Here is a 286,809-nt window from a genome sequence, read left to right as displayed (position 1 = left end):
ATCTGTCATTAGCAGTGGGAGGAATTTAAATGCATAGTTTGTTGAGTCAAATATTACCCAATAGGGCTGGTACTGGGAGAAGAGGCCTACAGAGTTTTAGGCTTCCTTAGGGTGGAGTGGGATGGTGGAATAATCATAATATTATTATTCGGTATTTCGGGCCAAGCACTGAACTAAGTACTGGGGTAGGTACAAGATAATCTGGTTGGGCACAAGTCCCTGCCCAACATGGAGCATTCCATCTACACAGGAGGGAAAACAAACATTTTGAGAAGAATTTCCTCTGTCCCTCTCCTCATCACCTCAGGAGCCCTGGCCCACAGCCTTTCCTGACCACGAGGACAAAGGCTTTTTACCCACTGGTACAAGGGGAACAGCTTCTGGCCTTCACCCTTAGGGAAGCAGCCTCCTCTCTTTCCTTCAGCTGGCATCACACATTTGGCAGCCCTGAGTAGCTCTCAGCAGGGTCCAAAGAAGAGAGGGGTGTGTTCATCCCATGGAGTGGGGGAGACCAAGGGAGGCTTGATCTTTGACCTATTGGCCTTGCTCTGCTCCAATCACTTGTCCAAGGTCACACAGCAAGCAGGTCCCTCTTACTCCCAGGCTCATGCTCTTTCTACTAGACCGTCCTGCTTCTCCCTAATCGCATCTCCCCAGTTAGTCACTTGGGCAAACTGGTTTACTCATTCATTTATTTACGCAGCCTCTTGCTTCCCCACACCAATTCACCAGGCCTGGCACAGAGGCTGGAGACAAGTGAAGAGGCGGTTATAGCCTGTGGCCCAATGACTGCCATTCAGAGGCAGACAAGGCATGCTTAGAATTCCCCTGGCCAAAAAAGAATCTTCTGTCATCCTCTTGCCTTTCTTATCCCCTTCTCTTTGTTACCCCTCCTCCCTCTCCACCCCCCAGCCCATCTCCCCGTCACCCTCAACCCCTGTCAAACCTGAGGGAAGGATGGGAGGGAGTGGAGGGACACCGTGAGGGATGTCAGGGTGGTTCTGTTCCCTGAAAAACACGCACATCAAAAAAGCTCTAGGTGCATCTTGGCAAGGAGGGTCATTGAGGTACATGCCTGCATAGGGGTTCTTGACCTGGAGAACTTTCCATTAGGCTGATACACAGAAAATAAAATAAGTCAAAGATCGAAATCCGTCTGGAGAAAGGCTAGGAGATATCAAGGGAGAGTCTGGCAACTGGCAAATCAATAACAAGGCTTAGGAATGGAATAGGAACTGACTGATCCTATTCTTGGGAAGAGTTAATAAACAAATGAAAGGCAACTGCTCTAAGCCACAGCTATAATGGAATCTTTAGAAGTGGAAAAATACAGACACAGACACACAGAGAACACGAATGAATGGGAATGAAAAAGGAGGAGTGGGTAGGGAAGACTAGAGTCCTGAACAGAGAGATGAGTTTTTTCCCCTTTGACCAGGGCAATGTAAGGGTTTTATTTTCACCCCAAGGCTGCTGGTAGAGCTGACCTTTCCAGAGACACTATGAGGTACTGTTAATTTCCAAGCATTCAGAATTTCCCAGGAAAAAAGTTTCAGAAAAGTATGAAATTTTGCCAGGTAAAAATCTGGGTATTTTTTTTTTACTCAAAGTTTGGTCCAGAAGGTAATTATGTCAGTCCAAACCCGAGGACTAACGGAAAAGCAGCCTAGCCCAGGGGATAGAGCACAGGCCTGGGACTTGAGTTCTAATCCCAGCTCTGCCATTTCTCTATGTGACTTTGGGCAAGTCACTTCACTTCTCTGGGTCTCAGTTCCCTCGTCTGTAAAATGGGGATTGTCTGTGAACCCCATTTGCGACATGGACTGTGACCAACCTAATACGCTTGTATGGACCCCAGCACTTAGGACAGTGCCTGGTACATAGTAAGCGCTTCACAAATATCATAAAAAAGAGGCCTAATCCCTGATACTAAATTAAAGCAGCAGCTACAGGCTTTAACACAGCAGAGTTATAGAGTGTCAATCTACCCTGACTAAAGTTACTTCTGCTGTTCAAGATTCCAATGTCTGAGAGCCATGATAAACAACCAGGCCATGTCTTTTTTGAAATTCACACTGCACTATAACAACCACAACAACTGAAAGGAAAAAAAAGTCAAGGAAGGAAAGCATCTTCCTGAATTACTACACACTTAGTACAGTGTTCTGCACATAGTAAGTGCTCATTAAATACCATTGAATGATTGAGTATAAAGTTTTAAGGCACATATCCACAGTACAAAAAAAAGAAGAAATTTTATCATAAAAGCTGATAAAGGACAGTGTCAAAATTAGAGATGGAATTACAACACAAGAGATTTTTTCCATTTATAATACTGTAGGTAGGACATTCTGGGGAATGACTTCTGGCAATGTTGAATTTTTAATTCCTCTTAATTGTGAATTTGAGAAGCACAAGAGAGAGCTGAATGTTTAGGGAAAAGATCTGAGAAGAAGAATTATAGGTCATTTTTGTAGGTATCTTTTTTGCCTAAGGGTAGATGTCTTAAACACTTTAAAGTTGTAATTATCCAGGTGGTAAATAACCTTTCCTGAATTCAGAATCCCACTGGTCCCCAAAATACCTGTTTGCAGAGATAGTAGTGGAAAGGAGGAAAATGCTTTGAGCCTGAAGACCTCAAGATCAAGCCAGGACTATACACTAATCTCAAAGAACAGCCTCACCCTGACAATAAAGGCCAGGATGACAATGTAAGAATTTTACATCACAGTCGTTTCTCTATTTCATTGCAGGCAGCAACAGTATAACATAACGCCCACCCCCACCGCCCATTCTAAGCTTTTTAAAAATACTTTCCATACTGGAGATAATAACTACTGTGGTATTTATTAAGCATTTATGTGCCAAGCATTGTACTAAGCACTGGGATAGAAACAAGATGATCAGGTCCCACGTGGGGCTCACTGTCTAAGTAGAAGGGAAAACAAGTATTTGCAGATCAGGTAACAGACACAGAGAAGTGTATCATATAGCAGATAAGTGGAGAAACCCAGATTCCAGATTAGAACCCAGCTCCTCTAACTCCCAGGCCCATGGTTTTCCCCTAGGCCACGCTGCTTCCCAGGATGAGGCGGAAACTGTGCATCCAATGACTGAATCCTCTCTTGGTTTTTCAGCCCGAGTAGAGCAAAAAGGCTGAGGTAATCCTATAACTCACTAGCCAGGATCTGGGAAACTTCCAACCCTACCAGCCCACAACTGCACCTGACTCAGTGTGTGCGTAGAACCAAGATATGAGACAATTCAGTCTGCGCCCCTAACTGGTTCCATGAAAATAGTGATAAAAGAACAGGCGAAATCACGTAAAGTGCATTAAAGTGTTCAAAAAATGTAGGCAAAATGAGAAGAAGAGTGTTGAAAAACAAGTTACATGAGCAAGTGTCAATGTAAAAATGAGCCAATAAGAAGAATATGAACTTGATCACACAAGTCACAGTGATGAACCCAGCTTCTGGAAAGAAACATTGATGATTGTCTACTAAATGTGATGCTCTGCCCTAAGAGCTTGAGAAAGTACAAGCTCTTTCAAAGTACAAGCAGAAAGTACAAGCAGAACTGCAATCAATCGTAATTATTGATGATTTATTGTGTGGAGAGCTCTGTACTAAGGACTTGGGAGAGTACAATACAACAGATTTGGTAGACATGTTTTCTGCCTATCAGGAGCTTACAGTCTTGTTCCTGCCCACAAAGAGCTTACCTTATACTTGCCCAAGAAAGGCAAAAAAATAAGATGTGGAAGCTAGTTGGACAAAGAATTGAGGTTGGAATGCAGCACACAATCATTGCACTTTACTTAACTTCCACCAAAGATTTAGGAAAATGGGATTTTTGCATCTTAATTTGGTCTGCTGCAGCAAAAGCAACCAAAAACAACCATTTTTTCTGTATCATTTAACATGAACTACCTTGTTCTCTCTCAACTCAAGACAACATCTTCCTCCCCACTGCCTCAATTTGACAACTACCTGCATAACCAGATGCTCCTAAAAATACTTCAGGACCAACAAAAATCCCAAATCATAGCTGCCTCTGGCAGTTGCATTTTCAGCTTGGGTGCCTCTTAGTTTTTCTCCCTGTGTAAAACGATTCAGAGCTCATATTTGATATTTGAAACCCAGGTCACCCCAGGAGCCAAAACCTTCCATCTGTGACACATGCTGCTTTCTCTGAGGCATTCACTGAGGTTCAGGCTCCCATAGTTGAGGCCAGAATTTTATCCTCTGGTCTAAATGTGAATTATAAGTCTTTTTTTACTTGGCACCTTAGGCCCTGAGGCAAAGGAATGCTTCCCATTTCTATTTTAGCCCATTAAACTGTGTTCACCCAAGCAATATGACCAAATAGAGACACTGGGGTAGAAATAAAGAACAGCAAAATTCACACACACACACACACACAGAGTTAAGCCATTGGTATGTTCTAGTCATAAATTGTTTATTTTGTGCCTGCTCTGTGCTGAGCACTGTACTAAAAGTTTGAGAGATTTTTTTCATTCACTTAAGTCATTTCTTGTTATTGCGCTACCAAGTGGGTCTATTTTACTTTTCAATCCCACTGTAGGTATTCTACTTATGTACATCCATCTCTCCACTGACTTATAAGCACCTTAGGGGAAAAGACTGTATCTCTGACATTAGTGGGATGGCCCCAAGCACCTAATACAATATTCTGGACCCGAATGGTCTAACTTTGGACCAGGCACTGTTCTAGGGGCTCTACACTTCACAGAATTTGGTTGCGGTCTGGTGTCCAACTTCTCTATTTCACTTTCCTTATCTGACCTCCTCCAAGGGATGGAGACAGGGTTGGCTCATAAACAGGTACTGAGCCAATTACATATAAAATTGCTTTAGCAGTGTTTTAGCAAATACCAGTAAACGATGGGCAATAATGACCTCAAAAAAAAAATTGCTAACAAAATATCTATCCTAGTGATGCAAGAATAAAGCTCTCTCAAATGCAGACTGGAGGAAACAGGGAAGGAAAGCTAATAGGTACCATAAGACAAAATGTGTAACAAATCCTCCCTAGATCAATCGGCTAACAACAGTATTACTGAGAACAGAGCACTGGGTTTAGACACTGGAGTCTATGAAAGGAAAATAATTCATTCAGGTTTATACAAGCCTTCCCTAAGCTCTCATTTCCCCTCCACATCCTTCCTTCTGCATCACATATACACTTGGATCTGTACCCTCTAAACCCTTGATCTTCAACCCACCCTCTAAGCACTTGATATTCACACCACCTTCACCCCCAAAGCACTTGTGTATTATCTTTATCTGTAATTTAATATGTCTCCCCCTCTAGACTGTAAGATCCTGTAGGCAGGGATCACATTATATTGATGCTATTGATGCCTGTTTACTTGTTTTGATATCTGTTTCCCCCCTTCTACACTGAGCGCCCGTTGTGGGCAGGGATTGTCTCTATTTGATGTTGAATTGTACTTTCCAAGCATTTAGTACAGTGCTCTGCACACATTAAATGCTCAATAAATACAACAATGAATGAATCTACCAACTCTGCTGCACTGTACTCTCCCAAGCTCTTGGCACAGTGTTTTGCACAATACCACTGATTGATTCAAGAAGAAATTTTTCCCATTTTCCTCAAAAGCATGTGCACTGACTTTATACCCTATATTGGAATTATTCATAAGTTTTCATCCCACACTAATGAAAACTTAGGCAAGATTCAGGACCACCAAGAACATTCTGGGAATCACTGGTCTAAAACAGACCTGACCCTTAAATTTACAACCAGTTACTGTAATAGGCTAGAAGCCAGAGCCTTCTGGCCTCTCATTCTCCCTCTGCCAACCAACTGCTGTATAACCTCTATCAGATCAGTTAATCTTTTGGTGCCTATTCTTCACCTGTAAACTAGGGGTGACTTCATATACCTGTCTCACGGGAATGATGGAAGGGGTAAAGAAATCAAAGTCCTTAGAGAGAAAGGGCACCATAAAAAACACAAGGTATTATCACTTTTGGGCAGGACTAGGCGGATTTTCTTGAAGGTCCAATTTGGGCATAAACTAATTAGACTGGACTTTTCTGTGGATCATGTTGAAAGCCAAACAGCAATGGCATGTTTATCCAGATGCCAAATGGTGACAAGGTGAAACAGAGCTCGTGGCTTTTCTCATCTTCAAATGATATGTCTACATCACTCTGAACTTGGACCTGAACAAGCAGATAAGCAGACACATTACAACCCTGTCCCTCAAACCACTTCAGTTTTGACAACACAAGGAGATTCTGTCAAAGATTCTACAACAAAGCCATGATATAACAGCAAGTGGGGCTAGTGACTGTATGAATATTCCTGCCCCCACAAATGGACATATGAGACATTAGGACAAAGTGGGGGGTAGAAAATCCCTTAACTCGCCTAGGAAAAGATTTTACAAGATGTTTTGAAGGAGGGACAGTCCCATCAAATGAACCCTAGAGGAGAATGGGGAATGGGAGAAAGTTCAGAAAGGCAGATGGGACACAGTCAGAAGCTGGAAACCCCAAATGGAAGAAACTGTTCTTCGGGAATTAAAAAAAAAGTTACCAGTTGCAGAAACAAGTGGCTTACTGCTCTGAGTGAGATATGTAAGGCTGGTTACTTGACTCTGTCACTCCTGAGCATCCAAGCAGTTTGGACCAGGTGTTACGAAAAAACTCAGCGGAAGTCCTAGGGGAGCCGGTTCCTATCATCCCTGGCTCAGATGGACAAAGTGGAGTAACAGGGGAAAGACACGATCCACTTCACGCAAGGTAGTACTGCATCAAACAGATGAACTCCAATTGTTAGCTGAGACAACTACATCCACTGTTTCTCTGTCATTTAATAATGATAGAGGAAGAATAAATTACTGTTTGTTGCCTCATTACAGAAATGTTGACAACACGTTTGGGAGAGGAGAGAGAGAGAAGAGAAAAAACAATATTCACAACAAACCCGACAGCTGAAGTACCATTTACAGCCCTCAGAAGAAGAGGGCACAGAGAGTCTTCTCAATCTTTGCCCAGGTTTTAAAAAAACAGCCACAGTAGCAAAAAAGACAGGAAGTAACATTACTAGTCCAAGGGACCTTATTGGAACTAATGTCTTGACAGTTTTGCTTTGGCAATTTTTTTTTTAATGGCACACACTATGTGGCAGGTACTGTACTAAGTGCTGGAATTGATAGAAGCTGATCAGGTTTGACAAAGTCCATGTCCCACATGTGGTTCACATCCTTAATCCCCATTTCATAGAAGACATAAATGAAGCACAGAGGAAGTGAAGTGACTTGCCCAAGGTCACACAGCAGAGAAGTGGCAGGGTCAGCATTAGAACCCAGGTTCTCTGACTTCTTCTAGGGTAATACCCAAGAGCCCACTTTAGAGAGTCAACATCACAGGTTCAGGTTCCCCCAGTCCACTTGCTTCAGAATTCATTTTACATTTTCCTGGCCTCACATAATGGATATATTAATATTTGGCACAAATATAAAGTGTTTTAAGCCCTTCAGCTGAAGTTATGCATGATCTTACAACGGGAAAGTCTAACAGCTAATCTGCAGAGGGAAAGCTCCTCTGAGCCATCCCGACACCTTTGCAACTCCATATTCCTGATTAGCTGGTTGGGGTTCATTTTCAGTCAAAAGAAGATCGATTTCCAAAAGAAAGAACACTTCAAATGACCTCTTCCCTGCCCTTCTTTATCCCTCCCTCCCTCCCACCTGCCTTTCTTCCCAGAAAGCCTTTACAACTCTGTCTTGCAGTTCTGACAAGCTGCTTGGCAGCCTGCCCTCATACCATAATGATTTAATTGTGCCACATAACCCTGCTTCTGATCACTTGTTTACTTTGTCACCTCTGAGGCAGTTAAGAGGTCAAGCTTTCTTTTGATTAGTGCCAAGTTTCTGGAGTCCATCTCCTTCCTACAAGTTGCCCCGGTTGACAGTTATCCAAATGGAGAGAACTTAGATTTCTGCACAATCTCTCGCCACTGCTTACATGGCTTCTATTTCCTCTTTTTGGGTCTCCAAAATTTACTAGCCATCATGAACAGTGCTTAAAAAAAAAAATTCCCAGAGGCCATTCTAAGGTAAACTTAGTGAAAGCCCAACTCCCTCTCCATGTTCCATGTCCAGCAAGAAGCAATGAAAAATGCAACCTTCTAAATAGCTATCAAGAGTAATTAAACTCTTAAAAAAACGGTCAATTTGTGAAATGCATGGATCATCCCATTACTCCCCCACCTCTTCCCATACTAGAAGAATCTTAGCACCTGCCTGGGCAAGAAATGTATCTGTTATTACCATGTGTCTGTTATTGTTACCCAAGCGCTTAGTACAGTGCTTTGCAAACACTAAGCACTCAATGAATATAACTGAATAGGACATGCACTCTCAGTTCATCACCAACAAAAAGAAATGGAAAGAGAGGTACAGAAAATAAATTTATTTCTGCCCCCTACCTGACTTCCTTATGATCTATTCTGATCTCTTCCCAGCCCTCCACGTGATTACTTTCACTCTGGAATAATAAAAGAATATAAAAACTATTCACTTTTCCATTTTTCTACCAAAGTCTTTTGAACTAATGCGATACATTCTAGAAAATTTAGGCCATAATGAGATCAAGAAGAATTGACAAGAGATTGCACGGTAAATTGGCATCCACGCTAATCGATAATCTATTTTCAAATGAAAAGAAAGTCAAGTCCAATCCATTCTCTAGACCCAGGCTGCCAAGTAACAGAACAAGCAACCTTCTTAGGGTTAGAGTTAATTGCCACATTCACAGAGCCAGAGGCAGTCTTATCCAGCCATCCATTACACAGAAACGATTATAAAACAAGTGAGAATTGGGGATGAGGAGAGTTGTTTAAATAGCACAAAAAAAGAACAAAAAAAGGTTTAAAAAGGGGTGTGTAATGAATGGGGAAAAATTTCATCAGGCCAGAAAAGGAGAGAGCTTTAAAAAAATGCAATCCATTGAGTGCTTTTTTTTCCCCTGCTCCTGAAAAGCAAAGATGCTGGAACTGTTAAATTCTGGATCTGGAAGGTCGGACTGGGAAGCACTGAATAGTTTTTCTTCAGGGTCAGGAACTCAGCAGTTCTTTAAAAACCTTAGATTTCCCCATGCACACAAGATTTGGGTTTTAGGTGTCACACAATCATTGTATTTACTGAAGGCTTACTGTGGTCAGAGCACAATTCTAAGTGCTCGAAAGAGTTAGTAGACATTACCCCTGCCCTCAAAGAGCTTATAGTTCTACCCTTCAGCCTGGCCCCACATGAGAGGGGCAGAACTTGAGACTTTTTAGCTAATGTGGGGCATTAGGACAGGTTTTTTATTCTCAGTGAACTGACTATTGTACAGCTTTTCAAGAAAAGTGGAAAATATACACATCCTCTATCACCCTCCAAAAAGAGGGGCAAGCACTCCTGTCCTTGTGAGATTTGCAGAAAAAGCTATACTTAATTTTTTAAAAGTCCAACCACAGGCTGAACATAAACAGCTTAAAAACAGAACTTTTATGCCCTAAAAGAACTCATACTCAGAAAGAAACTCCATAGCATCCTGTCAAAGGCTTACAAAAAACCCCAGCACTTTCCAGCTCTGCTACTTTTACCTGCAATCAACTCACTCCACTCACTGGACAAAATATGCTGGGGTTTTGGTTTTTTTTTTTTTTTGGAAAGGGAGAGTGGAGAATGGAAACACTTGTTGAGAAGTCCTATCACCTCCTGATTGGTACAACATTTCTACCAACTCTATTCTACTCTCTCTCACGTGCTTCTTCCTTACACTGAGAGCCTTCATGGGACATGGACTGTGCCCAGTTTGCACACATTGCATCTGCCTCAGCACTTAGTACAGTGCTTGGCATATCAAACATGCTTAAAAACCACAGTTATTATTAACCCCTTAGCACAGTGCTCTGCACAAAGTGCTCAATAAATTGATTAATCACGGCAAAGTGACCCTCTGCTCTTCTGCAGAATGCTACCTTATTCTGCATTCTCTCCAAGTTCCCTTTTCCTAAGCAGATACTAATCTTAACTCCAATGTGAGAAGAGAAATGCAGGTGCTTTCATTCCATCATCTCTCTAGTCCTCAAAATGTATACGCTGGGGATATATCTACCATTATCCTCACAATTGTACTCTCCCCACTACCAAGGGATAAACCAAGGCCATTAAAATATATTTCATCCACAAAAAAGCAGGATTCCAAAAGTGAAAAGCCAGTATTTTAACCCAGCAAGACATTGACTCTTACTTAAAAAGGCTATTTTACTAATCAGAAACAGCCAGGACGGTCATTGCCAACACCAAATGACAACACAGAAAAAGAGGGGAGAAAATTTTTTATGTTCTTCATATATATGGAGAACATAAAAAACCTAAAATCAAGACTTGCATGAAAGCAATGAATCCTAGTCCCCTGTTTCCTATGTAGTTAGGTAAATAATGGCTCAACAGAGACTCTGTTCACACAGAGGAATAGAGGATGCTGGGAAATCTCCTCTGTCTGACAATTCACAGCAAATACTTACCAACAGAGGTCATTTATCAGTGTCATCCATTTGCATTACTACTCTCTGACACCACAAACGGCCAGGGTGTCTCAGAAGCAAAACACACCACAGCCCTGAGCAAAGCTTTGGACAAAGCCTTAATCTGGGTTTCCCCCACATCCGTTGTGGTTGCTGAAATTATTTCTTATTCTTTTGTGAGGGGAAGGGTGGGGGAGCAAGTTCATTTTCTTTGAAGTTAAGGGAAAAAAAACCCACATTTTTCTCATGTGGGTAAAGTTCACCTCTGAAAACAGCACTAACCGAAATATTCAACCAACCTATCTCCCAGAGAACCCTACTATTTTAGAAAACTCCTATTTAACCAAATAAGGCTTGAGAGACTCAGGAAGGCACAAGCTTGGCCAATTCCTAAAAGCCAGAAAGCAGAGGGCTCTTCATCCATTAATAAACCAAGCTGAAGTAGAAGGCACAATACAGGGGGTAAGCCTTGTAAAATTCTCCTCAAGACCTCAGAATTTGGCAAGAACATGAGTTCAACTTGAAGGCAGACTAGGTCCCCAAGGAACAGTTGTTAATGTGCTGCTTGTGTTATATAAAACCTGTTGGTAACCTTAGCATCTTGCCATATCTTCAGGCACCATACCTATTAGAATGGCTGAAAGAAAAGGGGTGGAGAGAGGGAGTTGTAGCTGGGCATTTGGGAAGGAGAAACAATGGGAACTAAACTTCCAAACAATGAGAAAAGTAATCTACTTGTGAACTCTATCCTTACCCTTAAATACAGAATACCACCTCATCCCTACCCCTTTCAAAAGTACTTTCAGGACTGAACTGAGATTCACTGAAAAAATCTTATTTCCTAAAATGCATTTTTTGTGCAGAAGGGAACAAACATCAAGCAGTGTAAATACGCCTTTCTTCAGTTATCTGAAAACCAGAGACAAGGAGAGAAAAAATGTCTATCTCCCCACCTCTAGACTATGAGCCCATTGTGGGCAGCGTCTGTCTCTCTTTATTGCTGTATTGTACTTTCCAAGTGCTTAGTACAGTGCTCTGTACACAGTAAGTGCTAAATAAATGTGACTGAATGAATGAACAAAGAGCAATGAGGAGAAAAAATGGGGGGGGGGCTTTAAAGTTATGGATCTGGTGTGATTATCTTGTATGCCTGACAGTAATTATTAAGTGAATACCATCACCATTATTGCTATTATCATTTTTAGGTTATCTCAGTCTCTGCCTGCTTGCAATATTTTCCCTCCAGTTCTATCTTCCCTTCAACCCACCCAGCAGATCCTCTCCGCATCAACTTTCCATCACCCCTAGGTTGAATGGGGCAGAATGCCATAAGAATGCCAATTTGGTGAGTATAGTGAATAATGAAAATAATGAAAAATACATCCTCCACTGGCACTAGCAAGGGGAGCAGTTTTAGGGCAGAAGGTGAAAAGCCAGACCAGTGTTTTTGAACTTGGTTACCTTATCTTCCTCACAACCTCAATTATGACTTCTCTGAGTCTGTCAAGAAGAGTAGTGTGGCCTTGTGGAAAGAGTACAGACCTGGGAGTCAAAGGACCTGGGTTCTAATGTCAGTTCCATCAGTTGCCTATGTGTGATCTTAGGCAAGTCACTTAATAATGGCATTTGTTAGGCACTTACCATGTGCCAAGCACTGTTCTAAACACTGGGGTAAATACAAGGTAATCAGGTTGGACATGGTCCCTGCCCCATACGGGGCTTATAGTCTTAATCCCCATTTTATAGTTGAGGTAACTGAGGTGCAGAGAAATTAAATGACTTGCCCAAGGTCACACAGCAAACAGGTGGCAGAGCCAGAAACAGAACTCAGGTCCTCTGACTCCCACGCCGTGCTCTTGCCATCCACCCTCAGCATTAATGTATACACATATTCAATTATTCATTTAGTCACTTCACCCCAATATACTGACATTACTAACCACTGCATCCTTGTTCTTGCTCCTGCTATACCTACATGATTGACATCTGCCTGTCTCAATTAGGCTATAGGCCCCACTATGCCCACAGCGGGGGTCATGACTTTGGCACATAGCTGTGCTTAACAGAAGAGTAAGCACTAAAATACCACTGACTGATTTGACTAACAAACTCAATACAGACCAGAGCAGCCAGAAGGTCCTGCCTGGTCACAACTTTACTTATGAACCTAATCCTTAAGAAGTGTGATTTAGATAACACTGTAGCATTAATTACAGCCATGGCCAATTTTCTCTTAACCAAAGAGGTCATTTCTTGGCATGGAATCCCCACTTTTCATCTAATAGGGTCATTCCATAAAAGTTTTGAATGCGCCCAAGTTCAATAGTCCTTATAGTCAAAACAATATCCAAGTCACTCACCTAATGAAAATTGGAACCTCACAAGGGGACCTAGTCCTTCCATTTATGAAGCCCACTATGTTCAGCTCTTGGGTTTTACACAGGTGGTACTATGAAGCCTCAAACCTGGCCTAACTTCCAGGTGTCTGCTGCAGTAAGCATCGTCTCACTTTTAAGGACCAAGATGCAGCCTCTGATAATGGAAGTTTTCTTTGATTGCCAGAAACAGCCTTCCAACATGGATACACAAATTCCGCCACTTTTCAAAAGGAGCATTGTGACCTGCTAAAATATCAGACAACTGTTTTGAGGGGCTAGATCCCTGGCAGATGAGAGCAAATCTGCCCCTGGACAACCTTTCTACTTGTTTTGGACCCATCTTCCTTAATTTTGAAGTCAACTGGGGAGAGCTGAGTTGGCTGCAGAAACCTCTTCTTCCTGAATTCCAATGAAATGAGGGACACCTTTGTCTGGAGCTGGTTCCCAGTCACTCAATGAGTGACCCAAGCTGGTGGCCTGAAGCAGCCATTTGATGGCCCTAGAGAGTTATCAAGGTTCTATACCTCTCAACACATGGGCTGAAAGGAGTCTAAACCTGATCCAAAGAACTTCCCCCCAAGTGCAATGTAATCTGGAAGCTAGACGGTATTGATATTGACAAATAACAGTCATTATGACTAGTGTATGCAACTTTCCACTCCCAAACAAAAGTAGAAAAACCCACAGATGTTTTCTATGCCTGCATTGCAGATCGAGCCTAAAACCTAATGCCCAGAAGTGGTCAGGTTAATTGGAGTTATCTATCACAATACACCAGAGGTCAGAGTGGAACTTGAGAAGCAAAATGACTTAGCACTTAACTTCTCTGAGCCTCAGTTTCTTCATCTGTCAAATGGGGATTCAATACCTGGTCTCCCTCTGACAATATGTTAGCCCTATGTGGGACACGACCTGTGTCCAATCTGACATAGCTGTATCTACCCCAGCTCTTAGAACAATGCATGGCTCATAATAAATGCTTAACAAATATTGTAGTAATAACGCTCAACAGTCCAGAAGCTACCCAAGTGAAGAAGGCAGGCCAAAGAAAGTCGGCAGTAAAATGATCGAGCCAGAAATCACGGTTTATCTTGATCTCCATTCTTACTCATCACATTTTTAGGGGCTAAATGCATAAAAGAACTTTTCATTAATTCATCTATTCAGTCATATTTATTGAACACTTACTGTGTGCAGCGCACTGCACTAAACACTTGGTACTGAATGACTACATAAAAGACACATTCCCTGCCAGTATGATCCCATTTTCTTTCCCATATTAAACCCTTAATAAATGCTATTCCTACTACTCAAAACTGAAACCTGGAGGGGGCAAAATAATAATGAAGGGAAATCCAATTCCATGTGTCATGTAGCATACCTGAAGGCAAAATCTTGGGTCACAGACTTTCCCAACCTAGAAAAACTTTCAAATAAATGATGGCATTACTGCTGATGGCGTTATTTCATTCTTATCAATTTATGGTTCTTACTGTTAGCCAATCGATGCTCTCTCGGAATCCCAGTCACATTCTTGGACTTTTCTGGCTAAAAGCATGCCTAACCCTAACTTAGCTGGTAAGCATGTTTCATTACACCATTCCCCATTGAAATGCACTGGGGGGGGGGGGGGGGGGAGGCTAATTGGCTGGGGAGGGGTAATGGAATATGTAGCCTTTCACCTCTGGGTCTCCTTACTGAATGTAGGTCACATCAATAGCATCTGAAAGCAGTTACTGTACCATCTAATGGCCTTACTGAGTACAAAAGACATTGTTCTAGCTTTTCACCCTCTGTGGCAAAGGACAGGAATGAATGAGTAGCGGAGTCTGACACACTCTAACAGTTAACAGCGATCTCATCAGAAAGTGGGGTGGGGGTTGGGGGAGAGAGGGAGGGAGGGGATGGAGAAATGTGCAGATATGCTGACTGAGTTTAATCTGTCTGGTTGATGAACAAAAGCTAGGTGGAGTGCACTGATCCCCTTCATAAGAAGTATTTTTTAAATAAAACTATAAGCAATGGAACTCATAAAATAGGGACACCAATGCACTCAGTTGGACGGTCAATCATATTTTATTGAGGACTTACTGTGTGCAGGGGACTGTAATAATAATAATAATAATGTTGGTATTTGTTAAGCGCTTACTATTTGCCGAGCACTGTTCTAAGCGCTGGGGTAGACATAGGGGAATCAGGTTGTCCCACGTGGGGCTTACAGTCTTAATCCCCATTTTACAGATGAGGGAACTGAGGCACGGAGAAGTTAAGTGACTTGCCCACAGTCACACAGCCGACAAGTGGCAGAGCTGGGATTCGAACTCATGAGCCCTGACTCCAAAGCCCGTGCTCTTTCCACTGAGCCACGCTGCTTCTCAAGCAGCGTACTGTACAGCGGACTGTACTAAGCACTAGGGAGAATAACAGTATGTGTGGCAATTAGGACATGAGCTGCTCCCCTGAACAGTGGATTCAAGGGATTGGGATATCAGGAGGCAGACTTGAAAATAATGAATGAGGACACAAACAGCAAATATGTCAGTGTAGCAAGGAATGGAGGGTCAGCTGTGAATATGCCTTTTCAGCCAGATCTGCACGCATGGACAGGATCCCACTATCAGTAACATCACCTTGAAATTCAAGGGGCAATTCTCATTATATAATCAAGTATGGCTCTACAATCCACCTATACACACTCTGACTGGCTCCTGGAACAGACCCTTGGCTGAAAGGCTGAGAGGCTAATTGGCCAAGAACTGTTAACATCCTTTTTACCAGCTGTGGTTTGTGTTCCAGAAGAGCGAGGCTGTGGTGAAAAATTAAATCCCCCCCAATTCCCAGTCCTTCATTCCTAGCCGCAGAGGTCCCTGCCCCACACCACTGACACCACAGAACCAAAAGCTCCCACCAATCAATGGTATTTAATGAATGCTTTCTGGATGCAAAGCACTGTACTGAGCACTTGGGAGAATACAATACCACCTAGTTGTACATATCCCCCACCCACAACAAGTTTAGGGTAGGTAAAAGGCCTTACGCTCCATGGAACAAAGGTATTAACTCAGAATTCTTTGAAATGGTTTGCTTGATTAACTATAAAACAATGATCAAAAATGTACTGAAAATTTTTGGAAGGATCTATTACCACTCAGACTATTGTCCTTAACCACCTCAGACCTAATAAGTCATCTTTTGGAGTTCTCTACTGAGAGGATGCCCTATGTAATTATAGTCATATTAGTTAGCTGTTATGCATAAGGCTATAGAATCTGTAGATTTATTTGCCAGTTTAATATGTTTAACTCATTGAGAGTCACTACCCAAATGCTTGTTCAAACTTTGCAACTGCTTAAAGAAACAAAGAGCCATTTTTGCTTTGGAACTCAGAGGACGGCCTAAGTCTGGGCATCAAAGCTCTGCTACCTGCCTGCCGCATTACCTTCAGCAAGTCACTTTACTTCTCTGTGGCTCAGTTTCCTAATCTGTTAAATGGGAATCAATACCTGTTCTCCCTCCTACTTAAACTGTGAGCCCCACATGGGATCTGATTATCTTGAATCTACCCCAGCACTTTGGCAACAGAGTAAGTGTTTAAATACCAACTTATTATTAGGCTGAAAGCTCCTTGTGGGTAGGGAATGGGTCTACCAATTCTACTGCATTGGACTCTTCCAAGTGCTTAGTACAGTGTTCTGCACCCAGTGGGTGCTCAGTAGATACCTCTGATTGATATTAGGCTAGAGAAGGTAACTTTGGGAATTATGCCTATTATGTGCCAGGCACTGTACCAAGTTCTGGGGTAGATATAAGCTAATAGCAGTCCCTGTCCCACATTGGGTGAGGTAAGCATGCAATAAATACTTTTGATTAATAATAATGTCATTTAAGCGCTTACAATGTGCAAGGCACTGTACTACGAACTGAGATGGATACAACAAATCGGGTTGGACACAATCCCTGTCCCAAGTGGGGCTCACAGTCTGTCCCCATCTTGCAGATGAGGTAACTGAGGCACAGAGAAATGAAGTGACTTGCCAAGATCACACAGCAATTAGCAGAGTTGGGATTAGAACCCATGACCTTCTGACTCCCAGGCCAATGCTCTATCCACTGCGAGTTGATAAACACGATCTCTGCCCTCAAGGAATTTAAAATCTAGTGGGATTTACAGTTATTTTGGGAACAGGCCCCAAATATGTAGTAGCAGTATGCGGTAATGCCACTGGGCCAAAGGGAAAGGTAATCGGATGTGACTATTTTAGTCCAAGATGAGACTAGGCTCCAGTTGGTACATCAGATGGTGTTTACCTGTTAATTGAGCTCACTCTGTCTACCTAATGACTGACTGTAATCCATGTTCAGGTATTTGGGAGGAGGAAACATATGATTACATCAGAATGCTAGATGGATCAGGTCCCAGGAATATAAGACTTTTGGCTTCGGTGCTCATCCAGAGGAGCCAGGGTCTCTTTAAGAGCTTTGTGCTGACAGCGGGTTCTCCCATAGGGCAATTAATCTGGGCTCTATTGGGGCAAATTTTGCAGGTTGGCACACCTCGCCACTGCCGCTTTCTGGCCTTGATTTCAGTGTTTGGGAGGTAGCCTGGGTATCTTAGCGGCCCTGGCCTGCACTTGTGGATTTCATGCTTTGCCCCACACAAGAAGAGGCTGGGAGTAGGAGGACCAAGTGGGGTTTTGGAAGATTGCATTTGCATCTCTAGGTGTGGCAGAATGTAAGTCTATGATCGTATTGGTGGGTTTGCAGATAGTGGGCTCCTGAACTCTCAGGGCAGAGTGGCAGCCATCCTGTAATCAGGCAGTCAATCAGTAGGGCATATTTGAGTCCCTGCTGGGTGCAGAGCACTGGACTAAGTGGTTTGGAGAGTACAATATAGCAGAGTTGGTAGACACAATCCCTGCCTGCAATGAGTTTATAATATAGGAGAGACAGACGTTAATATAAATTATAGATATGCACTTAAATGCTTTGCTGTTACCTTTCCAGTGGTTAAACACTCTGAGATTAGTGGCAAATAAGAACAAGCTGTCAATTCATGGGTCTTTGGATTTACCTATTGCTCCTGAAGTGGTGGGTCTCTGAGCACTTAAACTCTTAGTGGAGTAGCAACTGTCATCCTTGTTTTATAAAAGATAGAGTTAAAGCTGGATTGCCTAGAAAAGCATAGGTCTGGGAGCCAGAAAGCCCTGGGTTCTAACCCTAACTCTGCCAGTTATCTGCTATGAGACCTTGGTCAAGTCACTTTACCTTCCTGGGCCTCAATTATCTCATCTGCAAAATGGGGAATTAAAAGTGTTTACAGTCTAGTGGGGGAGTTTACAAACCACAGCATGAGATTATGCTCCATCCAACAAGTAGTTCTTCCTACTTCCTAATCCTAAATTCCTTCTGATGCAATTTAAATCTATTCCTCCTCTAGGTATAGTTGAAGTAGTTGAATTTTTACTTTTGCAAGAAAGAAAGCAGCATGGTCTACTGCACAGACACGAGGCTGGGAGTTGGGAAGACCTGGGTTCTAATCCAGATCCACACTGTCCGCTGTGTGACCTTAGGCAAGCCACTTAACTTCTCTATAGCTCAGTTACCTCATCTGTGAAATGGGGATTAAGACAGTGAGCCCCATGTGGGACATGGACTGTGTCCAATCTGATTACCTTGCATCTACCCCAGTGCTTAGAATAGTGCCTGGCTCATGCTAAGCACTTAAATACCCCCCCCAAAAAAGAGGAACAGTTTTTAGACTATTTGTGGCAAACAGTATTGTTTCATCTTGGAGTTAAAGCTAAAGTTAAGCAGTACACAATGGAGTCAATCCATGTGAGCTGTAAAAGGTTTTATGGCATAATGGGTAAGCAGGAAATTGGATCTCAAATCAATCACCCTATTTATTGAGCACTTACTGTGTGAAAGGCACTCTACTAAGCACTTGGGAGAGTTAGTACACATGTTCCCTGCCCACAAGGATCTTACAGCTTCATGAAAGCTGGGTCCAACTTAAGTTCAGGCTAGCCATTTGCTCCTCAAATCACCCTGTCTCTGTTTCCCCACTTAAAATACAGTCCTACTGAAACTTTACATAATCCCAACTTCTTACCCACAGATTTGCTAAAATGAACAGGATAAGATCTAGAAAATACCTTTAACTCTTCTGAAGAAAAGCAGTGGAGCAATACAAAGCTTTGTCATGATCAGAAACAAACAATCCACCACAAATCCACCACAAACCTTGAGATACCAGTTCTTTGGAACCCAAAAATGGGCTATTGTCTATTCATAAAATTTAAGGAAAACACCTACTATGGGAAGGAAACCCTTAGTGATCGCATGAGATCACCGTGAAGCCAGAGAAAAGAAAAAGCCAGCCTTGTTGTCTGGGGAAAGCTGGCAGAGAAAAATGAGGTTGGCTTTCTGGGCCAACCGCAGCTTCTGTAAAATGGTAGACTCCATAGGAAACCTGACTGGCCACTTTGGGACTCTCCTTTTCTAAAATGGTAAGCTAAAGCTTCCAGGCAATAGCTGAAACAGCTGGTCATGGAACCTCAACATGAACTGAAATTCAAGGAAGTTCTTTTTAGTTCAATCCATCAACAGTATTTATTGAGTGAGAGTTTACTGTGTGCAGAATACTATAATAAGCATTTGGGAGGGTACACCACAAAAAAGGTCTTCAGGATCTTACAAAAGGTCAATCTGTGTACCACTGTCTTCCACCAAAGATAACACAACTCAAGAAACTGGCAACTTCTCAAATGCATTCCCCCCCCTTTCCCACAAAAGCAAAGTCAACATAGGCGAATCCAGATTCAATAATCATAACATTATCTTGCAGACACAATAGTCTTTCATTAAGGTGGTTACATCTTCATACGCTCTTAGAGGAAAGTTTCTCTAAATTATTCTGCATGGTCTTCCTATTTTCTCTAGCCCATGTATCTCACCTGAACCATTCAAAAGCAGCTGTGGCTTCTGAGCAAAACAGAAAAAGTTGGGAGCATCCTCATTTACTGAAAGAAACAACTAAGCATATGCTGTGTGAATGAAAGAGAAAGCAAGAGAGAACACGAAAGAGACAGAGAGACAAAGACAGGAAGGGGAAGGAAAGAGGAACGCAGACTGCAGAGTACCACAGATGAATTATGGTAAATGTTTGGTACTGTGATGTGTGATGCAATACTCAAGAATGGGGTTGTTGCCTAAACTTTAATGAAGTTAATCCTTCCAAATGCTGACAAATTACTGCTCCTGGACGTTTTTTAAAAATTACATTCCTAATGCAATCATCCCATCTGCATTACAATGAGGAAGGGTGAAATGATTAGGTGCCTGAGATTTTTGCTCAGTGAATTAAGTCACCATACAAACTGGCTATATGCTTGTTCACAAATAAAAGTCTGGACGGAAATGAAATACCATTATTCTGCCACTTGCTTAGCTTTGAGGAAGGGTTCATTACTGTCCTGTCTCTACTGGGAACGTTTTCCCCAGCCCTTCTTTGCTAACAGGAACTTGCTGCAGGGCTTTATTCCATTATAAATATTTCTAGTCGGTCCTTTGACTACTGAAATGGGAAACACTAAGTCAGAAGCACATCAGAAAAAAAGATCTAGCACTGTCTTCAGGATACTTTTCTTTGAATGTTCCTTTGGATTAGAGAAGGAAAGGTCTCCAATAAAAGCCATTCCTTTATTGGTCTCTAACTCATTTTCGATTGACAGAGTTTTACCATGGCCAACAAGCAAGCCTTGGTTAGGAAGAGAAGCAGCATGGCCTAATGGAAAAAGCACAGGGCTGAGGGTCAGAGGACCTGGATTCTAATCCCAGCTCCATCATTTGACTGCTGTGTGAACTTGGGCAAATCACTGAATTTCTCCGTGCCAGTTACCTCATTGGTAACTTTAACTTTATGATATTTGTTAAGTGCTTACTATGTGCAGGTACTATACTAAGCCCTGGGGTAGATTCAAGGTTGGACACAGTCCATGTCACACATATTGCTCACAGTCTTAATTCCCATTTTACAGTTGAGGTAACTGAGGCACAGACGAGCAAAGTGACTTGCCCAAGGTCGTACAGCTGACAAGCGGTGGAGCTGGAAATAGAATCCAGATCCTTCTGACTTCCAGGCCTGGGCTCTACCCACTAGACCACATTGCTTTTCTGTCCCTCAGACTGTGAGCCCTTTGTGAGACAGGGACTGCATATGATCTGCTTATACTGAACCAACCCTAGTGTTTAGTATAGAGTAAGTACTTAAACACTATTAGTAGTAGTAGCAGCATTATTAGTAAGAGTCAGAATGGCCATGCCCCCATTTTACGAGGAGGAAATAGGCACAACCAGTCCAAGGTCCAGGATCAGACCTGAATTTGGTCCTCTGATCTTCAGAGTCCAAACCAAGCATGAAAGTCACTGAGCCACGTTCTGCTTTGGATTTTTGAGGCGGCACAGGAGACCAGCGTTTGGCTTCTGATTCTGTCCCCAGTTTGCTTGAAGACCTAAAATTAACTCCTTAAGCACCCCATGACAAATTTTCATAAAGGTAGCATTCGGGATGACAGTTTTGAACCAGCTTCACGACTACAAGTAAAGAGTATCTTCAAGGCTGTCTGGATTTATAAATTGAAATGCACCAAGTTTTTTTTTTTGTTTTGAAACCCAGCCACTCTCCCACCCTTAAGAGAAATGCAGGTAATGGAACATTTAGTACAGTACTGTTCACCCTGTGGGCTTTCAATAAATACTTTGACTGGGCTGTGGTAATAAAAATAAATGAGACCAGTATTCCTCACTACTTGCCTAGTATAAATTGTTACTCCCCCTGGGCAAGTAGCTATTTGCAAGGCAGAATCCAGAATATTATTAGAAATAGTTATTGTGTATTTTATTGAATTGTTTATACATTCCAAAAACTTAAAATAACAGTGAAATGGGGTGTGTGTGTGTGTGCGTCTCTGCTGTATATTTATATAAAAAACATGGATGCTACTCCAGCCAGATAGACAGCAGTGTGGTCTACTGCAGAACACAGCTGACTAGGAGTCTGAAAATGCCAATCCACTTTCTGTGGCAACATCTCACAATAAATCTGATTCTTCCCACTTTCCCAAGTCACTGTCAGCCCATTAAGGAATCATTTGAGGCTCTGCAGTAGTTGCAGTAATAATAATAATAGCTGTGGCATTTGTTAAGTGCTTACTATGTGCCAAGCACTGGAGTTTATAATCTGGCATTAACAATCTGAGAGAGGCCTGGAGGGGAAAGGGTTGATGACAGAAATTAGAGGAAATCAAAAACAGAAATGATGATAAATACAATAGGTCATTGAGAACAGGACTTCAGACGACTTGCAGCTCTGCTCACCTCCCTCTCCGGCTACAGCCTTCTCAACATTCTGAAAGTTGAGACCACAAGCTGCCAAGTTTAAGTTCTTCCCAGGCTGAAGCAGGGACCAGGGGGAGTTCCACTGGAAGCTTCTATCTCATGTAGTGAAGCCCTGGTGTCCTGATGTCAGGGGAATGGTTCAGGACTCACCCAACTGCTGCTGTTGCAAAATACTGAAACACAGCACAGGCAGGTACCCAAATGGACCCCCAAAATCACTCAATTAACAGTATTTATTGAGCACTTATTGTGTGCAGAGCACTGGACTAAAAGCTTGGGAGAGTACAAAACAACAGAGATGGTAGAAGTGTTCCTTGCCCTAAAGGGTTGTAGCCCACTAGAGACTGCCCTCGCCCAAGAGGGATTCACCTCCTCTTGCTGAAAGGAATGTAACTCTTCCTTGAAAAGAGTTTCCACAAATAATTTTCAGTCCCCATGTGGCCCAGGGCCTCCCCACCTATTCAGGCTGCTGTAACTAGCTTGGAATACTTGTGGCTTCCCTCACAATGACGTTGGAGGAGTCATAAGATAATATTTACATTTGGGGCAACTTAGAATCAAACGAACTAGAAGAAACACAAAGAGAAGCATCCTTCCTTCATATGGAAGTAGCAAATCTGGCAAACAATGCAAAACAATAAACCAAAATCTTGGCTGCTGAATTGCTCACAGGGCATTCTTTTTCCCCAAGGAGCTGGAAATGTTTTCCTGATCGTTTTTGAAATTACTCTATTGGTTCAAGACTAAGACAAGATTTGGGGACTATTTTTAGTCCAAAAAAAAAAAAAATACAACAAAAGCTGAACTTAAAATAGTCACCAAAGCAACTGGGTTCAAAGTATTTGCCTTCCAGCACTCTGATAACAGAGGCCACTTTGCTTACTCTTTTTTCCCCCCTCTCCTCATAACCATCTTTCCTTCCTCTCACAAGAGTATTCTAGGAAAAAAAGGGCTGAACAACCTGTCTTTCTCCTATGCATCTGTATCTCTCCCAATCCTTCCACATCTGCCCATCTCTGGGTCCCTCTGATCCCCGTTTATGTCTACTTCCACAGACAGAAAGTGTTTCACTTCTTTCATAGTCTTCCCCCTGCTTTGATTCTATAAATAACTGGACTTAATAAAAAAATTTCAAGATAAAGAGTTATAATAATAATAATAATAATAATAATAATAATGATGGTATTTGTTAAGTGCTTACTATGTGCCAAGCACTGTTCTAAGCACTGGAATAGAGATACAAGGTAATCAGGTTGTCCCACATGGGGTTTACAAGTCTTAATCCCCATTTTACAGATGAGGTAACCGGGGCACAGAAAAGTTAAGTGGCTTGCCCAAAGCTACACAGCAGAAAAGGGGTGGAGCCAGGGTTAGAACCCACGTCCTCTGACTCCCAAGCCCATGCTCTTTCCACTAAGCCATGCTGCAATGGAGTTGCTTTACAGAAATCATGAGAGGAACATGAACAGACTAATTTTCCCAACTTAAACTTCAGATTTAATGCGGTTTTGAATCCAAGCTTGGCTCATTTGGGAGTCACACAGTATAAATGAGCCTTTCATAACACCATGCAAGTATTAAGACTATCTTCCCTCTTCTATGAATAGCAGAATAAGGGGAGGCTCAGAGAAGGAAAATGAATTGTCCAAGATCATTTGGCAAGTAAGAGATAAAGACAGGACTAAAACTGAAATCTGCATCTCATGCAGTCAGGGCTTCAGAATCTGCCAACCTGCCTCTCATTTTTGACTAATCTTTCTCTACCTTCCCTAAGAGTGGCTGAGACTCCCACCCTCTCTGAGTAGCGGTAGTGGAAAAACAGCATGGCTTAGTGGAGAGACTATGGGCCTGGGAGTCAGAAGAACCTGGGTTCTAATTCTGACTCCACCACATATCTGCTGTGTGACCCTGGGCAAGTCACTTGACTGGGCCTCAGTCACCTCAACTATAAAATGGGGATTAAGAGTGTGAGCCCCATATGGGACAGGGACTGTGTCCAGCCTGATTAACTTGTACCTACCCCAGCACTTGAAATAGCGCTTGGCACACAGTAAGCACTTAAGTACTATAATAATAATAACAGTGATGTTGATGATGAGATGATGGAGTGTTCCCTAAGTAAAGGATGAGCCTCAGGTCCAGGGCCAAAGATCTTCAGACTGATAAATTGATTATGGCACTGGTGATTCATGCAGCACCTGTAAGGATCATCATTCCCACTGCAGCAAGTGGGGAGGATTGTAGCACATTCTTGCATATCTCCAGCACCGAGTCAACCAGTCAATCATATTCACTGAGCAAGCACTGTACTGAGCACTTGGGAGAGTACAACAGTAAACAGGCACATTCTCTGTCACAATGAGCTTACAGTCTAGAGGACTAATTACCTAGCTGATTTATTTGGTAAGATTATTCAGGCAAAAACAAGTCAACTTTGGGACCTGAGTTCACTCTGTGGGGACATCCTAAACGGCCATCTGTGTTATCCATGGCTAGTGAGACCACCACCCTGGAACCCACACACCACTACGTGGCACTTCGGGTTCACCGACACTACCTCACAGTTTGGTCATAGATGGTTTTTGTTCGCAAAACTTTTGCCTGCACTTCGCAAAAGCAGCATGGACAATAGGAAAGAGCATGGACCTGGGTTCTGATCCAAGCTCCACCATTTGTCAGCTAGTCTTAGGTAAGTCCTAAGTTGTTTGTTGTTGTTTAACTTTTCTGTGCCTTGGTTTCCGCAACTGTAAAAAGGGAGTTCGATTCCTGTTGTCCCTCCCTCTTACCGTGAACCCCACATGGGTCAACCTATCTTGTCTCTACTCCAGAGCCGGGTACCTGGTAAATGCTCAAACACCATAATTATTACGTGATATACCCCTGTTCACTTGTTTCACCCAGGCAGGGGAGGGAGGGTGAGAGAGAGAGAGAGAGAGAGAGAGAGAAAAACATGCAAGCCACTAGTACCATCATCAACTCCTTTACTTTGGTTCTTGATGCCAAAATCTGGACTGGAAATCAATCATCATTTATGTCAGGAGACTGTTCCATCACCTCCACCGGGCAAGATCTGCCAGCAAATTGCTCAATCTTCCACTTTATGTGGGCTGTGCAACTCAGTTACCCAGGAGTTTTATTTCATAACACACACACTACCTTTAATCATCTGCTTCAGAACACAACACACTGAAAGCCACCACTTCTCCAAAGTCAGTTTCAACTCTCTCAACCAAGCCACTTCTACCTTAAATTCTCCAACTACGTAAATGCTGTTGTACACAGGGAATTTAACCTTTCCGAAAGTCCAAGAAACACATACGCATCAATAGAAAAGCAAAGATTTGATCTTAAAGTCACCTCTAGAAGCATATATTTTGCTCCCGTCCATCTCTAGAAAAGCAAAGATTTGACCTTAAAGTCATCTGGCTCTCTGTACACCAGAGAATGTAGCAATTAACTGGCTAAAGTGGGTGACCTTTGGCTGCAATTAAACACCTGCCATTAATCTGAGTGTGCAACAACCAAATTTTTAAATCCTGAATGGCTTTTCCCAATGACACTGAAAAGGAATCTATGTACTCAAGGTTAAGAATCCACACCTCATTGCTAACAAAGAGCTAATCACAAGTGCCCTTGTTCTTGGTTGTGTGGTGCATATTTCTCTGCCCCAGGTGTCATGCTTCACTGCAAAGCTTCGCTTATAAAACAGAGGCTACTTACTTAGCAAACAAGTGTGGTGTTATGTTATATTCATGTGGGGGTTTAGTGACAGGGTGACTTCCCCAAGACAGGATTGTACACCAAGCACTGAGAAATCACAGCCAAAGGATACATACTTTAACAAGTTGATGTACATCTGCTAATATAATGGGGCTCCTGGAACACTAATTTCACAATAAATGTTTTCATCATTACTTGCATTTTGATGCAAATAAAAATGGGCAAATTTAGCTGACAAGCAGTATTGCTAATGAAATTTCCAAGCTCCTTTAAGAATAACCAAAATCCTGTAAGTCAGCTGAAATCATAAAACATGATGGGTGCATTTTAAGTTTCACAATTGGTTCCTTCTGGAGTTTGGAGGATTTTATGTTTTATGAAAATATATTGATTTACTACCTATGGGAACTCAAAAAAGAGTCATACTGCCTGTATACAGGGCCCTCTCCATAAAAGGATCCTTTAGAATGTTCTAAAAGATATTGTTGCCAAAGTCAAACAACCGTCCATCAGATGACCTTATGGTAGAGAACTTAATATTAGGATGGAATCTACTTCTGCCTACCTTAAAAGAGGTAGTCTTAGCTTTAGACCAATTTTAATCAAAGGGATTCAGAAGAAATTCTCTCCCCTTTCATTAAAATATACCAATCCAAAAGTTCGAGAACTTTAAACAAAGGTCTGCTCACCCGAAAGATAAGTCCTACAATCAGTGAATTCCTCAACAGTATTTGAGACCTTACTGTGTGCAGAGCACTGTACTAAGTGCTTAGGAGAGTGCAATTCAACAGAGTGGGTAGACAAGTTCCTGCCCACAATGAACTTGCAATCTAGAGAAGTCTATTACAAGAAGCTAATTTTCAAGTAAGCCTAAGTAAGGATTTTGCCAACTTTGAGGGTGGTGGCTTCTGTTGATGGTGAGTTCAACAGGCACAATGTTGCCTGAAAGTTGATAGCGGACACGAGGCAACCAATTTTGGTCGCTCCTGATCTCTACCAGTCAGGAACACAACTGCTTCCATTCAAATGTCCCATTGATTCGAAATTATGATATCCAATTGAATAAACCAAACTGGAACACCTCCACCACAATCAGTCCTTTTCCGTGATAACCTTCTGCCCTAACCACTGATGAAAACTCTTTGAAGTGGAAGAGTAAATATTATCATTTGATAGAATTTAGGATCAACAATGCAAACACAGTTGCACTGTGCTACATTCTAGGAGCTCAGATCCCATTCACAACACAACACTATCATGGTTACTATGGAGGAGTCCAGTGCTACCAGTTCTGTGAGCACTCAATCAGGAGAAGAGCTAGTAGCCTTCTTTTATTGCTGAATCTTCGGGGGCAACATAATAAAGTTAAACAAACAACACTGGTCGGTTCAGCATCCAAGATTGTGTGCCAGCTTGCTAGCATTGTGCAAGTGAGGATTTCAATGGATTGGGTCCAACCTGATAAAGCCTCTCTCCCAGAGCTTACTACAGTGCCTGCCACATAGTGAGCACTTAAATACCATTTAAGAAAAAAAAGAGGAGAGGTGGGAGAGAGAAAGGAGAGGAAAGAGAAAGAGAAGTCTGTCTAAATAGTCAACAGTATTTGTTGAGCATGTATTATGTGCAGAGCACTGTATTAAGTGCTTGGGAAAACAACAATACAGCAGACACATTCCCTGTCCACAATGAGTTTACAGTCTAGAGGAACAGGGGACCATTAACTTAAGTAGGTGAAGAAGTTCTGAAGTGCTTCTGAAAGTGTATTCTCCTCTTCCCACATCCACATCAAACATCCGCAAACCAGCCCTGGCACTTGTCTGCTGTGCGACCTTGGGCAAGTCACTTCACTTCTCTGGGCCTCAGTTCCCTTATCTGTAAAATGGGAATTAAGACTGTGAACCCCATGTGGGACATGGACTGATTAGCTTGTATCGACCCCAGTGCCTAGTACAGTGCCTGGCACCCAGTAAGCACTTGACAAATACTCTAATTTTTTTTTTAAATGATGCCAACACCTGTATGTAAGAGCAACATTGGGGAGGCCTGGAGAGGTACCCCACAAGGACAGGGTTATGCAAACAAATGGAGCCCAGGCCTGGTAGTCAGAAGGATCTAGGTTCGAATCCAGAGCTGCCAGTTGTTTGCTGTGTGCTCTTGGGCAAGTCACTTCACTGTGCCTCAGTTCCCTCATTTGGAAAATGGGGATTAAGACTGTGAGCCCCATGTGGGACAGGGCCTGGTTCAACCTGATTAGCATGCATCTACCCCAGCACCCAGAACCATACCCAGCACACAGATGCCATCTCCCTCTCCCTTCCACATCACCCTGATTTGTTCCCTTTGCTCTTCCCCCCCTCCCTGCACTACAACACATAAGTATATATCTTTCGTTTATTTTGAGGACTATCTTGTATTGCTATCCATCTCCCCCATCTAGACTGTGAGCTTGCTGTGGGAAGGATCTGTCTCCCCTTACTGCTGTACTGTCCTTTCCCAAGAGCTTCATACAGTGCTCGAAACACAGTAAGCGCTCAATAAATTTGACTGAGTAAATAAATATCAACTGCCTTTGGAAGGGTGCTGTGCCATGGGGAGTGTCCGCCCCCTCTCCCTGCCTGAGGTTGGGGCCCATGGAGGGACCGCTGCCTCAGGTCATTGAGCTGCCAGGGCCCTGCGGGTGGCTGGATGGATGGGTGGGTGCATCGTTTGGACTGTGAGTGGGTCACTGGGCAGGGATTGTCTCTGTAGCCGAATTGTACATTCCAAGCGCTTAGTACAGTGCTCTGCACATAGTAAGCGCTCAATAAATACTATTTAATGGATGGGTGGGTGGGTGGATGGATGGATGGATGGATGGATGGATGGATGGACGGACGGACGGACGGGGGGACGGGGGGCATGGGGGGCATGGGGGCATGGGGGGCATGGGGGCACGGACAGGTGGGTGGATAGGGGCGTGGATGGGTGGGTGGGGGCCTTACCTTTCCGGAGAAGGTCCCTGGGAGGAGCAGTTTGAGCGCCTGCCTCTTGAGCTCCACGAGTCGCGCGTTGCAGTTGTCGCACCAGACGCCGCGGTCGGAGCCCGGGGAGGAGCCGCCGCCGCTGCCGCTGCCGCTGCCGGAGCCGGAGCCGGAGCCGCTGCCGGAGCCCGGGGAGCCGGTGCCGAAGCCGGGGGACCCGCCCAGCGAGCCCGGGGAGCTGGTGCCGATGCCCGGCGACGCGGGGCCCGGCGACCCGGGGAAGGAGGTCGGGGACGAGGTGCCGGAGCCGGGCGACGGGGTCCCGGACGAGCCGAGCGCCGAGCCGGCCCCGTCGGGGGTGGGCCGCCGCCCCCCGCCCCGGGAATCCTCGTAGGCCTGGCGGAACCAGCTCTCCGGGGAGAAGGGGGCCGGGGCCGCCGCCACCGCCGCCGCCACCGGGGAGGCCGCTTCCTTCACCTGCACGGGACGAGGGGACGGGGACGGCACATCAGAAGCCCGGCCTTTCATCTTCCCCTCCTCCTCCCGCCCCCTGGCAACTTCGAGCACCGCCGCTCACTCGCTGCCAAATGCTCACCCCACCCCTGTCAATCTCGGCAGCCCCCGCGGCGGCGGCGGCCCGGGATCGAAAGAGCCTCGGTGGCCAACTCACTCCCCCTTCCCGGGGGAAAAGAAAAAGACCACAGCGCCGGGCTGGCCCTCGCCCACCAACCCGGCCCGACCGCGGGCCTGGGGGTCCGGAGGACCTGGGTTCGGATCCCGCCTCGGCTGGGGGGGGGGGTCCTTGGGCAAGTCCCTTCGCTTTCCTAGGCCTCAGTTCCCTCATCCGTAAAACGGTGATGAAGACTGGGGGCCCCTCCTGGAACGGGGACTGTGTCCAAGCCCATTTTCTTGGCTCCATCTGGGCTGGGTTTGATCCTCTTTCCTGCTATATGGTCCTTTCCCGAGCGCTTAGTACAGTGCTCTGCACACAGCAAACGCTCGATAAATAACGACCGAATGAATGATCCACCCCCAGTGCTTAGAACATTGCCTGGCACATACAGAGCGCTTAAAAGATACCACAATTATTATTGGGGGACAAGGGGTGTATCCCATCTGTTGTACTTTCCCAAGTGCTTGGTACCGTGCACTGCACACAGCGCTCGACAAACACGACCGAATGAACGATCCACCCTAGCGCTTGGTACAGGGCCTGGCACATACTGAGCGCTTAACAGATACCACAATTATTATTGGGGGGCAGGGACTGCGTCTCATCTGTTGTACTTTCCCAAGCGCTTACTACAGTGCTCTGCACACAGTCAGCGCTCGACAAATACGACTGAATGAACGATCCACCCTAGCGCTTGGTACAGGGCCTGGCACATACTGAGCGCTTAACAGATACCACAATCATTATGGAAGAGAGACTGTGTCCCATCTGTTGTACTTTCCCAAGCGCTTTGTACAGTGCTCTGCACAGCTTGCGCTTAATAAATACGACTGAATAGTTAGCTGGTACCTACCCCGGCGCTCAGTACAGTACCTGACACATAGTAAGCGATTAACCAATATTTTGGGAAAGGAAAAGTGCTCCGTTTCGGGGAGAGCCTGCATTTCTCAGCCCCTTCCCTCCCCCCACACCCACCGGGGCGAAAGGCGTGAAGTCCTTGCCTTCGCTCATTCCACGTGAAATGCTCCCGGCCCATCCCACGTATTTGCCAAAAGGCTACACCGGACGGGCTTGCAAAATCATTATAGGAGACAGCTGGGACGGCGGGGGGGAGAATAAAATAATTACACAATGCAGCTGACCGGCAAGACTGCCGGCGGCCCTGCAAAAGTTGAGGGGGAAAGTCTGCAAAAATAGAGCCTGGGAATAACGCGAAGGAGAGAGGCAGCGAGAAGCATAGATTGCGAGGGGACCCGTTCCGGCGCGTCACGCATGTTTCCACGCACTGGAGGGAACAGATGAGACCCTACCCGTGCTGTATACTAAACAGGCAAAGGGAGGAAAGCTCTGAACGCTAACATACAGCTTAATAAGGTTAAACCCATGTATCATTTGTCCCATGTCGGTTTACAAGGGGAAAAGGGAGGGAAGGGAATGCCTTCAACCCTTTGGCCCACATGGATTTAAAGCACCTCAGCGCTGCGTTCGTGAGAACTCACCCCATATTTTCGGCTTCTGGTCGTGATCGCGATCCTCTCTTTATTTCCAGCCACGGAATTCATGGCAGCCTCGCCCTCTTCCTCCTCCCCCACCCCCTACCTCCAAAAAAAATAATAATTTCTAGTTTTCCACGTTACATCCAAAAGAAATCTTCCGGCCCAGAAGGGTCCTCCCGCCGGATGCCGATGTCACCTCTGCTCTAGATGCAAACGTTTCCTCAAAAGGAAAAAGATCCCTAACCCCACAACCAACGGCACCAATTTTCAGCAAAGGTGGGGAGGTTCTCCAAATCGTTTCTGACTCCCTTCCGCCTCATCCATCGACATTCCTGATTTTCTCAGCACCAGCGACATCCAAATGGGTATTTCTCCGGGCCAAGCGGTACAGTTTTCCGCCAGAAATGGAATAAAACTGCGGAAGGGAGGGGGAGAAAAATCCAACGCACATCCGAGGTAGCTGTCGAGCGTTAGCGCAGGGCTGTGCCTCGCCTTGTCGGCAGACTTCTTCCCCACCCACCCCACTACCCTGGCTTCGCGGTGGAGTGGCAACTTCTTCCCTTCGCCAAGGTTTGTAAGTCAGTTATGAAGAAATCCTCTCCCCCCCAAAAAATTAAATAAATATGTGGCTCGAGACTGGGGGAGGAGCCTCTGATTGCCCGGGAGCTAATGTTGGTGCCGCTGCCCGTTGGTGGCTGACAGTCGAAGGCGCCGGGCTGAGCTGGCTGTGCGGGGAGCCTTGGCCGAGCTGCAGGGGCCGACAGCCGGGAGGCGGGGAGGGCTGGGCCGGTCCTGCGCCCCGGAGGGCTTCACCGCAGTCCCGGCGACGGCGGCGGCCGGGGATCCATTTTATTTTTCGGGCTCCAGGCCTGGCACCGCAGTGGGGAAGCTCCGCTTATTCCCCCTCCTGCAAGGGAAGCACGAAAGTAAATCGCATTCCTTCCGAGGAAATCACCGGTGAATGAAGGGCCGACCCCCCCGGGGGGCTGATGAGCCCCCTTCCGCCTGCTTGCCGAGGGGCACGGGGAGGCGGAGCGAGCCTGGCACACGGCCCCCACCCCCCGGGGGCAACGGGGGCGCCGAGCCCGCCCCGAGGCATCCCCACCAGCCCTTTGTTCTCTCGACCCTTCCGAGCCCCCCTCCCCTACCTCCCGTCCCCTTGAACCCCCATTCTCCTCTCTCCCCCCTGCAGCGGCGACCCTCCCCCCGATCCGATGGTTTAAGGACCGGTCCCTCCCCGGGGCCCTAAGCCCACCCCCCCCAAGAATGAGGAGGGTCTCCAGCCCGTGCCCCCCGCTCCGGAGGCAGGTCTCTGCACCCCACCCACCTTGCTGCCCCTTGGAGAAGAGGCTGGCAGCCTGGCACCGCACGTGGCCGGGGGCTTCTTCCACCTCGACCTTTAATGACTGTGGAATGGCATTTCCGCGGGTCGCAAGTTTCCACGTGCCGGGGGGAGGGAGCCCGCCTATGGCGGGTAGGATAGGGGTGCGAAGGATGCACAGAATTAAGGGGACTCCCACCCTCAGGCGTGGCAATAGTCACTTTAGTGGCTGTGACTCACGAGGCTCTGTACGGACCGCTCCTCGTCCACTAGGTTTAGCGCTGTTAATTAGAGGAGGGAAATCAAGTCAGCCCCCAGGCTCAGGTTCGCGCCCCTCCCGCTGCACACACCTTGCCGAACGGCGTTGATCGGCAGCCCCGAGGAGCTGCAAGGAATCTCATTGCTATTAGGGACGCGTGGCTCCTTATCAACCCCAATGCAGCGCATCTGCGCTCCCGAGATGAAATAGACGAGCTGGGAAAGCGGAAAAGAAAAAAAAAAAGAAAGGGGGAAAAAAAAAAAGACACCTTGCAGATTTGTCATGCTGAACGGAGTATGATTTGCATCTTAAAGCCGCGGGCTCCAACGCAAAGGGGCCTTTGGTGGGCTCGGAGCGCTCTCTGCTGCTCTACACATTCACTGCAGCACTCCCTGAGGAACCGGGATTTTTTAAAAAATTTTAGGTCCAGGGCTGGAATTTTTGACTGGACACCTCTCTTCAATCAATCGATCGTATTTATTGACCGCGTACTCTGTGCAGAGTATTGTACTAAGCGCTTGGGAGAGGACAACATAACAATATAACAGCGTCGGTGGACACGTTCCCTGCCCACGATTATTATTATGGTATTTGTTGAGTGTTTATTATATGCCAGGCACTGTACTGACCGCTGGGGTGGATACACGCAAATCGGGTTGGACACAGTCCCCGTCCCTTGACCATAAACCAGCCTTCAAATTTTCGTTATTGGTGGCCTCGTTACTGTTTATTTTTCCTGTGTCTTTCCGGTGGAGTGGGAGGGTTGGAAATAATAATAATAATAATGTTGGTATTTGTTAAGCGCTTACTATGTGCCAAGCACTGTTCTAAGCGCTGGGGTAGACATAGGGGAATCAGGTTGTCCCACGTGGGGCTCACAGTCTTAATCCCCATTTTACAGATGAGGTAACTGAGGCACCGAGAAGTTAAGTGACTTGCCCAAAGTCACACAGCTGACAAATGGACGAGGCGGGATTTGAACCCATGACCTATGACTCCAAAGCCCGTGCTCTTTCCACTGAGCCACGATGCTTCACATGGGAAATAATAGCCCAGCACAGAAGTAGCATTGTTTGTTCCCGGTTTGCTTTTGATTATTGTCCACCTGAGAAAAAAACAGTAGCAGCCACACGACCAGGATATAATAATATTCTTGCTGATTGGGGGGCATGGGGGGGAGAGGATCCTACACTAGGGATGCAGTGGTGATTTGTGCGTGAAGTCACTGACCTTCCAAACTCCAGGTGAGCAATATTTTTACTGTGTATGGAGTGTATTTAGAAGTTTTGCATCGTGGTAAAATCACAAAAAAAAGTAATTTGAGAAATAAGGCTACCCACGGTTTCAGTGTCCAGACCTCATTATTTAAAGGGTGCTTAACCCAAAATAAATAAGATATCCAAAAACTGAGGATGAAAATACAATTCCCAACTGCAAAGCCAAATGCCAAATCTGGACACAAAGACTAATTCTCTTTATATTTTCCTTTTAAAATCATTTCCCTATCAATCTAGGCAACATAATATCAACAGAGCCATGTCAGAAGGAGCAGGGCTTCTCCTTGAAAGACAATTAAAGCCGCTTACCCTGTCCATGTGGTGTCTTGATGAATATGCAGGAAATCTTTGCATATGATCTACTGGTATTCCCAGGACCATAGGATTGCCTGGTGGCCTGCCAAGAAGTTATTAGCAAACTGATAACTGTTTAATATCATTGCTCTATTGCGGGAGGGGAATAGAGTTACCCTACCTCAGGCCTAATAATCACGGTTCTCACCACAGGTTCCTTTTGGGTTGAAATTTCCTAATTTTTGATTGCAGCTCAAAATTATAATAGGGAGGAAAGGTCCAGAGACAGGGGTGTGGACCAAGTCTGTGTAGCTGATTTGGGGTTTGATGAATTAGGAGGAGGGGGAGGAGAGGCATTTATTGAGCACCCAATGCATGCAAAGCACATACTAAATGCTTGGAAAGTACAATACAAGCAAGAGACAGTTTCACTACCCACAAGAATCACACCCTAAATGGAGGAGGTACATAGAAATATTTAGGGAGCAAGTCATAAATAATTGAATGGGCCGTTGAATAAATGTTTGTTCATAAAGTACATAAAGTACATAAGAGAAGGTGGGGGGTGTAGCAGGAGTTGGAAAAGGCAGGAAGAGACATGTTTCCATCTCCTCCCACCCCTTCCATATTGCTGCTGTCCAGCTGGGCAGAGGTGAGAAGAGTGGGGAAGGAGCAGTAGCCACAGCAGAAGATGGAACCCTGGTAGCAGCCTTCACCTATTTTCCACCCCTGTTCCCCCCATCCCAGGTTCCTGCCACCCACAGGAGTCTCAACACCACCTAGACACCTGGTCCAGGCCTGGATTCAGGCCTCAAGGTACCTCTACACAGCTGCGGCCAACAATGAGCAGTGTGGCCTGGTGGAAAGAGCACAGGCCTGGGAGTTACAGGACTTGGGTTCTAATGTGGACTCCACCACTTGCTTGCTGGGTGACCCTGAGCAAGACACTCAATTTCTCCGTGTCTCAGTTTCCTCATCTGTAAATTGGGGGTTACATTCCTGTCCTCCTTCCTGCTTAGATGGTGGGGCAGGGACTGGGTCTGACCTGATTACCTTGTTTTTACCCCAGCCCACTGTACAGTGCTTGACACACAATAAGTACACTTAAAAACCACAATTATTACCAATCCACTCTACTGGATGGGAGTGATGGGGGTGGGGGGCATTGAGAGAATCATCACGGGGGCTGTTGCGTTTGCTACTTGAAATGCCTGCCACCATTTTTGAATTTTGCCTTTGGCTAACATGTTCTTCCTGAAATTAGAGTTAAGGTTTCTATAGCAATATCAGCATGACTACCTTAGTTTCAAATGAATACAAAACATTAAAAGCATTTGTGCAGTCTTTGTAACTTTCCCCACAGTCTTTAGAGTCACTTCATCAGTTTAAATTCCTCGTCATTACCTGTGTCAGAGTCGATACAGTTCTCCTCAGTTCAAGGTTAGGGAAACCAAGTCACAAATAAATTATTATCAAGGAAAGATTTAATGCTGAAGGCCCTGAGATCCGTGGTCTTGAGGACAAACCTCAGGATTCTTCAATAGGGTCTCTACCAATCCTAAATATGACACATGCTGGGAAGGTGGAGGATGAAATTACTAACGGCTGCTAATTTATGTCAGATTCACAGATAGCTAGGGAGCAACTAAAATGACATCCATCTTCAAGATGGCATAGTTGAGGGGGGGTGGTAGGGGCGGTGGACTCAATGTTGGTTTCCACTCATAAATCTAAGGCCAACTGCAATACCCCAGTAAGCTGAATGGAACCGATACTGAGGGAGAAAATGCACCTAAAAGTTCAAATGGTAATGGAATCATGAGCAACAAACAGGCCGGTCTTAGAAAGAACACAATGTGCTGAGTAGCCTTAATTGCCTTTTTGTCAGTCACATGATTAATGGATGAAGGGAACCCATTAGATGAAGAGAATCTTGAATTTTAGAAAAGCATTTGCAATGAAATCTTATGAAATCTCACTCTCGAACTCAGTTTGAGTTAGAGTGGAGCACGGTCACGTGGCGTGAAAAAACTAGGAGACAATGATAAATGGAGAAAAATCTGGTGACAAAATTGTCTGGTTGAGAGACCCCAGGGATCGGGATTGGGCCTGGTTTTATTTAGCATCTTCATTAATGATCTTCAAAAGGGAGAGAGTAAACAGCATGTTAATGAAATTCACAGATGAATCTAAATTAGGAGGTGTTGCCAACATCAGTAAAGGCAGAGAAATAACACAAGGAAGCCCATGGAGCTAGAAAGAATGAGCAGAATAAAAAAATCAAAATGGGATGTGGGCCAAGGACACGCAAAATGCCTTCATCTGGGGAAATGCACCCTAGAACACAGTTTTCTGAGAGGAGGTTTTTGTATAGCAGAATTAATGCCAAGAGAGGCAGGGGAGTGTTAATGAGCTGAAAATTACACATAAATTCTCAACACATTTGGTCAAACTCACCTCTTTCGTGAAATCTTTTCTAGACTAGTGCACACCCAAACTCACTCACTCCAGAAAATCCCTCCCAAGGCTTCATGCTTTTAATCTTTCCAGTTGCTTAGTACTTAAGGGCATTTCTAGGAGGCTTTTATTGCCATTGTTCTTGCCTGTCCGTCTCCCCGATTAGACTGTAAGCCCGTCAAAAGGCAGGGACTGTCTCTATCTGTTGCCGACTTGTTCATTCCAAGCGCTTAGTACAGTGCTCTGCACATAGTAAGCGCTCAATAAATACTATTGAATGAATGAATGATCTTGTTTTTGTAGAATTGATATTTCTGTCCCCTTTAGATTTTAATCAATTAGATTATGAGCTTCCCCATCCTTGAGGCAGAGGGACCCTATCTAATTCCCACCCATATATCTTCCCCAGCATTTAGTATAGTGCTCTGCGCACAGAAAAAGCTTTATACTATTACAACTACTACTACTAGGAAAACCCTCCAAGAACTGTAATTGGTTTGCATTGTTATCTTGGACTGTTGACCTTATAATTTCTTGTTTTGTACATCACTGATATCTTTCAAGATATCTTTCTGTTTACCATCATCTGATTACCTTGTAATTACCCCAGTAAATTAGTAAATGATCAACTGGTCTTATTTCTTGAAGGCCTATTGTGTGCAGAGGACTGTATTAAGCTCTTGGAAGGCTGCAGTAGAATCAGTAGGCTTGATCTCTGCTCTCAAGGAGCTTCCAGTATAATAGGAGAGACAGACAGTGGAATGAATTACATGATGAGGGATGTGTACATAAGTGCTAAAATTAGAATTGAAGATAATAAAACAGGTAAATTCAAAATCAACTGTTGTGTGGGGAGTCCTCCTGGAAGAGACAAAATTTCAGAAGGGCAGGGACTGTGTCTGTTATATTTTTCTACTGTACTCTGACAAGGATTTAGTACAGTGTTTTGCACACAGTAAATGCTCAATAAATATGATTGACTGACTGACTGCTGTTCTCCCTCCTACTTGGACTGTGGGACCTGAATATCTTGGATTTACTTCAGTGCTTAGTACAGTGCTTGGCATATAATAAGCGCTTAATAAGTACCATAATAGGTATTATTATCAGCACTATCCTTCCCCCTTCAGGGGGGCAGTTAAACCTCCTGGCCAGGAACCTGACACCAGGACCGGAGGGTCACAGAAGCGGCATGGCCTAGTAGATAGAGCCCAGGCCTGGGAGTCCGAAGGACCTGGGTTCTAATCCTGGCTCCTCCACCTATCTGCTGTGTTACCTTGGGCAAGTCACTTCACTTCTCTGGGCCTCAGTTACCTCATTTGTAAAATGGGGATTAAGAATGTAAACCCCACATGGTGCAGGGACTGTATCTAACCTGACTAGCTTGTATCTACCCCATTGCTCAGAACAGTGCTTGATACATAGTAAAGTGCTTGAAAAATATCATCATCATCATCATCATCAGTTACAGGAGTCCCTGTATCCCCACAAACTGCCTGGAGCCAGGGAGGCTGATGGTATTGACTGAGATCTCCCTAACCTGCAAGGGACCTAGGGCATATGGCCTCTCTTCCCCAACTTCCCTTTTCCCTCTGCTTTGAGGGGCATGAGGTCATATGGAAGAGACATGATGTCACATGAGAGGGTTTCCATTTAAATGGGTCAAACATCTCAAAAGCCTACATTCCAACCTTTGACATGCATTCATTTGTAGACTGCTTCAAAATAAAGACAACTTTTTGTCAACTAGAAACAGCTAGTAGCTTCCAGAACATATTAATTCCTCTGAATTTGCTGAAAGGAAGGGGAGGCGTTGTTCTGGGGAAATTCCAAAGTAATATCATAGTGCAATAGTCATATTTTTATAAAGACCATTCTGTCATTATTTAGAATTTTAGAATAAACACAGGGGGTGGCAATTTGCTTTGGCCCTGCGTGTGGCAAAGTGATAAATCTGCACCGAAACAGAACCTTCCCTGACCCTAAAGCCGCTCCTATATGAACCCTTGGTCTCTAGACACTCTACCCTAGGGGAATGGCACTTGGAAAAACCCAACTTTGATTCCTCGGGAAAATGCATCTAATTTGAAACCAAGCTTGGCTCTCCAACTTGTGCCCCTTACCCGTAGCATGTCTGCCCTTCCTGCCTGCAATCTTTGTGCAGACTTCATCAGGAAATCCCCCATGTTTAAAGCAAGATCCTCACAGTAGAGGCAAACTCCTTCCTAACCCATACATGGTAGAAAATACACATTCACAGTCTGCCTTGCAGTTCAGAGACTAGCCTTTTGTCCTGGGAGAGCATCTGTTTCATTTATCGGCATCTGATCGGAAGAATTTTCGTCTGTTGGATTGGAGCTAGGTAATCTGTCAGTGAATGGATTCTGGAAAATGTCAGAGTCACATTTCTCTCCTTGATATACATCTGCTGCATAGTGATAATGTTATCCCATGCCAAATCCAGCAGGATAGTGACAAGATAGTGTAGCCTTTGCTTTTTAATATGTTTTTGGTCGTGCTTTCTGCCTCTTAACTCTTTATGTAAGCTTTCCTCAGCATGGCCTAATGGATAGAGCACAGGCCTGGGAGTCAGAAGGACCTGGGTTCCAATCCCAACTCTGCCTCTTGTCTGCTATGTGAGCTTGGGCAAGTCACTTCAGTTCTTTGTGCCCCAGTTCCCTCCTCTGTAAAATAAGGATTAAGACTGTGAGGAAGGGCAGACGTGCTATGGGTAAGGGGCACAAGTTGGAGAGCCAAGCTTGGTCTCAAATTAGATGCATTTTCCCGAGGAATCAAAGTTGGGTTTTTCCAAGAGCCATGTGGGACTTGGATTGGGTCCGACATGATGATCTTGTACCTACCCCACTACTTAGTACAGTGCTTGGCACATATTAAATACTTAAATATAATGATAATAAAAATAATAATAATAATCTTATAAAATAATAATAATAATCTTACTCCCCCTGTGTTTAATTGGGACAGGTGACCTTCAAACTTCAGTGACTGCCTTTTTCTCCTCAGGTGGTGGGAGTTGGGAAATAACAATTTCATGATCCCCCTTCATGATTTGATAAACTACACCCAGGCTTGAGTAGGTGCTGGTCTGCATTGCTTTTGCTGGGAGGACTGGTTTTGACTATCTCTTTTGATCGCTCTCCATCTGTTGGGGTCAGGTAGGCAAGTAAGTAGTCAGTCAATCGAATTTACTGAGCACTTACTGTGTGCAGAGCACTGGACTTGGGAGAGGACAATACAACAATATAACAGACACATTCCTTGTCCACAATGAGCTGACGGTCTAGAGGGAGAGACAGAATTTAATAATATAACAGTTGTTAGCCTCGTTCCCTTTCCACAAGGAGCTTACAGCCTAGAATATCTAATGCCTTTACCGAGAGACCAACACAAAGAACTGAAAAGTGTTAAAATTATCTTTACTAAAGTTTGCTGACCTAGGGTCTCTCAGACACCATGGGCTTAACCACCCTGTCACTTCCCTAATTTTAACTGTTGTGAAAAATAAATAAACCCTGGGTTTCTTGTTTATTGCTTTCTAATGGAATGAAACTTGGGTTAATTAGCCATTAGTGTTATGCTTGAATCTGTAGTTGGTGAGGAGTTATTAAAGTCATAAAGAGCGAGAAGTTAATTTAAGCAGAAATCATTACCGCGATTTAGACAGAAGTTCAAATTATTTTATATTTGTTAATTAGAAGTGTTCACAATAATGAGTCTGCAAACCCATCCAGAGTCATGGTTTATTCTTGTTCTTCAGCATCAGTGGGCTGCCTGCATTTTCTCGGGGTTCATGCCAAGTTGGAGTCTGTTCACTCCTACTTCAATGAGCTGAGGATTCAGGTTTGTGATCTTGACAGATCCAGAGAGAACAGGATGGCTCCCGATCGATCACTGCTAACGTCTGTCTCCTCGCCATGACCAAGAGCCACGGATCAAAAACAAAAATTCCTTTAAGCAGAACAGGAAGCAGACAATGCAGGATGGTTTTTTTGGGGTGCAGCAGGTGCAGTGAATAAAAGAAAGCAGGGGCCTGGACAGAGTGCTGCTTCCTTCCCCCATCCGGGCTGTGGCCTAAATAATAATAATGGTACTTGTTAAGCACTTATTACGTACCAAGTACTGTTCTAAGCACGGGGGAAGGTACGAGATAATCAGGTTGGACCCAGTCCCTGTCCCACATGGGGCACACAGTCTTGATTCCCATTTTACAGATGAGGTAACTAAGGCCCGGAGAAGTGAAGTGACTTGCCCAAGGTCACAAAGCAGACAAGTGACAGAACTAGGATTAGAACCCACGTCCTTCGGACTCCTAGGCCCGGGCTTTCTCCACTAGGTCACACTGCTTCTCCTGAGCCCTGTTTCTGGTCAATCGATCAATCAATCATATTCTGATGCAGAAATAGCCCCTAGGGAGGGGAAAGCCAGAGAGGATGTGGCTTGAGATCCCTGCAAACCCTCTCAGAGCCAAAAAATGCAACCAATAGGAGGTCACCAGGTGACGGGGGAGCAGTGAGAAATAATCAGAGGTTAAATGAGTCAACCCTGGTTGTCATTATTATCATTATTATTATTGTTGTCATTATTACTATTGTACAGGGAAAGAGCCAATCAAAAAGTGAAGAAGCCAAGGCACTGGGACCTTGGTGGGAAGAAAACAGATCAACAGATATCAAAGTTTAGTCAGGTGCAGCAAGGTGGAATGGATAAAGTACAGGCCCTGGAGTCAGAAGTCATGGGTTCTAATTCCAGCTCTACCGCTTGTCTGCTCTGTGCCTTTGGGCAAATCACTTCACTTCTCAGGGGCTCAGTTCCCTCATCTGCAAATTGGGGATTGAAACTGTGAGTCCCAGATGTGACAGAGACTGTGCCCAACCTGATTTACTTGTATCCACCCCAACGCTTAGTACAGTGCCTGGCATCGAGTAAACACTTAAATACCGCAATGATTATTATTATTATATCAATTCAACCGGGCGCCAAGTGGGGCCACTGGCAGAAAGAGTCTGGGAACTAGAGTCCCAGCCACCAGACGCCACTCCCTGCCCTCCTCGCCCTCTGTGACTCATGGTCTGGTAAGCCGGGCTAGCGATCCCTGGGCTGATGGAAGGGTAGAAGCTCAGCCATTCACCACCGCCTCCTCCTCCTTCACCCAGCCGGCTGGCTAGAGTCCGCCCAAGCCCCACGGTTCCACGACATCTGCACCCTACCACTCGTGCAGCTCTGCAGCAGTGGTGGCCTCTGCTCCCACCAATGAGCTATTTGGGGGGCTCCATGTGGGATGGGGATTGTGTCTGACCTGATTAACTTGTATCTACCCCAGCATCTAGAACCGTGCTTGACACACAGTAAGCACTTAAATACCATTTTTTTAAAGATTTCTTTTTAGGAGGGCTCTGCCTTGAGGAAAGAATTAGGAGGGTTACCTTTATACACACTATCTTATTTTCTGAGTTTATTCTTCCTTACTGTGTATCACTGTGAGTCATGCTTTCAAAATTGCATCAATAGCAAGGATTGACAATGTTAATTTTTTGACCAGTGCTGGTCGGTTTGCAACACGTCTCATTAGTATGCCATAGCGCTGTTAAATTGAATCCAACCCCTCCACTTCCACCCAAAAGCAAGAAAGGCAGATTAATTGGGACAGAAATAGGAAGGAAACTGCTAATGTAAACACTGAAAGTCAGTAGGTAAGAAAAAGGCTAAAAAAATTATACAAAGAAAATCCAAAAAAACCCCTTCTGGAGTGTGGATTTGATGGCAGACTAACTCGTTATGGGCAGGGAACATATCTGGTAATTCTGTTGCATTGTACTTTCCCAAATGCTTAGTACAGTACTCAAATACCATTGATTGATTAAGGAGGTGGGGCTAGGCTGAGCTCCAGAAGGGAAGGGAGGAATTCAGACAAGGCAAGGAGGGCTTCTGAAGGTGGTCAGCTACATAGACCTTAAGTAAATCCTCGAGCTCCCCTTTTTTTATTGTATTTGTTAAGCATTTACTATGTGCCAGGCACTGTACTAAAATGCTAGATACAAGGTCATTAGGTTGGACACAGTCCATGTCCCACATGGGGCTCATAGTCATCATCCCCATTTTACAGATGAGGCAACTGAGGCACAAAGAAGTGAAGTGACTTGCTCAAGATCACACAACAGACAAGGGGAGGGGCAGAATTAGAACCCAGGTCCTTCTGACTCACAGGCCTGTGTTCTTTCCATTAGGCCACACTGCTTCCCCCAGCAGGGCCAGTAAAACATATGACCTCCCACTGCACTCTCTGCCCACAACTGCTCCCTTCAGGACTCAGGGACCCAATGAGTAAATAACAGCCAATCTACAAAGTATGTGGAAAAGCCCTAGAGAGAGTGAGGAGAACCACGTTTCAGCTAAAATTTGAATTTGCTTAGAGATTATCAGTAGTACTAGGATTTAAGGGTTACAATGTGCAGACCACAGCACTAAGTACTGGGGAGAATACTCAGGTGGGTAATAGACATGGTCCCTGTAGCTTGGGCAGGGAAGGAGCGCTAAAAATTGAAGCAGTACATTGTCTACAAAAGATTAAAAAACTTCTGCCTTTGAAAAATCAGCCTCTTAAGGGTCTACTCTTCTAATATTGATTGAAAACAACTGTCTCCATGGTCCAGCTTCTCCCCTTTTCCCAGAATTTTAGGCAGCTGCCTCTCCTAAGCGGGAAGACTGCCAGCATCCTCACCTGCGATCGCCTCTCTCCCTCCCGGTACCTTCTCCACCGCCAGCTCCAGCCTTGCTGAGATGACTGATGCCATCCTCCTTCTGCTACGGATCCTCCTCCTAACTCTCTCCTGCCCCAGCGGGTTGGGGGTGTGGGGGTGACTCAGAGGAGTCCGATCCCTCCCCACTGGGTCAATGGGCGAGCTCTCCTGGTTGGGACTCCTCTGCTCTATGGAAGAATAGGGCCAGTAGGATAGGTGGGTGCTCTCGTCCTTTGGCTCAGGCAAGAGGGGGAAACGGGTTGAAGATAGACACAAACATACACACACACAAACCCACCATCTTCCCCACAACTCTGCTCCCTCCAAAGATGATGGAGAAGGTTGTGTATTAGAGCTGAATCTGTCTCTTTCTCTCTCTCTCTCTCTCTCTCTCTCACACACACACACACACACACACACACTCTCTCACACTCTAGAGGACAATAATAATAATAATTGTGGTATTTGTTAAGTGTTTCCTAGGTGCCAAGCACTGTACTAAATACTGGGGTGGATACAAGCAAATTGTTGTTAATTTAATTAATTTAATGATAGTATTTGTTAAGTGCTTACTATGTCCCAGGCACTGTATTAAGTGCTGGATGAATACAAGCAAATTGGGTTGGACACAGTCCCTGTCCCATATGGGGCGCACAGTCTCAATCCCCATTTTGCAGATGAGGTAAAACTGGGCCCCAGAGAAGTGAAGTGACTTGCCCAAAGTCACCCAACAGACAAGTGGTGGGCGGAGCCATTTGGAGCTCTGCCCGAGGGTATGTGCCTTACTGGAAGCCACAGGGTGAGTCAGGGGGCAAAGCTGGGGTGAGAATTCAATAGCTCAGTCTCCCAGGCCTGTTCATGGAACATTGAATCATACTGCCTCCCCAGGTCTGCAAGCTAAGAACTGAGTTGGCTCTTACCTAACTTTAGAGCTCATTTCATATTCCTGGTGGATAAGTCCACTCAGACATGACTGCAGTCACCGCCCAATATCCTCTCCACATACATCTCTAAACCCTCTTCCTTTTCTAATCCTCCTTCAAGACTCCCCTTTTAGGAGGAGTTTGGGGAGTGACTTTGCTCCTCCATTAAGATCACATGGCCTAATGGAAAGAGCATGGGCCTGGAAGTCAGAGGACCTGACTTCTAATCTCGAGTTTTCACTTGCCTGCTGTGTGACCTTGGGCAAACCACTTAACTTCTCTGTACTTCAGTTACCTCATCTGCCTAATGAGGATTAAATCCTCCTCCCTCTCACTTAGAATGTGAACCCTATGCAGGACACCTGGTTATCTTTTATCTACCCCAGAGCTTAGTACAGTGTCTAGAACATAGTAAATACCCAAGTACCATTTTTTAAAAATCCCTAAGCAATTTCACCAACAGCCATGTCACAGCCAACCTTATTATGTGAATATCCTCTCTTTCCCTCCAAGGCTTCTTCATCTTTCTTCATGGGTTCTGCGTGTCCACTGGCTTTAGATGAGAAGTCTAGTATCTAGTCTAGTCTAGTATCGAGCAAGCACTGTCTCATTCTAGACCTCATCATGCTGCTAGGTCATTAAACTCGAAGTCCTTTAAAGGTATCTCAGAATTGTCTTCCCAGCCACAAGATTGTACTTGCTATCCACATGCTTTCAGTGATGGCCTATTACAGTTAGTCAGGGAGGAACCAGAACAGAGTATATAATGCATTATTACCCCCTGACACTTCTCAAGCAATCAGGAATGTGCTGGGATAGAAAGAGGCACACTAAAACACACCAAATGTTCACAGGCTACTAGGTGCAGAGACTATGATAAATAAACATAGCCACCAAAACTCAGGTGAATTTCCTTAAATCCTCTAGACTGTAAGATCATTGTAAGCAAGGAATGTGTCTACCAACTCCACTTAATACAGTGCTTAATACACTTAACACAGTCACTTAATATAGTGCTTTGGACACAGTGAGAACTTGATAAATATGACTGATTGATACTAAGCTCTGAGTACGTATACATACTCACAGCTCAGGACACCCAACATGATTTCTAGAACATGGCCCTGCAGGAAGAGATGAAGGAAGGGCACCTTTCCTGAATTTTAAGGCTTAGCCCAGTTTGCTGATTTGGTCTCGTTCCAAGCGACTTCTGGGAATTGAAGTTTTCAGGCAGCAGGCACGAGAGGGGCCTTTTTTTTCTTTTTCCCCTTCAGTCCCTTCATTTCAGCTCTGCCTGTCAATATTTTCTCAGCTAGACTTCAACAGTCAATCAATCAATGGTATTTATTGAGTGCTTACGACATGTAGAGCACTGTATTAAGTACTTGGGAAAGTACAACAGAATTTTCAGACATGTTCCCTGTCCAGAATGAGCACACATCAATCACCATGGAATCATAGAGCTGGAAGAGATCTAAACAAACCACCAACCTACTCCATCTCTGTAGACTGTAAGCTCCTAGTGGACAGGGATTACATCTAACAACTTTGTTGTATTGTACTTTCCCAAGCCAAGAGAAGCAGCATGGGCCAGTGGCTAGAGCACAGGCCTGGAACTCAGAAGGACCTGGGATCTAATCCCATCTTTGCCACTGAGACCTTGCACAAATCACTTCCCTTCTCTGTGCCTCAGTTATTTCATCTGTAAAATAAGGATTAAGTCTGTGAGCCCCAAATGGGACATGTATTGTGTCCAGCTTGACTAGCTCCTATCTACTCCTAGTGCTTAGTACAGTGGCTGGCACATAGCAAGTGCTTATAAACCATATTTTTAAAAAACCTTAATACAGTACTCTGTATGTAGGAAGTGCTCAATAATGGAAAGAGCCCAGTCTTGGGAGTCAGAGGTCATGGGTTCAAATCCCAGGTCTGCCACTTGTCAGCTGTGTGACTGTGGGCAAGTCACTTCACTTCTCTGTGCCTCAGTTACCTCATCTGTAAAATGGGGATTAACCGTGAGCCTCACATGGGACAACCTGATTATCCTGTATCTACCCCAGCGCTTAGAACAGTGCTTGGCACATAGCACTTAACAAATACCAACATTACTATTAAATACCATCACCTGATTGATTGGTCCAAGCCAGCTTGCTCTTCTTGACTTCTCCAGAATTTCCAGCAATGGAAATTCTTCAAACCCCTCTTGGAAGTCTGTTCCAGCTAATTCACTCTTAATAGGCTCCTCATAACAAAGTTCTCTCAATCAATCATATTTATTGAGCACTTACTGTGTGCAGAGCACTTGAGTAAGCATGGGGAGGAGCCCTAGGGCTTGTGAAGCAAAGATTGTGCAATCCAAAGGGAGAGGGGGGAACAGGAAGGAGAAAGATTGCTGGGCTTGGAATGACTTGTGGATTGAGAGGTATATACTATCCCAGAGGTGAGACATCTTTGTTCCCAGATCAGTCAGTCAGTTAATCTGCCCTGGAATGGAGACATGCTAAAAGTTCTGGATTGGCAGCCCTCAGTCTCTGAGCTGTTCCTTTGCAACTGCCACAGTGCTCAGGGCAGAGTAAGCACCTAATAAATACCCTTGTCTCTTAATCAATCAATCCTCTGCAAAGATAATGTGGCCAGTCATTCTGGTGGTTCATAGCCCCCCCCCCCCCCCCCCCCCCCCGTGACCTTTCCCCTTCCTTCCCAATCCAACAGCTCAGAGCATCTGGGGAAGCTAAAACATCTGTACAATGTGCCTCACACACGCTAACAAGTACTATAAGGTGTGGGTGGCAGGTTGGGGAGGTGAGGGATGTGCAGAGGAGGTGGGGGTAAGAGGGGGATTTGGAGGGTGGAGGATTGTTAAATATGGAAGATCAAAGAGCAGCTCACAGGTACTGCCAGGGGAAAAGTACAAGCAAAGCTCTGATCTCAGTACCCTTCACCACCCTGCTAATGCTGCTTTTTCAACTCGGTGCCCCCATGATAATAATGATCGGCATCTGTTAAGCGCTTACTGTGCACTAAGTGCTGGGTAGAGACCATATAAGCAGATCAAACAGAGTCCTTGTCCAACATGGGGCTCACAGTGTAAGAGAGAGAGGGAACAGGTATCTTAACCCCATTTTTACAGATGAGGAAACTGAGGCACACAAAAGTTAAGTGAGTTGTCCAAGAGGACACACTAACCGTCAAAGCCAGGATTAGAAACAGCACCTTTGGACTCCGAGTGTGCACATCTGTAAGAGGGTCTCTTCAGGACCTGGACCTTCATCCTTTCTCATCCTCCTTGAGTAAGGGTAAGGAAATTCACAGGGTTTGTGGAGCAAAGATAGTCAAATCCAAAAAGAGAGGGGAGGACAGGACGTAGGGAGATTATCCATTGCTGTTTTACTGTCAGTTGAATGGTATGGTAGACAGGGAGCTGTACTGTCTCAGAGCTGAGATATCTCTGTTCCCAGATCAGTCGATCAATCAGTGGTATTTACTGTGCGCTTACTGAGTGCAGGGTACTATATTAGCACTTGGGAGAATATAATACATTACCACTGGTAGCCACAATCCCTGCCCTCAAGGAACTCACAATATAGAGCTCATTACTAGTCTCCTCCCTTCCCCCTTGGCTTTTGCCACAGTTACATCCCTTTTGCCTCGTCTCCCAGTTCCTGCATCTGATTTTCCACCAGCCCTTCCTATCATTCTTGTACTCATCCATCTCTGACTTGTCCCCATCTCCCACAAGTACCTTTTTGTCCAGACTGCAACATGGGCGTAGCGGAGGAAGGAGGGGCGAGCTGGAATGAAGTCTTGAGCTGATGGTGTAGTGGGCCCCTCTAGCCAGAAAAGACCCTTTCCAGCTGCCTGCAGGGTGAGTACAGACGCCTACCCGCTGGAGAACTTGTTGGGTACATTTTCAGCCCTTAATACGAGCCATGGTGGAGTTACAATCAGAGCAGTGACAACTAGAACACAGCTTGCCTCATGTCTTTATTTGCTAGAATCATCTTGATTATCCTAGTTGATAAGGCACTCTTCACATCTTCTAAGAGTTTTACGGAGAGTAGCTACCCACTAACCAGGAAAAGAAATTCAAGTAAATAAACTGCAAATTAAAATTTAAAAAAAGATTTCATTTTCATTAGAGGTGGCCCAATCTATTTTGTGACACTTTAATTGTCCTCTACCACCATCATCGATAGATAGTCTCTGTAATTAATGACGTTTGATTCTGGATCCACAGCAGCAGACAGCATCTCCTCCATTTCCTCTTGTGTGAAAGGCTCGCCTGGAAGGGGTGGACCAGACAAGAACTTGTCATTTGGGATATTCAACCCCATTCCCGGTCTGGATGTTTCACACTTTGCCCCGGCCCACCATCAACCACAGGCTGGGGCTACCCTGGGGCAGAGATAGCTGGCTGGGATGCTCTGCCAGCTGAAAGCCGGGTCAGCTTATCTTGGGGGGGCCCCTCCGGGTCCCTCTTGCATCTGTGGAGGCAACAATTTCCCTGTGCATCCCCTTTTTCTCCCCCTCCTTCTCTTCCGTGTCTGAGAATCCTTAGAGTGTTTAGCACTACCGTGTGCAGGGCACTGTCCTACATGCTGGGAGAGGACCCATAAGTACAAATTAGACACAGTTCTCTTCCCTCAAGGGCCTTGTGATCTAAAGAAGCAGCATGGCCTAGTGGATAGAGCATGGGCCTGGAAATCAACTAGGTTCTAATCTTGGGTCAGCCACTTGTCTGCTGTGGGAACCTAGGGCAAGTCACTTAACTTCTCTGTGCCTCAGTTACCTCATCTGTAAAATGGGGATCAAGAGAGTGAGCCCCATGTGGGACAGGGACTGTATCCACCCTGATTAACTTGTATCCACCCCCATGTTTAGAACAGTATTCATTCATTCATTCATTCAATAGTATTTATTGAGCGCTTACTATGTGCAGAGCACTGTACTAAGCGCTTGGGATGAACAAGTCGGCAACAGATAGAGACAGTCCCTGCCGTTTGACGGGCTTACAGTCTAATCGGGGGAGACGGACAGACAAGAACAATGGCACTAAACAGCGTCAAGGGGAAGAACATCTCGTAAAAACAATGGCAACTAAATAGAATCAAGGCGATGTACAATTCATTAACAAAATAAATAGGGTAACGAAAATATATACAGTTGAGCGGACGGGTACAATGCTGTGGGGATGGGAAGGGAGAGGTGGAGGAGCAGAGGGAAAAGGGGAAAATGAGGCTTTAGCTGCGGAGAGGTAAAGGGGGGATGGCAGAGGGAGTAGAGGGGGAAGAGGAGCTCAGTCTGGGAACGCCTCTTGGAGGAGGTGATTTTTAAGTAAGGTTTTGAAGAGGGAAAGAGAATCAGTTTGGCGGAGGTGAGGAGGGAGGGCGTTCCAGGACCGCGGGAGGACGTGACCCAGGGGTCGACGGCGGGATAGGCGAGACCGAGGGACGGCGAGGAGGTGGGCGGCAGAGGAGCGGAGCGTGCGGGGTGGGCGGTAGAAAGAGAGAAGGGAGGAGAGGTAGGAAGGGGCAAGGTGATGGAGAGCCTTGAAGCCTAGAGTGAGGAGTTTTTGTTTGGAGCGGAGGTCGATAGGCAACCACTGGAGTTGTTTAAGAAGGGGAGTGACATGCCCAGATCGTTTCTGCAGGAAGATGAGCCGGGCAGCGGAGTGAAGAATAGACCGGAGTGGGGCGAGAGAGGAGGAAGGGAGGTCAGAGAGAAGGCTGACACAGTAGTCTAGCCGGGATATAACGAGAGCCCGTAATAGTAAGGTAGCCGTTTGGGTGGAGAGGAAAGGGCGAATCTTGGCGATATTGTAGAGGTGAAACCGGCAGGTCTCGGTAACGGATAGGATGTGTGGGGTGAACGAGAGGGACGAGTCAAGGATGACACCGAGATTGCGGGCCTGCGGGACGGGAAGGATGGGCTTGGGTGATGGAGAAGTCTGGGAGCGGACCGGGCTTGGGAGGGAAGATGAGGAGCTCAGTCTCGCTCATGTTGAGTTTTAGGTGGCGGGCCGACATCCAGGTGGAGACGTCCCGGAGGCAGGAGGAGATGCGAGCCTGAAGGGAGGGGGAGAGGACAGGGGCGGAGATGTAGATCTGCGTGTCATCTGCGTAGAGATGGTAGACAAAGCCGTGAGAGCGGATGAGTTCACCGAGGGAGTGAGTGTAAATGGAGAACAGAAGAGGGCCAAGAACTGACCCTTGAGGAACTCCAACAGTTAAAGGATGGGAGGGGGAGGAGGCTCCAGCGTAGGAGACCGAGAATGATCGGCCAGAGAGGTAAGAGGAGAACCAGGAGAGGACAGAGTCCGTGAAGCCAAGGTGAGATAAGGTATGGAGGAGGAGGGGATGGTCGACAGTGTCAAAGGCAGCAGAGAGGTCAAGGAGGATTAGAATGGAGTAGGAGCCATTGGATTTGGCAAGAAGGAGGTCATGGGTGACCTTAGAGAGAGCAGTCTCGGTAGAGTGGAGGGGACGGAAGCCAGATCGGAGGGGATCTAGGAGAGAATGGGAGTTAAGGAATTCTAGGCATCGATTGTAGACGACTCGTTCTAAGATTTTGGAAAGGAAGGGTAGTAGGGAGATAGGACGATAACTGGAGGGGGAAGTGGGGTCAAGAGCGGGTTTTTTTAGGATGGGGGAGACGTGGGCATGTTTGAAGGCAGAGGGGAAGGAGCCCTTGGAGATCGAGTGGTTAAAAATAGAAGTTAAGGAAGGGAGGAGGGCAGGGGCGATGGTTTTAAGAAGGTGAGAGGGAATGGGGTCCGAGGCGCAGGTGGAGGGGGTGGCACTTGCGAGGAGGGAGGAGATCTCCTCTGAGGATACTGCAGGGAAGGATGGGAAAGTAGGGGAGGGGGTTGTTGGGGGGGAGGGGAGAGGCGGAGGGGTGACTTTGGGGAGCTCAGACCTGATCGTGTTGATTTTCGTGAGGAAATAGGTGGCCAGATCATTAGGGGTGAGAGATGGGGGAGGGGGAGGAACAGGGGGCCTAAGGAGAGAGTTAAAGGTCCGGAACAATCGGCGGGGGTGACGGGCATGGGTGTCGATGAGGGACAACAGTACCCGGCACATAGTAAGCACTTAACAAATACCATTAAAAAAAGCTTATTCTGCAAATCTGTTGTGACAAAATAAGGAACAAATGACTTCTACCTTCTTCGGTCATGAACTTGACAAGCTCTTCTTTAGTCAGATGTCCTCGTTGACTCGGGTCTAAGACCTAGCAGGAAGAAGAGTGAAAAATCTTTAATTTCACCAGTGAAGATTCCAGTGGCCAGCCATGTCAATTGGATACAGTCTGGGGGTTACAGACCTCAAATGCACGAAGAAGGACATCTTCTGGAATCGGCCTATATCTGCAAGAATTCAATTAAAGAAGTTATCAGTCAATCAATCCATAGTATTTACTAGGCACTTACTGTGTGCAGACCACTGTACTAAGCACTGGGGAAAGTACAATATAGAAAAGTTGGTAGAAACATTCTCTGCCCAGGTCGAGCTTACAGTCTAGAGGGACCTTACGTAGGAGTCAGAAGGACCTGGGTTCTAATCCCAGTTCCACCACATGTCTGCTGTGTGACCTTGGGCAAGTTACTTCACTTCTCTGTACTTCAGTTACCTCGGCTGTAAAATGAGGTTTAAGACTGTGAGCCCCAGATGGGACAGGGCCTGGGTCCAAACTGATGATCTTGAATCTACCCTAGAGCTTAGAACAGTGCTTGGCACATAAAAAGTGCTTAACAAGTACCATAATGACTCTTATTATTATGACACTAGAATTTGGAGGCAATGACCCTTATTTTAGTCCATGAAGGAGAAACCACAGAAATTTGAGAAAAGGAATGGTAAATCTCAATTTCTTTACAAAGGCCTGAATGGGATTTTGGAGGGCAAAAGAACGGCTCTGCGGAAAATAATTATCCAGTTTGAGACAACTGACACAGTGTGATGCTATTTATTTATGTTTTTGCTGGATGTTTAACAATGGGAGAATAATTCTTTCTGAACTGAAGTCTCTCCACAAACAAGCTATGGTGAGTTAAGGCTCCACTCCTGCTGGCCCAGATAAAATGCTCACGGGATTCGGTCACCTGCAATTAACTGGATCTGGGACCACACAGTTACCCACAGGCTCACAAAATCCTAAATGCTCATTACCTCTTTTCCATCAATACTTTGGTCATCATCGGAATAAATTTTTCCAAGTGGATATATCCAGTTGGCTCGTCTTCTTCTACCTAAAGATCAAAGAGATGAATGCCAATCAGAAATCTCCATTCACCCAGGCCTGTGCTCTATCCACTAGGCCACACCACTTCTTGCTATTACCTCGACACAAGCAACCGAGGTCAGTGTGAAGCCTGGCCTTTGGCAGCCAACAACATAGACCGCGTCTAAAGAATTGGATTCCTGTCCCTAGGCTTGGCAGCAACCCTGGGGTTGGAACACCGCTGGGTTGCTGATGCTTTCTATTTGCCAGCTATAAGGCTGGGCTGTTTATCCCCTCTCATGTGCAACTCCATCGATCTTCGCCTGCCTGTCACACGTTTTATGAGGTGCTGTAAATTCTCTATGCCTCTCAAAAATCCTATTAAAAGGCCCTTGGATCCTAATTCCATAGAAGAGCTGGGAAGATTTATTTTTTGAGGGAGGAACCTCCAGACGTGTAGCTTGGTCTCTGGTCATCCCAACCACAGCTGTCTTCAGTGCAATAGTGTTCAGGGGCCAAAACAGGTTCCCGAGCCCAGACCCTCCTGTCTCCCTGTCCAGCAGTCCTTTCGGTGACCAGAGGGATGAAGGGCTGTTTGAATTTCCCATCCTACTCTACTATTTCCCCTCTCTGCAATCTATTTTAATGACTGTCTCCCAGGAAGACTGTAAGCCCTTTGTGGCCAGAGAGGGTGTCTTCCAACAATGTTCTATTGTACTTTCCCCAGTGCTTAGTTCAGTGCTCTGCACATGAAAAGCACTTAGTAAACACCACTGATTGACTTATTAAAGGAACACAATCAGCAGCCTCTGGGTGTATGCTATTAGGCCACAGTTCAAGGCCGGGTTGGTTCTAATGAGGCTGGCGGTCGGGGGGACTCTCTAGACCGCTGCCTCTAAGGCTCGGTGGCAAAATTCAAATCCAGCAGAAACGATTAATGAGAAAAAGTGAGACCAACTGGGGATTCTGTAAGCTTGTCGTGGGAAGAGGATGTGTTGCCAACTCTGTTGAACAGTGCTCGGCACTTAGGAAGCTCTCGATGAATACCATTGAGAAGCAGCATGGCTCAGTGGAAAGAGCACGGGCTTAAGAGTCAGAGATCATGGGTTCGAATTCCGGCTCTGCCACTTGTCAGCTGTGTGACTGTGGGCAAGTCTCTTAACTTCTCTGTGCCTCAGTTACCTCATCTGGAAAATGGGGATGAAGACTGTGAGCCTCACGAGGGACAACCTGATGACCCTTTATCTACCCCAGCTCTTAGAACAGTGCTCTGCACATAGTAAGCGCTTAACAAATACCAACATTATGATGATGATGATGATGATGATGGTATTCTAAAACTGGCCAGCATCAGTAGGATTTTTCCGTGACTCCCTCTTGCCCTCTAGTGGTCATTCCGCGTTATAGTCTCTGACTAAATACATGGGGCCCTTCATTTTCAGTTTTTTTCTTTAATTTTTTTCCTCAAAAATCAAAATGGTTGAAAATAGTAAAAAAAAAAACAAAAACCCAAAAAAACCCTAAATGTTTCTGGGTAGATTCTGGAATTTATTTGGCACCAGAAACGAGTCTCGAGTGCTCTCTGTCATGCTGGCTGCTCCACAGGCACTTTCTAAAAACACTCCCTCCATTTTCACTGAAGGGTCTCCAAGCATTCACCCAAACCCTGGCCCTAACCTCTCACCCATGTCAGGCCTCTGGCCTGGCGCATCCTCCTTCTTCATACCCGACAATGACTCTCCCCACCTTCAAAGCCTTACTGAAGGCACATCTCCGAAAGGCCTTCCCCGACTAAGCCCCCATTCCCTCTTTTCCCATTCCTTTCTGTGACGCTCTGATTTTCTCTATTCATCACCCCACCCTCAGCCTTACAGCACTTGTGTCTACATCCGTAATTTATTTATTTATATTAATGTCTCTCTCCCCCTCTAGACTGTAAGCTTGCTGTAGGCAAAGAATGTGTCTGTTCTACTCTTGTACTGTACTCCCCCAAGCCCTTAGTAAGGTGTTATGCACATGGTAAACACTCGATAAATATGATTGAGCTGGATGACTGTTTTTCACAGACTATTTGGGAGATGACGGAATGGACTCAGAAGAGGATAGGTACCATCATCACCATGACAATAATATTTATTAAGCACTTACCATGTACCAGGTACTGTAATAAGCACTGGAATGGGTACAAGCAAATCAGGTTGGACACAATCCATGTCCCACATGGGGCTCACAGTCTTAATCCCCAATTTTCAGGTGAGGTAATTGAGGCCCAGAAAAGTTAAGTGACTTGCCCAGGGTCACACAGCAGACAAGCGGTGGAGCTGGAATTTAAACCCAGGTCCTTCTGATTACCAGGCCCGTGCTCTATCCACTAAGCCATGCTGTTTCTCTTTGCCTTGTCCTGGGTGGGGTGGAGGGCCTAGCTGCTGTTCCCGGGATCACTGGCTCCCTCTCCTACAGCTAAATCGCTAGGCCACAGCTTTTCTCATTCCCGGATTATTTATTTTAATGCTGAATCCACTGAGAAGCTGCAATAAAACATCCAGTGAAAATTCATTTCTCTCCAGTGACACAACAATCAGTCAATAAACTCAACTATTTCATGCTTCACAAAAATCAAGATGATGTCTGTAGTTAAGATGCTTTATGAAGCTCCTGCGTTTCAGCTAGTTCCAGGTCACTAGACAGGAGAGCCGTAGAATGAGAATATTTCTACCTGTTTATGCGGAAGAAAACTGTCCAGAGATAATTAGGGAATTTTTCCATTGTTACAGTAAAAATAATAAAGAGCTTAAGCTCCAGAGGCATATACATTTTTTTTAGGGAAAATCAATGGTGTTTAAGAGATATGGGTTAATTAGAAAACATTTCTTCAGCCTTGGACGGGACAACAACAAAAATCTAGTGGTATTTAGAGGTTAGAAGCTAAGGAGTCACAGGTGTCCCTTTTGATAAATCAAAATCCTCATTTTCCACCTGCAAATTTTTGAATTCTGATCAATAGACTGGTACAAAATTTAGGATTTTGGAATACTGCTGCATCTCAGTTGTAAGTTTGAAAAAAGAAACAGTGTCCTAGGCTTTTTTTAAATTTATATTTAAGGGCTTAAAAAGCTTTTGGCAAAGGAAAGAAGTGGATACTGAAGTCTCTAGAACTTCTGAAAATGGAATAATTTGGAGGCTCACTGCATCTGAGTGACTTCTTGCTGAGTCACTACTGCTGAGAAGTAGCAAAGGACTATTGGATAGAGCATGGGCCCGGGAGTCAGAAGGACCTGAGTTCTAAACCTGGCTCCATCATTTGTCTGCTAGGTGACCCTGGGCAAGTCACTTCACTTCTCTGGGCCTCAGTTACCTCATCTATACAATGGAGATTAGGACTGTGAGCTCCATGTGGAACATTTACTGTGTCCAACCCGATTAGCTTGCACCTACCCCACTGCTAAATACAGTGCCTGGTACATAGTAAGTGTTTAACAAATACCATTTCCATTGCATCACAGCAGAGAGAAACAGCAGGCAGGAGCACTAAAAAGTGCCATTTGAGGACAGCCACAGCCCTGGTGAGGCCACACAGGGCACCTGTAGGAGCCAGTCTGGAAAAAACCATTCCTCAGCTGGGGTCTAGTATTCAACTGTGAGTGACTCTCCTCAGAGCCCTTCAATGGCCTCTGCTGACCTTTAAGGCTGACAGTGGGATGTCCCTTGGTTGCTGGGGCAACAAGCCCCGAAGACCGCCTAAATTGTACAGTGTTTCTAGGGAACAGCTCCCCAGAGATCCGAGAACGGCCTAGTATCTTTCGGAGAGGAAACAGGCAGAAGCATTGGCAGAAAGTGATGCTGGAGAGTGAAAGAGACCTCCACCTCTTGCTCTCCCGAAATCGGAGAGGTGGGGCGGGGGGAGGTGTAGTTAAATCCTGAAGGATGAGTGAGGTGGGCTCAGAATTCGCGCTTTCCACAATTACAGGGAAAGTTCCCTATTCACAATCCTGGAGATTCTGTCAGGATCTTACTTTGCAGGCATGGAGCTACTGGGGTTTTGACTAAAGGAAAAAAATGATGCTGGGAAAACAGTAAAAAACTATTTCTAAAGTGCAATTTGAGGATTCTGTGGTTTGTTGGAGATCTGGAAATATATTAAGGTAAGGCAATTGAAATGAAAAAAGGGTAGGAAAGTGTTATAATAGGATCAGAGAACGATTCTAGTGAATACTGCAATTAGGTCCACTCCTCTTTTCCATCATTAATTATGATCGATGCAGAGTCTGTCGGATCCATGGAATGACAACTAGCTATTTTAATGTGGGAATCTGTATATAAGTGTGCCTGTGTGTGTGTGTGTGTGTGTGTGTGTGTGTAGAAGAGCTGATCAGCTGTGGCTCAGTTGGAAAAGTTTCAAATGCACAAATACTTAACATGGTAAATCCATTAAAGTTCAAAGGTTCAAATGACTTCTGGAGAATCCCGCATTCTCCCGTGCCCTGTGGGGTGGATCTTTCATCACTCGCATCTGCAGAGCGGGATTGCTGGTCAGTTCTCTGGAACCCCTTGCCATGAACCAGGGGCTTCTTGCCAATCAATGTCCACCCGGTTCCCCTCTAAGGAGCGACTGAAAAACCAGAGGGGGCCCAGAATGTGGGGTGGCAGGGTGGGAGTTGGCAAAGCAGCAAGGCGGGCAAAGAACTGGGGAGAGAGCCAGCTGGGAGAAGGCGGGGAGGGGTCGGGGGAGAGAACAGCAAACTCCCGCTCTCTGAAGCTGGGGCCTCGCCGATCCTCCTGCCTCCCCTGCTGTCTCCACCCCACTCCTGCCTCTGGTGCTGTCAATACCCTCCCCCCCCCACTATTGAACACGTCTCCGGGAGTTCTGGATTTCCATGCTTGTGCAGCTCAGGACAAGTTACTGCTAGGAGCTGGCATGTTACCAAGTCCATAGGTCCCCCAACTAGACTTTAAGTTCCTTCTAGACTGTAAGCTCACTGGGGGTAGGGAATGTGTATTCTGACTCTGCTTTACTGTACTCTCCCAAACGCTTAGTTCAGTGCTCTGCACAGAGGAAGCACTCAACAAGTACCAGTGGTGGACTGATTGACCAATTAATTGTAATGTTTCTCAATTCTGACCTTCATCACCGACTGAGAACCAGTCTAGTTCTAGGTCTAGATCAAGCACAGAATGACAATTGAGCCCAACTCTGTGAAGTACGGAAAGCTGGGGGAAAGGGGAACAATCACGATTAAGACCAGAGCCTCTTCTGGGGACAAAAGAGCAATGAACCCACACCAGGCCTAAAAACAGAGAAAGAAGAGGAGAAAGAGAAATGACCAGGTGGTGTGGAGGCAATTTTATTGCCCAGAGCCATGATGTCGGGATGCTTATAGATTTTATATTTTGCAGAGATGGAGGGAAGACTAGATTGGTGGTGATGAAGACTGGCAGCAGAGGAGGGGCTCGCACCGAGAGTTGCTGCAGGGATCCAAGCCTGAAGTGATGGATGACCCATTTTGTGATTGAGGAAGTGAAGAGCAAGAAGTGGGGCCGAAAAATATTACCAAGGAAGGGTGGGTGAGACTTAGTGATTCATTGAATGTAAACTGCATGTATATTCCTCTACACTGTAAGTGTTTTGTTTTTTTTAAAAAAAGGTATTTGTTTAGCGCTCACTGTGTAACAGGCATTGTAGTAAACACTGGGTAGATAAAAGCTAATCAGGTTGGTCACAGTCCCTGTCCTGCATGGGGCTCCCAGTCTTAATCTCCATTTTCCAGACGAAGGAACTGAGGCCCAGAGAAGTGAAGTGATTTTCCCAAAGTCGCACAGCAGACAAGTGGCAGAGCCTGGATTAGAACCCAGGCCCTTCTGACCTGTCCACTAGGCCATATGGCTTCTCGGTTTAACAGGCTTTTAGCAGTTTGCCTGGAAGACAGAAGAGTGGTTAAATACTGCTGATCACACAAGCCACTTACCTCTGCAATTAGGTCATGTAGCTCTCCTTCAGTTGGGCAACACCCCAGTGACCGGATAATTGTACCAATCTCCCTGAAAAAGGAGAGAACATCCCGGTCACATATTTATTTAGAATGGAAATTCTGGAAAAGGACAGACTGGGGTTGGAGGATCCTAAAAATGACAAATATGCAAAGTATCCTGTGTGAGGATGCTTAATAAATGTGGAGGGTTGTAATAATAGTGGTTATTATGTTTTATCATGTGCTTCTCTGTGTGCAAAGTACTATACTAAGCACTGGAGAAAAAATACCCAGGGGAGAATTCCACACGATTCCCGGTCCTCAAGGAGCTGGAAATTCATTTTCCAGGGAAAGGGAAAAGACAAGACAAACCTACATGACAAAACTTCATGACTTTATACTATTTTCCAAGGATGCCAAAATAATTTTAGCTTTTTGTTCTTCCTTGTTAAAACCTAACCAACATTATGAAGTCAGAATCAGAGGGTCTGGGTTCTAAGGTTCTGAGGCTACCAGTTTAAGGAAGGAGAACAGGTATTTAATCCCCATTTTACAGTTGAGGAAACTGAGGTCCAGAGAAGTTAAGTCACTTACCCAAGGCCACACAGCAAGCAATTGACACATCCGGGATTAGAACCCAGGCCCTTTGACTCCCAAGTCCATGCTCTTTCCACTAGGACACACTGCTTCTCCAATTGACTCGACCAGACACTTCAGGATACCTAATCGACCTGCCAGAGTTCAGGTCTTCCGCTATCTCCTACTTGCGGTGCCTGATGCTGGTTTCGATTCTGCTTGCTGGTCTCCTTCCATGCCCACAGACAGTCCCCAGAGTTATTATTATTATTATTATTACTATTAAAATGAGGATGGAAACTGAGCCCTATATGAGACATGGACTGTGCCCAACCTGATTATCTTGTAATCTATCCCAGTGCTTAGTACAGTGCCTGACATGTATTAAGAGCTTAACAAATACCACATTTGCTATTATTATTATTACTATTACTATTATTCTCCTTGTTAAGCAGGTCCTGCCTCCACTGTCCCATAACCTTGTGTTCAAGGGCGGCCGGAGAGAGTTGCTCTCCACCCCCTGCTGACATGCCCTTGCCAGGAGCCTGGGGAAGCAGCAGAAGGGTGGAGGAGCCTGAAGAACTCCAGATGGTAAGTGAAGGGAGCTGGGAGCTTCGCCAGGCCAGAGGAGAGCTCACTGCCAGCCCCAGCAGGCCGGGACCAGGGATGAGGAAGCAGGTCGGATGAGAAAGAGACAGAGAGGGGCGGGGTGGCGTGTGAGAGGGAGCATGGGTGTGGATCACAGGGGGAGAGAGTAGGGCATCTGGGGGGTGATGGGAAGAAAATCAATCTATCAATGGGGAGTTGGGATTGAGCACTTATTGTGTGCAGGACACTGTACTAAACCCCAGGGAGAGTGCAAGCATTTGGGAAGCAGCGCGACCTAATGGAAAGGCCTGGGAGTCAGAAGACCTGAGTTCTAATCCCCACTCTGCCACTTGTCTGCTGTGTCACCTTGGGCAAGTGATTTAACTTCTCTGTGCTTCAGTTACCTCATCTGTAAAATGGGGATTAAGACCATGAGCCCTATTTGGGATGGGGATTGTGTCCAACTTGATTAGCTTGTACAGTGTTTTAGTAAAACTAAAAAACTAATCACTTTTTTTAATGGTATTTGTTAAGCGCTTACTATGTGCACCTAGTACAGTGCTGGGGTAGTTACAAGGTATTCAAGTTGGACACAGTCCATGACCCACGGGGGCTCACAGTCTTAATCCCCATTTTACAGATGAAGGAACTGAGGCACAAAGAATTTAAGAGACTTGCCCAAGGTCACACAGCAGACAAGTGGCGGAGCTAAGATTAGAACTCAGATCCTTCTGACTCCCAGGCCCACGTTCTTTCCAGTAGGCCACTCTGCTTCTCAATCTTCCACTGATTGATTGATATATTAGTATAGTACTCTGCACTCAGCAAGTGCTGAATAAATATGACAGATTGGTTAATGCTGTGAATGAATGACAACTCCTTCGATGAGGAACAGCTAATATGACCCCCTCCTACACTGACTTCTGATTCTGAATGTACAGTCCCATCATTCTCTCTACAAGTCTTCGTTTTCAACTAAAGCATATCTGACTAATCCACTCCGTGTCCTATCTCTGGGACCTAACAGTGCTCAATGGCCTTATAAAACGTCAAGCAAAAACAAAAACACTTTTCTTTTTCAAGCTTGCTTGAAATCTTACCCAACAGCTTTTTGTGACTCTCAAACCCCTCGGCTTCAGTGCTTTCTGTTCCTTTTTTAAAGACATTAGGCAATACAAATCACATTTTTCGCAGCCCAGTTGGATACGTAATACCCAAAGCCTCTCCACGCTCAGGTGAACGGGTCAGACGTTGTTTGAGCACCGTATTTACCGGAGCCACTAAGAAACGGGCTAAATTCTTTTCGGAGCAAATGAGTCACGATTTGATTGATCGAACAATGGCATCATCATTTAATTTGGGTTTTGAAGCAGGATAAATTTTTTCCCAGATAATCAGTTCTTGGCGTTCTTCCATGCAGTTTCGCCTATCTGCCACAGGATGGCGCCAGTACAATGAGGATTACTTGTGCTCTTTGCTTTTTCCAAACGACTCCAACAATTTAGTGGCTCGGATACCCCTGCCAGTGGCATTTTCCATGCCAATCCCTCCCCGGGAACATTCTTTGGCTATCTTGAAGAAGGCTGTTCCAGTTGGCAAAGGCGTTAAGAGAAGCCAAAATGATCTGGGAAATCTCTGCAAGCCGATCCTGCCCAGGACAAAGCCATTATTTCTATTAAATAGCTCTCCAAGCACCAAAGATCAGTTTTTAAAAAATGTATTTATTTTCGTTGTGAGTCAGGTCCCGTTCTGAAACCTGCTTGAATCTCTATGTTCTGACTGGTTACAAGGTGATTGCTTTTTATAACCCATTTTGGAAGCAGGGATGAAAGGGTCAGGGCAGGAGAGTCAGATGACCTGGGTTCTTTTGGCAAGTTCATCTCCATCTGCATGGTGTTTCACCAACCACAAGGACTGAGGGTCACTCTGCCCCCTCTTTCAAGATCAATTATGCAACTGTTAAATAAATCAGTACCAGCCCTGACCCCAAGGAGACCAATTGTTTACACTTCACTACCATAGGAGTGGCCCTGTATATCCATTTATTTGAAAGCTTTTAATCAGCTTTCTACCAGTGACATAACATTCCCTCCAATCCCACCACTGTTCACCATTTTTTAAAAGTTTTGATGTGGAACCTTGTCAAAGCCTACTGAATAATCTAAATATATAAGGCCCACTGATTCCTGTTCATCCACATGCTGGTTGACACCTTCAAAGAACCCCACTGCGGCACAATTTCTCCTGTTGCAATCCTCAACTTGGTCAGGTACAAAAGGGAGACTCACCAGACTGTAATTCCCAGATTCTCATCTGGAACTCTTTTCATAGATGGGTGTTTCTCTGGCAATCTTTCAGAACTGAAATCTTCCAGGCTAAAATGCAACCTGGCCTAATGGTAGAGCTTGGGCCCAGCAGAAGGAAGGACCCGGGTTCTAATCCCAGTTCTGACACTTATCTTCTGTGTTACCTTGAGCAAGTCACTTAAATTCTCTGTGTTTGATTACCTCATCTGTAAAATGGGGATAATGACTGTTAGCCCCATGTGGGACATAGACTGTGTCCCATCTGATTAGCTTATATCTACCCCAGTGCTTCGTACAGTGCCTGGAGCATAGTATGTGCTTGACAAATACCATATTTGACAAATAGTTTAAAAAAACAACAACCACATCCCATTCATATCAAGAGAAGTTGTGGAAATGCTGGCGAGAGTGATTAACAGAGTTAGAAACAGCTATGCACTCCTGCCTGCAATTCTACCACGTCCCCCCAAAATCCCTTCTGAATTCTGGGTTGATCAATCGATCAATCAGTGACATTTATTGAACACTTACTATGTGTACTAAGGACTGTACTAAGTGGTTTCAAATAAAGGGTTGATACACATGGCCCCTCTTCTCGTGGTGAACTGCAAACAACTGGTTCCGCTGGGGTCAGGGCTGGTACTGGTTGATCAATCAATCATTCAATCAACGGCATTTATTAAGCACTTACTGTGTGCAAAGCACTATACTAAGAGCTTGCTAGACATGCTCCTTGCCCACATTAGCTTAAGACCTAGTCTTATATTTTGCCAGTCAGCCGTGCAGGGTTAGCAAAAACTGGGGCAGTCTCTTTTTTTTCCAGAGTCCCTCAGAGATGAGAAAAAGGAACACGGTGAGCATTTCAGGTATATTTTCCTAGAGGTGAAGGTGAGGTTGGAGGCCTAGCATGTTCTAGTGGGGACTGGGCCCCACAGAGACTGGACCTGGTCTTGGTCTCGGTCTCCTAAATATATAGGGGATTCTGGAGCCCTGGGGGAAAACTACAAACATTAATGAAGAGTAGGAGTTCAAAGGCATGCAAAGCAGCTTTTATACCACCTGAGAAGAAAAATAAACCAGAAATGTTATGGGCTACATGCCAAGTAGCCTGCTGCTCTCTTAACCCACTGTGATAAGTCATCCACGGTGTTAAGTCAACAAATTTACTCAGCCTGAAGCTTGAGGAAGAGACCCTCTGACAATGAAATCTTTGGGGGGTGTGGGGACTGACGATGAGGTGAGCACACTTGGGTCCAGATCATTTCCTAATGCTCCCTAGCCCAGCCCTAGAGTTGAAGATCTATACATCACCCCTCCCAGTCCCGCAACACTTATGTACATATCTGTAATTCATCTATCTACATTAATGTCTGTCTTCCCTTCTAGACTCTAAACTCTTTTTAGGCAGGAAATGTGTCAGTTATATTGCTATGTTGTACTCTCCCAAGCTGTTAGTACAGTGCTCTGCACACAGTAAGTGCTCAATAAATACAACTGAATGAATGAATGGCTATTTCAGATCCTGGGTTATTCCCAAACTAGGTGGCCAGATCAATTTGGCTGGTCGCTCTTCATGTCTGACAATTACTCTCCCCCTCCTTTGAAAACCTTATTGAAGACATCTCCAAGAGGCCTTCCCTGACTAAGCCCTCTTTTCCTTTTCTTCTACTCCTTTCTGTGATGCCCTGACTTGCTCATTTTATTCATCCCCCCTCAGCCCTACAGTACCTACATACATATCCATAATTTATTCATTTATATTAATGTCTCTCTCCCCTTCTGGACTGTAAGCTTGCTGTGGGCAAGGAAAACGTATTTGTTTTATTGTACTCTCCCAATCGCTTAATACAGTGCTCTGCACACAGTACGCACTCAAGAAATACAATTGATGGATTGAGTGAATATCTGATTGAGATACATAAGACTGAGGTACAGTGAGAAGATTGGCATTACAGAAGGGAAGCATGTGGGCTGGGTCACAGCAGGAGAGCAGCGAGGTGAGTTAGGAGGGGACAAGTTGATTGAGGGTTTTAAAGCCAATGGTCAGGCGTTTCTGTGTGATGCAGGGTGGTTAGGCAACCACTAGAGATTCTTGAGTGGGGAAACATCGACTGAACATTTTTGTAGAAAAATGATCCAGGCAGCAGACTGATAAGTCTGCTTGTCTGTTTGAAATCAGTCAATCAGTAGTATTCACTGAACACTGTATTAAGTGTTTAGTAGAGCACAATAAAATTAGCAGACATAATCCCTGCTCTCAAGGAGTTTATAATCTAGGGGGGAGGCAGATGCTAAAATAAACTGTAGATAGGAGTAAGAAGAAAAAAGGGATATGTACATAAGCCTGGGATTTATGCTTTATCTTTCTTCCACAGGTTCTCCAAAGACTTAGTTCAATGCTCTGCACAAAGTAGTCATCCAATCTATGCTAAAACACTAACATTTATCACCATCTAGTTTTGTCTACCAAAAAAATGTCCAAACCTGACATCCACAGTGTTATTAGTTTCATGGTCGAAAACTTCAAAAGCATCTTTGATCTTCTTCTGTATCTCTCCTACCACAGCTTCTGAAAAAAAAATAAATAATAAAAACCCCAAGCAAATACAGTTAATTATATTCCAGAACAATGAAGGACAGACAGTGCTGCTTCCTGATCTGCTCTTGGTGCTCTCACATCACTGACTGGGAAACTCTCAGAGGAAAAGGTGACCATTTGTCAGCATTGGGGTAGGGGCAATTTGGACCAGAGCCTGGGGATAGACTTGATGCCCCTTTCAGCTCCATGATCTTTTTTGGTATTTATTAAGTGCTTACTATGCATGAGGCACTGTTGTAAGCACTGGGGTAGATACAGGTGCATCAGATTCGACCTAGTCCATGTCTCACATGGGGTTTCCAATCTTAATCCCCATTTTGCAGCTGAGGAAATTGAGGCCCAGAGACGGCTAAGGTCACCCAGCAGGCATGTGGTGGAGGCAGGATTAGAACCCAGGTTCTCTGACTTCCGGGGCCGTGCCTTATTCACTATGCCTTTTTAGTAAAGACAACTACCTTACCCTGTAACTGTCCCAGTGCTTAGAACAGTGCTCTGCACATCATAAGTGCTTAACAAATACCAACATTATTATTATTACTTTAAAACCTTAGCAGAGCTGCCCATTTAAATAGAGTCAAGTTGGGCTGTTGGTTTTAACCCTATCTACTCAGACAGATTGCAAAGGAGACATGTTCATTTCAACGGCTTCCTCTTCTCTCCCAGAACTGAGTAAACTGCATGCCTGGGAGGAACTGGGCCAGCTGGACTGACGGGTTGCCCTGCACTAATCCAAGAACAGGAGAGGGCCCCAGCCCTGCCATAGGGGCGGTGCCCAAGGGGGTAAACACACCATAACAGCAAGTCGAATTCAAATTCCCAACTATAAAAATACATATATATAAACCAGGAAGTAATGATAACAGAGAACAGAGAAGCATCAAGGCCTAGTGAGAAGCAATGTGCCTTAAGTCCAGGCCTGGAAGTCAGAAGGACCTGGAATCTAACCCTGGCTCCACCACTTGTTTGCTGTGTGAACTTGGGGAAATCACTTTATTTCTCTAGGCCTCAGTTACCTCATCTGGAAAATGGGGATTAAGACTATGAGAAGACTATGAGCCCCATGTGGGACAAGTACTGTGTTCATCCCGATTTGCTTGTACCCACCCTAGAGCTTAGTACAGTTCCTGGCACATAGTAAGTGCTTAACAAATACCACTGTTATTATTATCACTACCACTAATAACAATAACAACAGAGATTAGACCTTGGGGCTAGGGAAGAGGTAAAATAGGTCTCAAGGATGCTCCTGATCCTCAAAGGTATCACATGGTTTGGCCAGCTAGTTAGTAATGAATTGGGGGACTCCTGTTTCCCTTTTTTTTCTCCTTTTTGGGGTAGCGGCTTTGGCTTTATATCCATCTGATTTATTAGCTACTAAAACACAGACTAAAGACTAACCCAGACTAAACACTGTGAGAAGCAGTGGAAAGACAATGGGCCTGGGAATCAGGAGATCTTTTATTATTTATTTGTTTATTTATTTTTGGTCTTTGTTAAGTGCTTTCTATGTGCCAAGCACTGTACTAGGCACTGGGATAGATACAAGCTAATTGGGTTGGACACAGCCCCTGTCCTACATGGGGCTCACAGTCTTAATCCCCATTTTATGGGAATTGAGGCATAGAGAAGTTAAACAACTTAGCCAAGGTTACACAACAGACCAGTGGCCAAGCTGGGATTAAAACCCTGGTCCTTCTAACTCCCAGGGCCCAGGCTCTATCCACTAGGCCAGTTTACTGCTGGAAGTTGCTGTGAAAGAAAGATGTTGTGAGAATGATGAGAGGAGGAGAAAAATAGGAAGAGCAGTATGCTTGAATGGAAAATAAGCATAAAATTAAGGGGAAGTAGACAACATGAAGACCCAGATATATTTCAATTCCAGAGGTGTGCAGCCCTCTCAAAACACCACTCTCTTGTCCAAGTCACTACTCAGGTCCTTGAGGTTTCTCTGAGTTTGTGTTACACGTTTCAGCCTACTGGTGGTCACACACTGTATTGAAGGACTCATTTACATCAATTCTGGGGAAAGAAACCTTTTTTTGAGTGTATGTAAGGAAAGGATACCATGGTGATGGATACCATAGAGACAAAAAAGACAGAAAAGCTGCACTTGAAAATAATTTTAGAAAAAGGAAGCTTTCATCCTAGGTTGCCTTTAATACTGCCTTGACTTCAGATATCTCCTACACCATCTCTTAAATGCCGGAGAAAATTTTTCAGTGTATATTATACTAAATTTTGGGATACGCTTTAACATACCTAGAATGTACCTCTTAAACTAACAGTTCATTCTTCCTCCTACGTCTTCTGAAGCTGTGAATTAGCCAAGATCTACACACACACATACACACACATACACACACACACACACACACATACACACACACACACACACACACACACACACACATACACACAAATTTGCCCCCACCTCACCTACCCGTTTAAACTTCAGAACTCATAGGGTTTCCCCCGATGAGACAAATTTAAAGAAAACACAGTCAGAAAGTGTTAAAAATCTATGTGTCTCATCAGCCTGGCTAAAGGAATAACTTTAGGCGGTTTTACTTATCCTCATTTCCGGTGATTTTAATAATTCTTTTTTTATTCTTTATGTTCGTTTTCTTTACAATAGTGAAAATGACACATGAACAGAAAAGCTCAACAATTACCGCAGTCCCCCTCTCCACCCCTAAATCTGGCCATGTGTACAGAACATTTGAATGTAATTAATGTGAATGAGTTAACTATTTATATTACACCAAAAATGAAGCCCCAGTAGGAGCCAGTGTAAACACCACACATTAAAAAAAAACCTTACAAAATGTTGAGTAGAAAACTGTACGGTTTTAGATCATGAAAAATATCTGAACTCTAGAATAGCTTAGCATTATTACCAATGATCCTAAAATTTTAGAAGACACCATTGCATACACCACCACATTTTATCAGCCTACAACTTCTGTGCTCTATGAAGTTCCATGACATTTCTTCAACATTCTGTTGTATTTCCCTACTTAGGGATCAGTATGTTTTTTCTCTCTAAAGTCCCAGGTTAAAAAATGAATAAATAAAAATGCTGAATTATCTACTGTTCGTCTAGTTTGCCATGCATTGCAGTTTTCCTGAAGATAACTCTGAATGTATTTTAAATCACTCAATTAATCAATAATATTTGATAAGCACCTACTGTATATAGAACATGGTTCTAAGCTTGGGAGAGCACAACTCCAAAGAGTCATTGGATATGACCCCTGCCCTCAAGGAGTTTACAATACCATCACATAAAAGCAAGGAATAGAGAATATAAAGTATGTACATAAGTGCTACATGGGGCTGTGAGTACTTAGGGGAAAGGTTTTCCTTAAGTGGAGTAATAATAATACTACTAATTCATAATTATGGTATTTGTTAAGGGCTTACGACATGCCAAGCACTGCTCTCAGCTTTGGGGTAGATACAAGACAATCAGGTTGGACACAGTCCCGGTCCCGCAGGAGGCTAACAGTCTTAATCCCCATTTTCCAGATGAGGTAACTGAGGCACAGTGAAGTGACTTGCCCAAGGTCACGCAGCAGACAAGGGGAGGAGCTGGGATTAGAAACCACAGTCTCTGACTCCCAGGGCCATGTTCTTGTCACTAGGCCATGCTGCTCTCAAGCCCAAAATAACTGGCGTGCAGCCACACACGTGACATACTCCCCCTCTAGCCTGTGAACTTGTTGCGGGCAGGGAACGCATCTGCCAACTCTGCCATATGGTACTTTCCCAAATGCTTAGTGAGTACCATGCTCTGCACAGAGTAGGCCCTCATTAAATACCACAGATTGATTGATTGATTTTGACAAGAAAAGATGCTCTTCAATCGCCTGGTAAAATGTAGGAGAATTTGTGTGCACCTCCTCCAGCAGACAGCTTTTTATCTCAGTTGTTGGGAAAGCACACTCATACGCCCGCACACACGCACATATTCAGATGCCACAAGAATGCACGCATGAAAGGCCTTCTGAAAATTCAGCTGATTTTATCAACTTAATCAGCCCGTCCCTTTTTTAAAGCTCCTGCAATCTTCTGCACCTCAGAAACAAGGAAATCTCTGTCGCTTTTAGAAATCAAACCCCATGAGACTGTCTTAAAACCAAGCTCGGTGACGGAGCTGAACGTGCATATTTATACTATTGCTCCGATGGCACCACCGCCCGCGCGTTGCCAAGTTTAACTTGGTCAGAGCTGGGGGCTGCTTCCATACACGGAAGCAATGTGTTCGGTTCCCTGCTTTCTAACTCAAATCCTCCGTCATGTAGAGACAGGGCCCTACCGAGAATTTGCTGGGCATGTCTCTAGCACAATTTTCAGGGGCATGAAGAAGACTTAAAATAAACCAGGAGATCGGTCAGCAAGAGGAGCCCATTTTTAAAAAATATGTTAAAGTCCAGAAGACTTAACAAGAACTATTGAAGCATCGTCCTTTGTTGCTGCTGAATGTTTTAGGGATGCAATGGACTAACTTTATATCTTTTAAATACAGACAAAAATGAAGGCACATCAGGTGTCCGGCTGCACTAAAACATAGACACATTCTGTCTTCCGAACGATCTGTTTACTCTGACCCGAGGAAGGTGGTCCAGCTTTGGCGACCCATATGAAATAGGAGCTAACTAATGGGAGGCCAGAGTGGGTGTGGCTTGTCCAAGTGTCGCCGAGAATTCCAGGAAAAATCTGAGTTCTTTAGCCCGCTGGGCAAAATCATGGCCTAGATTCAGCCTTTCAATCCAAGTGACTTAATGGAGGCTGGCTTCCCGCCAGCCACCTGGGCTCGGGCCGGCTCCTACCTGGTTCTGAGCCCACAGGGAATGTAGGGATGAGAATAGGAGGAAGACGCTGAACGCACCTGTGGCTGGCTTAAAGTCAGGCAGGAGTCGCCACGAGCAGGAGTGGCTACCTTGCCAAGTTGAAGAAGGGCTTTCCTTCACCCTACCTCACCCAGTTCTTGCCCTGATGGGAGAAGGGATGGACACGGGGCCACTCTGCCCTGAGAAGGAACTCCTCACCACCGGGTTTAAGGCACTCGATTGGTGTTCTCCCTCTTACCTAACTTCCCTGACCTCCTACTACAACTTAACGTGCACACTTGAGAGAAGCTGTGTGGTGGAGTGGATAGAGTGTGGGCCTGGGAGCCAGAAGGACCTGGTTGATAATCCCGGCTCCATGACTTGTCTGCTGTGTAAACTTGAGCACGTCACTTCACTTCTCTGGACTTCGGTTTCCTCATCTGTGAGCCCCATGTGGGACAAGGACTGTGTCTTACCTGATAATTCATTCATTCAATAGTATTTATTGAGCGCTTACTATGTGCAGAGCACTGTACTAAGCGCTTGGAATGAACAAGTCGGCAACAGATAGAGACAGTCCCTGCCGTTTGACGGGCTTACAGTCTAATCGGGGGAGACAGGCAGACAAGAACAATGGCAATAAATACAGTCAAGGGGGAAAACATCTCATAAAAACAATGGCAACTAAATCTTGTATCTACCCCAGTGCTTACAACAGTGCTTGGCACATAGTAAGTGCTTAATAAATACCATCATCATCATATTATTATTAATCATAAACCTTGTTCCTCTAGTGCCAACCAACTCTCTTTACCTCCATCTCATCTACTCCGCCACCGATTCTTTGCCCACATGTGCCCTTCCTCTTCATATTCAACAGTCTACCCCTCTCCCACTGCCAAAACCCTCCTAAAATCACATCTCCTCCAAGAGCCCTTACCAGACTAAGCCTTTTATTTCCCCTAACTGGCCTCCCTCTCTGGTTGCCTATGCACTTGACACTTTGATACTAACCTAACCCCATGGTACTTAGGAAAATATTCTTATACTCTACTATTTCCCCTCTCATTGAACTATAATAATGTTTGTCTCCCCCTGTAGACTGTAAGCTCCTCCATCTTTTTTTTCCATGGTATTTGTTATGACTTCCAAGGTGCAAGGCACTGTACTAAGCGCTGGGGTAGACACAAGGTTAAACACAGTTCATGTCCCACATGGGGCCCACAGCCTTATTCCTCATTGCATAGATGAGGTAACAAGACACAAAGAAGTGAAGTGACTTGCCTAAGGTAACAAAGCAGGCAATTGGCAGAAGGTGGGATTAGTACCCAGGTCTCAGGCCTGGGTTCTTTTGACTAGGCCACGCTGCTTCCCTTTGTCCTGAATGTCCTGTGGACACCTCAAACTAAACATGTCCAAAACAGAACCCATCTTCCCACCCAAGCTGTGTCTTCCCCGTGACTTTCCCATCCCTGTAGACCACATCATCTTCCCTGTCTCACAAGCCTGGAACTTCAGCATTATCCTCGACTCATCCCTCTCTGTCAACCCACATATTCAATCTGTCGCCAACTTCTGTGAGTTCTACCTTCACAACATTGCTGAAATCCTCCCTTTCTTCCTCATCCACACTGCTACTGTGCTGAGCCAGACACTTACCATATTCCACCTTGCCTATTGCATCAGGCTTCTTTCTCACTGACCTCCTTACCTCCTAACTCTCCCACACCAGGCCATACTTCATTATGCTGTCCGGATCACTTTCCTAAAAAAAGTTCAAATCACATCTCCCCTCTCCTCGAGAACCTCCAGTGGTTGACCATCCACCTCTGTATCGAACAGAAACTCCTTATCCCTGGCTTTAAAGGACTCAATCAGCACTCTTGCCCATTTACCTCACTGATTTATAATTATGTAAATAATTATGGTACTTGTTTAGCACTTCCTACGTGCCAAGCACTGTTCTAAGCACTGGGGTAGGTACAAGATAATCCCTACCCACACACTTCACTCCCCTAATGCCAACCAATATGGTGTACCTCAATCTCGTCTATCTTGCCGCCGCCTTGACCAGGGCCTGCCTCCCTCCCCCTTCAAATCCAAGAGACCCACCTTAAAACTCTATAATCACATTTCCTCCAAGAGGTCTTCCCCCACTAAATCCTCATTTGCCCTACTTGCTCATCCTTTAGTATCACCTATGTACCCTTTAAGCACTTGAAATCATCCCATTCTCAGCCCCACAGCACTTATATACATATCCTATATCCTGCCATTTCCTCTATCAGGAATTTATTTTGATATCTGTCTCCCCCCCAGACCTGTAAGCTATTTGTGGGAGGAGGATCGTGTCTACCAATTCTATTGTGCTGTATTCTTCCAAGACCTTACTACAATGATCTACACACAGTAAGCACCCAGTACATACCACTGATTAATAAAATACCTTTTTTAAATACTATTTTACAATATAATTAGCAATACTACTAAATTTTTAAAGAGATTAGACATTGTTGGAGCATGGTCAAAATCATTAGTACACATGTTTTCTTCATGATAAAAGTTACTTTAATTAATAATTATTATAGTTCTTGAGGTATGAAGAGCCCCATTTAAAAAAATTGTTTGAGACTTTTACTATAATGTATTCTAGGGGTCTAACTTGAAAAAAATCCAATATTGTCACATATGTTCAAACTAGGCAATTTTGTATGTTATTAATATTTTGTGGGAATTGATATTAATATTTTGTGGGAACATACAGTCCTTGCTTATTTTATATTTGCATGTAATTACTAAAATCCCTGTCAGGGACAACATTTCTCCATATTTTAATAGTGCTGAATCCTGCCTCATCATTTTCTAATTTTAGAGATTTTCTACAATGGCAGCTCCAAGATGTTAGATGCTACAACTGCTGATGGAATAGTTTTAATTTGATATAACCTGAGAACAAAGAAAGAAAAATGGAATTAATTGCTAAATGCAATCCCCAAAGAGGAAAAAAAAAATTACAGTCAGAGAAAGGCTGGGACATAAAAAACAGAACAAAAAAAATGAAGCACTGAAAGAAAAAGGTTAAAACCAAATCAGAAAAATTACAGGAGCTTGTTCAATTAGATACAGAGGCATCAGTGTATCTTTGTGTTCTCTCCCTCCAAGATGTCTGTGAAAATCTTTGAAGCACTTAACCAGACACTTTAGAAACCCAACCTGAAGAAGTTAAAATAAAATTAATAGGCCTCAAGGGAAACTCTTACCATGAGAACAGTTGAAAACATGAAACAAAGGACATATAGAAATGCCCTCAAGGTTAATTAACTGACAATACAAATAATGTTATTGTTCCATTTGATCCAAATAATGCCAATGCTTCAATATTGGAAAACAATCCAGAACCCAAGTCTGGTCATTACAAGAATTTCTAAATACTTTTCTATAAAGCCCCACTTGCTAAACCATGAAATGCTGAAATAATAAGACAAATAATAAATTAATCTCTTAGTAAAAATTGGGGCTATATGTCTCAAATACTGTTTGGTTAAAGTTCAATGGTGTAGGTGTTTATGAATTTCTGTTTTTGTGTTTTAGGTGACGTGTGTTTATATGTTCCACACTTGAGGTTTCTTTTCTTTTGCTCGGTGCACACATGAAGACTTGTTAATTCTTTCATTCATTCAATCATATTTACTCTATGTTTACTGTGTGCAAAGCACAGTACTGTTTGAGAGAGTACAACAATAAACAGATACATTCCCTGCTGACGAGCTTACAGTCTAAGCAATAAAATCACCACATTGCTAACTTCAAGGGGTCCCCACTATGTGTGGAGTACTAAAAACTTGGGAGAACATGGTAGAGGAAGGCAGAACCCCTGCCCACAAGAACATTACAATTTAGCTGGGAAGAGTGACATAAAATAATTTACAAACAGGAGAAAAAGGCTTCAAAAATATAGTATGTAAAAGTATATATACAAAAATGGAACGAGTAAGAGTAAATGCAAAAAGTACTCTGATGATATAGACTAAAGCTCATTTGAGCAGGGAATGTGCCTACCAACTCTGTTGTATTGTGCTGTCCTGAGCACTAAGTACCTGCTCTGTACAGAGTAACTGCTCAATAAACATCATTGCTGATGACGATAATGTGAACTAAGGTGCAGAAAAATACAATTACGGAAGGCTTCACAAATTTGGGTGTCATTTGGATGTAAAAATAAAAGGTAAGGATGACTGGTTAAGTTATTTTTCTAGTAAACATACTCATTGATTTAGTTGGGATAAATAGTCTATAAGAAACTGTTATGAATTAGAAAACTGCTATAGCTTTCAAAATTGAGTGACCACATGGCTACCAACCTCTTTTCAACACTATAGCAACACATAGATGTTTATGAACAGTGGAAACTGTTTAATATGACTTTAATAATAAATATTTAATTTTAGCTTATTTTTAAACCTGATCATCACTGTTGCTATTACATAACAATAATAATACTTATTACATACTATTAATCTGAAGTGTTGCTTATTTTCTCAGGTAGGCCAACATATGAGCATCTGGTTAAAGACTTCAAGCCTTTCAGAAGTGTTAAATATATTTTAATGGTATTTGTTAAGTTCTTATTATGTGCCAGGCACTGTAGTAAGCACTGGGGTAGATGCAGCGTGGCTCAGGAGAAAGAGCAAATGCTTGGGAGTCAGAGGTCATGAGTTCTGATCCCACTCTGCCACTTATCAGCTGTATGACCTTGGGCAAGTTACTTAACTTCTCTGTGCCTCAGATACCTCATCCGTAAAATGGGGATGAAGACTGTGAGCCCCACGTGGGACAACCTGATTACCTTTTACCTCCCCAGTGCTTAGAACAGTCCTTGGCACATAGTAAGCACTTAACAAATGCCATCTTCATTATTATTATTATTATTATTATTATACAAGTTAATCAGGTTGGACAGGGTCTATGTCCCATATAAGATCACAGTCCTAATCCCCATTTTACAGAGGAGGTAACTGAAGGACAGAGAAGTGAAGTGACTTGCCCAAGGTCACACACCAGAAAAGTGGTAGCATGATTAGAACCCTGGGCCTTCCGATTCCAAGACCAGCACTGTATCCACGAGGCCACACTGTTTCTCATCAAACCAAAACTAAAAATAGTATTATTATTTGTAGACAGGAGTCAGGAGATCTCTTGCTCCTGCTTCTCCCCTGATTCACTCTGCTCCCCTGGGCATTTCATTTAACCGCTCTGTCCCGCATTTCCCCGGTTGTGTAGGAAATGATCTTGCCAACCCCATTCTTCCCTTGCCTGTTGCAAAACTGTTTTTATGGGCCTTCGGTTCCTTAATGAAGAAAGACAGGTCCGAGGTATTATTTTTGTCTCTGAAGTCATTTTGGTCGTTCCTCCGCACAGCGTACTCCTTTCCAAACATGCCAGCCTAGTGTTCCGCAAAAGGGAAGGGCTCAGAGATTCAGTCTCGGAGGACGGTTTATTATTTTCCAAGTGCCTACTTTTAAACCCTACCTAAAGAGCTTCGACCCAGGGGGTGATTTATGCAGTTCTGACGGGTAAGAGATTTAAAAAGGGGGGGGGGGGGGAGGTCAAGTCCGGCCTCCAGGCCACGAGGCAGGCCACCTCCTCTGGGCTGCCGCGTCCGGCGGCGGCGGCGCCCCGTCCGTCCGCCAGGGGGCGCCGGGCCCCGCAGACTGGCCGCCCGGCCCGTCCGGGCCCGGCCGGGGAAGGAGCGGAGCTCCCTCGTGGGCAGCTGCCAGCCATGTTGGCGGCGGGCCGGGCGGAGGGCCGAAGCCCTGCCATCCGCTGCCCCGCGGATGGCGGGCTAACAGCCCACCGTCCCCATGACTGAGGGTGGGGACGGCGGGGAGGGGAGGATGACAACCATGGCCGCGGCTCCGCCCCCCGCTCGCCGGGAGCCAAAATGGGGGCGGGGGCGAGGCTTCCCCCGCCGCCTTGCCGCCCTTCTCCCCGGGGACGCAGGGTGGGGGAGGCCGACCGCCCTCGGCCTTTCGCCCCCGCGCCTCACAGATATTTATGGAGGTGGGGGCTGGGCGGGAGACGTGTCCCTGAGCGGCGGGGGCCATGACGGGGAGGGAGGGAAGGACCGGCGCCTCCCACTGCGGGCCGGGGAGGGGCTGATGGAGGCCCGGCCCTTCTCCCCTTCCTCTCCTCCGCTTCCCGCCCCTCGGCCGCCCGCCTCCGCCGGGCCCTACCTGCGTTGTCTTTCTCCTCCGCCATCTTGTTGCGAGGCTCGTCGCCCTGGAGATGGCCGTGGGCCGGCTCCCTCCCAGGCGCCCGCTCTCTTCCTCTCTCTCCCCTCAGGTCCTGGGTCTGAGCGGGCCCGGCTCCCCGAAGGAACCCAGTCGCCCCTGCCCTCCCGCAGTGCGGGCCTCGGCGGGAAAGGGGAGGAGGAAGAAGGAGCCGAACCCCTTTCCTAGCCCTTCCCTACTTTTCCCTTCCTGGAGAAGCAGCACGGCCTAGCGATGGAGCACGGGGCTCGGAGGCGGAAGGTCCTGAGTTCTAATGGCGACTCTGCCTTTTGTCTGCTGTGTGACCTTGAGCAAGTCACAAAATGGGCATTAAAACTGTGAGCCCCACGTGGGACAACCTGATCCCCAGCGCCTAGGACAGTGCTTTGCACATAGTAAGGGCTTAACAAATGCCATCATCACTTCGCCAGGCCTCAGTTCCCTCCCCTGTAGAATGGGGATTGAGACTGTGAGCCTAATTTGGGACAGGGACAGTGACCACCCCGATTTGCTTGTGTACACCCTGGCGCTTAGAACAGTGTCTGGCACATGGTACATAATAAATACCGTAATTGTTATTATTTCCCCTATCTACTCTTGCGTTGGGTTCCGTTGTCATCCCCTCCTTACAGGGCAGGGCCTGACCTGGACCAAATTGGGCCTGGTGCAGGAGGCCCTCAGACCTCCACTGTGCTACCCCCCCGCCCCTAGGGAGAGAGGAATGAGCCCTCTAAAAACGGTTAAAATAAAAACCCCAACAATAAACAAGTTAAAAAGTGACTGCAAACAAAAACTGTGGAGCCCGTTTAGGGCCGATCCAAAAACAAAAGACAAAACAAAAGGTTCTCATGGCAACAACAACTTCTCCACGTTGCACAGACAGGGCTCTACCCTGGGCCTTAATATGTCTTAATCTTACTTATAGGGCAAGATGCTCCGGCTAAGGTGGACGGGGGAGGCTTGCTCTGAAAAGCCTTTCCTGGTTATTTAAAATTGGCATTTGCAACTTTAACACGGGATTCGACTTGGTAACCGTCATCACCGCTCTACATGACGGATGCCGCATTTTCTTTTCTAGAGGGCCTTTAAACACGTGAGTGATAAAAGAAATGGTGTGTGGTTTTAAAAGAGGAAAAAGGAAAAAAAAAAAAAAGGACCTCCCGTTTAGTCCGTTATCCAAATACAGCACTTAATGCCACCCTGGTGAACCACAGTCATCCATCAAGACTTCTTACTGAAATGAGTAGCATATGCTTTTAGGATATATTTTTGTTCATGAATAGGTATTTGTTAATAAATTAACGTAGCATTCCCGTACTAAGGTAAATAACCACTTCCCTTCTGGGGCTACTTGAGGGTCGAGGCCTATCAACATCTCGATTAAATCTTAAATTTATCCCAGCACATAATACAGTGTTTTGCATATTGAAAGTGCTGCAAAAATGCTAATAATAATAATATTAAAGCATCTAAAATTTTGTACAGAGCACACTCTAAACCCAAATAATAATAATTATGGTACTTGTCTAATTCTTACTCTATGCCAGGCACTGCACTAAACACTGGGGAGATTGCGATCCTCCTAAGTAATCCTCCTACTTAAATCGTAAACCCCATGTGGGATCAGATAATCTTGATATCAACCCCAACGCTCAGTACAGTGCTCAATAAGTGCTTAACGAATATCACTATTTTGATTATCATTATTATTTTTAATAGATATAATCCGATCGGACACAATTTCTCTTCCTTTTAGGGCTCTAAAAGGGAGAATAGGTCCTGAATCCCTATTTTACAGATGAGCAAACAGGTACAGAGAAATGAAGTGACTTGTGCAATGTCACACAGAAGGCAAGTAGGGAAGCCGGGATTAGAACCCAGGTCCTCTGACTCCCAGGACCATGCTCCTTCCACCAGGCCAGGCTGCTTCTCCAGTATTGCTAATTGTAACTCAAATAAATTTTAAAAAACAATAACCGGTATATTGTCTTTCATTAAGGATTATGTACTTGGTAAATTAAAAATTTTAAACTTCCTTTTAACTACATCCAGTACGATTCGCAGTCTCTACTATAGTAGCTACTACTCTGTAGGTTAAGGTGCTTTGGAACAGCATTGACCCCATGCTGAAATCACTTTGGCCAGAAATGGGTCCTGCCCATAAAACATCTTGTGTGTGCCCTTCACAATGTGCTGCACCCCTGCCCATCTACTACTTCCCCATTTCACTCTTGCCCCAGCGAGAAAACCACTGGTAGGGACGACACTGGGTGAGTGAGGCTGCACAAACCACTATCTCATTCATCAGTCAATCAATCAATGCTATTTATTGACTGCTTACAATGTGCAGAAAGTACAATACATCAGAGTTGGATCAACCATTTATAATTCATTTCTTCACACAGGTTCTCAGGATCGAGGCTTGCCCGTCACACTGGACGGGACACTCTGTCCATATCAGTATGAGTTCCATAGGTGCTAGAGAAGCAGCATGGCACAGTGGATAGAGCACCGGCCTGAGAGGCAGAAGGCTATGGGTTCTGATCCTGGCTCCACCACTTGTCCATTGGGTGACCTTGGGCAAGTCACTTCACTTCTCTGTGCCTGTTCATCTGCAAAATGGGGATTGAAACTGTGAGCTCCACATGGGACGGGAACAGTGTCTAACTCGATTTTCCTGAATCCACCCCAGCCCTTAATACAGTGCCTGTCACATAGTAAGTGCTTAACAAATACCATCATTACTATCATTATTAGAGCCCATCATCACAGGTTCAGTCCCCATTTTACAGATGAGGTAACTGAAGTCCAGGAAGTAAAGTGACTTGCCCAAGGTCACACAGCAGACAAGTGGTGGAACTCGGATTAGAACCCATGATCTTCTGACTGCAAGGTCTGTGCTTTATGTGCTCTATCCACTACACTAGCGCATCCCAGGCATGACCCTGGATGACCTTGAGCAACTTTTCCTTTCACCTTCAGTTCCTGCATTGGCTGAGTACCAGAGCACCGTCAAGAACTGCACTGAGGTCCTTCTGTGAAGTTTCAGTATAAATGTGAAGGAGTTATGATAAAACTTCAAAATAATTGAACACTCTAAGTTTCACCAAAAATGGGGTCTACCTGTGGTCCTAGGCCATGATATCTCTGAGACCTTGGCCCAAACATGGGGGAATGGCAAAGGAAGAATTGATCTCTGTCCCTGCCCTGAAGGCAGGGGGCAGGGAAGGTGTGTGAAGGAGGGACAACAAACACGAACAAACAAGCAAAGAGTCGACAAAGGACAAATGCCAGGTACACAGCGCTTTAAACTCCCTGAGGGCAAGGGCCATGTCTATTACTATCACTGTCTGCACCCAAATGCCTAGTACAACCCTCTGCACATGAGCAGATCATGAAATATTATCAAATGAGTGGTAGCGTGGGAACAATTGTATTTCCTATAGGAAATTATCCCAAGGAATCCCCTCAGGAAACAATGGAGGCATATGAACCCCAGAGATACCATCATCCCATCTCCACCCAACCAGCCTCAAATTCTGGTCCTGACAAAAGACCCAGAGGATTGATGGGTCCCTAAATCCCTGACTCCAGGCCCTGACCTTGGGAAAGCAGCCCCTGCTAGCTAAACCCCAATCTTGGGAAAACCCCCTTTCCCACACACACAAACAAAGAAGCAGCATGGCCTAGTGGAGAGAGCACAAGGGCTTTGAATCAGAGGGACCTGGGTTCTAATCCTGACTCCACCACTTGTCTGCAGTGGGACCTTGGGCAAATCACTTCACTTCCTCTGTGCCTCAGTTACTTCAACTGTAAAACGGGGATTGAAAATGGGAGCCCAATGTGACAGATGGACTGTGTCCAACCTGATTAGCTTGTATCTATCCCAGTGCTTAGAACAGTGCCTGGCACATAGTAAGTGCTTAAGGAATACCATTTAAAAAAAAACCAAACCATATATTTTTAAAACAATAATCAAAAATGTAGCCTCAGGAATAGTGCTCACACACTGGCTTTCAAGAATTTAATACACAAACGGACATGTGGACACACCCCAGGGATCCCAGAGATTGGGTCTCAGAGATAGAAAGAGAAAGAGAAAGAAAGAGGGACTGCTCTTAAAAGTCCAACTGAAATGCAGAGGCAGAGACGTCGCCCAGTCAGAGAACAGATTTTCCGCTAACCCACCCAATAAGCACTGTAAGCAGGTTTGCAAAAGTGCTGTGGGGCAACTGGTTAATCTAGGAAGGAAAAATAAGAATACTAATAATGGTATTTATTAAGCACTTACTATGTGTCAAGCCCTGCCCTGAGCACTGGGGTATCAATCAATCAAGTAGCATGGTCTAGCGGAAAGAGCACGGGCCTGGGAGTCAGAGGGTGTGGGTTCTAATCCTGGCTCTGCCACGTGTCTGCTGTGTGACCTCAGGCAAGTCACTTCACTTCTCTGCACCCCAGTTACCTCATCTGTAAAATGGGGATTAAGACAGGGAGCCTCATGTGGCATAGGAACTGTGTCCAACCTGATTACTTTGTATCTACCTCAATGCGTAGAACAGTGCTTGGTACATAATGTTGGTATTTGTTAATCGCTTACTATGTGCAGAGCACTGTTCTAAGCGCTGGGGTAGACACAGGGGAATCAGGTTGTCCCACGTGGGGCTCACAGTCTTCATCCCCATTTTACAGATGAGGGAACTGAGGCACAGAGAAGTTAAGTGACTTGCCCACAGTCACACAGCCGACAAGCGGCAGAGCTGGGATTCGAACTCACGAGCCCTGACTCCAAAGCCCGTGCTCTTTCCACTGCGCCACGCTGCTTCTCTACATAGTAAGTGCTTAACAAATACCATCATTATTATTATTATTAGAGGATGAGCTTACAGTCCAGAGGACAAGTTTACAGTCTAGAGCTTACATTCTATAGCTGAAGGCTTACTGTGTTCAGAACACTGTGCTAAGAGCTCAGGAAAGTATGGTGCAAATCTAAAGATAGGTCTGGGCAACACGGAACTGGGTTTCTGATTGAGTTTTGAAGAAGGGGGAGGAGAGGTCGTGTGTGGTGTGGGGGTGGGGGCGAGGGTTATACTAAGGCCAGGGGAATGGTATCCGCACTGACCTAGAGGTGGACAGTCACGTGACCAGGCCTGCAGAGGAGAAGCAAGAGGACGAGCAGGCGTGGGGCACGAACGCCCAGTTCCCCACCCCCATTCGCCCCTTTGCTCTCTGCGTGCCTTCCCCTGCTATTTTTAACACCCTACCCAGCTGTCTAGCAGGACACTAAAGATAGTCCATCCCCATCAGCCCAGGCCTAGGAACCCGGTCTTGGATCTTTAGCTCTGTTTGGTTCTTTGGGACCGGGTGGGGGCCGGGAATAGGTGGAACCATCACTGTCTGGCCCCTGGAGAGGCTCTCCAACTACCTACCTTCAGAGTCAGGTTTACTGGGTGCCCTCTGGCGGGGGCATAATAATAATAATAATAATTATAATTATGGTATTTGTTAAGTGCTTACTATGTGCAGAGCACTGTTCTAAGCACTGGGGTAGATACAGGGTAATCAGATTGTCCCGCGAGGGTCTCACAGTCTTAATCTCCATTTTCAGATGAGGTAACTGAGGTATGGAGAAGTTAAGTGACTTGCCCAAGATCACACAGCAGACAAGTGGCAGAGTCGGCATTAGAACCCACGACCTCTGACTCCCAAGCCTGGGCTCTTTCCACTAAGCCACACTGCTTCTCAGCATAGGAGGCAGGGCGAGAGGCTGGAATTAGCCTGGTTAACAAAAAGTCATTATAGTTACGTAGTTATTGTTTTATTTTAATGTCTGTCTCCCGCTCTAGACAGAGAGCTCACTGTGAACATGTCTACCACCTCTGTTATACTGTACTCTCCCAAGTGCTTAGTTCTGTGCTCTGCACACAGTAAGCACTCAATAAGTACCATTGACTGATTGACTGATTGATTGATTATTAAATGTACAGCCCTTCTAAAAGGCCTTCCCCAACAAAGCCCTCATTTCCTCTTCTCCCACTCCTTTCTGTGTCGCCCTTGCCCTCGGATTTGCACCCTTTATTCACCTTCACCTCAGCCCCACAGAACTTACATCCATATCCATAATTTATTTATTTATATTAACATCTTCTTCCCCTCTAGACTGTAAATACGTCATGGGCAGGGAACATGTCTACCAACTCTATTATACTGTACTCTCGAATGTGCTTAGTAGAGTGCTCTACACACAGTAAGTGCTCAATAAATACCATTGATTTAAGTGCTTGGAGAACTCACAAAGAAAATAAGAGACACAATTCCTGACCTCAAGGAGCTTACCATCTAAAATGGCATTATCAGTGTCCCTTTAGCTGGTGATGATTCTCTTTTGCTTCTGGAGAGCAGGGATCGGATTCCTGCTCTCTATTAACTCTTTTGTCCTCTCCCAACTATTCAGCATGCAGTAGGTGTTCTAATAATCTGCTATTGATAGTATTTCTCATCTGTTTTTCTCAGTAGTGATTTTACCAGATATCCATTACTTGTTAAGTGTCCAAATTTCCCTTTTTTATGGTAGGTTGTAAAAATTCAAAAGAAACTCTTGCATTTAAAAGTTGTCATTAATTTTATGTCTTCCCTTAATTGTTGGAGAGATCCATTTTTTCTATTTCTCTTTTTCTTCCATATATCCCATAAAATCTTTCTCATTTTTCTAAAGGTTGTTGTGAAATTGCTTTTTGCGGGCAAACAGAATGGTTGGATGTATTCGGATGACTTGCTCGATGCATTCTGTAAAAGTATTTGGCCACATGTTTCAAAATAGTAATTGCTCCTATATTTGAATATAAAAATCTGATTTTCTGGCTGCTACCTGCCTTGAAATGTGGTCAGGAAAAATGTCCCAGGGCCAGAAAAGGAATTTGAATTCTCCACCCATTTCTTTGCATTCCTCAATCAATCAATCACAATCACTGGTATTTATTGAGCACTTCCTGTGTGCAGAGCACTGTATTAAGCGCTTGGGAGAATATGATACATCAGAATTAGCAGAAACGTTCCCTGCCCAAAATGAATGTCATTCATTGGTTATCCTCAGCCTCCTTATTTTCATCATCAATCCGTATTTCCTGAACACCTACTATGTGGAGAACCCAGTACTAGGTGCCTGAGGGCATACAAATAAAACAGAAGGTCCAGTCCTTGGCCTTAGGGAGTTTACAACTAATGGGGGAGACATTCAAGCCGTGGACCACCTTGTTGACAAATGCTCACATTCCAACCACCGAGAATGCAAGTGAACTCAAATGTCTCTGGTGAATTGGCCCCGAGAGACGAACGTGTTTGTGGTTGGGGTGGAATCGAATGGAACTAATGGGAGAGTCCGGTTGGCCGATGCTGGAACTCAGTCTGCTATTTGCCATAAAAGACCGAAAGTGAAACCAATACCAAATCCCATGTACTGAATGTTTCTGGAACCTCAGGTACAGCAAATACAGATGAAAAGAAGATACAGTTCAGTATCAGGAGTGTCCATCACTTATGTGTCAATCAATGGTATTTATTGAGACCTTACTATGTGCAGAGCACTGTACTAAGGACTTGGGAGAGTACAAAACAACAGAATTAGCAGACACATTCCCTGCCCATAAGGAGTTTACAGTCTAGAGGGGGAGACAGAAGTTATTATATTTATATTAACTATAATGTATTCTAAATAATTATATTTTAATACATAGCATAATTATATTAAAATGTATATTAACATCTGTTGCCCCTCTAAACTGTAAACTCATTATGGGCAGGGAATGTGTCTGCTAATTCTGTTGTATGGTACTCTTCCTGGCACATAGTAAGCACTCAGTAAATACCATTGATTGATTGATTGACTGATTGACCAGGGGTAAAAGCCAGCATCCAAGCCACCACCCCTTAGGGTGCCGAAGGAGGGACTTTTCAAATTTTGAACCTAGCAGCATGGGAGAAGTTTAATCTGGCCATTTTTTTTTTATGGTATTTAAGCGCTTACTATGTGCCAGGCCCTGTACTAACTGCTAGGGAAGATACAGTTATTCAGGTTGAACAGAGTCCCTGTCCCATACAGAGCTCACAGTCTTAATCCTCATTTTACCGATGAGGTAATTGAGGCCCAGAGAGGTTAAGTGATTTTCCCAAGGCCTTACAGCACAAAAGTGGCAGAGGTGGAATTAGAGCCCAAGTCCTTCTGACTTCTAGGCCCATGCTCTATCCACTAGGCCATGGCTGCTTCTCACTGGTGCTCTCCCTCCAAAATTTATAATATGGCATTCAGCATGGCCTAGAGGAGGGAGTGCGTGCGTGGGAGTCAGAAGGACCTGGGTTCTACTCCCAGCTCTGCCACTTAGTCAGCTGTGTGACCTTGGGCAATTACTTTACTTCTCTGTGTCTCAGTTACCTCGTCTGTAAAATGGGAATTCAGACTGAGAGCCCCATGAGGGTCAGGAACAGTATCCAACCTGATAGCTCGACCCCAGTGCTTAATACGGTGCCTGACACATAGTAAGTGCTTAACAAATACCGTAAAAAAAAAAAAATAGGGACACACTGCTGAATATCCAGATTTATCTTCAGGTCTAGGAAGTTTGCCAGGAGAACACACAATACGGATAAATAATAAATCCTCCCCTTGTTCACCAATGCAGAAGAGTGCCCTTTGCTCTTCGTGATAAACTTAAAGCCAATTTATAAACTGAAACCCCACGGATAAAGCATGCTTTAACCAGGGTACCCATAACTATAAAGAAGAATTGCAGGAGTTAGAATGGAAAAATCGGGGAGGGAGGTGGTGAGAATTTAGAAGATTCTCCTGTTCAGACTTCTGTTCAAATGGGACAGTTCTTTGACTCAATTTATTTTGTTGAATGGGGTTAACGAAGTGTGAGTTAATGTTTATAGCCACCCTTACACTGATTTTAAACGGGAAGATGTTGTGAAGTTAATGCTGAGAGGACCCCTCCCAGACACTCCCGCCCAACTTAGAGAAGCAGCGTGACTTCCTGGTAGGAGCATGGGCAAGGGAGTCAGAAGGACCTGGGTTTTAATACCAACTCTGCCACGAGGTTACTGTGTGTCCTTGGGTAATCACTTAACTTCTCTGGGCTTCAGTTACCTCATCTATAAAATTATTACTAGTAATAATAATAATAACTTCTTAAGTGGAAAAGTGTTTGTAGAACCAGAATTAGGAAAATGGTCCCAAGGGGAAACAGCAACTCAGGGTGGAAGGGAGCCTTTCCTTCTGCTGAACTTGTTCTTTCTCATTGTGAACATATGTAATTACTGAAATTCCAAGATCATTTCATGTTTACACTCATCATAATGGTTTAGTAAAAAGGTCTGGTTCTGGGAGTCAGGTTTAAGGCTCGGGGATCAGCTACAGACAATGTCATCCGTGCCAGAACAGAGGGTCTTGCTGTTTTCTAATACTGAGAAAGCCCCTTTCTGTAGGGACTGCCAAAGGTCTCGGACCTCATTGTTATCTGACTTTCTCAAAGGGATTGATAAGAGTTTCTTAAGCATTCAGAATGAATGGAGGGTGTAAGACCCAGGCCCCAGGGGAAGCATTAAAATTTGGATAAAAGCTTGTTGTGAGCAGGGAATGATTCTGTTATATTGTTATATTGTATTCTCCCAAGTGCTTAGTACAGTGTTCTGCATACAGTAAGTGCTCTAATAATATGATTGATCAATAAAAGCCTGGTTGAAATGACAGGTACCAGAGACAGTGAATTTGTTTGCTATCACAAAAGTGGCTAATTTGCATGATACCACAGTTGTCCTGGAAGTATCCTGAATGCCCAAGAATCCTCTCCTTACTGATGAGGTAACAGACCCAGAGAAGTGAAGTGACTTGCCCAAGGTCTCACAGCAGAAAATAGCAGAGCCTGGATTAGAACCCAGGTCCTTTGACTCCCAGGCCCATGCTCTATCCACTAGGCCATACTGTTTCTCTCCATTGAATTATAAGATAAAAGAGTGGATTTATTTGCCTGAACATCCCATGTAATTTATGTGAAAAAATGTGTGGCCTAGTGGAGAGAGCACAGCACTGATGTCCATATCTGTAATGTATTTATTTATATTAATGTCTGCCTCTCCCTTCTAGACTGTAAGCTTGTGTGGATAGGGAGCTATCAAGTTGGACACTGTTTCTGTCCCTCATGGGGCTTTCAGTCTGAATTCCCATTTTACAGATGAGATACATTTTACACATTTTTCCACATAAATTATATGAGATATTCGGGCAAATAAAACCACTCTTTTCATCTTATAATTCAATGGAGAGAAGCAGCATGGTCTAGTGGAGAGAGCATTCAGAAGGAATGAAGGGTGTAAAACCCAGGACCTCTGTGTAGTATTCAAATTTGCATAAAAGCTTGTTGTGGGCAGGGAATGTGTCTGTTATGTTTGTTATACTGTACTCTCCCAAGTGCTTAGTACAGTGCTCTGCACACATTAAGTGCTCAATAAATACTACTGATAGAGTCATTAACTAGCACCTAAAATTTAAAACTAACCCAAAAGCATCCCTTACCATATCAAAACTCGACATGTACGAGCCAGCTGAAAACTGGACTGTCTGTTTATAATACTGGACCTCTGACCACCCCACTCAGGGAAGACAGGACCAAGAGTCCAGCACCTAACTCAGTCTCTCATTTCCTCTTTGTAAAGGTCAATCCTGCCATCGGAGGGTCTGCAGAGCAGGACTTCAGCCTGACAAATGGTTTAGTTACATATCATTTTTAAAACTTCAAATTTGAGAGATTTACCAGCTGGCTTCCAAGGCTAACATATTGCACGCTTAATTGGGGATGTTCAGTAATACATTTGTTTATTTAAGAAAATTTATCCTATGAAAAATAAGACAAAGAGCACACGAATTGGGCGTGTTTTACCCAGAAATAAAATACAAACCGAGCCCCTATAATCTGGGCAAAAAATTGCCCTTGTTCAAAGCATATGGTTTGGTAGTTTCATGGATCTCTGGGGTTTGGACCTCACCTTTTTCTTTCCCTAGCCAATCTGAATGAATGAATGAATAAATAGCACATTATTATTTGCAAACAACAATAATAATAATAATAGCATCTGTTAAAGATTTATATGTGCTGAGCTGCTGGGGTTAATATGATCAGGCCAGACACAGATTTCAGTAAAATTAGAGGAAATGATTTCTGCCCTAAAGCAGCTCAGTCTAGCAATTGAAACAGACATAAAATAATGTACAGAATCAATCAATCAATGGTATCTATCGAGCCCTTGGGAGAAAGAAGAAGAGTGAGAAAAAATAGAGATGTAGAGGAGTAAGCGCTAAAAAGTAAGGTACGTTAAATGGATTTGTACAGAAGCACTAAGGTGTAGAAGTGTGTAATTGACACAGAAGTGTTGAAGTGTGCAGACGGGAGCTATGACCCAAGGAGATCTACTCCACAGAGCCCACCGTTTGGCAAGGATTTTATTCCTTCGTGACTTTACTGTCAGCCGTAAGTGAAACTAATTCCGCAGAGGAACCAACATGTTAGATGGGAGAGGAGTCCCTAGCTTGAACTTTTGAGAACCCTTGGGGTGTTTTTCTTTTTATATAAATAAACACAAATAAGAAGATACTAATCCAGCATTTGTATTAAAGAGGAGCTAATGAACAAGCCACATCAGAGCCTCAGAGAAGTGAAGTGATTTGTCCAAGGTCATACAGCAGATGGGAGGCAGAGTCAGAATTGGAACCCAGGTCCTTTTTTGTTCAATTATATTTATTGAGCGCTTACTGTGTGCAGAGCACTGTACTAAATGCTTGGGGGAGTACAGTGCAACAATGAACGTTATTTATTTTATTTTAGTTGACTCCCAAGCCCTGTGCTATAGTTACTAGAGAAGCAGTGTAGGTCAGTGGAAAGAACACGGGCTTAGGAGTCAAAGGTCCTGGGTTCTAATCCCAGCTCCACCACCTGTCAGCTGTGTGACTTTGGGTAAGTCACTTAATTTCTCGGTGCCTCAGTTACCTCATCTGTAAAATGGAGATTAAGACTGGGAGCCTCACATGGGACAACCTAATTATCCTGTATCTACCCCAGCACTTAGAACAGTGCTTGCCACATAGTAAGCGCTTTTCAAATACCAACATTATTATTATTATTACTAGGCTGTGCTGATTCAACATGATACTTGTGTTATGTACACTCGGAAATAGTGAAGACTTACTGTAGCTACTTCAGCTACTGCCCTTGAGGGCAGTGTCAAATCACCTTGAAGTTCTCACAAAACCAAGAGATCCAGGGTCCAGGTTACTCTGGGCATTGTTAGTCCCATCCTCCCTTAAGCCTATATGTGACCGTCACTCTACAAGGAGACTCTTCGGGACAGCTGTAACGAGGGGTCAATGGAAAACTGGGGATGCCACAGGGGGAAGGGATGGGTTTGGGCATTTTGTGCATCTGAAATGCCACCTGAGAGACTGAAAGTTAAAAACTATCCAAGGATTGTAATTTGGCCCCATCACTAGATTATAAAGTCCTGTAAACTCACTGTGGGTATGGAATGTGTGTTTATTGTTGTATTGTACTCTCCCAAGTGCTTAGTCCAGTGCTCTGCACACAGTAAGTGCTCAATAAATACGATTGACTGACTTGAGGTAAGGGATCAGGTCTACCGACTCTATTGTATTGGACACTCCCAAGCAGTTAGTACAGTGCTTTGCACACTGCAAGTGCTCCCTATAAATAACATTGATGGGATCATTTCTCAGAGGACATCACTGTATCTCCAGTGTGCATTGATGCTCTGTGGCATTCATTCATTCACATTTATCGAGTGCTTACTATGTGCAGAGCATTGTACTAAGCGCTTGGAACGTACAATTCAGCAGCAGATAGAGACAATCCTTGCTCAACAGTGGACTCACAGTCTAAACATAATGGATAGAGCATGGGCCTGGAAATCAGAGGACCTGAGTTCTAACGCCAGCTCTGCCTTGTCTGCTCTGTGACCCTGGGCAAGTCACTGCACTTCTCTGGGCCTCAGCTACCTCAACTGTAAAATGGGGATTAAGACTGTGAATCCCATGTGGGACACGGAGTGTGTCCAACCAGATTTCCTTGAATCTATCCCACTGCTTAGTCCAGTGCCTGGAACATAGTAAGCGCTCAACAAAGACCATAAAAAATCAAATCTTCAGGCAAAAGTAGACATACAAAAGGGGAAACTGGGGTAGAATTCTTTTTTTCAGGTCTTACCCACACAATTTAAATTTTTGCATCCTTTGTTGGGGGGAATGTTCCCTAGAACAATTTCTTCCTCATTTCATTTAGTTGCAGCAATTTTCAAATGGCATCTAGGGAACTACACTTTAGAAAAAGTTCTCCTGGGTAGCAACTGTCATTACCAGGCTGTTGGCTCTATTGTTTTGTACATGGGGCTTTCGCCAAAATGCCATTAGTGATTTCAACCCCCTCATGCTTGTCTACAGAGATTATTGGGAAGCCTCTCACTGGACGGTAACTAACCAAGACCCGGCTGTAGGCCCAAACCAGCCTCTGAAACTCTAAATGGGAGACTTTCCCTTCTGAGTCTCAAAAATTAATAAGAATTAATTCACTCGTATTTATTGAGTGCTTATTGTGTGCAGAGCACTGTACTAAGTACTTGGGAGAATACAATACAACAACGAACATATTTCCTACTTACAGTCCAGACGAAATGATGTTCCCCGATTAGACTGTAAGCCTGTCAGAGGGCAGGGACTGTCTCTATCTGTTACCAATTTGTACATTCCAAGCGCTCTGTACAGTGCTCTGCACACAGTAAGCGCTCAATAAATACTATTGAATGAATGAATGTTCATCAGTGGGCAGATTCATCATGGCATTTGGCATCTGTAGTACAGTGCTAAGTGCTTAGTTCAGTGTTCTGCACACAGTAAGTGCTCAATAAATACTGATTGATTTGTTTATTATTACTACTACTACTAATAATAGCTTTTATTAAACACTTACTCTGTGCTCAGCACTGGAGTAGATACAAGATAGTTTGATCTGATGCAGTCCTTGTCCCATATGGGGCTCAATCTAAAAGGGAGGGAAAACCGGTACCTTATTTCCATCTTACAGATGAGGAAACTAGAGAGGATAAACGACTTGCCCAAGGTCACACAGTGAACCATTGGCAGACCTGGGACTAAAACCCCAGTCCTCAGCACTTTTCACTAGACCGTATTGCCTCCCCCCTTGCTTTTAACCAGCCAACTAACTGCCCAACCAACCAACCAACGACCTAGCTAAAAGAAACAGGAGTCAACTGGTCTTATTTCAGGGGGTTGGGCGCTCACAGAGGACACATGCATACGATCATGGAACATTGCCAAAGAGCCCCAGAAATTCCTACTTCATGGGAAATAAGGAAAGAAACCCAGATCTCTGGACTCCCATTCTGATCCTCTTCCCAGAAAGACAAGGCCCCAATCCCCTTCCTTCACTCCCCCAAATTCTGAGTGCATGGATGTTCCCCAAATGCCAAATGCCTGAGATTAGCCCTACTCATCATCCAAAAGCTCCCAGGAAATTCCGTTATTTCAAATCTGGAAAAACTCTTCAAAGGTGGAAGACTTCAAGCCACCGCTACCTAAAGTTGCTGTCAGATTTTACATCTCTTATTGGGGGTACAACTTAGAGAAAATGTTTGGGTTGATCTAACTTTAAGCCATTTTTTTTAGTTGGAAGACACTGTCCTTAGTTCAGAGGATATTAATAGCATAGATATCAATTGAAATAAAAATACTGCATTTCTCAAGCTCCTTCATTAATATTTAATATTACCTTATTTGTTCTGACAGAGTTCCTTGTGAGACAGTTTACTGATATTATCTCTGTTTCATGGGGAGGAAACTGAGTTAAAAAGGCTAAGACACTTAGGTCACACAGTAAATTTGTTGCAAGGTTATTACACTTGAACCCAGGATCCTGGACTCCCCGATTATTTTTTTAATGGTATCTGTTAAGTGCTTACTATGTGCCAGACACTGTACTAAACACTGGTGTTGGACACAGTCCTTGTTCTACATAGGGCTCTCAGTCTCACTACTCATTTTCCATATGAGATAACTGAGGCCCAGAGAAGCGAAGTGATTTGCCCAAGGTCACGCAGCAGACAGGTGGAGAAGCCAGGATTAGAATCCAGGTCCTCCGCCTCCCGGGCTTATGCTTTTTCCATTAGGCCATGCCGCTTTTTTCCCCAATAAATTCACTTCTCCCCTCCCACTGAAATAGGCTTTTGCTATTATACTGCTGCTTTTTTCTTTTTCTGATTTTCCAGGCTTTGGATTTAATTCCACAGTGAGCTTTTCAAGTCCTCCATGAATAGTATGAAGAAGCACTAGGATGTGCCATCAAGGATCCAAACTATTTGAGGACATAGTGTAAGTCACCGTAGATTTTTCTTTGTTGCTGTGAGCGCGGGTGTCTGGTTCTGAATCACTACTGCACCTAGACAGCTGGTTGGTCAACATCATTTCTGCAATTCTAGTAGATCCAACAGTGCTCCCAGTTCTTCGTTATGTGTCGTCTATTCAGTGGGAGTTAATTATTCATTAATATAATTAATGATAATTAGTTCCACATATTGATAAAATATTAATACGTGTAAGCGTGAAGGGTGGGGTTGGCTTGAAATGACTGGGGTCCTTGTGAATTAATCGGGGCTTCCTGGAGGAGGTGAGCTTTTTAGAAGACGCATAACATCTCTGAAAAGGAGGAGGAAGATGAGAGACAGCTTCTGCATTGCAAAAGAAAAGTAAAACTGGAAGACAGAAAGAAGAGAAAATAGAAATCTGAATGGAAGATAGAAATGAAGGCATCGCAGCCTATAATTATCACCAGCAGCCAATAATTTTTACTGAGACAATTTGTAGGGCTCCGTCCTAGGCTGGGTTGTGCAGAGGGTCTGATGATTGAAGGTTAGTATCTGAAGAAGAAAGTCTGAGGAGGCCTTGTTTGCTTCCTCCTCGCCCACCTCTGCTGTTTCTTTTCACCCTTTGACCTAGTGGCCACTCTTCCTCTCTCCCCTCTACTCCCTACCTGCAGCCCCTGACTCGATTTCTGCCCCAGCCCTTCCTTCCCATCCCCATCCCTCTCCTTCCTAAAGAGTAGAGAAGACTGTGACCAACCTGATTAGCTTGTATCTACCCCAGCACCTAGTCCAGTGCCTGGTACCTAGTAAGCGCTTAAGAAATACCAAAAAAACCCCCAAAAACCCAAAAAGGTACCGAGGGAGACAGATTGAGAGTTAGACAGAGACAGAAGCAAGAGAAACATGCGGGTGAAGGGGATAAATGTGCACACTCAACTATTCTCACCCAACATAACATACAGAATACATTCTGCACACACATAATATACATTTGCAGAGAAACACACACAGACTCTCCCACATTCTACCCACATGTTCAGCATGAAGTCGCATCATAGCAGCAAGAAGAGGTAAGGGAAATAGTCGCCACCATGGACAACCAAAGCAGAAAAGTAGCGTGGCCCAGTGGAAAGAGCATGGGTCTGGGAATCAGAGTATCACTGTGTGAAAAAAATAAGAATCCAGAGAAATCCTGGGTCTATTCAGTTTGGAGCAGGGCAACTTTGGTGGATACTCAAGAGGCCCTATAATTCACTTTTCTAAAAAGTGCATTAAAAAGGAGGTCAGAACAGGCTTCGCATCCAGAATGGAGAACATTCAGGCAAAAGGTATGCTAAAGTCTTCACCGAAGGACCTTGCCCAATAGTTCAACTAATCAATAGTATTGCCTGTGTGCTTGCTGTATGCAGAGTACTATACTAACTGCTTGGGAGAGTACAATCCATGTAGGAGATATGTACTCTAATCCCAGCTCTGCTACTGGTTTTCTGTGTAATCTAGGGAAAGTCATTTAACCTCTGTGAGCCTCAGCATTTTCATCTGTAAAACGGGGATGAGACCTGCTTTTCTTACCTTAATGTGTGAACCCCTTTTAAGGACAGGAACTGAGTCAGAACTAGATATTGTGTTTCTACCCCAGGGCTTTGGCATATAAATCTTAATAAATATCAATATTGAGTATAGCAATTATAAACCAATTCCAGCCAACTGAAGCTGGGTCAGGGACTGGGTCCAATTTGAATATATTGAATGTACACCAGGGTCTAGCACAGTGCTTGTCACATAGTAAACACTCAACACATGTCAAAATTATCATTATTAGAAAGAGCTGCCAGAGATTTAGGAGGAAAACCAGGAAAGAGTTTAGGGGGTAAGACCAAGACTAGACAGTGTTTCCTGGCTTCAAAAGCAAGCTGAGAGGTCAAGGAGGAAAAGGAGGATTAGGAGAGCGCAAAGTCCATTCAGTTTGACAAGGAGGAGGTCATTGGTGACCTTGGAGAATGGAATTTCAGGGGAGAACCAGGCACAGAGACAAGATTGGAGTGGGTCAAGAAGGGAGTTGGAAGAGAGGAAATGGAGGAGAAGCTTGGGCAGGAAATAGAGCACAATTTTTTTTTTGTATAAGGGAGACGAGTGTGTTTGAAAGCAGAGATAAAGGAGCCATCAGAGAATGTTCTAAAATTCTGTGTAGTTACCACCATTTAACCAGTCCCTCTAATCTGTCTGCCATAAAACAAAATTAGGCGTAAGGATCTCTCTAACATCTTTCTCTCCGCAGGTTTTACATCATGAATATCAAGGGTTTCTGCTGATTCCCCTGCTATATGATTTCTGAGAAGCAGCGTGGCCACTGGAAAGATCCTGGGTCTGGGAGTCAGAGGACCTGGGTTTTAATTGTGGCTCTGCCTCTTGTCTGCTGTATGACTTCAGGAAAGTCACTTCACTTCTCTGTGTCTCAGTTACCTCACCTGTAAAATGAGGACTAAAGCTGTGAGCCCCTTGTGGGACATCGACTGTGTCCAACCTGATTAGCTTGTATCTACTGTAGTCCTTAGTAGGGAGTATAACACATAGTAAATGCTTAACAAATACTATTAAAAATATATATTTGAAAAATATTGTAATCATATTGCAATGTATTATTAGTATCCTTCACTTTTTTAGCATTTGGTTGAAAAAAATCATACTTTTTGAAAAAGTTGAGAACTTGGATATAAATCAATTTAAACTGAAAACCAAGAGTCAAATAGATCTATCGTCAGTCTGGGAGGCCAAGTTGGCCAAAACTTAGCTATAACTGGAATATTTAATTGCATGCCATAATAACCACTCTCATATTTCTTTTTCTCAAGGGCACTTATTCCATGGTTCTCTCCTGGAATTTTTTAGATATTTAAATGATGAACTCTGTGTGTGTGTGTGTGTGTGTGTGTGTATGTGAGAGAGAGAGAGAAAGAGAGAGAGATTCCCTATGAAAAAGAATAAATGTAAAGAAGTCCATGTACTAGTAGCAGTATTAAAGTTACTTATTGAGCATCAGTGGGGTGCAATGCATTGTGCTAAGAGGTTGAGAAAAGTACAAAAGAGTATGAGACATTCCTTGCCCACAAGGAGCTTATGTTTTTACAGTTTATTTTCCCCATATAAAAATAAAAACAATTTCCTATTAGAAGATGATATTAAAGAGTAGCGAAAACAACTATATTCTTCTTCTTATTATTATTGTATTTGTTAAGAATTTACTATGCACCAGATGCATGATAAGCAGAGAAAAAAACAAAGACTTTCACATGCAGTGAAATATACCCCACCTCTTGATTTTGCATTGGTCCTTCAGTGGCTCCTTCTGACCCTCTCAACATTACTTCAGAATCAGGTTGTTGTTCTTCAAATTCTCTCACTTACCCTTCCTGGAGTGGACATTTGAACTGAGGGAAAGAGTCCAGACCTGGGAAATCAGAGGACCTGGGTTCTCATCCTGGCTCCACCCCTTGTCTGCTATGTGACCTTAACTTCTCCGTGTTGCAGTTCCTCATCTGTAAAATGGGGATTCCAATATCCGTTCTTCCTCCACCTTAGACTGTGAGCCCCACGTGGTACAGGGACTATGTCCAATCTTCTTAGCTGTGGCTACCCCAGTGCTTAGTACAGTCCTTAGCATATGGTAAGCACTTAAATACCATTATTTGAGCATCCACTGGATGTAACGCACCATACTAAGAACCTGAGACCTCTGTGGAGTTGGAGGACTCCCCCAGGGTCATCCGTGGCTAGGGTGAAGTGAGGGGCACACATTCCTTTATGGTTGTTCTGTGGGTAACATAATGGTCCCTAATGAAGCTATACAGACCCTCTTAAGGAAATCAGCAGAACCTACAGCATGTTCCCTTCTACTTAGACTGTGAGCCCTGTTTGGGGGACAGGGACTGGGTTCAACCTGGCTGATCCCCAGTGCTTGGTACACTGTTGGACACATTTAAGCGCTTAACAAATACCATTAAAAACCAAACAAACAAAAAAAACCCGGGTCACTCCCCACCTTTGCTCCAGAGGTATGCCTTCCTCTTCCCAGGGCTACCAAAGCAACCTGGGCATTTAAAATAAAATTCCCAGACATTCATAGAATTCACCGAGCAGAGGACATGCCAGCCCCAAATCAGCTGTTCTGTAATAAAGCCAAATAAACATCCACCCTACATAGGACCGGCCCCCTTAGCCCACATACCTGTATACTCTTTTCCCTGTGCTTAGTACAGTGTTTGGTACACAGTAAGTGCTTAATTCATTTATTCATTCAAAAGTATTTACTGAGCACTTACTGTGTGCAGAGCACTATACTAAGCGCTTGGAATGTACAATTCGGCAACAGATAGAGACAATCCCTGCCCAAGAATGTGCTCATAGTCTAAAAGGGGGAGACAGACAGCAAAATAAAAAAAGTAGTCAGGCATCGATACCATCAAAATAAATAAAATCATAGCTATATACACATCATTAATACAATAAATAGAATAATAAATAATATATACAAATATACACAAGTGCTGTGGGGAGGGGAATGGGGTAGAGCAGAGGAAAGGAGTAGGGGGAATGGGGGGGGAGGGGCAGAGGGAAAGGGAGGGCTCAGTCTGGGAAGGGCTCCTGGAGGAGGCGAGCTCTCAGTAGGGCTTCGAAAAGGGGAAGGGAGTTAAGTTTGGCGGATGTGAGGAGGGAGGGCATTCCAGGTCAGTGGTAGGACGTGGGCCAGGGGTTGATGGCCGGAGAGGCAAGAACAAGGTGCTGTGAGGTGAGCAGCAGAGGAGCGGAGTGCACCGATTGGGCTGTAGAAGGAGAGAAGGGAGGTGAGGAAAGAAGGGGCAAGGTGATGGAGAGCTTTGAAGCCAAGAGTGAGGAGTTTTTGCTTCCTGCAAAGGTTGACAGGCAACTGTAACTACTACATGACCACAGGTGTCTCCTCAAAAGGCCTTCAGACTGTGGACTGGGTCAGGCTGGCCTTGCCCATTATTAGAAGAGTCCTCATTCTCCACCTTCCATGGATCAAGGACCCATAAATCATCCCCCTATCACACTCACTACCTCCCTCTTCTTCCCAAGGCAGATTTTGGATTTCACCCAAGCCCCTATATAGAGCAGATTCAGTGAAGGGAGAGTGCTGTGGAGAAAAAGCCTTGTGGAGGTTTATTATTATTATTATTACTACCAATAACAACAATAATATTAGTATTTGTTAAGCACTTTCTATGCTTGAGCACTATTCTAAGCGCTGGGATAGATAGATACAAGGTAATCAAGTTGGACACAGTCCCTGTCCCACATGGGGTTTACAGTTTTGATCTCCATTATACAGATGAGGTCACTGAGGCACAGAAAAGTTAAGTGCCTTGCCCAAGTTTACACAGCAGACAAGTGGGAGAGCCGGAATTAGAACCCGTATTCTCCGGCTCCCAAGCCCGTGCTCTTGCCACTAAACCATGCCATTTCTGTCTCCCTGGTATTTCTTTCTCATTTCTCTTTTCCCCCTTGCCTGCAGTGCAGGGGAGTTCCTGCGTTATTGTGAGTGGGAGCTGCAGTGCTATTTTGGGGCCCGTCTCCCCAGCTGCCAGCAGAGCAGGTGCTTCAGTGGAACATGAGATTTGCCAGGATCCTCCCTGCCTCTCCTGTGTGCTCCATGCTCCAAAGCTCGTATGTGGGGAAGCCCAGGACTGCCAAACTGCAGCTTTTCCTCCTCTTCCCGCTCCCCACCACCCGACCCCAGAGCACGACGGGATGAAACGATGCCGTCAGGCCGATCGGCAGATTTTTCTTTTGGTGTGGGAGGCCTGGTTTTTTGGCATGGCCCTCTCGTCTTTGTCTTCGCAATTTTCCAAATGACTTCTCCGGGCCCGTCTCTCCCACTTCACCAGGCGGTGTTACGACAGAGTGGTCTGGGGAAGGAACTGCGTCCTAGGGTGGTCTGGGGAAGGAACTGCGTCCTAGGGCTATTCATTGGTAGCATTTTATCTCAAATTGGGTGTCATTCAGACCTTGCTAACTTGAGTGTGCTCTGTGTAAGCCTGTTGGTAATTGCCAGGTAATTTATTATTTTCCTATTAGTCTCTTTCGGTCCAAATGTCAAGAGTTCTTAGGAGACGGGTGGTTGGTGGCACTGAACTGTTCTGTTGTGGGAGAGGGCCAAAGAAAAGGCTCTCTGTATCTCTGACAAGTAAACGGGGCTCCAGTTAGTTACTATATAACAGGAATTCATCAAAAGCCAGATTCAGAATCATTGTGGTAGCAGTAGTCAGCTGTTGCCCCCTCTAGACTTTAAGCATGTTATGGGCAGCGAATATGTCCGTTAATTATTGTATTATACTCTCCCAAGTGCTTAGTACAATGTTCAATAAATGCGACCGACTGACGGAATGAATAAAAGTATTATTTCTACTCTTCCTCCCCCTCCTACTTCTACTTCTTAGCAGGTACCCCCTGCTTCCAATACACTTTACTAAAGCACCGTATCCAGCACTTAAATGCTGGGGATGGGGATAAGTAGATACATAAAGGTATAATATTATAATAGTAGCCGTGATAATGAAGCTACCTACATTGGTATTAATAACTAAGCCTGGCTACTAATCGTGGCTCAGCCAACTGCTTGCTCTGTGACCTTGGGCAAGTCACTTAACTTCTCTGTGCCTCAGTTTCCCCAATTGTAAAAAGGGGATTCAGTACCTGTTCTTTTGCCTATTTAGACTGTGAGCCCCAAGTTGGACAGAGACTGTGTCCGACCTAATTAACTTCTATCTATCCCAGACCAGAGTTTGACACACAGTAAGCATTTCACAAATATCTTTTTTAAAAAAGAATACATAGGAGTTTTATTCCAGACATACCTGGGCATAACTGGTAATCTTGCCAATCTTCCCCCAGGTGACTTTTTGTTATTCATTTTTAGGATTTGTTTTTTCTCAGCAGTCCCTCCTATGTTTGGACAGACAACAGAGCTTCAGTGATTTGAAATCAACGTTCCCAAACAGCTGTTTTGTCCAGGTGATCTCTAAGATGAGGGAAATTCTTCTGGGCATTTCATAAGAACTACAGGAAGTCCTACATGGCGGGGGTTTAGATTCTTGAAGCAACTTGTGCTATGTGAAATCTGTGTTATAGTAACCATTGGCTAAATGGGAATAAATGGGTTAGGGATTTGATAACTTGAAAATATCCCCAAGATTGTCATTTTTTGATATCAATTTCTCCACTCTTACATCATGTTGCATCTGCTGAATGCTTCACACCCTTGCCACTCATTGCTAATTTACCGTATCAAATACTGCAAAGTTGCAAAACCCCAAAGAAACACAATTCACAGTATAATAAAAACAGAAAAATAAGGCTGAGGCCAGGAAATATAGCAGCATCATGTCTCGACCTCTCCCAAGCACTTAGTACAGTGCTTTGCACACAGTAAGGGCTCAATACATATGCCTGAATGAATGACTGAAATGAATAATAACAGTGGTATTTGTTAAGGGCTTACTCTGTGGCAGGCCCTGGACTAAGTACTGGGATAAATACAAGCTAATCGGGTTGGACACGGTCCATATCCCACACGGGGCTCACAGTCTGAATCCCCGTTTTATAGATGAAAGAACTGAGACCCAGAGAAGTTGACATGCCCAAGGTCACACAGCAGACGGGTGACAGAGCCGGGATTAGAACCCAGGTCCTTCCGACTCTCAGGCCCGAGCTCTATCCTCTAGGCTATACCCCAGAGCTTAGTTCAGTGCCTGCCATGTAGTAAGTGCTTAACAATATGACTATTATTAAAGCAAAGGAGACAGACTCTAAAACAAGCTATGGACTGGAGGAAGGAGTCAAAGGGGGCTTCACGAGACACTAATGTCTACAGGGCAGTATGTAAAGAGAATGTAATAAAGTTGGTCTACAGGTAAGTCTGGGAACTTGGAAATAAGCGAGTGAATGGAAAGCCAGTGTCTTATGCTCATTACTGGGCAGTGGAGTCAGTACCTTTGTCCAATTAATCTGGTTTCACTTAATTCAGCCACTCTGATTCTGACTTTGGACATTCCATGTGAAACCAGATGTTCTTTCTGAACATCTGGTGTTTTCATCATTTAGTAGTGTCCTGATACTTCGTGACACAATGGCTCTGTCTGCATGGGATAAAATCAAGGCTAGTTCCCTTAAACCTCCCAAAATACGCTTGTCTGACAGTGCAAACCTCCCCTGCTCACTTTTCACTCAATAAAAATGGAGTTTCATAGAGGGCATTGTCATAGTGATGATTTGGTGCTGGTTTGGGACTGGATTGTAAGTAGCCGTTTGGCTTGTCCCATGCAGGTATGGATTTTGGACTCAGGGATCGTGTTCTTGCCCTTGGAACTTGCACCCTTTACTCATCCCTCCCTCAGCTCCCACAGTACTTACAGATAAATCTGTAATTTCTTTCAATTAACATCTGTCTCGCCCTCTGTACTGTAAGCTCACTGTGAACAGGGAACATGTCTATCAACTCTGTTATACTGCACTCTCCCGAGCGCTTAATATGATGCTATGCACATGGTAAGTAAGATAAATAAATAGGATTGATTTAATAGTCTTAAATGCTCAAATGCTTAAATGTTCAATAAATAAGATTGATTGATTACTGATTGATTGATGTTCTCCTGCACATTGGCTATTCGGCCAAGAGTCTTCCCATAGGGTACTTCTCTCATCAGTTCCCTCTACAGAAGATGGAATATATATGCCCAATTTGAAATAGATTTTTTTTTAAATTTTCTTGCTCTCTACAGCGAAAGGGCAGAATTTCTCCAACTACAGGCACCAAGCTGATTTGGGACAGGTACCTGAACAATAGTCTAAGAAGTTGAGAGCTCCCTCCATTCCTCTTAGTAGACCCTGTTCTCTCTCAGGGAGGCAGACATCAAAGATTACCTTAACTCACCGAGATTTTTTTTTTTCCTCTCTGGTTTCAGGTATCCACTTCCCCCTGGACTCTCATTGTCTCAGCTCCTCTCTTAACTTTAAATACCCATACCCAGTTAGTCCCAGGGAATTGTTAACCTTTCTGATATTATTTTTTTTTCCTCCTTCTCCCATGAAAGAAGTGTAAAACCTCCAGGGGTATCTTCTACATTTTTTATGGCATTTGTTAAGAGCTTACTATGTGCCAGGCAGTGTACACTAAACAATAGTCACAATAATAATATGGTCAAAGCACTTGTATGCTGGGTGACCTTAGGCTACTCACATAACCACTCTGGGTCTTCTCTCTGTGACTGTGGGCAAGTCACTTAACTTCTCTGTGCCTCAGTTACCTCATCTGTAAAATGGGGATTAAGACTGTGAGCCCCACGAGGGACATCCTGATTCCCCTGTGTCTACCCCAGCGCTTAGAACAGTGCTCGGCACATAGTAAGCGCTTAACAAATACCAACATTATTATTATTATTCTCTGTGCCTTGGTTCCCTTACCTGTAAAATGGGGATTAAATCTAATCCCTCCTACTTACACTGCGAGCCCTGTGTGGGACAGGGACTGTGTCCAATCTGATAATCCTGAATCTACCCCAGCGCTTAGTACAATTTTTTTTTTAAATGGTACTTGTTAAGCACTTACTATGTGTCAAACATTGTCCTTGGCATATGATAAGCCCATAATAATAGTAATAATAATATGGTCAAAGCACTTCTCTGCTGTGTGACCTTAGGCTACTCACATAACCCCTCTGGGTCTCAGTTTCCTCAGCTGTAAAATGGGGCTTTCTCTCTACCTCACTGAGGTGTTAGGAGGACAGAATGAGACACTTGAAGTGAAAGTGCTTTGGAAAAATAAAAACAAGGCATTATTATACTTACTACAATTAGTATCACCATGAGTGCAATTTGGCAATCGGATGCCCGTGCTGTCATCTGGGTAGGATCGGGGGTGGGGAGCTTGGCTAGTGGCCCAAGGGGTTTCAGAAATAATTACCCTATCCTCTCAAGGTGGGGGGGGGATGGGCACCGGGCGTTCGATTGGTCTTGTGCAGATTTGGGTAATGAAAGAAATATTACAGTAGCAAAATGCATTTCAAAACACATTCTTGACTCATGAAGATCCAATCCATTACTACTTTCTTCGTGTAAAATAGCTTTCCACTAGGCCCTGGCAATGAATTGTCAACACAGTTCACCTGGAAGCTATTTCCCCCACTACCATAAAGGTGTATTCTGCAGCACCACACTCTTGCCTACGTCTACACAACCCTCACCTAAGAAACGTGCACTTTCCTTGTAAAGAGGAGGCCTTCTGATTCTGAACACTCTGTGTCCTTTCCTTGAAACGCCAAGCATCAGGTGCATCTTTTTCTACAGAAGATATCCTCCATATGCTTGATTGCCTCTGAATTTACCAAGAGAGTGGGAGAAGCAGAGACTTAAAGCTCAAAACATTATGTGCCTTCAAAGAGATGAAACGCGGGCTAATATTCCAGTTCAGAGGGAGGTCCAAGTTTCATGGGAATGAGTATGCCATGTACTCGGTCAAAGCAAAAAGCTTGCAGTGCCTAGAGCAAATGTGAACAATAACAGTACCGCCTCGAATTAGGCTTTTTTTTTGTTTTCCAAAACGCTTTCCCCTCTGCAATCTTCCTATCTTTAAAATGTCCTCTTCGAGGGACGGGCTGATATTATCATTGATATTTTACAAATGGGGAGACCGAGGCCTGGAGAAGTTAGACGGTATGATCCTGGAGGGCAGGGAATGTGCCTACCAACTCTGTTGCATCGTCCTCTCCCCCATGTTTAGTGCAGTGCTTTGCACATGGTAGATGCCCATTAATTTAAATACCATTGTTTGATTCATTAGGTTGTTTGCTAAAGGTAACCCTTTTTTGAAGGTCAACGAAAATACCTGCTAATCCCAAGGGTAAACACATTTCTAAGAGTGCACAGATTCAAGATTCAACTTCACCCATTAACTTTAGAGGAACCCTTTTGCTGACATATTTTTAGGGTCCAAGTTATTTCTGGCATGGGTCCCACATTAAACTTTAAAAAAAAATTCTATGAAACTATGCAGTTGGGATTTCACATTTGGCATTTGGTGGGGGGGGGATCATTTTTAAGAAAACTCTTTACCTCTTTTGTGAATGTCTAGTGTAAAAGGTACTGGAGAACTCTAGTAACAGGAGTAGAGGTGGAATCCAACGCGTACCCACTTGCGAAGGTGCATTATGGACTCTTGTGAAATACAGGAAAACAAAGTGACGTGTTGTGTGCCCACAAAGAGTTTACACTCTAAATGGAGAGACAAACAGAAGAGAATTTACAATGCTTTCAAACCCATAAATTGAGTCAACACCTATAGGTGAGTGATATATTATTATCAAATGACATCGAGTGGTCTCCGATTCATAGCGACTCTATGGTCATATTTTCTCCAGAATGTCCTGTCTCCTGCCATTTACACCACTTGGTAAGGCGGGTGTAAATACATTCCATAAGTGCTGATGTTTGAATTCCTTTTGGCTCCTTCCTTTCTATTACCCTGTCTCTGATATTTGTATCAATGTATTTTAAATTCAGGACTATAGTAGCAGGGTGATAAATACAGCCAAATAAAAGAACTGAGATAGCATTTATCTAACTGAATGTTTAGTGTTGTTCATATAACCCGACCTCTCTTACCTTTCTTTTTCTCAGTACTATTTTGAAAGTTCCTAGAACTTGAAATGCCACCAGTTAAACTTTTGCATGCCTGTGTCCATTTGGGTAGCACACGAACTACAAAGAACAAGAAGAGCATTCAATTACTAAATGATCACATTTTATTTCCCATTTATTTTTACTCTATAGCTGTCCTTCATCCTTGAAGATACCACTGATGGTAAAATTCCTAAAGGTGCATATAGGCCTCAGAGTCCTCATTGCAAAATGGAGATCAAACACCTGATCTTCCCCCAACCACCCCCCCCCCCGCCCACCACAACCCCCCATTTAGATTGTGGGTCCATATGTGACAAGGATTGTTCGATCTGATTAGCTCAGTGCTCAGCACAGTGTTTGGCATATAGTAAGTCTTTAATAAATACCACCATGTGTACATTGGTAAAGTTGCAAATGATTTTCCTGTTAGAGATCTGATCTTGGGGCAATCATTTTATAAAATCAGATATAAAATAATTTTTAGATTATTAAAAAAATTTACATTCAGACTGCAGACTTTAGTTTAAGAATTTTTTTATTAATGTTCTAGATCCCAGTAACAGATCACCTTCACTACCATGAAAAACGTGATGAACAATGCTACAATAATGAGGCTGGCCTTTTCCAACCAAATCTTGATTATTTAGATTTTACAGTTCCCTTTGTCCCACTCCTCCCTTTGCCTTTCCCTTCTTTCACAGCTTGTTAGTACTTAGACCAGAGGTTGGGCAGGGGCAGAGAGATGTGAAATTCCAATTTGCTCCTTATTAGCAGGTCTGGAGAAAAAAAGGTTTGGTGGTGTAGGAAGCTGAAAAGAATGTCTGTGATGGCCTTTTCTGAATAATCTGCAAATTTCAATTAGCTATACTGCCCCTGCCTCCCAATTCCTCAAATAATCTAGAGCGGCCTACAGTCCGAAAGCTCCTCTGAGGACCTTAGATCATTTTGCAAGTGTGACTCTCTCCTTTGCTTTTACCCATCCCTGGATTCTCCAAAGGCTCCTAAGGAAATAAATGTCGTGAACTTGACTGGATTCTTGACCGTCAAGTAGAGCGAGTCGGTCGGGCCGGGTCAAAAATAGGTGACGTTCAGGTTTTGAACCGTCGAGGCCACGGGGATCCTTTGAAAATATTCTACCTGGGGCATCCCTCCGTCCATCCACTCACCTGGACCTCAGGTAGAGGCCAGGAACGGCAAATCGGTTGTCAGGGGGCCCTTTCTCTCAATACCAACACCCAGAGGGGCTGGGGAAGGGATGCTTTTTACGGAGAGGGGGCTCTTAAAGGGCTGTTTTCCCATTCATTTAATGCCCGGAGTCAATGCTACGGAATCACAGATGCTTTTATTTTTCTTGTGCACGTTGTTAAAAACCGAAATATATACATATAATCAATAAAACCTGCATATCAGCCAGTGTAGGCCTCAACTCAACATGAGGGCCTGGTATTTATTTATTTCTGGGACCGGCGGGGTTGGGGGCGGGAGCGTGACTAGGCGGCTTCCCCGGCCGGGGGAGGGATTTGGGGGGGACTGGGGGGGGGGGCCTCAGCTTCGTCTGTTGGTGGAAAATGGGGGGGTGAAACACACAGCGCTGGGCCTGGGCCTTCCCCCTCGGGGCCCGTCCTCTAGTTATCACTGCCTTGCTTGGCTTTTTATTTTTCGTTTCCTCCTTCCTCCCGTTCTTTTTCGCCCACTAAAAAAAGTCAGAGGGGAATGATTCCCAAGATGTCTGGACAAAGATACACAGTAGATCGCGCTGCAGGTCTTCGGGGGGGGGGGGGACGGGACGGGACAGAAATCACCGAATCGCCATTTGTCCCTCTAAGGGGCGGGGGCCCATTTCACCCCAGGGGCCAGTGACCAACTCTGCATTTCCTTAGTGCCCAGGGGCGGGAGGAGGAGGGAGGGAGGAGGAGGAGGAGGAAGGGAGGAAGAAGAGGAGGATGGCGCCCTGCGCCCCTCCCCCCCCCCCCTCGCGGGAGAGGCGGTGGGGCAACTACGGTAATTGGGGGCGGAGGCGGCCCCGAGCGCGAGTCCGCGCGGCTTTTTTTTTCTGCTGCGCAGCGATTACGGTAGGGGCAGGGGCGGGGGGGGGCGGGGCGGGTATATTACGTGCGCGACGCCGGCCGACGAGAGGACGTTGCGTGCTCGCTCGCGACGGGCGAGTCTCCGCGTCTCCCTCGCGAACTCGGTGAAAGGAATTGGCGCCGTTCGAGTCCAGGCGGGTCCGCTCTGCAGCACCAACCCCCCTCCCCCCCCGTTCTCCAGCCGCCGCCGCCGCAGCCCGGGGGCCGAGGACCAGCAGCCGCAGCAGCCGCCGGTGGCCCTGTGAGCGGAGCCGCGTCTCAGTTCAGCGTCTCAATCGGGGCCTCACGATGAGTTCCTCGCCCGTGAACGTGAAGAAGCTGAAGGTGTCGGAGCTGAAGGAGGAGCTGAAGAAGCGGCGCCTCTCCGACAAGGGCCTCAAGGCCGAGCTCATGGAGCGCCTCCAGGCCGCGCTGGACGACGAGGAGGCCCTCGGCGGCCGGCCCGCCTTAGAGCCCGGCAACGGCAGCCTGGAGCTGGGCGGGGACCCCGCCGGACGCCCGCACACGCAGTCGGCGGGAGCGGGCCTCGAGCAGGAGGCCGCCGCCATGGCCGACGAGGACGACGACGAGGAGGAAGAGGAGGAGGAGGAGGGGATCGCGGCCTTGGACGGCGACCAGATGGAGCTGGGGGAGGAGAACGGAGCCGCGGGGGGCGCCGACTCGGGCCCCATGGAAGAGGAGGAGGCGGGCGGCTCCTCCGAGGACGAGAACGGGGACGACCAGGGCTTCCAGGAAGGGGAGGACGAGCTCGGGGACGAGGAGGAGGAGGCGGCCGCGGCCGACGAGAACGGACACGGGGAGCAACAGGCCCAGGCGCCGTCGACGCCACAGCAGCCGCCGCCGCAGCAGCAGCAGCCGCCGCCGCCGCCGCAGCAGCAGCCCCAGCAGCCGCCGCCGCAGCCCCAGCCGCAGCAACAACCGCGCGGCGGGGCCGCCAAGGAGGCCGCGGGCAAGAGCGGCGGCCCCACCTCGCTCTTCGCCGTGACGGTGGTGCCCCCCTCCTCGGCCCGGCAGGCCCAGCAGCAGGCGGGAGGCAAGAAGAAGGCGGAAGGCGGGCGCCCCGGGGCCCCGGCGGCGGGTGAGTCGGTGGGGGGGGCGCGGAGGGGGAGGGGGGGAGGGGACCCCGCGAGCGGGGGCGGACGGTTGGGGGCGGGGGGGGGGGTGAAAACGGTCACTAGTAGGGGCGGGGGGGGAGTTAACGACACGACGACGGGCGGCGGGGGGGGGCTGCGGGGGAATCCCGGCCGAGCCGCCCCAGCGCGGGCCGTGTGAGTGTGTGGTGCGTCCGTGTGACGGTGGCGCCTCCATTATGGGGCTCGAGAGGCAGGGGGAGCTGCAGCCGCCGCTCCGAGGGGAGGAGCCGCGGGCCTCGGCGTGCGCGCGGTGCGGGCACATGGCCCCCGCGCGCGCGAGGGAGGGGGGAGGGCGCGCGGCGGCTCCTCAGGAGCCCTCGCGCTGCCGCTGTATTGTGCAAGGGGCGGGGGGGGGCTTCGGCTGACGTCACTTCCGGGCGCGCGGGGCGGGGCCGAGGGCAGAGAAGGGGGGGGGGAGGCTGGTTGGAACGGCGACCAGTACAATGCGGCCGCGGGGCGCGCGCTCTCCCTTCCTCCCTCCCGGCCGCCCCCGCCCGCCCGCGCGCGCGCCCCTCCCCCCACCGCGCGTTGGGCCGCACGTGGGCCGCCGTCGCCTCAGGCCGGCCCGGGGGCCCGGCCGCCTCGCCACACTGCGTCACCGGCCTCCCGCTTTTTTTTTTCCCCCCCCTCCTCCCCCCCCCCCCTTCTGTCCTCGTGGCCGCCCGCCCTTGGAGAAGGAATCAAACGGGCACCGAGGTGCGGGAGGGGCCGCAGGCTTTGTTGCGTTGGCAGAGGGAGAAGTCGCCGCCGGGGGGATGGGGGGGGAGCCTTCCTGCTTGGTGTGGGGGGGAAAAAAAAAGGGCGACTGTTTTCCAGGAGATGGCAAAACAGAGCAGAAAGGCGGAGACAAAAAGAGAGGAGTTAAGAGACCTCGCGAAGATCATGGCCGCGGCTATTTCGAGTACATCGAAGAGAACAAATACAGCAGGTAGGAAACGATCCGTCCCCGTCTCCCCCCCCCCCCCCCCCTTTTTTTTTCCTTTTTTTTTTTTTTGGACGGCGAAGGGCAGCCGAATAAGGGAATTGTCTTTTTCAGAGCCAAGTCTCCCCAGCCACCTGTTGATGAGGAGGACGAGCACTTCGATGACACGGTGGTTTGTCTGGATACTTGTAAGTGAGGCTGCTGGAAACTTCCCCGTCTCGTGGAGGGGGGCGGGGGCCGTGGGGAAGGGGAACCCCTCAAAGACAAGGAACCTTCTAGACGGCTTAAGCTTTTTCAGACGACTAGAATCTGAATCTAGAGGCGTCGGGTCTCCTTGAAAATGACCTGGAGTGGTGGTTGGCTATGCCCGGGTAAAGACAGAGTATTTTAGGGGCACTGAGCAGGTGGCCTTTTTGAATACCCAGTAATTTCGTCTTGAAGTAGATTGAACCGGGGAAATGTTAAACCTTGAATGCGTAAAAAGTAAATGACGACTGTGAAGATGGGTAAGCTTTCGTTAGCTGTATTTGCAGTAACATCAGTGTCCCCGGTAGAAAAGTTTATTATTGTGTTTGTGCATTCGTGTGTGCTAAATTCAGAACTCCTTTTGAGAGGGCTTAATGCCTCTTTGTTACTTGAGGAATCATTTCGTGCCGGACATCGCCAGTTCGGATGTCCTAGTAATGAACTTTCCCTTTAGCGCACAAGTTTATTCTATTCCCTTTTCTTTAAAGTAAGACTGTAATATTACTTTCTCAATAACTGCTGTTTTGTTCTCAATTGCAGTTCAGTAGCTGCTGCTTTAACATAAGCTGGTGTCTTCCCAAAGACCTGGGGCAGCAGCCGTGGCAATCATTGAGCCACTAGCTTTCTTCAGCAGCGAATGGTATCAAGGGCAGCACTGTAATGCTGCTACTTTTACCCAGATGGGTTGTAATTCAGTATGTGGAAGCATTGCAAACCGCTAAGTGGGCCATGGCTGTCTTGAATAGTTAAGAGTTAGTCGTACACAGTGCCTAGGTTATTTTGAATAATGGGCCAGTCAGTTGGACAAAGGGCTTAAGAAGGGGCAGTTGATACCCAGGAAAGGAAAGCATCAACACACTGTAAAGGTTTTTGGGGGGGTGGTTTGGGGTTTTTTGTTTTTTTGTTTTTTTTTTTTTTTTTTTTTTTTGGTTTGGTTTGCTTTTGGTGTTTGAGTGGAAGGTCCCTCCCCCCCCACATATTGAAGCTTAGATCATTCAGTTTGGTTATGAATTGTACAGGTCCAAGGGATAAACTTTGCATCTCAGGCATCAACATTTAAGAACAGTTCAGAGGAAAGGTCAGGACTTTAGCTGAGTTATCTGAGCTCTGAACTACAGCAGAATTGCCCCCTTTTTGTAAACACACAAGGGAGGGACAGGTGGATCAATTGGGATTGTGGATTGGCAACATCAAGTAAACCTATATTGCATTGACAACAAGACTAACTCAGTGAACGGAACTAAAGGAGAACGTTAATTAGCCACAGAATCCAGAAACATGTTTTATCCAGTTGCGCTCCTCTCCCCTCTTGCAGTAGTAATCGGGAAGGAAAATAGTTTGCACAGAAAGGAAGGAGGAAAAAGGTTAAGACCCTGGCTAAATAGTTAGCTCTTGCCAAGCATATTGGATCATCGCTGGGACAGAAAGAAAGGGAAGGCTGGAAAACAGGAGTTAGAAGCTTCTATTTAAAGGCGATACCACTCACGAAACCTGGAGAAGGTAGAACATTGAGCCGTTACGGTAGTCTGCGTTTAACAGACCCTCAGCTCAAACCCCCTACCTCAAAGCAATTTGTCATGGCCTCTGTACCTGTGGCTGTACTTTGGCACTGGTAAATTCTACCGAGCAAGCTCTTGGTTCTGACTTCACTTTGTGATTTCCTGCCATCCTCTACTGTTTGGCTCTAAATCAAGGTAAAGAGCAGAGCAGGTATGTATGCACCCTGCATTATGTCTTCATTACCCGTCTTTAGCAATAAAAATATTGACGACCCCCCCCCTCCCCCCTCCCCGGAGAGTTACCTGTTCATTATGGCCATTTTAATAACAGGTGCGTATATTTATATCTGTCTGTGTATAACCCCGGCTCCTCACACTGTAGAACTGTGGTGGGAGTGGTGTTATGACCTGATGGGGCGGAGTACTGCTCTGTACAATGCTTGGCTCAGCAATACCCAACTGCTGAACCAAAAACCAATCAAATTAGGAAACCTCTGTTCACATTGAGATTCATGTGTTTGACTAGAAAGCTAAAAGAAAACCCTTGCCACTTATTGTACTTACAGATAATTGTGATCTGCATTTTAAAATCTCAAGAGACCGCCTCAGCGCTTCCTCTCTTACAATGGAGAGTTTTGCCTTCCTTTGGGCTGGAGGAAGAGCTTCTTATGGAGTTTCTAAAGGCAAAGTTTGCTTTGAGATGAAGGTACGCCCAAACTTTTGAGGTGCAAAGGTACACTTTTGAGGTGCAAAGTGTTGAATTTCCGGGTTTCGTTCCTTTAGCCTTAATGCCGCAAGAGGGGAGGGGAACAGTCAAATTCAAGCCATTTTCATGGGCTAGAGAAACCTGGCACGAGAGCAGGTCGTGTGGTGTTTTCTATTTATGCAAGCCAGTGGAAGTTGAAACAATTGGGCAGGAGTGAGTGGATATTGTACCAGACTGGCTATCGATTCTCTTCTACCAGGTTACCGAGAAGATTCCAGTGAAGCATTTGTATACAAAAGACATTGACATACATGAAGTCCGGGTTGGGTGGTCTCTGACTACGAGTGGAATGCTGCTTGGTAAGGTCCTAAACTTCCATTTGAGTTCCCAGACTGTGGGAGCTAGACCCAAATTGCAATCCTGGAAGTAAACTTTGGCTGTATGTAGTTGTGACTGGTGTTAAAGACTAGTGTATTCTGGGTGGCATGGAGTGGTTTTTAAATGTGGGTGTGTATGTAATCCAGACTTAATGTCTGTTTTGGAGTACGCTCCCAACTCTCACCGATTTGAAAACTCTTACCTAATTCTAGGAAATAGATAAGGGGTGGGAGGCAAAGGAATATAGAAACAATATTAGACCCTAAAGGGCACTCTGGGATTAAGAATTCTCAAACCCTCTACTTCCATTAGAATGCCCGTTTTAATATTTCTCTTTGTTTTTCAGGTGAGGAAGAATTCTCTTATGGCTATTCTCTCAAAGGAATTAAGACATGCAATTGTGAAACCGAAGACTTTGGAGACAAGTTTGATGAAAATGATGTGATTGCATGCTTTGTTGTAAGTAGTCACGAAATATGCAAAGTTAGAACGATACCTGTTAGTTTAAATGTCATGGGCCATTTGGGAAGAGCTGAGGTCAAGTCAGACACCACTACTAGACACTAACTACAACGGTGGGTCTTGGGGAGAACTACGGGGTTGCCTCTGAACAGGGTGAGATAGAAACCGGACTTGGTTTGGGGAAGGGGAGTTGGTGCTGTGTTTCCCTTAAGATGGTTGTCCAAGTCCCGGGTTGGTTGGGTTCAGTCTCTCGGTCATCCTGTAAGAGGATTACTACAAATATCCTTACCGGTAGTCTCTTTAGTGCTTAATCCAAGACTAATTCAGCAGTGTTTTCTCAGAGCTAACATTACTGCACTGCCAATCGTGTGTTCTGTGTCTCTCTCTCTCTTTTTTTTTTTTTTTTTTAAATTCAGGCCAAAAGGGTGTGAGAAACGCTAACTGGTTAACTTGGTTTTTGTATACATTTCTTGTTTTGGCAGAACTTTGAGGGGGATGAAGTGGAGCTCTCCTATGCAAAGAATGGACAAGACCTCGGGGTGGCATTCAAAATCAGCAAGGAGGTTCTGGCCGAGCGGGCTCTCTTTCCCCACGTCCTCTGCCATAACTGTGCAGTGGAGTTTAACTTTGGCCAGAAGGAGGAACCTTACTTCCCGGTCCCCGAAGAATATACCTTTATCCAGAAAGTTCCGGTAGATGATCGGATCAGGGGGCCCAAGGGACCTGATGAGAAGAAGGACTGCGAGGTAAGTGCAGTGTACTGCTGTGGAGAAATACCAAAAATAGGTGCCTTCAAGCTAGCGGTAGTTAGTGGGCCTGTTGGCACACGTTAAAAAATTCACATTGGCATTTCTTGGTTTGTGTCCATATCATTTCAGGTCGTGATGATGATTGGCTTGCCAGGAGCTGGAAAGACTACTTGGGTCACCAAGCACGCAGCAGAGAATCCTGGGAAGTATAACATTCTGGGAACAAATACTATCATGGATAAAATGATGGTAAGTGGTATCATTGCTTGAGGGTGCAGGGTGTGTTTTAGGCCAAATAAGGTTTGGGGATTTTTTTGTTTTTAAGTGGGGAAAGGGGAAGAAATTAATAGCTTATTTAATACCTTGGGGTGGGATCACTATCAAAGGTAGTGAGCATTTGCCATGTGCAGATCCCTGTCTTAAGCACTTGGGAGGACAGTATAATACTCTAAAGACAAGTTCCCTGACTACTACAAGCCTATAGTGTAGTGGGTTATTTACTTTTTGAGTTGTTTGTTAAATACAATATGCTCTGAACAGAATGAAAGTCATTGCTGAAGTACTCTGGAGCTCTTTTTGACTAGAACTTGGAATAAATGAGTTGTAATTAGACCTGAAGTTGAAGGACCAGGCTGGACCTATAGCAAATAAAACCTGGTCATTTCCAAACACTCAACTATTCCTATTTTTTTCTGAGTTGGATTTTTTTTTTTTTGTGGGAGTTTTAATAGTCTTGGACTCTGGTGAAGGGTATTGAAGCAGTTGTGTGTGGGTGAAAATCACAATGCACTCAGTTCTATAATGCGGGGCTTATGTTCCTGACAAATTCTTTTTTTTGTTTTTTTTAAAGGTGGCAGGCTTTAAGAGGCAGATGGCTGACACTGGAAAACTGAACACCCTGTTGCAGAGAGCCCCACAATGTCTTGGCAAATTCATTGAGATAGCTGCTCGTAAGAAGCGGAACTTTATCTTGGATCAGGTAGTGTATGGTGTTTGAACGTGGGGGTTTGAATATTAGTTTGAAATTTGATCGTCAAACTATCCTGAATTTGTGATTTTAGGGCAAGTCATTGGGCTGTTTTATCTGTGTATGGCACCAGAAGGAGAGCCAATGAGCCAAACTTATGTGTACTTGAGTTGTGCCTAAAGTTGCTGATTTGGTCAAATTTTATCTCCCTTGGGGTCCAAGTTTTCCCTAACTCTCAAATCTATCATCAGCTAGCTGTGTTGTCTGCTGTTGTGGACTGTAACTGCCAAATGCTGACTTTGGTTTTGGTGTCCTTATGTTTTAGACCAATGTGTCTGCAGCTGCCCAAAGGAGAAAAATGTGCCTGTTTGCAGGCTTCCAGCGCAAGGCTGTTGTTGTTTGCCCAAAAGATGAAGACTACAAGCAGAGAACACAGAAAAAGGCCGAAGTTGAGGGGAAGGATCTCCCTGAGCATGCAGTTCTCAAAATGAAAGGTATGGGACTGAAATTCTGCTTCGCAAATTTAGCAGTGCTAGCTTTGAATTTTTTTTTAAATTTTTGGTTAAAAGAACAATCCAGGAAGGAAAAGTTGTCCGCTAGAATCCATCTCAGAATACTAGCTGTTTTTTCATCTGGTCTCAAATCTCATGCTATTTATGGATTTTCATATCCTGAATATTCTGACTCTTTATCCCCTCCACCCTCAGGGAACTTCACGCTGCCAGAGGTAGCTGAATGCTTTGATGAGATAACCTATGTAGAGCTGCAGAAAGAGGAAGCCCAGAAGCTTTTGGAGCAATATAAAGAAGAAAGTAAAAAATCTCTGCCTCCAGAAAAGAAACAGAACACTGGCTCGAAGAAGAGTAACAAAAACAAGGGTGGGAAAAATCAATTTAACAGAGGAGGTGGCCACAGAGGACGTGGAGGATTCAATATGCGTGGAGGAAATTTCAGAGGCGGTGGTAAGTTTTTGGGTTTTTTTTTTTTTATCTTTTGCCTTCGTGGGGGGGGTCATTGCTATTTAGGAACGAACATAGATTGGGGATTGAATTATAGGTAAAAATTTTTATTTGTGGAGGTCGGGAGGGAACTTGAAACTTGGTTTCACATTCTGACTAGCTAGATCCTTGATAGGATGTGCCCAAGCCAACCCTGCACCGATGATGACGTTCAACTCACCCTGGCTCGAAGGCCTGTGGTGCCATCGGAAGGCAAAATGAAAATCAGTTGTGTCCTGCATTTTGGTTGCGGAGTCCCTGAACCCGGGCACACAAATACGCAGCAGGGCCTAAAGTACTTAAGCTTTATTGCCTTCCTTGTGGCAAAGTCAGAGTCCTTTTTAAACCAAAGCACTTCTTAAAGCACGGCACGGACTAACACTCGTTCCAATGGTTTTTTGTCTTCTAGCTCCTGGAAACCGTGGTGGCTACAATAGACGAGGCAACATGCCGCAGCGGGGTGGCGGCGGCGGAGGCGGGAGTGGTGGCGTCGGCTACCCGTACCCTCGGGCTCCTGTCTATCCCAGCAGAGGTGGCTATTCCAACCGAGGGAACTACAACAGGGGTGGCATGCCCAATAGGGGAAACTACAACCAGGTAAACATTTTTGGACACTGAAGCTAGGCTAGCTGTTATCTAAAGATTGTTGACAGGGATAAATTTGTGTAGCGTTCCTTGGAAATGAGAGGGATGAAGATAGTTTTGGAAGGGTGTAGAAAAGAATGCCCCTCGTCTCCTGGAAAGAGAAAAGTCTTTGACCCATTTTTTAAGAACTTGTAATCCTGCAACTCTGAACCTGAGTGCCAGGTACACTCTCAGATGGCCAAAAAGTAAGCCTGTGGACCGATAAAAGCCAACCACTGGGCGATTGGTGATAGAAATGGAATGGTTAAAGAATGCAGTTGTCCTAGAATTTGACTTGTGTGCACCAAGGCAGATGTGTTGGTTCTCTTCCCCGCTGTTTGAAACTGGGAGAAGGAGAAATAAGTTATGCTTTCTTGTCAAGAGTATGTGTTAAATCGGTTTTTCCACTTTGTAGAACTTCAGAGGCCGAGGAAACAATCGTGGCTACAAAAACCAATCTCAGGGCTACAACCAGTGGCAGCAGGGTGTAAGTAACTACTTATGCGTTTATTCCTTTGATTGATCGCCCCCAAAAGTTGGAACCAGTATCAAAGGCTTGTGCGCTATAACTGGCCCAGGGTTTTTCACTTGTTTGACCAAACTGAGACGGAGTGTGAGCCATCACTTAAACTGAGTCCCGGGCGAGGTGTAGTCTGCTCTGGGTGGACCAGATTAGTCTTCAGGGCTCGCCACAGCAGGGCTGAAGTTGAGGTCTCATCTTGATTTTTTTTTTTTTTCCTGGAGGGGCCGGGGGGGGGCGGTGTACTGCTGTGATAGGCAATAACTTCCCTCAATTTTGAACTTTTTTTGCTGAAACTTTGTGAATTCCCATCGCAATTCTTTCCAAACTAAGTTGCATAAAGATTAATGCTAACTAAAACGTGGACAATTTAGTTGCTTTAGAAGTAGGAGACCATCGGCTGGAGTGTCATGTCTCCCTGAAAGATTATTCTTTAAAAATGTGTACATTTCTCTCTTGCAGCAATTCTGGGGGCAGAAGCCATGGAGTCAGCATTATCACCAAGGATATTATTGAATACCCAAATAAAAACGAACTGATACATATTTCTCCAAAACCTTCACAAGAAGTCGACTGTTTTCTTTAGTAGGCTAACTTTTTAAACATTCCACAAGAGGAAGTGCCTGCGGGTTCCTTTTTTAGAAGCTTTGTGGGTTGATTTTTTTTTTTCTTTTCTTTTTTGTACATTTTTAATTGCAGTTTTAAAGTGAATCGTAAGAGAACCTCAGCATTGTGCACGATAAGAGAATGTGTCAGTATTTCAGGGTTCTACATTTTATCTGTAAGATGTGACTTTTTTTTTTTTTTTACCACAACAAAAGTAAAATGTTGCTTTGTACCTGGTGTCTTTTATTAAGGATTTACTCCCCCCATTTCTCACGGAGAATAACAGTCGGGAGTCATTGTCACAATACAATAGAAATGTTAGCAACCGGATTCATGTAAGGGCTGCGGCCCTCATGAATTGCATAAGACTATGTACTGCTTATATTACACTCCATCCTCTCTGTAGTTCTTGGTGGGTGGAGGAGGGGGAAACCAAGCAGTAGTTTCTGGCAATAACTGGGATGGCTTTTTATAGCAATGGGATTGGCGTAGCTGGGGGGGAATAAAGGGTGAAATTTGGAGCCAAAATAGGGAAGATGGAGTGTATGTAGAAGGGCTCTTAAAAATGTAAAAACTTGGTTGCATTATCTGTGGAGGCTCAAACTTGTGAAGGTTCAACACCATAATTTCTTTCCATTTGTTCTGCATTTTGATTCTGAAAAGAAAGCTGGCTTTGCCCATTTCTTATTAAACAAAACTTGTTGTAAATCCAGTTGTCTAATGGGATCTATATGAAGTTAGCTATGTCTGTATACCCTTTCTCCCACAAAATACTGTATACCTAGTGTGCTTGTAGTAGTTAACTCCACCATCTTTGTAAGCTAATGAAATTGTGAGTCACCCATTTATTTCTAACTTTTAATCATGTCAGTTCTTGAATGGGTATCTCCTTAGCCTGCTGATTTCTTTTTCTTTCTAAAGAAAGTGGGTGGAGAAATTAATTTAGACGTTTGTTTGCAATAAAATAAAACTCATTTTACTCTTGTTTTGGGATTCTCGCCATCAAGGTCCAAAATCCCTATAAAATTCCCCAGAAAGGGGAAGAATTTACAAATGTGTGCTTTCTGGACAGCTCTTTCTTGACAATGCACTTGGAACATTTTAGGTTTTAAAAACTTAAAATCTGTTCCGGCTACGGAGTCATTAGATCGTACCGAAGCTAACAGTTGGACGCTTACCTCCCCCCAGGACTTTAAGATATTTAGGTGGGGAAAGGGTGCTGGCTGGGAGAAGTTCATGCTTAAGTGTTGTAACCTAAGATGTGATCGCTGTCCACAACCGTACCTGGAATCCTCAGTATGAGGTGCTTTTAGAAGCTACTGACTGCATAAGCCTATCACAATTGATGCACTACTACACAACACACACTGGGCTAACTTACTACTGTAGCTTTGAAACATTGGATCCCCTAATCTTAATTATATTGGGTTTGCACTAAACACGTTTTAAAAATCAATTTTAAGGACCCTCACTACCCTGAAGTGAGGAGGAAATATATGAGTCAAACTGTAGAACTAAAATTTTTTTAATTAGTGCTTTTCATTGTGGCCAGGTCTTTTGACTGTGAGATTTTTTTTTTTTAGTATATTTTTTGGAGAAAAGGTTTTATATCAGTAATGTGTATTCATCCCACTGAGGCCAGACAGGTTTCCTGAAGTTTAAGGATTGAAGTGACGTAGCTAGCTACGGAGACTACTAGAACGTTAATCCTTTCAAGGCTGTCATACTTGAGTGGAGTTCTCTAAGATGTGCAGGAGAAATAGAGTTCAAGTAATGTTGAAGGGGGGTGTGTGTGTGTGTGCGCGTGTGCGTGCGTGCCCTTTACCCTTAGCTTTTGTGAGGATTTTCACCAAAAAGGTGAATGTGAAACTTGGAAGGACTGACCACGTGTGTCCAGTTGGGTCTTTAGTCGATATATGTTCAGAAATATCTTAGATTTGAAAATATAAAACCCCATCAGTTTTAGACTTGCTTAACCATGGCAGTCAGAAGCTGCACACAGGTTTGAAAATGTGCAAATGCCACAAAATACAGGGGTTTTGCCAAAATGACAAAGCAGTGAAGACTGAAGTTGCCTTAGGCATCTTACTATTCCCCCATCCTATTGCCTTTATTATTTTGGAACTTACCAGTTAACCTTGCTTGGTTAATGAATACATATTCACTGGAAAAGAGGAATATTTCTCCTGAGATTTGAGTCAGGGAATTTCTATTGGGGGGGTGGGGGTGGCCTAACTCCCTCTCCACAGGTGATCTTAATCACACTGGGAAATACCTGCTGCTTCGGTCTGGGCAGAGCTCATCAGGGTTGAGCTCTTTTAGCCTCCAGAGGAAATGATTAAGCAAAAAGTCTCACAGAGTTGCTCTTGAGAGTTAGATGAGCCTCTCTGAAATGGACACTGGTGAATGAAAATAAACATAGATGACTTAAGTACATTTTCATTCAAGTAAGCTGCAGTCGCCAGAAAAAAATACTTGGAATTTGTAGACTAGTTGGCCCCTGAAGATTGAAAAGAATCCCAATGTTGGGCTTATGTGGATTTAAAGGCAGAACCCTTTAGTTGGGAGTGGGGGGTGGGGATGATAAATTGAAGGAGAGGAGAGAATAAGAGAATAATAGCTTGTTGAGCATAATTTCCATAGTTGTAAATTTGTATTCATTGCTAATGTCAGCCATGGTGGATAGAAACTTTAACTATGTTTAGTTGGTCAGTTCCATACTGCTTGTAGGTTATCGTTCATCAGGTCCAAATTGGCTTTTTAGCACCGAGTTGCTTGATTGGATTGTCCCAAGATTTTCATTGGAGGAGATTATTCCTCCCAGATTGAGTTTAGGGTGATTTGGCCACTGTCATCTCCCAATGAGCCCGCTACTTGGAGTGGGATCAGGTCTTCAAAACTTTTTGCTTTTCCTTTCCCATTTCAGTTCAATCACCAGAACCCTATTAGAATTTCATTCACACATGTCCTGTCTGGCAAAGGGGTACCAAAGTGAGGCTTGCCTCACCAGTGTTCATGGTCTTGTCTAGTTGCGATGTCGGGCCTGGCTTAGGTGATTGTGATAAAACTGAGCACCTGGGTTTACTTTGTGATCTGTCTAGTTCCTTTTGCCATAGAATAGACTGGCCATTTGCCCTTAGGCATGAAGTCTGAGTCTTCCAAAAGTTGGCTGGGTGTCTGGATTTAGTTTTCTCTGTATTTGTAGGAAGTGTGCTGCGTAGTTAGAATAAAGTGAGCGTGTCTGCTCACTTGTCACTGCGTTGTCACTGAGGAAAAATTGGCTGTGGTTTAGTGTTCCCTCGTGTAGGCTGGTAGGTAACCTCTGTCTTCAGGCTTATCGGTCAGTCCGTGGCATTTTGGTGATTCCAAGTGGTTAATAATCATTTGTGTATCTACTGAAGAGTTCCATCTCCAGCATATAGCAACCCCTGGATGATGTGGCTTTTGCTGATTTTTTTTTTTTTCCAAGCTTGTTGAATTGGAACTGTTTCTAGGGGGATCCAAACGAAATTATGACACCAATTTCCAGGTCACTTATTGCAGCCCAGAAAGCCTTGTCCCTACCACATGACCCTGGCCTACTCTAATAGGAACTGGTCAGAGGGAGCACCTTCAAATCTTGTCAGCTGTACTGATGTATAGTTGTGAGATTCAACCAGGACAGTCCCGAAGTCTTGATGGTTGCAATCCTGCATTTCTCCTGCATCTGTCATGTTGCCAGACTGCACCTGCCATTCTATTTGTCTGAAACCTCACTGCAGTTGCTGAAGGTCATAGTGAATGGCAACCTCTAATGCAGATCTATCCAGAGAGACTCTGGTTAGAGTCCTGCCAGAAATAGGGTAGGGAAATTATCCAGAGAATCAATTGTCGGCTTTCTTAAAGGTAGTGATCTTGGTATTTTTGAGCACCTGGCCACTTGCTCAGCATTGTGTATCTTCTCCAATGGCCTGGTATTCACCAGGAGGTGCAGTTTTGACTTCAGCAGGGCAATCGAGTTTGTCCTGCACGGTACCAATGAAGTACGTTCCTCTGATAATGGGGAGGAAAGTACAGGGTTTTTGTGTTTTGTTTTTCCAGTTTGTTGCCTAGAAGTCCCTGATGATACCATTTATCGTTGCTTAGCTCAATTTTTAAAAGGAGCAGTAGGGCAAAATCTGAGAAACACTGCCCTAAACCCATATAATAGATATCGCTGAGACACAACTAAAAACCATAGTTGTGGCACGGTGGAAACATCTGATGAGGAGGAAAATCTCAATACCTAGGGCCTTTTAGCCCGTAACAAAGGTGAGTGATATTGCTCAGGAGAGCCACCTGAGACCGAGATGATTTGTACTGCTAATTTTCGTCCCAGTTTACCCCAGCAGGACTCAAGCAGTGGGTTGAACTGGTTCATTGGCTTTTTCTGTTGTTTGCTGCTGTGGCTGTGCCTTCTGTCCCTTCTGGGAGGTCTTCTACGTCGATGGGGGCTGCTGGAATATCTGGGCTGTGCTCGGACCCCACCTTCAGTCTGCTGGGACCCCGAGGCTGGGGGGCGGGGCTTGGGACATAGCCTGAAATCTGGTTTGTATTTCAGGTGGATGTCTTGATGTCAAGGTCCCCTGGGGCAAGCTCAGAGGCAGAACTTGGCGTCTTCTCTGCTAATGTTATCTTGGTGCCTGATGGTAAGTTTCCTCTTGGCAGATCCGGGCAAAAAAAATGGGATTTTTCACTAGGAAATCACCTTTTGACCTCTGTGCGGAAATGGTCGTGATTAGAACCTAAGTTGGAGCTCTTGCCCCCTCCATGGTAAACGGAGGTGTGGATGGCTATCAGAAACAGGGCGTATTTTTAGCATCTGTGGAAGGCAGTCGGTGTAGTCCTGAGGCATCGGCGCCAGCACAGTAGAGCTGCTAACCAGAAGTCGAAACACGGTGTGGAAAAGATTCTGGTCACCCTCCCGGGTTTTTCAGTAACTGAGTTCCTCCACAATGCAGCACTTGCACTGCGTGTCTTGGCTAGAATGCTGCTAGTGGATTAGGGAGCTTGCTTCCAACAGTACAGGTCTGTTTGGACACAGTGCCCCGTGGGGGTGGGAGAAATGGTGTGTGCCCACACGTGGAATCGAAGTATTTTTGTGGTTTTGCCAGAGCACAGACCCCACGTTTTAGAAGCCCTGGATGGACCTGAACAAAGATAACTAATGAAAGCATAGCTTCAAATCCAATGGTGGCAGTGGTCAGTTGGCAGTGAGTCAGAAAGTGCTCCCTAGGTGGGGTCACGGAATAATTGTCAAGAAGCAATGTGACCCAGTGGAAAGAGCTCGGGCCTGGGAGTCAGAGGACTTAGGTTCTAATCCCAGCTCGGTCAGTTGCTGGCTGTGTGACTTTGGGCAAACCTCAACGTCTCTGCGTCTGTTTCTTCACCTGTAAAATGAGGATTCAATACCTGTTCTCTCTCCATGCGGGACAGGGACTTTGCCCATCCTGATTACCTTGTATCTATCCCAGAGTTTAGAACAGTGCTTGACGCAGAGTAAGCACTGAACAAATATAATAATAACAACTTGGGAGAACTTCATGTGGCCTTCTGGAGGAATTGGTTCCCAAGCACTAGTACAGTGCTTTGCACACAGTAAGTGCTCAATAGATACCATTGATTAATGGCTGCTGAAATCTGCTCGTTCCATTTGCAGGTGACTTCAAGCTGGGAGGGAGGGAGGATCAGAACCCTGGAGATTGGGTGCAAATCAGGCACAAAAGTGGCCGGAACTGAACCGGAACAAGTCCAAGAAGGACAAACCTGGGGGGGAAGGGACCATAAAAACACAAATTGGGAAAGAAATAGATTCCCCCTGCTGCATTGCAGAAAAGAACCTCAAATTCAATGCATAAATTTTCTGACTGGGCTGGTTGTAGAAACGGTATTTAGAAAGCAACTACTCAATGCAAAACACTGAACCAAGTAAGCACTGGAAGGAGTACGTGGTGGGGAATTAGACATGAGCTCTGGATTTCAAGATGGTGTTAAATGAGCTCTTGTTAGGAGATAAGGAGAGCGTTAGCAGCTTCCAACCTCTGCCCCGTGCAGACTTTGGGGTTCGTTTGTTTTGAGCATCATGGCAAAAAACCAAGATCTAAGAGGCTGTCAAACTACGCCCAAGACTGGGACGGCACCTGGAAATGAATTTCCTTAAGCTCTACTTGGCTCTCACCCTCGCAAGACCTTCAAATAAGCCAGTCCGTTTCGGATTTTTAAGTACTTAGCATGTGTACTAAGTGCTGAGGCAGAAAAAAAGATTGAAGCAAATGAGGTTCGACACAGTCCCAGTCCCACAAAGGGCTCAACCTTAATCCCCGTTTTTCAGATGAGGTAACAGGCCCAGAGAAGTGAAGTGACTTATCCAAGGTCACACTGCAAACAAGGGGCAGACTCAGGATTAGAAATCAGGTCCATCTGACTCTCAGGCCTGTGCTCCATCCACTAGGCTACTCCGCTTCTGTAAACTGAGGGTCTTCGTTCATGCTGTGTGGTTGGAGAGCTTTTTATTACAGTACCTAAGGACTCTTGAGTGCAAGCCCATCAGAGGGGCTTTGGGTTCTACTACGGTTGAATAATACTAATAATAGCAGTTGCTAAGCGCTCACTATGTGCCAAGCTCTGTACTAAACTTAGAATGTGAGCCCCCTGTGGTATAGAGATTGTATCCAACCGAATAACTAATATCCAGTAGTGAAAAAAGCGCGGACCACTTGTCTGTAGTATGAACTTGGGACAAGTCACTTCACTTCTCCGGGCTTCGGTTACCTCATCTGTAAAATGGGGACTGAGACTGGGAGCCCCACATGGAACAGGGACTGCGTCCAACCGGATTTGCTTGTATTCACCTCAGCGCTTAGTACAGTACCCGGCACACAGGAAGGGCTTAACAAATACCACTAATAAAAATAGTAATAATTCCGGCTCTGCCCCTTGTCTGCAATGTGAACTTGGGCAAGTCACTTAACTTCTGTGCCTCAGTGATCTCATCTGTAAAATGGGAATTAAGACTGAGTCCCACATGGGACGTGGACAGTGTCCAACCTGTTTATCTTGTATCTACCTCAGCACTTAGTACAGTGCCTGGCACATAGTGCTTAATGAATATTTTCAAAGCAAAACAAAACAGTGCCTGACATAATAAGTGCTTAAGTACACTCATCATCATCATCATCATAATAAAAAAGCATGGGACTAGCATGAACTCTTCTGACTTTCCTGTCCTCGGCTACGATTCTCTGCCATTTTCAGTTCAGGCTAATGTGCTTTCACTGGAGAAATGTTGAGAGGAATTACTAATGACATCAATTTGTGTTTTAAGACAAAGGCTACCTAGAGCGCATCAAGGACTACTCAGAAGCCTGAAGAAGTGACATTTCCCCTCATTGTCTGGGGAGCCGAAGATGATGTCTCCACCACTGTCAAGGTAAAAACCCTTCTTGAATGGAGACAAGGTATGTAAGGACTGATTTTTTTTTTTTTGCCTTTCCAAAAAAATAAAGGTTCTGCCTACGGGATTCCCTTGGGAATGAACTGGGAAAATTTGGGTCTTGAACAATAGTGGGGTTTTTTGTCTTTTTTTTAAAAGCTTTACTTTTAGTGAACAGGACTCTTTGATTCTGGAACCATTTCCTTTCCAGCTGCACTGGAATTTTTCTTGGTAAGAAGGGTTTTTGATAGGGAATCCAAATAAATGAAGGAGCCAATTGAATTGGAACTGATGACTAAGGGGCAAATCATTTAAACTCTCAAGGAGCTTATCTGTAAAATAGGGATAAGATCGCTGCTCCCCTTACCTTTGGAGAAGCAGCGTGGCCTCGTGGAAAGAGCAGTCAAAATTCCTGGTTCTCTGCTCCACCACTTAGCTGCTGTTTGACCTAGGGCAAGTCACCTAACTTCTCTCAGCCTCAGTTCCCTGGTGCAAAATGGGGATTCGATTCCAGTTCTCCCTCCTACTTAAACTGTGATACCCCTGAGGGACCTGATAATAATAATAATGACAGTATCTGTTAAGCGCTTACTATGTGCCAAGCACTCTACCCCAGCACTTAGAACCTGTGCTTGGCACATAGTAAGTGCCTAACATACCACTATCATTACCACCCCACCTCCACCCCCCATGTAGGATAGGGGGGTTGTCTGATGTGATTATCCTATACCTACTCATGTGCTTAGCACCTAATATGTACCTAGGGTGACTACCTCCCAGGGAGTAAGGACACCCAGACCAGCCATTTTCTCTTCCACAGCTCCAGGGGTTGTATAAGGTACCCTTGGGAGCTCTTAGTTACATGAGCCTGGAGCATCTGACAAAGGGTCACTTTCCCCACCTTCAAAGCCTTAAGATCACATCTCCTCCAAAAGGCCTTCCCCAACTAAGCCCTGATTTCCTCTCCTCCTTCTCCCTTCTGCATCCCCCTCCGAACTTGGATTTATTCACACCCTTTATTCACCCCTCCTTCAGACCCAAAGCACTTACTTATATGCCTGTAACTCATTTATATTAATGTTTGCCTCTCTCCCTCTATAGATTTATAATTATAGATTTATCTAGATTACAAACCCCTTTTGTGGGCGGGGAACATGTCTGCCAACTCTGTTGTATCATACTCTCCCAAGCACTTAGTGCTCTGCACACAGTAAGCACTCAAATAACTGGTATTAGCGCTAGGACAGAGCTCAATAATTTAAGAAATGGGTTTTTAAAGGAAGCAACCAAAGCAAAGTGAGCCAATATTGCAATGATGATGCAGCCAATATTTTTCCCTGATGAATTGCATGTTTATGAATTTTAGCCACAGCTCAAGGAACAAGTATGTCAGGAGCAACAGCTCCATTTGACCTCATTAAGGGGCCTTGTGTAAGTGTGAAATACCTTGAGTGGAGAAACTCAGCTCTCACTTGATCCTTAGTCCCTCTCTGAAAACAGCTCAAAGGCCATAACTTTCTTAGACCCATCATGCACAGAGCTCCAATGGAGTTAGAGAGGTCAATCAATCAATTATATATATTGAGCGCTTACTGTGTGCAGAGCACTGTACTTAACCCATAGGAGAGTACAATATAATAGTTGATAGACACGTTTCCTCACCACAACACGCTTAGTCTGGAGGGGGAGATGGACTTCAATTAAGGATCTGTACATAAGTGGCGTGGGACTGAGGGAGAGGTGAATAAAAGGGTGCAAATCCAAGGGCAAGGCCAATGCAGAAGGAAGTGGGAGAAGAGGAAATGAAGTTTAGTCAAGGAAGGCCTCTTGGAGGAGATATGCTTTCAAAAAGAACCCCAACCCTCTTCTTGAGCAGCTTGCAGTGTCCACCTAGTTCTCTTATAACATGGGGTCTTATTTCTTACTGGAAACTGCAGGGAAAATATAACACTGGGGTTTTCATCCTGGGTCTTTCCCCTCATATGTACCCAGGCCCCTTTGATGACTAACTTCAGGGGGAACTTAGAGCCAGCTGTGCACCGCAGGACCAAGGCAAAACCCTCTCAGCTCACCAGGAGGTCCAGTAAAAGCTTAAGTGAAAGTGGGGTGGGTGGTTGCAGAGAGACTTGGTCTCTAGAAACATCTAGAAAAATCTCACACTGGCTGACTGGGCCTGTTGCGCTCATAGGTGAACACCACCTTGTCCCCTAAAGATAGGTATTACTAAACATCTACTATACTGCTGCTACTTAAGTGTCTGGCTCCCTTACCTCACCAGTCGTATCTCTGTGGGAAAAGAAAAATGTTATTTCAGCTCATCACGGAAAGAACTCCTCCCAGTCAGATGGTCTTGAAGGGATGAAAGGTCAGACGGCAGCAGGTAAAGATTGTCCGATGGGGTTGATGGTGCCTGATCAGATTAGGATTGCTATGCCACCCAAAATGCCTGCTCCTTCAGGAAACAAGTGGCATGTGTCAATCTGGTCCTGAAGGATATGGAGGGTGGGTAGGCAGAGCTGCCGGTTGGCTTTTCCAGCAGGGCTAATGTGGTTTTGGGGGAGAATTACTTTGGGGCAGAATTTGCTGACAGACATTCAACATCCACCCGTTATATGGCTGACAATTTATATACATTTATTTTCTTTGGGATCACACTGGCTCACCAAAATGGTGGACAGAGGATTCTTTGCCAGTGATTGTTAAGGCTGAGTTAAGCTGGGCTTTGGCTTGAGTCCTCTAATCTCTCTCAAAGGATTTGGAATGATAGCAGGTTGGTCTCTGCATAGATTGAAAAGGCCTGGAGTTTGGGGCAAGCAAACAGACCTGGGAGCCGGGGAGAAGAGAACTTTGGAAGAATTGGGGATGAGAGAAGTTTGAGGGGAGATGGGGCTGGGACAGAGCAATGTTCAACCTTCCTCCTGCCCCTTCTCTCTCAAGCTACCCCAGGCTGGCTTTTTCTCCAGCCACCTCTGCCCACCCTAGGCCCTGGGTGGGCCTTTCAACCACACCATCGAACCCAGGTTGTCGTGTATAAGAAGCAAGAAGGATGGAGGCTTTGCAATCGTTTCCAAAGGTGCTGGGCACGACAGCATCGTTTATTTTGCGCCACTCTGACTCGTCCCAGATCTGGCTCGGCCGCAGCAGGAAGCGATGCTAGCCGTCCACGTGGCGGCCCCGAGCACCAGCGAAGACGGTGTGACCGCTTAGAAAACACAAGGCTGGTCACTCCGTGTCTTCGTCCCAGGGAAGGTGTCTGTGGGGGGCTCAGAGCCCCATCCAGTGGCGGGGAAGATTTAGGTGGGTTGAGGGCAGGGGGGTGGCCTCCAGGGCAGCAGGGTCCTTCTAGTCTTGTCGGGCTCCTGCAAATCCTGTTTGGACTATGAACTGTCTCCGTCACTGCTGGCTTTTTTTCGTTCTGGATCCAGATGTGTGCTTTCATACAGAACCTTGTTTTTCATGCCTTTTAGAGCAATTCTTTCCTGGATTTTCATTTTGGCATAATTGTACCTACAGTGGAACCTTGAAAGACAGGGGAAAAAAAGTCTCAAAACAGTTGTAAGTGTTCAATCCCTACTGAAAATGAATATTCACGATTCTGATGAGCCCTTTAAGGGATTTTAAGTGTTCACTATGTAGCAGGCAGTGGGTGGGGCACAGTCCACGTCCCACATGAGGTTGTCTTAATCTCCATTTTACAGATGAGGTAAAGGAGGCACAGAGAAGTGAAGTGACTTGTCCGAGGCCACACAGCAGACAAGTGGCAGAGCCGGGATTAGAAACTGGCTCCTTCTGACTCCCAGGCGTGTGTTCTATCCACTAAGCCACACCGCTGCATTATTTCTCTACCAAGCTGTAGAACGGATGCACACAGAGGTGAAAGCATGTGACCCTCCTCACTCCGCCTGGCTGATTCTCCACTCCACAGACAGGCCGTCAGTACTTCTTGGGAGGGTGAGCCCTGGGCCCATGGAGCTGATGCAAACCACCCACTCCTGTTCTCCCGCTCCAGAGGAGCTGCATGCGTTCACCCGACATCAGATGGGTTCTAGGAGTCAAAAGGAAAACCCAGCCGTCCATCCGCCTCCTTATGAACACCCCCCTGCCACCCCACCCCCACCCTCCTGACCCCAGTGGGCTTCATGTCGCCCCGGGGCCAAAAGTTTCACGGACCTGGCAGGAACCAAAGAATCTCTCAAAATAGGCAACTGACAAAGTAAGGGAGCAAGTATTCTATGCTGCGCCAATGCCCTTGAAATATTTAAGTGTAGCTTGGCTAACATAGGACAGGCATGCAAAACTTGGCCAAACCCATCACGAGGAGCAGGCAGCAGCTTCTAGAAACTTCAGTGGGGCTAGGGGCCCCAGGCAGCAGGCCCCCCGTGAGTACCACAGTAGATTACGTACCAACACCCCAACGTCACCACAATAAACCCTCCAATGCCGACGTCACAAGATCTTCGAATTCGACCTGTCAAAGAATCCCAAAGTTGAGTATTAATTTTCACCCTCAAACCACTGAACTAAAATTTAGGGTCCTTGTCTCCTCCCTCTGGCCCTGACCACGCCTTTCCCACAACCCCCACCCCACTCCCCAACCTCCCACCAGCTATGAATAGCCCCTAAACCTGCTCATACTCACTGGTAAACAAGAAGTGTCCCATGCTGGCTACCACAGCCCCCAGCGCTCCATAGAGAATGGATTCGCGGGCACAAGGGGTGTTCTGGACATCAAGGATCCCAAGCAGCTTAAAGGACTAGGGCAAGAGAGTTGAGATAAGAGAATTCCCGTTTAGAGGATGAAGATGTCAGAGTTTTATATTTAAATAATAGATGGAGCACAGCATGCTTCAACTCAACTCCCCCGCCATAACAATTTATTTGTGGCAGGGTTGGCTTTTAAAAACAAACACAAAAGTTGCATTATCTTCAGTTCCCCCCAACAAGCCTCTGTGTGGTCAGACAAGGCCTGGGCATCCTGGGTATGCGAAGGTGGACACTGAGTCAATTGACCATGAAACCAATCGTGGACACCGGGCGTTCAAGCGGAGCCATGAGCCCCCCTTGGGATAGGGACTGTGTCTAACCCGATTTGCTTGTATCCACCCCAGCTCTTAGTACAGTGTCTGGCACACAGAAAGCCCTTAAATACAATTTATTATTATTATTATTTAATACACAATTATTATTAGAGCACATTGGCGGGTCCTGGCGGGTCTCATACATATACCAATGTCCTGCTCAGCAAATGCGTACCCTTCAGAGCCGGGGCAAACAGGTTTTCTCTTGCACAGTAGCAGCAGTAATCATTTTGGCTTTGAACACTCACAGTGCCCAGGGTGTGAGGATAGACACAAGGTGACTGCCTTATATTAACAAGCTTAGTCTCCCCTCACTTTGCTTATACCGGGGCTTATTTCTCACTGGAAACTAGAAGGAAAAAATACACTGTGGTTTTCATCCTGGGTCTACCACCTCATACACGGCTTTCACCCACACCCTTAAACCTGCTTTATATTGCAAGGACGATTCTTTATTCTGCTGTACTTCCTAGTCAAAGTGGGTAGCAAAGCACGTATTCTGGCAGAACTCACTGAGGGAGGGGTGGCAGCCAGACCCAAGTTGTAACAGGCAACAGTGAAGGCATGGAAGGAATTCAGAAAAACAAGAAAATACATACATACACTGGGGCCCACAAACAGAAACACACTACAGGATTTCGGTGCCTCAATGTGCTCAAACTTCTGCTTGCCACCACGTTCACTTCAAAAGGTGAGCATCCTTCTAAACCAAGACTGTGTTTAAATAAGGATCCTGAACAGCGGAAATGAGGTTGATGCTCGAGAAAGTTGGCCATGGTAGAGGTTAAAAATCTGATTCTTCAATCAATCAATTACTTATTGGGCATTTAGTTACTGAGCAAAATCACTCTGTCAGGATGAACACAATGGGACAAGCCTGGCAACTAGGTGGTGGCTGGTTGTGGGAAACGGAGCAGATATAGAAGTACTTTGGAGCCCCCTGACCCAAATGGCAGGATTCAGAGATGATCCCATGAATGTGGACTGTTCCCAGGGGTAGCTCAGGGAAAATGATCCAGTAAAGGTGGGGAGGGAGAGCTGAGAGGAATGGGATGCTCAATGTGGCCATAAACAACATTTGCTCACCTGCCCTAAAGCACCTTCTGAGCTGGGAGAGACAGTCCAACAAATCAATGTTGCAAAAGTGCAAAGACCTTTTCCAGGGGTGTCTGAGATGGGGTGTGAGCTAAGGGACAATCTGCTGGCAGAGGGATTTGAGAAGCCCACCTCCTTGTTAGGACCCTTCTTTCCCTATCACCTACTCTCCAGCCCCTCAACCCCCTACAACCAGGCCCAGGCTAATATAACAAGTTCCTTAAAATTGACTGCAGGCTTCCAATGCGGCCTGACACGAAAAGGAAGTTTTGGGTTTTGTTTGTTGTTGTTGTTTCTTTAAAAATGAATTGTGCTTAAAATAAGGACTTATAAACTCACATATTACAAGCTTCCAATTAGAAATCTATATCATGCTAATAAAACCAATCTCTGCAACTTGTGAACCCTGTCTGGCTCTTGAGATGGCTTCCTCACATGCACAAATGACTTACCCTAGAGTGACTCATTTTTAGAATGCGTCATCCAGGTACCCAGAGGCACATGAAACAGTCCCCTCTCCTAAGAAAAGATGGAAACACGCTGCAAACCGGGCAGGCAGAGGAATGGAGGGGCCGAAGCGGGCAGCTGCCGGCCACGCAGCCTCACGACCATCCTGTCCGGGGGTAGGGGCGGCTTGTAGCTAGATGTTGGCTTGGCCCTGTGCACCGTCAGGGGCGAAAGGGAGATCTCCAATGGAAAATTCCTTCTCCAAAACATTCCCTCAAAACTATACCTGTCAATATTTGAGTGCTTACTTTGTTCAGAGCATTGTACTAAGCCCTTTGGGAGAGTACAATATAACAGACACATTCCCTGCCTACAATTCAGCATTTAGTACAGTGCCTGGGCACATATTAAGCGCTAAACAAATACCACTATTATCATTATTAATGAGCTTACTTTCTAGACATAGCTGAATGTCAGCAGAGAAGAGGTTCTCTGCTCATCAGCTTTTAGAAAACTCATAATGACCATCCACCTTTACAGGACAATGTGAAAGGTCAGAATACACTGGGCCACTGTTCATTCAGTTCTCTGGCTGGTCCAGAGCTGCAAGTCTTGGCCAGGTGTTTCTTTGCAGGCCAGCTGGGTTAAATTTAGCCTATCAAGTCCCCCAATATTGAGCTTACACCTCTCCCAGACTCACGCAGGCTCAGCAGCCCGACCTGGAGGAGGATGGCCAGAAAGACAAGACAAACAGGGTCAAAACACTGAACCCAAGCTTCCCGGAGTCTCTCAACTGAAGCAGCCCCAGGCGGTTGCTGTCAAGGAGGCTCTGCGAATCTGAATAATCGAGCTGCCCCCGAGTTGAGGCGTTTGGATAGATTTTAATAATAATGGTAATAATTGTGACATCTGTTAAACACTTACTATGTGCCAGGCACTGTACTAATACCTGGGTAGATACAAGCAAATCAGGTTGGACACAGTCCCCGTCCCACATGGGGCTCACAGTCTTAATCCCCACTGTAAAGATGAGGCAACTGAGGCTCAGAGAAGTGAAGTGACTTGCCCAAGGTCACACAGCGGACAAGCGGAGGAGCCGGGATTAGAACCCAGGTCCTCCTGACTCTTAGGCCCAGGGTCTCTCCACTAGGCCACGCTGCTTTCCATCTAGCAAAGGCTTTTCTTGAGTTACCCCACCATATTCTCTTCTCCAAGTCAAACACAGGCGAAGAATCGGCCCTCCTGTTGTTGGTCAGATCCAAGGTGACGGATACCTCAGTGTAAGGATAGTGTGCTGAAATACTGCACCAGTACCTCTGGCACACACGTGGTAAATTAGAAAGCGCACTGAGTTGAAAGAGCATTAACAAAAATAGAAAGTAAGAGGGGCCCCAAGAATAGGCCCCTTTAAGCTACTCCTATTTATAATGACTCAGGGAACACTTTTGGGTATGACTGCCTAAGTAAATTGCAATCTTAGGAAGTGAACATGATTCTATCTTTGAAAGAGTCTACTCCTTAAAAAAAATTAAGTCCTTTGACACAAGTTGACCAAAAGGCTTTTGAGATCAAGAGTTTCAGGTTCAGCAGGACGGAGTCTACCTTCATAATGCAGAAATCCTAATTCCTACCTGTTGTTGGCCTAAATAGGATTCTCAAGTCCCCCTCTGTTCTGAAAGGAAGAGGTGTTCATTTTGACATGATCTAGAGGAGAGAATAATGGATTTAAAATCTCAAGTTATTTGTTTTACCTGGAATGAATCTGGCAGGAGGCCTACATCAATAAGCTCGGCATTTATTACTCCCTTTATCTCACAAAGATGTTAAAATCACTCTTAACTAATGTACCCAATTACCACCAAGAAGCTGGCAAGTACTAAGTATTCCCTTTACAGATGAGGAAACCAGAGACTAAGCTGCCTTGTTCAAGGTTATAAAATGTCTTCTACAAAGCAGGTTCTGGAACTCTCCCTCCAAATGACTGTTTTCTCCACTGGGCCTTCTATACAGAGCACAGCTTTACACAAGTCATATTTTCCTTTCCTAAATAAACTGATGCTATTTCACCCCTTGGGAATGTACTGGTAGGTCTGCACATCCTATGTGAAGTCAAGGATCGAGTAACTTTCAGGTTGATTTACTCCATCCACATAGATAGCCCAACCAAATCTTTTGGAGCCCACAGTTGATTTTTTTTGGCCTGAGTCAACCAGTTGGGACTGCCAACAAGGCAGACCTTTCCATTATTTATCTGTGTATTTTCGAGCACTAGACTTTACTAACAGAATGGGTATCAATATCAGATGAGTCAGCCCCAATACGATGAAATTTAAACCTAAAAATACACACTCATTTCTTTATCCATAATGCTGGGGGAGGGGGCCTAATTGGACAAATGTCAGATAATGTTGGTCCTTTTTAGATGACAGTATCTCAACATAATCAAAATCTGAAGTCCTCTAGACTGTAAGCTGTTGTGGGCAGGGAATATGTCTATTGATGGTTATACTGTACTCCTCCAAGTGCTTAGTATAGTGCTCTGTACACACTAAGTGCTCAGTAAGTATGACTGACTTGACCAACTCCAGTTGTAAATAATAATCATTGCATTTATTATGCATTTACTATGTGCCAAGTACTGATTTACCACCTGGGGTGGATTCAAGAGAATCCAATCGAATGCCATTTCCCTGTCCCAGGAACATACCATTTAACAATATCCTCTAGACTGTGAGCTCCTTGTGTGCAAGGAACATGTTCACTAGCTCTGACTGTACTCTCCGGAGCACTTGGTTCAGTGCTCTGTGTAAATGCTCAATAAATACCACTGATTAAGGGCTACTCATTGTCTACCTCCCCAATATTGAAAAAAAAAGGGGGGGGGGGAGAATCGCCAGAACATTAACCCTGGACCTCAGTTCATAACTGGGGCAAACTTTTCCAATTTGGGAATGCTGCTCTGCAACCCGTGATCCCTGTTCCCTCATCTGTAAAATGGGGATTAACACTGTGAGCCCTATGTGACAGATGGACTGTCATCAATCTGATTAGCTTCTATTTACCTCAGCACTTATTACAGTGCCTGGCACATAGTAAGTACATAAACACCATTGAAAAAAAAAAGTTCTGGTCAATTTTGGTTAAAAAAGATAAAGGTCACAAGAAAAACATGACTCCTGAATCGGTTATTCCTACAATTCTCCCGGCCCTTCTAAGGATTGTGAGCGTCTGGATCTGCGCAGAACTAAGCAGTCACCACATTTAAACCTCGTCAGGCCTTCCCTGCACCTAAATTTTTACAGAGAGCGCGGCACTGCCAAGTGAAGTACTTGTGGAAACACCTGGAACAGCTCAGCCCCCATTTAATATGCTTTTTATAAAAATAAAATGTGATCATTTCAGCAAATCACCTTTGGTTACACTGCCAATCACGGTGGTTCCGGGAGCATCCCCCACATTCCCAAGCGCCTAGAACACAGGAGCCTCCCCCTAATTATTTTTTATAGCATTTGCTAAATGCTTACTATGTACCTGGCACTGTACTAAGCGCTGGGGTAGATACAAGCTAATTAGGTTGGGCACAGTCCATGTCCCACGTGGGCTGCAGTTTTAATCCCCATATAATAATAATACTGGTGTTTGTTCAAAGCTTACTATGTGCCATGCCAAGCACTTTTCTGAGCACAGGGTTAGATACAAGGTAATCAGGTAGTCCCACGTGGGGATCACAGTCTTATTCCCCTTTTTACAGGTGAGGTAACTGAGGCACAGAGAAGTGGCTTGCCCAAGGTCACACAACAGACAAGACGGATGATAACTGTGGCCCAGAGAAGTAAAGCGCTTAGTACAGTGCTCTGCACACAGTAAGTGCTCAATAAATACGACAATGAATGAAAGTGCCTTGTCCAAGGTCATAAGCAGACAGTAATGATGGTATTTGTTAAGCAGTTACTACGTGCCAGACACTGCATTAAGCGCTGATGCATTAAGCCCGGGCTTGGGTGTCAGAGGTCATGGGTTCAAATCCCTGCTCCGCCACTTGTCAGTTATGTCACTTTGGGCAAGTCACTTCACTTCTCTGGGCCTCAGTTCCCTCATCTGTAAAATGGGGATGAAGACTGTGAGCCCCCTGATGGCCTTGTACCCCCCCTTCACTGAGAACAGTGCTTGGCACATAGCAAGCGCTCAACAAATGCCATCGTGATTATTCGTTAAGCGCTTACAATGTGCCAGGCACTGCATTAATCGCTGGGGTGGATCCAAGCACATCAAGCTGGACCCAATCCCTGTCCCGCAAAGGGCTCCCACCTTTCATCCCCCTTTTACAGAAGCAGCGTGGCTCAGTGGAAAGAGCCCAGGCTTGGGAGTCAGAGGTCGTGGGTTCTAATCCCGGCTCTGCCACCTGTCAGCTGTGTGGCTTTGGGCAAGCCACCTAACTTCTCGGTGCCTCAGTGACCTCACCTGTCAAATGGGGATGAAGACTGCGAGCCTCATGTGGGACCACCTGATGACCCTGTTATCTCCCCCAGCGCTTGGAACAGTGCTGTGCACACAGTAAGCGCTTAACAAATACCAACATTACGATTATTACTCGGTGCCTCAGTGATCTCATCTGTCAAATGGGGATGAAGACTGCAAGCCTCACGTGGGACCACCTGATGACCCTGTATCTCCCCCAGCGCTTAGAACAGTGCTCGGCACAGAGTAAGCGCTTAACAAATACCAACATTACGATTATTACTCGGTGCCTCAGTGATCTCATCTGTCAAATGGGGATGAAGACTGCAAGCCTCACGTGGGACCACCTGATGACCCTGTATCTCCCTCAGCGCTTGGAACAGTGCTGTGCACACAGTAAGCGCTTAACAAATACCAACATTATTATTGCTCGGTGCCTCAGTGACCTCACCTGTCAAATGGGGATGAAGACTGCGAGCCTCACGTGGGACCACCTGATGACCCTGTATCTCCCCCAGCGCTTAGAACAGTGCTCGGCCCAGAGTAGGCGCTTAACAACTACCAACATTACGATTATTACGCGGTGCCTCAGTGATCTCATCTGTCAAATGGGGATGAAGACTGCGAGCCTCACGTGGGACCACCTGATGACCTTGGATCTACCCCAGCGCTTGGAGCGGGGCTCGGCATGTAGTAGGCGCTTCACAAATCCCGACAATCTTCCTCTTCTTCTTAATTTCCCCCGCCCCTCATTACCTTCCCCTTCCCGGGCTCCCCCGGCTCCGTCTCGGTTGCCATGCTCACGAGGCTGGACCCGCGCGCGCCCCTCACCCGCCACCATCGAGACGACCTCCGGACGCCAGAGCGGCCGCCGACGCGCGCATGCGTCCCCTCTATCCCGCCCCGCCTCGGTGGTTCCCCCCCCCTTCCTCTCCCTCGGCGTCCGCCATTTTAGGAGATCTACTCCATTGCAGCACCTGCCCCAATTGCCGCGACTGCTGTAGCAGCCGGGGCTGCGACTCCTTTGTCTAGCGAAATGGGTCACACCCGCACCGCCCCCCCCCCCACATACACACACCCCGCCCCTTCCCGAAAGGAAGGTCGTGCGGCAGCCCGGTCACCCGGAGCGTGGGTGGGAGGCAGAAGGGAACAGCCCCGGCGCGAGGCAGGCGGTGGCTGTTCCTTCAGCGCTCCCCCCCCCCCACCACCTCCCGCCGTTGGGACTGCGGGCGCGCGCGCGCGCTTTTGCGCGGGCAGGGGAAGGGCGCGAGGCCCGAGCGCGGCCGCGAGAGGGAGGAGGAGAAGGCTCCAGAGCGCGCGCGCGCTTCGGCCTCCCGCCATCATTCGGCGGCTCCTCACAGCCGCTCTGCCCTCAAGCCCGGCCGGGCCGATGGGGGCCGGGCCTGCCCTCGGTCTCCCACCGCCCTCGTCTTGCGAGTGAGGTGGCCCTTGTGCCCCCAGGCCGCCCCTCCCCGCCTCAGCCCGGCAGCGCTTGTCCCCGTGAAGGAGACTTGGCGGACAAAATGGAGGGGAAATGCGTCAGGCCGCGGGGCCTGGCGCCGGCTGTACAGTCCTTTTTTTTTTTTAAGTGGTATTTGTGAAGCGCTTCCTCTGTACCATTACAAGCCCTTAGGCCAGTGCTCTCCACATAATAAGCGCTCAATATATACGAATGAATGAGACCCACTGCATGGCCAGGGCAGAGAGAAACTAAACCCTTTGGATGCCGTCCCTGGGCCACATGAGGCACTCAGTCTTAATCCCCCATTTTATAGGTGAGGGAACGGAGGCACGGGGATGAGAAGGGACTCGCCCAAGGTCATAGAGCAGACAAGTAGCGGAGCCAGCATTAGAACCCAGGTCCTGAATCCCAAGCTCCGTCCACTAGGACACACTTCAGTCAAGGGTGCCCTGCAAGCAGATTAACAATAATAATAATAGTGTTAAGTGCTTACTGTGTGGCAACCACTGGGATACAAGATGGGTCCCACGTGAGGCTCACAGTATAAGTAGGAGGGAGAACAGGGATTGCATCCCCATTTTGCAGATGAGGGAACTGAGGCCCAGAGAAGTTAAAGCCATGAAAGGTGTACACGGAGAGTGAACATAGAATTGTGGTTTGCCAAATCCTTCTAGGCCCACTAGAAGGGGGCATTCCTAGAAGCTTTTCCACCAGAATAATAGAATTTATGATCCCAGAAAGCTGTTCAGAGGGAAAATGTCCAGAGGTTTTAAAAATGTTTTTAAGTAAGATCCTGGGTCAGGGAGCCATGACGTGTAATTGGAGGGAATTTAGGGCTGGGAGGAGACATGAGGAGCACTTCCATAATCCCTTGGAATGTCCAAATGTCTTCTGTCTGTAAACCCATTGGTCATTTCTAACACTTATGACTTATAGGGAGGCAGTGAAATGAACACAGAGCTGTGTTCAAGTTCTGCTGTGTGCCATGGGGCAAGTCAATTCCTTGGTGCCCAAGTTTTCCTCATTTGTAAAATGGGGATAAGGTCTGTCTTCTTCATAGATTGTGACTCCTGTGTGGGGTAGGGACTGTGCCTGGTCTAAGTGAATTGTATCTACCCCAGGGTTTTGCACAGTGCTTAGCTCATTGCAAGCACTCGACACCATAATTATTAATATTATCAATTCACCCCGGGGGAATTTGCCCTCAGAGTATTTTGCAGAAGGCCATGATCAGTGCTTTTGGGGCAGGTGCTGTTTTTTTTTTTTAAAAAAAAATATTGTATTTGTTAAGCACTTATTATGTACCAGGCACTGTTCTTAACACTGGGGTAGATACAAGCTAATCTGTTTGGACATAGACCCTGTCCCACATAGGGTTCACAGTCGTAATCCCCATGTTACAGCTGAGATAACTGAGGCCCAGAGAAGTTAAACCACTTGCCTACAGTCACACAGCAGACAAGCTGCAGAGCTGGCATTAGAACCCAGCTCCTTGTGACTCCCAGGCCCGTTAGCTTTGGTTACAGAATGAACTGGACGTTACAAAATGTGACAAGTTCAAGGCAGTGACTGTCACCCTCTTTCCCCACTCTGCTTATTGTGGTTTAGTGGGCAAAGTACGGACCTGGGAGTCAGAAGGCCCATCTAAAGTCCCTTATTGAAGACCCAACTCCTCCAAGAAGCCTTCCCTAAGCCAGGGAATATGTCTGTGGTTCCGTTGTCCTCTCCCAAGCGCTTAGTACAGTGCTTTGCGCACAGTAAGCACCCAATAAATAACTGAATGGATGAACTATATCTACTCAGCGTCTAGTAGAGTGCTCGGCACCTCGGAAGTGCTTAAATACCACAATTATTATTATTATTGTCTCGAGGGCAGCTCCAATTACTATCGCCACCGTGTAGTGTGAAGGAAAATAAAAATGACTATACAGCTGTCTGCAAATAGAAAGTTCACATGATAATGGTGACTTCTTCCCACGCCCTGTCCTTTCCTATCCCAACCCCACCCTTGGCTCCTCGGGTGACAGCGTCGGGAAGGTTGGAGAAGCAGCGTGGCTCAGTGGAAAGAGCACGGGCTTTGGAGTCAGGGCTCATGAGTTCGAATCCCAGCTCTGCCACTTGTCAGCTGTGTGACTGTGGGCAAGTCACTTAACTTCTCTGTGCCTCAGATTAAGACTGTGAGCCCCACGTGGGACAACCTGATTCCCCTGTGTCTACCCCAGCGCTTAGAACAGTGCTCGGCACATAGTAAGCGCTTAACAAATACCAACATTATTAACATTTCCAAATGACCTCATTGCTTCCTGCTGCAGGAGCATGTCATCCCGCATCCAGCCACTAGGTGTCCCTACGATACACAAAGAACGATCTCCCGAGCAGAGCTCCCGAACATGTCGGGATTAATTATGATTGTAATTGAAAAAAAATCATCTGGGTTCTACAAGATTAAAATGGATATGCCACCAGGCAAGGGAGGAAAATGAAAGAGGAGGCTTAGATGAACTGGGGAGGAAAAGAACTGTTATCTCCACACATCAGCTGATTTGACTGGGTGATCCGAGGCTGCTCTCCTGACCTCTCTGGGCCTCATTTTCCTGTCTGGATAAGGGGGACAATTGCATCTTCCGAGGATGGCGGGGTAAAACCATGGCGCGCGAAGTGCCTGAGCCCTCTTGAAAGAAAAATGATAGGCAGCACTTTAACAACAATAGTAATGATAACTATTATCGACAGCTTTACTTTTCCTTGCCTTATCTTGTGGGAATGGCGTCAGTCCCATTGGGTGCAGAGAATTGTACGAGGTGTGGTGGGCAGGGAAAGAAAAAGAAAACCAAGTCCCTCTCTCCTCAGGGAGTTTACTATATATGAGGGAGAAAACCCAAACAAAAATCTATGTATACAGAAATGAGCTAGAAGCATAAAAACCTGCATCATTAGAGAATACATACTCTCACTCGCATGCCCACCTAATTTGTAACATCTAAGGAGGATACTCCTTTGGACTCAAAGTTGACCTTGCTGACTGGGACACGTTTATCGGTGTGGGTGAATGTAGCCGCTGAGGTGATCCTTGCCACATCATTCACAAGAAGCACTATCCCTTCCAGCACAGTTGCCTCATCTGTAAAATGGAGATGAAAAAACTGAGTCTCCATGTGGGACATGGACTGTGTTCCACTTGATTAGCTTGTGTCTACCCCAGTGCTTGATACAGTGCCTGGTCCATTGTAAGTGCTTAACAAATTCCATTAAAAAATAAATGGGCACTGAATCCTCATATTTACAGATGAGGAAATGCACTTCATATTGCAATTGATATTGACGCTTGTCTACTTTTGTTTTGTTGTCAGACTCCCCCTTCTAGACTGTGAGCCCACTCTTGGGTAGGAATTGTCACTATCTGTTGCCGAATTGTACTTTCCCAGCGCTTAGTACAGTGCCCTGCACACCATAAGTGCTCAATAAATACAGTTGAAGGAAGAAAACTCAGGCACCAAAGTGAGTGATTTGTCCAAGGTCACACAGCATACAAATGGTGGATCTGGGAGTAGAACTCAAGTCCTCTGACTCCCAGGCCCACGCTCTTCTCACTAGGCCGCACTGCTTGCTGCGCCTCAAGACATCTCTTCGACCACCCTGTGCCTCCAGACTGTTGTTTCTCCTGAAAACCATTCAGAACTGATTCATTTAATCAATCATTGGTATTTATTGAGTGCTTACTATAAGCAGAGCACAGTACCAAGCGCTTTGGAGAGTAACATATTCCACGGTCCCTGCCCACAATGAATTTATAGTCTAGAGGACATAAGTTCATTCCATTGTTCAAGATCCCTGGAGGTGGAGATTTGGTTTTGGAAACCTATTCCTGTTTTCCATCATCTTGAAGATTTCAGTTTAATCGCTCTCCCTCTAGAAATAAGGAAGGTATGGGCCAGTGTCCTTCCTGCTTGTAGAGTTCCAGTCAATTGTTGAGTCATTCTGGAAGCTTCTCTTTTATAGGCTAAACCACCTTGTTTTCCTTTAATTTTTTCCCTCAAGGGACCCAACTCTCCTCCCTTTTAATCATTTCAGTGACTCTTCCTCCAACCCTTTTAAGGAAGAGCCCGAGCTGACCCACAGTGATGAACATAAGTGTACTCTAAGGACAACTTTCCTGATATGTCTATTAGTGCTTTTTATTGGCACGTTGGGTCTTTAAATCCCAGACTTCGAGTGCAGATTCCAGCAGCTTGTGGGTCCACTATGACCCCCCCCACAGATACTCTTCTGCCTTATTTGTGCCTTCCAGGCTGCCTTATCCTCAAACTTGTGTTGTTGGTCCAGCAGCCTGGTTTGGTTCTTCCTGAATTTGCTTCTCTTTCAAAAAGACCGTGCCTCTAATTTTGTTCAACTCAATTCCCCTTACCCAGTGTACCAGGTTACCGCATCAACTGTGAAAACCAGTCATTTTGCCAAGACCAGTCAGAGAATAGAAAGTTGAAAAATCAAGGGTTGGCTTCTCTGACCCTTTCAAAGTTGCTCTTTAGGATTCTACTAATGTCATTATTTACAGTGGTCCCTCAAGACAGGAAGCTCCTTGAACTCTCCCAAGTGTTTAATAATGTTGGTATTTGTTAAGCGCTTACTATATGCCGAGCACTATTCTAAGCGCTGGGGTAGATACAGGGTAATCAGGTTGTCCCACGTGAGGCTCACAGTTAATCCCCATTTTACAGATGAGGTAACTGAGGCACAGAGAAGTTAAGTGACTTGCCCACAGTCACACAGCTGACAAGTGGCAGAGCTGAGATCAACAGGTGCTCAATAAATACCATTGATTGATCACTTTGCATTGTATTTGCCAAGATTTCAAAACCCACCAATTCATCAGGATAATAATAGTATTAATAGTAATGAATAATTGTGGTATGTTAAGTGGCTACTATTAGGCGGGCACTGTACTAAGCACTGGGATGGATACAAGCAAATCAGGTTGGACTTAGTCCCTGTCCCACATGAGGCTCGCGGTGGTCATCCCCATTTTACAGATGAGGGCAACTAAGGCCCAGAGAAGTGAAGTCATTTGCCTAAGTTCACACAGCAGACAAGTGGTGGAGCCAGTACTAGAACCCTGGTCCTTTCTCCAGCTGAAATATGGAACTTACCCAGCCCATCTCATCTGATCTAAAGGATCAATCAAGTATGATTACAAATATCCCAACTAAACCGGTTTGGCAATCGAGTCCATTAATTCTACTTCATTCAGAGCCTCACATATTGGGGCCAGGAGTCCACGGCTGTGGGACTTGTTTCCTGAACTCAGAGATTGGGGAGAGGGAGAGGGGTCTGGACCCTCCTGGGTTCCCACCATGGCTTTTCCTTACAAGGGACTGGGGATAGGCTGTAAAAACCAGTCAAACCAGGCTGCTTCCCAAGGCAGATTTAACTCTGTTCAGGAGGTTGAAAACATACAGAAGGCTCACATGAGGAGTTGCTGCTGTAAAACACCAGGGAGTGGAATTGAATTCAAGGAGACAAGCGCTTAAAGTTGTTCTTCCAGTTAATTACATACTAGAGCACAGAGTCAGGAAAGCAGAATTATTGTCGCTTTGATGGCTAGGAAGAAAAGCGCATCTCTTCCAAGAGGTCTTCCCTTTGTCCTCATTTCCCCTAGCCAGGCTATCCTCTGTGTCACCTTGTGTCACCTCTGTGCTTGGCCGGGTACTTTTTAAGAATGTTGCTGGACTTAAATACATATCCTTGGATTCTATTTCCTGGATCCATTATTTAACGTCTGTCTCCCCATATAGACTCTAAACTCCTTGTGGGCAGGGATTATGTCTACCAACTCTATTGTATTGTCCTTTCCCAAGTGCTTAGTACAGTGTTCTTCCCCAATTAAGCCCTCATTTCCTCTTCTCCCACTCCTCTCTGCGTTACCCTTAAACTTAGATTTGCATCCTTTATTCCCCACCCTCAGCCCTACAACACTTATGTCCACATCTACAATTTATTTAATGTCTGGCTCCTCCTCTAGACCGTAAGCTCGTTATGGACAGGGAACGTGTCTAACTCTGTTGTACTGTACTCTCCCAAGTATGTAGTACAGTGCTTTGCATGTAGTAAGCACTCAGTAAGTACTACTGATTATTATAGTGATCACCCCCTTCCCCACAGTAAATACTAGTGACGCCAATGACGATAGAGAAAGCTAGGATGGTGAGCAGACAACCTCGGTTTCTCTGGGACGGTGACGTAGACCGAAGGCTAAGAGGAAAGATTTTAAATTGCAGTTGGAGAGAATTGGGGCAGATGTGAGGAAGGCCTTTGTAACTGGCAGTCTTAGGGAGCCAAGGGGGAGAGGAGCCTCCTTCAGAGATTTTTAGGGAAAGATAGCAATTATTGGCCCGCGACTGCCTCTGTGGTCTATCCGTGCCCCCTGCCCACCCCTGCCACTCATTCTCCCCGGCCACTGTCCGGGTTTGGGGGTCTCTGCCTCCTGGGTGAAGCCATGGAGGCCCAGGGAGGGAAGGCCAAGCCAGGTCCGAGGGAGAGGAAGTGGGTCACAAAGCTGATGATGTCACATGGGGCGTTTCCAAGGCAACAGGAATGAGGAACCCGAAGAGGTGACTTACCTTCTTCCGGACGGGCCACAGAGGCGCTTCTGGTCCACGACTGAGTCAGACACAGGGTCGAGGCCAACTGTCCGGCAGCTGTGGACTACGAGCCGGGGGCGGAGCGGGTGACCGGAACCTCCCCCTCCTCCTCTTCCTCCTGACGACCGCCGTCCTACCTGTCACGGCCGGGCGGCGGCCTCGTGCCCGTTGGTGTGAGGGCGGGAGCCGGAGCCTGAGCATGATGTCGTGGCTGCGGAGACTGGCTCAGCTGCGAGGGGACGGCCGCCGGCAAAGTGAGGAGCCAAAGGGCTTCCCTGGGACCAGGCCGGTGGCTCTCGGCAGGAGACCTGCCACGCGAGGATCCGAGGGCCACGGGGGCTGGGGCTGGAAGACGCTCTTCTGCCGAGGGGGGGCCCGGCCCCGGCGGGTGGGGAGGCAGGTGCGCCCGGAGAGGCTGTGGGCGAGGGCCCCCCGGCTCTTGGGCTTCTGGCTGAGGCTGAGCAACTGGAGGAAGCACCTGGCCGGTGGCGATGCGGAGCAGGAGCAACTGATCAAGATCCCCCTCCAGGTGTTCTGGGGGCCCTGTGAGTCCGACTAGGGGAAGGGGCTCCCCTTCCCATCTGACATCCCCCCCGGCCCTTGCTGTGGAGGCTGCCCCAGGCTGGGCCTGGATCCATACCCCCCCCCACCCCACCAATCCCCGCCACCACCACCTGCTCCCTCTTCTTGCGGGAAGTGAGAAGAAAATAATAAACTTGAGTGTTAAATGTACAGGCACTCACGAATTGGGCCTAGTTCACTCATACACCTAGTGAGGTGAGAATTACGGTGTTCCTTATGCACTTACTTTGTGCCCAACCCTGTGCTTAAGTGCTGAGAGACAGCTGGGATCCTTGGGTCAGCCAGTAGGATTTACTCAGTCCCCACCGTGAAGCTGAGGAGAAATGTGGATGGTTGGATATTAAGGGAAGGAGCTTAGGGGCCGGGGGCAGGTGAAGTGAGCAAGAGGTCAATGGAGGGAGAGACGAGACTAAGGCAGTGAGCAGGCTGGCTTGAGAGGAATGAAGAGTGTGAGCTGGGGTGTGGTGGAAGAAGAGTGGATAAATAGGAAAGAGCTGATGGTGAGGACCATATGAGGTTGTCTCCCAGAGGAGTGATGATCAAGAGGTTGGGGAGGACAGGTAATTTGTACTATTTGATGGATAAGAAAACTGAGGCACATACTGGTTAAATGATAATACACATTTTTCCACTTATCCTCTGTTCTGTCCGGCGCAGGCTCACCTTCCCAATCCAAACCAGAGCTCCATCCCACCTCTCCTTTCCCACCCAGACTGGGGTCTCCAGCCCATCTGAAAATAGGCTGCTGTAGGAAGGGGTTTTTGGATCCCTGCAGGGGCTCAAGACAGATCTTCATTTGTTCGGCAGGTTAGGGTTTCATTGCAGTTGACAACTGGACAATGAAAACTCAAAAGGAGCCTCTTCATCGTGGGCCACCTTCCATGTCGATGACAGAACAATTAGCCTTTCCCACTAATGAGCTGAGAGCCAGCTGTTTTTTTTGTTGGCTTTGTGTTTTTTTTTATATTTGTTAAGCATTTACTATGTGCCAGGCACTGTACTAAGTGCTGGGGTATATACAAGGTAATCAGGTTGGATATAGTCCACATCCCCCATGGGGCTCACAATCTTAATCTCCGTTTTACAGATGAGGTAACTGAGGCACAGGAAAGTTAAGTGACTTGTCCAAGGTTACACAGCGGACAAGTGGTGGAGCCGGGACTAGAATCCAGGTCCTTCTGATTCCCAGGCCCAGGCTCTGTCCTCTAGGCCATGCAGCTGCCTGGGGGGACCCAGGATCCTCACCCCCTGCCTTTCAGATTCGGGGCCAAGCACGAAGGATTTTTTCAGCAGCAACAAGTGGGAGATCAAGAGCTAGGAAGGGAGGGGATGACCTAGGGACGGATGGACACGGACACACACACACACACACACACTCTCTCTCTCTCCCCCCCCAACCCCCCAGGAATTCACCAAGTGGAGGAAGATGTTGTTGTTGGGGGCAGTGGCCTTGCAGCAATTTATTGAGTGCTCACTGTGTGCAGAGCACTGAACTAAGCACGTGGGAGAGCACCATACAAGAGTTGGCAGACCCATTCCCTGCTCATAAGAAGTTCTTCTATCGTTCCTCTTCTACCTATCTGTAAATGATTTACTGTCTGTCTCCTCCCAGCTAGACTGGGGCATCCTGAGGGCAAGGATAGTGTCTACTAACTCCACTCTACTCTCCCAAGGGCAGAGTACAGTGTTGTGCGCACAATATGCCCTCTAAAGATGACTGTTGGAGAGAGCTCCCCAAAAAGACCATAGGGCTGAAATACAGCTTCATCAGAGGCATTGGGCAGACACCATCAAGGGTTGGATGAAGGGTTAGGGAAAAGACCCTTTAACCTAGACCAAACCTGAGGACAAAAAGCAAGGCAAGGCTGATCGGATCTTGGAAATGAAAATTCCGGCTGAAAACTCTCCTCTCCCAGCCCCAAATTCTATCCCTGGAGGTTCCAAACTGCCAGAAAGAGCACTAGGAAGCATTCATTATAAAAGTATTTTTAATAAATTGATGTATCTCAATGCTCTAACCTGATAGCCCACCGCCAACATCAGGGGAATAAAAGTGGGGATTCTTTTTGCACCAACCCTTGAAGTTACAATAAACTTGAATGCGAGTTCGCCAAAGAACCTCCGAGTCGGGCTCTGCCCGCCGTTCCCGTGGACGTCGGAAGTCACAAGGCGAACGTCCACTCGGCACCGCGAAATCATTCCGAGGGACGTGAAGCCCGCCTCCGCCGCCCCTGGGCACGGGGCGGGCTTCTCTTGGCGCGTAGGCGAAGGCTACATACACTTCTGAAATAAAAATGGTTTCTTGTCGTGTAACGAAAATACGGCGTGTATCAAAAGTACAAAGTATCTTACGGAAACAGAGCCACCAGGACCAGTAAGGTAAACGCGGGGAGCGCCCTGAAGCAGCACGTGGCTTCTCCCCGTCCGGGCTGAGGAAGAGCCCCGGCCCTGGTACCTGGAGCGCGAGCACAGTGCGGTCAAGAGGACCAAACCCAGAATTCCCTGCTTTGTCAAAATGCTGGTGAAGGGCGATTTGTACTATTGCTTGGAGGTGCAGCAATAGCCGGTGGGTTGAGGCATCAGGTGGAGGCTGACGTGACAGCACATGGTTGCACAGATACAGTACCATCAGAAGGCCAAGACTGCACAAGAGCCAGACTGCCAAGACCTGATGACCTTTTGGAGGGCTTTAAATAAACGTGTGCACTGAAAACCAACGGCTGATGACCTCCACTCCTCCTTCGCAGTGGTGTTCCACAAGGGGCTACTCACCCCTGTCCAGGACATTAGGCTTAGTTTCTCTATGTACACAGCCAGTGTTTACTTCATTCCTTGCCTCAGAATCCATATGGGAACAGAAGATGACTTACAGAGCTTGGGAGGTGTGGAAAACAAAATAGCTCTTTTTCCCAAGGCTTTTTCGGGGCAGAAGTGTGTGTGTCTGTGTGTGTGTGTGTTTATGTATTTGTGGGGAAGAGCAGGGATAATCTGAAAGGTGGACTCAAGTCCATTTTCAACTTGAAACTTGAGAAAAGGATGGGGTTCTCCCAAGTTAGAACAATAGTTCCCAGCCTGTCCTGAGGTAGCATCAGTGAAGCTTGGCGCTGTGAGTCTCCCTGCTGACTCACTTTGGTCTCTGTTAATAATTACTCTAATCTTTCCTCTCCTGGCTTTTCCAAGGGCCTGGAGGTCCAAGTTACCCCTCTCCGGCCACCACCGGTCTCAGAGAGCTGCTGTCCTGAGCCTGAGAGGGTTTGTCAGTGGACATGAGCACAGGTGGGGGCATTTGGACTTAGCGATCCAGAGGCTGCATAATTGTTGCCCCTGGGGATCTGTCAGGCAGCCCAAATTAATGGCTGGGTTCACTTAAAGAGATCTGGATAACTGGTTAACTAACAAACTGCTGACAAATCATCTAGTGAGACACACATTTTGACAAACGGTCTCACCAGTAAAGAGGGAAACAGCATCAAGTATTCCTTAAGGTAGGGCAGTGTGGACAGAGTGGGGCCCTGGCAATGTCCACCCCACAAGGGCTCCTGCCACGGAATAACCGGAAGCTCCCACGGGTGTTTCTTTCCTGTGGGGAAAGTAAGCCGTTGGAAGGACCAACTGGGCCAAGGGAAAGCATCTTTCTAAGGTGGATGCTGGGGGCAACAGATGGGCTTTCCCAGAGGTGGGAGACGTGGCCGGCGTTAGCCCCGGAGCTCCAGGGCCAGTGAGCCTCAGCTTCTGGAGCTGGGCACCTCTGCTCCGGACAGGGGAGCGGTCGAAAGCAGTGGATGCCCTTTGAAAAGGCACGGCCAAACCCCTAGATAACTTACAGGCCGGCAGCCCTGAGTGTTGCGGCTCATTCTGGGGCCGGGGAGAGAGCTCAACGCTGGGCGGGAGGTATGGTTTCTGGCCCGGGAGACTGGAAGGAGGCTGCTGTGGTGGCAGGGCTGATGGAGTGGAGAGGCGTGATTTGGTCTGCCTCTCAGTACAGAACCTGATCTCAGAGAAAGTAGCGTGTCGGGAGACTCATGTTTAGTGTTACTGGCAAGTAGCTGAATTAGACGCCCTTGGGAGGGGGGCCAGTACAGAGGGGGAATGAGACCAGTGGGAGAGTGGGGCTGGGGAGGGGGTGGTGAAGGAGTGACACCTTTTATCGGTCAGAGGGGCATGTGGGCTGACCCGTTTTGGCACTCCCATAAAGGTGGGCGCTTTGGGGGAGCCTCCGCCTGGCTTTGTCTTTCTGGGGTTGGACCCTTGAAAGCGTTAGTGTTAATCAACGGGTCACACTTCACCTCTCTCACAGGCCAGGGGCCCCGCAGCCTCAACTGTAGGGCAAACGGTGTCAGGCTCAAGCTGCCTCTGGCTGCCCTCAAAAGAGTCGGAGGAAGACAAGGAGACAGGATTTGGAACAAAACCTCATTTCTCAGAAACAGTCCCAGCACCAGCAGGGAGGAAGGGATATTTCTGAAGGACAGAAAAAATCTGACCCCTTCCTTCAGAGGGGCAAGAGGCCTGTCCACTCCGAGCCGGGAAACATGGGGGACGGAACCCAACAATGACCACTCCTAGACTGGACTCCAAGGCAGCCTCTGCCCAGGGGCCCTACCAGGAGTAGTGGAATAAAGGATTTTTTTTTTTGGGGGGTGGGGGGAAGACTTGAGCTTCACCCCAGCTTTCACAGCCTCCCATCCCCCAGGTCTCCCCCTCCCCTGGGGGGGCTGAATTTTCCAGGAACCCCTTTTCTTAAACAGGGTGAGGGTGACCGGAGCAGTGTGTCCTTACCTGTTCGGACACTGAGCGTTTTGTATTTACGCCTTGGCTCTTTACCAGTGAAGATTAAGCAGCTTTACCTGCCCGACAGATGACACTAGGTTTCCTTTCGTCCTGGTGGCAGGAGTCTATGCAAGACTTGTAAACAGCGATACAAAATACTGTAAACGGAACAGATCTTGTATAAAACAGAAGCAAATCTGAATTTACAAGTGGAATAAAAAACAAAACCAAAACAAAAAACAAAGAAAAAACCAAAACCCCACCTAACCAGAGAGGGCGGCTCCTCGGAGTCCTCCCTCTCAGGCCTAGTGACTGTTGTCTTTACAAATAGAATCCTGAGCTGAAGAGACTGGGATTTGGGGGGTTGGGGGAGAGAGAAACCTCTCGGGCTTCTACCTCCGAGAGGCACGTCCGACCGAAGGGCGCCCTGCTCCCCCGAGGGGTCCGGCTGCCGGGAGGCCGCTCGGAGGCGCGGTCTTCCAGGGGAGGGAGGGGCGCTCACAGTTTGGTGTGGCGGCCTGGCCGGGGTCCAGTGGCAGCACTGGCCAGGGGAGGGGGAGGGGCCGCAGTGGTGGCAGTGGTGGCGGTCTCCCCGGCCTGCTCCAGCTCTTCTTGGAGCTCTTGACTGACGCTGGACTGCAGGGCGGCCGGAGTGAGCCACTCCTTCGGGAGGCAGCTCTGCAGGAACGGTATGCAGGAGCTGAAGTAGGCGAGTCGATTCACCCAGCGAGGGATCTCTTTTCCACACAGGATCTGGAGGGTGGCCACGGGGAGCGGGGGATAAACAAAATTTGCCGTTAACACTAAGAAGATGGGGGAGAGGGGCAGTGGCAAGAAATGTCTTCTCTGACTGAGCCCTCATTTCCCCCACTCCCTCTCTGTACTGTATCACCCATGCACTTAGGTCTGTACCCTTTAAACGCTTGATACTCCTTCCCACCCTCGCTCCCACAGCACTCATGTCCATGTCCACGATTTATCTTATCTCCATCCCCGCCCTGGACCATAAGCTCCTTTTGAGCTGGGAATGTGGCAACCAACTCTGTTTCAGTGTACTCTCCCAAGCGCTTCGTTTAAGTGCTCTGCATACGGTAAGTGCTCAATAAATACTATGGATTGATTGATTCATTGATTTGGGCCTACAGCCACCTGCCTGGCAGGCTAAGAACTGGCTGGAGGACGTTGGGATCTACTTCTCAGCTCCATGCCGACAGCCTCTGACATTCCCCGTGAAAATGAGGATACAAACAGGAAGTACTAACTGGAGCAGCCACCTTTACCAGAGGGGACGGTGGGAGGAAATGCGGTGAGCTAGGAGAAGAGGGGATCGTTCACCTTCAAAGGACAAAGGCCTAAGTTACCTCATTTCTCCAAAGATGGGTGAGACCACAGCTTATCACTCTTACAGGAAGGCAAACTAGATTGTCCTCCACTGAGCGAGAGGCCATCGCTGAAAGAAGGTATGCAGCACAGAGGGAATCAATCCATGGCATTTACTGGGCGCTAACTACATACAGAGTACTGCAGGCAGTGCTTGAGAGAGGGAAACAATTGAGTTTCTCAGTGGACTCTGGGACTCTAGCAACAAAGTTCCACTAAAGTTCCTAAACAGACGAGGTCAGTCAACAGAAAATGTGCGCAAAGGTGAATTTACCTCGGATAAAGCTGAAGAAAAGTGATTGCAGTTTTTATGCATCAAGTGGTAGGCATTGCCTTTGTACTCTTTCCCAAGTTCTTCTACAATTTTTTCTATATCATCTTCTATGAAGTCGGTACTCCCTAGAACAACAGCTTCTCTAAAACAGGAGAGAAAACTCAAGTGAATTCAATAAGAACCCAATTCTTTAGGTGTTCAGGGGCACATTTAAACACTTGGCTACTAGAGTAATGTGGTCCTAAAAAAAAACAAACAAAAAACAAAACAAAACACCATAGGCTACCAAATCATGGTTAAGGGCCCCCAATGCTTTCCTCCTACTTTTTTGAATGACACAACAAAACAAAGTGGGCTGGACACCACTAGTGAGTTGGCAAGGCGATCTGAAGTCGATTTTCCATTTAAAAAACAAAATTCTTGTAAAACTCAACAAGGCTGGGGTTACTCCAGCTCCTCTGACTGGAATTTTGTTACCACTTGATCTATCCCAGCAGCACTTATTGTAAACCAGCAAGGAAACCAGGTTTAACCCTGGTTTACTAAACTCCCATTGGAAAATGGACCCCAGCCTCGCTGCAGAAATTTATCAACTGCCCTACTTGATTAGAAATGAATGATAAGAGACTAATCTAAAATAGGTCCAACATTATATAGGGGAAAGTGCTTTGCTACTTAAGCTAAAAGAAATATGACCATAGCTATGTTAAAATGCGAGGCACTAAACTGGTCTGAAAGGATTTATTTCAAATCGCTACGAGCGTCAAGCTCAGAATGAGTTCCACCGCTTATTTATAAAGTCTTGGCACCCAGAACAATGCAATAAAAATGATCCCCCTACTTACTTAAATTTAAATGTTTCTCCTAGTTCAGAAGCACTTCCTGGAGAAATTTCAAATATTCCAGAAAAGGGGTAAGGATGCCCTCCATAAGCAAATTCTGTAAAAGGAAAAGAGCACATACGCACAACTTTTAGTATATATCAAATAGATATTAGGCTGTGAGCCAACCAAGTAGGCTAAGCCTCATTTACTTCTAAAGAGCTTTAAAACTTCTCTCCTATGAATTGCTGAATACACAGTCGAAATGTGGAAATTAAATCGTCTCAAAGAATGACTGCGCCAGATGACCTTTTAAGAACTCCATGATAAACTGTTTACTCCAGCCTCGCTATGTTTAGGGAAGGCAAGGTCACCCAGGGGGCAGTGAAGACAATTATTCCTGCTTTGATAGAGGTGTTGCTTCTTATGTATTGGAGGTTTATGCACACAACTTCCTAAATTAATCTAATCAAACTCTTGAAGTTTCATGACATTAGGAAAAAAAAATCAGTCTAGGATTTAGACCCCAGCCATCTCCTAACGGGACTCGTGGGGTCTGACCAAACATTCACTGTGGTTCTGAGGCTTGGCCCTCTCTAACTGTCCTGTGTCACTTTCCTTTTGGAAACCTCACTCCCAAACTCCCACTGTCTGGGAAGAGCAACTGATCCCGAGGAGCCAGAGCCTCTGGAGTAGCCGAGCAGATTTTCCATCTACATTCTGCCATACTCTGGAGCCTTGGCCATGCCCAGTGAATGGGAATGCCTCTCAAACTTCTTCTGATTGCTCTGCTGCTGCGTTGTGCACCCTGATTCGGCAGCTGGCCCTGGAAGAGGTTCGTGGGACAAGATTCTTCCCTTACCCAAAGCTGACCAACGGTGAGAAGCAGTAAGTACACAAACTGGAATTTGCTCCGTCCTCCAGGGAAAATTTTAGCCTTTGTTTCCATTAGAGAAGCAGCACGGGCCTGGAAGTCAGAGGACCTGGGTTCTACTCCCGGCACCTCCACCTGTCTGCTGTCTGACCTTGGGCAAGTCACTTCACTTCTCTGGGCCCAAGTTTTCTGATCTGTAAAATTATGGTATTTGCTATTATGGTAAAATGAGGATCGAGACTGTGGACTCCATCTGGAAAAGGGACTATGTCCAACCCGATGTGCTTGTAATCACTCCAGTGCTTAGTACAGTGCCTGGCACATAGTATGCACTTAAATGCCACAATAATAATAATAGTAACAGTAATAATAGTAATTATTATTATTATTGTTATTTGGGACAGGAACTGTCTCCAATCTAACTTGAATCTATCCCAGCGCTTACAACAGGGTTTGACACATAGTAAGTGCTTAACAAACACCATTAAAATAAATTAGATCATCCTTAATCCAACTGGGGAGAATGTCTCTTGTGGGATGGGGGAAGCGCACAGTCTACTTCAATATTTGAGGAGTAAAAGTACTTTCCATTGGCAAGCATTCCTGCAACTTGGCACCGGTACACACTGATGTACCCTAACTCTTGTCTAGAATGACGCAGATCTACAGTACAGAGGCTAAGGATAAGGTCTAATGAAATCAGAGAAGAGTTTCAAACAAAGATGGATGCCATGTTCCTGCCACACCTCTTTTGTTGAGAAGCTAGGGAACACTTTGAGAAAGAGCTTAGAGAATTGTGAACATCTGTCCCGGCACATCTCAAGAGATGAGATTAACCTGCTATTTTTACAAAAGGTCCTCACTGGACACAAGTAAAGCAAAAGAGGTGACCCAAGCACATACTTCCGGATGCAGTAGGCAAAGAAGTGACGGAAGTCCTTGATTTTTATGGATTATAAAACCCACCATAGTAAACAAGCCTAGGCAGCAGAGCTTAGTCTCCCAATTAATAGACAAGGAGACCCTACAGGGACCACCTAGAGAAAAAGTCAAATCAAATGAAAGGCAAATGAAAGCCTCCAGAGGCAGCAGCACTAGTCCACTGTGCCAGGCTGTAAACCGAGAATTAGGGATGGAGCCGGGCAGGCAACAATCAACATACAGACTGAATTCTATCCTGTCACATTGAAATGCAATGTGCTCTCTGTACCAGATGAAGCTGTTGTGTGATCTTCGGAGGTTATCGGGGGTACTGCAATCTGGAGTAATCTGGAGGTCCCAGAAAACACAAATGATTAAAGTCGGGTTGGTATATGTAGTGATTCTACACTAACTGTAACGCTTTCCGTTGCTGAGTCGTTTCCTGGAAAACAGGCAAATGAATGAAAACAGGTTCTACCACAAGTGTGCTCCTTGGGCTACCTATGTGGGGTTTTTTCACCCACATCTAAAAGGCCACTGAGTGAGCATTATTCAGTCTATCATTCACACTTTTTCATTTTTATGCTGAAACAAAAAATTAGCATTGGCTGGGTCATGATTTTTCAATTCAGGAGCTCTTTCAGGGCAAAACAGAAAACCATATTAAAAAAAATCAATTTTAAGGATGACTTCTACACATACCTCTACCATATACTTCTATTCCTGAATGGAAGACTCCAATTCCAATGGAAGAGGTGTATTCATTCATCCAGTACTACAAAACAAACAGTTTTCATAATTAAATTTCTGATCAGACAACCCGAACTTTCATGAAAATGGCATGGATAAACGCATTTACGTAGAGCACACCTGAAATTACTTTACAACACCATCCCCTTTAGCTTTAATATGCCTGGGCCAGAGTTGAACCAAGAACGGCTCTCTGTGGGGTCAGACTCCTTTTCACAGCATCACAATCAGCCCCAAACCGTGCCCAAGCCACTGTCACCCTTAAAAAAAACAAACCAACTTTATCCTTGCAATCCATCCTTAGGCACAGCATGAGGGGAATCTGAGACTGCAACTGGGGAATGGAATTTGGGGGATAAAATAACATGAAGTTTGGGGCTTTTTTTAAATGTAGGCAAAAATACAGCTTAAATCAGGTTTTGGCATTATTGATGATTCACAGGCAATAACATCTGCGTAGCAGGTGCTCCTTTGGTAAAATTACTTATTAAATTATAATAACTTGGGCATTTGTTAAGCACTTAATAGGTACCAAGTACCATGCTTAACGCTGGGGTAGAGACAACACACTCAGATCTAGTCCAATTTATGTTAGGACAAGTGAAGTGTCTCACTTCACTATTTGCAGACAGTCCTAGGATGGAGGACGCAATCTGCTTCTTTCCGTGGTGTCTCGTGTCAAAACTTAAGTTGGAATCAATTTGCTCTCGGGAACAATGCTATAAATGGCTAATCGGTTCCTGAACCAAAGTCAGATACCTTATTTTTACCTAAATTGCCCAGAACTGTATCATCAATTATAAATGAGAACTATAGCTACATTAATGTACTTATATGGAGTCGGGGAGATTCCGCGATGAGGTAGCCGACTTTGACTCCGGTGGGAACAAAATGGATGTGCTGATGCTGCCTTATGTCTCTCCTAGCAAATGGGTGACTCCCTCCCTCCTCCTGTCAAACAATGGATCGATCAATGGTACGAATTGAGTGCTGTGTGTACAGCAGTGTTCTAAGCACCTGGGAAAGTTCAATAGAGTTGGTGGACACGATCTCTACCCATAAGGAGCTTACAGTCCAACTCCGGTCATCTTTCAGCTCCCCTCTTTCTCCTCCCCATAGTGGCTGTTAAAATTGTTCACCCACAAGCGCCTGTTTGTGCTCCCCTGGGGCTAATGCCATAAAGGAAGCTATTACTGTAAAGTCAAGACTGATGTTTTGTAAAGCTGAAAGGGGATGAGAATCTGGAAATGTGGTAAGGGCCATTCCTCTTAACTTTAAATGGTTTAAATTGGGGTCCACTTGTGTCTTAAATTTACAGCCTCTCCAACACCATATAACATTTCCTGTTCACTTTCCTCTTCCTGGCCTGGGTGTCGATAGAGCTGTTCAAACACAGGTCTATTTAAATGGCAAAAATGCAGAGCAGAAGGTGGCCTAATTATAACTAAGAACAGGTAAAAAAAACCCGCTCTTTCAGTAGTACTAAGATCAAGCCCGGAACAGGAAGTCTTGTGCTCAATTGTACTTAACCGGCAGCAACTGGGATTTCGGAGACATTGAGTCACATCTCTTGGGGAGGTATAACCAATGTTGACAATAAAATGAAACTAAGAGTTCAAAAATTCATGGTCTAGGGTTCAAACACAGCAGCTGTGATCTCAGAGCACATTACTCATTGAAACCAGCTGGGCCCAATGAAGGGGGAGAGGGGCAAGGGAGACGGGTTACATGGTCTCTACAGCTACCTGGAGCCTGATGTCTCCCATCTCCTGGGGACCAGAGAAATGATTGAAAATAGACAATGCACGACCACTTTTAACGAGAGGACTAAGTTTGTAGATGCTTTGACAACCGCAGTTTTTTTCTGACGGTTTGACTTTGGTCATTTGGGTAATTAACTTGTTGATTTGTAGCAATGGGGACATACAATCTCCAGCCCATTGCTCTCCTTTGAAGCACTGAAACTGGAAGTCTAGGAAATCATCAATATTCTGGATCAGTAAGGAATTTTAAACGTTAACATCATGATAATGGTTCATTCCACTCGCTGTTCTCAGGGTTTCTCCACAAAGATCCTAGGATTTAGAGGAAACTAATGCCTTTGGAAATTAAATTGCAGACCTAACACACTAGTCTGCAAAGTCCCGAATAGAAACAAAACTTTAGCCACGCTCATTCTTGTAACTTCATAAGAATTAAAAAAAAGATGGGGAGATACCATTGGAATTTCTTTTGCTCTTTTCTGAAAAACAGGAGAGAAGTTTCTTTCTGTCAGGACAACCAAACTCCGTCGGCAGGGAGTCTGGAGAGGAAGAGGCCAATTTTCCCACAGGGAGATTGCTCCCTGGAGCACTGCCCTTCAATTGCTCGATTTCTCTCCTCATTGGGCTCTCCTGGTCAGCATGGCCTGCACACCACTGCCGCATGATCCCAGGAGACCAAGGTCTTGGCCTCAATGGCGACAAGACCAGCTGGCTTCTCTGTCCAACACAGCTGACATCAACTCCCCTTCTCAGAGGGGGTCCGCAACTTTAGCATAATCCTTGTGTGACTCCTCCCTTCCTCTCTTTCAATCTCCATATTCAATCTGTCACCAAATCCTAGACGTTTATTCCTTCGTGATCTGTCCGGATTCCACTTCTTCCTCTCCAACCCCCTGAAGATTGTAAATTCCTTTGGGGGAGGGATTACATCTACCAACTTAGTCGTACTGTATACTTTGCTCTGTGCTTAAAAAGTACCTTGCCATATCCCCAGGAAGCAGCATAGCCTAGTGAAAGGAGCACTGGCCCGGGAGTCAGAGGACCCAGGTTCTATTACCTGTGCTGTGTGATCTTGGGTGAGTCACCTTGCTTCTCTGGGCCTCCGTTTCCTCATTCTGTAAAATGGAGATAATATTCCTGTTCTCCAGCCTAGAGTGCGAGCCCCTTGGGGGACTTGATCTTCTATCTACTTCAGCGCTTAGTATGGTGCTTGGCACATAGTAAGCACTTGACAAATACCACAATTATATCCCAGCTTGACTACTGGGGCCCACAGTCACGCCTACTATCTGTTGCGCTTGCCCAAATATAGTATGATGCTCCACCCGCTGTAAGCACTCAGTGAACGTGACTGATGCAGAAACCCGAGGGGCTCAGCTTGCTGTGAACCGAGTTTTAAGGAGGCAAAAGATGAGGGAATGAAGAGGAGGAGTTAGCCAGGGGCAAGGTGCCTCCTTCTGTTAGGAGACCCAGCTGGACAACTCCCTTCAGACAATGTCTTCTGGGGAGCTGCTGCACCTACTCCTTCTGGAGGCTGTGAAGGCCTGGCTGTTTGTACGCCCTCCAGACAGTTTCGCCTCGAGATCAGGAAATTGTCATTGCTTTCCGAAGGCTCATCTGTCCATTGAGGAGGATGTGTCCCTGACCTGGTCACGCCCTGGGAATTCTCTGACACACAATATCAGCAGGGCATGTGGCTGAGTTGACCTAGCCGAAGGGAGGCTGGGGTACGCAGAGCCATCCACACTTCCTCACTCTCTGGCTGTCTCCACTGTGGTCTGTTAGCGCACATTAGCTGGGGTAGGGGTGTGGTCCGTTCCTAGAAGGCAGAAAAGGCCTGCCTGCTCTCCTTGGCAGCGGGATGGAGTTGAGCACAAACAGCTGTGACACAAAGCACTGAGCTCTTTGCAACCCAGCGGTTTTCCAGCAGGTAAAGAACAAATGAAAGGAGAAGAGTTAGGCTAGAAGGGGTTATTCTAGTTAGCACTGACCCTCCATATCAAATCTTTTTGCAAGAGTTTGATCCAAGCATGGGATCTTGATAAGAAGGCTTGTGACAAAGGGACCGGCTTTTGAATAAGAAATCTGTCTTCCAATGTTTGGCAGCAGGGAAAGGCTGACATGGAACATTAAATTTCTCACTCCATGAGCCTCCCGATTTGAGTTTTAAAGCACCACTTTGCGAGTTTAACCACTTAACTTGATGCCACCACAAGACAGGGAGGGGACAGTACTTGAGAAAAGTTCGGATTTCTCTCTGGGGCTGACTTCAAATGTTATGTTGGGTTCGCCACAGATTTCCTTTTACAAACTGAGGGTAAATGAAGCAAACTAGACGCCACCACAGAGAAGCTCCCTCTGACCGAAACCAAAAGAAACAGTTAAAAAATCCGCCCACACCAATGATCCCTCTAGGCTAAACGATGCAGCATCCAAGTGCTCAGACTGGCTGCCTCCGCTATGCTGGAGGAAATACCAGAGGGGTCTTTGCTCTGAACAAGGGGTTGCCTAAGCGTGAAATAAATGTGATATTTATTAAGTGCCAAGCCCTGTGCTATGCGTGCTGGAGTATATACAAGATGATCATGTACCACATGGGGCTCAGAGTCTAAGTAGGAGGGAGAACAGGAATTCAATCTCCATTTTACAGATGAAAGAATTGGGGCCCAGAAAAATGAAGTGACTTGCCTGAGGTCACACAAGAGGTAACAAAACCTAGGTCTTCTGACTCCCAGGCCCATGCTCTTTCCACTAGACCATGCTGCTTCTAACATTAGGTTAGAGATGTTAGGATTAGGGTGATGGGGAAGAGGAGTAGGAAGAAAGGGGGCTCAAAACACCAACAGGATTACAGACAGACCCACAGAACGAGAGGTCCCAGCCAAAAAGGCACAAAATATTTTTCAAAGGTTAAAGTCAACGGCAAGCAGGTTACCTAGTTGGAGCCTGCAGCTTGCTCTGCTAATTTTAGCATCTTCTTAAATTGCCTAGCCCCTGGGCAGCTAAATTTAATCAAGCAGGTGTTGGAAGAGATAATGAGGAGGCTGATGCAGGAGAAGGGGGTTGTGGGGAGAAGGATCCTTAAGGCAGGATCATATCCCCGAGTTGGTAGCAGAGTCAGAGGGTCCGGAACAGCAACGAAGTGCTCCTACTCCACTTCGCTTGGAGGCACTGTAAGGGCAGCGGCTCTTCAGAGCAAAGGCTTCATGAAGTCAAGGAGGGAAAAGGAGAAACGGTGCCAGATGCAGCAGGCCACAAAATAGGCCGGGCACAGCCAATGGCAGATGTCATGTGGAGGCGGTGCGGCTCATCGCTGGGTGACTTCTCCAAGCATGAGATGCAACTCTATGCGGGCTCTTCCCACATAAAATGGGAGCTGTGTTCTTGAAGGAACTCAGACAAAGGTGATCTCTGTTTCAAAAATGATTAATGTTTCAGGGAGGATGGGGGTTCAAAGATACCACCAGGAATGACAATTTGCAATACAAATTCTCATGTCATAGTCATGTCCACCACTAGCAGAATGCTCAACACCCTTGTCTCTGATTGCTATGCTAAGGTACTAACTACAATAAAGTTGCCAAATCAAAGGCACCGGGGAGCAGAAAGGCCAAAGCAGTGGCTGGGATGAACCACAGCATTATATTGTACTCTCCCAGGCACTGTATACAGGGCTCTGCTCACAGTAAGTACTCAATAAGTACATCTGATTGATCCATCACCACTTGATCGGCAACAAAAACCCACACCCAACTTTTTCTTACACCAACTCGGGGATCGTGTTACGGCACAACAGTCTCATGCTGTTAGAGAAACCTCCCCAGATTCTTTTACACAATTTTGATATGACCCCGTAATGAAAACACAGAGCACTTCTCCCCCTTCGCCCCACAATTGGGTGTATGGGAGAAAAACTGGCAGCTAACCCAAAAGCTCCAATCAATCGGTGGTATTTGAGCACTTACTATGTGCAGAGCACTGTACTTCTCCTCCCTCATCGACACCCATGCCCGTCACCCCCGCCGATTGTTCCGGACCTTTAACTCTCTCCTTAGGCCCCCTGTTCCTCCCCCTTCCCCATCTCTCACCCCCAATGATCTGGCCACCTATTTCCTCACGAAAATCAACACGATCAGGTCTGAGCTCCCCAAAGTCACCCCTCCGCCTCTCCCCTCCCCCCCACCAACCCCCTCCCCTACTTTCCCATCCTTCCCTGCAGTATCCTCAGAGGAGATCTCCTCCCTCCTCGCAAGTGCCACCCCCTCCACCTGCGCCTCGGACCCCATTCCCTCTCACCTTCTTAAAACCATCGCCCCTGCCCTCCTCCCTTCCTTAACTTCTATTTTTAACCACTCAATCTCCAAGGGCTCCTTCCCCTCTGCCTTCAAACATGCCCACGTCTCCCCCATCCTAAAAAAACCCGCTCTCGACCCCACTTCCCCCTCCAGTTATCGTCCTATCTCCCTACTACCCTTCCTTTCCAAAATCCTAGAACGAGTCGTCTACAATCGATGCCTAGAATTCCTTAACTCCCATTCTCTCCTAGACCCCCTCCGATCTGGCTTCCGTCCCCTCCACTCTACCGAGACTGCTCTCTCTAAGGTCACCCGTGACCTCCTTCTTGCCAAATCCAATGGCTCCTACTCCATTCTGATCCTCCTTGACCTCTCTGCTGCCTTTGACACTGTCAACCATCCCCTCCTCCTCCATACCTTATCTCACCTTGGCTTCACGGACTCTGTCCTCTCCCGGTTCTCCTCTTACCTCTCTGGCCGATCATTCTCGGTCTCCTACGCCGGAGCCTCCTCCCCCTCCCATCCTTTAACTGTTGGAGTTCCTCAAGGGTCAGTTCTTGGCCCTCTTCTGTTCTCCATTTACACTCACTCCCTCGGTGAACTCATCCGCTCTCACGGCTTTGACTACCATCTCTAAGCAGATGACACGCAGATCTACATCTCCGCCCCTGTCCTCTCCCCCTCCCTTCAGGCTCGCATCTCCTCCCGCCTCCGGGACGTCTCCACCTGGATGTCGGCCCGCCACCTAAAACTCAACATGAGCGAGACTGAGCTCCTCATCTTCCCTCCCAAACCTGGTCCGCTCCCAGACTTCTCTATCACCGTGGATGGCACGACCATCCTTCCCGTCCCGCAGGCCCGCAATCTCGGTGTCATCCTTGACTCGTCCCTCTCGTTCACCCCACACATCCTATCCGTTACCAAGACCTGGCGGTTTCACCTCTACAATATCGCCAAGATCCGCCCTTTCCTCTCCACCCAAACGGCTACCTTACTATTACGGGCTCTCGTTATATCCCGGCTAGACTACTGTGTCAGCCTTCTCTCTGACCTCCCTTCCTCCTCTCTCGCCCCGCTCCGGTCTATTCTTCACTCCGCTGCCCGGCTCATCTTCCTGCAGAGACGATCTGGGCATGTCACTCCCCTTCTTAAACAACTCCGGTGGTTGCCTATCGACCTCCACTCCAAACAAAAACTCCTCACTCTAGGCTTCAAGGCTCTCCATCACCTTGCCCCTTCCTACCTCTCCTCCCTTCTCTCTTTCTACCGCCCACCCCGCACGCTCCGCTCCTCCGCCGCCCACCTCCTCGCCGTCCCTCGGTCTCGCCTATCCCGCCGTCGACCCCCGGGTCACGTCCTCCCGCGGTCCCGGAACGCCCTCCCTCCTCACCTCCGCCAAACTGATTCTCTTTCCCTCTTCAAAACCTTACTTAAAAATCACCTCCTCCAAGAGGCGTTCCCAGACTGAGCTCCTCTTCCCCCTCTACTCCCTCTGCCATTCCCCCTTTACCTCTCCGCGGCTAAAGCCTCATTTTCCCCTTTTCCCTCTGCTCCTCCACCTCTCCCTTCCCATCCCCACAGCACTGTACTCGTCCGCTCAACTGTATATATTTTCGTTACCCTATTTATTTTGTTAATGAATCGTACATCGCCTCGATTCTATTTAGTCGCCATCGGTTTTTACAAGATGTTCTTCCCCTTGACGCTGTTTAGTGCCATCGTTCTCGTCTGTCCGTCTCCCCCAATTAGACCGTAAGCCCGTCAAACGGCAGGGACTGTCTCTATCTGTTGCCGATTTGTTCATCCCAAGCGCTTAGTACAGTGCTCTGCACATAGTAAGCGCTCAATAAATACTATTGAATGAATGAATGAATAAGCGCTTGGGAGAGCATATTCTCAGGCATCGCTATTTGGCCCATCCGAAGGCAACTGTGTTTAAGTGACCCCTTGTACTGCACTCTCCCCAGCGCTTTGAACAGTGCTCTGCAGACGGTAAGCACTCAAATACCACTGATTGACTGGAGATTATAGTGTTTGAGGTGGCTGTGCAGCCCCCTGGAGCTTTGGCATAAAACCTCAGCTAATCTGATTAGCAAACACCAGCAGCCCACTGCCCAAACACTGTGTGATCCTTCCCACTGATGACTTTTCCTTGTCCTTCACACTTGATGTGGTCCTTTGGGGCAGACGGCATGGGCTTTTTGGAAGGCTTTCTCAGGCAGCACCGCAGGTCTGAAAATGTCATGGGCAAGCAGCCCTCTCCCTCAAACGACGGCTTCATCTGAGGCTTATTGGATCCACCCCTGCCCTCTGAATAGAAAAGCCCGGCCAAGGTTCACATTGCCTGCTCCTCTTTCCGTGGGCTTCCGGACCTCACCAGGCAGCTGGGAGGTGATGGGAAGTCCCCTGTTGAGCTGCCCTGCCTTGTAATTAACCAGAAGTTTTGAATAACCGGCACCTCCCACTTCCCAGGCTGAACAAAGGAGAGGTAGAAGGGTGAGTTATGTCTCTATGCCTCTGGCTGGCCCTGCCTACCCTGCTCTTGGGCCAGTTGCTGCTACTGTTGATTTGGGAGTATTTTCTTCTCCAGCCCAGCTAAGACACAAATTCTGTGCCCCGCCCCGAAAACAGTAAAAAACACTAATAGGAAAACCCCGGAGTTCAAAAAGAAACTCTACTACAGTGAAATGCCTAAGAACCTTAATGTAGCATTCCACAGTAGTTACTGTCCTCCTTTAAGCTTGAGATGGACCAGGCTTTAGCTTACATTTCAATTCTTCACAAAAGTGCCCCTCGCAAAAGCAATTTTGGTTGCTTCCACGGGGATTTGAGAACCACCTCCCAGCCAATCCCAGGTGGCAGGAAAAGAGCATACAATGCACAGGACCTGATCATGTGCAAAGTATGTAGAGGAGGAGCATCCACAGTAGTTACAACATTGCTGTAATGAATGTTATAAATTTAATATTCTGTTGGGAGGGAAGGTCAACAAACTTAACACAACGATATTAAGGAAAAACTAAAAAGAGCAGGCGAAAAGTGAAAGCGAGGAGCCTGGAAGCCACTGCAAACACCCCAATACAGGCCTGGTCAAAATACATGCCAGAGAACACCTAAAAAAAGGTAACCAAACAGAAATCCTGCATGTCCAGTGGGCAAAACAAAAAAGGCTACCGGAGGCCTCTGAACAAAATGGATAACTTAGCTGGGAACAGGAAACATCCATTGAGCGAGCGGTCAGATGCAAAACCGGAAATGAATCTGCCAAGCCAAAAAGGCATTTATTTACAAGGGAAAGCCAAAGTTAACAAGAAAATGTTCGTCATATTAGATCAAAAGCAGGAAGTCAGCTAAGAACTCAGCAGAACCACTCGATGATTGGGACAAAAAAAGTGTTCGCAGAGATGGAAAGGTGACGACTGTAAACTGGCTGGATTTTTTATTGAATTTGGCGTTTCCCTCAGCCCTGCATCCACATTGCTTTCTGGATCTGATGCTGTGGAGGAACCTGAATGCCCAGGATGTTTCAGACAGACTTGGTGAAAGGGTTCTCAGAGCATCTCGGGGACTAGATGGAGGCAGCCTGAGAGCCTGCAAGGACTCAGGGGCAAGTTGCAGGACTCCTGGGGAAGGTGCGACTCCCACCATTACCGAGAGTTCGGGACCTGGCCAGTTGCCACCGTAACTGCTGTGGACAGGAAAGGCTCCGGGACCCAGCCTGGGAATTATAAACCAGAGAGGGGCACTCCCATCCCCGTCAGATTCCCGGAATCCATCGTTAATTATAGGATCGATGAGCTACTGGCATAAAGACAACCTGGTTTCTGGACGCAGGTACCGTGCCTCTCTAATCCAACGGATCTCCGAAACAGTCACCCTGCATGTGAACAGAAGGGAATCACCATACGTCCTCTGGCCTGGAAACGCCTCTAGACTGTAAGCTCGTTGTGGGCAGGAAACATATCTACCAACTCTGCTGTATTGCACTCTCCTAAATGCTTAGTACAGTGCTCTGCACACGGTAAGTGCCCAATAAATACCACCAATGATGATCCATCCATCGATAGGATGGACTGGGCATCTACTGTGTGCAGATCACTGTACTAAGCACTTGGGAGGGTACAAGAGAGTACAAGATCCCTGCTCTCTGATCACAGTTTCTATAGTTACATTTTCCACACCAAAGGCTTTAAAAAAATGGTACCACCATGGAATTGGAGGCCATGTGATAGAGAGGATGTTAGCTAAAAAGAGAGGAAACCCACAGGACAAGGGATACCCACAATAAGTTTCTGGGATGGAGAAACAGGATTCGTGGGGTTGACTGATTGTCCAGAGATCCATGGTGTGGTGCTGCAGATCACCACTGGGCTCTGCACAAGCCAGGCACTTAATGCTCCTGGTACCGATTTAATGTCACAAATGAGATGGACACATGAAATCTCCACGTTGATCTGTCACCTGTATTTCTGGGTGAAATGCCATACTAAAGGGGAGAAACTGAAGGAAGCTCTCACAGAGCTGAGAGACAAGGCAGAAAAATGGCAAGAAGAGTTTCAGTGTGAGCCAACACAGAGCAAGGCACCTGGATTTAAATTCCAGCTTCTCTTCCTGGTAGGATGTGTGACCTTGGGCAAGTCATTTAACCATTCAGCGGGGAGGGGAAGGCCCTCCGTCTCCTCATATTTAAAAGGGGTATAACCATATCTGCCTCTTCCCGCCCGCCTCACAGGGACAACATGAGATAACTGATGAGAAAGAGCTTTGGGAAATAAGGGCTTTAAAATGTCATCCTTCTGCCTCACAGTCGACCAAACCCCTGCTCTCTCCAACAGTCCTCCACCCTTTGGTCTCACTACCGACCACCTCATTTTTTCTTACATCTCCAGCTGGGTTAGGAGAGGGCAGAATGGAGACAGAGAGGAAAAACCTTCAATAGCAACTTGTTCTGAGGACAACTGACTGCCTTGATAATAACACTGTACCATTTTTTTTAAAATTATTTGTTATTAGCTGGTTCTTTACACCAGCTACTGGCCCTTGAGCTGCAACTCAGACCCCCAAAACAATGTAGGTTAAACAGTGTTGATTCTTAAGGGCCACACAAATGCATAAAGGTTCACAGCTTAGCCATTAAGGCCCATTTGGCTGGAATGCTAACAGCCAGCTGTCGACTTAACAGAGAACAAGGTCAAAAAAAATTTCCAAACTGACACCTACAAGAGAAATAACACACACTGCCCCTGCCCTCAGGGACCTTACAACTGAATGGGGGAGCAAGAGGCACAGAAACTGTCTATAAATAGTGGGAGTATGCAATACCACTGGTAATGGCAGGAGGGTGGAGATTTGACTAAAGGGTGGAGAATGTGAATCATTTTCTACCTAAGTGCTGAGGACAGATGTTGGAATGATGTGTCCCAAGGATGATGGAGATACAAAGGGAAATACCTCCTGGGGGAGATGATGGTTTTCAGGATGGCTGCAGGTTGAAAGGGAAGGAAGTTCTGGGCAGGGGTAGATAGGCAGGAGAGTTGAGACTGAAGCACTGTAAGGAAGCTGGCTTGGGAAGAGGGAAGGAGGGCAAGCGGGGAAGTTGTAGGGAAAGATGGTGGGGATAAAGCAAGGGAGAGCCTTGATACCAGTGACCAGGAGGTTTCTGATTCTCGGCGGGGCTGGGTGCATAGCCATTGATGGTTTCAAAGAGCGAGTGACGTGTGCAGAATATTTTTACAGGAAGATCCGGGCAGGAGACTAGAACGGACTGAAGGGGGTAGATGTTCTGTTACTCTACCTTTCCTTGTCTAAGAAGAGACAGTTATCCAGAAGGCAACGTTAATTTGCAGAGAAGAAAAAGTCATAACAGGTTTCAACCGCCTCTCTGCCTCCTACCTTATCTTGCTGATCCGCACTCACTCCACACACTCTGCTCCTATTCTCTGCCAACCTGGACTTCGATCCCGTCCATCTGGCTGCCGACCCCCTTGCCCACAGCCTCCCTCTGGCCTGGAACTCCCTTCCCCCTTGTATCCAAATCACACCTCCTCCAAGAGGCCTTCCCTGACTTGGCCCTCATTTCGCTTCTTCATCCTCCCTCCTGTGATCCGTACGCATTTGGAGCTGTACCCAATAAGTTTTTGAAAGTCATCCCATCCCCTCGGCACTTAGGCACTTAGTCTTATGCTCTCCTGGGTCTCCTAACTGCAAATTATTATTATGTCTGTCTCCCCCTCTAGACTGTAAGCTTCTTAGGGGCAGGAACGAGTCTGCTAATTCTGCTATATTCTAGGCACTCAGTATACTTCTCTGCACATAGTAAGCACCGAGTACCACTGATTGATTGATGTATGTAATGCCAAAGGAAAAAAAAGAGGGGATGTCTCATTTTCCTTCTGAATTCTATTATCTGTAAACATATAGCTCATTATCTTCCAACTCCCATTGGAAAATTTATAGGGAAAAACACACAGTCAAACTTTAAAAGGGTAATTTCCACTAGCCAAGGTAATTAAAAGCTCACAAACACAAGCTATTTCAAATGATTTTCAAATGTGTTTCTCCCCACACTGGCCACCAGTCAGCACCAAGTTCATCAACAGGTGCTCAATAAATACTACTGATGGATCATTGAGTGCCTACTGTCATTAGAGCAATGTACTAGGCATTTGGTAATAAAAGTAGATTATGGCCCTCCTGCCTAAAATGAGTTGACAATTTAATGGTAATAGACTGAGAGAAGTACGGGTGGGATGAGTGGGTGGGAGCTGTATAGCACGGAATGGAAGGACGCATGGTTTCCGATTCCAACTTTGAATCGAAAGAAGGGGATTTTCAAAGACTGAACTGGCAAGAACTAATCCCCTGCTCTCTCTGCTTTTTTCCCTTGTCACTCTCTACCTGAGAAAGCTGTGAGCAATAATAATAATAATAATAATAATAATAATAGTCCCGATACTACAATCTCTATTGAATTGCTCATATTGACAATTTAATTCCTGTGTTTCTGTCCTGTTTGGTGGAGTTTTGGTCTAATTAACACTTTCCATTTCCACCCATTCACTACATTAGTAAATACTGGAGAAGCAGCATGGCTTAGTGGACAGAGAATGGGCCTGGGAACCAGAAGAACCTGGGTTCTAATCCCAGGTCTGCCACTTTTCTGCTTTGTGACTTTGGGGAAGTCGCTTCACTTCTCTGTGCCTCAGTTACCTCATCTGTAAAATGGGGGGTTAAGACTGTGAGCCCCTTGACGGACTGGGTCCAACCTGATTGCTTTTGTATCTAGCCCAGTGCTTACAGTACCTAGCATGTAGTAAGTGCTTAAATACCATTTTAAAAAAAAACAACAAAAAAAACTTCCCTCCAAAAAGCAAGAGGACCACTTTACACTCTTCAGAAGATTTCCAAGGTGGGTGGAGGCTTTGACAAGCTTGCCACCCCACTGTTCTTATTTAAGATGAAGAAATTAAGTTAGAAAGACAGTAGATGGATTCCCTGGGTAACCAAGTAAGTTTGTTTTGGATTCCTCACCTCTCTCCAGCTCCTCGGGTGGCTTTTCTGTGAGGTGGTGATATACCCTTATCCCGCTTTGATTATAGGCACTTTAACAAATACCACAATTAGTATTACAAAATGTAAACCATTTCTTTCCTTCTTTTTTATGTCCATAAAAATGAAATTTTCCCTGTCTGGGAAACTGGTAGCGAGAGAAATACTTAGCAAGGAGGTGGGAGCAAATTTCAGTTCTGATTAAAACTGTCACTTTTCCACAACAAGATGTCTTTTAAATCCTGGAAATGTAGGCCACGGCTAAAACGCCTCTGGGCCTAACCCCAAGTCTCAAGGAAATAAAGGGTGTAGTACATTCATACCCCAAAAGCAACATCTGTAAATGTAACCAGAGGCCCTATTCAGCTCTTGTACACATCTATAATTTATTTATATTACTGTCTGTCTCTCCCTCTGGGCCGTAAGCTCGTTGTGGGCAGGGAATGTGCCTACTGACTCTCCCATATTGTACTCTCCCAAGCGCTTAATACGGTGTTCTTCACACAGTAAACACTGAACATATCCGATCGACTGATTTAAGAGGCCTGACCCGGAGGCGATTCTCAGCAAAGCTGGGCTTCTTTTAAGGAAACTCTCCTAAAAAATGAAAGCTTTTAGTTTACACATGACAGTGTTTTCCCCACTGAGCCCGTAAAGAGCTGACATGTGGAGCAGGCTTCAGAATACAGGGCAAATGCCCCATCTTCCTCGAAGTGATACTTTGAACATCAGGGCCAGCGACCACTTGAGTGTCCTCCCACTTATCTGGAACGCACTAATTCCGTTGTACGGTACTGTCCCAAGCGCTCAGTTCAGTGCTCCGCACATAGAAAGCACTGGATAAATACAACGTTTAAAGGACATTTAAAAGATGCAGACTAAGTACACTGGCCCTCATGAAGTGGCAGCAAAGGAACAAAATGCCCCCCTTCCAGCAATGGGCATTTTCTCCCCTAAATAAAAAGTTTTCCCACGAGTTCTGCACCCATGCAAAGCGGCTCCTATGTAGTGTGGGAGGGGGGTGCGGGGACTAGAACACCCAGGAGGCTTCCCTTCCTTCCTGGCCTGCTGTCATCCACCTGTTGCGTCACCTGGAAAGTTCTTCCCCATCCTAGATAAGGAAAACAGCCCTTCCCACCACCCCCCCCCCAAAAGTGGCTTGGCTGGGGGGGGTGTCCCCTGGTTTTCTTAGAGATGGAGGGTTCAGGGTCTATGGGCAAAAGGCTCATTGTCAGGTGTGGATGGTCAGGAATTGAGGGCCCTGGGGGGGGTGTGGGGGGCTTTGGGGGAGTTGTTTTTGGGGGGCTGGGGGCGAGGTGGGCCCAGGGCAGGGTCAACGGGCCGGGGTGAAGAGGATTCTGGGAGAAGGGGTTGGGGGACCCTGAGGCCAAGAGTGGGGACGGCGGGGAGGTGGGGGGACGAGGAGGGGGAAAGGTGAGGGGCGGGAAGGGGGCGGTGGGCCGGTCGGTCCTGTCAGGCCCGCCGGCCGGCAAGGAGGGGGTGGGGGGCCGCCGGGGCCTCGCACTCACCATGTCGTACACGTTGAGGATGACGAGCTGGTTGGCCCCCATCCTCCTCGCCCCCATCCTGGTCCCTCCGGCCCGGGGCCGGGCGCTCACAGGCCGCGCCGCCGCGGCGACGGTCGCATAGGGAAGCGGGGGCCGCACCTGGGCGGCGGGGAGGACCGGCCGCGGCTCCACACGGCGGCCGCGGCTCCACACGGCGGCCGCGGCTCCACACGGCGGCCTCGGCTCCCCCTCCCCCTCCCGCCGGCGCGCGCCGCGGCCACGTGGGGGCCGGCGACGAGGGGCGGGGCCTCGGCGAGGGGCGGGGCCGGCAACAGTCCCTAGGTGCGGAGGACGCACCCCCGCGGCCCAAAATGGAAGCGGCCGCCGTCCCTCCCCCACCCCCGCCTTCAGCTCGCCCACTGGGGCGGGGTGAGGGCTGGGGGACTACACCTCCCAGCGTGCCGCGCGGCTCCGGGGAGACTACAACTCCCAGCGTGCAACGCCCGGGCCGTTGGGTGGGGGGGGCGGCAGCGCGTGGTCGGCCGGGCCTCGACGCCTACGAGGGCGGCCTGTAGAGCGGGGCCCGGTGCCGAAGCGCATCCGCCAATCAATCAATCAATCAATCGATCAATCAATCAACCAACCCACCAACAAATCAATCAATTGTAATAATAATAATGTTTGTATTTGTTAAGCGCTTACTATGTACCGAGCACTGTTCTAAGCACTGGGGTAGATACAGGGTCATCAGGTTGTCCCACGTGAGGCTCACAGTCAATCCCCATTTTACAGATGAGGTCACTGAGGCACAGAGAAGTTAAGTGACTCGCCCACAGTCACACAGCTGACAAGAGGCAGAGCCGGGATTCGAATTCATGACCTCTGACTCCCAAGCCCGTGCTCTTTCCACTGAGCCACGCTGCTTCTGCGGCAATGCAATAAATTATATTTATTGAGCACTTATTAAAAAAATGGTGGTATTTGTTAAGCGCTTACTATGTGCAAAGCACTGTTCTAATCGCTGGGGGATACGAGGTAATCAGGTTGTTATTATACTCTCCCAAGCGCCTAGTACAGTGCTCTAGACTGTGAGTTCCGATGGACAGGGAATATAATCATAATCAAGGTATTTGTTAAACGTTTACTATATGCCAAGCACTGACATAATAATTACCGTATTTGTTAAATGCTTGGTGTATGCCAAGCACTATACTAAACACTGGGGTAGATACAAGGTAATCAGGTAGTCCCAGGTGGGGCTCACAGTCTTAACCCCCGTTTTTACACAGACTGGAACACAGACAAGTTCAGTGGCTTGCCCAAGGTCACACAGCAGATATGTGCTGAAGCTGGGATTAGAACCCACGACCTCTGGACTCCCGAGCCCGTGCTCTTATCATTAGGCTCAAATGTTTCTCTGTTTATTGTTGTATGCCCCTTTGTTGCTGTACTCTCCCAAGTGCTGAGTACAGTGCTTTGCACACAGTTAGCACTCATAAATACGAATGACTGGCTGATTGTGTGGGGAAGCCTTGTGGCTTATTGGATAGCGCATGGTCTTGGGAGTCAGAAGAACCTGGGTTCTAATCCTGGCTCTACCATGTGTCTGCTGTGTGACCTCAGGCAGGTCACTTCACTTCTCTGTGTCTCAGTTACCTCATCTGTAAATCGAGGATTGAGACTGTGAGCCCCATGTGGGACAGGGACTGTGTCCAGCCCTATTTGCTTGTTTCCACCCCAATGGTTAGTACAATGCCTGGCACACAGTAGTTGCTTAATAAATACCTTTTTTTTTCAGTTATTATTTGGGATAGGGACTGTGTCCAACCTGATTAGCTTGTATCTATGCCAGTGCTCTTAATATAGTGCCTGGCACATAGTAAGCACTTAGCAAATAACTTCATTTTATTTTCCTTCTCTTCATGACCTTCTACCTCCTTCTGTTCCTCTTCACTCTTCTTTCCGTGCTCCTCCTCCCTGCTCTAGTTGCTTCTAAGGTTGTTGACTTTCATTAGGCCCCGCTCTAGCTAAGCCCAAACTGATCTCTAGAATTCTCTCCACCCTCTTCCTTTTTCCCCTCTCTGCAGGGACCAAGGATCCGGACAATTTGAAAATCACTATTGTTTGAACACAATTCCTGAAGCAGCAGGATCACCTCTGTAGGCACCGTGCATGCCTGGGGATATTTTAAGATCTCGACATAGTCTAAAGGTCAGTACTCCTCACATCTAAAGTGGGATCGAGTCACAACAGCGAGGCATTCTAGTTTCCCCTCACTGTTTGTCCAGCCTTGCTCGGAGACAAAGCAAGATCGAATACTCCTGAAGGTTGTATTACTCTCCCAAATTGCGGTGCTGCCGAGACTGGTGTCGGTATTGACAGGGCGGTACCTGACAGGCTGGGGTCTCTGGGAGTTTGATAGATTGCCCAGATTTGGGCCCAGAAAGTCCCCTGGATGCAGGTGGTCCAGTTCTGGGAAGCAGTAGCAACTGGGGCTGGTGGGTCTTGATGATGATTTGTTTTTACCCTTTTTTCATGCTTAACCCGCATAACTTGTTTCTGCAATTAGAGGTGACCGAGATGGATTGCTGGCCACAGTCAATCAAAAATCAGCCTCATCATGGCTCTGCCACTTACCTGCTGTGTGACCCTAGTCAAATCAGTTCACTTCTCTGCGCATCAGTTTCCTCATCTGTAAAATGGGGATTAAGTACCTGTTCTCCCTCCCCCTTAGGCTGTAAATCCCGTCCGATGCCGAATCCGATTATCTTGTAACGACCCCAAGCGCTTAACAAATACCACAATTATTAAGTTATTCGTCATAGTATTTACTGAGCACCTACCATGCGCAGAGCACTCCACTAAGTGCTGGGGAGAGTACAGTAGCATTAGAAGACACGGTACCTTCCCTCCAGGAGTTTAAAATCTAATGGGGAATAATAATCGTGCTATTTGCTAAGCACTTATTATGTGTGCAGTACTGAATTTAGCACAAGATCATCAGGTTGGACACAGTCCCTTTCCTCAGATGGGGCTCACAACCTTAGTAGAACGGACAATCGATATTCAATCACCATTTTACAGATGAGGAAACCGAGGTTCCAAAAAGTTGAGAGACTTGCCCAAGGTCCCACAGCAGGCAAGTGGCAGAGCCAAGATCAGAACCCAGATCCCCTGAATCTCAGGCCATTCTCAGTCTCACGGTCTTAAAAGGACTTTTTTCCCCAAGTTTTTATTCACAGCCTCAGTTTTTCATCATGGAGCAACCGGTGTTGATTCTTACAAATACAACACAAGACATTTCAACTGTGAATAGGTTTTCAAAGAAACTTGCCAAAGCTGTAGTGGACTAAATCACAGATCTTTAGAAATGTCATACTTTCACCCATCGTATTTCCCCAACTACTCATGGAACCTGGACCACAGAATATTTATGTAATGTTGTAAATTAAAGTTTTTAGAATCTGACACTTTTGTACACAGAATTTTATTGCTGTGTCGGAATAGCTCTGAAGCAGGAGAAGGCTGGAGAGGGAAATGGAAGGGAGAGAGACAGCTAGAAGCTAGTGCAAGAGTTAACTAGGAAGAGGATGAGAAACGGAAGGGGTAGACTATAATAGGGAGAGGGAGGGAGAGAAGAGTTGGGGGATACAAAGACCGAAAGAAGGAGAAAGTTGAAAAGGGGAAGATGCAAGTGGCAGAAGGAAAGGAACAGGAAAGAAAAGTGGGGCCGGGACCAGCGAGAAGTAAGAGGAGAAGGATTTTGGATTGGGAGGAAACAGTACTGTGGAATGTACAGGGAGACACATGGAAGCTGGAGGAGACTGAACCCAACAGAGAAATGCTAAAATACTGAGCACCTTCATTGGTTGCAACTCATTTGGCCTAACACATTCTGCGTTATGCACACATACTTGTTTGTTGAAAAACATCTTCCCTGGTTGTAAATAATGCTGAAAACTCATTAACTAACAGCAAGATTTTAGTCTTCAAATGCCTTTTTCCCATTTGCTTCGGTTGGAGTTTGGTCATCAAAATTATTTCGAAAAATGTTCAGATACTCGAAGTAACTCAGAGAGAGGCCAAATATGGTTCCCAGAATCAGGCAAACAACGCAAAGTAAAACTATTGCGGGGTCTGGTCTGAAATAGAAACATAAGATGAGTAAATATCTGGCCTTTTCCATAGTCACGTATTTTCTTGCACCCTAGTTCGTAGAGGATACAAGACAAGGGGCCTGTTCAATGGATAGAGGCTTTTGGTGTGCTCTTTGTTTCACTAACCTTTAAACAGATTTCTGGATGGAGCACATTCATGACTAACCAGAACTGGATCAATACCGTAGTTAGTTAACTATGACATCGTCTTTTAGGATTAACAACTATCTCTTTTGGGTAGACTAATAGAATGAACCAGGTTATCAGCCCTTTGGGGAACAGAATATTTTGACAAGGTGATAACAGTTGGTTGGGCCTTAACAAAGGTCTTAATCTTAAATTCCCTGACTTTCAATCCTGGGCTCATAGAATAGCTTCAGGGGGAGCACTGGAAGCACAGGGCAAGTCGATTATTCTGTGCTGTAATTTCTCTTCTGGGGCCGCTGAAAAGGCCTCCTGTCTATCGGCTCCACCTGGGATAGTTGTTTGGGTGAAGGGAGAGGGTGGGAAAACACTGAGTTTGGACAAGGAGGGGCATGAGGTGTCACATGCCTTATGCCAGACCCCGGGGGAGTAATGGGATTCTGTGGTCGAGAACGTTTTGTGGAAGAATGGAGGCTTCCCGAGAATGGAGGCTTCCCGTGGACATAGACTGTTTCCCTAGGGATCCTCCCCCCCTCCAATTCCCCATCTACTCCAGGGTTCTCCTCCTCACAGACAAGTACAATGCCAGGTCCAACATCCAGTGCCGAGCCACTGAGCTCAGCAACATGTGTGCTGCGTGGCAGAGGGAAGCTCAGAGCTGAAAATAAAAAAATCAGACTGGAAAACATGGGGAAGCAGTGTGGCCTAGGGGATAAAGCACAGGCCTGGGAGCCAGAGGACCTGGGTTCTAATTTTGGCTCGGCCACTTGCATCTTGGGCAAGTCGCTGAACTTCTCTGGGCCTGTTTCCTCAACTGCAAAATGGGGATTCAAGCAGCGTGGCTCAGTGGAAAGAGCACGGGCTTTGGAGTCAGGGCTCATGAGTTCGAATCCCAGCTCTGCCACTTGTCGGCTGTGTGACTGTGGGCAAGTCACTTAACTTCTCTGTGCCTCAGTTCCCTCATCTGTAAAATGGGGATTAAGACTGTGAGCCCCATGTGGGACAACCTGATTCCCCTATGTCTACCCCAGCGCTTAGAACAGTGCTCGGCACATAGTAAGCGCTTAACAAATACCAACATTATTATTATTATTAATAGTAGTAATAATTGTTTTTGGTAAGCATTTACTATGTGCCAGTCACTAAACGAAGTTCTGGGGTAGATACAAGCAAATCAGGTTGGACAAGGTCCCAGTCCCACATGGGGCTCACAGTCTTTATCCTCATTTTACAGATGAGGGAACTGAGGCATAGAGAAATGAAGTGACTTGCCCAAGGTTACATAGCAGACAAGTGCGGGGCGGGGATTAGAACCCAAGTCCTTCTGACTCCCAGCTCCGTGCTCTATCCACTAGGCCACATTGCTTCCTCCTGTTCTTCCTCCTACTTGACTGTGAACCCCATGTGAGACAGGGACTGAATCTGGCCTGATTAACTTGTATCTACTGCAATGCTTAACCCACTATTTGACACATAGTAAGCACTTAACAAATACCATCCAAAAAAACTCATCTGGTACCATATCTGAACTGGACAGGTGACAGGACAGCTGAAAACCGGACTGTTTGGGAAAATTTCTGGATGAATAAAGGCAGCCTAGTTAGACCATGTTTGGCCATTGTAAATAAGTAAGATTTTTAGTTTCCTCATCTATAGACTGGTGATTAAATATCTATTCTTCTCTCTTTGACTGGGGGGCCCTATGTGGGACAGGGACTGGGTCTGTTCTGATTATCTTGCACATAGCATAGGATACTGGCACAGAATAAAAACTTGATAAATACTATTATTATTATTATTATCATAAAGCAAATGAGCCAAAAATGGATTTCTGTTGCTGTATTTGGTTCTTACTGAATGCTTACTATGCAAATACAGTGGAATACTTACTGACCTCAAGAAGGTTCTATATAATCCAAATCATAGTGCCAGGAGGTAAAACTTCTCTAGATGGGGGAAGAGTTTATTACAGTGCTCTGCACACTGTTAGAGCTCAGTAAATACCCTTGATCGATCAACTGATTTATTGACTGAGCATCAGCAGGGCTCAAGGAACTTAAAGGGGAGGGTGAGATGTATTTCAGTCACTTTGCAACCCAACGCTTGACTCGGGCTGTTAAAGGATTCATTCAATCCTATTTTGTTGAGTGCTTATTGTGGGTAGAGCACTGTACTAAACACTAGGGAGAGTACAAGACAACAATACACAGACACATTCCCTGCCCACCAGGTGCCCGTAGTACAGAGCAAGGTCCTCAGGTCTGCTTTGATGATTGTGGTACTTGTTAAGAACTATGGGTCCAGCACTATTCTAAGCGCTGTGGTAGAGACAAATTAATCAGTTTGGACAGAGCCCCTTGCCCCATGGGGGCTCACAGCCTAAGGAGGAGGGAGAACAGGTATTAGAGGACACGAGGCTCAGAGAGGTTCAGTGACTTGCCCAAGGTCACTCAGTAAACAGTTGGCAGAGCTGAGATTGGAACCCAGTTCCTGTGACTCCCAGGTCCGTGCACTTTCTATTAGTATTATTTTTCTACTGTGTTTCAGTAAATTCTGCTTTGGGCTGTAGGGACCAAATTGGGTGTAGTTGTTGGAAAAGGAAAAAGAAGTCATGCCTACTAAAGAGGTTAAGCGAAACAGAGTACTTTTTGTTCCAACCCTTCCACCCCCTACACTATCATTAAGGACTGGTTAAATAATAAATATTACCTTTTAGCTAAGATAAAGGAATGTACTGCAAATGAAGCAGTTAGGTCACAGAAGCTACAAAAGAAAAAACACAGGTTAAAAATGTAGATGAATATAGAAAAATACAAGTACAGGATGGTTTGTGATACAGAGAATGCTGGGAACTACAAATCAGCATATAAAAATCATTAAAAACCCTATCAACTCCACCTATATCACATCAGTGCTTGAGGGAATGTCACTGTTTTTTGTTGTGCTGTACTTTACCAAGTGCTTAATACAGTGCTCTGCTCCATGTGGGACAGGGACTATGTTATTCAGCCTGATTAATTTGAATCTACCCCAGCACTCAGAGAAATGCTTGACAGATAGTAAGTTCTTAACAGCTACCAAAAAAAGAGAATCACAACTTGAGTGCTCAAGAGGCTCCCAATAAAACTCCCCAAATCATGTTCACACTATTCTCCCTTTGTCCCCAGAGCTGAAAAGGCTGGTTGCCCCCAGTGCTATAAACATATATAAAGTCACCTGTAATTTGGGTCTAGTATCTTCACTTGGAACACAAAAAAGGCTTCGTAATCCTTGGGCCACACGATATAGTTATAATTAGAAGAGTTTAAAATCTCATATGGTTGATTAAGGTTTCCTGGATTTCCAATGGCGATAGAAAAACAGTGTTTGTAGTTCTGAACAGGGAATGAGAAAAATCTGAGGGTTAAAATGCTGCTTTGGTAAACTAACAGTAAATGGCATTCCTGTATTTTTGCACTTGTTAAAAACTGTTCTGGAATCAAACCTTTCTATATTCTATCATTTCATTGCACTGGGGCAGGGAAGAAACTGATATAGTTAGCGATTTAACCTCAATTTGGGTAATGCTTACAGAATTTGAATCAGGTGCGGGAATCCCTCCTTGTTAGGCAAACCCCTAAAAACAGACCTAGTAGGCTTTATTTCTTCTCCAAAGTCTAATTAGCCAGTGACCTGTAAATCTAGGATTTCTTTTCTTACCTCGGGTCCCCATACTTTATTCAGTGGCAGGTGTGGGTTGGCTGCAATCATTGACGACCATGTCTGTGCTTCGCTCACACATCCATTCTGTTAAGAAGATTATTTACAAAAATTAAACAGGATTGATTTTCCTAAAAGGTGATCTCGGGTTCTTGTTCTCTGCATGTGGTAGGTAAGAGCTCAATAAATACCATTAACTATACTCTACTGTTTCCTCTATCCCTAATCTATTTTAATCTCTGCCACTCCATGAAGACTGTAAACTCCTTGGGGGCCAGATTAGTGTCTACCAACTCTGTTGTCTCTACTTTCCCCAGTGCATAATGCAGTGCTCTGCACTAAGCAAGTGCTCAAGAAATACCACTGACTAATGTAAGGCGCTTTTGTAATTAAAGCGCCACGGAAACACAGTTCACTCATTCAATCAATTTTATTTATTGAGCACTTACTGTGTGCAGAGCACTGTACTAAGCACTTGGGAGAGTTGCAGCGCCTAGTACAGTGTCTGGCACATAGTAATGACTAAAAAAAATACCATCATCATCATCATTTCCCCTGTAAAGGGAGAGTTGGGCACAATATACAGCAAACACTTTATTCCCCCCAAAGGGCCTTAACCAGCACAGGAGATCATAGGTTATCCTTTAGATAGGCCCAAGTGTTGAAGTTTAAAACCTCCGAGGGCTTCCTGACATTACAGTATATAGAGATTAAAAGTCACTTGACTGCCAGAGTCAAATCTCATTGCTGAAAAGGAGAAGGATGCAACCTCAAGGGGAATAATAGAGCAGCTATTAAACAGTCTGAAAACATGCATTTGAAATTCCACGAGCAACAAAATGGCCCTCCCTCACTACCACCATTATAAAAACTAATTGTGCCAGTATGAGCACTCTCCCCCTCAAAAAGAAAAAAATGTGCCAACCTTGGGCTATTGAAAATAATTGTCACAATATATTTCATTGCTATGAGAAACCAGGCTCAGATTTACTGTAGAGCATTCAGAAAAGCAGCATGGCCTATTGACTAGAGCACGGGCTAGTGAATGTCCCTGTTTATTGCTATAATGTACTCTCCCAAGTGCTTAGTACATTGCTTTGCACACAGTAAGTGCTCAATAAATATGACTACATGAATGAATGAAGGGTCCTTGGTTCTAATCCCACTCCTTATGCTTCCCCCTGATCTGCTCCCTTTGTTCGTCCTCCCTCCCAGCCCCACAGCACTTACTTTGTACATATCTGTATGTATATATCTGTAATTGATTTATTTACATTAATGTCTGTTTGCCTCCCTCTAGACTGTAAACTCATTGTGGATAGGGAATGTCTGTTTATTATTGCATTGTACTCTCTCAGGTGCCCAGTAAGTGCTCAGTAAATACGACTGAATGAATTTAATGAATAATCCTGGCTCAGCCACTTGTCTGCTTTGTGACCTTGGGGAAGACACTTCACTTCTCTGGGCCCCAGTTCCCTCATCTGGAAAATGGGGATAAAGTCTATGACCCCTGTGTGGGGCTTGGATTGTGTCCAACCTGATTGATCTTGTATCGACCCCAGTGCTTAGTACAGTGCCTGGCACATAGTAAGCACCTGTTAAGTACCATTTGAAAGAGGAAAAAAAAAGGAAAGGCAGGCAGTAACAGGGAAGGTATTTTTTTTTAAAAAAAGGTGTTCTACCAGCTCTGCTCCCCAGTTGAGAGTTTGTTCAGGGAAGTAGAGTGGGGACAAATTCCCTTCCCCTTTTACTAGAGTGAGGGTAGTTAGTGGGCAGTGGGCCGCTATCAGTCAATCAATCATCTAAGGCCACTGTACTGTAACTTTTTTCTAGGATGAAGCTGCATAAGGCACCTGGCCATATGGTATAGATGGCATCCACAGGCTCCAGGGGAGCATGCTGGAAGGGGATGAAGAAGTTACATCATTCTCCTCTCCTTGGGAACCCATTATGACCCGTTGCAAACCCACCTCAGTGAAATCGCTTAATTAGAAATTTGAGATTCTGGAACTTTTGGGCCTCTGACAAGCTGATGCTTAATGAATATTTGGGGGCTCCATTCTACCTAACTTTATGCAGTGGCTGAGTGCTCAGGGCTAAATCAATGCTAGTTTGGAGGGAGAAACCACCTCAAGCCCACGCACTGTTAAAAGCACAAATGGACAACAGCTCATTTCAATCCAACCAGAAGGAGATTTCAACTGTTTTGGGTTTTTTTTGTCAGAATTTTTGGGAGCTTGGCTTAGAGCTGTTGTTTTGAGCTAGAGCATATAGGTTTTTGTTTTTTTTATGTGATTTCATGCTTGCATGCCTCCTGCATATCACCAACTTGCTGCTTGCAGATATAAAATTATCCCCTCTAGCAGGATCCACCACCAAAATGACAAATCAACCACTTTACCTGCTTTGTTCCTAACAATCTTTTAGAGGAATTTTGCCCCACTGAGATTTCGTAGTATGGAAATCTGTGTTTTCAATAAAACAGCTAGGTTCTACCTTCTTTAGAAAAATTGTGATATAGATTAATCAGGGAAAGGCACACTTACAATTATGCGTATGTCTTAATATGACTATATACATATTCAGAAAACATCTAGCAAGTAATTCTACTTCAATATCATTTCAATAAAAAGATGCCATACATCATTCATGGTTGAATTAAAGCTGTAATCATTTCTTCCGTGTATATCCCAGATTATGAAATTTGTCTTGATTCTTTCGACAAACTTGTTATCGTCGTATCTAAGGAAATTATGCACACACAAGAAAGGATGGCTTAGTATATCAGTTTGGGATCTCTGTCACTTGTCTGCTGTGTGACCTTGGGCAAGCCACTTAACTTCTCTGGCCCTCAGTCCCTCATCTGGAAAATGGGGATTAAGACCCTGAACCCCATGTGGGAGAGGGACCGTGTCCAACCCACTTTGCTGGTATCTACCCCAGTGCTTAGTACAGTGCCTGGTACATAGTAAGTGCTTCACGAATGCAACAATTATTATTATTATCATTAGAATTATCTCAAAGCCTGAGTCAACTTGACACTGGGAGCACAGAGTTGAATAGCATTGAGAGAAAGAGAGACAGGGCTTCTGCGGTGTAGCTGTGCAGTGTGGAAGGATCGACTAGCCAGAAGAATCCCAAGATTCTGACGGCCACCTGCACCCAGACTGTGACCAGTGGGAATTCAGTAAAGCCCCTTCCCTCCCTCGCCCAAACTTGTAACTGAGAAGGTTGGGGTAGAAAGGACTGTTGCAGCTGGGGTTAGCCATCAGTCGGTCACTCTGAGTCGAGCACTCTACTGAGCGTTGGGGCAGAGCCCTGTCTCCAGCCCAGAGCGGGGTGGTCCACGGTGGCAGTCACAGAAGAAACTGTAACTGAGGAGGAGCAAGGATTTCCTGCTGTTTAACTACTGTCGCCATGTTCATGGGGGCTGAATTTGACTTCTGGTGTCTGCTAGCATGTTCGGCTACCCAAGGTCCCTGGTGAGAATTGGGTGCCTAGGGCCCCAGTTTTTTTTTCCTAGGTCTTTACCCTCTCTTCCCCCTCTCGCTTCTCCCTGCCTCTTAAACTTTCCATCTCCCTCTCCTGGCTTTTTCTTCCCCCAACCCTAATCTTGGATACTGGCTCCACCCCTATTTAAGCCTTGTCCCCATCAACCACTCCTCTCAGAACTTCAGAATTTGTCACTCTCTTGCTTAATGTGGTCAGTAAATGTTGAGGGTGCACAGTCTGGAGATTAGAGGCCTAAAACTTAAACTGATAGGCTGCCGGGTTAAGGCATGTTAAATCTCACTGTGGGCAGGGAATGACAGGGTTCTGTTGTGTGTGTGTCATACTTTCCCAAATACTTAGTACAGTGCTCTGCATACAGTAAGCGCTCAATAAATACAACTGAATGAATGAAGGAAGGAATAGAATTTAACACCAACCCTAAACCCGATACCATAAAAACAAACAAAATGTAGGACACAAAAAATTTGGTTACCAGAGGTGAGCTCTCATCTGATCATTTTAAGTTTGACTGAAAATTTGGTTCACAATGGTTAATTAATTTATTTCAAATACTCGGATTTGAAATATTCCAGATAAACCTGAAAGATGCAGTGTGGCTCAGTGGAAAGAGCACGGGCTTGGGAGTCAGCGGTGATGGGTTCAAATCCCAGCTCTGCCACTTATCAGCTCCGTGACTTTGGGTAAGTCACTTCACTTCTCTGTGCCTCAGTTACCCCATCTGTAAAATGGGGATTAAGACTGTGAGCCCTTCATGGGACAACCTGATCACCTTGTATCCTCCCCAGTGCTTAGAACAGTGCTTTGCATATAGTAAGCACTTAACAAATGACATTATTATTATTATTACCATAAAAATTTACTTACAATTCAATAATTGGTTGGAAATAATGTCCCCAATGTAATTCCAATGGACAACCATACTTTTTCAGATCGTAGATAAAATTCTGGAAAAGAGAAGACATCTGTATTCATTCATCATTATTTATTTAGTTCATTTTTTTTTAATAAATCCAGTTAACTTACCAGATCTTGAATTGGATTATGGCGCAGATGAAACCTAGCACAAAGGAGATAATTTTTTTGATGATTTTTACTTTTTTTAAAAAAAGCTCAATACCTTCTAGTCTAAAATGAGTTTTTAAAATTTATATTTTAATTATTATTGATTATTTAATTGTACAGAAAATGTCATTTCCCTTCATACTTAAGCATGAGAGAGAAAACAGGTTTCAAATGAAATCTCCCAACACATGGGCCTTTATTTTGTTGTTGTTCACCAAGGGAATTTGCCCCATCAGCTCATTACAACTAGGTGAAGGTCAGAGAATGCAGTTGTATAAGAACTCTCCTAAGCATAGAAGCAGCATGGCCTAGTAGATAGAGCAAGGGTCTGGAAGTCAGAAGGACCTGGGTTCTAATCATGACCCCTCCACTGGTCTGCTTTGTGACCTTGGGCAAATCACTATTCAGTGCCTCGGTTACTCATTTGTAAAATAGGTATTGAAGCTGTGAGCCCCACGTGGGTCATGGACTCTGTCCAACCTGATTAACTTGTGTCTACCCCAGCACTTACTGCCAGGCACTCTACCAAGCTCTGGAGTAGATAGAAGCTAATCAGGTTGGACACAGTCCATGTCCCACGAGGGGCCTCACAGTCTTAATCCCCATTCTACAGTTGAGGGAACTGAGGCCAGGAGAAGTGACGTGACTTGCCCAAGGTCATGCAGCAGACAATTGGAGGAGCTGGAATTAAAACTTGGGTCTTCCTGCCTCCCAGGCCTGAGCTCTATTCACTAGTCCAAACTACTTCTCCATTTTTACAGTGCGGTATGGAGAATCTACTATCCCATAACCCAAGGGTGGAAGGCATTCTTCGGAGTTCTCCTGTCTCCTCCTCTTGCCTTCAGATAGGACCATATCTAAGTGACCGTCGACAGAGGAGAACTTCGTCCTGAAACTAGCTTCGACTCTCTTGTTTGTTCCTCATTGGCCAGGGGAGACAGCTGGCCTAGTGTCCTTGACATTATCGATTCCAGGTCAATAACTGGCCACTTCTCTGTCAGTGCAACAACTCCCCCCTTCCCATGACCCCTTCATGGCTGCTCACCAGGGAGTGGCGGTGACTGGGAAGGGCAGTGATGAGCTGAGTATGAAATATAATTTTTGCCTGTCCAGTTAGTCCCTCTAGGATACAAGCTAGATACTACATTAACTCCCCAGGGTTTCTAGTCCAAAGAGAAGGACCCATCCCAAGCACTTAGTTATTTAGAGTCCCATAAAAAATAAACTTTTCTTACCTTGAAATGCTGACACGATAATTTTCATATTGGGTACAATTTTCTTTTTTCAGGCTACAAAAAAGAGAATGAAAGAACACTGAAAAGAATTGTAACATACAGCTCTTGATCAGGGATTGAATAATTTAACTCACCACTTAATTTTTCAACTGGGTCAGAGGAGAAACAAATTCCTGGAATTTTCTTGTTGAGCTCGAGTCCCCCTTCCGTAGCTACTGATGGTGCAAACATGCGCTTTTGGGAGTTGCTCAAGACCTTTCCACTTGCTGGGCTATTATTCATTGTAAAAATGCCCCACTTCAAGTTTAAAGCTCCCAATTTGTTGAGATGTTGGTAGGGATTGGAACCTCTCTGCTGTCAGGATCACTGCCAGTTGCTTTTTTTAATGGTATTTGTTAAGCGCTTACTATGTGCCAGGCCCTGTACTAAGCGCTGGAGTAGATACAAGCTCATCAGGTGGGACACAGTCCATGTCCCACGTGGGGCTCACACTCTTCATCTCCATTTACAGATGAATTAACTGAGGCCCAGAGAAGTGACGTGACTTGCCCGAAGTCACACAGCAGACAAGAGACGGAGCCAGGATTAGAATCTAGGTCCTTCTGACTTACAGGTTCGTGCACTATCCGCTAAGCCACACTGCTTCTGCTGGCACTCTCGAGGAGTGCAGATGGTTTAAAAGACTGTGGAGAGCAGAGAACTGAGTGTTGGAAACTTGAATCTTAGCAGAGATGAGCTGTGGGAGGGATTTCGAGCCATGGATCCTGGGTAAGGAGCATTGACTTAATTCCTACCTCTTTTTCCACTGAGCATGGCAACCTCTCAATTCTGTCCGACTATCCCAGGCTGCCACCTTACCCCAAGGACTGTCTTCCCCTCCTAGACTAAACTAAACCCAGACATCCCTGGTACCCTGGCCTTCCATGATCCATTCATTCATTCAATCGTATTGCGCGCTTACTGTGTGCGAAGCAATGTCCGAAGCGCTTGGGAGAGTACGCTACAACAATCAACAGACACGTTCCCTGACCGCAACGGACCACAACCTGTTAATCAGGAAGCAGCATGGCCTAGTGGAAAGAGCACAGGCCTGGGAGTCAGAGGGCCTGGGTTCTAATCTTGGCTCACCCCCTTGTCTGCTGTGTGACCTTGAGCAAGTCACTTGACTTCTCTGGACCTCAGTTACCTCAGCGGTAAAATGGGGTTAAGACTGTGACCTCCGCATGGGACAGGGACTCTGTCCAATCCAATTTGCTTGTATTCACCCTGGCGCTTAGTACAGTGTCTGAAACCTACTAAGTGCTTAACAAATACCATTGGGAAAAAAAATCACCCTTATTGGTCATTTCTGTACCTGAACCCATATGATTCAGCATTACTGGAGGAAATCCTAAAATTGAACCAAACAAATTCGCTATCAACTGTCACTTCCAACTAATACTTGTCAGTTTCACTGCACGGCAAAACTATTATTCTCTTCATTGGCTCCCTTGCGCAGAAACCAAATTTCCTGTTTCCAACCTTCATCGCCTTCCTAAAAGCCTCCACTTCCCCCCTTCCTTCCGCTCTATGGACTTGGCACTCTTTCAAAGAAGATTTTACATAATGCTACTCAACATTTTTCATGGGGAATGGGGAGAAGAGCTTATCACTTTCAGAGAATAGTCTTTCATGTGCTAGATGAGAGAGGGAGAGGAGACAGTTGGGAATTTTCTTTTCCTTCCCTGAGCATCCTGGGGATAGATATAGACTAACTACTAAAAAGTTGGGGAACATGTATGTCTAAACTGCCTTTTCATTCCTTCTCACTCTTTTCCCTTCTAAATCAGTGTGGGAGAGATGAAGATTGGGGGTGCCTAAAGAATGACAATCGAATCTTTGGCTTTTTCCTCCTCAGTTGTCTCACTCTCAGCTGTGTTTGGGTGGTACCTCCCTTCATTCCACAAACTACCCTCAGCAGTGGAAGCAGCAGTGTGACCTAGTGGATAGACCACGGACCTGGGGGTCAGAAGGACTGGGTTCTAGTTCCGGCACCTGCCACTTGTCTGTTGTGTGACCTTGGGCAAGTCATTTTGCTTCTCTGGGCCTCGGTCACCTCATCCGTAAAATGGGGATTAAGACTGTGAGTCCCATGTAAGACTTGGACTGCGTCCAACCAAATTAACTTGTTCTACCCTAGCGCTTAGAACAGTGCCTGGCGTTAAAAAAAATCAATTATACTTATTGAGCGCTTACTTTTTATGGTGTTTGTGTGCCGAGCACTGTACGAAGCAGTTTGGGAGAGTACGATACAACAATATAACAGAATTGGTAGACACGTTCCCTGTCCACAGTGAGCTTACAGTCTAGAGGGTCTAACCATAAGGTGCAATTGCCCACAGGGTACCCTTTCCCTCGCCCTACATCCCAACTGCCACAGTGATAGAAAACTCACGTAGCAGCCTAAAAAGACTGGAAATCCAGAACCTGGTTGGGTTACTCCAGAACAGAAGCTCATCGTGGGCAGGGAATGTGTCTCTTATATTGCCCTCTCCTAACCACTGAGTACAGTGCTCTGCACACAGCAACCACTCAATAATTGCAGTCAACTGACATGGATTGACTGCTGTGGCCTGCTGGGAGTAGTAGCCCGAGCAGCTGATGGGCTAGCCACACACGGGTTCACGCAAGGTCGCCCCTCACCCATTGCATTAGAGCTCTTCTTTAGGCAGCCAAGGGCAGCTGGTGGAAACGTAAGTGGTGGGGTCATCTCGTCTCTGGGACTGTCCGCCCCAGTAATAACCATCTATAATCGAAGCTCTGAAACCATCATCATCAGCATCACTATTTTATTGAGTACTGCTAATTACCACTCATTTTAGCCTAGTGTTTTTAACTTGGAGGAAGGCTAAAAGAGAAAAGCTCTTGCCTTTCTTGCCTTGCGAGAAGCAGCGTAGCCTAGAGGCAAGAGCACGGGCTTGGGAGTCAGAGGTCGTGGGTTCTAATTCCAGCTCTGCCACTTGTCTGCTTTGTGACCCTGGGCAAGCCACTTAACTTCTCTGGGCCTCAGTTACCTTATCTGTAAAAATGGGGTTTAAGACTGCGAGCCCCACGTGGGACAACCTGATTACCTTGTATCTAACCCAGTGCTTAGTACAGTGCTTGGCACGTAGTAAGCACTTAACAGATACCATTATTATTACTATTATTATTAATAAAACAAAAAGCCCAACTTACCCTTTGATCCTGATGTGCCTTTCTGGATTGCAACCAACGAATATTTGAGCCACCTGGTAAAGAAGCACACTCAAATGGCAAGGACAGTAGGTCTAACTCTACGTAAACTGAACCCTTCCTGGGATATTGCTGGATATTGCTGGAACCCAAGAGGCAAGGAAAAGAGGGAGCCCCACTCAGGGGTCTCAGAGTTGGGGGTTGGGGATGAGGGGGGAGGGGCAGCCATGTGGCTCAGTGGAAAGAACTGGGCTTGGGTGTCAGAGGTCATGGGTTCTAATCCTGGCTCTGCCACTTGTCAACTGTGTGACTTTAGGCAAGACACTTAACTTCTCTGTGCCTCAGTTACCTCAACTATAAAATGGGGATTAAGACTGTGAGCCCCACGTGGGACAACCTGATTACCTTTATCCCCGAGCCCCACGTGGGACAACATCATTACCTTGTATTTACCCCAGTGCTTAAAACAGTGCTTGGCATATAATAAGCATTTAACAAATACCATAATTGTTATTATTGATCCCTTGGTTTCATGGATTCCTCCTCTGGCAAATCTCTGTCTTCTCACTAGCTCTCTTCACCGTACTTATTGGCTCTTTTCCCTCATTATGTGAGCAGTCCTGCTTGCACTCCTTGCTTTTCCTAAACCCACTTTCTGCCTATTCCCCACTCTAGTCTTATCCACCTACGACCCACTTACTCAACACTGTCCCCAGGGCCTAGAATTTCTCTGACCTCCACATCCACCAAATCTCAAACCTCCTCACCTTTTCGGTCAGTCAGTCGTATCTGTTGAGCGCTTACTGTGTGCAGAGCACTGCACTAAGTGCTTAGAAGAGTACAAGAGAACAATGTAACAGACACATTCCCTGCCCACGACGAGTTTACAGTCTCAAAGCCTCCTAAAATCCCACTTCCTCCCACAAACCTTCCCCTACTAATCATCACAGTCCCCAAATCTAAATCTTGTCAACACTTTGGCATCTGGCTTTTATTTATTTATACCCTGTCTCAGGACTTGTGCGGCTGACTGCTCAATTTGATGAATTCTAATTCCACTGCTCGTGAATATCTCTACATCAGTCTTTCTTGTTAGAATCTAAACTTCTTGTGGAGTGGGAAAATGTCTTGTGTTTCTGTTTTACTTTGCAAAAACTTAGTATAGTGCATTGCATTCAGCGGGCACTCAAAAACCATTACGACTTCAAGGACTCTTCCTCTTCCTCCTCCTCTTCCTCCACCTCCTCCTGCTACTATTACTATTTCTTGGCCCAGAAGAATTTAGAATCTTACGCAACTTAGAGATTGTACGGAACACTTTTACCTCCTAATCATTTATGAACTGTTAGAAAAAAGTGGTCAACACAGCAATCCCTAGGGGACTCACTGTTTGCAGGTCTCCATCTTGAAAAGGAGCCATTTGTCTTTTTCCTTCATTTCCTAACTCTTTTCTATTGATGACAGTGCTCCTTCATGAGAATTCAGGTCTTTTTTTTTAAAAAAAATCTTTAGGGTGGAACTTTGTCAAAGACCTATGAAAAATTTAAGCATATAGCCACTAATTCCCCTGTGTCTGCATATTTATTGAACCCCTCAAAGAACCACTTAGCGCTTAGTACAATGCCTGCCACATAGCAAACACTTAAAAATTACCATTAAATAAAAATTTTAAAAAAACCCCCAACAACCCAGCAGCTCAGAGAAGTGTGATTTTCCTTTACAGAAATAGTGTTCTCTTTCTTCCAAAAGGATGTGTTTGATGCTACATTGAATTCTAGATTTTACTAGTCAGGTATAGAAATGAGATTTGTCGGTATATAATTCTCTGGTTCACCTTCGCATCCCATTTTGTCGAGGGGAGTTACTGTGACCAATATCTATAAACTTACCTTGTTGAACAAAGTACATCTTTTCCCATTCATACTTGGTTTCAATTCAAATGCCACAATGCCACTGTTTTCCTGTCTAGAAGGAGAAAGAGGTACCCATTCAAATTAATCACAGAATTCACGAGTCACTACCTTGAGACATCATTCATATTTAGTTCAAGGCCCTGACTCTCATAAAGAACACTCTAGAAGGGACAGCAATTATTTTTGCCTCAGGTCTCCTGGATCAAGGGTCGATGGTTGGATGTGGTTATTTTTGGGGTGGTCATTTTGTAGAAGGCTGGAGGTCTGCTAAACTCTCCCTCTGACTGGATCAACGGGGGAATAGAATCCGGCATGGGCTGGATTTGGGAAGCCCAAACCCCCTTCAGCCCTAACCTGTTTGTAGCTGAGTTTTGTCAAAATTCAAGGTCTCCCGGAAGTGGCTGGTGTTGGGAACCCGAATTTTGAAGTGGATGGACAATTGGTCTGACCCAATAAAGCCATTTCTTATCTCTGTTTTTTAATAGTATTTGTTAAGCATTTACTATGGAGCAGGTACTGTTCTGAATGCTGGGTGGTGAAATAAGCCAGTCAGACTGGACACAGTCCATGTCCCACATGGGGCTCCCAGTCTTAATCCCCCATTTTACAAAGGAGGGAACTGAGGCCCAGAGAAGTGAAGTGACTTCGCTCAAAGTCACCTAGTAGACAAGTGGCAGAGCTGGGATTAGAACCCAGGTCCTTCTGTGTCCCAGGCTGGTGCTCTGTCCACTAGGCTGTGCTGCTTCTCAGTCTTCTAGCGTTCACATCTAGTTCCACGCATCTCCGTGGCTTCAGTGAAAAAGGCTCAGACAGCAATGCCGCCACTGACAGAAGCAGGGGTGGAATGGATTCCCAAGCCTGAAATGGCCCTCGGGTTTGACTTTATCTAAATCTGCCCTCAACCTCCTCCCTGCCATATTTCCTTGCGGAAATATGGTTCAGAATGTAGAATTACCAGATAAAAGAAAGTCGTTTTGTCAGCAGCAGCATCATCAGTGGTATTTACTGCGCACTTACTATGTGCAGAGCACTGTATTAAGCACTTGGGAGAGTACAGTACAATAGAGTTTATGTCCCACCTGATTAACTTGAATCTATCCCCGAGGTTAGAACCGTGCTTAACACACAGTAAGCACTTAACAAATACCATAAAAAATAGAAGAAAAAAGTGACTTGCCCAATGTCACTCAGCAGCCCGCTGACAGATCTGGGACTCAGACATGGGTTTCCTCCCACCTTCTTCCTGGATCCTGTCTATTTCTTATTCTGTACTCTCCCAAGTGCTGGATACAGTGCTGGTCACACACAGAAGGAGCACAATAAATGTCTTTCTTTCCCACATTCCTCCCTTCTTCATCATTTTTACTTTGGTTGAAAAATGGCTTAGTACCCCCTTTTGGTTTATCTATACAAATGTTTGCTTTTGGGGGATTTTCAGGGCTGTAGTGAATTGCTTTTGTTTTTTAAAACCCAATAAAATGATCATCCCTTTGAAGTTGAGTCTAGCAGAATGGAAGGGCATGCGCTTAATATTTTTAGATTTAAGATCCAGCTAAAGGGGTTATAATTAAATGAATTTGGTTCTATAACGTTTGGTACTATTTATATTTTAAAAGTAGCATAATGACTCTAGTTTTTTTTTTTTAATGATACTTACTGGAGTTCTGTGTAATTATCTGCTTGTTCATAGTCTTCATCTTGGTAAAATTTTACAGTCTGAAAATATAACAGAATCAGTGGTTTCTGTAAATGGTCTTTTCTTCTTAGCTAGGGAAGTTCAAAGACTGCCCCCAAACTTAATAATATGTGGCCTGCAATTCTCAGGAATCCTTAAGAAGGGGTAAACTACGGACTCAGCCTTGCTTATCTCTCATCCCATTTCCTTTCTGGTTCCATTTCCTCCCCTGCTATTCATTCATTAATTCAATCAATCGTATTTATTGAGCACTTTCTCTATGAAGAACACTGTACTAAGCACTTGGGCGAGGACAATACAACATTCATTCAGTTGTATTTATTGAGCGCTTACTGTGTGCAGAGCACTATACTAAGCTCTTTGGAGAGTACAACACAATAAACAGACACATTCCTTGCCCACAACTAGCTTACAGTCTCCCAGATATACCTGCTCCCCAAATGCACCTTTCCCCTCTGTTCTACTCCATGGGTGGCCTAATGGATGGCACAGGGGCCTGGGAGTCAGAAGGACCTGGGTTCTATCCTGGTTCTGCCACTTGTCTGCTGTGTGGCCTTGGGCAAAATACTTAACTTCTCTTCACCTCAGTTCCCTCAACTGTAAAATGGGGATTTAAGACTGTGAGCCCCATGTGGAACAGGAACTGTGTCCAATCCGATTTGCTTGTAACCACCTGAGTGCTTAGAACAGTGCCTGGCTCATAGTAAGTGCATAACAAATACTACAGTTATTATTAGGATTAAGGTGATAAAGTAATAGTACAGGATGACAAATAAGCATATTCTAAGTTTTAAAGTTATATAGTAATTAGATCATACAGATGCAAAATCTTTTAAATTTAACCTACCAGATTTTTAGTACAGATTCCTAAAGCCATCTCATAGTCCTCATTTTTGTCTTCCTTTAATATTTTTGGTCCATAGGTGTCCACTATTATATATAAACCAAGATTCTCTGGATAGACTATTTGAGCCCAGAAGCTCAGGAAATCGTTCTTGTCCAAAAAATGAAAATATGATATGATGTCCTGCTGAAATATTATGTATGGACAAATGTCACCCATTTTATGTGTAGAACTATATATTTCTAAAGTTAATGGATACACCTCCCGAATTATTGTTCCACTGTCATTAACACTCATGATATACAGGTCACCAGATGGATTTATGTAAAGCGCGGTGTTTTCATCTTTGTGACTCCATGGAGGGAGTTTCACTGTCACTTTCATTCCACATTTAAAATGAAACATCTGGTTGAATTTTGTCTTTATGATGATATTCCCGTAGTAATCTGAAATCAAAGGAAAAATTACTCTTATCGATTTTTATACACAACCCTATGTAACTTTGTACCCCAGCATATTTTTGAAAAGGAATTTTGGGACCAAAAAAAAAAAGTCTCCTTTTTTGGCCTGAATTTTCCTGAGGCAAACCTAATGTTATATGCTGTCTTTTAGCAGGAATTATGCCACACAAGCCAAATTAAAATTGTGGAGCCACAGGTCACAAACTAGGTCTCACTGCCCAGCCTGGACACCCTGACATCAGTTTATTTGCCTGCCCAACAGACTGCATTTCAAGTTTTCTTTTTTTTCCCTTTTGAGGTTAGAATCCAGGTCCTATGACTCCCAGGGCTGGACTCTAGTCACTAATTATTATTATTTTGGTGTTTGTTCAGCACTTTCTATGTGCCAAAGCACTGTTCTAAGCCCTGGGGTAGATACAAGGAAATAAAGTCGGACACAGTCCCTGTCCCACATGGGGCTCACAGTCTTCATCCCCACTTTAAGGATGAGGTAACTGAGGCCCAGTGAAGTGACTTGTCCAAAGTCACACAGCAGACAAGTGGCGGAGCCGGGATTAGAGCCCATGTCCTCTGGCCCTCAAGCCTGTCCTCTTGCCACCCAGACTGATGGATCGTTTGAGCTCCCTGGACATTCCATCCTGGACATTGAGACAGAAGCTCAGGAAGATTCTTGGTCTGATCAGCAGGAGTGTTCGAGGTTGCACTCGTAAGACAAACAGATGATAACAATTTCAACTGTGGTGTTTGCTTAGCGCTTACTCTGTGTCGAGCACTGTACTAAGTGCCCAACTCACAGTTTTAATCCCCATTTTGCCGACCAAGGGACTGAGGCCTATATAGAGAAGTGAAGTGGCTTGCCCGAGGTCACACAGCAGACAAGCGATGGAGCTGGGATGAGAACCCAGATCCTTGTACTCTCAGGTTTGTGCCCTTTCCACTAGTAGGCTTGTTGAGCAAGCTTAATCTATTGTTTCTGAGTCCTGCCATACAAATTCACCCCTCTCCACCTTCTCAAGAGGATCTCCAACAAGTTGATGTCCCGGGAGTGAGGCCCTATTTTCCTCCATCTCCCAGGAGACCATGGTTTTCCCATTTTCTTGTCAATTGGAAGGTAGTTGTTTCACTGCCACTTTCCCTATGAAACCAAACTCCCAGAGACAATCCTCAAAAAATAACTTCCATTTTTACAAATAGCCCCAAAAAGCTATGGGTGCTCCAGGAGCTACCTTTTATTTTTCTTATGGCATTTGTTTGGCGCTTACTATGTGCCAGGCACTGTACTAAGCACTGGGCTAGATACAAGCTAATTGGGTTGGACACAGTCCATGTCCCACATGGGGCTCGCTGTCTTGATCCTCATTTTACAGATGAGGGAACTGAGGCCCAGAGAAGTGAGGTGCCTTGCCCAAGGTCACACATCAGACAAGCAGGGAAGCCAGGATTAGAAAACAGGTCCTTCTGACTCCCCAGCCCAGGCTCTATCCGCTAGGCCATGCTGCTTCTCTTTCTCTGCCAGAAATGATGTAAAACAGGCAACATGTTTGTCACACACTGTTCTGGAAAAGTTATCACTGCTGAACAAATACCCTCAGATCTACTCATCAGTCAGTCAATCATAGTTATTTAGTACTTTCTACATGCAGAGGACTGTACTAAACATTTGGGAAGAGTCCCACACAACAGAATTAGCCGACAAGTTTCCTGCCCATAACGAGCTCATTCCAAGAAAATAAACAACATTTTACCGAGAAAGACCTGGCTAATGTAGTCACCCTCTGATAGCCTTTTGTTGTCCCAGAACATTTGTAGGAAGCCCTTAATTAAATGGTTTTGGTAGCTGTAGTAGACAGTCTGGTCATCCCATAGTATCAGACTGGGCAGTGCTGAATATAGGAATAATAGAGATATAACTTTCTGCTCTGGGACATCCCAAGAAAAGTCTTGCAGTAGCCACTTTCTTTTATCTTCCCAGTAGGTTGCTAAGAAAAGTGATTTTGTGACACCACAGGTAGTGCAGAAATTCAGCAAAAAACTCATATCAGATGGGTGTGAAGTGTAGACCACTTTGGATATGGTGACCGTGGAATCCGAGGGCAAATTTAGAATCTCTTTGAGCTCTTTTACAGTTGTTAACTTGATAAATATGTTTCCAGGATATCCGAGGTAGACCGTGTCTATTGACCATAGTACTACTGTGCTTAATATGCTAGCATACTGAAAAACAAAAACAAAAACAGTGCAAGAACTCTAATTAGATAAAGGAGTTCATTTTGCTAATTGTTCTTGTTTTACCAATTTACCTAAAATATAGAAAAAATACAGTTCATAGAACTAAGGTTCTTGCTCTACAGGCAGTCCTCAACTTCAATTTTAAGTTACTGATGAAGGATATTCACAACCTTTTTGAATTGACACCCTGTTTCAGTTTTAGTTTTGACTTCAAAACCCTGGACTCCTCTATGGCCCAAGTTCTGGTAGCTGAGGGAGTGGGGGAGGGCATATGAGAACTATAGGGGATTGACTTTAAAAGTGACAATGGGTGGGAGGAAAATGAAAGTTTAAAGGGTGGATGGAAGGAAGAGGGGAGGTGAACAGGAGAGGCTGAGGAGAAGCAGCATGGCCTAGTGGACAGGGCACAGGCCTGGGAGCCAGAAGGACCTGCATTCTAATCCTGGCTCCGCCATGTGTCTGCTGTGTGATCTTGGGTAAGTCACCTCACTTCTCTGGGCCTCAGTTTCCTTATCTGTCAAATGGGGATTAAGACTGGTTGCTCCATATGGGACATGGACTGTGGGTGTCCAATTTGATTTATTTGTGTCCACCCCCATGTTTAGTTCAGTCCCTGGCAAATAATAAGCACCTAACAACTTCCACAATCATTATTATTATTATTGTTAGTGGAAGGTCAGCACCTCCATTTCACTTCCAGAACCTCTCGGACTCCATAGAAATAGTAGTAGGTCTACAGCTCATCTATAATTGATTGAGCACCCAATTTTGGGTAATATTGGTTAAAAACAGGGTATCCAACCTTGGTTCGGGAACTAACTCCATTTGCTATAATGTTTATAACTAATTTATAATGTTGTTCCCATTAGAAAATGGAAACCTGACAGGGGATGGATTTGTTGAGTTACTTGACTGTCATGGCAAAATTTCACTTTAATCTTTAGCTTTCAAATCTTACTCATTATTATATTTTGAACACAAAAAGTTCAGACATCCTTCAAGAATTTGTCCCTTTCAAAACTCTTGACTGACCTTTCCAGAATTTTCAAATAAACACCACCTCCTTGAACTTATTCCAATAATTTCAGTTTCGGGAAAGTTGAATTCTTTGGTGAGTGAAAAAAATTCATGTAAAGGTGTAATTAGGTAAACACTACCACTTATCAATATGAAGACTCCATTTTCTGTCAATTCCACAGTAGATACATTAAATCTTTGATCATCCAAGATAGGTGTTTTGATTTTCCTTGCAGAGTCGAATCCATCAGTTGTAAAAAATAGTCCAAATTCTGACACTAAAACAGCAATCACCGGAAGACATCCTGACCATTTGATAATGAGCTCACTATTTTTTGGTGAAGAGAGAGGCAACTCATTTTCTTTCTCCTGGAATGCAAACTCCGGGGGAGCTACTAAGAAATAGTTGTCTGCGATAAAGCAATCCTGAAAAGCCACTGGTTTTCCTTTAATCTGCACTATGACACCACTGGGTTCTATTGCTAAGAAAAATTCCCAGGTCCTAGAAAAAGACAGGTAAAATGAGGTAAGAATTCAAGGCATTGAGTTCTTGCAGTCCTTAAGAAAAATATCATAATATGCTCTCAATTGTTCCCTGATCTCTCCTGATGGTGGGTTGCGGGACCGGGTGGGAGGGGATGGGGGACAGGGAATCGATTAATCACTGGTATCTATTGAATACTTACTGAGAAGCAGCATGGCCTAGTGGATAGAGCATGGGCCTCGGAGTCAGAGATGGTGGGTTCTAATCCCAGCTCTGCCACATGTCTGCTGCATGACCTTGGGCAAGTCACTTTACATTTTACAGATGAGGATCGAGATTGTGAGCCCCACGAGGGACAAGGACCGTGTCCAACCTGATTACCTTTTATTTACCCAAGCGCTTAGAAGAGTGCTTGGCACATAGTAAGCGCTTAGCAAATACCACAATTATTATTATTACTGTATGCAGAGCACTTTGGTGACCTCAAGAGAAGCAAAAGAAAGGGTCCCTGCCCTTAAGAGGTTTACAATCTAATAGGGGAGATAGGTACACATATTATTCCCAGATAAAAGGGGGCAGGAGGAAGGACAAGGATATACCAGGTAGTAACTCCTTTTATTAAAGGAAAAAAGAAAACAAAAACCTTGTCCCATGTTCGTAGGGATGGTGGTGAATTCAGTGGCTCCTCAACCCCAGGCCTGGGCTTGTTGGTGACACAAAATTCTGGAAGCCCGTTTGAATCAGATGGGTGGGGAGGGTGTAGATCACTCATAGGAATCTGTGGACAACTGGGCAATCTGCTGACTGTCTCTAGTCACTCTTGGAGACAGTCCAATCAGATGGCCAGCAGGCAGAGCTCAGTTTCATAGGCCCAAATCCTTGACTATGTGGCCTCGACTATAGATTTGGGCAGATCCATATAAACAAATAGCAGTAGAAATCCCCACTGCAAACCCCCCAATAATAATAATAATGGTGGTATTTAAGTGCTTACTCTGTGTCAGGCCCTGTCATCATTATTATTGTTATTATTATTAAGCACTGGAGTGGATACAAGCAAATGAGGTTGGACACAGTCCCTGCCCCTCATGGGGCTCACAGTTTTAATTCCCATTTTACAGATGAGGCAACTGAGGCCTAGAGAAGTAAAGTGAATTGCCCAAGGCCACACGGCAGACAACTAGCCAAGTCATTATTAGAATCCATGACCTTCTGACTCCCAGGCCCAAGCTCTATCCACTGTGTCATGGTGCTTCCCAGGTCACCAAGTTAAAAACAAGGCTAGACATGTTTGTGCTATTAATATGTGGATGATGCAGATTTTTTCTCAAACATTACCTTGGGCAGAATTGGTCACCGAATACGGATATAGCCCCAAAAGAGTAAATTTATTCTATGGCCAGAAATGGGAAGGATTTCGATCTTATTTTTAATGGAATACACACATCTCCTAGTCCAACTAAAGGAATTTGAAGGATGCTTAAACTCCAAATGGAACCTTAGCAAGATTTGAAAAATGGTCACTGTTTTCAAGCAGGGATGGAAGAGGGGAGAAAAATTCTGGATTTGGCAACTACCTCCAAACAGTTTTTACTTAATATGAAGCTATCCCAAATATGCACATATTTCTGAATGCTTTAACTTTTTAATAATAATAATAATAATGATAATAATGTTGGTATTTGTTAAGCACTTACTATGTGCAGAGCACTGTTCTAAGCCCTGGGGTAGATACAGGGTAATTGGGTTGTCCCATGTGAGGCTCACAGTTAATCCCCATTTTACAGATGAGGTAACTGAGGCACCGAGAAGTTAAGTGACTTACCCACAGTCACACAGCTGACAAGTGGCAGAGCCGGTAGTCGAACCCATGACCTCTGACTTCAAAGCCCAGGCTCTTTCCACTGAGCCACGCTGCTTCTCTGTTCTATGTCTGAATCAGTTTTCTTTCTGAATCGGAGCAATTCACATTCCTCCTAATGTCACCCCAACCTCATTCTTATTTCGTAATCTACTTTTTCTGTTGAACATTTCTGATATCGTTTTAGATATTTTGATGTATGCTACTATGCTGCCACCCGGTGGTAAAATGAAACAAATGTACTAAATAAAACGTTTTAGACTTTACTTAAAAGCAACAAATTTTCCTTTCGAATGCAGGGGCAGAAGGGAAGCCGAAGGTACAGGGGTTGAGATGAAGTAAGGGAACGGGGAGAGAAAAAGACAGAGACACAGAGATTCAGGAACAAACATCACGAAGGGTGTGGTCCAAATAAACAAACAGGATTTAGAAAGCACTCACTGAGGGTTTAGTATTGTAGGTTCAAAAGAAAAGAAACAAAATCTATAATATTTGAAATTCACTACTGAAGGAAGTAGTGCAGACAGAGAAGTTCGCGAAAGATTTGGAAAATTAATGACGGAGCTATCCACAATGGGTTGATAAATGGGCAAATCTGTAGGGATGATCACACAAATCTCTAACCATATGGACAAAAGTGAACTTCATTGTCCTTTGGTAGAGACAGAGTGCTGGGCTGGCTCAGTACATCCAGACCTCTGCAATGTATTCATTACAGTGTTTGACATCATTAGGGGATTTGGAAACTAAAGGGTACAAACAGTTCTCCTTAACTCGGGTGTTAGGTTCTTGCAAAACCTTGTATGCAGGAAAAAAAAATGCGTTGCAGAACTCATTATTAGATGCTGTAGGCATGCACAGATACTACAGACAATGATGATGCCAGAAAAACCTTTCCTTCTGCTGCTGCATTCCATCCAAAAAGGCTTGGGTTGTTGGAAGAATGTTTCTTAAATCCCTAAATATGAAAACACGTTAAGACATCTCAATGTACTAACACATTTGGTATGGGCCATACCAAGGGCAGCGTCATTCAAGGCAATCTGTCTTTGGTCTTGTTTTTCAGAGAGTCCATATCTCTCCGCTTACATGGGAGGTGAAAGAATAGAGCTCTCCCTCTCTCTCTCTCTCTCTCTCTCTCTCTCTCTGTTTTGGTTCCTCTAAAGGTTAAAAAAAGCACTGCAAAAATACTGAATTACTGCCAAAGTTTTGATTTTATCAGACCACTCAACTAGGACATGGATTTACATTCATTCATTCATTCATTCATTTGTATTTATTGAGCGCTTACTGTGTGCAGAGCACAATACCGAGTTCTTGGGAGAGTACAACAATAAACAGAAACGTTCCCTGCCCACAGCGAGCTTAGAATCTAGATGGGGGCAGAGGGACATTAATATAAATAAAGAAATTGCAGATATAGACATAAGTGCTGTGGGGCTGGGAGGTGGGGGGAAGAACAAAGGGAGCAGGTCAGGGGATGCAGAGGGTAGTGGGAGAAGACGAAAGGGGGGCTTAGGGAAGCCTTCTTGGAGGAGATGTGCCTTCATTAAGGCTTTGAGGGTGGGGAGAGAAATTGTCAGATTTGAGGAGGGAGGGTGTTCTAGGCCAGAGGCAGGATGTGGGCGAGGTGTTGGTGAGTAGATGAGATGGAGGTTCAGTGAGTTTGGCATTAGAGGAGCAAAGTGTGCGGGCTGGGTTGTAGTAGGAGAGTAGTGAGAAGAGGTGGAAGGGGGGCAAGGTGATTGAGTGCTTTAAAGCCAATGGTGAGGACTTCTGTTTGATGTGGAGGTGGATGGGCGACTACTGGAGTTTTTTGAGGAGTGGGAAAACATGTTCTGAACACCTCTGTAGAAAAATGATCTTTGTAGCAGAGTGAAGTGTGGACTGAAGTGGGGAGAGACAGAAGGCTGGGAGGTCAGCAAAGGAGGCTGACACAGTAATCTATGTGGGATTTTAGAGATTTTATCCAGTTTGAACCAGATTCCATCATCTGAATTTATTTATTTATTTTGTCATTTTAAGGCTCTATTGTCCCTGCCAAAATGATCTTAAAAAATTTAAAAACCTATCTGAATTCCACCACAGATGAAAAGTCTAATTTAGCACATTTCCATGGCATCAATAGAAAGGGCATTATTTTGGAATACAATATCTGGAAGATTTGATTATTTTTAAGTGCCTTATTTTTTTTCTATAAAGACTCCAGTTTCCTTGAGGAACTAATACTTTACATTAGACTTTGTTTTTCTCATATGTGTTGACTATACAGTCAATCAAACAATCTATCATTTTTTATTGAGTGTTTACTAGGCATAGAGCACTGCATTAAACACTGGGAAGAGTATAATATTGCAATATAACAGAGTTGGTAGACACATTCCCAGCCCACAATGAGCTAGTTATCAAAAAGATTTGTGTTGCTAAGTTTTAGATTGATGTTGTTGGTAGATTCTCAAAGTTGATTGAGCAAGCTTATCATTGATTAAGCAAGGTAGTTTTAATTTTGTGAGTTAATTTAGTTACTATAGTACTAAAGAAACACTGCCCATGCAGATGTTACGGTACATGAATCATAAATATAAAATGGGGAAGCTGTGTGGCATAGTGGCTACTACAAAGCCTGTGCTAGTGGAAAGAGCATGGGCTTGGGAGTCAGAGGTCATGGGTTCTAATCCCTGCTCCTCCACTTGTCAGCTGTGTGACTTTGGATAAGTCACTTAACTTCTCTGGGCCACAGTTACCTCATCTGTAAAATGGGGATTAAAACTGTGCACTTCATTTGGAACATGGACTGGGTCCAAACTGATTAGCTTGTGCCTATCCTAGTGCTTAGTTCAGTGCCTGGCACGTAGTAAGTACTTAACAAGTATCGTAACAGAAAACAAAGTCTAAAACAAATCATAAAGTTTTGAAACAGATACTTTGTCTCAATTATATTTTTTAACTCCCCAAATCCAAACACTAAATAGTGATATTAGAAAAATGAAATTGAAGCTTAATTCTCTAAGGAATATTTAAATGAATTACCCAGTTTCTGCTCTAGGTTTTGGAAAAAACATGTTGGGTTTCAAAAATGAATAAAGAGTAGGCTCCTGTCCCATATCAATGAACTGCTTGGTGAGGATCTTGGAATTCTATGAAACACAACAAAAGCATAGAATATCATGAATTTTGAATTTTAAATCACAAAAACATTTTTCCTTGATATTTCAATATACAGTGTAAAGCTATTACAAAAAAATATTCTAGCACAATTGAACAGGGTGCTGCATAAATAATCTTTTGACAAAAGAACCATCTTGGAAACCAGAGCCAATTTTTAACAGGTTATTCTGTGTGCCCAAGAACCTCCTATCAAAAATAAAACCACTTAATTTGTGGAGGTGCAATCACTGATGAGGGAAACAAAGGAAATCCATTTGCCAAAATCATCCAACTGAATGGCAGGCTTTTTAAATGATAAGAGGGCAAACACTCACTTAACCTTTTCTCCCTTCTACTCCTTCTGCAGGAGTGATGGATAAGAGAGATTGAGTTATAACTAACTGAGGGTGTAAGACATTGGTATGTAATATGGATTACTGGGAGGTTGGTGATGGTGATGCTAGGAAAAATTTCATTCAAGGATTTTGCTGTTTGTGATCCTGTCTTGCTACACGATGTGTAGCTTGCTACATGATCTGAGCACGACCTTAGATGTGGATGGAACTGGTCAAGGAATTAGATGTGGCAATTTTGAGGGGCACTTGTCTGCTGTGTGACCTTAGGAAAGTCACTTCTTTGGGGTTCAGTTTCCTCATCTGTAAAATGGGGATTGATTGTGAGTTCCATGTGGGACATGGACTGTATCCAACCTAATTAGCTTGCATCTACCTCAGTGCTTAGTACATACAGTGCCTGGCACAGAGTAAGCGCTTAACAAACACCAGTTAAAAAAAAATGAAGACGGTAAACTACAGGAACCGCCTGTTTTCTGAAAAATGACGTAAACAGTATTGGAAGTAAGGAAGAATAACAGTTGGTGTCTTAAATGGCATTAAATGGTGCTTTGCTGTATCTATATAGCATGCTCTGCACAGAGGAAGTGCTCAATAAATATGATTGAATGGATGAAAGCATTTATAGCTGGCGTGTAAAACTCTTGGGTTTAGTGATACTGGTTTACCAACTCGTCTATTATATTCAATTGTATTTATTACTAGCCCACCTGTTATAAATCTAAGTGTTCAGCCGTGTTTTCAAAATGGGTAAATCCATTCCCAGTCAGAGCAATTGGAATCTAACCATCAACAATGTTAGATTGACCTAATCTCCCCTTGATGATTGGACGGGCTTTAGTCTTACCCTCTTCCAGAGCTCCAAAGGGAGACAATTCCATACTCTCACGTTCCCCTTGGAAGCTTATCAGTAAAAAACGGTAGACAGTGTGTGTTGCTGTGTGTGTGTGTGTGTGTACATTCACATCTATCCCGTTATTTCTTTGCTTGCTTAGAGTACAGTCAGTTCTGCTAGTACCCTTGTTTTCATTATATTGTATTTGGACATAAGGAAGAAAAATCAGGAAATGTTCTTTCCAAAATATGTGACTAATCTTACACAAGACAATCCTCAAGTTGGCACAAGTTAATTTGCTGGAGGAAGATGTGGTTCTGTGTATACATAGGGCACATGGCTGAATTGTACTTTCCAAGCGATTAGTACAGTGCTCTGCACACAGTAAGCACTCAATAAATATGATTGAATGAATGAATGAATGAATGAATGAATGACTCGGTCAAGGCATGGTGCTTCTATGCTTCCCAATCCTTGCCAAGTTTCTCTACTAGATCATACAGTACTTTGTGTTTTTACAACTTGACAATATTTTGTACAGTAAAAGAACAACAAGTGCCAAAGGGATTAAGTATTTGACTGGTGGTGGACATAATAATACAGGAATTGGCTTTGAAAAATATCAGTAAGGGTGGATTTGTCTAACCATGCACCTATTAATTCCCAGCCGGTGCTCTAATGCAGTTTTTCCAGAACAGGTGGTTCTTCAAGGATGCAACTCCTTCAGGACTAGCAGAAAGGACTGAATTGCTTTACATTATTTTTTTCTTCTTTTATGATAAAGAAAAATCTTTCCACATACCACAGAAGGACCTTCCGCAGTGTGCTGCAACTCAGCTGGATCTGCATTTTCTGGGTCATACACCCATGTACTTAATTTCTAGGAAGTAAAAGATGGGGGTTTATTTTATCACAATAGCTTTATACCCGTTCAGTTTTGTGTCTTTAAAGGCACTAAATGATGTTCTGCTGTATTTATAAAGCCGATAAAACACTTAAATTTCATGATACTAGTTTACTAACATGCCTGTTATAAGCCTAAGGCCTCACTCAGCCGTGTTTTTAAAATACTTAAATCCTTTCCCAGTCAGAGTAATCTAGCCATCAACAATAAGCACCTCTTGTGACCTGGTTCCCCCCCTTCAAGATTAGGTGGGTATTAGCAGCAAGCCATAGTAGATAGAGCACGGGCCTGGGAGTCAAAAGGTCCTGGGTTCTAATCCTGACTCTGCCACTTGTCTGCTGCGTGACCTTGTGCAAATCACTTCTCTGGGCTTCAGTTACCTCATCAATAAAATGGGAATCAAGACTGTGAGCCCCATGTGGGGCAGGGACTGTGTCCAACCTGATATGCGTGTATCCACCCCAGTGCTTAGTACAGTGCCCGGCACATAGGAAGTGCTTAACAAATACTATTATAATAATAGAATGATTAATACCATTAACTATTAATAAATAAATTATTAATAAACAATAATCTTAGAATTATTATTACTACTATCCTCTTCCAGAGCACAGAAGGGTGACCCACTTCTCTACTCTCACTTTTTCAAGCATTCTTGCTACCGGACTGTGGCCTGGGATGGAAGGCTGGCTGAACAACCGGCAGGAGAGGTATTTAAACCTCTCTCACTTTATAGTCAACCTAAATCTGCCCCTTCAGAGAAGCCACCTAATTAAAAGTGACTGCTGAATTGTTGTAGCTATGCCTCCTCCTGCTCCTTCTGGGAACTGGCCACTTCCCAAAAACATGAAGACTCCTTAAGGGTGGAGTTCCTAAACCTGGGTTCCCCAGCCATGGAGAACTGGGGCCATTGAGTGGCCCTGTTCTAGGCCGCCCAAACATCTGGCTATTTTCCTCAGTTCCCTCATCTGTAAAATGGGGATTAAGAATGTGAGTCCCATGGGGGACAGGGACTGTGTCCATCCCAATTTGCTTGAATTCACCCCAGCACTTAGAACAGTGCCAGGCAAATAATAAGTGCTGAACAAAAAGTAGAATTATTCTTATTCCCTTTCATTTGTAGACTCTGCCACAGTACTCCCCTTCTCACTCTTGGGCACGTATCACCAAGGTACAAGCCTCGTTGTTGGCTCCTTAGTCACCATCCAGTTTCTAGACTGTAAGCACATTCCGGGCAGGGAATGTGTTGGATGATTCTGTTGCATTGTACTCGCTCAAGCATTTACTAAAGTGTTCTGTACGTAGTAAGTGCTCAGTAAATATCACTGATTGATTCAAGGTATTCTTTGTCATTTTTTCTTCGGCTTTTACTATCTCTGGGAAGCTTCTTTCTGACTTCCTGGGGCCAAAAAGGAGTACATCATTGAACACTTGCTCTTGTATCCTATTACCAACTTTTCCCTTGACTATAACCAACTCTACATCTTTTCCCCACATTTTGGCTTTGCAATATTTATACTGAACTGTAAATATAAACAAATACTGAAATGTAAACACCTCTAGCCAGTAAATGCTCAATAACTACGATTGATTGATCTGGGACTTTCCTCTCTAATTTATCATCTACAGCCCTCAACTTCCTCCCCTTAGTCAGCTCTTTTCCCTTCCAGGTTTTGAGGCTACGCTGTATAAACTCTGCAGTCAGTGACTTTAAACACTACAGTTATTGACCGGATTCCCTATTTAAGTGTTTGATGTTTAAAGTGCATGGCAACCCTCGAATGGAAACTGTATCTTTCTAGGTAAAGTCGAATCTATACCAATAATTACTTAAAAACCCATCATCCTAGAAAAACATTGGTTAGATAGAGTTCTTGGATTATGTTGTTGAAAGAATGACATGAAAAAGAGTGGATTTAAGGTGTCGCCAGACAATAGTTTGAAAAACATTACCATAGGCCAGAGGTGGACAAGCCTCCTAAACTCAAGAGCCGCTAAGCAAAAACATAATATCGCTGAGAGCCGCTAGTTGTGAAAAAAAAGACAAAAACCTCCTCTAAATGAATGGAGAGTAAGTGATTCGGAAGGGTGAGGGCAGAAGAGAGGGATGGCAGGCAATCGAGAGACCAAGGAAAGCAGCGTGGCTTAGTCGAAAGAGCATTGGCCTGGGGGTCAGAGGATCTAAATTCTAATCCCGGCTCTGCTGCTCGTCTGCTGTGTGACCTTGGGCAAGTCACTTCACTTCTATGGATCTTAGTTCCCTCATCTGGAAACTGGAGATTGACTGTGAGCCCCCTGTGGGTCAAGGATTGTGTACAACCTGATTAGCTCATATCTACCCAGCGCTCAATACAGTGCCTGACACACAGTAAGTGCTCAACAAAACTCCAAAACAAAAAACCAAAACATTAAAAAAACCCAGAAGATACAGATAGGAAGCAGTGGCAGAAAGGGTAGGGGGGTGGGGTGCTGCTGCTGCAACTGTAGCTCCAGGCCGCCAAGGCAAAATCAGAAATAATAAAGCACGGGCTACCTGGCTTTTCACTGCAAGCCACAGAGCTAGTGAAGAATCCTCGCATGAGGCTGATGAACTACAGTTTAGTCACCCCTGCTCTAGGCATTAAGGAAGGTCGGTAGAATGTAAGGCAGAGGAAAGGAAAGATAAGCAGTTTAAAAACAAAAACTATTTCCTGTACCTGAATCATATTGACTGAATCATAATCACTGTAAAAAAAAAAAAGAGAAAAGCATTTTAAAGAAAACTACAGAATGTGAGGAACCTCCTGTCAAAGTGGTTAAGAACTAGCTTATGGGGCATAATAATAATAATATTGATAACTGTGGTATTTGTTAAGCACCATACTAAGCAAAAGGTGTAAACAAGATCATCAAGCCAGGTACAGTCCTCCTCCCATTTGAGGCTCACAGTGGGAGGGAGAATGGTATTTTATCCCCATTTTCCAGATGAGGAAATTGAGGCCCAGAGAAATTAAGTGACTCATCCAAGGCCATGCAGCAAGCAATTTAGGTAATCCCGAGATGTATATGGAGATGATGAATTGATTGATCAATAAACGGAATCGTGAGAAGCAGCTTGGCCTCGTGGAAAGAGACAGGCCTGGGAGTCAGAGGACCTGCTTTCTAATCCCAGGCTCCGCCACTTGTCTGCTGTGGGACCTTGGGTGAGTCGCTTCACTTCCTCTGTCCCTCAGTTTCCTCATCTGAAAATGGGGCTTAAGACTGTGAGCCCCATGTGGAATGTGGACTGCATATGACATGATTATCTTGTATAATAATAGTAATAATAATTATGGTATTTGTTAAGCTCTTACAATGTGCCAAGCACTGGGATAGATACAAGGAAATCAGGTTGTCCCATATGGGACTCACAGTCTTAACCTCCATTTTATAGATGAGGTAACTGAGGCACAAAGATTTTAAGTGACTTGCCCAAAGTCACATAGCTGATAAATGGCGGAGTTGGGATTAGAATCCACGACCTCTGACTCCCAAGCCCGTGCTCTTTCCACTAAGCCAAGCTGCTTGTATCTACTCCAGGGTTTAATACAGTACCTGGCCCATAGTAAGCACCGAATACCTTTAAAAAAAACCCCAAAAGCAGTCTGGACAGAATAACCCTTCCTGGTGACTCCATTGGACAAGAGTAAAATAATTTTCCCTCTTTCAGGCTCTTTCACTCCAACACCCCTTCCTCTTGAAACCACCCCACCCTTCTTCCGCAGCTTTGAAAATAATTTGTGCAGCTCTCCCTCGCTCCACCTGACCTCTCATCCCTGTACCCCCAGAGCCAATGCCATAAACAAGGTTGGTGTTGGGAAGTCAAAACCCGTCCAAACCTGTGGGGTGTAAAGCTAGAACGATCTGAATTTAGGAATGTTGTAAATGTGAGCTCATCATCGCTCCAAAGTCTTAGGGGAAGAAGGCTGTCTGTAATGGGAAAAGGGAACGTCTATTTACCTTGTTTGGCTTAGCTGAGGGGGAATGAGTGGGTGGGGATGGGGTCCCAGACACTGCCAAATCTATCAGTTGAGGGGTGCCCCCAAGGAGAGAGAGAGAGAGAGACAAAGAGAAAGAGAGATGGGAAAGGAAGTTGGGAGGCTGATGCTGACACATCGTGAGCAAGGAACGGACTAGCAGAAGCAGTAATAAGAAGTAGCATGGTCTAATGGGAATCAGAAGACCTAGGTTCTAATCCTGGCTCTGCCACTTCCCCTGTGTGACCTCAAGAAAGTCACTCACTTTTCTGTGCCTCAGTTCCCTCATCTGCAGAATGGGGATTCAGTTCCTGTTCTCCCTCCTACTTAGACTGTGAGCCCTATGCAGGACCTGATAATCTTGGATCAACCTCAGTGCTTAGTACAGTGCGTGATACATAGTAAGCACCTAACAGATATAATAATGGTAATAAGAATAATCTCCAGTTTTCCTGAATTGGTTTAGCAACTTTTCCTTTTGCAAATTTTGAAATGCTCTTAACCTCCTACCTGCCTTACTCGGGTAATACTAGAGGTGACCCTGCAAAGAATTTGTGAGGGGGCGGGGGGCTGAGTGGAAAGGAGCCCAGATAAGGATGCACAAACTACAAGAGGGAAGAAGAGTATGAATGAAAGTAGGGGTAGGAGAGTGGAGGCCTAGAGTATAGATGAGTGGTTGAAGAACAGAGTGGATGAAAATAAGGATGAGTAGGGGATATGGTGGATGTACGGTAGGAGATCCCCCCCCTAAAAATCACCCCCCCCCCCAAAAAAGAGTATGCAAGTGAGAAATGGACACAAGCCATTAACGGGAACATCAGTTGCGTGTACAGTATTTACCTGGAGGCTCAATCTGAATTATTTACCTGATCTTCCAATACCACATAAAGCAATCAAGGGATCTATCTATAGCCAAGAAGCGTTCTTCTTCCTGCTCCTAAAAGGAAAGGCAGAAGGAATGGAAACATGGTTATAGCAGATATTCAGATGAATACTAAATGTATTATTATTATTTCCATTAGCAACAACAGTAATAATAATTGTGGTATTTGCTAGGTGCTTATTATGTGTCAGGCACTAAGTGCTGGGGTAGATACGAGACTATTGGGTTGGACCCAGTTCCTGTCTCATAAAGGACTCACAGTCGTAATCCCCATTTCTTGGATGAGGTAACTGGAGGCACAGAGAATAATAATAATAATGATGGTATTTGTTAAGCGCTTACTGTGTGCAAAGCACTGAACACACAGTAAGCATTGTATAAGAGGAGAAGAGTCTCCACCTGATCGGCTCCCACCCTGTGGCTGACTGGGGGGTAGGGGGGGAGCAGCTGGGGCATGAGAAGAAATAGAACATGAGCTTGTCTGCTGTACATGATCCAGTAGTAAGGGGGATACATTCCAATAAGAAAAAAATATGAATTTAATCAAGTAAATGTTAACCTCCACACCTCTAAAAAAAAAATCTAAAAAAATTAGCTTGTCTAATTTGACTGACCAGATTAAAATCTCACACTGTTTGCTACTCACGAGACCCGACTCTTTTTCCAGCAGAATGCTTCTGTGTTGCATTATTTGAGGTTTGCTTGAAGGTGAGGATGTAAGAGAAGGATATCTCTTTGAGGGGTTACTAGCCCTCAGTACAAAATACATCAGCTGTTTGTGCTGGTGCACCATAGTTGTGCAGTGGGACTTTGTGTGCTCCACATCTGGGATGTACAAATGAGGCTCACAACACATCTGAACATATGGGAAGCACCACACCCTAGTGGATAGAGCCTGGGAGTCGGAAAGGATCTGGATTCTAATCCTGGCTCTGCCACTTGTCTGTTGGGTGACCTTGGACAAGTCGCTTCACTTCCCTGTGCCTCTGTTCTCTCATCTGTAAAATGGGGATTAAGACTGTGAGCCCCAGGTAGAAAAGGAACTGGGCCCAGGCTGATTAACTTGTGTCTACCCCAGAGCTGAGAACAGTGCTTGACACATAGTAAGTGCTTAACAGATACAATCATCAGTACACATGCATAACAAAGCCAGAGAGCTAACATGAGGTAAGAGGGCACTGGGAAGATTACCAGGGGGAAAAAAAAAAACCTCTCCAGAAACATGTGACATAAAATCTAACAGTCATAGCCTCAGAAATATTTGTCATATTAAAAGCCACTTACTTCACCTTTCACTATTGGTTTTACACTGTGAAAATCAGAAACTAAACACTGCAACACTGTCTTCTTTTTGCTAAAGAAGAAAAATTGTAAAATCTGTTAAGGATTTAAAGTGTCTGCATTAACATCTAATACCTATTGCTACTAGTGAATACTCCTGCATTTATCAAGTTTCATTCCTGCTCCCTTAACCAACAGTGCTACCCCCACCCCCCCCGCCACCCCAAACTTCTCTTGGTCCTGCAGACTTCTTATCTTCCCTGCATCACTTGGTTAAAAGCAAAACAAAAACAAAATCCAAAACACTGATTCATTCAAATCCAAATATACATGGAAATCTAAAAATTCAGTATGCTCTGCTTCTTATTTGTTTCTTAGGCTTGACAACTGATTTCTTGAGAAGCAGCATGGCCAAGTAGATAGAGCACGGGCCTGGGAGTCAGAAGGACCTGGGTTCTAATCCTGGCTCCAACACTTGTCTACTTTGTGACCTTAGGCAAGTCACTTCACTTCTCTGGGCCTCACTTCCCTCATCTGTAAAATGGGGGTTAAGACTATGTGTCCCATGTGGGACAGGGACTGAGTCCCACACAATTACCTTGTATCTATCCCAGAGTTTAGGACAGTGCCTGGCACATAGTAAGCATTTAACAAATACCACAATTATTATTATTATTATTACTATTAGATCCCCAAAGTATGCTGACCCATGACAATCTGTGTAACAAAATAAACAGTATTTTTAACTATATAATCATCAGCTCAAATTTTACATTCTTTAAAGATTTATGGACTCGACTGATCAACAGACTCTAACAATCTTTGAAAAAGAACCATTCTGCCAGTTACAGATATTCTGTGGTACCAATGGCTTAGTTTCAATTATTTTGAAGAAATCACATTATCTTATACTTCATGCTGCTGTGGAAGGAACACTTGTGTTTAAAAGTTTCCTTTATGAACTTTAATACTCTCTGCCCTTGAATAGTTTACGTTGGCCTTTAATTTTAAACCTTACGCTTTATTTTCGAGTATGCAAAGATGTGCAACATCCCATTCTAAAAACTTCGTTCCTTCATATATCAACTCAATCTAAACAAAAAGGAAAGAGAGAATTTTTAACAAATATGAAGTGCAACGCTCTTCCTTCGAGTATGGACTCTCACACCAGGGTGGCCCCCGTTGTCAATCATTAGCTTAAAATTTTTACCTCCCTCGAAAATTCAGAGCTGGTGCTAACCAGATCCAAGGGAGCCAGTGGTGAACCACCTGGTCCCTTTCCCTAGCCTCCTTACTTGGTATGAGAAGCAGCGAGCCTCAATGGGTAGAGCATGGGCCCCAGAGTCAGAAGGACCTGAGTTCGATCCCAGTTCTGCCACCCGTCTGCTTTGTGACCTTGGGCAAGTCACTTAACTTCTCTGGGCCTTAGTTCCCTCATCTGTAAAATGGGGATTAAGACTGTGAGCTCCTTGTGGGACAGGGATTGGGTCCAACCTGTATCTACCTCATTGCTTAGAACGGTGCTTGGCACATAATGAGTGCTTTATTTACTACTGGGGTGGGTAGCGGGGAGTACTGCTTTTCTAAATCCACCCCGCCACGGGCTGCAGACTTTTTGTTTTCCTTGGAAGTGGTACCAGTAGAAAGCCAAACATCTTAGACCTGGCTCGGGGGATAATGGAACATTTCCTAGACTGGAATGTAACATTTCCTCTAGACTGTAAGCTCTTCATGGGCAGGGAATGTTTTTACCAACTCTGTCATAGTGTACTGTCCCAAGCCCTGAGTGCAGTGCTTTGCACATAGTACACACTTAACAGATAACATGTATTGATTGATTTCCTACTACAGGTCCTCTCTTGGTTTATTTAACAAATTTGTTAAATATTTGTTTATCTAACACATCATCTCTCCTGCTCTCCATCCTTTCCCTGTCCCTGGCGCTAGACAGGCTTGAAAAGCTTCCCCGTGGGTAGTCTGTTCCTTAAATTTGGAAAGAAGCACCTTAGCCAGGGCGACTCCAGCTCCAGGCCTCCATGGTGATTTGGATCTTGGGAACCATTCCCTGGGTGCTGCCGTGTTATTTCCAAGAAACTTAACCATTAAACCTAGTGACTGGAGCACACTTAAAGAACTATTAAACCCCCATTAGAGTATCAACTACTTGTAGATAGGGAATAGGTGGCTGTTACTCTGGACAATCAGGTCTGAGCTCCCCAAAGTCACCCCTCCGCCTCTCCCCTCCCCCCCAACAACCCTCTCCCCTACTTTCCCATCCTTCCCTGCAGTATCCTCAGAGGAGATCTCCTCCCTCCTCGCAAGTGCCACCCCCTCCACCTGCGCCTCGGACCCCATTCCCTCTCACCTTATTAAAACCGTCGCCCCTGCCCTCCTCCCTTCCTTAACTTCTATTTTTAACCACTCAATCTCCAATGGCTCCTTCCCCGCTGCCTTCAAACATGCCCACGTCTCCCCCATCCTAAAAAAACCCCGCTCTTGACCCCACTTCCCCCTCCAGTTATCGCCCTATCTCCCTACTACCCTTCCTTTCCAAAATCCTAGAACGAGTCGTCTACAATCGATGCTTAGAATTCCTTAACTCCCATTCTCTCCTAGACCCCCTCCGATCTGGCTTCCGTCCCCTCCACTCTACCGAGACTGCTCTCTCTAAGGTCACCCGTGACCTCCTTCTTGACAAATCCAATGGCTCCTACTCCATTCTGATCCTCCTTGACCTCTCTGCTGCCTTTGACACTGTCGACCATCCCCTCCTCCTCCATACCTTATCTCACCTTGGCTTCACGGACTCCGTCCTCTCCCGGTTCTCCTCTTACCTCTCTGGCCGGTCATTCTCGGTCTCCTTCGCCGGCGCCTCCTCCCCCTCCCATCCTTTAAATGTTGGAGTTCCTCAAGGGTCAGTTCTTGGCCCTCTTCCATTCTCCATTTACACTCACTCCCTCGGTGAACACATTCACTCTCACAGCTTTGACTACCATCTCTAAGCAGATGACACGCAGATCTACATCTCCGCCCCTGTCCTCTCCCCCTCCCTTCAGGCTCGCATCTCCTCCTGCCTCCGGGACGTCTCCACCTGGATGTCGGCCCGCCACCTAAAACTCAACATGAGCGAGACTGAGCTCCTCATCTTCCCTCCCGAACCCGGTCCTCTCCCAGACTTCTCTATCACCGTGGATGGCACGACCATCCTTCCCGTCTCTCGGGCCCGCAATCTCGGTGTGATCCTTGACTCGTCTCTCTCGTTCACCCCACACATCCTATCCGTTACCAAGACCTGCCAGTTTCACCTCTACAATATCGCCAAGATCCGCCCTTTCCTCTCCACCCAAACGGCTACCTTACCGCTACGGGCTCTCGTTATATCCCGGCTAGACTACTGTGTCAGCCTTCTCTCTGACCTCCCTTCCTCCTCTCTCGCCCCGCTCCAGTCTATTCTTCACTCCGCTGCCCGGCTCATCTTCCTGCAGAAATGATCTGGGCACGTCACTCCCCTTCTTAAACAACTCCAGTGGTTGCCTATCATCCTCCACTCCAAACAAAAACTCCTCACTCTAGGCTTCGAGGCTCTACATCACCTTGCCCCTTCCTACCTCTCCTCCCTTCTCTCTTTCTACCGCCCACCCCGCACGCTCCGCTCCTCTGCCGCCCACCTCCTCACCGTCCCTCGGTCTCGCCTATCCAGCCGTCGACCCCCGGGCCACGTCCTCCCGCGGTCCCGGAACGCCCTCCCTCCTCACCTCCGCCAAACTGATTCTCTTCCCCTCTTCAAAACCCTACTTAAAACTCACCTCCTCCGAGAGGCCTTCCCAGACTGAGCTCCTCTTCTCCCTCTACTCCCTCTGCCACCCCCCCCCCTTACCTCTCCGCAGCTAAACCCTCTTTTTCCCTTTCCCTCTGCTCCTCCACCTCTCCCTTCCCATCCCCACAGCACTGTACTCGTCCGCTCAACTGTATACATTTTCGTTACCCTATTTATTTTGTTAATGAATTGTACATCGCCTTGATTCTATTTAGTTGCCATCGGTTTTTACGAGATATTCTCCTTGACTTTATTTATTGCCATTGCTCTTGTCTGTCCATCTCCCCCGATTAGACTGTAAGCCCATCAAACGGCAGGGACCGTCTCTATCTGTTGCCGACTTGTTCATCCCAAGTGCTTAGTACAGTGCTCTGCACATAGTAAGCGCCCAATAAATACTATTAAATAAATAAATAAATACTATTGAATGACTCTCCAAATGCCTAGTTCGGAGCAGCACGCCTAGTGGGGCTCAATAAATACCGATGCTGCACCACTCCCCTACTTACAGGAGTTCTGGTTGAGATAATCAAATAGTTTTCAGCCTTGGTTTTGTACCTGTTAGGAAAATAGGACCAAATATTAACACACTTCACTCTCTGCTCAGGTCGGTTTTCAAGAATCGGAAGACCTGGGTTCTATTCCTCCAAGAAGCCTTCCCTGACTAAGCCCTCCTTTCCTCTTCTCCCACTCCTTTCTGCATCACCCTGACTTGCTCCCTTTATGCAGCCCCCCCCTAGCCCCACAACACTTATGTACATATCTGTAATTTACTTATTTATATTCATATCTGTCACCCCACACTGTGGTCGGGTGATATGTCCCAAACACTTAGTACACAGTACTCTTCACACAGTAAGTGCTCAGTAAATACACTGACTGACTGACTCCTGCCAGGTCTGCCTTTGGGGGCTACGTTGTCGGTGGCGAAGGTTTAAGACTGAAAAACAAGGTGGGAAATAGAGACAGGAATCTTGAAAATTCTGGACATTGTAGGTAGCAAAGACCACAGAGGTTTAGTGGAAAGAGCATTGGCACTGTGAAGCCGTTGCCTTGGCTGAAAAAGGATCTTGCACTTTTTTTCAATGTGCATTTTGCAGTGTGCATAAACCAACATCCCTCTGATACCTCCCATGCCTTGTTCGTCGTTTCCGATGTGAGCTGCCATGGTCACATCTAGCCGAGTATAACGGATACGGCTCTCCCTCTCCCCCTCCCAAGGGTCCAGCTTAGGAAAATAGGATCTCCACCCTCCCAGTTCCCATCTCTTCCCCAAATATGCGGAAGGTCCCAAGAGCTGGTGGTGGCCTTGACTTGGAAGGACCCCTCTGTCCACTGATACGGGCAGTATGGTAGATCTAGACTGTGAGCCCGTTGTTAGGTAGGGATTGTCTCTACTTGTTGTCAAATTGTACTTTCCAAGCGATTACTACAGTGCTCTGCACACAGTAAGTGCTCAATAAATACCAATGAATGAATGAAAGAATCACACGTGCGTTGTCCCAGTGAATGAAGGAGCGTGTAAACAGATATTTAAGTCCTAAGGCGGCTGATGGGGGTTGGTGTGACTTGGGTTTGGGGAGTTATTCAGGGAAGGCTTGTGGGGGCCTGGTGGAAAGAACATGAACCTGGGAGTCAAGAGGATCTGGGTTCCAATCCCACTCTTCCACTTGACTGCCGGGTGATCTTGGGCAAGTCACTTAATTTCTCTGTGACTCTTAGACTGAGCCCCATGTGGGACAGGGACTGTAACCAACCTAGTAAACTTGTATCTATCCCAGAATGTGGGGCAGTGCTCAACCCATAGTAAGTGCTTAACAAATACAATAATAGTAACTCATTTACTTTATCAGTGAACTGGGGATTAAGACAGTGAGCCTCATGTGGCACATGGACTGTGACCAGAGAAGCACATGGTGTACTGTCTAGACCCCCGGGCCTGGGAGTCAAAAGGTTATGGGTTCTAATCCCTGCTCTGCCACTTGTCTGCTGGGTGGCCTTGGGCAACTCACTTCGCTTATCTGTGTCTCAGTTACCTTATCTGCAAAATGGGGATTATGAGCCCCATATGGGACAACCTGATTTGCATGTATCCACTCCGAGCTTTTAATACAGTACCTGACACATAGTCTTTTCTTAGTAGTTGTTCAGCGCTTACTATGTGTCGAACACTGTTCTAAGCATTAGGATAGATAGAAGATAATCTGGTTGGGCACAGTCTATATCCCACATTGGGCTCACAGTCTTAATCCCCATTTTACAGGTGAGGTAACTAAGACCCAGAGAAGTGAAGTGGCTTGCCCAAGGTCACACAGCAGACAAGTGGCAGAGCCAAGATTAGAATCCAGGTCCTTCTGACTCCCAGACCTGGGCTCTATCCATTAGGCCACACTGCTTCGCTTCACTTTACTAGGCTTTCACTTCCTCCCTGGCTTTGGGAATGGCCTGTGGGGTCTTCTGAGAAGCAGCATGGCCTAGTGGAGAGAGCCTGGGCCTGGGAATCAGATGACCTGGGTTATAATAATAATAATGATGGTATCTTGGTACACCGAGCACTGTTCTAAGCCCTTGGGTAGATACAAGGTCATCAGGTTGTCCCATGTGGGGCTCACAGTCTTAATCCCCATTTTAGAGATGAGGTAACTGAAGCACAGAGAAGTGAAGCGACTTGCCCAGGGTCACACGGCAGACAAGTAGCAGAGCCAGGATTAGAACCCACAACCTCTGACTGCCAAGCCGGGGCTCTTTCCACCAAACCAGGCTGCTCCCCACCCCACCATTTGACTGTTGGGTGACCTTGGGTAAGTCACTTTAATAGTATTTACTGAGTGCTTACTGTGTGCATAGCACTGTACTAAGCGCTTGGAATATCCAATTTGGCAACAGATAGAGACAATCCCTGCCCAATGACAGGCTCACAGTCTAAACGGGGGAGATAAAGCAAAACAAAACAAAATATCATCATCAAGATAAATAGAATCATGGAGATATATACATCATTAACAAAATAAATAAGGTAATAAATAATATATACAAATATGCACAGTGCTGAGGGGAGAGGAAGGGGGATATTTTGGCCACTTCCCTTTCCCTCAACCCCCTCATCTGCACAATGGGAGTCAAATCCTAGTCCCTTCAACTGAGCCCCAGGTGGGGCAGGATGGCCTTGAGAAGTAGCATAGCTCAGTGGAAAGAGCCCGGGCTTGGGAGTCAGAGGTCATGGGTGCGAATCCCACCTCTGCCACTTGTCAGCTGTGTGACTGGGGGCGAGTCACTTCACTTCTCTGTGCCTCAGTTCCCTCACCTGTAAAATGGGGATTAAGACGGTGAGCCTCACGTGGAACAACCTGATGACCCTGTAATAATAATATTGTTGGTATTTGTTAAGCGTTTACTATGTGCAGAGCACTGTTCTAAGCGCTGGGGTAGATACAGGGTAATCGGGTTGTCCACATGAGGCTCACAGTTAATCCCCATTTTACAGATGAGGTAACTGAGGCGCAGAGAAGTGAAGTAACTTGCCCCCAGTCACACAGCTGCAAAGTGGCAGAGGCGGGATTCGCACCCATGACCTCTGACTTCCAAGCCCAGGGTCTTTCCACTGAGCCACACTGCTTCTCTGTATCTACCCTAGCGCTTAGAACAGTGCCCTGCACATAGTAAGCGCTTAACAAATACCAACATCAGTATCGTAGGTCCCCCAGTGCTTAGCACAGCGCTTGTCACCCAGAGGGCGCTGAACAAAAACAACCACAGGTGATTCCTGCCCAGCGGGGAGCGGGACGAGGGCGAGCGGTGCAGTCCCTCTTACTTCCACGAGGCGGAGCAGCCGCTCCACCCCCACAGCACGGCCAGGCCCACCAGGCTCAGGCCGCCTCCCATGGCGCCCGCCTCCCCGCGGCCCCGCCCAACCGCCGGGCGCGCGCGCTCCCCGCCCCCCCCCCGCCTCGCGCCCTCCACCGGAAGTCGCCGAGCTCGCGCTCGCCGGCTCGCGCCCGGCGCCAAGGCGGCGCGCGTGCCCCTCCCTCCCCGCGCCATGAGGGGCCCTGGCTTATACTCCCTAAGGGGATTTCGGGAGGGCTGGCTTGGGTTAAAGGCGATCCATCGGTTTATTAATCAGAATGTTGGTATTTGTTAAGCGCTTACTGTGTGCAGACCACTGTTCTAAGCGCTGGGGGAGATACAGGATAATTAGGGGTCCCACATGAGGCTCCCAGTTCATCCCCATTTTACAGATGAGGGAACTGAGGCGCAGAGAAGTGAAGTGACTTGCCCACAGTCACACAGCTGACAAGGGGCAGAGCTGGGATTCAAACCCATGACCTCTGGCTCCCAAGCCCGGGCTCTTTCCACTGAGCGACTTGCCCACAGTCACACAGCTGACAAGGGGCAGATCTGGGATTCGAACCCATGATCTGTGACTCCCAAACCCACGCTCTTGCCACCGAGCTACGCTGCTTCTCTGAATCCCCATTTTACAGATGAGGTCACTGAGGCCCAGAGAAGTGAAGTGACTTTCTTTTTGAACCCAAATAACAGAAACCACGACTTACGAAAGCCTCATTTCCCATAAGGACTTGCTAAAGAAATAGGCCTTCATCTACTGAAATAAAATAATGTTGGTATTTGTTAAGCACTTACTATGTGCAGAGCACTGTTCTAAGCGCTGGGGTAGATACAGGGTAATCAGGTTGTCCCATGTGAGGCTCACAATTAATCCCCATTTTACAGATGAGGTAACTGAGGCACAGAGAAGTTAAGTGACTTGCCCACAGTCACACAGCTGACAAGTGGCAGAGCCAGGAGTCGAACCCATGACCTCTGACTTGGAAGCCCAGGCTCTTTCCACTGAGCCACGCTGCTTCCCTGACCCTCACTAAGCACAAAAGTTCCCAAAGTGACATTTCTCAAGCGTAATTACAGTTTTTCTAAAAAATGCTAAACTAAAGATGGATGCTGTTTGACTTTCAGCCATATTTCAAGGGGCTTTTTTTATGATATTTGTTAGGCACTTCTATGTGGCAAACACTGTTCTAAACACTGAGGTAGACACGAGTTAATTAGGTTGAACACAGTCCCTGTCCCACATGGGGCTCACAGTCTAAGAAGGAGGGCGAACAGGAGAACTGAGGAACAGAGAAGCAGCATGGCCTGGTGGATAGAGTTCAGGCAGGGGAGTCAGAAGGACCTGGGTTCTAATACTGCCTCTGCCACTTGTCCACTGTGATCTTGGACAAGTCATTTCACTTCTCTGTGGCTCAGTTATCTCATCTGTAAAATGGGATTAAGGCAGTGAGCCCTATGTGGGACAGGGACTGTGTCCAACCTAATTAACTTGTATCTACCCCACTATTTAGCAAATTGTCTGGCACATAGTAAGAGTTAAGCAAATGCTATTTATATATAAACAGAGAAGTTAAATGCTTTACCCAAGGTCACAGTGGAAGCATTTTGGCAGAGCTGGGATTAGCATCCAGGCCCTCTGATTCTCTTTCCACTAGGCCTTCCTTCCAGAGGCCTTTCCTGACTAATCCCTCATTTCCTCTTCTCCCTTTCCCTTCTGTGTCATCCTGATTATCTGCATTCATTCACCCCACCCAACCCCACAGCATTTACGAACATATCTGTAATTATATTACTGTCTTCCCCTCTAGACTGTAAATTGTTATGGGCAGGGAATGAGACTACCCACTCTAATTGTTATATTATACTCTCCCAAGTGCTTAGCACAGTGCTTTGCACACAGTAAACTTTCAGTAAATATGATTGATTAATTAATAAGCCATGATACCTTTCTATGTTTTCCCCTCAGTCTTTCTGTCTATACAAACTCCACCCTAGGCTGTTAACTCATTATGGGCAGGGAACATGGCTGCTAATTCTGTTGTACTGTACTTTCCCAAGCACTGTCCTGATTTTATTTTAAACCTCATTCACTGCTAGGCCCTTGATGATATTTAGGATTTGTTCCTGATGTTAATAAAGAACATAAGCCTTCACAGTGAGTCATCTCCCTCTCGTTGTTTACAATATCTGTTCGGAAAAAAAGTTTTTATTCTCTCCCTTTTCTCCTCCTCTCTTCGTTTTCAGGGCTGATTCATAAAGTTCCAGTCTTTGTTCACCTTGTCACATTTTCACTTAACTTCTCTGTGCCTCAGTTACCTCATCTGTAAAATGGAGATCAACTGTGAGCCTCAAGTGGGACAACCTGATTACCCTGTATCTACCCCAGCACTTAAAACAGTGCTCGGCACATAGTAAGCGCTTAACAAATACCAACATTATTATTATTATTTTTCCAGGGATTTCCCTCAACACATCACTCTAGAAAAAGTTATGCTGTCACCCTCTGCTCGTGTATGAACTATTGTCAAGACATGGAGGTTGAAGCCACCTAGGATCAGCATTTAATTCCATGCTTTTCCAATGCCGTGGCCCTTAGTGGGGTGTTTTTAGAGAATTGTGGTTCTAATAATCATCATCATCATCATAAAAGTGATAATAAAAACAACATTTACTAAGGACTTACTATGTACCAAGCACTGTTCTAAACCCTAGGGTAGATACAAGTTAATCAGGTTGGACACAGTCTCTGTGCCACATGGGACTCATATTCTAAGTAGGAGGTAGAACAAGTATGGAATCCCCATTTTACAGATGAGGGAACTGAGGCCCAGTTGTACAAGGTCAATCAGCAGACAAGTGCCAGACTAGGGATGGGAATCTCAGTCCTCTGACTTCCGGAATTGTCCTCTCTCCAGTGGGCCCCGCCGCTTCTCTGATACCAGTTTTCTTGGTGAAAAACTGGACTTTGTGTTTCTTTTATCCAGGAAAAAGGACTGCAGAATCGAGGGGTGGAAAAAAGAGAGAGGAGGGGTAAGAGATCTGGATTGTAAAGGGATAAATCTGTTTTAACTGAGTTGCGAGGAGTAGGGGTGCAGCAAAGGAGTTGTGATTTGAACCGCTTTACTCTAAAAAGTTCATTCCAAGGGGAGGCAAAACGATGGCTTTTTAATCCCTCCAGGGTAGAAGGGAAAATGGGGTCCTGGAAGAGTAGGGGGTAGAAGAGCCGGCAGCCTCGAGCCCTAGAGAAGAAGCGTGGCTCAGTGGAAAGAGCCTGGGCTTGGGAGCCAGAGGTCATAGGTTCTAATTCTGGCTCCACCACTTGTCAGCTGTGTGATTTTGGGCAAGTCACTTAACTTCTCTGAGCCTCAGTCACCTCATCTGTAAAATGGGGATCAAGACGGCGAGCCCCCCGGGAGCCAAGCTGATCACCTTGTATCCCTCAGCGCTTAGAAGAGTGCTTTGCACATAGTAAGCGCATAATAATGTTGGTATTTGTTAAGCGCTTGCTATGTGCAGAGCACTGTTCTAAGCGCTGGGTAGATACAGAGTAATCAGGTTGTCCCACGTGAGGTTCACAGTCTTAATCCCCATTTTACAGTTGGGGGAACTGGGGCACAGAGCGGTTAAGTGACTTGCCCACAGTCACACAGCTGACAAGCGGGAGCGCTGGGATTCAAACGCATGACCTCTGACTCCAAAGCCCGTGCTCTTTCAACTGAGCCATGCTGCTTCTCTAAGGCTTGAGGGTGCTTAACAAATGCCCTCATTATTATTATTATAACTCCCAACGTTATACGACCCACCCTGAGGAAAGGGAGTGGGCCGAGGGAGTGGGCAGCATGGGCTTGCTCCTCGTTGCCCGGCCCTGTCAGGGGGGAGAAGCAGCGTGGCTTAGTGGAAAGAGCCCGGGCTTGGGAGTCAGAGGTCGTGAGTTCGAATCCCAGCTCTGCCACTTGTCAGCTGTGTGACCGTGGGCAAGTCACTTCACTTCTCTGGGCCTGTGACCTCATCTGGTAAATGGGGATGAAAACTGTGAGCCTCACGTGGGACAACCTGATGACCCTGTATCTCCCCCAGCACTTGGAACAGTGCTCTGCACAGAGAAGCAGCGTGACTCAGTGGAAAGAACCCGGGCTTGGGAGTCAGAGGTCATGGGTTCGACTCCCGCCTCTGCCACTTGGCAGCTGTGTGACTGTGGGCAAGTCACTTAGAGAAGCAGCGTGGCTCAGTGGAAGGAGCACGGGTTCGAATCCCGGCTCGGCCGCTTGACAGCTGTGTGACTTTGGGCAAGTCACTTAACTTCTCGGTGCCTGTTATTAGAGAAGCAGCGTGGCTCACTGGAAAGAGCACGGGCTTTGGAGTCAGAGGTCATGGGTTCGAACCCCGGCTCTACCACTTGTCAGCTGTGTGACTTTGGGCAAGTCACTTAACTTCTCGGTGCCTCAGTTACCTCATCTGTAAAATGGGGATTAAGACTGTGAGCCCCACGTGGGACAACCTGATTCCCCTGTGTCTACCCCAGCGCTTAGAACAGTGCTCGGCACATAGTAAGCGCTTAACAAATACCAACATTATTATTATTATTATTATTACCTCATCTGAGGATTAAGACTGTGAGCCCCACGTGGGACAACCTGATTCCCCTGTATCTCCCCCAGCGCTTAGAACAGTGCTCGGCACATAGTAAGCGCTTAACAAATACCAACTTCACTTCCCTGTGCCTCAGTTGCCTTATCTGTAAAATGGGGTTTAACGGTGAGCCTCCCGTGGGACCACCTGATGACCCTGTATCTCTCCCAGCGCTTGGAACAGCGCTCTGCACAGAGAAGCATAGTGGCTCAGTGGAAAGAACCCGGGCTTGGGAGTCAGAGGTCATGGGTTCGACTCCCGCCTCTGCCACTTGGTAGCTGGGTGACTGTGGGCGAGTCACTTCACTTCTCTGTGCCTCAGTTACCTCATCTGTAATACGGGGATAAACGGTGAGCCTCCCGTGGGACCACCTGATGACCCTGTATCTCCCCCAGCGCTTAGAAGAGTGCTCGGCACAAAGTAAGCGCTTAACAAACACCAACCTTCTTACTATTAAGAGCTGAACAAACACCAACACGCTTATCGTCCTCCCGCCTACAACTCCCAGCGTGCTTTGCGCCGTAACGAGGGCGGGAAAAGGGAGGCGCTAAGGGGGAGCGGCGCGTGCTGCCTGCCGGGAAATGTAGTGCGGCGCCGATCGCCGGCCCCGCCGAGGGCACAGCGAGGCCCGAGGCCTCGCCGAAAGGCGCGGGAAGCGGCCGGCCGCTCATGGCGGACAACTGAAGTGGGCGAGGGGCGGGGCGCGGGGCGGGGACGGGGCCGGAGGCGGGGAATCTTCTCCCCGCTTCGTCCTGCATGTGGCGCGGACCCCGCCGGGGAGCCGTGCTCGCCGACTCTCCGACTCTCCGCCGCAGCAGCAGCAGCAGCCATGTCGTGCGTGGAGGCGGGTCCGCTGCCCAACGGCGAGTGCGGCGGCCGGGGGCCGCCGGGCCTGGCGAAGCGGCCGCGCGGGAACCGGGTGACGGTGGTCCTGGGCGCGCAGTGGGGCGACGAGGGCAAGGGCAAGGTGGTGGATCTGCTGGCGCAGGACGCGGACATCGTCTGCCGCTGCCAGGTAAGGGCCCGGCCCCGATGTCACCTTGAGGCGCGGCCGGCGCCGCACCATCCGCACTCCCCCGGCCCCGCACCATCCGCACTCCCCCGGCCCCGGCCCGGATGCGGGTTGCCGGGCGGGCCTCCTCCAACCTCCCCAGGCCTGCCCACCCCACCAAACCCTTCCCTTGGGCGTGGAGGGAGGGAGGGAGGAAGAAGAAGAAAAAGAGGAGGTGGAGGAGGAGGCCGAGCCGGCCCCCTACAAAGACGGGGCCGGCTCGGGCCTCCGAAAGGCCAACCCCGGGGGGGCTCGTCGGGACGCTTTTAGGCCACCTAAAACCGGACGGTTGAAAAAACCAAAAAGGGTCCCGTGCAAATCGAACTTGCGGGCAAGGGACTGGTGATTCCCCCTCGTACTCGGGAACACGTGGCTTCCCAGTCCCCCGCCGGGGGTCAAGGTGTTGGCCAAGCAGGGGGACAAGATGCTAGGTTTCCTGGCAGGCCCTTTGGAGGATGTCGGGATCATCGAGGAACCACCTTCTGGCAGCTTCTACAGTTTTTTGGGGCCCTCCCGGGCTTGAAGATAACGTTCCCAGGCGCTCTGCAATCAGTCGGTCGTATTTACTGAGCACCTACGAGGTGCTCTGCACCTCTGGCCTGGAACACCCTCCCTCCTCAAATCCGACAGACCATTCATTCATTCAATCGTATTTATTGAGCGCTGACTGTATGCAGAGCACTGTACTAAACGGTGTAGAGCACTGTATTAAGGGCCTGGGAGAGTACAGTACAAAAATAAAGACCCATCCCTTGCCCACATCGAATTACAGTCTAGAGGTGGGGAGGCAGACATTTATTCGTTCAGTCGAACTTAATGAGTTCTTACTGTGTGCATGCAGAGCACTGTGCCAAGAGCCTGGGAAGGTACAATACAATAGTAAACGGACACAGTCCCTGTCCACATCGAGCTTACAGTCTAGAGAAGGGAGACGGACATAAGTACAAATAAGTAAATTCAAGATACGTACATATGGGCCGGAAGGGGGGAGGAACAAAGAGAGCAAGTCAAGGCAACCCAGAAGAGAGTGGGATGAGGAAAAGTGGGGCTTGGTCTGGGAAGGCCTTTTGGAGGAGTTGTGCCTTCAGTAAGCCTTTGAATTTTGGGGAGTCAGCCCCGTGTGGGTGCGGGCAGGGATTGTCCCTATTGCCAAATTGTACTTTCCAAGTGTTTAGTACAGTGCTCTGCATACAGGCAGCACTCAATAAATATGATTGAATGAATGAATTGTCTGTCGGATTTGAGGAGGGAGGGTGTTCCAGGCCAGAGGCAGGATGTGGGCCAGGGGTCGCCCTCAAGACAGGCACGACCAAGGCCCAGTGAGAAGGTTAGCACTAATAATGGTATTGATGGTATTTGTTAAGCGCTTACTATGTGCCAAGCACTGTTCTAAGCACTGGGGTAGATACAAGGTAATCAGGTTGTCCCTCGTGGGGCTCAGAGTTTTAATCTCCATTTTAGAGATGAGGTAACTGAGGCTCATGGAAGTTAAGTAACTTGCCCAAAGTCACACAGCTGACAAGTGGCAGAGCCGGGATTAGAACCCATGATGTCCGGCTCCCAAGCCCGGGCTCTTTCCACTAAGCCACAAGTTTGCAGGCTGGGTTGTAGGAGTGTAGCCAGGAGAGGTAGGAGGGGACAAGGTGGTGGAGGGTTTTAAAGCCAATGGTGAGGAGTTTGGGATGCGGAGGTGGTTGGACAAACACTGGAGAGTTTTGAGGAGGGAGATGACATGTCCTGAACGTTTTTGTAGAAAAATGATCTGGGCAGCAGAGCGAAGTGTGGACTGGAGGGGGGAGAGACAGGAGGCTGGGAGGTCAGCAAGGGGGCTGATGCCGTAATCCAGGCGGGATGGAATGAATGATTGTATTAACCTGGTAGCGTTTGGATGGAGAGGAAAGAGCGGATTTTAGAGATATTGTGAAGGTGGGAGCGACAGGATTTAGTGATGGATTGAATATGCAGGTTGAATGAGAGAGAGAGAGGAGTCAAGGATAATGCCAAGGGAATGGGCTTGTGAGACAGGAAAGATGGTGGTGCTGTCTACAGTGTTGGGAAAATCAAGGAGAGGAAAGGGTTTGGGAGGGAAGATGAGAAGTTCAGTTTTGGACATGTTAATCTTGAGATGACGGGAGGACATCCAAATAGAGATGTCTTGAAGGCAAGAGGAAATGCGAGCCTGCAGAGAGGAAGAGAGATGAGGGCTGGAGATGTAGATTTGGGTATCATCCTCCTAGAGGTGATAGTTAAATCCGTGGGAGCGAATGAGTTCTCCAAGGGAATGGGTGTAAATGGAGATGAGAAGGGGACACAGAATTGAACCTTGAGGGACCCCCACAGCTAGGGGGTGGGAGGAAGAGGGGGCGCCCACGAAGGAGACTGAGAGTGAACGGCCAGAGAGACAAGAGGAAAACCAAGTGAGGACAGAGTCAGTGAAGCCAAGGTTGGATTATGTTTCCAGGAGAAGGAAGTGATCCTGATCCACGGTTTGAAGGCAGCTCAGAGGTCGAGGAGAATGAGGAGGGAGTAGAGGAGATTGAATTTGACAAGAAGGAGATCATTGGTGACCATAGAGAAGGTGGTTTCTGTGGAGTGAAAGGATGGGTTGATATGAGTAAGTCATTTATAATGTATAATTCAAAGATATGTTCATGATGTTATGGGGTTTTATATATATAGAGGAGCAGTGTGGCTTAGTGGAAAGAGCCCGGGCTTGGGAGTCAGAGGTCGTGGGTTCTAATTCTAGCCCCGCCACTTGTCTGCTGTGTGACCTTGGGCAAGCGGCTTCTCTGTGCCTCAGTTATCTCATCTGTAAAATGGGGATTAAGACTTTGAGCCCCACATGTGACTACCTTTCATCTACCTTAGTGCTTAGAACAGTGCTTGGCACATAGTAATATTGTAATGCATATTGTAAAAAAAATACATAAATATGGGACGAATGTCAAATGTCCAGAGATCACAGATTGAAATGCATAGATTGTGTTACTTTGCACAAAGTAAGCGCTCGATATATACGACTGGTTTGAGGCCAGAGGAAAGTTTATTCAGTGATTCCACCTGTACATTATATTGGGCCCCCATGCAAGCCAATTTAGGACTTCTCTGTCAATCAGTCGTATCTACTGCTTACTGTGTGTAGGCTGTAAGCTCTTTGTGGGCAGGGAATGTGTCTTTTATAGTTTATGTTCCGAGGCTCTTACTACAGTGCTCCGCACGCAGTAAGACCTCAATAAATCCGATCGACTTGACTGACTGCAGAGCCTTGTATTCTCCCAGAGCAGTTGGGAGAGTACAGTATAACAGTTGGTAGACATGTTCCCTGCCCACAACGAGCTTTCAGTCTAGTGCGCTCTGTGAAAGAACAATCTGGAAAGAACAAAAGCTGAATGAACGGGAAGTCACTAGACCAAAATCACTTGTTGAAAGCCAAGAATAAAAAGCTATATATATGTTTAAGTATTGTCGTGTCTGGTTTGTTTGGGATGCTCATTGAAATATCACGTTTGGAAGTGGGAGAGGGGTAGTTCACCAAAGAGGCTTTCTGAGGAAGTGGGATTCCGGGTCACTTTAACCCTGGACTAGGGTAGGGTTGGAGAGAGAAGATGCTCAATGTGAGATAGCTCAAAGTCAGAAGTTAAAAAGTGAAGGGGTTGGTAGTTGGATGAGCCCTCTTATTTGCATTTATTAGTCTCTTAAGAATATTCAGAGCACTGTACTAAGCCCCAGAGAAATACACTGGTGTTGATTCAAAGAGAGTCCCTGACCTGCCAGGGAAGACAGTTGTGGGAAAGAACACCAGGCTAAATTCAACAAAATCTCTAACAGTAGTAACGACTAATAAAAATTGTGGTATTTAAGTGCTTACTCTGTGTCCGGCACTGTACTATGTGCTGCGGTCGATACAAGGTAATTGGGTTGGACACAGTCCCTGTCCCACATGGGGTTCACAGTCTTCATCCCCATTTTCCAGATGTGGTAACTGAGCACAGAGGGAGTGAAATGACTTGGCCAAGGTCACACAGAAGATAAGTGGCAGAACTGGGATTGGGATCAGAACCTTCTGACTCCCAGGCTCTGTTTACTAGGCCACGTTACTTCCCAGTCTTTGGGCTAGTCCTCGGGCTCCTTGCTGGCACTCACGCTGCCACCTGGCTGCCCTCAGCATCCCAGTGTCTGCTGTGGGCAGGGAACGTGCCTTCTGACTCCATATCGACCTCTCCCGAGTGCTTAGTACTCTGCTCTCAGTAAATGCTCAATAAATACCACTGATCGATCCGATGATGCTTCTCCTGTCACGTCGTCTCAATCCCCTCATCGTTCGTTTACTCCTTGCCTGTGCAGCAGACTGGGAGGAAGGGAGCATTCATTCAATAATATTTATTGAGTGCGTGCTGTGTGCAAAGCACTGTACTAGGTGCTTGGGAGAGGACAATATAATAATAAATACACACATTCCCTGCCCACAGCAGGCTTATAGTCTAGAGGGGGAGCACAGGAGATAGTCCCAAGAGGCCAAGACTGGTTGACCCATTTGGCTTGCAATTCTCTGCTTGTTCCACAAAACAGCTATTTGAACATCAGCAGCTTTGGTCTCCTCGACGCTCCCAGAAGTCCACTGTTAACTTCTGTTTGAGTCACCATCCTGAGCAGTGTCTACCCTCTCTACCGACTTGTTCATTTCTGGACATCACTTTCCCCACCTGTAAACATTAGACATACTCGGTTGTTAGGGTTGTGAAGGGAATGATTCTTATTTTTACTGTAGCTAGGTTTTTGCTGAGCTCAAGCATTCTCACTTTTCTTACTCCCTGTTAAATAGGTGAAAAAGCAAACAGCATAGACTCTGATGGATCTCGTTCCACAATGTCTGCACCACGGTAATATTTTCACAGTTCTCCCTCCTGGCTTATAGTAAGCGCCTAACAGATACTATTATTATCATTATTCTTATTAAACTGTGAGCCCTATGCAGGACAGAGGCTGTGTCCAACCTAATCAACTTGTATCTACCCCAGCGCTTAGAACAGTGTTTGACACATTGTAAGCGCTTAACAAATACCAAACAATAGTTGAATCTGCCCTTAAGTGGCCTTTAGTCATTGACTCTAAGTTCCAACTCGCCTTTAAGAAAAATGCATGGAATTTGATACCGATACCCACCTTCCAGAAGGATACTTAATAGCTGGCATATAAAGTCAGTGCCAATAATCATGACTTCTGGAATTAAGATATTAACACCCTAATTGAACTACACTTGAATTAGTCTGGGTTGATCTATTTCAAACCTGGACTTTTACATATGTTCAAGTCAGTACAGTCAAGTCTACAAGAGCAAGTCATTGTTGTGAAGGACATTATTGAGTTTTGAAATTTTTCTGAAAGTTGCCAGCAAATCAAAACTAGACGATGAAATTAATCTGTCATGCTGGGAACTCTGTTTTTTCCCCTGCTCATCAGTTAATCCATGGTATTTGAGTGCTTACTCTGTGCAGAGCAGCGCACTAAGCATTTGGGAGAGTTAGCAGACGCGTTCCCTCCCCACAGATGAGCATCTGCAGAGGACCTTTCTGAACAGGTAGGGGAATCTTTAACCAGCCTGTCTTCTTTCATTTTTTTCTTTTTTTTTTTTAAAAAAAGTATTTCTTAAGCATTTATTGTCAGGCACTATAGTAAGGGCTGGGGTAGATACAAGCTAATCAGGTTGGACATAGTCCATGACCCACCTGAGGCTCACAGTCTTAGTCCCCATTTTAAAGATGAGGAAACTGAGGCACAGAGAAGTTAAAAGACTTGCCCAAAGTTACACAACAGACACGTGGCAGAGCCGGGATTAGAACCCAGGTCCTTCTGACTCCCAGCTCCGTGTTCTCTCCATTAGGCTACAGTGCTTCCTCTAGAAGAACTTAGAAATAGACAATTTACAGATGAGTTAACTGAGGTACCTAGAAGTCAAGTGACTTGCCTGAGTTTACACAGCAGACAAATGGCAGAGCCGACATTAGAATCCAGGTCCTTTTGACTAACAGGCCTGCGCTCTATCCACTAGGCCATCTTACTTCTTTCCAATTCCCATCCGACGGCATGAACTCTACCCAGATTCAGGAGAGACCCGGGGAGTACTAGTAAGCATTGTCTTGGTAGAGCACATATTCTTGCTTCGAGCAACAGGGGAGAAGATGACACCAGGACCCACTGATCATGTCCTCGTAGACGTCTACAGAGCAGTTGGTCTGAGCATAACAGTCCTCGTCTTGGGTCAAAACTTGATCCATCCAGCCCAAGTGCCTGGCAGAGTAATAATAATTATGGTACTTGTTAGCCACTTACTGGGTGCCAAGCACTGTTCTAAGTGCTGGGGTAGATGCAAGTCAGTCAGGTTGGATGCAGTCCCTACTCCGCAAGAGTCTCGCATTCTTAATCACCATTTTACAGATGAAGGAAATGAGGACCAGAGAATTGAAGTGGCTTGCCCAAGGTCACACAGTAGGCAGAGCAGGGATTATAGAGCTCAGGTCCATCTGACTCTAATCCGGATGCTTGGAGGTAGACACCAGAAGGCAGTGTGAGCCCCATGTGGGACAGGGACTGTGTCCTACCTGCTTAGCTTGTATCTACCCCAGCACTTAATTCAGTGCCTGACACATAGTAAGCGCTTAACGAAGACGGTAATAATTATAGGCGCTGGTGGCTAAAGAAAGCCTTGAGGCCTTGCCAGGCAATTTTGAAACTGTCTTCCAGTCAGACATTATTTCCTCATCTTCCCTCCCACCCCCCACCTCTTCCTTCCTCCCCAAATCTCTTCAGAGCCCCATATCCTCTGGGTGGTTCAAACCATATCCTGTCAGATGAAGCCTTCATCCTCATCTGATCTGGCCCTGGCCTTTTCTTTTTTTTTCTCAAAAAAAAAGAAAAGAAAATCATAGTCCAGGAAGATTCAGGAAAGGGCAATTTATTTCATGGCTGTTCTTTCCTGGAGTTTCTACACAGCGAGGTGCCTTCCCTTGGTTGTTCCCTTCCCGGCCTGGAGGGTCTATTCAAGATCTAGGGGCATGAGATCAACCCTCCTCCCCTCCTCCATCACCTTGAGGGAAAGAGACCTCACATTAATATCTGGGGGTTGAGGGAAGTGTGTCGGGTATTCCAGGCCTGCGAGGACAGCCTTGGAGGGCTGCCGGAAAGGATCCCGGTGCAGGCTGACAACCAACTTTTTAACCTCAGAAAATTGGGAAATCATCTGTGGGAACCCTTTCAGTGTGGAGGTGGTCCAGAAAATGGCCGTGCGGGAAGGACAACCCCTTGGCTGATGTTCTAATCAGGAGGCTGTTTGATCCCTGTGGAAGAAGCTAAATGAACCGACAGCCTCTGTTCTTGTGAAGCTGACCACTGCAATGGAAGGTGAATCCCTGCTATCCCGCTACAGGCTTTGAACCCGGTAGCTCCTCAAGAGCAGGGAACACCATATAACAACTCTTCTGTTGTACTTGATATTCTTTATTGAGCACCTACACTCTACTAAGTGGATTGTGGATTGAGGTTTCCCCTAGATACACAAGTGAGGCGGGAAGCAGTAGAGCAGAGCAGAAGCCACACAACACTGGTTTGAATTCCTTTTGGGCAGTGGAAGAATGATCACTGGAGTTGGAAGGAGCCAATTTTTATTTACGTGACTTTAGGCACTACTTTAATAGTGCCAAAGTCAAACCGATCTCCGTGACATTTTCTGGAACAGAGGAATGAGATTATTGGCTGAGGGGACAAGAAGGAAGGAGGCCAGGAGGCTGCTAAACTAAGGGATCTTATTTAAGTGTTTTGTGACTAGGATTGGCTGGAGCATGCCGATATGGAAGGGGCAGTTTTCGTCAAATTTGCAGTTCATGCTTAGAGTGAAATTGCCAACATTCTCGAACTTCAAATGAAAGCAATGCTTTTATTTTGAGCATTTTGGCCTTGACTTGAAAGAGTAGCAAACAAAGCAGAAAGCTGAAGTGATAGTCTTCATGACTTATCAGGCTGTAATTCTGCATGATGTATATCGAGAGAATTTATATGCCTCCCATGTAGATTGAAAACTCCTCCCTGTAGACTGTAAACTCCTTGTGGGTAGGGATTGTACTTTTCCCAAGCTCTTAGTACAGAGTCTGCGTACAGGAAGCGTTCAGTAAATACCACCAATGGGTTGACCGATATGCCAGCTGGTGAAATCTGGGTAGTGTGTGTTTTGAAATGAGTCTTATCATTGTCACACTGCATCACGTTTTCTATAAAGAAACACCACTGGTCATTTAGTCTTCCCACACCACTTGGATTACTTCATTTCCGCTCCCTGTACGGCATTTGCTCAGCAAATGTTGATCTGTCAAACAGTATTACCCTCATGAGATGCTCTCTGTCTGCCTCTGTGTTTGTTTGTTTTAGTTTGGCATTTCCTCATAATGCCTCCCGCTGTGAGTTGGGTATTTACGTTTGGAATGAAGCGGGCAGCCCCCTCTTCACCTTTGATTTTTCTTGACGATCAAACTGAACCATAGTTATTGAAGCCTAGGCTGAGCTACCTCTTTGTGCCATGCACACAGACATGTGGATAGAGTTGTGTAGCAGCAAGCCTCTATTCAGGGCTTGTAGGTGGTTTGTGTTGGCATAACTCATGCCGACTATCCCACCTTAAGTGGTGGAGAGAATATTCAGGATACTGAGAGAGCGCGCTTTGGCAGGTCTGGGCTTTACAGTGGCATAGGTGATGACCACCATTCTGGATACCCTAGCTTTGAGTGGACTTTGAATCCTCACCATATTGCCAGTCTGAGGACCAGCTGACTGACTTTGGGGTTTTCTTGTTATTCAGGAGTTTTATAAAAACCTGGCATCTTTGAGCATTGAGGCGCTTGTGTTCCCAAGTGGCTGTCTTGGAACCTCAGGATTCATTTTTGATTATTATTGGCATTTGTTAAATGCTTTGAGCCCAGCACTGTTCTATGTGCTGGAGTAGATACAAAATAATCAGATTGGTCGCAGTCTCTGTCCCACATGGGACTCACAGTCTAAGTAGGAGGGAGGAGGATTTCTTTAATCCCTACTTTACAGATGAAATTGAGGCACAGAGAAGTAAAGCGATTTACCCCAGGTGACACAGCAAACAAGTGGTAGAGCTGGGATTAGAACCCAGGTCCTCTGACTTCCAGGCCCATGCTCTTTTCCACTAGGCCACACTGCTCCTCATGAATGGAGGGTTTCCCTAGTCTGGATTTTCAGCTCAGTGTTTAACACCATTCATTTACTTTGTGTGAGTTCTTATCATTGGGAATGAAGACCAAAATCCTCTCACATGATTCTCAGTAGCCACTGAACCAAAGCATTTTCTGTGACACATCAGGTCCTCAGGTATTTGGTCTTATTTTCTTGAATCTAGGGGAGGGGATCAGCCTTTAAGGTATCTTAGTATGGAGCTTTGTGGATAGAGAATTACTTAAAACCCTCTTGATCATAGTCTCAACTTATAAATTCCTTTTGAGGTAGTCTTTAATCATTTGGGGCATAGGATAAGGTGTCTAGTTTTGTATGAACAATCTAGCATTTATGCCCTGAAAAAAAATTCAGCCATAGAACAGGAAAAAACAGTTGTCCCTGAGCCTTTAAAAGATAATCGAAGCCCTTTATTTTTTTTCTGCAGATAAAGAAATGAACATAATTTCCCTAGCAACCTCAGGCCCTCGTTACTGCTGTTAAGAAATCCAATTGAAACACTCACCCCTTATGATAACTGAGGCTAGTGATCTTCACAACCATAAGGTATTCAGAATTGCAGGAGCACTTGGGGTCTGTTAATGCTGAATAATGAACCTGTGAGAAATGAAAAGAATGATATGGGAAGAGACAAAGGAACCCTGATGGTTTTAGTTGGGTTTTTTTTATGGCATTTGTTAAGCACTTACTGTGTGCCAGGCACTGCAGTAAGCACTGGGATAGTTATAAGTTAATCAGGTTGGACACAGTTCATGTTCCGCATGCCGCTCACAGTCTTAATCCCCATTTTATAGATGAGATAACTGAAGTCCAAAGAAGTGAAGTGACTTGTCACACAGCTGACAAGTGGCAGAGCCGGGTTTAGAACCCAGGTCCTTCTGCCTTCCAGGCCCGTGCTCTAACCACTAGACTACCCGGTTTTCCCTCACATGTGCCCCTTCTTCACTGACCCAGTACCCAGTCCGTAACATCTAAACAGCAGATATCTTAAGCCATATCAATATTATTGATTTCCTGGGCTCCTTGTATTTTGAATCAGTGCATTTTTTGACTTCTTTCCTAGAGGATAAATTGTGATGTCTTCAACACACAGTTCCTTCAGATGGGAGAGACTGTCACCTTGAAATCTTTGACTCCACGATTCCCCACAAAACACTCGCCTTCCCCCTCTTCCTTTACTGTTTTTGTGTTCTTTGTCTTCACGCTGCCTTGACATGGCCTCTTTTTGGCCCTTCTTCTTTTGAGAGACAATGAAGTCCACCGTTAAGTATGGGTGTCCTCTCTCTCCCATCTTCTCCTTCTGTCATTTCACTTTCCCTTCCTGCTCTTCTCTGCCTCAGCTGCTTCCTACCACGGAGGGAAGCAAAGTCGGGCTCAGCATTTTGGGGTTTTCTTTTCTCCGCTTGAATGTAATTGAATCCATTCTCTTCAGCAGGTCTTCCATGTTGTCACACCACCGCTTTCCAGATCCTTCTGCTCAATCAACAAGAGGCACCCTGCAATTCATGCAACTCTCATTTTCCTCTGGCAGTTTTGAACCTCCCTCAGGAGCTTCTTTCAGGCCCAGTGTTTTTCATCCTTATTCCTCTCTTCTTCTTCTCCTCTCCCTTTGGTGGGGAAGTTTTACTTGTTCAGGTTAACGCATACATTCACCTACAGGATATGTTAACCCCAGCATCACAAAATGGTTATTTCAGCAGCTTCATACTAATATGTTTTCACCAAGGCTGTCTTTTTTTAAAATATTTTATTCTATTGATGCTCTTTTCTATCCACCCTTTGCTCCTTGTCAGCAAAGTTTGTCTATTCTCTCTTTATTCCCGAAATAACTCAGCATTTCTGCTTTCTCACAGAATATTAATCCCTATGAGTTTCTTCGTGTTCTATTTTTTTTTTTTTTACGGTATTTGTTAATCACTTACTATGTGCCTGGCACCATACCAATTGCTGGGGTAGATAGAAGCTAATCAGGTTGGGCACAGTCCATGTCCCACGTGGGACTCGCGGTCTTTATCCCCATTTTGCAGAGGAGGGAACTGATGCACAGAAAAGTGAGATGATCTGCCCACGGGCACAGAGCAGACAACTGGCAACATAGCAGACAAGTGATGTGTTGCCTGAAAACATCACAGAACCTCCTTTTAAGCACACAGGTTTGCGCTTCTTTATACCCAGTGCTTTTGTCCATTGAAACTTTCCCCAAGCATTTCAGATGCAGCCAAAGATTTTGCTGTTCAGAGTGTGGTATCCTCGCTTTGTTTCTGGAAATTCATTTCTTGTTATGGAGGGGCAGCTTGTGGCTTAGTGCCCACCAGTTGTTATTGGGAAGTTTGTTACTGCCTGCCGTTATTCTTGATGCTGACGATTGGAGTCTCCCATTAGGAACGACAGATGGGCTTCGATCCCAAAACTCGAGCACTGTGAAACTCTGCGGAGGAGTTGATGATAGAGTTAATGGCTGGTCCAGAGCCCCTTGGGCAGTCTCAGGCCTGCCAGCCGTTTTCCCGTGGGGGCACTGAGCGGAGCACATTACGAGGGGTCTGCGCTCTCTTGGCCGTTGATAATTTGCTGCTGGTAGAACTGGAACTGGATCCCAGAGCCGTGCTCAGTGTCACCGGACCAACAGCAGTGCGACCTGGTGGAAAGAGCCCGGGCCTGGGAGTCAGAGGACCTAGGTTCTAGTCCTGGCTCTGTCGTTTACCTGTTTTGTGACCTTGAGCAAGTCCCTTCACTTCTCTGGACCTCAGTCCCCTCATCTGCAAAATGGGGATTCGGTACCCGTTCTCCCTCCTACTTAGACTGTGAGTCCCAAGTAGGACCTGATTATCTTTACTTCTTTAGGACAGTGCTTGACAAATAGCAAACACTTAACAAATACCAGCAGAGGTGGTCATTTATGCTTAAGTGCCAAGTAAATATTAAAAAATAGCAATAAAGCTGAGAATTGTGGGCTGAGTAGCTGCCTAGAGAAGTGAGTGGGAATTTTGCTCCTTTTGAAAGCTTTGCTTTCTATATACTCAGATTATTAGTTAAATTTGTTGCCTTATAAGGCAGTAAAAAAGAGCCAAGAAATTGAACAGTGTGGAAATGCTCCCAAGTAAACAGGTACAGTTCACTTTGTTGTTTCAGGCATCTGCACTTATCTTTCTTTTTTGAGGAAAAATAGAAATATTCATAGAGATCATTAATGAATTATTTAATAGACAGGCCTAAGGCTCATTAAAAATAGAGCTGTTTTCTTTCTTTCCCCTACCCCCACCCTGCAAAAAAAATGAATTTCTGGCTCAGTAACTGGTTTGAAGTCACGTTAAAAGATTCTGTGTAGGATCAGGCATTGTAAAATGTAGGTAACTGCTTCCTCTGTTTATTCTCTCTGAACTGGTTGGTTTTCATTATTATAATCCCAGGTTTTGGGCTATACAGCATACAGAAGTGTGGCAAAAGAAGATAAGCTTCCCATAAGCAAGTAATAATTATAATAGTGCTTACTGTATGCTAAGGACTGGAGGTAGATATTTGACATCCAGATCAAGTAATCTCTGACCCACATGGGGGTTCAATCTAAGAGTGAGAGAAAACACACCATTTTAAAGATGAGGGAATTGAAGCACAGAGAGGTTAAGTGACTTGCCGGAGGTCACGCAGCAGGCCAATATAGAGTTGAAACTAGAACAGGAAGGGACTTAGGTCACCAAGTCCAGCTCTCTACCTCCAGGTAGGTGAAAAGTAATACCAACCTGGACAGTTGAATTCCAGGCCTGTCTCCCGGGACAGATGTTCCAATAGTCTCCCTCAGCGTCGAATTTGTCCATCTGGCAGTCAAGAAGTTCTTCCTCTGGTCCGATTGAAATCTGTCTCGCTGTCATCAGAAACCCAGTTCCTCTTGCCTGGTCCTCAGGGGACAGAGAGGGTTAACCAACCCTAATTCCTTTAACCTTTCTACCAAGGCCTATTTTTCAACCCTGTCATCTTTTCGGTTCTCTGATCTGGATCCTCTCCAGTTTCCAAACGTCCTTTTAAAGTGCAGCCGGAATTGGATGTGATTCTCTAATCAGGGCCGGTCAGCACGGGGTATGATGGTGGCTTCCCCACCCTTTCACGGCTGTACTCCTCTCAATTACTCCTCCAGCCCTCCCGATGGATCAATCAATCAATCAGTCGTATTTATTGAGTGCTTACGTGTGCAGAACACCACGCTGAGCACTTGGAAGATATTATACCACAGAGTGGGTAGACACATTCCCTGCCCACGATGAGTACACAGTCTAGAAGGAGAGACAGACATCAATATAAATACTCAAATTACAGATATGGACATAGGGCTGTGGTGCTGAGGAAGGGGTGAATAAAAGGAGCAAATTAGGGCGATGCAGGAGGTTGGGGGGGAGGGGAAAGGAGAGCTTAGGGAAGGCCTCTGGGAGGAAATGGGGAGGGGAGGGTAATAATCGGATAGGAAAAGAGTGGGCATGTCTTGCAGCATGGTATTGGTGACTCACATTCAGAGAGGGGTCAACTAGGTTCCGAGGGGTTTTTTTCCACTGTGCTTGTGGCTGTATTTGTGTCTGGTTTTTCTGCCGACATGCAGTATTTTGCACTTATCCTTACTGGATTTCATCCTCTTTTGTGGGTTCAGCTTCCCAATTTATGTAGAGCACCGAATGGGATTTTTTTCCCCCCTTTTTTTCCAAAGTGGCGGCAACCCCCTCCATTAGTTTCGCCCACAGATTTGAGCATGCTTTCTGTTTCCCTGCTCATTATCTCCAATAAAAAAGCAGTCAGCCCTACCTAACAGATGTTCTCAATGCTAAACGGTTAGTACAGGGCTCTGCATACTGGAAACATTCAGTAAATGGCCACTGATTGTTTTTCTTTTTCCTGCACGTTTTGGAGAGGTCACCAGTGGGGAATTAGGGAAAGTTCTTCTGAGAATCTGCGCCTTTGTGGGTAGAAGCGATAGCAGTAGTAAAGTCGATCTCTTAACAGCATTTATCAAGTGCCTACTCTATGCAGAGCAATGTATTAAGTCCTCGGGAGAGTAGAGTAGAAATTCACATAGCTGATTGCTGCCTTCAAGCAGCTGTACTTGAGCGCTGGGGAAGATAGAACAGATCCCACAGCACTTATGTATGTATCTCTAATTCATATGTTATGAATTACTTATATTAATGTCTGCCTCCCCCCAGACTGTAAACTTGTTATTGGCGGGGAATGTGCCTGCGAATTTTGTTGTACTCTCCCAAGTGCTTAGTACAGTGGTTTGCACGTAGTAAGCACTCAATACCACTGATTGATATCTGAGAAGAAACAGGGAATGGGTTTACTAACTCTGACAAATTGTACCATCCCAAGCGCTTGGTACAGTGCTCTGCACACAGTGAGAGCTCAATAAATTCCATTCATTGATCGAGAAACAGCCACCCCCAAGCACGTGGTTTTGGTCAAGGCATGTGTTTTACAAAATGTCTTCTCACCGCGGGGCGGGGGCTAGTAGGGTCCATTATTATCGAAGCAAGGAGTGGGCGAAATGGACCCGGGCTAAAGGACGATCCCTCAGGTTGACGTTTTGTAGCTACCTATTGGGAAAGATGTCTTAGCCACTTCTGCAGCTAATCTGCGGAAGCAGGTCAAGAGTGTCCATTCCAGCCAGCTCTGGAGGATGCCCCATGGGAGGGCACCGAAAGCTCTGTTGAAATCTCACTCGATTTCATCCTTTGCCTCCCCGTTGCGGTCGATCCCTCGATCGTCCAAGTAAATTACGTTTGGCACCAGACAAGCTTCCCTAGAGCTATGTTGGTTGTTTCCTAGAATTGTAAATTCTCCTAGGTAGCTACAAATAGATGGAGAATTTTGGCTTGATTCCTTCCCAAGATGATGATATGACGCTGAGTGATTACAAGGCACTGCCAGTCAATCCATTAATCGATGGGATTTATTGAGCATTTACTGTGTGTAGAGAACTGTTCTAAGTGCTGCCAAGCTTTGGAAAGATGGGCACAACTTTTTCCCTTTGCCAGTCCTCCCCTTTGAGTTCTTCAAACCAGGCTGTTGACTCCAGTTGCATCCATTTATTTTGTCAGTGTTCTAAGGGGCATCTTGTCCTGATTCAATCAGTGTTATATATTGAACACTTACTGTGTGCAGAGCACTGTTAGTGTTTTGCTTCTACTTTGGGTGAGTCTCTAGGCCCTGTTCTTCACAACATGATGCCTTCAAAACTAAAAGATTGGGTTTGAGTGGAATTGGAACTCAGGGCGCAGGAGCCAGAAGGCAGAATTTGATACCTGCTTCAGCATCTTTTGGGGATTTTGTTGGTTTTAAGGTCTTTGCAATTTAGGGCTTCCTTTTGGTGCCATGAACAAGTGAGCTGCTGCTGTTCACTTTAAGAGAAAAGCAAGAGACAAAAAATACCTTGGGCGAATGCGGGAGGAGGTGACTTGCTGAATAAACTTGTCTACCATTCTGAAGTGTCAGCTCTGTGGAGGCCATTTTAAATCTGGGACTGCCTTATTTGGAGCAGTGTTCGATATATTTTGTTGTAACCACCTTCAGTAGTCTTAAGCACCTAAGCACAGAAGTGAAAAGTGACCCATGATCCTAAAATTTTTATAATTCAGTAAAGGGTGTGATTTTAAAAACTATAAAAAAAGTTTACCATCTACCCTCAAATTTGCCCAACTCTTCGGGTAAGTTCCCAGTTTGGACAAGGGAGTTGTTGAAATGTTTATTAAAATATTCCATGCCCGAGGAGAGTCTTTCCTTCACTGAATCAGTGTTTTTAATGTTTACATTCCAGGGAGGAAACAATGCTGGGCATACAGTTGTCGTGGATTCTGTGGAATACGATTTTCATCTCTTACCAAGTGGAATCATCAATCCTAACGTCACTGCCTTCATTGGTGAGTATGTGGAACCAGTAGGAAGTCAAGCGTAGTTTGATTTATTCTGAATGAATGTCTGATTCTCACCTAGTGATTGGTTTATTGGCTCTTTGTGGATACATTGTACCATAATTATGGAAGGAGCTTTACAGTTTTATTTAGGGCTTCTGAATTTGTACCTTCCTGAGATAATGACTTGAGGGTTCTCTTTAGCCTCCTCTCCGCCCTTTTTTATGGTATTCATTAGCCACTTAAAATGTTCCAGGTACTGTACTAAACCCGGGTAGATGTAAGCTTATCAGGTTGGACACAGTCCATGTCCCACGTGGGGCTCCCAATCTTAATCCCCATTTTACAGATGAGGTAATTGAGCCACAGAGAAGTGAAGTGATTTGTCCAAGGTTACACAGCAGACAAATGATGGAGCTGGTTTAGAACCCAGGTCCTTCTGACACTCACTAGACCATACTTCTTCCCTTTCACTGCAGTCATTAGAAACAAATCAGTTTTTCACAAATTGCTCACCAGTCCTAAAAGTTGAACAGGAAAGGCTACTTAATGGGTGGAAAAGAGCAGGAGAGCCTCAAAGTCAGTGGTCAGGGCTTTTGCTCGATTGTAGAGGGAAAGGTGAAGCAGAATCAGAGAAGTCTCTTGCTGTTTATATTAGTGTCCATCTCCCCCTCTAGATTGTGACCTTGTTGTGGGCAGGGAATGTATCTGTTTATTGTTGTATTGTACTTTCCCCAGGGCTTAGAACAGTGGTCTGCCCATAGTAAGCTCTCAATAAATACATTTGAATGAATGATTAGGCTGCAGCAGGAAGAATTTGGAGGCAGAGAGGTCAACAAGGGAACTGCTTCTTTAGTCAGCAGGGAAGAGCTTAGGTCAGAGGAACTTTCGTCAGAGGGATGGCCTTTGGGTAGAGAGGAAGGGGTGGATTTGAGCAATATTGTGGGGTTAGAGAGGGAAGATGAGTTCACTTTTAGCCATGTTGAGGGTGAGGTCCAGCAGACGAAAATGTTTCTCTTTAAAAAGAATTCCTGTGCTCTTTAATATTTTGGGAAGGGTAAGCATCGATTGAGGGAAGTTCATAAAACAACTAGGATAGTTACTCATGGGGTGGTTTTATTTGGACAGATGAATAAGCCATTCCTTGGTGGGAATTTCCCTTTATGATAATAAACAAGCTTTCGTCCTTTTTTTTTTAAATCCCCCCTGGTGTTGCCAGTTTCATCTGTTTGAATTCCTTAGGGAACTTGTTCAGTCATAGTTTGCAGAGCTTGTTGTTGGGTGGAGAAGAGAAGAAGAGGAGGAGGGGAATAGGTGCTGAAGCGATCAATAAAGGTTCCAGTTCACACCCCTTCCCACCCACTCCTGGAGGGAGGCCCCTTTTGCTCAATTTCTAACCTCCCCAGTACCTTTTTAAAAACATCTTTCCATCAGTTTAAGCAAGCAGCCTCCGGATGGGTGTGCCCAAGGCAGGGGCAGGTCCTGGGTATTGGGGGTGAAGGGTGGTTAGTTCCCAGCAGTCCCCCGAACAGGTAGATTGAAGGTGTGGCCCCGTCTGGTATTTTTGGCAGAAATTCAATAGACGCGTCAATGGAAATTTAATGTGGGTCTTAGAGGACAGACGTAAATTCCAGAGAAGGGTGAATTCTGCTAATATAAATAAAGGGGCTTCACTGTGGTAAGGAGATGTGTGTGAGGTCGGGAGATGTGAAAATTCTGAGTAATTGAAGTCATGAACAAATAGGTACTAAATAGAAAAACATCATAGTAAACATGTGAGGGAGATTAATACTGTTCAAATGCCACAAATGAAATAGCATTTGTAGCTTGGATTTTGAATGCCTGAATGTGTGTTTTTCAGGAAACGGTGTGGTGATTCACTTACCAGGATTGTTTGAAGAAGCGGAAAAAAATGTACAAAAAGGAAAAGGTAAGAATGATGCCTGCCATTCTGGCCTGCAGCCAAATAATGAATTCCTAGTTAGTGTCTGTCCTCCTGAAGAAGGACCAAGGGGTGATTAGTGTAGTCAGAAGGCAGCCCACGGAAGGACAAAATCAACCTAAGGCTCCTGTCTATCCAGCCTCCTCAGCAGGTGGCAGAACTGAGGACGGTCTGGGGAAGCCACGCTGTTTGGAAAGGAGGGGGTGCCTGGGTCGGGGATGGGGTCGCTGAGACTCTCCAAGTGTCACAGGCCCAGGAGGAAGGCAGAATCAGCACTAAGGGAGATGCGGGGACCCAGGGACCCCATCCAACACCCCCACCTTTCCCCCTTCATATGTGCCACCCTGTCTGAAGACAGGCGATGAACCAGAGGGGGAGGGGAGTGGGCAGGTTTTTGGAATGCCCACCCATCCTCATGGCCTAAATGGGGAGATGGGCCATGGGGATGGGAAGAAAAACCTCAGGATCAGCACTAACAGTCAAGCAAGCAAAGATTAACTTGACTAAATAACTACATGGAAAAAATAAATATTCACAGGTAAGTCCTAAAATGGCTGATTAGCTGGGGAATGAGCAGAAGAAGAATCATTACAATGCAAACGTTCAGATAATATCACTATTTTCTTCCCATCTTCAGGTTTGGAGGGTTGGGAAAAAAGACTGATCATTTCTGACAGAGCGCATATTGGTAAGGTGAACATATTGCATGTTGTCTCTCCCTCAGCCCCCTCTTCCCCCCCATAAAAAAAGCAGGCCATCTCTCCGTAGGCTGTATCGTGCACCGGGCTTGGGATTCTCGTAGTGGCCAGAGGGCTAGAATCCCAACACTTCAGCCTGGGGGATGGCCATTCACCAGCCTATGCTTGATTAGCTGTGGAGATCAGAAAGTAACTTCTCCATCCCTCTGCCACAAGCATTTCACAAACTCTTCAGCTGCCACCTTCTCCTCTTTGTCCTCCTTATTCTCCTCCCCCTTTTCCCTCCTTCTCTTCCCCCCCTTCCTCCTTTTCAGAGGGGCTCGAAATATTCTAGAACTTAAAACCAGGTCAAGAGCAAGTGATAGGTGACATCTCCCATTAACAACCGACGAACCTCCAGTCCCACCGTAGAGATTGAAGGGCTGAGAACCTGCAGGAAGGAATTGATTGTAGTGACGGTGGTTTGTCTGGTGCCCCCCGCACTCCCTCACCTTCGCCCGTCGTGCTCCTGAGGGGCACAGAGGGCAACGGCTGCATAAGTGGGCAGGAGTAGCGGGCTTCTCCAGAGTCGGTGAAGCTGCTCACTCCTCTCATGAAATATACTGTCATCACAAATAGTCAATGGCGTGAGCATACTGTGCAGTGGCAAAGAAGAGAGCTGCTCCATGTTTGTAACAAAATTGCTGAATTTCCCAAGGTCCAAGATATGTTGAGTCCCAAACAACATGGTAATAATAGTAATAATGGTATTGTTGAGCATTCACCTCTGTGCCAGGTACTGTTGTAAGCGCAGGGGTGGTTACAAGCAAATCGGGTTGGACACAGCCCCTGTCCCATGTAGGGCTCACAGTCTCGGTTCCCATTTTATAGATGAGGTAACTGAGGTACCAAGAAGTCAAGTGACTTGCCTGAGGTTACACAGCAGACAAACGGCGGAGCTGGGATTAGAACCCATGACTTTCTGACTCCCAGGCCAGTGCTCTATCCACTTTGCCACGTTGCTCTGGACCTTTATTGAACTCTAAACCTCTCTTCAAGCTTGAGAAGAAAATGCTCTTGAGTCATCCTCCACCAACCGGGGATGGGGTCACTCTGTCTTTGCCCGGGAGAAAAATGTCATAGAGCAGTATATCCCCACAGGTCACAAACCCTTCTCATTCTCACATTTCAGGGAGGGGCAGTCAATGCTTGAGATTGAATAATGAAAGGAGGGCAATAGATTTTTTTTATAAGAAAAGATCAAACAGATCCCCCAGTGCTGAACAGATTGAAATTCCATTTTGAAGCTTCACTTTGCATTTTGACGGGTGATGTGGTTTGTTGTCTTTTCCTTAGTGTTTGACTTTCACCAAGCTGCTGATGGCATCCAGGAACAACAGAGGCAAGAACAAGCGGGGAAGAAGTATGTATCTTTACATTTTGTCAAACGTGGATTATAGAATTTTAATTTCTGTGTCTCAGGGAGCCACAGGTGCTTCAGTTCAAGTCTGTCATAAAAAGGAACACTGGAAAGTCCTATTGCGTATTTCAGAAGAAAAGGGCAAGCGTAGCTCAATCAAGGGAATTATTGCAGCGCAGAGGATTGTATTAAGCGCTTGGGAAAGAAAATACAATGGACTTGGTAGATGTGATCCCTGTCACCAGGATTTCATAGTCTATTGGGGGAGAAAGACATTAAAATAGATTACAGATGGAGAAATAGATTATAACAATATTTATATAAGTGCTGTGGGGCTGGGGTGAGTATCAGAGCGTTGAAGGGGTATGCAGACAAGTGGAAAGTTTAATCGTTCTGTGGATAAACCCCACCAACCAGAGTGGCCTAGTGAGTAGGGCACGGGCCTGGGTTCTAATCCCGGCCCTGCCACGTGTCTGCTGTGTGACTTTGGGCAAGTCAGTTCATTTCTCTGTGCCTCAGTTGCCGTATCTGTAAAATGGGGATTAAGACTGAGCTACATGTAGAATTTAGACTGGATTAGCTTGTATCTACCCCAGCGTGTAAATGCCTGGCATAGAGGTAGCACTTAAAAAATACCATTAAAAAACATCATTCCACATTGTTCCATTCATGAAAAGCTAGGTCTGATGGAATTGCTTCTTCTGAATAACTGAGTTGATGGGGCATTAGAGGCTAGATATTTCAAATGTCATATTTCACAGCTGTTTTGAAAGTACTTTTGGGGACAATTGTTTAAAGTAGAGTTCTCACAGGAAAAGCTTTTGTAGGGGGTTGGGAAAGGAGGTGAGGGGAGACTGGAAGCTTGTTGTAGGAGTGGAACTTATCTACCAAATCTATTGCCTTGTACTTTCTCAGGCACTCAGTACAGTGCTCTGCACAAAGTAAGCTCTCAGCAAATTCCACTAATGGAGATGTTTGAGAGGCTATTTGCATACCGCCTGGGTTTCTGTTCTGAACTCCTGGCTGTTAGCTCACCCCATAGTCTGGATCCAGTAAAGGAACAATGAAGCCTGAGGGAGGAAAGGGTCAAAAGGCCAATTGGATACTGTCCCACCTTAAACCTTTAAAGCATAATAATAATAATAATGTTGGTATTTGTTAAGCGCTTACTATGTGCCGAGCACTGTTCTAAGCGCTGGGGTAGACACAGGGGAATCAGATTGTCCCACATGGGGCTCACAGTCTTAATCCCCATTTTACAGATGAGGGAACTGAGGCACAGAGAAGTTAAGTGACTTTGCCCACAGTCACACAGCCAACAAGTGGCAGAGCTGGGATTCGAACTCATGACCTCTGACTCCAAAGCCCATGCTCTTTCCACTGAGCCACGCTGCTTCTCAGCGTCTGTGCAAAAGATGACAAGTCTTAGATTCTGTCCTCTCTGCTCTCTGCCTCTTCCCCAGATTCCCTTCCTGCTGAATTTGGTTTAAATTTTCTTGGTCAAAACTTCCTCAGGAGGAGCAATACACTGTGTCCTTGGAGGGGTTGGAAGACGTAGGAATATTCTGTCTTCTGGAGATAGCTGTATCGTGCCAGGTTTTACTATGTAACCCTTTTCGATGCCAACCTGCACTTGAGGGCATTGTTTTGATCTGCTGTGGAAATACATAGGAGAGTGGTTTCAGACTCTCAGCTTTTCAAAATACATTTCTGTTTTATTTTGTTTTTTTAAGTTTGGGGACCACCAAAAAAGGCATTGGTCCAGTTTATTCCTCCAAAGCTGCTCGAAGTGGCCTAAGGATGTGTGATCTCGTTTCGGACTTTGATGGCTTCTCTGAGAGGTGACTCAAGCTTTTATTTCTTTCTACCCCAAGGCACGAATATTTGAAAGAGTGAAAGAATGTGAATATTTGCAAGTAAAAAGTTATTTTTAGTTAATGAACTGCTGTCTTACATTGGTTCTTCCAAACAAAATGTTGAGATGTGCGGTGAAAGAATTTGAACGAAGGCTAAATTGTCATTACCTTTATTACAAATAAAAGCACAAATTGTAGGTCATGATAAGGAGACAAAACTGGGGAGATTTGGGCTGTTGGTGAAACAACATTAGTAATCAAAACAGCATGTCTGAGCAAAGTTAACACTGTTTTATGTGTTCCTTCAGGTTCAAAGTTCTAGCAAACCAGTACAAATCTATGTATCCCACATTGGAGATTGACATTGAGGGAGAATTACATGAACTCAAGGTAAATTACATGAACTCAAGGTGAATGGGGCATTCACAGTCTCCTATAACACTGTTTACATAGCCTGGTATTTAAGTACTAACTTGTATGCACAACCCATTTTCCTTCTTCTTTGTAACTGTAATTACTGTAGTAATTTAGGACCTATCTGTCCTCTCCCCCCAACTAGATTGCAAGATCCTTGCAATGTCCTATTCTGTTACTATAGTGCTAGGCACATAGTAGGTGCTTAATAAATATGAAATGTGTTGATTGGACCCTAGGTGGCCTTTCCTTTCTCCACTACAAAGAACCTCCTACTCAAAGTAATTTCCTAGGTCCCAGCTGCCTGTAGAGTGGAGAGCTGAGGAGATTCCCTGAACCCTGCTGCCAGAGTTTTGAGGGGCTTCTCCTCATAGAAAGAGTGTGCCGGAATGTGGTTGTCCCCTTCATGTTTGGGCTAGACCGCATTGGGCAGAATTGGATGTTTTAGCAACCAAAGTTGCAGGGGAATGTACTGCTTAGTGTATTTGGGAGTCATGACTCCATAGTCAGCAGGTAGATGTACATCGTGCTTGACTTGAAAAGTTGGGCGCTTCGGTTTAAATGCAAATCTAATTGCTCAAACAAAGTTCCTCTGCCAATTTAGTAGGAAATTGGAATTAATTTGGAAAGTGGAGCATGTTTAGACTTGTCTTTAATCTTTGATATGAGGAAGGAGATATTTCCTTGTTGCTTGCTGTGAGGTTGAATTAAGCCTCAACTTTTTCAGTGCAGGCAGTGACCCGTGCTTTCCTGTTGCCTCGCTGTTTTTCTTACACCAAACTCTCTTTCCTGTTCTGAGAACCGGAGGCTAGTACACTCCCCGCTGAAGTAAACCCCATTGCAATTTAGTATAATAAAGCCAAGGTAGAGCTGGCAGTGATGTATTCTGGGTGTGGAGTTGGCAAATTCAGTCCACTTGGAAATAAAGGCTTTTATTTTCCTGCAGGGCTACATGGAACGGATCAAACCGATGGTGAGGGATGGCGTTTACTTCATATATGAGGCCCTGCATGGTCCACCAAAGAAAATCCTCGTAGAAGGTGCTAACGCAGCCCTACTTGACATTGATTTTGGTAAGCAAGGCTTAGTTCTAGAAGAACCTAGTGGCTCCTCTAGACTGCAAGCTCCCAGTGGGCAGGGCTCTGTCTACCAACTCTGTTGTATTGATTACTCTCCCAAGTGCTTAGTACAGTGTTCTGCGCACACTTAAGTGCTCAGCAAATCCCCTTGGACGATAAGTAGTGCCTTAGTTTTTGCTGTGCATGCGTGCTTAAGGACCGTATCATTTTTCTGAAGGACTGTCAAAGCCTAACACACCCTGAACCCTAAACTGTACATTTCCACTATAAAGCGTTGACCTGGCCTCGCTTGAGATCAGGATATTTCTTCTCAGTGACACAGCCAGGCTGTTGGTGCGTTGGACCCATAATGACTAAGGAGCAAATTCTCTCAAAGAGATGCACTACCCAGCAGGCGTTTCATTTGCTCCTCCAAGTCTAAGTTGAAAACCATCACTCCCCCCAAAGGGAGCCTAGACACTGGAGCATAAAAACCCTCCCTTTTTACTCCACACTCCTGCCATTCTCCTTCTGGACCAGTCTTCAGTAACTGGTTTTTTTCTTTGTTTTTAAATATAGCATTTGTTAAGCACTTTCAATGTGCCAGGCTTTGTTTGAAGCCCTGGGATAGATACAAAGTCATCAGGGTGGTCACAGTCCTTGTCCCACATTGGGCTCACAGTCTCAATCCCCATTTTACAGATAAGGGAACTGAGGCACAGAGAAGTGAAGTGACTTGCCCAAGGTCACTTGGCAGACGGGTGGCAGAGCTGGGTTGAGAACCCGGGTCCTTTGACTCCCAGGCCCGTGCTCTATCCACTAGGCTACGCTGCTTCTCTCGCAAGCCTGGCCCAAGCACCTGGATTTTTCCTAAACTTTCCTTTCTTGAATCTCAGGCACGGCAGCCTCTCTGGCCTTTCATTGATTTACTGCTGCGTCCACGCAGCTTCTTTTTTCCCCAGTCAGGCCAGCTACCCCCAAGGAAGGCTGTTATCAGTAGCAGCAGCAGCAGCAGCATCAGAGGTATTTATTGAGCGCTTGTGTGTGCAGAGCACCATACTAAGCGCTTGGGAGAGGACAAGAGTAGACACTTTCCCTGCCCACAATGAGCTTACAATCTCTACCCTCACAACCCACTGCAATGCTTCATTTGGTGTGAGGGGACTTATTTTTCTAGGTGCTGGATTCCTTTCCATGGCATGCTTGAATTTGTAGAATTTAATAGCTCTTGCAGGGCCCAAACTTTAGTGTGTATGGGATGTGGGCATTTCAAAGAGACTCGTGCTTCATCAGTTTTAGACTTATCTCCGTAATTTCCAAGTAGCGAGTAAACTTTTGGAATAAGCCGATTCAAATGACGATGAAATGGAAGGAAAATTGGGTAAGCGGGTGGGGCTCGGTAAAGCCAAATGCACTTTGACTTATTTTCTGTTTCTCCTTGATTAGGTACTTACCCTTTTGTGACCTCTTCAAATTGTACAGTTGGAGGTGTTTGTACTGGCTTGGGTATGCCACCTCAGAACGTGGGAGAAGTCTATGGAGTTGTGAAAGCTTACACAACCAGAGTTGGGATTGGCGCCTTCCCAACAGAACAAGACAACGTAAGTCCCGATCGCCGGAAAAACAGAATTTGCCAAAGTGGGGAAAGTGAACCGTAGGAGTCCACCGCCGCTTTCCTTCTCTTATGGCGAAATGCCAGCCACCTTTCTCCTTTTGCCCTCGCCTTCATTTGAAAAAGTTAACCAGTTCTACAATTTGGATTGAGGTTTAAAAATTTGAAGGGTTACTTAGGATATGGAGGCGATGACCTCTGTAGAGGGTAGAACTTTGTATATAACACTTCTTTTTTTCTTAAAGCAGAATGTCAATGAATAACTTTCCTTTCTTCTTCCTCCCTCTGTCCTGCTTGGATAACAGCAATTTCCTTAGTACAGTGACTTACCCTTAGCAAATAGTCCTCTGTCTTGCCTGTAGTTTCCAATAGAAACAGGTTTTTTGTCGTTGCTCTTTGTTCTCAGTGAGGAAGCTTTTTTTCTTGTAGTAAGTAGAAATCTCGGATAACCGTCAACCGCAGCTACATGCAAAGCGGCAGGGGACCTTGGCCTTGGATCGGATTTTTTCAAAGACTGGTCAGGTAACTTGGAGACAAAGGCAGAAAGCAAGAAGGATCCAGAAGCACAAAAGCGATGCGGCCCAGTGGGGAGAGCCCACGCAAGAGCACACACAAGCCACTTGCTGGCTGTGAGACCTTAGGCAAATCACTTCACTTTTCCAGGCCTCCGTTTCCTCATCTGAAAAATGACATTTAAATACCTGTTTTCCTTCCTACTGAGACTGTGAACCACATGTAGGACAGGGACTCTCTGACCCGATTATCTTGCATCTACCCCAGTGTATAATACAGTGCTTGACACACAGTAAGTGGCTGAACAAATAGAATTTTGGAAAGCTGCAGGTGGAGAGGATTCAGCAGCACAAAGGCTTGAGAATGTGCTTGCAGAGCACTAGGTAAAATGAGAAACGTTCCTGAGAATTAGGACTAGAAAGATACCTGAGATAAGTGTTTGAGTAATTAATTTGCAAGCTATGTAGGGGGCCAAGCACATGAGATTCTTGAAAGCAACTAACATGACTTTCTGAGAAGCAGTTTGGCCTAGTGGATAGAGCACGGGCCTGGGAGTCAGAAGGATCTGGTTTCTAAATTCTGGCTCTGCCACTTGTGTGCCATGTGACCTTGGGCACTTCACTGAGCCTCAGATTCCTCATCTGGAAAATGGGGATTGAGATTGGAAGCTCCATGTGGGACATTTACCATGTCCAACCCGATTAGCGTTTATCTACCCTGATGCTTAGTAAGGTTCCTGGCACATAATAAGTGGTTAACAAATACCATTAAAAAAAAGTTTCAGTTGTGCCATCCATCTACTCATGATTCGAACATACATCACCTTCTCATTGCCAAGCGGGGAAAGTCTGGTCTTTACCAGTGTCCTGGTGGTGAGTGCCCAGGTGGTCAAGGCCTCCCTCTCCCCCTACCAAAGAGATGTCACCAGTGGCTCTTCTCATGGTCAGGGGACATAATGAGTGGTGAATCTCAGGGACTGATCACAGGTTACTTGTGTTTGGATCCTTGAAATACCACCCAGAGTAGGGAACAGATAGGTGACAAGATAGGTGAGGGTGGGAAGTGAAGACTTCAGAAAAAAACCATCATGTCTCCATGCCAACCTAGTCAGATGTTGGGCTGTTGAGTTATCACTTTTGTCTTCCGCTCCTCACAGGTGACATTTTGAAGAAGTTCACTGATCCCTTTGGGCCAAGGACAGATGTGGCAAATTTAACTGCCAGGATAAGCCAGTCTGAGAGACTACCTCTCCTGTCCCGTTACCGCCTTCCCCCACCCCCTTTTTTTTGCTTTTAGCTCTGGTGAAGATACAAGCTAGTTGTGTTGGGACACAGTCCCTGTCCCACATGGGCCTCAAGTCTTAATCTCCATTTTTCAGATGAGGCAGCTGAGGCCCAAAGAAGGGAAACGACTTGCCCGAGGTCACCGAGCAGACCAGTGGTCAAGCTGGGATTAGAACCCAGGTCCTTCTGACTCCCAGGCCAAGACTCTATCCACTAGGTCACACTGCTTCCCGTTGTAGATATCTAGGGGTATCCTCTAGTGCTGCACTAATCTGGAGAGCAGCCATGGCCTCAGATGCAGAAAGCAGGCAACTCGTCACTGTCTGTAGTAGGCTCTTTCACACCTTCCAATGTCTGGTTTCGAAAAAATCCTTTCGGAGATTCCATTTAAAATTGGCAGCTAGATGTTCCAGAGAATCCCATCCTTCTGATAACGTTTGACCTGTACGTTGTGGTTGTTTTCAATCCTTAGGGTGGTTTTTATTATGACGTTTGCTAGCGTGTCTGGATGACTGGAAATCGGATTGTTCTCTGTTCTGTCCATTAGGAAATCGGTGAAAAATTACAAATCCGAGGTAGGGAGTATGGCGTTACCACCGGGAGAAAAAGGAGGTGTGGCTGGCTTGATCTTGTGTTGCTCAAATATGCACATATGATTAATGGATTTACAGCGTAAGTAATTTGTGGTGTTGGAAAGCTTCAGGAGTAGTTCTCGATTTAAATTCTTTCCCCTTTCATTGTGGCTAGAACGTCGATCTGTAGAAGTTTGGGTCTCATTTCAGGGACCTTTTTTAGGGGCCTAATTTTTTTCCATTTCTCCCCCTTCAACCTGGTTCAGTGTTATCTTGTATTTACCCTAGCCCTTAGGTCAGTGTTTATCACCTAGAAAACACTTAATACCAGTAGCAATAGGAGTAATAATAGTAGTGATAATAATAATCGTTAATGGAAGTTATGGCTTTTGGAATGTACTTTTTCAACATCTCAGCTTTGCCTTTAATACATTTTCCTCACCGTTTAGGTTGGCTCTGACCAAATTAGATATTTTGGATGTTTTTCCAGAAATTGAAGTTGGAGTTGCCTATAAGTTAGATGGAGAAATCATACCTCATTTCCCAGGTAAATATTCCTTTGGTGAATGTGCTGGTGGATTGGGGCCTCAGGGAAAATTGAGCCATGTCAAATCAGTGGTCTTTACTAAGTAGTATTCACTGTACTAACTTCTTGGGGAAGTACAATATGATAGAGTTGGTAGATGCACTCCCTGCCCACAAGGAACTTCCTGTCTACGGGGATGGGTTAACAAATTGATCTATTCATATCTCCTGTCCGGCCACTTAAAGAAACCTGCTCGTTGGCCTTTGTCTACTCGGCCAAGAAAGCGAAAAAAAAAAAGCCCAAAATTTCAGCCCTTGCTATCTCCACTTTAATGTGACAGCCAATTTGCAGGTAGTTTCCAGCAAATTTGATTGGCAGCGTGTCCTAGTGGATAGAGCACAGGCCTGTGAGTCACAGGACCTGGGTTCTAATCCCAGCTCCACCACTTACCTGCTGTGTGACACTGGGCAAGTCACTTAACTTCTCTGGGCCTCAGTTACCTCATCTGGAAAGTGGGGATTAAGACTGTGAGCCCTATCTGGGACAGGGACTGTGTCCAACCCGATTATCTTGTATCTACCCCAGTGCTTAGTACAGTGCCTGGCACACAGAAAGTGCTTAGCAAATACCATAAAAAAAATAGTCTCCCCCAGGGGCATGGGAGTGCCCTTGACTGCCCCAGCTGGCTCATGAGGTTAATGAAGGGGTGAGAGCAGACAGACAGAGGGAGTGACAAGGACATTAAACCTGAGTCCAGTCATCCAAGGAGTCAACCAAAGGGTAGTATTTATTGGATTCTGTGCACTGTACACTGTGCTAAGCACTTGGGATAACACATTAGGATTCCAGCATGTAACCTCTTCCTTCAAAGACCTTACAGTTTAGCGGGGGAGGTGGGCACTGAAATTCCAGAGAGGAGGGAGACAGAAGAGGGGATATGTATATGGCAGGGTCTGAAGATAAGTTTGTAAGTGCTCCCATAAATTGGGAGGACTTAGTACTTAGTGTTGTAGACCATAAGCTCCTCGTGGGCAGGAAACATGTCTACCAACTCTTTTCAACCAATCAATCATATTTGTGGAGTGCTTACGGTATGCAGAGCATTAAATAACAGTGTAACAGAGTTTGTAGATACGTTCCCTGTCCACAACGAGCCTATAATCTAAAGGGATGAGTTTATGGTTACACTGTATTCTCCCAAGCGCTTAGTACAGTGTCCTGCAACAGTAAGTGCTCAGTAGGTGTGATTGATTAGTGGGTCAGGGGCGCAGAGTCTCCCTCCTGGAGTCAGACATTCATGTTGGGTTTGTTTCCAATCCCAAGACTCTTCTTTCAGGAGGGTCACTGGCCCTCACCGTTCCCTCGATAGACCCCTCAGGATAACTGGGCCAGGTCCTATTTTGGAGACGGAGAAGGGGGTGGGGTAGTTCCCCCGGCCAGTTCCCAAACCTTAGCCCCTTTCCACGGTCCTGAGGTCCAGGACAAAGAATGGAGTCCGCTGGGCGGACGTCTAGGAAAAGACCTGGGTTTGGAGAGAATGTCCTGAAAAAAGCCCGCTTGGATTTTTCAGCAAACCAAGAAGTCTTAAATAAAGTTGAAGTTCAGTATCAGACCCTCCCAGGGTGGAACACAGACATCTCAAACGCACGGACATTTGAAGATCTCCCCGTTAATGCGCAGAATTACGTGCTCTTTATAGAAAAGGAACTTCAAATTCCAGGTGGGTAAAGTTGTCTTTAATAAACACTTGGGTCGGGGGGAAGAGACCTTCCTCCTTTCTTTTTCTCTTCACAAAGACCGGGTTTTACCTAGAAACCGTGTACGATACTGCTTGCAGAATTTCCTTTGGCATCTGGTGAGAAAAGTAATGGTAGTAATAGCATTAAGCACATACTATGTGCAAAGTGCAGTACTAAGTGTTGGGGGGAAAAAATACACAGTTGAGAGGTAGACATGGTGCATCAACCCCAAGGGATTCACAGTGGAAAGAATAAGAGCAGGAGAGAGAATTGGTGACAGACACATAAGGAAAGGTGAGATTATAAAAACCTAAAAACACCATGTGAACAAGGACAGCCTCTATATGCCATTTCCCCCCAGCTTCACAATTTAGGAACGAACCAATGGACAAACAGGACACAGGTCTTCTCATGACTAGAGCTGATGGAAGCCGTTTTCTCTTTGGCTGAACGAAGCGGTGGGCTACATAGAATCTGTTGGCAGGCCAGATGCGGCCCTTGGGTTCCCCTGTGTGTTTATCGAGGAAGGGGAGGAGGAAAGGGAGAAGCAATATGGCCTACTGGATAGAGCCTGGGCCTGGGAGTCAGAAGGACCTGGCTTTTAATCCTGGTTCCGCCACTTGTCTGCTGTGTGACCTTGGGAAATTCACTTCACTCCTCTGTTCCTCAGTTACCTCGTCTGTAAAATAGGGATTAAGAACGTGAGCCCCATGTGGGACGTGGTCTGTGCCCAACCTGATTAGCTTGTATCTTCCCCATTGCTTAGTACAGTGCCTGGTAGGTAGTAAGCACTTAACAAATTCTCTCTTGATTGGACTCCCCACTGTACAAAGCAGGGATTCGGATGAAGTTAAGAATGTTCAGGAGCATGTAAACAGTTTATTAGACTGGGGCAGTGTAAGACATTGAACGATTTTGAGATCTCTGTTGAATTTCTCTTTTCTGAATGTGGCATTAAAAAATATTGCACCGCTAAAATGAGCTCACTAAATGCTCTTTCCCTCTCTCAGTTAAATGGATCGGCGTAGGCAAATCCAGGGAGTCCATGATTCAGCTTTTCTAAGGATTTCAGATGCACGAAAGCCACACACACTCTCCAGCAACAAGGAAAGACTGCTCATTCTTTACTGTTCCATTTCTGACCTGCCTCACCAAAGGTCAGAAGACAAAAAATATTGAATTGGAGAAGCAGATGAACACTCGTTTCCTAACAGGATCGATGGCTACTGAGGGAAAAAAAACTTTAGTGTTTTCCCTGTCTGCTCTTCCCAGCTGGCAGTATCGGCCAGATCACTTGCCTCTACTGCCATTCATTCAAAGTGCCGCTCTCTTCTTTAACCTTTAAATTCAGTATAATCCACATCCTTTGAGAAAACTAAAGCAAAGCTACTTCCATGGTAGATTCGCTCCATTAATGTCTCTGGGCTTTTGTTGATTCTAGATGGCCAGAACAATTCATGCAGTTTTTGCACAAACACTTTTACATTCTAATCATTTGTTCTCTGTCATTGTGCCCTTTTTTTTTGCTGTTGGAGGGAATGATTGGAGGTAGGAATGCTTGATTATTATTTTTTTTTTCTGTAACGCTGTAAACGCTGTTTCCATCGTGAAATGTAGTTTGTGCTGAGACCATTTCCTACCCGAGCTCTGGGAGTGTGGGAGGATAATTGAATGTGTACAACTTAAAGAACTTTTAGCTCTGTAAATTATTTAATACAAAGGATGCTCAAGTGTTCAGAGAGAGACAGGGTGACATAATTGTGTACCCTCAAATGGAAATCTTGATATTGTATATTTCAAATCATTAAAGAACTATTCTGATATCTGGCGTGTTGGATTCTTGATAACGTGGCATTGTGAAAATTGGGCATACATGGTTCTCAGCATCCCGGGCTCTCCTCAAGATATAGTTGTGTTTTGCTTGTCACTTGCAGTTCCACTCATGAAAAAACAGGTATACAATTTCTGTCAAATGACATTGGGTTGCAAATTTGCGAGGAATGTGTTGAATGAGAAAAAGTGTGAAGATCACAGACTATTGAAAGTGCCTTATTTTAGTGCTTCACCACTTTTTTAAAATAACTAAATTATTCTGTTACCTTTTGGATTTATTTTGGATTTGTGGTATTTTTAAGCGCTTGCTGTGTGTGCCAGACCCTGTACCAAGTGCTGGGGTAGATACAAGATAATCAGGTTGGACACAGTCCATGCCCCACATGGGGCCCACAGTCTTAATTCCCATTTTACAGATGAGGTAACTGAGGCACAGAAAAATTAGGTGCTTGCCCAAGGTTACACAGCAGATGACTGGAGGAACTGGGATTAGAACTCAGGTCCCCTGACTCCGAGGCCCGTGTTCCTTCCACTTGTCCAGGCTGCTTTCAATGCCTCTGTCCTGGGAAGGGAGGGAAATATTTGTCAGTGATAGTTTTGTGGGGAAGATATCAGAGAAAGGAATATAGAAAAATAAGACTGTTGAACAGGTGGTGTAGTGAAGCTGTGAGTCTTATCTGATGGATGGTGACAGACATAATGATGGTGACAGACATAATTCATGTGTCTGACCTGATTACCTTGTGTCTAGCCCATTGCTTAGCACACAATGAAAGCACCTAACAAATGCCATTATTATTATTACCATTACACATTTTCTGGCCATGATTTATTCTTTAAGCATCCACCTGGTGATGTAGTGCAATAATAATCAGAACAGGCCTTGGAACAGAACAAAAGCGTAGCTTGGAAAAAACGATCGTGGAAATTCACTAACTTTGAAAACTTTGGGAGAATAGGCCTTTCCTGCAGGTGTCTTGAAATTTGAAAATTGAGTGCCTCCTATATAATGTTAGTCTACTTGAAATTAGGCAAAAATGCTAATTTTTAAGATTCTCATTGTGTTGAATCAGTGATTTCTAAGGCGGTTTTACAATTTGGCAAAAGTCCTTTTTATGGAACATTATGCCTGGCATATAGTGAAGTGAGTATAACAAGCAGAAGATATGTGGTATTGATGAACTAAATCAATACAACTTGTGTGGCTTTTTTGACATATGCTTTTGATTCTGCTTTAGCACTGCTATTGAGCCGATGGATTAGTTAAGTAGGCTATGCAGAGCAGCCTAAAATCATATTAGGGAAACCATTTGACTAGTTTAGTGATGAATCCTGATGAATTTCAGAAGCATCTGCCACCGTATTCTAAAATTATTTCAGCAGGGTCTTGGGGTAGTTGAAAGCCTTATTTGCGTTAGACACCTCCTCCCTTTACCAAGGGAAATGTCTGTCTCCAATTGGTGATTTGCAAGTGATGCTGTTCCTGTTGGTAATGGTATTTAAGCGCTTACTATATGCCGAGCACTGTACTAAGTGCTGGGGTAGATATGAGATCATCAGGCCCCATATGGTTCTCAGAGTCTTAAGTAGGAGGGAGAACAGGTATTGAATCCCCATTTTGCAGGTGAGGGAACTGAGGCCCAGAGAAGTTAAGTGATTTATCCAAGATCATACAGCAGGTAAGTGATGGTTGGAGGTTTAATCCACTTAGGCGCAGCTGACATTATTCTCAGAGGGTTGAGTCTACTCTGAGTAAATGAGTATTGTGGTTTAGAAAGCACAGGACTGGGAATCAGAAGAGCTAATCCCTAATGGGATAGAGAGCAGATATTGCATCCCCCATTTTATGGTTGAGGAAACTGAGGCCCAGAGAAGTGAAGTGACTTGCCCAAGGCCACTCAGTAGGCAAATGACAGAGCCAGGATTAGATCCCAGTTTCTCTGACTCCAGGCCCATGTTCTTTCCATTAGGCCACACAGCTTTTCTAATATAATTTTTAGGCTAGATCCCTTGCCTGCAAGGAATTTGCAGCCTAGCAGGGTGTTAAACACTAAAATAAATTATAGATACAAGGAAGAAAAAAGGAATGTGTACATGAATTAGCATTTAAGTAACTGTTTGAGTGGGTTTAGGAGACACAGAAATGCTAAAGTGACACTTGGGAATGTAGATTTGGGCGCCCTTCACTTTAGAAGTGGTAATTGAAACCTTGTGAGCAGCTAAGCTCCCTGAGAGAGGAAGTGTAAGGTGAGAAGAGGATCAAGAACCCAGACAGAGTTGAAGGGAGTTAAAGAAGAGTCAGCAGAGGAAGCAGGAAGGAGCAGTCAGAGATAAAATGAGAGAACCAGAAGAAAAAAACAACCCGATTAACTTGTATCTACCCCAGTGCTTAGAACTGTACTTGACACTTAGTAAATGCTCAGCAAATACTGTAAACAAAAAACAATTTCTAAAAGTGTATTTGAATGATGATCTCCCACTCAAGACTAAGCTCATGGTGGGTGGGGAACATGTCTATCAACTGTTGCATTGTACCCTCCCAAGAGCTCCTTACAATGTTCCCAATGTTCGAATCCCAGCTCTGCCACTTGTCAGCTGTGTGACTGTGGGCAAGTCACTTAACTTCTCTGTGCCTCAGTTCCCTCATCTGTAAAATGGGGATTAAGACTGTGAGCCCCACGTGGGACAACCTGATTCCCCTATGTCTACCCCAGCGCTTAGAACAGTGCTCGGCACATAGTAAGCGCTTAACAAATACCAACATTATTATTATTATTAATGTTCTGCCCACAGTAAGTGTTTAATAAATGCCAATGATTGATTGCTTGCTTGATGGATCTCAGCCATCCAATCTATTTAGAGAAGTGACATCTCTCATACAGTTACCTTCATCCCATCATTTCAGACTCCCTTTTCTTGGTTAATATAACAGTTTTTGGGATTGAAATATCTATTTTCACTCTTAAAAGAAGGCCTGCTTCTATTAACTTTAATTGTACAGAATCTTCTAAGAAACCTTTTATGCATCATGTTTGCCTGCACTTTATTGGTTCAGTTGAAAGGCATTTCCTTTGAATTCGGCTTCTCCACAGCAGATGGGTCGCTGCAACAGTTAAGTGGCCCGGGTTCAGTTAAGGCTGTGCACACTTTCTGGTCGTAGTCTGGAATACAAGAAGCGTCTTTAAAAATATGGCTATTCTATAGAATGCACATTTTCCAAGAAGCGGCTTTAAAAATATGGCTATTTTATAGAATGCACATTTTCACAATGGCAGCATTTTTAGCAGCCGACTACATCTTAAGGAGGAACTGTTTTAATTATAATGAAAAAGAACATGTATCATGAAGGAAAGGTACATTAAAGTCTTGGCCCACTATTTCCAACAAAGAGTTTTAACCCCCCTTTTAGGATCCTTCAGTCACTAACTAGAATTCCTTCACCAAGTACAATTTCTTTGCTTCCCAAACCGAGTCTTTTGTGCCTCAGAAAAAAAACACAAGGAACAGTGAGCGTGGCCTAATGGAAAGATCAGGGACCTGGGAGTCAGAGGACCTGGGTTCTAATCCCAACTCTACCACTTGTCTGCCGTGTGACCTTGGGTAAGTCACTTCACTTCTCTGTTCCTCAGTTACCTCATCTGTAAAATGAGGATTCAGACTATGAGCCCCATGTGGGACTTGGACAGTTTCCAATCTGATTACCTTGTATTGACCCCAGTGCTTAATACAGTGCCCGGCACATTACCGAGCACTTAAAAAAATCAAAACAAACCCATTCTAGTTACCCCAGGTGGTTTCTTGCTAAGTCTCCAATTCCGCTGATCTTAAAGTGATCAGCAATGGGTTAAGTTCTGAACAAATCTGGAAATAGGTAAAAAAAGCCTTTTTCCTACTAAAAGGCAAGAAAGGGAAGATGAAAAAGTCAGTATCATTAATTCATTCAAAAGTACTTATTGAGCACGTACTGTGTGCAGAGCACTGTACTAAGCGCTTGGGCGAGTACAGTATAACAATAGACACATGCACAAGGACAAAATCCTTGGTCAATCATTCAGTACTACACAGTAAGCAGTCAGTGAATACTAAGTGCTTGGTAAAGACCAATAATAATAATTCTATTTTTTAAGAGCTTACCCGTGTATTAAGTGCTGGGGTAGGTGCAAGATAATCATGTCCCACATGGAGAGATATTGAATCCCCATTTTGCAGATGAAAGAACTGAAGCACAAAGAAGTGAAGTGACTTGCCCGAAGTCACACAGCAGGTAAAGTGGCAGAGGTGGGTTTACATCCAAGGTCCTCTGACTACAGGCCCTATCCACTAAGCTACTCTGCTTCAATGTGGAAGACATGATGTCTACCATGAGCTTACAATCTAATGGAATCACCTCTATTAAAGTATATATTCTCATCCTTTATGGTTTACGTATAGTCCAGCTAAAGTCAAGTGCTGGGCTGGATGATCTCCTAAGCTTCTCTCATACTAGGAGATTCCTGTCTAGACTGAAATATGGCCAAGTCTACACACCCAATCTCCACATATGACCTTCTCGTGGATTGGGTGTGTTTTAGGGGAAATACACTGATGTCAATGCATGTATTTTGGAAAATGACCTGTAGTCACACCAATTATCCCCGGATGGCCTTGTGTAGGTAAGTCAATTTGCCTCTGAATTCAAAGACAGTCTGGGCCGTGATTCACAGTTAATAACGGTAACTCCCCCCCGCCCTTTTTTAAGAGGTATTTGAGCGCTTAGTATGTACCAGGCACTGATCTACACACTGGGGTTAATGCAAGGTAAGACAGATTGGATTCAATCCCTGTCCCACATGGGGATCACAGTCTTAATCCCCCTTTTACAGATGAGATAACTGAAGCACAGAGAAGTCAGTTGACTTGCCCAAGGTCACAAGCAGGCAAGTGACAGAGCCAGATTTAGAACCCAGGTTCTTCAGACTCCCAGGCCCATGTTCTATCCACTAGGTAACACTTTCTCATGGTGAATTAGAACCCATTAAACTTGGGTTCTAATTCCAGCTCTGCCACTTTCCTGCATCGTGACCTTGGGTCAGTCATTTATCCTCTCAGTTTCCTCATATGTAAAATAGGGTTGGAATATTTATTCTCCCTCCTACTTAAACTGGGAGCCCAGAGTTGGAAGGGACTGTGTCCAATCTACCCCAGTGCTTGGCATGAAGAAAGTACTTAATTTCTTTACATTACATATAATAAATTACTTATTCATATTAATGTGTAGTTCCCCTTCTAGCCTCTCAGGTCATTATGGGGGCTTGTCTGCTGAATCTGTTGTACTGTACTCTCTAAAGCACTTAGTAATAATAATTATGGTACTTGTTAAGCACCTACTGTGTGCCAAGCACTGCTCTAAGCACTGGGGTAGATACAGATTAATCAGGTTGGAAACAGTCCCTGTCCCCACATGGGACTCCCACTCTTAATCCTCATATTTTACAGGTGAGGTAACTGAAGCCCACAGAAGTTAAGTGACTTGTCCAAGGTCATTCATTCATTCATTCATGCATATTTATTGAGTGCTTACTGTGTGCAGAGCACTGTACTAAGTGCTTGTAAAGTACAATTCGGCAACAAATAGAGACAATCCCTAATCGACAACGGGCTCACAGTCTAGAAGGGGGGCTGTCACCCAGCAGACACGTGGCAGAGGCGGAATTAGAACTCAGGTCCTTCTGACCCCCAGGCCTGTGCTCTATCCACTAAGCCACTCTGCTAGTACGATGCTCTGTACATATTAAGCATTCGGTAAATACCGCTGATTGATGGAGGGATTGATTAAGGAATCCCACTCTTCTTATCACCGTTTGTGCGGAGATGGGCCTGACTTACCTATTTGGTAGAAGGGCAGAGAAAATGCTTCTTCATAAGTGGTCCTGGGGCGCCACTCTGTGGCAGATCCCTTTGTGCTCCTCAGGAAATCCAGCCACCGCTGCAGGGTCAGCTGGTCCAAGCTAGGGCCATGAGGCCTTGAACCCTCAACCTGGACTTTCAAATCTTCGACAGCTCTAAAGGGAGAGAGAGAAAAATATGGAGAAAGGGAGAGAGCAGAATCAGAGACTGTAAACTCAATCAACAGGGCGTCTGCTAATTCTGTCATATACTTTCCCAAGACCTTAATAATAATAATAATAATAATGTTGGTATTTGTTAAGCGCTTACTATGTGCCAAGGGCTGTTCTAAGCGCTGGGGTAGATACAAGGCAATCAGGTTGTCCCACATGGGGCTCACGGTCTTCATCCCCATTTTACAGATGAGGTAACTGAGGCTCAGAGAAGTGAAGTGACTTGTCCAGAGTCGCACAGCTGACAAGTGGCAGAGCCAGGATTAAAACCCGCGACCTCCGACTCCCAAACCCAGGTTTTCCATTAAGCCACGCTACTTTTCTAATGCAGTGCTCTGCATAACCTAGGCACTCAGAACCATTGAGTGATGAATATATTGTGTGTGAACTGATCAAATAGTAATAGCCCCATCTTCAAGAATCTCCCAACATCAAGTCTTAGACTGTGACTCTTAGGCTGGGAGCCCCATGTGGGACTTGTGACCGACTTGTGTGAGTTTACTGTGTGCCAAGCACTGTACTAAGCGCTGGGCTGGATACAAGCAAATCGAGTTGGTCACGGTCCCTGTCCCACATGGGACTCAGTCTCACAGTCTCAATCCCCACTTTACAGATGAGGTCACTGAGGCATAGAGAAGTCAAGTGACTTGCCCAAGGTCCCACAGCAGATAGGTGGCAGAATTGAGATTAGAACCCAGGTCCTTCTGACTCCGAGGCCCAGGATCTATCCAGTAAACCACAGAAAGAGGGTCCACAGCTCAGGCCCCGGCTTAGAATTAAATTGAGGTGCAGTGACTGCCTGGGCCTCCCCCTGTCTAAACCTGCAGCTGGAAAGAAGGCATGGGTAATTGAAACCCACAGATAATCATTACCCTATTTATTTTGTTAATGAATTGTACATCGCCTTGATTCTATTTAGTTGCCATTGTTTTTACGAGATGTTCTTCCCCTTGACTCTATTTATTGCCATTGTTCTTGTCTGTCCATCTCCCCCGATTAGACCGTAAGCCCGTCAAACGGCAGGGACTGTCTCTATCTGTTGCCGACTTGTTCATCCCAAGCGCTTAGTACAGTGCTCTGCACATAGTAAGCGCTCAATAAATACTATTGAATGAATGAATGAATAATCCAGAGATCTCATTTTTGACACTGACCACCACTCCTCAGCTTCCTTGTTCCATGGTTGCTCACCCAAAAGAGATGGGAATCTCATCACCTGTGCATTTCCCTATCCATTCCCAGTTTGGACCAGTTCAGAAATAGATCAGAGTCACGGGAACGTATCTACCGACTGTACTCTCCCAAGTGCTTAGTACAGTGATCTGCGTGCAGTCAGTGTTCAATTAATGCCACTGAAGATGGAAGGAAGGAGGAGAGGAAATGTAATGGACCAGATTCCGAATCATCGAAAGATTTCCCCACCACATTCCCCCGAGTCTCTGTTTCTGAAATACCTCAAGGATGAAAAATAATTAAATCATCACCTTACCCAGGAATTGCATCTGGTCCACGGGTCTTGTGGATCCGGGCTAGTTGCCCAGGGATGAATCCTTGGACATCCTTTCCTTGATGGGCAAAGAAGCTAGTAAACAAAATCCAGATTTTTGAGATAAACAACGGGGCTAATATTAGATTCAGTGTCATTCTCTAGACTGCAAGCCCATTGTGGGCAGGGAACATTACCTACCAAATCTGTTGTAGTCTTTTAGTACAGTGCTCTGCACACAGTAAGCATTCAGTATACACCACTGATTGATTAATTGTCTTTGGAAATATACTTTAGGTGTTCTAGGCACAGTGCTAAATAGTATAGTTAGCCCCTGCCCTCCAGGAGTTCCTAAACAGAAAGGGAAAGTTAAATCTGGGGTTAACTGGAATTAACTTTTTTTGAAAGCCCCAAGTTTTTTGTTGTTTCTTTTTAATGGCTTTAAGTATGAAAATCCTCAAAGGGTGTCATAAGAACATGCCTCTGTAGCCAGATGTTATATCCAGAGAGATGAAGAAACATTAGTAATGTGACTATTTGTTCAGTTTTGTGTAGTGTTCTAGACCGTAAGCTTGCTTTGTGCAGGCAATGTGTCTGCTGGGGAGGAAAGGGAGGTGGCAGATTTCCGAGAATGAATCATCTTTCGTCTGGAGAAGCAGTGTGGTCTAGTGGAAAGAGCTCAGAACTCAGATGACCTGGGTTCTAATCCCTGCTCTGCCACCTGTCTGCTGTGTGGCCTTGGGTCAGTCACTTTACTTTCTCTGTGCCTCAGTTTCCTCATCTGTAAAATGGGGATTGAATCCTACTCCCTCCTATTTAGTGCTTATAAATAAAAACAAGTGCTTAATAAATACCATTATTATTATTTTCATCATCATAATCACTATCACTAATGTCTTCTCAACTCTAGAGAAGTTAGGTGGAGGTGGGGTGTAGGAAGCTTAAGTTACTATTTAAGCATTCAATAAATACAATTGAATGAATGAATGAACGATTATAGCTGCACTTCAGCTATTCCTCTAATATATCTGGAACCTGTCTATGAATTCAGTTATGTCATATTCTCCCACGCACTTAGTACAGTGCTCTGTACACGGTGCTCAATAAATACAATTGATTGACCAAGGCCAGGGACCCCTTTGCTGGTCTGGCTATCCAGATAAACTCATTTCAATCAATCAGTTGGGTTTATTGAGCACTTACTGTGTGGAGAGCATTGTACAATATAACAGAGTTCGCACGCACATTCCTTGCCCACAACGAGCTTACTGTCTGGAGGGGGAAACAGACATAAATATCAAAAAATACATTACAGATACGAACATAAGTGTTGTGGGGCTAATTAAAGGAACAAATCAGGGTAACAGAAGCAAATGCAAGAAGAAGAAATGAGGGCTTAGGGAAGGCCTCTTGGAGGAGATGTGCCTTCAATAAGGCTTTGAAGGTAAGGAGAGTAATTATCTGTCATATTACAGAAGGGAGGGTGTTTCGAGCCAGAGACAGAATGTGGGAGAGAGGTGGGCGGTGAGAGAGATGAGACTGAGGCACAGCGAGAAGGTTAGCATTAGAGGAGCAAAGTGGTGCAGGCTGTAGTAGGAGAGTAGAGAGGTGAGGTAAGAGGGGGCAAGGTCATTGAGTGTTTTAAAACCAATGTTGAGGAGTTTCTGTTTGATGCTGAGGTGGACGGGCAAAAACTGGAGGTTCCTAAGGAATTCATTCTTTCCCGTTTCCCTAGGCAGTACACTGGCGTGTACTGTTCCTGTTCCTTACCCAGGAGGGACAATGGGCCGGTGGTTGATAAATTCCCGGAGTCTAATCGAGGTCATCTTGGAACTCCTACAAAACACAAGGTTCGAGCATAAGGGGACCAGTCAAGCTGACCCTTGAATGTAGTCTTAGCAGCCTGAGCTCTGAAAGTTGGTGCCCTGCATAGAGTAAGTGGTCTATACCATTAATGATAATAATAAGAATAATTTAGAATAATCGTGGTATTTGTTAAGCACTTACTACCTGCCAGGCACTAGACTAAGCCCTGGGGTGGAAACAAGCAAATCAGGTTGGTCGCAGTCCCTGTCCCCCTTGGAGCTCACAGTCTTAATTCCCATTTGACAGATGAGGTGACTGAGGCACAGAGAAGTGAAGCAACTTGCCCGAGGTTCCACAACAGACAAGTGGTGGAGCCAGCATTAGAATTCAGATCATCTGACTCCCAGAGCCCTGCTCTTTCCATTAGGTCACACTACCTTATTGAAATCAAAAGGGGTGCAGGGAAGCTGGAGAGAATGTCCTGTTGAATCTCTTCATTACTGCACTGTGGCTCATACAGGAAGGGGCTGGATGTGGTGGAAAAAAAGACCCTCCCCTGAAAATGCCAGGGGTAAAAAAAACCACAACAGCCCCATGTGGAAAAGTAAAAAATAAACTTACAATACCAAGATACAGCTAGGGAACAGGAAATTTGGGATTTGTGAACCCATTCATTCATTCATTCATTCATTCATTCATTCATTCAATTGTATTTATTGAGCGCTTACTATGTGCAAAGCTTTGTACTAAGTGCTTTGCACTGCACTAAACGCTTGCATCCCTTGACTACCATGGACTGAGTCTTGTTCCTTCTTAATTATAGGTATGGGGCTTTTCATACAGGAGTCCCTCAATATATGTCAGTAAATGAAGAAAAGTTTCTCAGAATGAACCAGACCCACTGATTCAAAACCAGTGTTGGGGCTAGGAAAGGAGAAAGAGGGAGAGAAGGAGGAGAAGAAGGAGGGGTACAGGGAGAGAGGAAGGAGAGAGGGGGAGAGAGAGAGGGTGAGAAGAGAGAGGAGGGAGGGAGAGAAAGTCAGGAAGGGAGAGAGAGAAACCAACACAAGATCCCGGACCTCAAAGAGCTTAAAATCTAGTGGGGAGACAGGCTCATATGTATTGATGAATACTGTCCATTTTCTCTTTCCTCCTATCTGAAATTTATTTTTGTGTTTGACTCCCCCTCTAGGCTGTAAACTCCCAGGGTGCAGGGAATGTGTCCACTATTCTCTCAAGCACTTCGTCCAGTGCTCTGAACTCAGTAGGTGCTTAATAAATGCCATTGATAGATTGATTCTCCCTTGGAAGCTCCAAGAGTAGACCTGGAGCATACGGAGCATGACTGTTCTTGTGGTCAGAGGCAGAGGACCCTCGGAGGACCCTCTGACTCTTCTAGTCTGAGGCAGGATCATGGAGATCATCTATGGCACTCTGAAAGGCAGCACCCTAAACCCAGAAATTAAAATTTAATGGACAAAAATGCTCTTGGTGCGCTTTCATGAATAAAATTCAGTCAAGGTGTGGCTAAATTTTCCTGCCAGTTCCCTCAAATTTTCCACAAAATTGTTTGGGAAGAGAACGGTGCAACGTTTCTTGATTTCTGAAGCGAGCGATCTCCTCATGAATGTTGATTAAGCTTTATCAGTGGCTGAAACCAGACAAGTCGGAAGACTAAATTCTAATGAGAACATCCCCTCAATTACTGCATGATAAATTTCATTTTAAGGACTCTAAATGTATCTCTTGGAGGGCGTCTTTTTTCCCAAGTGTTTTTGGGAAATAAAATTCAAAGAGAAGGTGCCTCGCAAAGACTATACCTGGAGACTCTCCTACAAGTCTTTATCCTCATCTCTAAAACCAGTCCCCAGACTGTAAATTCACTGTGGGCAGGGAATGTGTCTACCGACTGTTGAATTCTCCCAAGTGCTTAGTACAGTGCTCTGCATACAGTAAGCATTCAATAAATATGACTAATTGGTTGCTTTGTGGAGAGACTGAGGGCCATGTTTAATATAAAGATAACACAACATTAAGATGTCCCAGGAGTGGGTGAGACTGCTTCTTTCAAAATTTTTACAATCAGCTTTTGTTACTGGATTTGACAGGGTAAAGGCTCAACTTTCAAACTCCCACTGAGGGGAGAGAAGGGAAGGGGCAGTTTCTCCTTGTGGACCACACCTAATCAATCAGTAGTATCTAGGGGGTGCCTATTGAGTGCAGAGCACTGTCCTACTACGCTGTAAGCTCCTTGTGGCCAGGGAACATGTCTATCAACTGTTGTTTTGTCCCAAGTGCTTAGTACAGTGCTCTACACACAGTAAGTGTTCAGGAAATACAGTTGATTGATTGATTGACTGAAGGGATGCCACAGGGAGAACTGGAACCGTGGAAATATTCAGGGGAAGCAGCGTCGCCTAGTGGAAAGGGTCCAGGGGACCTTGGCTTCTAATCCCGGATCTGCCACTTGACTGTTGTATGATCGTAGGCCAGTCACTTTACTCCTCTGTGCCTGTGTTCCCTCGTCTACAAAAAGGAGATTCAACACTTATGGTTCCTTCCTTCTTAGACTGTGAGCCCCATGTGGGACCTGATTATCTTGTATCTATGCTTACGCTTAGTATAGTGCTTGGCACCTAATAAACACTTAACAAATACCCTTATTATTCCACTTCTCTTTACCTGTTTCGGGTCCCACTCTGGACAGGAGGAGCTGTGGGTTTCAGAGAGATGAGTAGGGGATGGGGAGGGAGACTAGCGAAGAAGTTTTAGGTCACTGAATCCTCAATTACATCACTAATGGGGATTGTGTCACACGCAGAATTCAGGGGCTTGGAAAATTGTCAAAATCCAGGCCCTCAGAACCTGGGGTCAGGTAGTAGCTAAAGAACAGTCCTTGTGTGTAACTGAAGCTTCCCATTATTATTCATTTTTTAAAATTAATGTTCACTGAGGGTTTACTTACAATGTGCAGAGCCCTGTACAAAAAGATGAAATGAAGATCCAGTGTCTGGCCCACAAGGGACACACAATCCAACTGAGGGATGATAAGCAGTAGTGGGAGGAGCGCAGCCTAGTTGATAGAGCACGGGCCTGAGAATCAGAAGGACCTGGGTTCTAATTCCAGTTCTGCCAACTGCCTGCTGTGTGACCTTGGGCAACTCGCTTCACTGCTTCGTGCCTCAATTTCATGCTCCCAAGCGCTTAGAACAGTGCTACGCACACAGTAATCACTCATTAAATATGATTGATTAAATACAATCGAATGACTGACAGTCTGTTCTGGGGCTACCAGCCTTCTGAAGAGGATGATTTCCAATCATGGCGGCTCTCATCGGCCCTCTGTGAATGAATGCAAAACCCGCTCCCAGGCAGCCATGATTGACGGTTAATCACATTGCTGAAGACATCCCTGCCTTCTTTCTCTTAATGTCAGTGATTTTAGGGGAACAAGTTCTCCATCATCTGCTTTTATCGTTTCATTTTCAATCCAGATGATCTAACCCAGTTGTTTTCCTCTGAGCCTCATTTTAGTGTTGTACCTTCCTTACTTCCTGCCTTCTTCAAATCTCCCATCCTTCCTCTCATTTATCTCATATCCTTCCTCTCATGTCTTGCAGGGCAAGATCTAACTCCTATTGTTCTATTCTAATTAGATCTCTAGCCTTTTCTTCACAGCGTGTTTCGTTCCAAAAATGTAATTGTTTTAACGGATTTTATTGATTATGGGATCTTTGCCTTCAAATAGTAAAACCTCCCGAGCATCTCTTCACAACTAACCACTAGGCAGAACAAAGTCATTGGAATAAAAGCAATAAAGGTAAGTGGTGAGCTGGAGCTGGGAGTAGGCAGAGCAATAAATGTGCCTGACTAGTGGGGTGAGTGAGGAGAGGATAAGGGATGATCCCAGAGAATTTTCCTGGGGGAATCAAGGAAGCAGACTATGACTTGTGTGGGCTAGTAGAAAGAGCCAGGGCCTGGGCATTAAAGGACCTGGGTTCTAATCCTTGCTCTGCTAATTCTCTGCTGTGTGTCCTTGGGCCAGTCACTTAACTTCTTTGTGCTTCATCTGTAAAATGGAGATTAAATCCTTCTCCCTCTGATTTAAATGGTGAGCCTCGTGTAAATCAGGGACTGTGTCTGACCTGATTATCTTGTATCTACCCCAGAGAAAGCTTGTTGTGGGCAGGTAATGTGTCTACCAACTCTGTCATATTGTACACTCCCAAGTGCTCAGTGCAGTACTCTGCACAATAAGTGCTCAATAAATATGATTGATTAAATGAAATGATTAATAAGTACAATTATTATTATTATTATCATCATCATCAATATCTGAGTGCTTGCAACCTAGCACAGGGGGATGGGGTGAAAGAATATGGATGGCTCAGTGCAAGCCCTCACCATTACTGCATTCATTCAATCGGATTTGCTGTACTCAGTGTTTGGGAGAGTACAATATGACAATAAACAGACACATTCCCTGCCCATAATGAACTGGCCAGAACAACCCAAGTGTACATGCTGCTGGTGGTGACACACCTTTCCCCTCATCACCATGGGTTAGAAAAGTTGCCCCGTTAAATTTCCATAAGCAAAGTATGCAAGAGATTCTTTCTAAAAGAGTCTCACACCCATTGATGCAATCTGACCTTTGGTGTCATAATTGAACCAAAGGATGACTCAACTCTGAAGTAATTTCTGTGGAGAGTGACCTGTCCCAAATGCTATTGATAACCTTCCAGGGTGCTAATAATAATTATAATGGTATTTGTTTAGTGCTGAGCACTGGGCTAGATATAAGATAATCAGGTCAGACACAGTCCCTGGCCTACATAGGGCTCACAAGTCTTAATCCCCATTTTACAGATGAGGGAATTGCGGCCTAGGGAAGTGAAGTGATTCGCCCAAGGCCACACAGCAGACAAGTGGTGGAGCCGGGATTAGAACCCAGATCCTTCTGACTCCCAGGCTAGTGTTCTATTAGACCACACTGTTCTCATTTTACCAGCCTCCTTTGTCCTAACTGACTGCCAGGGACCAGCCTGAGAGGCCTAGTTCTGCGGAGCCTGAAGATGCCAGAGGAAAACCAAACAATTCTTATTTACCAAGCTGTCAGAATCCTATCATTGCAATTAAAGGGATAGGCAATTAACTGTGTCTTAATTACAGCAGCTGCCACTTCATCTGAATGCTGTAATTTGTAGAGAAAATGGGGGAAAACTTTAAATTAATGTGTGTCTTTAAACAACGAAAAACATTGATAAGAGTCTAAAGTAAATGGTCTGTGGTGGACTGCCCTGCTCCTTTTGAAAGGCAGCGGGATTTCGAGACATACTTGCAGGACCAGAGACTGCTTAGTAGAAGCCAGAACGCCGTGTCTTGTAGCCCCAAAGCCACCCTCTGCCTGGGTCAGCAATGCTCATTCCTGGCCAGTGGAGAGTAGGAGGGAGGGAGAGGAGGGAGATGCAAGAGAGAGAAAAAAATCAATGCGTGAGTGGTCATTAGCCACCCAAGTCTCTTAGGCTGTAAACTCGTTATGGGCAGGGAACTTGTCTGCTAATTCTTTTGGATTGTACTCTCCCAAGTGCTTACTACAGTGCTCTCATGGCATAGTGGCTAGAGCACGAGCCTGGGAGTCAGAAGGTCATGGGTTCTAGTCGTGGGTCTGCCCCTGATCTGCTCTGTGACCTTGGGCAAGTCGCTTCACTTCTCTGGGCCTCAGGTACCTCAACTGTAAAATGGGGATTGAGACTGTGAGCCCCAGATGGGACAGGGACTGTGTCTAACCCGATTTGCTTGTACCTACCCCAAAGCTTAGTACAATGCCTGACACATTGTAAGTGCTTAACAAATACCATAATTATTATTATTATTAGTAGTAGTTCAGTGCTTTGCACACAGTAAGTGCTCAATAAATGCAATTGAATGAATGAATGAATACCATTGATTGATGGATAATCCAGGGAGTTGCCAGGCACCTGAGAAAGCCCTGATCCAATCACTTGTCAGTCACCCCCACAATATAATAATGTTGGTATTTGTTAAGCGCTTACTATGTGCAGAGCACTGTTCTAAGCGCTGGGGTAGACATAGGGGAATCAGGTTGTCCCACATGGGGCTCACAGTCATAATCCCCATTTTACAGATGAGGTAACTGAGGCCCAGAGAAGTTAAGTGACTTGCCCACAGTCACACAGCTGACAAGTGGCAGATCTGGGATTCGAACTCATGACCTCTGACTCCAAAGCCCATGCTCTTTCCACTGAGCCACGCTGCTTCTCTATATACCTCTCTACCTCTCTACCATACCTCTCTGCCAATATACCTCTCTACCAATCCCTTGCCTCCCACAAGGCAGGCCCTACCCCCGCACCGATGGGGAGAGAGGTGGGAGTGCATGACACATCCCAATTGAGCAAGCAGTTTGCCCGGGATCTCATTCCCAGTCATTCCAGGGATTAAATTGATTAAATTGGTTAATCTGGGCACAGCGTGGCCCAGTGGAGCGAGCACAAGCCTAGGAGTCAGAAGGCCTGGGTTCTAATCCCGGCTCCACCACTTGACTGATGTGTGACCTTGGGCAAGTCACTCTGCTGCAGTTTCCTCAACTGTAAAATAGGGATTCAATGCCTGTTGTCCCTCCTGTTTAGACTGTGAGCCCCATGGAGTGCCTGCTTATCCTGTATCTACCCCAACACTTAGTACAGTGTTTGGCATATGATGAATGCTTAACAAGTATCGTCATCATAACCCATTGCTTATTGGTCAAATAATTGCCTTGATCAGCTCTACCTGGGAAAATTTAATGATTTTAGATGTTGCCTGGGTGCATATGTGGAATCCTATATAAAGACAATAAATACAGGTTTTTTCCCTCATTTTTATTCATTACAAAGCAAGTTAGTAAAAATCAGCAACAAAATTTTTTTTCCAGTTTCCCAAAGTAGCCCAAGACCTGTGCCAGAAGGCAAGGGATTTACTGTTTGATAGCAGCAACTCCCAAAGAGACTGAATGTCCAAGAAGACAGGCAAACTGACATTCTAAAACATATTCTAGAGGGGAAGCAGGTTAGACTCTGATCCACTGGGAAGCATTCCTGATTTGAAACTCTGTTTTGGAACTCTGGGTTTGACTTGCTTTGCACACAGTAAGCGCTCCATAAATACGATTGAATGAATGAATTTCTTCCATGCAGAGGTCTACCGCAACAGCGGTTTGAAGGGGAAAAAGGGTTAATTGTTGTAACTTGAGCAGAGTAAACTTAGAAAGTGAGAAATATTCCAAGTTCCTTCAGGCCGAAGGCCCAAATCCACACCTGGCCACAAGTCTCTCTAATGATAATCCCCACAGAGGTCCAGGTGTTCAGCTAGTGACTGATTGCAGACCCCCACAGAGTTCAGAGAGACAAGATGGAGGCTACGTAGGAACCCTCCAAAGTTTCCGGCACAAAAGTCCTTGGACAAGTCACTTAGCTTCTCTGGGCCTCTGTTGCCTTATGTGTACATATTTCTTTTAATGGGATTTGTTAAGCACTTACTGTGTGCCAGGCGCTGTACTAAGTGCTGGGGTAGATACAAGGTAATCAGGATGGACACAGTCCATATCCCACATGGCCTCATAGTCTTAATCCCCATTTTACAGAAGAGGTAACTGAGGCTCAGAGAAGTGAAGTGACTTGTTCAAGGTCACACAATAGACAAGTGGCAGAGCTGGGATTAGAATTCAAATCCTCTCATTCCCAGGCTGGTGCTCTTTCTACTAGGCCATGTTGCTTCTTGGTAAAAGGAAGGTAAAATAGTCTCTCTCTCTCTCCTCTCATCTTGGTGAGGCCTGGGTCTGATATGATTAGTCTGTATTAATCTGTCCAACCTGATTAGCTTGTATCTATCCCAGTGCTTAGTACGGTGCCCGGCAAATCATAAGCACTTAACAAATACCATAAAAAAAAATCAGTCAACGTATTGAGTGCTTACTCTGTGTAAGCACTGTGCTAAACCCTTGGGAGATTATAGTAAATAGATATTATCCCTGCCTTCAAGTAGTTTACATTCTACTCAGGAGACAGACATTAAAATCCAGTACCGTTGCACTGGGTAATCACATATAACGAAGGGTGAATAAGTGCTCTGGGAGAAGTTAGGCTACCCACTCCACCACACAGCACAGTGTTTGACACAGAGCAAGCACTTCGAGAAGCAGCGTGGCTCAGTGGAAAGAGCACGGGCTTTGGAGTCAGGGCTCATGAGTTCGAATCCCAGCTCTGCCACTTGTCGGCTGTGTGACTGTGGGCAAGTCACTTCACTTCTCTGTGCCTCAGTTCCCTCATCTGTAAAATGGGGATTAAGACTGTGAGCCCCACGTGGGACAACCTGATTCCCCTATGTCTACCCCAGCGCTTAGAACAGTGCTCGGCACATAGTAAGCGCTTAACAAATACCAACAAACAAACAAACAAATTAATAATAAAATTCCTGGAGATTCTTTTTCCATTTTTTTAAGTGCTTACTAGGTGCCCTAAGAAGGTAAAGAGCTGCATAGCTTGAAACTGAAGTGCCGGCAGATAGAATGCATCTGCTAGAGGAATCCATCAGAAAGGAGAAAGCTTGGACAGAATTCCTGGACACTTGCTATACTGCCCGCTGCGCTCAGCTCCCTGCCCCTCTCCCTGTTATCACGTCTGGTCCACGGGAAAATTTGCCCCCCACCCACGGACTAGATTGCCCAATTCCAATTTCTAGGAGTCTGTGGTAATTGGGTGAGCTGTGATTTCCATATATATATATCCATATTCACATTAATATGCATGTGTCTATACAGATATGGCATGCCAGCTTTAACAATTAAAGAAATACACCCACTCACACCTCTCCACTGCTCTCTGCAAGATGTTGGAAAGGAAAGGCAGATGGAAGAAACGGGTGGTGTGAACCCAGAGGGATGGGGGTGGGAAGGAAGGAGGCACATGTGGAGCAGAAGCCACATTCCCATGGTTCCAAGTGTCTCCTTGGGACTCTGGAGGGAGAAGGAAAGTGGGTAGAAACAAGACCTTGTTCTGGGCTAGTGGGCGAGTGTCCATCTGCCAGCCTGTTATATCCCTTTAGGTAGCTACTTTTCCTTCTGGTAATGGACTCTCTAATGAATAAATCAAAATTCATCGCTTGATTTTTTTATGGTATTTGTTAAGCGCTTACTACGTTCCATTCATTCATTCAATCATATTTATTGAGCGCTTACTGTGTGCTCACTGTACTAAGCGCCTGGAAAGTACAATTCAGCATTCATTTCATTCATTCATTCAATTGTATTTATCGAGCGCTTACTGTGTGCAGAGCACTGTACTAAGTGCTTGGGAGAGTACTGTACTAAGTAGATATGGACACAGTCCATGTCCCACATGGACTCACAGTCTTAATCACCATTTTACAGATGAGAGAACAGATGGAAAAGTGAAGTGACTTGCCCAGGGTCACACAGCAGACAAGTGACGGAGCCGGAATTAGAACCCAATTCTTTCTGACTCCCAGCCTTGTGCTCTATCCACTAGACCGTGCTGCTTCTCTCCTTGGGACTCTGGAGGGAGAAGGAGAGTGGGTAGAAACCAGACTTTGCTCTGGGGGAGTCGGCAAGTGTCCACCTGCAAGGACACTGTATCTCTTTTTCTTCTGACTCAATAAATACTTCGAAATTTGCCACTTGATAAGGGTATCGATCCCACTAGGCTGTGTTCTTTCTAATTTGCTACCTCTTAGAATTGACAGAGAACTGGGCAGGGAGGAAAAAAAGCATGAGAGATTGAAAGCTTCTTAACCTCTCCTTGATGCTATTGAATGTCTACAGAGGCAGGGATAAGAACAGCAGCAGCACCACCAGAAAGCTGGTATATGTTGCTCTGGGGACATCAGAGCAGAAGTCGCAGGAAAGAAGTGAAGGAAGAGGGAAGCACTGTGGGCTAGAGGAAAGAGCACGGGCCTGGGAGTCAGAGAACCTGGGTTCTAGTCTCAGCTCCCCCACTTGCCCGCCGTGTGACCCTGATCATGTCACTTTGCTTCTTTGTGCCTCAATCACCTCATCTGTAAAATGGGGATTAAAACTGTGACCTCATGTGGGACAGAGATTGTGTCCAACACAATTTTCTTGCATCCACCCCAGTGTTTAGTACAGCACCTGGCATATAGTAAGCACTTAAAAAATGCCACATTTATTACTATTATTGTGCCTCAGCTTCCTCATCTGTTTAAATTGAATTAAACATCCTCCCTCTCTCTTGGACTGTGAGTCCCATGTGGGACAGGCACTGTGTTTGAGCTGATTGCATTGCATCTGTGGGGTTTAGCATATAGAAAGCCCTTAGCAAATACCACACTTACCAGCATTAATAATTATTAAGACTCTCATCCCTCACTTCAGCTAAACTCATGGTCCACCACCAGATGGTAGAGCAGCCTTAATAATGGGCAGTGAAAATCCGGCTCTTCCACCACAAGAGGGCCGAGGTTCCGCATCCTCATCAAGTGCAAGAGGAAAAGAAATCCACACTTGGAACATTGATGAAGTAGGATATTTGGGTTTTTTGGATTTTTTTTTTCTATTTAAATGGGTCGACAGAGAAGTTCAAACAAACAAGCCTCCGTTTCCCCTCTTTGCGTTTGCTCCCGTAGTCTGAGGTCATGACTGGGGTCAGTCCCCTTTACCCGCATTATTCATCCGCTCAGTTCGGCAACAACTGTCCTGAAATGCAGCAGCTCCAGTAGGGCGGACACAGAGTCGTTATTGTTGCCAGGGACGGTTCCATTTGCCAACCGACAGGAAAACATACTGGGGAGCAGGGAACGGGACCGTCACAGAGAACCTTTGTTCTGTGGTTGGGGCTGGTTGCTTTCCAGATTGAAATCTAGCGGCCTGTGAACTTTTGTCAGGCCCGAATGGGGCTACCGGGAGAGGCCGGGCCTGAACCACGAGTTCCACCCAAGGCTCCGCTGACTCTCTGGGGCTTCTCAGCAGGAAGAAATCAGGGCGGCCTAGCGGTAAGAGCCCGAACCTGAAATTCAGAAGACCTGGGTTCTAATTCCAGCCCTGCCAGTTGCGTGCCGCGTGACCTGGGGCAAGTCACTTCACATCTCTGTGCCTCAATTGTAAAATGGGGATTATATCCTTCTCCCAGTTCCAATTTAGACTGTGAGGTCATGTAGGACAGGGACTGGGTCCTACCTGATTATCTTCTATCAACCCCAGTGCTTAGTACAGTGCCTGGCAAATAGTGAACGCTTAACAAATACCATTAAAGGAAAATCAGTCAATTGTATTTATTGAGCACTTACTATGTGCAAAGAACTGTACTAAGAGCTCAGGAGAGTACAGTACAACAGAGTTAGCAGACACGTTTCCTGTCCATAATGAGTTTGCAGTCTGGAGGGGGAAACAGACATTAATACAAATAAAGAAATTACAGATATGTTCTTAACTGCTGGGGGGGCTGGTCAGGGAGGATGAATGAAGTGTTTTAAGTGTTCAAGTCAGTCAGGTTGGACAAAATCCCTGTTCCACTGGGGCTCACACTCTTAATCCCCATTTTTACAGTTTAGGTAGCTGAGGCCCAGAGAAATTAAGTGACTTGCCCAGGGTCACAGAGCAGACATATGGTGGAGCCAGGATTAGAACCCATGTGCTTCTGACTCCCAGGCCCAGGCTCTATCCACTAAGCCAAGCTGCTTCTCTTCACTAAACGCTTGGCAGAGTACCATATAAACAGAGTCAATAGACACATTCCCTGCCCACAAGGAGCTCAAAGGCTACAAGGGCATATAGTCTGAGCCCACTTAGTTTTGTTGGCCACGAGGGGTCAAAATCCAGATCCTCCGAGAAGTGGGCCAATCTGGAACCCAGCTCACCTCAGAATTTCAGTCACATAGATTTCCAAAAAAAATTTCAAAGAATGACTTTTTGGAAGATGGAAAGTTTGGGCTAATGAAAAACTGAGTAACTCTCCTCCCTCCCCCACAAGCCAGCCCACGGGGAAGATGGAAAAAGATGGTGGCTTTTATTTGGCATCGGTCCCTTTGGGGTCTCCTGAAAGGCGATGCCCGGCTGCTTGCTTCACTGCTTCCGGAGCCCAAGTGTCCTGGAGAGGAAAACGAGGGAAAACCTCCGAGCAGCAAACTGATGGCTCACTGGAGTGTTCTTTTCTCATTTCTTGGGGATGAGGGTGACTTCATCCCCTGCTTCTTGGGCCCCAAATTCTCTTCCTGTCCTACAAAGAGGCTTGATTCTCCATATCCGTTCCACTGGCTTCCTGCTCAAATCTCAGAGGGAGAGGATTCTAGCGAATGAGCCTCTTAGCACTTATTTCACAGATCTTTGATTTCATTACCTTATTATTTTCAATAACAGTAATTCAATAATAATAACGGTGGTATTTGACTATTTGGGGAAGCAGTGTGGCTTAGTGGAAAGAGCACGGGCTTGGGAATCAGAGGCCATGGGTTCTAATGCCGGCTCCGCCATATCTGCTGTGTGACCTTGGGCAAGCCAATAAACTTCTCTGTGCCTGGTACCTCATCTGTAAAATGGGGATTAAAATTGTGAGCCCACAATGGGACAACCTGATTACTTTGTGTCTACCTCAGCGCTTAGAACAGTGCTCGGTACATAATAAGCGCTTAACAAATGCCATCATTATTAATTATTATTTAAGTTGAAGAAGGGGCAGGGGAAAATCAGTTCCCCAAGATCCACTAGGAGTTGCCAGGTCTCAGGTATGGCTTCCTTAGGGAGTTCTGGGGGTGTTTTGGGGGTGATGTGAGCATGCGGGGGGCCCTAGGGGAGCCCTGCACTGGCTCATTTCTGGTTTGGCAGCACCACAACTGGGCCTGGATCCCTTATGTTCTCCAATCCCCTTCCTTCCCCTTTGACTCCATCCCCTTGCCTTCTGCCAGGCCTCCCGGAGTCCTCAAACCTGGGCGGTGTCTCAGGGAACTGCCTGGGCCGACATCCTGGCCCTACATCCTGGCCCTGGACCTAAACTTGGCTGGGGCCTGGTCCGAGCCAGGTGGCTTGAGGGGGTCTCAAGTGCCGGGCCTGTGCTTGGCCTGATAACCAACTTGGCTGCCTCACGCACTCTCCGTCCCTCTGTCCGGGACGGTGGATCCAGCTCAGGGGATGGTGCTGTAGGCCAGGAGCCAGAAGGGACTCCGTTCGCAGTGCTTGTTGGGGACTGTGTGGTCTTCCTGACTGGGGTCAGGTGGGCCTTTTTCTATTCCCATTCAGCCAGTATCGGAAGAGACCCCTCCTGTGGGGAAGGGGGTCACTTCATCTGGTCTTCAGGCCAGGAGAAAACAAGGCCAATAGGCTGACCTCCTGCAGGCCTCTGGTGTGAGAGAGTCCATCCCAGTCCCTCAGAGGGACTCGGACCAGACTCGTTCTGACCAGAAACGGAAGCTTGGGAGGAGAACGCAATGTCTCTAGAGGTAGTGTCAGGGTGGGCCGGGCTACAGCTTTAATGCGGGGGCTTTGGACAACCTTTTTTTTTAATGGTATTTGTTAAGTGGCACTGTACTATGCGTTGGGGTAGATATAAGCTAATCGGGTTGGACACAGTCCCTGTCCCACCTGGCACTCTCAGTCTTAATCCACATTTTTCAGAGGAGGCTACAGAGGCACAGAGAAGGTAAGTGATTTGCCCAAGGTCACCCAGCAGGCAAGTGATAGCCGGGATTGGAACCCATGTCTCCTGACTCCCACTCCTGTGCTTTTTTCACTGGGCCACACTAAATGCTTCATAAATATCAGTACTACTATCTAAGCACTTAGGTTCCCACAATGCCCTTAGCACTTGTGTTCATCTCTTAGCTACTCCAGTACTCCTTAGATCTGTAATTGATTTTAATGCTAGACTGTAAGCTCCTCGAGGGTGGGATTGTTTCTTCTAACTCTATCGTACTCACCTGAGAACTTAGTTCAGCGGTCCGGATGCTGGAGGCACTCAGTATAAATACTATTCAGTGATAGACTGATCGGGAACTCTTTGTCTCCTGGAAAGGCCTTACAATTGAACAAGGTAAAATATCGTTGCAAGCCCTGGGTCCTTTCAACAATGGATACATGGATCGCTATGTTCAGTAAACTCCCTGCATTCTGCTGCAACTCAGGTTTTCAATACAGGGCAGAGGAACGTTCTTAGCTTGTTTAGGTCCAGTGTGCCATGTTGCAGAAGAAACTGCTTGAACACGTGCAGGTTTAAATGCATGCACACGATTTTGGACAGTCCATGTCTCACATGGGGCTTCCAGTCTTAATCCCCATTTTACAGATGAGGGAACTGAGGCCCAGAGAAGTGAAGTCACTTGCTTGAGATCACGCAGCAGATGGGGGCGGAGCCGGGATTAGAACCCAGGTCTTTCTGACTCCCAGGGACTGGGCTTGGCAGGCAAGGGGTGATTCATTAATGACACTCTGATGGAATTCGTTAATAGCACTCGGCTCTCGGGCCGTGAATGAATGACCCTCCGATTTCCTCACTCAGAGTGGACGTGGTGGTTGCCGTGGCTTCTGCCGGCCTCCTGTTCAAACACAGACCCGAAGGACCAAGATAGACGGATGAAAAAAGGCTCTTTGAATTCAGGAGCGGCGGGTGTCTCCAGCTGAGATCTGGGCCCCAGTCAGGACACTGTGTCCTATTTTCAGGGTTCTGGGAGGGAAGAAGGGAGGAGAGGGAATTCAGAGGGAGAGTTAGACCAGAGCTACTTAAGAACCAAGTCTCTGCTTTGGCAGGTTTTAATTATGAGAAGCATTATGACCTAGTGGAATGAGCACAGGCTTAGGAGGCAGAGTCCTGGGTTCTAATCCTAGCTCTGCCACATAATAATAATAAGAAAAATAATAATAATTGTAGTATTTGTTAAGCGCTTAGTAGGTGCCAGGCACTGCACTAAGTGCTGAGGTGGGTATAAACAAATTGAGTTGGACACACTTCCTGGCCCACATGGGACTCATGGTCTTAATCCCCATTTTACAGATGAGGTAACTAAGGCCCTGAAAAATGAAATGACTTGCCTAAGGTCACACAGCAGACAAGTGGCAGAGCTGGGATTAGAACCCAGGTCATTCTGACTCCCAAGCCTGTACTCTATCCACTAGGCCATGCTGTTGTGTGAGCTTGGGAGAGTCACTTCATTCTTCTGGGCCTCAGTTTCCTCATCTGTAAAATGGGGATTGAGACTGTGAGTCCCATATGGGACGTGAACTGTGTCCAACCTGATTACCTTGTATCTACTACAGTGCCTGGCACAAAGTAAGTACTGAACAAATACTATTTAAAGAAAGAAAAATCCTTGAGTAAGTATCCAGCAAGCATTTTCCTGAAAATCTAGGTGGTCTTCTTTTTTTAGCTTCGTGCCTCTCAGAAGAGAGAACAGGTTCATTGACTGTTCTTTCTGCATTTCAGATTTTATTTCTCTGAACTTTGGCAATTATTTCTACTTTGGAGTTTGTTTTACATAGGCAGAGTGACTGCACTCTTGTTCTCCCCTCCTTTCTATAAATTCAATAATACCGTCTCTCGGCTGGGCTTTTTAAAGAATCCGTCTAGTGGTTTTTTATTATTCCAAAGCACTTTCAAATCAGTGATCTTCCTTGGTCCTCCCAGCATCCTCTTGAGATAAGGCGAGGGGAATATTACCTGCAGACACACGAAATAGTTCTCACGAGATGGGGTTAGCTCTTTGAGGTTCTCTAGCTATAATGAGGACAGGCATGAGAAATACAACCCTCCCCTCCTCACCCCATCCCAGTTTGAATTTTATTTAACTTTCAGGTTCCAGGAGTTAATTTTTTATATGGTATTTGTTAAGAGCTTACTAAGTGCCAGACACTGTATGAGGCACTGGGGTAGATACAAGGTTGTCAGGTGGAACAGAGACCCTGTCCCTTGTGGGACTCACAGTCTCAATCCCCATTTTACAGATGAGGTAACTGAGGAACAGAGAAGTGAATTGACTCACCCAAGGTCACACAACAGACAAGTAGCAGAGCCAGGACAAGAACTCAGGTCCTCTGACTCCCAGAAAAACGTATGTAAGTGTCGTTTCCCCACGATGCTCTCAACACAACTTTTGCAGACTTTTCCTCCAGATTGGGAGTCGGCTCAGTCGCACCATTTCAGCTGCGATCCCGCCAGGTTTCATTTTCACTTTTTTATTGAAAAATCCAATCTCTGGGGAATTAAAACCTCTCAATATTGATTTTCCAGAAGCAAGTGAAAATTACTCTCTGTGGGGTAACCAAGAAAATGGCTTTCCAAGGAGGAGCGGGGATGACGTGGGAGCTACAGTAATGACGACAGCAAGACTCAGTGAGGGGAAGATATATATATATATATATTTTATATATTAAAATGACAAAAGCAAGACCAATTTTAGAGCTTGACTTCAGGGTTAATTGCTTTATTCCCATGGGTTTTTTATTGTTAAACAAGGAGGGAGGTTGAGGTAAACATATAACGCAGCCTTAATGTCTGTCTCCCCCTCTAGACTGTCAACTCATTTTGGGCAGCAGATGTGTCTGCCAATTCTGTTATAATAATAATAATTGTGGTATTTTTTAAGTGCTTATTATAGACCAGCCCCCGTACTAAGCGCTGGAGTTGATACAAGCAAATTGGGTTGGACACAGTCCCTGCCCACATGGGGCTCACAGGCTTAACCCCCATTTTACAGATGAGGGAACTGAGGCCCAGAGAAGTGAAATGACTTGCCCAAGTACACACAGCAGAGAAGTGGTGGAGCAGGAGTTAGAACCCAGGTCCTCTGACTCCCAGGCCTGTGCTCTATCCACTAGATCATGCTGCTTCTAATCCCAAGTGCTTAGTACAGTGCTCTGCACACAGTAAGTGCTCAATAAGTACTAGTGATGATGGTGAGAAAACTCAGTGTTCAGGCTAAGAATATCATTTGGAAATTAAACTGGACATATCTACTGCCTCCAGATTAATGAGAGGTAAAGGGAACTCAGGAGCCACATCTGCACATATAAAAGGAAAGAGAAAGTTGTTGCCTTGTTGACAACCGGTGGTGAATAATAATAATTATGGTATTTGTTAAGAGTTTATGATGTGTCAAGCACTGTTCTAAGCTCTGGGATAGATGCAAGTTTGTCAGGTTGGACAGAGTCCCCGTCTTACTTGGGGCTCACAAGCTAATTAGGAGGGAGAACAGTTGTTGAATCCCCATTTAACAGATGAGGAAACTGAAGCACAGAGGCGTTAAGTGACTTGCCTAAGGTCACACAGCAGGCAACTGGTGGAGCTGGGACTAGAACCCAGGTCCTCCGATTCCCAGGCACATGCTCTTTCCATTAGGCTATGCTACTTCTCTACTGGATGGGCCCGTAGGCTTCTTTGGCTTCAGAGGAAAGGGCAGTGGAAAAGGTAAAGGATGACAATTTTTCAGAAAAAATAACCTCAATAACATGAAGTACTTACATTTCTTTCAGTTGCAATTTTGGCCCTTATGTGGACACGTGGTAATCAATCAGGCAATGAGTGGTGTTTATTAAGGGCTTACTGTGTGCAGAACACTGTACTAAGCGCTTTGGGGAGGACAGTACAACAAGAAACAGACACATTCCCTGCCCATAATGAACTAGTCAAGAGGTCTTCCAGGATTAAGCCTTTTTTCCTCCCTCTCCCTTCTGTGTCATCTATGCACCTGGATCTGTGACCTTTGGGCATCGGATATTTGCCCCACCCTCAATCCCACACCATTAATATATTCAGCTCTCAAGTCTATATTATAGCTTATTTACTTTTAGTAATATGTCTCCCCCTCTAGACTGTAAGCTTCTTGTGGGCAGGAAACATGTTTACCAAGAGTTTAGCCCAGTGCTCTGCACATGGTAAGGGCTCAGTAAATATCGCTGACTGATTGATATTCACCCCACACTCATCTCAACGGCACTTATGTATAAATCTGTAATTTATGTATATTAACGTCTGTTCCCTTCTCTAGACTGCAAGCTGGTTGTGGGGAGGAAACGTGTCTTCCAACCATTCATTCATTCCTTCATTGAGTTGTATTTATTGAGTATTTACTGTGTGCAGAGCACTGTACTAAGCACTCAAGAAAATCCAATATAAAAATATATAACAGACACATTCCCTGCCCACAACGAGCTTACAGTCTAGAGGGCGAGGCAGACATTAATATAAATAAATGTAAACATATTAAATTTAGAAATATAAACAAATAAAATTACAGAAATAATAAATAAATTACAGATATACCAAATCAATGACATTCTTTATAATTTTATATTGTACTTTCCCAATCGCTTAGTACAGTGCTCTGCATATAGGAAATACCCAATAAACACCATCGATCGACTGACCGATGGGTTGGTCAGCCCCACGAAACGGTGCCAAATCAAGGCAAGGAAGTTTGCTCTTCCTCTCGGAAGCCTTCTCAGGGTGGGCCTGTCAGAAGGGGATTTTCTAATCGCAGTCCTCGCTTGTTGAGTTTCAGAGAGGCGGAGAACAAAGCCTCCTCCTGAGCCCTAGCTTAAAGCTCCCTTCTGGGGGCTGTCGTGGTTAAAGACATGAACACGTGGCTGCCTGGGGGACCCAGACCTTCCCTTGCCCTAGCTGACCTCGGACAATAAGGAGCGGACCTGGATCTTCCCCAGATCCTCCCCGCACGTGGAAGTCTGGAATCGGGCCAGGGGAAACCCCCTGCCCAGCTGGGTGCTGAGATTTCCAAGAGGGTGGCATATAGAGGGTTAATCCCCAGCAACATCTTTAGGCTAGCTTTGATTCTAGTGGAAGCAGCAGCATGGCCTAGAGCCTGGGCCTGGGAGTCCGAAGGACCGGGGTTCTAATCCCGGCTCTGCCACTTGTCTGCTGTGTGACCTCGGGTAAGTCACTTCACTTCTCTGTGCCTCGGTTACCTCTTCTGTAAAATGGGGGTTACGACTGTGAGCTCCACGTGGGAAGGGACCGTGTCCAACCAGATTTGCCTGTATCCACCTCAGGGCTTAGCACAGAGCCTGGCACATAAAACAGAAGGAGGCCACCAGAGCTTGGGAAGGGGGTGTCAAACCAGCCGGGAAAGGGCTTTGTGGGGTGAGGCCTGGGTCATCCACGGCTTGGAACTTAACCTACCAGCCAGGAACGAAGGAAAATATCAATGTTCCAGCCAGATGTTCGGCTCTCGGAACAAGTCGGTGAACAAATGGTTTGAAGATGAAAAGCACTACAAACATGCTAAGTATCATGATCATTACCGTGTCTGGTGGGTAGTTACATAAGAACACCAGCTCAGAGAGCTGCCGCTGCCTGGAGCACGTGTGCGTGAACACACACGGACACATGTGGGCACGTGTGTGTTCAGAGAAGCAGCGTGGCCTAATGGATAGAGCACAGGCCTGGGAGTCAGAAGGCCTTGGATTCTAATCCTGGCTCCAGCCACATGCCTGCTGTGTGAACTCGGATAAGTCACTTCACTTCTCTGTGCCTCGGTTCCCTCCTCTGGAAAATGGAGATTAAGACTGTGAACCCCATGAGGGACTGGGACTTTGTCCAACCCGATCAGCTGGTACCTACCCCAGCGTTTAATACAGCGCCTGGCACACAGTAAGCGCTTAACAAATACCGTCATTATTATCATCCTTATTACGTGCACACACATGCATGCACATAGGCATGCCCACATACACACCCATGCATCAATCGATCAAACATATTTTTTGAATGCTTACTGTGTGCAGAGCACTGAACTGAGAGGTTGGGAGAGTACACACCCACACCGACAGAATGGGGAGAAGGAAGTATCACACTGGGGGTGGGGAGAGTTCTTGCCATTCTATCAGGAAAGTTCTCGTCCCTAGAGCCACTTCCAATGAAAGCCCTGCCTGGAACAGCTAGAAGCGACACGTGACGGGCCATACAGGCGGATCCCGTTTCACATATACAGCTGGACATGTCTGGCACACAGGTGTTCGATCCTGGACCGTCCAGCTGCTCCGGGGGTCAGGGGGAGCGGGGGACGGCAGCCTGGCTTTGTGGGGGTGGGGGGAGAAGGGAGGAGAAACCCTCACACTTGTGGCAGAGAGAGAAAGGAGAAAGAGAGGGTGAATGGTGGGAGAGGGAGGGTAATCCGCTTCCACAAAGCGCCCAGTGTGTCTGGCCAAGTGGCCTCTTAGTCAGCCCCCCTGAGTCAGCCTGGACGCCAGGCTCCACTCTGCCTTTTGTGGCTATTGTGGGTGGGCGAGGCCCCTGTGGTTCCAAGTTGAGGTTGGGTGAGCGCACACCCATTTTGTGCTCTAAGGCTGAAAATATGCTACCCGTTTCTTTTTTTTAACATTCCCCTCGGACCTGCAGTCCAGGAGCAACAGGGTGGCGAGCGTGGTGAGGCCTAGGGAGGTTCTGGTCGGTCAGCCCGGCGGCCCAGTGGGTGGAGCCACTCTCTGCCTGCTGGCCCAGCCCTGCCCGGAAGGTGCCGTCAGTCAGTCAGTCTGATTTATTGAGCTCTGACTGTGTGCAGAGCACTGTACTAAGTGCTTGGAAGAGTACACTATAACAATAAACAGAAATGCTTCCCAAAGTGGGGGGGCGTTGTGGAGCTGCTATGCTGGGTGGGGGGCGGTGGGTGGTGTCGGCTTTGGCCCCGGACCTTCGGGGTCATACATATCCACGGTGACTTGGGTCCTGATGCTGAATTAGGCCCAAAATGCCTGATGAAGACCTAAGGCGAAAACGCAGTGCCAGGGAAGGAACAGGCAGGTCGCACAATCTCGCTTCTTTGTTTTGCTGTTTATGGTATTTGTTAAGTGCTTACCGTGTGCCAGGCCCTGTACTAAGTGCTGGGGTAGATACAAGATAATCAGGTCAGGCACAGCCAGTGTCCCATACAGGGGCTCACAGTCTAAACTGGAGGGAGAACAGGGATTGAATCCCCATTTTACAGATGAGGTCACCGAGGCACGGAGAAGTGGAGCAACTTGCCCAAGGTCTCATTGCAGGCAAGTGGCCGAGATGGGATTAGAACCCACCTCCTCTGACTTTCAACCCTGTGCTCTTTCCACTAGGCCACGCTGCTTTGAGTCCTCCTCCTTCCCCTCCATCTTTTCCCTATTCCTTCCTCTTCATTCTCTTCTTCCCCCTCCCTCTTCTCCTCTTTATCCCTCTCCTTCTTCTCCTCTTCCTTCTTTTTCTTCTTCCTCTTCCTCTTTCTCAGATGTCATGGGGCCCCTATAAGCCCTTCTCTCTTTAGCTGAAACCTGACAAACGGAAACGTTAGATTTGAGGTCAGGAAAGTCCCCTCCGCTCCTCCCAGCAAGGATAACCACCTTATCATCAAGGTAGAACAAGAGCAGCTCTTCTGAGGGAACTTCATCAGCAGAAAGTAAGCTCTTTTCTTTTTTAATGGTATTTGTTTAGCGCCTACTATGTGTCAGGCACTGTACTAAGCTTTGGGGTATATACAAGCTAGTCAGGTTGAACACAGTCGCTGTCCCACGTGGGGCTCACAATCTTTATCCCCATTTTACAGATGAGGTAATTGAGACACAGAGAAGTGAAGTGACTCACTCAAGGTCATGCAGCAGACAAGTGGCGGAGCTGGGATTAAAACCCAGGTCCTTCTGACTGCCAGGCCCGTTCTCTGTCCACTAGGCCATGTTACTTCTTGACCGCTTCTTGATGTGTTTCAAGGTTCTTTTGTATTTTCCCATGCGCTTAAACAGTGCAATGCACCCACTGGGCACTCAGTACATATCTTCACTCTTCCTAAAGCTTCTGCTTCCTATGATCAGGCATGCGGATGGCAGAAGGAAGATCCATAACATTTCTTTCTTTCTGTACATCTTTTCTGTTACTATCAACATCCGAGGTGTTTACTGAGGGCCTCCTGAGTGGGAAGGACTATATCCTGGGTGCTTGGGAGAGGACAATAGCATGGCACATGGTAAGTGCTTAACAAATACCATAAAAAAAAAGGGAGTATATGATCTAACAGATGGGGCACCCAAAAATTACTGGCAAATGGGGTGAGCCAGAGGAAAAACAAGGTTATATCAGGAAGTAATACAATCAATCAATCAATCAATCGTATTTATTGAGCACTTACAATATGCAGAGTTCTGCACTAAACCCTTGGGAGAGTACCATACAACAGAATTAGCAGTTACTTTCCCTACCTATAATGAGCTTACATTCTAGAGAGGGAGCTGAACATTAATACGAATAAATGAATACAAATGAACCACTGCTGGATGATTTAGGAAACTGATGTCAGGGAATGAGGCTATCAACTCTGTTGTATTCTCCCAAGCACTGTGTGCAGGGCCCTTCAATCCTTCACGTGGTAAGCGCTCAGTAAATACCACTGACTGATGGAATAGAATCGAAGCTCAGCCTCCCTTTGACTGGAAGCTGAAACTCATCTCGGTTTCAAGCCTAAAGTATTTGAGACATTTAGTGGTTCCCTATAAGTCTTTCTTAGTGGCTTATTGTCTCTCATTTTTCATTCTTTTCCTCCAGTCCCAGCCCACCCAACCCCATTATTCATGGGTCACTGGGCAACATCTCTATTTTGATGCTAATTTCCACTTGGGAAATACACACCCCTCAGAGATGAATGAGGTGGTGGAAAAGTGTTGAATGAATTAGGAGTTCAGTTCAAGTTGAGAGCAGCATCATTAGCGCTAGCTAATACCATTATCTAATGAATATCATTATCTCCTCTATTTAGGGGGAACTGCTTTAGAATGGTGGAGCCACTTGGGGAATTTCTTCATGGTAGGGAGTGCCCTCTGACCCTTGGATAGGACTGTTTTTGGTTTTTTTAAAAATGGTATTTATTAAGCGATTGCTAGGTGTCAAACACTATCAAGCACTCACGGTCTGCAAGCGGGAGAACAGGGATTGCAACCCCATTTTGCAGCTGAGGAAATTGAGGCACAGAGATGTGACTGGCCCAAGGTCACAGTTGGTTGGATACCAGGAAGTATGGATTCTCTCCCAATGTCTGTGGGGTGGGGAGTCACTTTGCTTGTCCAGTTCTCGATTTCTCTTCCTGTAGAAGGGGAATGACAGCAACTGTACCCTGGGATGGAGGGAAGAGAGAGGGAATGCATATAAAAGCATTTGGAGCTCTTTGGATTGCCGTCCCGATAGAGTGTAAGCTCTTTATGAACAGGAATTGTATCACTTCCGTCTGTGTACTTTCTCATGCGGTTAAGTACAATGCATTCCGTCTACTGGGTGCTCAATAAATACCATTATGGTAAATATCTCATGCCCATTTCACCTCTATCTGTGTTTTGGAACATGAGGAGCCCCGGGGGAGGACTCAATCAATCATTAATCAGTCAATCATATTTACTGAGTGGTTATAATATGCAGAGCACTGCACTAAGCACTTGGGAAAATACAATACAATGGAATTAGCAGAAATGTTTCCTGACCATAACGAGCTTACAGGGTAGAGGGGGAGATGGACATTAGTATGAATACTATACTAAATATTAATACTGACCCCCAGATGGCTTTGCGGGGGAGGGGAGAGGGGCGGGGGGGGGGCAGGGACTAGGGGCTATTCAGAGGGATAGGAGCAGCTTTGAGCTGGCCTAATTCATTAACAAGCTAAACAGTCTAAAGCAGAAGTTGGTGAATCACCCTGGAGTTAGCCCAAAGCCCTCTGGAGGGTTCAGCCATTGTGGCAGACAATGGGGACAGATGACTGAACTCTAAAACTGAGGCCTCCAGGAGTCGCCTGTTTGGGTTGTTTACTTTTGTCATTTGTTCTTGAGGGGGCTGCTGGCGCTGCTATTCTCCAATTCTGTGTGACTCTGAGAGGAGTTGGAGGGGAGAGAGAAGTGGCTGGGGAGGATGTAGGTGGAGGGGTGGGGGCAGAGTGGGAGCAGAGTCTGATTGACGGAAAGGGGAACAAGGGCCTGGAAGATAGTAGGGGATGATAGGCCATGAGGGGAAATTCTTGAGGTGAAAGCTTAAGTCCAAGGGGCTACTATTTCTAAACATATTTTGACTGCATTATTCATGCATTCAATCATATTTTTTGGAGCGCTTACAGTGTGCAGAGCACTGTACTAAGTGCTTGGGAGAGTACAGTATAATAAACAGACCCATTCCCTGCCCACAAGGAGCTTACAGTCTAGAGGGGAAGACGGGTGTTTAAATAAATAAATAAATAAATTGCAGATATGGACATAAGTGCTGTGGGGCGGGGAGGCAGCGATGAATGAAGAGAGCAGATCAGGGTGATGTAAAAGGGAAAGGGAAAAGAGGGAAGGAGGGCTTAGTTAGGGAAGACCTCTTGGAGGAGATGTGCCTTCAATAAGGCTTTGAAGGGGGAGAGAGTAATAGTCTGTTGGATACGAGAAGGGAAGGAGTTCCATCACTGCTATTAATAATAATGATACTTGTTAAATGCTTACTATGTGCTAAGCATCATACTTAGCACTGCATTAGATACAAATAGGCAGCTAGGACACAGTCCCTGTCCCACATAAGGTTCACAGTTTCAGGGGGATGGAGAATCCCATTTCACAGATGAGGAAACCGAGGTTTTGAGAAGCTAATAATAATAATAATGTTGGTATTTGTTAAGCGCTTACTATGTGCAGAGCACTGTTCTAAGCGCTGGGGTAGATACAGGGTAATCAGGTTGTCCCACGTGAGGCTCACAGTTAATCCCCATTTTACAGATGAGGTAACCGAGGCACAGAGAAGTTAAGTGACTTGCCCACAGTCACACAGCTGCCAAGTGGCAGAGCCGGGAGTTGAACCATGACCTCTGACGCCGAAGCCCAGGCTCTTTCCACTGAGCCACGCTGCTTCTGACTAATGCTGCTAATGACTTGGCCAAAGTCACATAGAAGGCAAGTGGTGGTGCTGGGATTAGAACCCAGGTCCCCTGACTCACAGCCCCTTGCTCTTTCCCCTAGGCCACACTGCTTCTTTAAGAGCATAGAATTATTCTGGGTCATTTCCCGAGAGGTTCACAATCTAAGTATGGTAGGAAAAGAGGAGGGGGATACTTGGGAGTGGGGAGAAAGAGAGCAGCTGAATAGCTGTGAGGGGAGGAGCTTTGTAAGGATAACACCTGTGTTATAGGACAACCAGGAGAAGCTCCTTGCTGCATTGTTGTTCTTTCCCATGCAATACCTACTGCTGTTTAGAGACTTCACCTTGCCAACTCCATCTACCCCAAATCTCCTCTCAAGGAGAACTTTCCAGATTGCTTCTCGCTGGGTTGGGCATTTTGCTGAAGGAGTCTTCAAACAGTCTGTTGTTGTATCAGGTTTTCGTGGATTCACTTAGTCTTTAAAAACTTCCATTTCTGAGTTTCCTGCCTTTTGGTATCAAACAGTGGTATTTATTGAGCACTTACTGTGTGCAGAGCATTGTTCTGATAGCTAGAGAGAGTAAAATAGAATTAGTGGATAAGTTCCTGCCCACAATGAACTGCAGCCTAGAGATAATGAATTCAATTTGTGGGTGACAATTGCTGTGGTGGTGTTTCCTTCATTTAATACTATTAATACTAACAATAATAATAATAGTGATATTTGCTAAATGCTTACTATGTAATGATGATGATGATGATGATGGTATTTGTTAAGAGCTTACTATGTGCCAAACACTGTTCTAACCACTGGGATAGATACAAGGTTATTATCAGGTTGTTCCACGTGTAGGTCACAATCTTAATCCCCATTTTACAGATGAGGTAATTGAGGCACAGAGAAGTTAAGTGACTTGCCCAAAGTCACATAGCTGACAAGTGGCGGAGCTAGGATTAGAACTCACAGCCTCTGACTTTCAACCCCGTGCCCTTTCCACTAAGATACACTGCACTGTGTCAAGCACTGTATTAAGCCCTGTGATGGATACAAGATAATCAGATGGGACACGGTCCCTGTCTCACAAGAGGCTCCCAGATTAAGTAGGAGGGAGAACAGGTATCGAATTCCCATTTTACAGATGAGGAAATTTAGGCCCAGAAAAGTTAAGTGATTTGCCCAAGGTCACTTAGAGGCAAGTGGTGGAGAGCAGAGTTGGATCCCTTTTTGATCCCTCCTTCTTTGATTCAAACCCAGATGCAAAGCTTCTTGAAGGAAAGAGAGATCACTTTAGTGCCTCTGAATGTTTCTGAACTCTGACCCAAGCTGACTTTCTTCTCAACAGGAATATTCCTCACTCTTTCCCATCTTTTCGATGGCTTTTAGATGGTGAGTCAAATGGGACTGGATGGGGGATGATTCCACTTTATTTGCACTGGCAGCTAATTGGTGCTCAGTAAATTCTAAGTAATCAGGATAATATTTGACTATAGAGATGGTGGATCTACTAGGATTTACAAGATGTTGCTTTAGTACTGACTCTCACAGTTAGGAAACCAAGACACAGACCATTATAGGTTCACAAATTGGGTTTTACCCATGTATGTGCATATGTATGTACTGATGGTATTTATTAAGCCCTTACTATGTCCTGAGTATCCTGAGTACTCAGATAATAATAATAGTAACTGTGGTATTTGTTAAGTGCTTACTATGTGTCATACACTGTATTAAGGGCTAGGGTAAATACAAGATAA

General features: G+C 45.6%; 8 protein-coding genes and 1 long non-coding RNA gene across 14 annotated transcripts; 3 read left to right on the top strand and 6 right to left on the bottom strand.

Moving 5' to 3' along the window:
* Positions 1 to 26,338: 26,338 nt before the first annotated feature.
* On the bottom strand, positions 26,339 to 32,963 carry LOC114805736 (kinesin-like protein KIF26B). The gene is made up of 4 exons (XM_029047642.2): positions 32,526 to 32,963; positions 31,202 to 32,105; positions 29,188 to 29,506; positions 26,339 to 26,367 (listed from the first exon to the last, which is right to left on the bottom strand). Exons 2-4 carry the CDS (start codon positions 31,262 to 31,264, stop codon positions 26,339 to 26,341), a joined length of 411 nt encoding a protein of 136 aa, XP_028903475.1. The 5' UTR covers positions 31,265 to 32,105; positions 32,526 to 32,963.
* Positions 32,964 to 48,452: 15,489 nt separating this feature from the next.
* On the bottom strand, positions 48,453 to 76,102 carry EFCAB2 (EF-hand calcium binding domain 2). 2 transcript variants are annotated; one of them, XM_029047578.2, is made up of 7 exons: positions 75,805 to 76,102; positions 64,625 to 64,706; positions 58,668 to 58,740; positions 52,653 to 52,732; positions 51,808 to 51,850; positions 51,648 to 51,714; positions 48,453 to 48,769 (listed from the first exon to the last, which is right to left on the bottom strand). In XM_029047578.2, the coding sequence occupies exons 1-7, from the start codon at positions 75,827 to 75,829 to the stop codon at positions 48,654 to 48,656; spliced, it is 486 nt and encodes a 161-aa protein (XP_028903411.1). In that variant the 5' UTR covers positions 75,830 to 76,102; the 3' UTR covers positions 48,453 to 48,653. The 2 variants fall into 2 exon arrangements, with proteins under 2 accessions (XP_028903411.1, XP_028903409.1); XM_029047576.2 differs by having other exon boundaries at positions 64,625 to 64,709; positions 75,805 to 76,099.
* A 28,999-nt stretch (positions 76,103 to 105,101) lies between these two features.
* On the top strand, positions 105,102 to 115,841 carry HNRNPU (heterogeneous nuclear ribonucleoprotein U). The gene is made up of 14 exons (XM_029047574.2): positions 105,102 to 106,125; positions 106,997 to 107,108; positions 107,217 to 107,290; positions 109,414 to 109,553; positions 109,813 to 109,912; positions 110,278 to 110,390; positions 110,876 to 111,139; positions 111,272 to 111,391; positions 111,993 to 112,121; positions 112,435 to 112,603; positions 112,817 to 113,071; positions 113,517 to 113,704; positions 114,147 to 114,218; positions 114,714 to 115,841. Exons 1-14 carry the CDS (start codon positions 105,336 to 105,338, stop codon positions 114,765 to 114,767), a joined length of 2,580 nt encoding a protein of 859 aa, XP_028903407.1. The 5' UTR covers positions 105,102 to 105,335; the 3' UTR covers positions 114,768 to 115,841.
* A 9,526-nt stretch (positions 115,842 to 125,367) lies between these two features.
* Positions 125,368 to 134,245, bottom strand: LOC100082973 (cytochrome c oxidase assembly protein COX20, mitochondrial). 2 transcript variants are annotated; one of them, XM_039914810.1, is made up of 6 exons: positions 134,142 to 134,216; positions 130,559 to 130,631; positions 128,933 to 128,999; positions 126,947 to 127,061; positions 126,712 to 126,775; positions 125,368 to 125,826 (listed from the first exon to the last, which is right to left on the bottom strand). In XM_039914810.1, exons 3-6 carry the CDS (start codon positions 128,945 to 128,947, stop codon positions 125,685 to 125,687), a joined length of 336 nt encoding a protein of 111 aa, XP_039770744.1. In that variant the 5' UTR covers positions 128,948 to 128,999; positions 130,559 to 130,631; positions 134,142 to 134,216; the 3' UTR covers positions 125,368 to 125,684. The 2 variants fall into 2 exon arrangements, with proteins under 2 accessions (XP_039770744.1, XP_001513584.1); XM_001513534.5 differs by lacking the exons at positions 128,933 to 128,999; positions 130,559 to 130,631 and having other exon boundaries at positions 134,142 to 134,245.
* Positions 134,246 to 144,034: 9,789 nt separating this feature from the next.
* Positions 144,035 to 167,131, bottom strand: DESI2 (desumoylating isopeptidase 2). The gene is made up of 5 exons (XM_029047244.2): positions 166,987 to 167,131; positions 151,804 to 151,876; positions 149,331 to 149,424; positions 148,486 to 148,627; positions 144,035 to 147,584 (listed from the first exon to the last, which is right to left on the bottom strand). Exons 1-5 carry the CDS (start codon positions 167,041 to 167,043, stop codon positions 147,330 to 147,332), a joined length of 621 nt encoding a protein of 206 aa, XP_028903077.1. The 5' UTR covers positions 167,044 to 167,131; the 3' UTR covers positions 144,035 to 147,329.
* A 1,919-nt stretch (positions 167,132 to 169,050) lies between these two features.
* Positions 169,051 to 170,433, top strand: LOC114805673. Its single transcript, XR_003753683.1, has 2 exons — positions 169,051 to 169,176; positions 170,195 to 170,433. It is a non-coding gene; the product is annotated as an uncharacterized LOC114805673 (long non-coding RNA).
* Positions 170,431 to 213,605, bottom strand: CATSPERE (catsper channel auxiliary subunit epsilon). 4 transcript variants are annotated; one of them, XM_029047239.2, is made up of 22 exons: positions 213,520 to 213,605; positions 210,218 to 210,266; positions 206,910 to 206,983; positions 205,895 to 205,964; positions 204,594 to 204,664; positions 202,429 to 202,456; positions 199,631 to 199,708; positions 197,524 to 197,630; positions 192,164 to 192,650; positions 190,648 to 191,116; positions 188,445 to 188,887; positions 187,559 to 187,617; positions 185,878 to 185,953; positions 183,992 to 184,044; positions 180,776 to 180,829; positions 179,502 to 179,535; positions 179,343 to 179,422; positions 177,608 to 177,707; positions 174,966 to 175,052; positions 174,483 to 174,640; positions 173,976 to 174,029; positions 170,431 to 171,107 (listed from the first exon to the last, which is right to left on the bottom strand). In XM_029047239.2, the coding sequence occupies exons 1-22, from the start codon at positions 213,588 to 213,590 to the stop codon at positions 170,948 to 170,950; spliced, it is 2,862 nt and encodes a 953-aa protein (XP_028903072.1). In that variant the 5' UTR covers positions 213,591 to 213,605; the 3' UTR covers positions 170,431 to 170,947. The 4 variants fall into 4 exon arrangements, with proteins under 4 accessions (XP_028903072.1, XP_028903074.1, XP_028903075.1 ...); XM_029047241.1 differs by lacking the exon at positions 206,910 to 206,983 and having other exon boundaries at positions 213,520 to 213,559; XM_029047242.1 differs by lacking the exon at positions 206,910 to 206,983 and having other exon boundaries at positions 205,900 to 205,964; positions 213,520 to 213,559.
* A 5,282-nt stretch (positions 213,606 to 218,887) lies between these two features.
* Positions 218,888 to 250,799, top strand: ADSS2 (adenylosuccinate synthase 2). The gene is made up of 13 exons (XM_029047560.2): positions 218,888 to 219,198; positions 235,271 to 235,373; positions 237,226 to 237,294; positions 237,944 to 237,994; positions 239,340 to 239,406; positions 241,137 to 241,244; positions 241,568 to 241,649; positions 242,620 to 242,746; positions 244,178 to 244,332; positions 246,687 to 246,811; positions 247,161 to 247,258; positions 248,808 to 248,957; positions 249,987 to 250,799. Exons 1-13 carry the CDS (start codon positions 219,013 to 219,015, stop codon positions 250,037 to 250,039), a joined length of 1,374 nt encoding a protein of 457 aa, XP_028903393.1. The 5' UTR covers positions 218,888 to 219,012; the 3' UTR covers positions 250,040 to 250,799.
* Positions 250,800 to 253,826: 3,027 nt separating this feature from the next.
* Positions 253,827 to 262,971, bottom strand: C19H1orf100 (chromosome 19 C1orf100 homolog). The gene is made up of 5 exons (XM_007672420.3): positions 262,882 to 262,971; positions 260,164 to 260,229; positions 258,397 to 258,489; positions 256,675 to 256,850; positions 253,827 to 253,970 (listed from the first exon to the last, which is right to left on the bottom strand). The coding sequence occupies exons 2-5, from the start codon at positions 260,217 to 260,219 to the stop codon at positions 253,861 to 253,863; spliced, it is 435 nt and encodes a 144-aa protein (XP_007670610.1). The 5' UTR covers positions 260,220 to 260,229; positions 262,882 to 262,971; the 3' UTR covers positions 253,827 to 253,860.
* Positions 262,972 to 286,809: the final 23,838 nt, after the last annotated feature.

Source organism: Ornithorhynchus anatinus, chromosome 19 (genome assembly GCF_004115215.2).
Source record: "Ornithorhynchus anatinus isolate Pmale09 chromosome 19, mOrnAna1.pri.v4, whole genome shotgun sequence".
In the NCBI taxonomy this organism is placed as follows: domain Eukaryota; kingdom Metazoa; phylum Chordata; class Mammalia; order Monotremata; family Ornithorhynchidae; genus Ornithorhynchus; species Ornithorhynchus anatinus.
Note: the sequence above shows the minus strand (reverse complement) of the source record. Positions and strands in the feature narration are given on the sequence as shown.

Excerpts from the sequence above, each read along its gene's own strand:
- LOC114805736 (XM_029047642.2), bottom strand. The coding sequence starts at position 31,264 with ATGAATTCCGTGGCTGGAAATAAAGAGAGGATCGCGATCACGACCAGA. Across the intron at positions 29,507-31,201 it reads CCAGAAGCCGAAAATATGGG|GTGAAGGAAGCGGCCTCCCC; the intron begins GTGAGTTCTCAC and ends CGTCCCGTGCAG. Across the intron at positions 26,368-29,187 it reads CGGCTCCGGCTCCGGCTCCG|CTGACTTACAGGATTTTGGT; the intron begins GCAGCGGCAGCG and ends TTATGATTTCAG.
- EFCAB2 (XM_029047576.2), bottom strand. The coding sequence starts at position 75,829 with ATGGCGGAGGAGAAAGACAACGCAG. Across the intron at positions 52,733-58,667 it reads TACATGACCTAATTGCAGAG|GTAGAAGAAGACGAGCCAAC; the intron begins GTAAGTGGCTTG and ends TTTGATCTTTAG. Across the intron at positions 48,770-51,647 it reads CAAGTTCATGACCGAAGAAG|GCGAGCCTTTCACACAAGAG; the intron begins GTAGAAGTCATT and ends CACCCCTTCCAG.
- HNRNPU (XM_029047574.2), top strand. The coding sequence starts at position 105,336 with ATGAGTTCCTCGCCCGTGAACGTGAAGAAGCTGAAGGTGTCGGAGCTG. Across the intron at positions 109,554-109,812 it reads AAGTTTGCTTTGAGATGAAG|GTTACCGAGAAGATTCCAGT; the intron begins GTACGCCCAAAC and ends CTCTTCTACCAG. Across the intron at positions 113,705-114,146 it reads ATAGGGGAAACTACAACCAG|AACTTCAGAGGCCGAGGAAA; the intron begins GTAAACATTTTT and ends TCCACTTTGTAG.
- LOC100082973 (XM_001513534.5), bottom strand. The coding sequence starts at position 134,183 with ATGGCAACCGAGACGGAGCCGGGGGAGCCCGGGAAGGGGAAG. Across the intron at positions 127,062-134,141 it reads GGGAGCCCGGGAAGGGGAAG|TCCTTTAAGCTGCTTGGGAT; the intron begins GTAATGAGGGGC and ends CTCTTGCCCTAG. Across the intron at positions 125,827-126,711 it reads GTGGTGACGTTGGGGTGTTG|GTTCCACTGTAGGTACAATT; the intron begins GTACGTAATCTA and ends CTGTCTTTCAAG.
- DESI2 (XM_029047244.2), bottom strand. The coding sequence starts at position 167,043 with ATGGGGGCGAGGAGGATGGGGGCCAACCAGCTCGTCATCCTCAACGTG. Across the intron at positions 149,425-151,803 it reads AATAGAAGTATATGGTAGAG|AATTTGCTTATGGAGGGCAT; the intron begins GTATGTGTAGAA and ends TTCCTTTTACAG. Across the intron at positions 148,628-149,330 it reads GGAGAAACATTTAAATTTAA|AGAAGCTGTTGTTCTAGGGA; the intron begins GTAAGTAGGGGG and ends CTCCTGTTTTAG.
- CATSPERE (XM_029047239.2), bottom strand. The coding sequence starts at position 213,590 with ATGGGAGGCGGCCTGAGCCTGGTGGGCCTGGCCGTGCTGTGGGGGTGG. Across the intron at positions 204,665-205,894 it reads AACCAATAGTGAAAGGTGAA|GAGCAGGAAGAAGAACGCTT; the intron begins GTAAGTGGCTTT and ends CTTTCCTTTTAG. Across the intron at positions 197,631-199,630 it reads CTGCGGAAGGTCCTTCTGTG|AATTCCAAGATCCTCACCAA; the intron begins GTATGTGGAAAG and ends TGTGTTTCATAG.
- ADSS2 (XM_029047560.2), top strand. The coding sequence starts at position 219,013 with ATGTCGTGCGTGGAGGCGGGTCCGCTGCCCAACGGCGAGTGCGGCGGC. Across the intron at positions 219,199-235,270 it reads ACATCGTCTGCCGCTGCCAG|GGAGGAAACAATGCTGGGCA; the intron begins GTAAGGGCCCGG and ends TTTACATTCCAG. Across the intron at positions 244,333-246,686 it reads TCCCAACAGAACAAGACAAC|GAAATCGGTGAAAAATTACA; the intron begins GTAAGTCCCGAT and ends TCTGTCCATTAG.
- C19H1orf100 (XM_007672420.3), bottom strand. The coding sequence starts at position 260,219 with ATGACCTCGATTAGACTCCGGGAATTTATCAACCACCGGCCCATTGTC. Across the intron at positions 258,490-260,163 it reads CGGCCCATTGTCCCTCCTGG|CTTCTTTGCCCATCAAGGAA; the intron begins GTAAGGAACAGG and ends TTTGTTTACTAG. Across the intron at positions 253,971-256,674 it reads TCTGCCCTTCTACCAAATAG|ACTACGACCAGAAAGTGTGC; the intron begins GTAAGTCAGGCC and ends CTTGTATTCCAG.